Source organism: Syngnathus scovelli, chromosome 5 (genome assembly GCF_024217435.2).
Source record: "Syngnathus scovelli strain Florida chromosome 5, RoL_Ssco_1.2, whole genome shotgun sequence".
Lineage (NCBI taxonomy): Eukaryota > Metazoa > Chordata > Actinopteri > Syngnathiformes > Syngnathidae > Syngnathus > Syngnathus scovelli.
Window position 1 is genome coordinate 487,799 of NC_090851.1, and position 266,421 is coordinate 754,219.

Sequence of the window (266,421 nt, forward strand, 5' to 3'; positions counted from 1 at the left end):
TTTTGAACAGGGGTGTGCAGACTTTTTATATCTACTGTGGTTAACATCAGACATTTGATTTCAAGTTCTTGTTGTTGTTGGGTTTTTTTTTTCCTAACTGTGGGAAATCAACAGTCATCAGTGGCGAGTGACTTTTTTGAAATTGATTTGCTCCATCAAGCGGCGCAGACAGGAAGTGACGCCGTCCGCCGGGATGGGGAAGGAGAGTGACAAAGTGGAGCTCAACGAAAGCCACATTCACGTAAATCTCGAAACGTCACACGTATGACCTTAAAAGGCGGTTAGGCCATGATGTCACAAATAGGTGACGAGAAAAGGGGCCGTGTCCAGTTGACATCAGACAGAAGGTTGTTTTTAATAAGAGGGCCATATTTTGGAAAAGTCTCATTTGAATGTTGCAAGCTCCCACGCTATTTTTTTTTCCTCAGACATTTTATTTATCAGTATAGAAATGCGTTTTTAACTTTTTTAACGTTAAAGACATCACTCTAGTTGCCATTTGAACTGCTAAAAAGTCAACGCAGTATCATATTACAGTACTGAAGATATTTGGACTCAAAAGTTTAAATCTAAAATAAATGTTTAAAAGCAAATACAAAACCGTTCCGTTTTTTTTTTTTTTTTTCTTTCAACCCCCGCACCCCACCCCACTGCAGTTCCTTGGCGAGCGAGTTTACCGCTGAAAAGCAAGTTTGGGCGAGTTTACTTGGTCTTTCAGAGGCCGTGCAGTTATTTTCAGGAATCGTTTTTTTGCTTTTCTTTTTCATTCACTCAGCCAAGCCTTCTGCTAGTCTGGCTGCACATCTGACTGCTGTTTGAAGCATCTTAAAGAGGCGCTGCCGCCCAGCCAGCCAGCCAGCCAGCCAGCCAGCCGGCAAGCTGCCGCCGCTCCGACACCAAAACGCAGCTCTCGCTCAGACCTTTTGCTTTATCCCTCCATCAGAAAACAAAACTAAATAAAAAAGGCGGCCAACGGTGATTTCAGCACAATTTTAGAGTGGGCTGACAGCGTTCCAAGGCCCCCCGGAGCTGCCCGAGGTGCTGAAAACTTTCACGCGAGCAGGCGCCATCTGGCAAACAAGCGTCAGCCGGGCAGGTGACCCAAAGTCAAGTCAAACTTCCGTTCCCAGCTCCTTTGCGAGGAGAAAACCTGACTTTCTGACCCGACAATAGATCATTTCCGTCATTAGATTTTTTTTCTTTCTTTTTTTTTTTTTTTTCTCCATGGCGAATTGATGACCAATCGGATCAGATGGAAGACAGGAACCTTCTGGGAACGAACGTATGACGAGAGAGAAAAAAGCTTCCTTAATAAAAAAAGGGAGCCGCTTCCTGACAAGCGTCTGTTTTCCGCGCGTGGTGATTGCGTGCGCGCCAGGCCACTGCGTCACGCGATTCCCGTCAAACGCCCGCAGGCGTGATGAAAGCAAGCCCCTTGGCATGCATGGCCACTGCCGGAAGCGCACAGCCTAGTCGGGAAAACTCAGGCAGAGGAGGAAAGCGAGCGAGCGAGCGAGCGAGCGTCTGTGCGAGGGTGGGGAGGTGCGCGTGTGTGCGCGCGCGTTCACGCAGGCAACCCCCGCAGGAAGTTGTGGTAGCTCCCTGCTGGAGACCGCCCCCGCATGCTTCCTCCCTCCCCCAGCCATCTCGCGCGCGCGCGCGTGCGTGAAGGCCTCATTTTTGGGCTCGAAGTGCATCACCTCATAATTCAAAGGCAGAGGCAAAACAACATTTCAAAAGAAATTCCAAATTGAAATTGAAATAGGGAACTGGAAGTCGTTCGTTAAAAGCGTCAATTTTATGTCCAAGTTTGTCTACGCTTAATTCCTTTATTTTCTCGTTTTCCTGCATTCGTTGATTAAAAATGTCATTTCGTGATTTCCTGTTGTTTGTAGACATAGAAATTTCAATAAATGTAAATTTTAAAAGAAATTGATGAAAGAGTGATCTATTTTTAATGACTGAACTCTTGAATGGGAATGCAAAGAAGCCCAAAACTTGACAACGCGCACAGACACGCGCGCGCGCACGCGCACGCGCACGCAGATCACCTTCCAAACTAAACTCGGCGCTTTCTGTTCGGAAAGTCGAGCGTTTCCGACAATTTACGAGGACCGCTGACGTCGGCAGAGGAATTAACTAATTGCTGGCGTTGTCATTGGATTCCCGCAAAGGCGCTGTCGCTGCACCGAGACTATTAGCTGATTGTGAGACGGAGCCGCGAGAGCGCAACGCCATCGACGCGACGCGACGCCATCGACGCGACGCCATCGACACGACGCAAAGCAAAACATCAGCAACAACCAGGCGCAAGATTGAAGGGAGAATAAAATGAATGGGCTGTCAAGACAAGCGGCCAAATTTCTCATTTCATTTCCTTTGATCGTCTAATCTCATTTAATCTTCTTAAAATGCACTAAAGACATTTAGTCGGAAATCCTCTTTGCGCCATCGCTGCGTGGTGAGCGAGCGAGCGAGCAACCTCGGTCTTTTCTGCGAGTCTCGCGACATCTAGCGGTCAAAAGGAAAACTGCATCGCCACATAGGCTGTGGCTCGAGAGTACAAATTCTTTTCAGAATGACATTTTGTTCTTGGTTTATTCTTCCGCTAAATTCAATGAATTAATTCACATTTGAATACATTTCTTATCAAACGCTCATTTCACTCAGATTTCCATCCATTTCCATGATTGGCATTTGTTTACAAACAGTACTGATTCAAGTTGGTCGATTTCATTTAGAAATGTATTTAAATTTAAAAAATATATAGATGATAGCTTGTTGAAATGTCACTTCAGAATTTTCACGCTATTTCAAGAATACAAGTGATGAAATCTTGCACTAACTGAAACTAGTGAGTGGATGTCACGCATCACTTTCATCACATCATCGACAAGACCCAAATTGATCGTGAATTTATCAACCGATTCGTTTTGGAACGAAAGAACTAAACTAAGTCATAAAAGTTTCGAAAGGCGCACACGCACGCGCGCGCGCGCGCACACACACGCACACACGCCACGACGATGCGCAAGCCGGCACGCGCACACGCACACGCACACACGGACACACGCAGACATGCACACACGCACGCACGCACGCACGCACGCACGCACACACACGTGTTCAAAATGAAAGGGTGTTACTCACTCCCAGCGCTTCCTCCTAGCCTTGGGTGTATTGAGCCGCTTGTGCTCCTGGTGGGCCAAGATGACGTCACGCTGGGCCACCAGCGCCCCCCTCCTGCGCACCGGCAGGACGGAGGGCGGCGCGGGGCCCACGGCGTGGAAATAGGTGGGGTTGGGCCCCACGCTGCTGCCGCCGACCGGGGCCGCCCCGTCGTGGCGTCTTTGTGGATGCGGGGCCACGTGGAGCTGCATAGCAAGCCAAGAAACACCATGAGACAGTCCTTTGCCACCCCCAAAATTGTGCTGACTTAAGCTGGCCGTCCCGTCCCATCCCGTCCCGTCCGTCGTATGCGCTTGAAAAAAATCCTTGATTTGTGCGTCAGAGTACTGCCCAGAGCAAAGGCAGCAGTCAGCCAGAGAGCCTACAACAGTCCATACAAAAATGGCCGCAAATGCTAACGGTTTCAAGCCAGGGTTAGGCTTTCCATAACTGGTTAAGGTATCAAATGATGTCTCTAAAAATCAATATGGCTTTGAGAATGATTGGCAAGGGCTTCAAACTAGCGTTTCGCTTCAAGCAAGCCTTTCAAACACAAGTTCATTTTGTTTCTAAAATGTGTGTTAGATTTGAGTTTCGTCACTTACATTGGCTCAAAATATAAATCTGTATTTCTTGCACAATAGTCGCCAATCTTGGCACATCTGCCAAGTTCCGGCGTTCAAAGTATCGGCTCGGTGGAGGTCTGCCATCATTCCGACGGAGCACTTGCGTGTGCGCTCCGCATCTTGAGTGCCGTCTAGCAACTGCGCACACACTCCTCACGCGTGTGACTCAGCGGACGCATCCTTGTGTGTGTCGCCCGCCCGCCCCACCGCACGCACGCACGCGGTTGAAGGAATGCGGTCAGAATTTTTGGACCTCATTCCTCCCAGGTCAACCCAATTTAACGCTCAAGCGTGCGCGTGTAGTTTAGCTCGATTTCGGAGCGCTAACAGACTTACAATGCCATTAGAAAACTCTAATCCGGTCTTGGTCTTGAAATGGTGACCCGGGCATGAAACCCGAACCATTCATTGGTGACGCCAAACCGACTGCGGCACCGGCGAAACCTCTTGGAACCCTAACACTAAACTGATAACCTTAACGCTTTTACTGCGACTTGAAACCCAAATTCAATTTGGCACGACGCACAGTAAAAAGCATATGTGGGCAAAATAACAAGGTGACATTTTTGACCACACGGTGGCAGCAAAAGAAAAGACGTTCTGTTACAAACATTTGATTTTATTCAGATCGAATCCTCATTGTTCAGTCTGCTTTCTTTTCGCTTTACATTAGGTAATGTGCAATTATCATTCGTTCATTTCTTTTTTTTTTTAAAGTATTATGATCAGTACTGGTGGGTCACAGTTGGGAATTCACAAGTCATTGGTACTTTGAACACATGAGGGGGGCCTGCAGGGCTTCTGACATTCACACGGCCTGCGCAGGGCGGGCTGGTCGTGGTATTTGTTACTGCATTTACTTTTATTTGCCTCAAATGAACGGTTCGCCTGCTCCCTGTGCACTGAGTGACAAAGAAGAAAAAGATCATGCTCCAGAGTGCTGCCACACTTTTTATATACACCTACTGTACATTCAAATTGATCAAGAAGCGATTTATTCGACATAGCGGACGTAGGGGAGAAAGAACACCAGAGACGAGCGTCCTTCACGGTTGCTATGGCGACGTGTGAGGTAAAACAGTGTTTTGCATGGACTCACAGCAGGCAGGTCAACGTGTCACTTTTTTAAGGGAAGAGGGGGGGGGGAGTCTTTGAGGAGGCCTTTTTACAAAAAAGACAAGTCAAAAGGGTATTTTACTTGTTGATACGTCTCATATGAAATATTGTAATATTAGACAATTTGATGAAATCACGTTTTAGCGGAGGTGAATAAACCAGATTTTTTGGGAGGACATTGAAATTCAGCAATACAGGTATTAAAAGACAGAAAATCTCAAAAGTAGCGAATTTCCTAGAGAAAATCTGAACAAACATTTTAAGCAGAACATTTGAAACAACATTCCAATCCAATGAGCATAAAATCGGAATGTTGCAAGTTAAACAAAAAAATCATCAGACGGAACTACACACAAGTTGGACTATTAGAGGGGAAAACGTTATCATTTCAGAAAATACAATACCAGCAAAAATTTAGAATTTTACAAAGTGTCAAACCATGATGTGATTTTTCCCCCCCCCTTAAAGTAGAGCGTGCGCGTTACCTGCCATGGCAAATGGCTGAGAGCTTCCGAGGTAAAACTTTTTTTTTCCCTTATTGCAGGAAACAAAAACTGCATGAGCATGCAAAGCCGAGCGCGCGCACATCCTGAGGGTGCGCGCGCGCTCCGGCTTCCTCCGAGGTTACCACGTATCTAAAGAGCGCGTTTGTGTGATTTGTCTCTGGCGGGCGAGCGAGCAAGCGAGCGAGCGGGCTCGGGTCGGGCCGCCTTTCTCAAGTTTGACCAGCTTTGATTTTTTTTAAATGGGACATTCACCACATCGCCACCAGGGGGCCCTAAGAGGAAAAATCCACCCCACGTCAGGAGAATTTCGACTCTAATTGAAGACTGACCATCCACTTCTGCCGTTCGGACAAATTGAACTTTGAATGAAGGTCTTTGTGTTGGGGAAAAAAAAAAACCTGAAACTTTAGTGATGACCTCACAGTAGTGCAGGCAAACTTTCAATCTACATTGGGAGTGAGAAAGTTCAGAACGCTAACTCCCCAAAAAAAGTCTCAAGACCCCTCCAAAAAGTCGTAAAACAAGTTGTCAGTCAGTCTTAATCGGGATTGACCGTGTTTGCGGGGTGGAGTTTTCCTTTGACATTCCTTTCGCAAAATTTGATGGCGGTCATCCGTACATTTTGGGGTTTTTTTGGCCTCTATCGTACGACAACAAAGAAAACTCGCCACCTTTTCCCACACATTGGAGAAAAACGACAAATTCCACTTGATGTTGCCTCTCGAGTGTCCTTTCTACAGTTAACACAAGGCATCAAAAAAAAGACAAGTACAAAAAGATACAAGGTTAAAAACTCAAAGTAGAAAAAGCACCCTGCCTGCCCCAACCCTCAGAACTTGTCCCGTTACAGCCTCCAAAAGGGAAGCGACAAATTGAGCATGCTCACAAAGGTGCAAAGGGTTTTAGTGCCATCTCGGGCTTCCCCAAAGGTGATTTCTTCAAATCAAAACAACTCCAAACTCTGCTCCCTTTTGTCACTCACTCCCAGCGAAAGGCCGGCAACAAAACAGACGGACGGTGTACAATTTCCCCATTTGGTCTCTGTCGGACACGTTAAGGAGTTGACAAGATCACATTAGCATTAGCGCTCTGCTTTTAAGGTGCGCGCGCGCAAGAATACAGTGATAGACTCCCCCCCCCCCCTCAAAAAAGAACAAATTACAATCAAAGCTACAGGGGACATCGCCCTCCGGTCGCGGCGAGGAAAAACATTCAGGCAGCAGCAGCGCTGATTTCAAGTCAACGCACTTTGGATTCATCGATTGTATTTTTGTTTGTTCGTGTTGATTCGGAAAAACGTTCAGTCGCCTTGCAGCTTTGCCAACAATTACGACGATTCTCCTTCATAATATATTCAAATCAAAATTCGCAAGCTTCTGACCTCTCAGCGATACAAAATGCTTGAAAATCAAGCCATCATGTCAGCTCATTTTTTTGCCACAATAGCCTTTAGACCTCAGCACTCAAAACCCCGACTTGTGCAGCGCCGTTACACCAGAGTCAAATTTACCAAACGAACCTTGGAAAGAATAAAAGCAAAAAGTCCTAAGATGACAAAAGTTTTGAGTCGAGTCCACCATATTCTCGTAGCATTGCAAGGAAGTCATGTTTCACAACGCTGCTACTACATGATGACGAAGAATGGTCGCAATGGGAGGAATCCACATTGAAACGAGAAGCAAGTCAGAAATGTGTCAAAAGTAAGGTGCGGAGTTCTCTTTTTTTTATGCTGTAGGAAAAGAGACCCAAAACCTTTCAGTCAGTCCGAATATTGTACGACTGGAGTCACGAGAAGAAAAAAAAAAAAAACAACCCCAAAACAATTTGGGCTTGAATAATTAGTTCTAAATTTTGTGAACTTTAATCAAGTTGAAAAAAGGAAAAATTTGGCAATTCTAAAGGGGAAGAAAAATGCGTAATGAGGAAAAAAGCCAGCACTAGTCATACAATAAAATTGTACTTTTTGCAAGACAAACGGTGTCATTTTGCAAGAAAAAGCCTTCTCATTACAAAGATAAAAAAAAAACAAAAAACATTTTGACATCCCAGCATTACAATCGCCACTTTTTAACGAAAGACTCTTCGATATTCAACACGTTGGACTTTGTAAGGGGAGAAAATAAATGTCATTTGCAAGAAAAAGTCATCATTTGTCATTTTTGACAAGTCGTAGATTAGCGCAAAAAGATTCATACCGTTTGGGGGAAAGGTGCAAAGATGCGAGAATTGTCGTTTTCAGGAACATTCAAAAGGATGTCCGCCCGTCTCAGCACCACAATTGCAATAAAAGCGAAAGGGAAAAAAAAAAAAAAAAAGCTAAAATCATTGTACAATACCCCCGCCCCCTTAAGGATGCAAAAATACGTGCTTCTTTCTCTAAACTACGATACAACTATAAGCGTTGGTACGCATGTTAATCGGGAGTAGGATCTCGCCTCTCCACAGCTACAGGTTTCACATGTAAAAAAAAGACGTTTTAGTGAAATGTATAGAAAGCCTTCAAAACCTCAAGTTTGATGTCCAACTTTTGGGCCAAATATGTGAAATGAAGACGGCTCTCAAAGGGGCGTTTCTGCGACAGCGACAACAAATGCTTTTTTTTCTTGGGCGCGGCAATCATTGCAGGATTCATGCCAACGCTTTCCGACGTTTCAATTTCAGCCTCTGTTAGATCACGCTTAAAAACCATCACAGCGGCCACCATTTCTTTGCTCCTTTCTATTGTGTTACTGTTGTGGTGTTTCAAAAAGATTTTTAGTGCAACATGAGCGCACGGCAAAGTTGCTTTGTTGATGTTTTGTTTTTTTTGGGCGTCCATGGGGGGGGGGGGGGGGGGGGGGGGGGTTGCAGAGGTTTACGTAAACAAACATGCAGTGCAGGTGTTTAAATTCGAGAAGCTTCCTGCTTGCGTCTGGATTGCGACTGCCGCAGTGGCTCTTCGCCTGTCCTAGGAGATTAACACACACCCCCCCTCCTCCTCCCTTCTTTTCCTCCTCCCTTTCTTCTTTCCTTCACGTCTGGCACGATTAGAATTCGCTCGGTTCAACAGTCTGGTCGATATCGCGCCTCCGATTGTGGGTGAGGAGAGGACAGACAGACAGACAGACAGACAGACACCCTCCCATCCTCATTTTTTCCTGCCTAAACAAAAAAAAAAAGGAAAAAAAAAAAGAAAAGAAATGTGCATTAAACCCATCCGCTAAAACTAACAGGCAGAAAGTTGAAGGATTTGGGATGAGGCTCGTGATGTGCATGTTTTTAGCATTGGAGCTACATTTAAAAGCCATCGATGAAGACAAGGCCTTATTTGTACATTCAAATGGATATGAACGTGATTTTGGCGCAGAAAATGCGCACGCGGGTACGCGTGTGCATGCGTGCGTGCGTGCGGCAGACAAAAACAAACACACCGCCCACGCAGTATGAGCATTCAACGTGCGCGCGATGGCACTCTGTCTGTCTGACACACGCCATAAAAGGAATGTGTGAGGAGACGCATGAATATACGCGCACATATGAGGCAGTCATAATGTCTTGGAGGGGAGGGGAGGGGGCATGGCAGGGCGGAGCGGGGCCTCACTCTGTCCTCGTCTTCCTTGTCTGTATATTTACGGTGGTGCGTTTAAATCAGCGTACTGGAAGAAATGTGCCCCCCCCCCCACACACACACACACACAGGTGTACAGGTAGGGAGGGAGGAGGCACTTATTCCATGAAGCCTCTTTGGATTAAAAAAAAAAGAAAGTCACAACAAATCAAAGAAAAGAATTGTAAACACTTTAGTTTTAAGATTGCGCTTAGCTATTAGACCAGATAGAAAAGACTGGCGTCGATTGGTAGAGGAACTCGAATCGCTTGCTTTTTTTTTTTTGCTGCCCTCTCAAACGCAAAGCCCGGTTGGGGATAAGGTGCTCAAATGTTGAAAACATGACGTGGAAGAGAGAGTCGGATCAGAACCCAAAAGACAACTTTGATGAAACTTGTGTGGAGGATCTGGTTCCCATGGCAACACTCAGTAGCATTGCATTCAAGGAAAAATGGGTATGGCACGAGCACACCCACAGGAGGAAGGGCCGCCGCCGCCGCCGCCGCCACCGAGACGCGCGCGAGCGACATGCTAGACGGGAGAAGAATCCCGGGATTCTGGTACATGCTGCCTTGTGCGGGCCGGCAAAAAGCGAGCGATGCTGAAGAGGGAGAGAAACACGGCAAGCGGCCGCAGGGTGGGGGCGACCGCCCGTCCAAACATCCGTCCCTCCGTTCACTCACTTAAAACAAAGCGCCGCCGTCGTCTCCTCCGGCACCGCCGCTGTCCTGGAGGGCCTCGCCGGACGTGGCCCCGCTGTCGTCGCCCCCGGTCGCCGCCTCCATGGAGGCACCGTCAAAGCCTTGCTCGCCGCCCAGCCCGTCGGCGTCCATCTTGACGTTGTCGGCCAGGAAGGTGGAATAGGCGTCGCTGTCGGCCATCAGGAGTTTGAGTTTGGGGATCCAACTCTTGCGGACCACGCGCCGGGCGTTGGTGCACATATCGGCGGCGATGGCGTTCATCTCGCTCTCCCGGAAGCTGGGCGCAAAGTTCTGGCAGTAGACTGAGGAAAAAGAGGACGTTTAGGTGGCGAGCGGCGCAGCGCGCCTGGCGAGGCCGGCGACAAGCGGCTCACATTTGACGGCGTGCAGCACTCGGTTGTCCAGCGGCTTGCGACTCGGGTCGTTGGTGGACGAGCGGATGCCTGTCCCGCAGCTGTTGGCCAGGGTGCTCCTGCGTGAGAGACAAAGAGAGAGACAGAGAGACAGAGAGAGAGGAAAAAATGAAAAAACAGCAGATGTAAGTTCATGGATATAGAAAAAAAAAAACCCCACATTTTAAAAATATAGATTTTACTCCACGTCTATTTACCAGTGACAAAAATGTCATTTCATTAAAAAATAGAAGGATGAAAATAAAAGTGAAGTGAAAACAAACCATTTCAAATAAATGTCAACCCTGTCGCCAAACTATTTTTAAAATATATTTTTTTTGATTTATAAAAAAATAACAAAATGTGCCAAACATTTTAACAGCTACGTATTTGGTATATATATATATATATATTTTTTTTTTTTTTTTAAATAAAAATGATCCAATGGATGACAGATAAAAATGTGACTTCAATTGTAATCATTTTCAACTTATTTACAATTTTTAAACCCTTTAAAAGGAAGGCATTTAAAAAAAACAAAAACAGGTCACTCACCTGTCAAAAAAGGCGGCCAGCAGCCGCCTGAGCAGAACTTTGTGCCGCGTGCCGGCGCTGACGTGGCAGTTCATGAGCTGCGCCCGTGAGATGAACACGGCGGTGCCGCTCACCAGCTCCAGCTTCTCGGCCGGGTCGCCCTCCTCGTAGAGCTTGGGATGGCAGCGGTTGCCGATCTGGCCGATGAGCTCCGACGGCAGCGACGCCAGCTCCTGCCGGGGGCGCCCGCCCCGCCGCCCCGCGTCTGGGGCGGCGTCAGGCAGCGCCTCCACCTTCTCACCGGACACTGTGAGGGCCAAAGGAGACATCAGGCCGACTTGAACAACCATAAAGGGGGGGGGGGGGTTCCTCCACATTTTGGCGGAAAAAAAACAAAAACATTTGTTGGCTAATTCATTATAAATAAATACACCAGAATTTATAACTATTAAATACGAGACATTTGTTAAAGCTTAAAACAATAAAGCTCAGGGTTCCTACACATTTTGGCGGAAAAACAAACAAACAAACAAACAAACAAACAAACAAACAAACAAACAAACAAACAAAAACATTTGTTGGCAAATCCATTATAAATAAATCTACCAGAATTTATAACTATTAAATACGAGACATTTGTTAAAGCTTAAAACAATAAAGCTTTAAATTGATAAATTATAGTTGAAACTAATTTGCACTCAAAGAAAAAAAAAACAGCTGTTCTTTTGAATCAGATTTGACTCAAGCGTCTGAAAGCGGCGTGGGAAGTGCGGCGGTGCTGACCTGCGGCGTTGGCGTTGAGCATGCTGTACATGGTGTAAATGTTGCAGATTTGCCTGTACTGCTCTTCGGCGCTCTCGTCCGTCATCTCGTCCTCTTCCTCGTCGTCGTGGTAGCTGATGGGCGAGTCGCTGGTGTATAGACTGAGGGTGCCGGGACTGGTGCCTTCAGGGGTTCCGCCGTTATTGCTGCTGCTGTTGTTGTTGGCGGCGCCCCCAGGCAGTAACGAAGGGGCGGACCCCCGCCCGGAGCAATCCTGGCCAGCGGCGTTGGAGCTGAATGAGGAGGAGGAGGAGGAAGAGTAGCGCGCCGCCTTTCTTTGGGCGCCTCCGGAAGCGCCCCCTCCGTTGCCCCCCTCCCACAGCCGCTTCGCCACCGGGATGCAGACCACCGAGTAGGGGAAGCCCTCAGGCTGAAGACAAGGAAAACCATTTGTTTGCTTCAATTGAATTCAATTCTTTGTACTGGGAAGAAGTGACGCAATGATAGCTCTGTCTTTCACTGTAGTGTTTGATTAAAGAGTCTTCCGCCACAACCTCTTGGCCCCGTTGCAAACGTGAAAGTACCCTATTTTCCGGACTAGAAGTCGCAGTTTTTTTTTCATAGTTTGGCCGGGGTGCGACTTGTACTCAGGAGTGACTCGTATGTGAAATTAACAACACGTTGTTACTTACTCAGTATAGTTGATCACTTCACGTTATTTTCAGACTAAACCGCACTAAACCAGGCCTGTGGACTAATTGGGTCCCCAACTGACGACGAGTCAGATGTGAGCGCAGCATCTACTTCCAGGGTTAGCCGAGTTGTTCATAAGTAAAGATTTCGATGGATTTAATGATTTGGAGTGACGCGGATGGTTTGATAAACTTTTTAGCATGTTATAGTTATTTGAATAACTCTTAATATGTTACGTCAGGCACATTCTCAGTTCCTTGTTTATATGCTTACGTAACGTTTGCATACCGTACCTTCAGCCTATTTTTATTATATATATATATATATATTTATTATATATTACTATAAAATCAATTTATTACCATTTGAAATTGCCATTCAAGATGATACGTCTGTTCTCGGTGTTGGATTTTATCAAATACATTTCCCCCAAAATTATGACTTATAATCCGGATGCGACTTGTATGTTTTTTATTATGCATCTTATGGCTGCTGCGGCTTGTACTCCAGAGCGATTTATAGTCCGTAAAATATGGTAGTCCACCCTGTCACCTGTTGCGATGGAGGAGCGGCGGCCGTTTGCTCCGTCTTCACCTTGCAGGCGGCGGCTCTGGCGGCAAGCGGCGTAGCGCCGGGCCCTCCCGCCGTGGGAGTGAGGGGACTTTGCGGCTCCGTCTCCTCGACGTGGAGGCCCTGCGAGTCGCAGCTGGGGGACGAAACCTGCCAAAGACAGAGAAAGAAAATGCAGACTTTTGCCGATGCGCCGTTTTGACGGACAGCCCGACGGCGTCCCGCCGGCACCTTGAGGAAAAACTCGGTGCCCTTCTCCATGATCTGCTGGATCTGCAGAAAGCCGGCGGTGTACATGAGCAGGAACTGGTCGCCCACGTTCATGCTGAGGCGGCCCGTGTAGCAGAAGGCCAGGATTTGACGGAAGCTCTGCGGCTGCACGGCCGCCGGCAGCTCCACCACTGAGCTCTTGCCGCCGCCGGCGTTGAACAGGTCGCGGAAGTACGACGAGCTGGCCGCCAGCACCGCGCGGTGGGCCTGCAAACGCAATTTCGTCAGCAAAGAAACGTACCAAGAAACCGACCGGGCCCGTTCGCCGACGGACGCGAAATTGCGGAGATGAAAGCTGCGCCTAATTTTTACCTCACTTGAGCAATGCTGTTGTTCTTGTCTTTATTTGCGCCGTGTGATGGGGGGGTAATACTCGGAATTTCGGAAGACGCAAGAGGGCGCAGACAAAACATTGAAGGTGGCTCCGAATGCAGCGCGCTATTTTCTTATCTTGCCGATTGAGCGCCGCGACAATCACTGAGGGACTCATTAAGCCTGTTGTCGGGGGGGGGGGGGACGATTCGCTCGAGCGAACTCTCGGAAAATGAGCGCGCGGATTCTTTGGCGCAAAGGCCAACGAGTTGACAAACGACAAATGCGGCAAACTTGGTGGAAGGTGCGAATGCGCGCTATAATGCCGTATTTTCTTTTTTTTTTAAACGAGCATGGGCTCGACACGGACAGTCGACACCGGTGAGTGAGAAAACGAGGCGGTGTCGGCGTGCCAAGGACCTTGAAGGCGTGTCCTTTGACCACCACGGAGACGTCGCAGTAGAGACCCTGCAGACGCTGCTCGTTCAGGCACTCCAGGACATTGTTGCCAAAGTTGGGGATCGCCATCTGCAGCGTCTGAGCCATCACGCCGGGCCCGGCACCGCCAGCGGCTCTGCGCAGAGGACAAAGCAAAAAAAAAAAAATTGCCTCAGCCAGCGTAGTCCAACTCTGTGGCATTTTCTTGGGTGCTTTGTGGCCCACTCTTGCATTTTCCCCGGCGCTCGGTCAATGCGGAGCCACTTATGTAACGCGTCTGTTTCCCACGTCACAGCCAGCCGTGATCAAAAAGCGGAGCGACGCTCGACGGCACACTAAATAATCCGCTCTTCATAACAGATTGTGTTCAAGTGTGACTCACTTGGCCATCCACAAGTGAGTGATTTGTCCAATTGTCCTTAAATGTCTCATCTAGCCATCCTCCGTGTGTAAGCTGTTGCCTTCAAGGACCTCGGGAACACGGCAAACGGCTCAAACCTGACAGCTTCCGCACTCGTTATTTGTGTCGATGCTAGGGTAGCAAAAAAATAATAAATCGTCTTGGGTTTGAGCCGCAAAACCGATGTAAGAATGCGCAACGGGTCGCGGCCGCGATCCGCCATTTTGACATTTTGCACCTTGCGGCCTCTGGCGACAGTCGAGACGACGGCGCGGCTTCCGGGTGTAAATATGTGTGGCGGCGTGAATAAAAAGCAGACGGTTGCCATGACGACAAGCCACCGTGCCTCATAAATTAAAGCCCGGCGTGCCGATAACGCGCGTTGAGAAGCGGACTCGAGACAAAAGGCGCAGATCATCCAGACGTCATCCGAGGACGGGGGACAGCGAGGTTGTCCGGGAGGCAAAAAAGACAGTTCAATTGGCGTCACTTGACCTTTGAACCAAGGAGCGGGGGCCCCTTGTGCCCCATTTGAACAATGAGCAGCTAACACACACACACAGACACACACAATGAAGAAGGAAGGACTGCAAATGTGGAACGTCAATGTCATTCGGAATACGGATGCAGTGATGGCACAAAAATCAAGTGACTAAAAGGAGAAAGCCCTTCTTAAAATTAGCGGTACACTCTATAAGACATCGGTGACATCTGGAGAGATGTTTTATCGCTTGTTTTTCTTGATTGGCCGCGCTGTGACGGTTTAGTGACGGGAGCGCGAGATTGGCTCGCGACCTCTGTCGCCCCCAAAGCCAATTTGCTTTTCAGAATTGCCAAGCAGCTAACAAAGTCTCGTCAGCCGTGTTTACGAAGCTCCGACAGCACCTGCTCAGAAGCTCCATGATGTCGTGGTATCGGCGCGTTAGTATCAGAGCACAGGTCGGCGTCCCAAAATTCAAATTCCAAACATTGCCGCAAATACAGAACCGTAAACGGGATCCGGCTCACAGACACACAACGTAGGGTACGAAGATATTTTACTGAAGCGGGCCAGTCGTGGTGATGACACGGTCATGGCAGAAAGAGCTCAATCCACCATTTTGGAACTTCCCTCCAAAACTCTTCCACGGTCCTCATTGTCAACTTTGCAATTGAGCCAAAATGTTGTATCATCAGTCCATCATCTTTGGTGTCACCTTCATGGGAATTCACAGCGTGCAGCTCCCTGCAACGAACCCATCGTTCCAAATCGACTTCTCTGTCGCATGCGTTGCCTCCTTGAGTATTCTGTTATCTATGCGCCTCTAGATGTCATCCAAGGATACTTGTCTAAGCGCTCGCTGCCTCCCCCCCTCCCCGGCGGCAGTTCAACCGGGGTCACCGCAGCATCCAGGAAACGCAATGAGGACAAATTGCCACCACTTGACCTTTGAACCCGGGCCCCGTGCTCCCTTCAAAACAGCTGAACCTTGCCACAAAACGAACGCTTCCACGTGTCAAAGTGTGAAAAGTATTGCACGGACTTACTTGGAGAAGCTCATGAATCACTCAGCTCCGTTTCCTGCTTTAAAAAGGGTGGCCTGCCTATGTTGTTAGCACGTAGCGCGCTAAAGCTACGGCTAACGTTGCTGCCACCACACACCTCTTCACGCATTTTTTAAAGCTGCCTAAATTGCTTGCACGACAGCAATACAAATCCCCTTGGTGGCTGATACTTTCCAACCCAAGCTCCGAGGCGACGTGCTCAGCCCTCGGCGGCGGGCACTCGAGCGCTGAAATGTGGCTAGGTTTCCCCCCGTGCCCCCGCCTCCCTCCCGGCGGAACGCGAGCGCCAGAAAACTTAACCCCAAAATCAAGCCCGTTTAAAGGGAGAAATTGCCTCACTTGTGCGAGTCGAGCGCAGCCAACGTCTCGCCAGAGGAGGAGGAGCAGACGGTACCGAGAGGAGGGGGGCCACCGAACAGCGTCAGGGAGCCGGAGGACCAGGGCAGAGGGGGGAAGCGTGCTGACGTGACGGTGCCCCGCCGTGTGCCAGCCAGCCGCGGGATTTGGGAGTCCTCGGCTGGCCCGGGCCGGCGGGAGGGAGGGAGAGGAGAGGAGAGGAGGGGAGCGAAGGGAAGGGAAAGGAGGAAGAGGAGGGGGCGGCGACGAGACAAAAATGAAGAGACCAAAAAAAAGAGAGGAAAAAGCTCCTCTCCTTTTTGTTCGCATTCGCTCACGCGTTTGAGTGGAAAATGGTCGAGACGATGAAAAATGAAGCCGCTACCCGCTCCTTCGTCGCCGCCGCCGCCGCATTCATGCGCCCAAAGGGGCCCCATGAAGCAACAGAACTGGACCCCCTCCATTTGAATGTCGCGTGCGTGCGTGCGTGGGTGCGTGCGGTACTTTCACGTTGATGACATAAATAACATTTCTCGTTGACGCGCTTCGACCGACTCCCGCATTTTGCTAGGGTGGTCGATATGTCGAACCGCGACATCAACAGGTCATTCCGGGACACAGACGGACGATTCCACGGCGTGGCGAGACAAGAAGCCGGGCTCCCCCAGTTGAAAGGAGTCGAAACCCCTCAAATACTGTACAAATGGCCTTTATTCTCGTTGATTACATTCGAACATTTATACAGCAACCTTCTTGTTTGGGTGGAATGCGGTAGGATGAGTGGCGGACTCGTGAAGCCACTCACCGCGAGAATAAGAGGCGGGGACGGAGGGGGATTAGTGGGCTAGCCCGCCGCCGCGACGACGAGTCCGTCGGTGCGATAAAGTTTGCCCACTTTCCACTCACCCATCCCCCTCACTGCACACGGTAGCTAGCTCAACTTCACTTTTAAGTAGTGTAATAATTCAAAAGAATGGCTTCTTCTATACCCACACACACACTTAAAAGCGTCACCTACCATCCACCGAATTCGTTCAACTCTCCCCCCCCAATCGAAGACCAGAGAAGGAAAAGAAAGGGCATCACACCGCGCGTGTGCGTTGCTGCTGGGCGGCGTGTCACAAGTCACTCACCCCCTTGGCCACTGGAACTCGTTTGAAGAGGAGTAGCAACGGCGGCGCCCGGGAACCTCGCTAATAGTGATGGTGTGTCCCTCCGCCACGCCGCAGGCAGCCATTCATTGCTGGAACTCGACGCAGCAGCATCATGAAGGCATGCACGCACGCACGCACGCCCGAAGGAGGGGGGCTAACCGTAACGAAGGAGCAAAGCCTAGTTTTCCGATTTCTGGCTTCCAGACACAGCACAATCATCGATTAACCAGACAGACTGAAAATGATTTGGAATTGCATGAAGCTATCGATCGGACTCAGGTGTTGTGTCAGGTGTTGCCTTCAGGGACGGTGTGAAATCACACATTTCCCGCAGAGCAGCTAGAGATGACGTTGTGTTCGTCAACAGTCAGAAATCACCCCTCAGAAGTGACTGTTCCAAATGTTTTCTGAAGGCAGTATCCAGCCCATTTTTCCACTCAAAACTCTCATTACGGAGTTTTCGATCAGAAAATGATTTTAGCTTTCATTTCAAAAGTTATTATTTGTTTTGGATCATACTAACTACTCTACTTTGACCTAGCCCCCATTTATTTTCCCGTTTCTGGAGCCCTAATTCAGTCAACAACTTCTGACAACTTTTCACTGTCTGTGTTTAGCTCCTTCACCATTCTGGAGTTTGCCGATGAAATTATTCATGGCAGCATGCTGATGATTTTTATTACAGTGAAAGGTGGAGGATGAGATATGGCAGAAGGATGTCTTTACCCGCCTTTACCGTGCTTCGTTTTTTTTCATGCTGCCGTACGAGCTTCCGTAGAATCCCCCCCCCCCCCCGCCCAACATGGCGGCCCCCGTATGCTAACGTGACAGCGACAGTTTTTTCTTCGAGAAGGCATAACGGCGAAAAAACACCCTCTAAAATCCGCCAAGTATAGCGTGTCGAGTGGAGACGCACGTATTACGGTGAGAGCTCTTGTTCTTCAATGTGGCGGGGACATTTTACCGCTCCCAAGAAACATGTGAAAAGCGGTCCGAAATGCGACATTTAGAAGGAAGCACATTCACTCAAACGTCACTCATTCTGCTGCTTGTTAGCGTAAGAAATGACGCTTCTTCGTATCATGTTCCCAAGTTTTTTGTGCCCTCGTCAGGATCATTTTCGCATTCAGGAATGTTTTGGGTGAAAAGACGAGTTGTCTAATCTGTGTCATTTCGTACTGACCAATTGTTTTCTCCGTATTTGAACTCTCGAGGTGAAATTCAAGCCGAAAGCTGAAGAACGTTGCTGAGCGTCTGCATTGATAGGAAACCGTGGTGCCAATACAATGTTATATTACAAACTCATTTTACAAGATGATCCTTCAAAACAAAGTATTTGATTTTGAAAAGAAGGATACTTTGCAATTCCTACTTTCCTATTAATCATTTGATGACGTTTTTGACCATGGCTTACGGCCCATGAACCCTGGGTCCAGGTGTCGCACCTTCATGCTGGGGCGGGCCGCCCGGCTGTTGGAAGTCATCGTCACCCGACGTCGCCTGCCCCCGCCCTTCGCAGCACGTCCGAGTTGTGCGGGTTGCGCCATGGAAACGCCTAAAGCAGCCGAAACGGGCTCCGACGTAACGAACGCCGGACCTGCCGAGAAGCAGGAGGAGCCGCCTCTCGTCGGGCTGCTGGCGGGGGAGACGGTGGTGAAGGAGGGCAAGGCGGCCATTTTGTTTCCAAGTGCCAATGAGGTGTTTTACAACCCGGTCCAGGAATTTAATCGAGACTTAACGTAAGTACAAGTGATATTTTCATCAGCCTAGTCTTTGGTGAAATCTGGCAGGATGATTAATGCCACGACGTTTTGTTTCCACTCTACCTGGGAATGGCAAAAACAAAACAAAAAATCAAAGAAGTGGTTTGATAAAGATGAATGAGTCCTCCAGAGTTCATCTTGATTTCTTGGCCAGATGTGCGGTGCTGACCGAGTTCTCCAGAGAAGTGCTGGCTCAGCGCGGCGTTCAGATTGCCGTTCCTGGCGAGAAAGAGCCAGCGGCGGCGGCGTCTCTGCCCGACGAACCTGCCGAGGCACGGGACGGGAAGACCGACGTGGAGGGGGCCGCTGTCGTCACGGCGACGGCAGGGCAGAAATGTGAGGTAACCGCAGCGCAGACCTTCCGCCCGTAATGGACACTTGTGTTTGTGACTCGCTCCATTTTCGCCGCCATCGCTCGGAACCGTCTGGAAACTTTGAAGTCAGGTTTTACTGCGTTGATGGGTTTGCGCCGCTTTGTGTTTCCAGCGCGGTCTTCGCGTCCTGGAGGCTTTAGCCGCGTCGGGTCTGCGCTCGGTGCGCTTCGCGCTGGAAGTGCCGGGCCTTCGGAGCGTCACCGCCAACGATTTCTCCCGGAAAGCCGCCGCCCTGGTCGCCAGGAACGCCGAGTACAATGGCGTGGGCCAGCTCGTCCGGGCTAGCTGCAAGGACGCCAGGTGAGGACGAACGTGGCCTTGTCGTGACGTTGCGTGGTTTTCTCACGCGCGTGCCTTGCCGTGCAGCATGCTTATGTACGAGATGCGAGGGAAGAACGATCGCTACGACGTCATCGATCTGGATCCCTACGGCAGCCCCGCCTCGTTCCTGGACGCGGCGGTGCAGTCGGTCGGCGACGGAGGTGGGGCCGCTTTATGGCTGGCGTTGGCGTCGCGATGCCCGGCCGCGCCGCCCGGCCGCGCCGCCCGGCCGCGCCGCCAACCAGTCTTTTGCGTCCGGCAGGCCTCTTGTGCGTCACATGCACCGACATGGCCGTGTTGGCGGGGAACAGCAACGAGACGTGCTACAGCAAATACGGTTCCGTTTCCATCAAAGCCAAGTCCTGTCATGAGCTGGTTAGTGGCTGTCGCGAAATAGAAGTAATCAAATATAAAAAATCCAATCAAGTGTCTTTGCAGTAAAACACTGATGTCAAACTCAAGGCCCTGATTCGGCCCCCCCACATCATTTTATGTGGCCCGCCAAGACCAATTTTGCATCGACTTTGTGTCACTACTAAAATTACAAATTGTCTTCACTTGTAGAAAATAGAGACATCGCTAGCAAGTTTTATGACCATTTCAAATGAAGAAATTTCATTTAAAAATTTCAAATACTTGAACAATTTTTTGGGAGTTGATTGGAGTTCATTTTATGATTTAGCTTTAAAAAGTTTTTTTTTTCCAAACATGATTTTCATTCTGAAAGGCATTTTCTGGGGAGTTCATTTGAGTTCCTTTTATTATTTAGCTTTGAAAATGTTTTTTTTTCCCCAAACATGCTTGTTGTTCTGAAAGACATTTTCCACAATTGTTTTTGGGGGAATTCCTTTTGTGATGTAGCTTTAAATTCCCAATCTAATTTCTAGTCGTAAACGGCACTCAATTGCTTCTGTCAGTTTCATATGTTCTTACCTTGCAGTGAGTTGTTACTTTGTTACTACAAAATGTGACTTTTTGGCCTTGATTGGCAAACAAAGCCGCGTCAACTCCAGCATCCAAGAGGCTTTGGGCTTCTCCGCAGGCTCTGCGCATCATCCTGCACAGTTTGGACCAGCGGGCCAACGTGTACCAGCGCTACATTCGGCCGCTGCTGTCCGTCAGCGTCGACTTCTACATCCGGGTGTTTGTGCGCGTCTTCACGGGTCAAGCCACCGTCAAGAACTCAGCCAGGTACGTCCGCTTTGGGCCGCCCGTCCGTCCATCCATCCATCCATCCGCCCGCCCGCCCGCCTCGTGGCTTGAGTTGATTGAATGTGTCGCAGCAAGCAGGCTCTGATCTACAACTGCGTCGGCTGCGGCTCGTTCCACTTGCAGAGGATGGGCAGGAGGACGGACAACGGCAAACAGTGAGGCCCGCTACTTAGGAAGCCGCTCTTGCCGCTTCCTCAGCCCACCGCCGTTTATCCCTTTCAGTACCAAGTACTCGGCGGCCACCGGGCCACCCGTGGGACCCACGTGCGAGCACTGCGGACAGAGGCATCAGGTGACCTTTGCCCTCCATTTCCTTTCGTGACAGTCATTCAACTCTCCGCACTTGCGGTCTTCCCAGCTGGGCGGTCCGATCTGGGCGGAAGCCATCCACGACCGGGCCTTCGTCCAGAAGGTTCTGAGCGCGGTTAGCGGCAACCCGGCTCGCTTTGCCACGTCCAAGCGCATGGAGGGGATGCTGAGCATGGTGACCGAGGTAAGCTGGTCAATTGTTTGGACGTGGCGTCCCCAGTCGGTCTCACGCCCTGGGCGCCGTTTGCGCTGCGCAGGAGCTGGAGGACACGCCCCTTTACTACACCGTTGACGGTCTGAGCAGCACCATCCACTGCAACACGCCGCCATTGCTGCAGTTCCGGTACGTAGCGTCAATCCGGGATGTAACGGGAGGAGCTGCTCAACCCGGAAGCCAAGCGCCGTCCGTCTCTGAGCGTGCGCACCCGACCCTACCTTGTGTTCAGGTCGGCTCTGCTGCACGCCGGTCACAGAGTTTCCCTCTCGCACGCCTGCAAAAACGCCGTCAAGACGGACGCGCCGCCCGCCGTCATCTGGGACATCATGCGCTGCTGGGTGACTGGAATTGTCAATACACAAGCTAGATGAACAAAGAGGCATTATTTGTCATCAAATTAGAAAAAAAAAAAAAAAAAAAGCGCCATGAATTGAAATGGAACGATTTCCCGTCCCGCCTGCAGGAGAAGAGCAACCCGGTAAAACGTGAGAAACTCTCCGAAATGACGCCCGCCTTTAAGATCTTGTCCACCGAGCCCAGGTGAGACGCCGTTCTCTCGCGGGCATCGCCCTTTTTTGTTCACTTACAAAAAAAAAAAAAAATGCCCCTTAGCTTCGACGCTTGTTTCACCGTGCGGGACGACGCCAACCCTCAGTCCCGTCAGCGCCACTTGACCCGTTTCCAGGAGAACCCGCAAGCCTTCTGGGGACCCAAAGCCAGAGCAAAAGCAGGGTAAGAAAACCGCCTTTGGAATCCCCCATCAAAAGAGTGTTGCAGGTTGGACCCCAAAAAGTAAAGAGAGGCTTTATCTTCTGCGTTGTTGTATTTGCGCCCCCTAGCGGCGGCATCTCCGACGACCTGCAGCTGAAGCGCATGAAGAACCAAAACAAGCGCAAGGGCCAGATTACGGACTCGTCGCAGCTCAAGAGCCTCCCGTGCAAAAAATTCAAACAGGTCAGTGGAGTCGTCGCTCCGCCACCCGTGCCCCCGTCGTGCGTGTCGTCACTTTTTAAAAGACGTTTACAAATTAGATTTGGCGGTGGTATGATCTGTAAAATGCCCGATTGGAAAAATCATCAACGGCTGTCGACCCGAATGTTTCAAAGCGTCTTTGCATCAAAGGATAAACATTTGAAACGTTCTTTTTTGTCGTCCGGTTTTAGCGGCGCTGTCGTTTAACCTTGTGTCTATTGTTCCAGGGCACGTGCACATACGGGGACAAATGCTCATACTCCCATGACTGCACCACGGAGGACAAAATGGAATAAATGAAGACGATTTTTTGGTTTGACTTATTTTACTAAGTTTCACAATCAGTCTTTTTTTTGGAGGTGAGTGGCTTTGACTGTTGTAACGGCGGTCCAATAAAGCGCAACACGTACGGAAATTATTCCCCCGGTGGTCATTTTTTCCAAATAGTCGACTCCCGGGACGCTTGCTCGGGCTACCATTTTACAGTCAATTGGAAAGATGCTGCTTGTACGATTATTTGACTTTGACGTATTGCTCAGTTGGCATTAACATACAGAGCTGAAGACGAACGTTACGAGCGAGGGGAAAAAGTCTCGCATGTCGGAAAGCTAAGAATGTCGCTTTATTTTCTGCTGCTTTTTTGTTGGGATCAATATACAAGCATTCATCACATCAGGTGAAAAATGGAAGCTCGTGTCACTTTTCTTCTAGTGTCCCAAGAGTTTTTTCCCCGCGTTTCGAGGCTTCGGGAGTCGCTGCAAAATGCCTGCCGCTTCTGCGTATTGACCAAAGCAAAGCTGGAGCACTATCTGAAGCTCGCTCTGAGCAGGAAGGTTCGGATTTCCATCGGGTGCAAGGTGACCTCCCACGCGGAGGGGTCCTCCTTAAATGTCTTTTTCTGGGGCTTTTCAACTGGAGGGGAAAAAAGACAAGTAGAAAAGAGGGGGAGATGTATCATAAAGTAGAAGTTACATCTATTTAAAAAAAAAAAAAAAAAAGGCGCTGACTGAAAATGTGCGATTGGCTCATTTGTGCTAGTGCGTACCCGTCTGCGAAGTCCAGTGGAAGCGCTTCATCTCTTCTTTCCACTGATTGGCTGACAGGTTGAGTTCAGACACGCCCACCACCTCCAGGGTTGAAAACAACTTCTGCACACAACAAAATCACCAAACGGTGCTATGAAAGTGGACATTGCCAATTCAGAGGAGCCCGTGTTTGCTGTTGAACTATTTTGTCAAGTAGTAGTTGAACCTGCAGGTCCAGCGTGACCGGCTCCGAGTTGATTTTGCTTTCCCAGCTCTGGAACTGATGCTCCAGCCTGAGCAGGACCGAATCGTCGTCCCATTGGCTCAGTGTCAGCAGGTGGACAGCGGGGGGCAGCGCGGCCTGTAGCCCTGAGAACTAAGCGGAAGATTGGTTTGAAACCAAATCCGAAAATCGTACAAAAAACAAACAAACGACAAAGCAATTGTGAAAAGGCACTTTGCGTTTGCATGACTCACCTCCAGTCGAGTATTTGGGTGCAGGTCGCCCTCGGTGAATGTCAGCAGCGGCTGCAGTACCGCCTCCTCGGCTAGGGGGCGGTGCACGTCGGCGGCGATGGCCGGGCGCTCCAGGGAGAGCAACAGGCGCCCGCGCGCGACCAGACCGTCCGGGAAAAGGTCAGAGGTCTCGTTGAGGGCTTCGGCCACGCCGCGGACGTCGTCGTACAATAACCGGCGGTGGAGCTGTTGTTGGGAGATCACAAGTAAGTATGTTAACTTTGTTTTTCTGGGCTGACGTCTTTGCCTTTTGTTGTGGACGTGTGTTGCCTTGCAAATAGATACGGAAGCTGCCCGCCAGCGTGGAAAATATTCCGACTTGGAACGTACTTGTCGGCTAAATGCTAAGTGTTGAGCGTGGCCAACCCAGGTGACATTATTCCTTTGTTTTTTTTTGGAACCTCTTTGCATGCATAGTGTGTATCTGTGTGTTTTTAGGTTTGCTTTTTGTTCAATTTGTGTTGATGTGCTCTTTTGTGTGTTGAGCATTTACATGTCAAGTGTCTGTGTGTGCAGCTATGCGCATTGGATCTGACCATGATCTCAAGGGAGCCATTGTGAATGCTGCCTCCGCCCTGAGAGCGATCCGTCACCACAGTGAGTTGGTCCTTGTCGTCCTGGCAACACACACACACATCCACATTTCATCCGTTGCGTTCCAAAGTATGGCGCACGTTCAAACATTCGAGGAGTCGACGGCCACCGAGGTGTCAAACAACTCCGTTTGTAGATTTCCAATTTGTGGAGGATGGCATTTTGCATGCCAAGCACCTTGATGAAGGCGCGGGAGTTGATAGGGTAGTAGTTTCCGGCGATGGGCTCCGACTGCTTCAGGTTCCAAGTGGGTCGGAAGTCTTTCCTGTGGCAAACATTTCCATTCAGTGTCTGTCTTCAAGGCGCCACGGTTATCAATTGCTTTCGACTCTGGCAGTCGCTTGAAACAAATTGACGACGGAAAAGATTGCCAATGAATTGAAAAGGCGAGATTTGCACTTTGACTTCCTTGTCAATGGATTGAACAGACAAGGTTTCCACTTTGAGCGCATACTTCCTCTGTAGAACTTCTCTCCCGTTGGAGTCGGTGTAGAATATCCCCGAAGACTCCACGTCCGTGTCCAACCGAGTGATCACCTCCTTGCCCAAGTCGTCGCTGACGGAAAGAAAACGACGCGATTTAGCGGACCATTCGACCGAAGCGAATCTCAGGCGCCGCTCACTGGATGGGGATGGGACCTACGGTCCACTCGAGCTCCAGAACCCGGCTGTCGGTATGGAGGCGAACCACTTGAGACGCCCACGGCGCAAACTGCTGCCTCACCTCTTGCATCACCGACGTCTGCGAAAGAGACGCCAGCTGAGGTTCGTCGCTCTTCAGCCGTGCGTGCGCGCGTGCCTGTGGCTCTACGTTAGTCGTTCTCGTGTTGCCATCGAGCTTTTGGGGAATGAACCCATTTTGGCTCCAATTTTGGATTGATCCAAATTGACTTCAAAGCGGGACTCGCTGTGACTCCTTCAGACTTTGCGCCAGGCCTGTCCAGCCGGCGCATTTCTCGCGGTTTGGCTAGCCGGGCTAAATTCCACAAAGCGTGGAAACGATCGAGCGAGTGCCTGTATTGTCTCCGTCTCGGCTGTCGTGCTGATGACAAACGGCGTGGAGGAGTTGGGTCTGAAGATGTACGCCCCAGAAGGCTGCTTGCTCTTGGAGTTGTTGCCGTCGCTGGCGTTGTACCTGCAAGCGTCCGCGTTAACCAGGGGATGGACAGTCGTCCGTCCGTCCATTCATTCATCACCACTTTCAGTGACTACTCACCAGTAGAAGTTCTGCGTCAGGCTGATACTCTGCTTGGTCTCCAAGTTGTCCAGGCCGCTTAGGAGGCCCGTCTCCGGGTCAAAGGTCACTCGTAGATACTGCGGATAGGGGAAAATGGGTCGTTTACCGACCGCGCAAATCAACAAAACCAAATACCAAAATGGCAAGTCCAACGGAGGAGCGAGTTCAAGAACCAGAGGAGCAAATGACAAGCGTGTCAACGTCATACCTTGTTCCAGATGGATTTGGGCGCACGGGATCGCACGGAGGCCGGCGGAGGCCCGTCCTGGAGCAGGGACACCGAGTAGGTGGAGAAGCCCAGCGCCGGGGCCCGGGCGCGAAAGAGGAGCTCGTTGACGGCGAAGCCGCGGTTGCGCCTCACGTCTCGCGTGGCTCGCGAGACCGAAACCACCTCGCAGTCCACGGACCTCCCGTCGGCGTCAGACACCGAGTAGGCCGTGCCGTTGACCGGAAGCCTGACGGGCCAGGCCACGGGCCGAGCCAGGGGGTTGAAGACGTTTACGGAGAACTGGAGGAGGAAGCCGTGCCTCAGGGAGGTTGTTGACGACGACGCCAAAGTCTGCTTTTTACCCTTTGGCTGGACTCGGTGATCGGACACACGCTGACGTTGAGGCTATCGCAGTACACGCGCTCGGCGGTGGATCCGCTCAAAGCGGCCAGACTGTTGCTGACCACAACCTGGAGAAGAGGAAACGTTCCTTCACCGGTGGGTGTCGTCGGAAGCTGCCACTCGAGTTGCGGTCGGGGAGCCGCAAAAGTCCAAGCCTACCTGGCAACGTTGCCAGCCGTCGGCAAGTCTCCGGGCGTAGTCGTTGGCCACGTGCTGCTTTTCCGTGCCTGACACGGCGTCGTGGTGCTGAGCTACCGCCATGGCTCTTTCTGGACCCGGTAGCCAAAAAGTGCTCAGATGAGGTGCAGGCAAAGGGAATCCTCCCTTTGGACCTACTTACTCAAAGTGAGACTGTCGCCCTCGCCGAAGGGTCCGCTCGTAGAAGCCCGGCCGCCGAGAACCTCCAGCTGGTTACATGTCTGAAAACAAGGCCGCATTTGAGCGCCTTACAGACTGCGGATCTCATCCGGGAAGCCACCTGTAGATTGCTGTTGCTGAGCCTCTCGTAGCGCTTCAGCGCCGGTCTGCTGCTGAAGTAACCCGTCCAGAAGTCGTGGGCATCGTCCGCATACGGGAAGAAGTCGTCGGTCTTCAGGGCCCTGCGCGGGCACCCGCAACGGTTGGACGACGCGGTTCCCGCAACGGTTGGACGACGCGGTTCCCGCTCGTGGACGAGCGTTTGGGTCCTACCAGGTGAGGTTGGACCGGTGCAACTCTTGGAGGTAACAGGAGGGCGTGGAGTAGAGGACGTTGACCCGGCTTCCGTTGGACTGCCGGGCGTTGACGTAGCGGATCAGCTTGTCCAGGTTTTTGTACCACAGGTTGGCGTTCTCGTACTGGAAGTCCGAGCCCATGGTCATGATGATGTGGTTGGACTTGTACACCAGAGACTGAAGCAGACCAAATCACTTGTTCGGATTTGACGGGCCCAAGCACACGGGCGAGATTTTCGGCGTCCCAATTTTCGAAGGAGTCCGATTTTGAAAACCGAGGCGCACCTGAGCGTTTGCCACGTTGAGGAAGCGCTCCACCACATCGTCCACGTTGTAGTCCTCCAAGTCAGGATCGTCTTTGATGGGCGGGTCGTCGCAGGACTGGTCCCAGCAGAAGCCCTCGGGGGGGTTGTAGCCATTGGGGAGAATCCCTGACAAGGTGCGAGGCCAACCAGGGCCGTCAACGTGTGGAGTCTCAAATCGGCACGTCGTTGGTTACCGGTGAAGAGGTCGGCCATTGGCGGGCTGAGGCTGTCGGACGCTCTCCACAGCAGCTCCTGCTCCTTGGCGCGCATCCGCCGGTAGCGGTCCTGGTAGTCCACTCGGCCGAAGAAAAAGCCGTCGTAGCCCATCTGGAGGGGGTTGACAAATAACATACTAAAAAGCGCTAACATTTTCTTGTTTGAAAAGCTTTGAAACGATGACCTTGGTACCGTTTTATTTTCAGATCACCAAAATCTGGCATGTCAAGCTGGTTTTTTTGGGTGACTCTACCTGCGCAAACATGGAGGCGTGTTCGCGGGCGTGTCCAAACGGGTCAATGTGCCAGGCCACCCGGGGCCGAGCGCAAGGCCCGAATGTCTGGTTGAGGAACCGGAGTCCCATGGTCATCTGGTCCAAGACGGCGCTGTAGTGAGTGGCGGCCTCGTCGCTCATGCACCAGCCGCCGTTGACAAACTCCAGCCGGCCTGGCGGGAGAAAAGAGGGCGGGGCGGGAGAAAAGAGGGCGAGACGGGGCGAGGGCCGCTTGTCAAGGTTGTTCCATTTCAGGGAATCCGAGCGGGGGGCGCACCCTGGTTGACCAGCCGCTTGACCGTCTGCCGCACGTCGGCGCTCTGGCGGCGCCACCATCGGTAGAAGAAGGCCGTCTCCACGTAGATGAACCTGCGGTCGGGGTTCTTCAGAAGTTGCTCCACCACCGAGTCCAGGATGTACTGCACGCCGGCGTGCTGGATGTCGTTACGGTCTGCGCGCGCACAGGAAAAGCGCATCACGGGAATGTCGAAACAAAGAGTGAGTACGCCTCCTGGTATCGATGACAAAAAGTGCCGTTGAACAATTTGTCAATGTGTACCTTTGAGGTAAAGGCAGCTAGCTACTGCATTGGAATAAATCAAAGGTCGTCACAAAACTGGTGAAAAAGTTGATGGAGCAAAAGTAGGGGAAAATAACACCCAAAAAAGCACAAACCACAACGACTGTTTGATGCCTTTGTTTGGACGCAGGGATGCGTGCGTGCGTGCGTGCGTGCGTGCGTGCGGACCTCCATAGAAGTACTGGTCCACGGTCTTGAGCCAACCCACGTCGTCATGTGTGTGCGGAACCAGGTGGACGTTCAGCATGGCCGGCTTTGTAGCGTGACATGACTGCACGCAAACGACAATGTATGCAGACCCAGATGTAACATACATGGCAGGCAGGCAGCCAGGCAGCCAGGCAGGCAGCCAGGCAGCCAGGCACCACCGACTAATCATCACACCTCGTGGACTTTGCTTTTCAGCCCCCGAGGTGAATCTTAACTTGTTTTTACACTCCTACGCCGTGAATGTTAAATGTTGACTTTAAACGATTACAAAAGGTTGTGAAAGCGTTTGATCAGAATTATCTCTATTGACCAAATGGAATTTGTCCCGATAGTTGGAATCACTCCAGTCCACGCTATCACAAAAAGTACAAATTGAGGAACAGCCTCGTGAGGGTTGCTTTCAAAATAAGGTCCACTTTTTTAGAACGCCACTACATGGTGTTTTAATAGAGGGCATTGCATAATGAACATTTGCATTTAAAAAAAAAATCAATACTTTGCAACAGTGCTATCATACTAATCAATAACAGTATTGTGCAAGTGATGAGGAGTGCAGATTGTGTTCAATCTTTGAGGTTCACGCTTTCTTTTTATAATAAAATCAGAATTTAAAAAAAAATCTGATTAGATATGACTGATCAAAGTATTTTCCAGGATGCATATATGTCACAGGACTAAACAAATATTCAATGTTTTAATTTTCTTGACGAGCTAAAAGCAACGTCCCCGTTTCCCTGCAAGACGTGGGCCTTGAACTCGGCATGACGTCACTAAAACGCATCCAGAGGCGTCTGACCTGATAGCCGCACTTGACGTCGTCGTCGTCTTGTTGTTTTTCGTGGCGCTCGACTGGCAAACTCGAGCAAATTTCACAGAGGATGAAAAGGAGCGAAAGAAGCTGCCAGCAACCCGCCGCCATCTTGGCAACAATAAACTAAAGTCATGTGACGCGCGTTGAAGTTCCCAGTCGTCATGTGACAAGGCACTCGTTGCTGAACCCTCACTTTGGTCTGACAGGCTTCAAGGGGTCCCTCGTAGTTGACGGGTTCTTGTCTTTTTTTTGGATGGACTTTATACTGCAAGTTTGAAGACAGAAGCGACACGTATTTCACGTACATTAACGTTGTGTATTGTATCGTTTTCTCTTTTCTCACTTTTACACAAAGTGCTATGGCCAAACTAAAAAAAAATAATAATAATGTAAGAAGAAGGTCATCATTTACAATATTAGTCATATCTTGTTTTTAGCGATATAAAGCCATGTTAATCTTGTTAGTAATTGACTGTATTTTGAAAATTAAAATTGGTTTCTTCCATGTTCATCCTGAGGGCAGAGGAGCAGGGTGGAGTCCAGGTCCAGGCGGAAGGCCGGGTAGATGGGCTGCGAGAAGGCACATCGGAAGGTATGCAGCAGCACCATGCTGTCGGACACGCTGTAGAAGGACAGCGCCCCCTTGTGGCGCTCCAGGAAGACGCCGATGCGCGGGCACGGCGGCGCGGCCACGGTGGTCTTGCGGTTGTCGTGCCAGGCGGCGTAACCAGCGTGCGTGCAGCGCAGTCGCCACGAGTTCTCGTTGCGGCCCAGCAGGCACGGTTTCCCGCCCCCTTTGCGCCCGATTCGCCTGCAAATGGCCCGTCTTCACTTCCAAAGGAAACGGCTCTCTGGAAAACGAAAGCCTACCTGTAGGTGGCGCCGATGTCGATCCATCCTCCGCCCCGCCACTCCACTTCCCAGTAGCCGGCGTCGCCGAACTGGCCCTGGCCGCACAGCACCTGAGCCACCGAGTCGAAGCGCTGGGGGTGCGCCGGGTACGGCTGAAGCTCCTCGCCGCAGTGGGCGCCCTGGCCGCCGTCAAAGAGGACCAGGGTGGGGTGGGCCGTGTCCGGGTCCAAGGACAGATGACAGGAAACTGAGATGACAAACAGGCGGGAAGTAACCACAACATTTCTTAGCTGGAGGTGGGACAGAAGACAGGAGAATCCCCTCTGACAAGAATCCTAAAGCCAACTCCGACAAGATCCACCAGCGAGAACACCGAGCACCTTCCCGACCCCAAACCCTTTGACGAAGCCCAAGCGAACCCGGCCGGCGCTGTGTTGAATGTTCAAGATTCAAGAGTTTTGTTCAGTTTTAATGTTGTCAGCGCAATGACACGGTTTGTCTTTCCAGTGGAAGGGATCCATCAGCCAAGATTCAAAGTCTTAACAATAGCTAGACTTTCAAAAAGAAAGAAGAAAGAGTACATTTGGCCAGAGTTGACAAAAATCCGCTGGTTTTGAGCAACTTGTATCTTGGTGGGGATACAAAGTAGGAAGAACAAGGCAGAACTTTTTTTTTTTTTTTTTAAATATTACTTGTATAGACTTTTTCAAGGTAAAAGCAAAGTTGGACCTTGAACGAATATGATCCCACCCCCCCTCTGAATCTGGAGCGAATATTTCTGCTACTTTTTAGGCAACGGATGGCGATGTGAACACAAACAGGGTCGCAACGCAGCACATATGGACAGATAATGTAAGAGGAACACTTACACCTGAGGAAGACGGCCCTCATCCTTTGGTCGGCCGGCTGCAGAGGCAGCGAGGACGCCGGGAACGACGACGACGTAAATGCTACGCGCGCGTGCGCACACACACACACACAAGACAAGGACAAGTGATGGCATTTTGGAAAATAGGTGGCGCGCACGCAACACTCACCGTGCGTGTCATCTTGTCTCGAATGTCGAGGAGAACGCTGAGGCTTGACGTTGTCGGTGGCGGCCGCCGCGTTCACGCCGCCTTCGAACACACAGGCGACATTTTCCTTTCAAAGCTCACCCCCTGGTTTGAGCGAGCTCACCTTTAACTCCCTCGCCAGCCCACGCGTTGTTCTCGTTCACTGCGAGACAAACCCAAGGCCTGTCAAACGTGTCAATCTCCAACCGCCGTCAAGTCGACCTTTCGTGAGGCCCTTTGAGACTTGTTTGGGATTTAGGGCTAAAGAAATGAACTTGACTCGTCCTTGTTTTACCCGCCCTGCTGATAGTGTCCACCTCCTCCCTGCAGACGTCCTCCAGGCGGCTGCGGAGTCTCCCCAGGGCCCTGCTGGCCCCGCCGAAGGCCTCCGCGGGGGGGACGGACGTCACCGAGGGCCGGGCGGCGGCCAGGACGGGAAGGCACAGCAGCGGCGCCGCCTGCTGGCGAGAGAGCCACACGAAAACAACAGATCCACTGAGCAAAGGTTTGAGCTCAAGCACCACCTTGGTTTTGGATCATTTCTCCCTGCGGTTCCCCATGTGGCCTGTAGGGTGTGCTGTTTGACCTGCAGAAAGTGTCCGTTGTCCTGAGTCTGAAGAAGTTGCGCAATCTCCTGGTCTCGCCTGCGCAGTTCTTCCAGATCTTTCCCCAGCGTGTCGGCATCTCGCTGGGCGCGACCCACCAACGCTCGCTCGCGAGCCTCCACGCGCGCTCGCACCTGCAGCCAGGAACCCTTTGACCCCAGCTCGAAACCCCAATTTGAAATCTCCAAAAGCTTCATTTTCAAAGCTTCAGAAGCAAATGTGAAAGCCGAGTTTGGAAAACCTGAACTTTGTTCTTTGAGATGCTAACAAGTCACCTCAGCCTTGGTCTTCTCCAGTCGCACTGCCATGTCAGCAAAGAGCATCTCGCTGTCCTCCAAAACGGCCGAAGCGGACGCCTGACAATCACATGCAGGTCATGTCCTACTTTCCAGAGGTCCGGGAACCCTTGAACGCACCTGATTGGAAGCCAATCAGTCCAAAATACGCACCTTGAGGGCTTCCAAACTCTGCTGGAACTCCTCCAGCTCTCGCTCGCAGCTTCGGATTTTGCATCGAACCGTCCTCTGAGACTCCTGAAGCTGAACCTGGACGCCGACAGAGAATTTGGGTGTACTTTGTGGATTATGTCTCGTCGTCTGGTTTGTTTGTTTGTTTGTTTGTTTGTTTGTTTGTTTGTTTGTTTGTTTGTTTGTCTAGGAAGTTGCCCATGCGGCACACCGTCCGTCCGTCCGTCCGTCCGTCCGTCCGTCCGTACCTGTCTCCGCGCCCTCTGCGCCTCCGCAGGGTGCGCCTCCTCTCGGTCGGCCTCGCACAGCAGACAGTCTCCGCTCCAGTCCGCCGCGGCCTCCTCCGGCTCGTCGTCGTCGTTGCTGCCGCCGCCGTCGGCGCCAGCTCGCGGCTGCAGTCCGAGGCGGTGCTGCGCGCACAGCCGCTCGGCGGGACACTCCACGGCGGCCACCAACTTGTGGCGCCGCAAGGTGCTCACTTCCCGATGGGGCAAGACGTGGACCTCGCAGAAGGAGGTCAGGCACACCAGACACGACTTGGCCGCCGCCAGCTTGCTCACCGGCGGGCAAAAGTCGCACGGCACCTGGCCCGCGACGCCCAGGTAGAGCTCTGGCGGCGGGGAGAGCTCCGACGCGGCTGCTGCGGCGCCGGCTTGCGTCGGCTTGAGTTTGGCCACCACCTCGGCCAGCATCGTGTTCCGGCGGAGCACCGGGCGCGGGCTGAACGCCTCGCGGCACTGCGGGCAGCTGAAGTGCGCCGGAGGCTCGGCCTGGTCCCAGTAGCCGTTGATGCACGCCATGCAGTAGGTGTGTCCGCACGGGATGGACACCGGGTCCTGGAGGACGTCCAGGCAGATGGGACAGCGAAACTGGCTCTCCGTCACCGAGATGTTGGCGTGACCCTCCATCGCCGCCGGACCGGGACGAGGCGGGGCGGGGCGGGGCGGGGTGTCTATCTGCCGGAGTCCGACTTTCGCTTAAGCTCTCTCTCCGGGTTTGTTTTGCGCCAACGGGAGGTAGGGAGCGACGGGCCGGACTGGGGCACCGGGAGCAGTCATTGTCCTAAAATAACTCTTCCGCTCCGCTCCGCTCCGTCATCCATTCCGTTCGCACCTGGGATGGCTATGCCCCTGGCGTTGACTGGCAAGGCATATGGTCGTGACTGAAATCAGTGGTGACTTGTATTTTGAACGACAAAAACTCCTTTCATTTGAAGCGCTCACCTTTTTTTTCTTTTTTCTGCATGTATAGGATGTGACATGTGACGTCACACTGCCTATTTAGTGCCGATCGCGTCATTTGAGGTCAAGGTGATATTGACGATTGAACACAACAGTTCAAAGCATGTCAGTATCAATTTAGGACGTGTATGGTTCATACGGAGAAGCGCACAATGTGCATATCGTGACCTCAACCTTTTTCAGTCCGTTCTGCATGACTCTGTTATACCGCCCCTGGTGGCCAAGTTGCATGCACCAAAATGTGCCATCAACAATGATTCAAGCTGCACAAATGGGTTCTTTCCATTTGATCTGTTTATTTCTCACGAAGCGAAATATTGTAGTTTGTGTGCTTATTCTCATAGAGACATTACAAACATTGATTTGTTCATTTTTAGGGCAGGCTGAAACACGACAGACAGTACTCCAGCACAAGCACATTGTTCAATTTGTACTTTTCAATCATACTTGAGCCATTTTGTTGCCGAGCCGAAGGCGTCAGACGTCAGTCGCTTCCTTCCTCCCTCCCTCCCTTCCTGTCCGTGTTGAACAGACGCCCACAAAGAATGACAAAGTTCCATTTCGATTGATGGAGCATTTTGTGATGATTGGCTTCTTACTGGGCGCCTTTCAAGTTCGACCAGTTGTTGCGTGATCATTGCTCGTGGTTTAATTCAACGAGGGTGACCAGATTTGGGTTGCTGAAAAAGAGGACACCTTCTCATATTTGTGAGGACGCCGAGGGGGTGCTCGTGGTTAAATGACAAGGTGTCTATATATCAGTATCTGTATATCGGTCAATAACACAAAACAATATATGTACAATAACAACAACATATGTACAACGACAAGAACATATTTACACTAGTAAAATATGCACACTAACAATTTTTTGTTTTATAGTAAAAAAAAAAAAAAAAGTAAGTAAAAAAAAAAAAAGACAAAGGAAGTACGACTATCGGTGCAGCATTTGAAAAAAAAAAAGGGCTTCAGGACCCTGGTGAAAGCACGCCAAAACAAATCTTTAATTCCTCCGTAAACGTGCATTTTCGTTTCGGCATTTTTTGTATACACTCGCTGGCAAGCACTCGCCTACTTCCTCCTCAAACACACACACGCACACACGCACACACAATCAGCAAAGTGGCTCGATTTGAGGAGAAGAGCGTGACTTATTTGCGAACGATTACAGAGAAACCTGGAATAGAGTGAAATGGAACGGAGTGAGTGGCAATTCTATTGACAATGTACTGTACATGTGAGTGAGGCAGTCGAACAAAATCCCGGACAATTTTTGAAATTCCCCCCGGACATATTTTGGGGGGCTGAAAAGTAGCACGTGTCCGGGGAAAAGAGGACGTCTGGTTAAACTCATGATTGTTTTGGACTTGTCCCCATTTGTGGTGCCATGAAGAAGAGATGGCTCGCTCGCAGGTTGCTGCTCTTCATCCTCGCCCTCTTCGTGCTTCTTTACGCCAACTTTGAGCGAGACGGCGGCGAGCGCCTCTCCGTCTCGGGGATCTCGCCTGCACCGGCGGCTCGTCGTCCCCCTCCCGCGTCCGAAGCCCTCAGGCGGACCCCCCGAGCCGAGCTGCGGCTGGAGGACATTTTCATATCGCTCAAGACCACCGGAAGATTCCACGGAACGCGCCTGGCCCTCCTTTTGGAGACCTGGATCTCCACAACCAAGTCGCACGTGAGTGAGTGAGTGAGTGAGTGAGTGAGTGAGTGGCTGGCTGCTAATTTGAGCGCGAGCGTGTTTTTGTTTTAGATGAAACATTTGATTGAGTAAGAAGCTTTACGGGGAGGAACTGCATGTATGTTTAAAATTCAAACACCTCGCCGACGATTTAATATCCCACATATCCGTCCGTCCGTCCGTCCGTCCGTCCGTCATCCAAGAAAGCATGCATTCAAGTATGTGTCCAATTAGAAAGTGTGAAATATTCTTTTGCAACATTTATTCAAATGCGTCGTCAGTTATGTCCATTCGCCATGGTTACGATGGAACTTTCCAAGAATTCATTCTTGATAACAAAAATGGTTCCTAATAGCAAAAACTAGTCGTCTAAGTTGGTTGGGGTTTGGTGCAAAATTGCTCATGCAGCTTTTCAGAGCGCTGTCTGTCACAAGACACCGACAGGAGTTGACAGGAAGCCGAGCCTCTCGACATGAAGCGGAAGTGCAGAACAGGAAGTAGTTGACACAAGCGGACCGACCCCATCTTCTCATTTCTCACTTCTCACGTCACGTGCAGCGGCCCCCGCCGCCTCGGCGTCATGACATACATGTTCTGTCGTCAACCCACACGTGGTCATTTTCTCCCCTTTTTCCTCTCGCAGACGTTCATTTTTACAGACGAGGACGATGACCACCTGAAGGCCCAAGGTACGAGAGGGAGGTCAAGTTTAGGTCCTAAGTCAGCCCACTCCACTCACGGTCCATACGAATGTGATTTTTTTTCTACTGGAGGCTACAACGTGGTCGTGACGGGCTGCCGCTCGGACCACAGTCAGCAGGCCCTGGGGTGCAAGATGGCCGCCGAGTACGAAGGCTTCCTGGCGTCCGACAAGAGGTGAGACGCCAACGCATGCTGGATTTCTTTCGGGGAAAATCCCGCGCGCTGCGTGGCGCCGCTTGGCCGACCTGCTGACGTTTGTTTGCGGGCGCTCCTCAGGTGGTTTTGCCACGTGGACGACGACAACTACGTGAACGGCCAGGCTCTCGTGGCCACGCTGGCCGACTTCCCGCAAGACGGCGACATCTACGTTGGCAAGGCCAGCCTGGACAAACCAATCACGGCGCACGAGCTCATGGAGGGAAACCAAACGGTACACTTAATATGAACACGTATTCATTATAGTGCGCATCTTGAAGGACAGTTGGTTTATTTTTTGGTCTGACAAAAAAACAGCAGCATATTTGTCATTTTCGTGTGTGTGTGTGTGCGTGTGTGCGCGCGCGTGTGTGCGCGTGTGTGCGTGTGTGCACGCGCAGAGGCAAGTGAAGTTCTGGTTCGCCACCGGAGGAGCAGGCTTCTGTTTGAGTCGACGTCTGGCCCACAAGATGTCCCCCTGGGCTCGGTACTTGCGGACTCTCCCTTCATCTCTCACTCGTGTCAGAAGCGGCCTTCAATAAACGCTGCGCGCGCATTCAGCGGGCCTCGCTTCCAGGAGACGTCGGCGAAGATCAGCCTGCCCGACGATTGCACGGTGGGCTTCATCGTGGAGGAGCGCTTGGGCGTCTCCATGGTGCACTGCCCTTTGTTCCACTCGCACTTGGAGAACCTCATGCTGCTCGACCGCGCCAGCATCCTGCAGCAGGTACGTGCGCGCTGCCCTCTAGTGGAGACACGCCGAGAGGCAGCAAGGATCAGATCAGGACCTCCGTTCACTGTGCAAAAAGAAAGAAAGCGCTTTCCACAGTCCATAAACTGCTTTGGGCGTCAGGTGACTCTGAGTTACGGGCCGCTTGGGGACAAGATGAACAGTGTGGAGCTGAAAGGAAGCTTCTCCAAAGAAGAAGATCCATCCAGGTCAGTGGTCAGTCGTCGATTAAAAATGAATGAATGAATGAATGAATGAATGAATGAATGAATGAATGAATGAATGAATAAATAAATAAATAAATAAAAAAGGACAGATAGGGGATAATCGTTGGTCCTCATCAGGTTCAAGAGTCTGCACTGTTTGCTGTACCCGCTGACCCGATGGTGTCCCTGAAGTGCCCTCGGGAAAACCGGGCTCACCTCTTCAGAAGCTCATCATGCGCGTCCGTGACTGTCTCCTTCGACGAGGGACTCGGCAAACGTGTTCTTTGATTCGCTTCAAGTGTTGCATTTGTAAAAAAACAAGATTGCAATTCACATTTCTTCTGGAACGCATCATGGTGAAGACATTTTGGCATCCAAAAGTTGAAAAAGAGTTTTGAATGACAGCAACTGCCAATCATTGAAATACTTCTGTCAAGAGAGTGTATTGATTTTCATCATTAAATTCAGTCTTTACTGCTTGCTAGTCGCCAGGTGGCAGTAGGGCGTGTCCTACCTGGCCGCAGCAGCCAATCATATTGCAGCGGGGCGTGCCCTCGACTTGGCGGGAGGTTACTGCCGATTGCAGATGGCGGCCATGCCGTTGCTCGTCGCTGCTCGTCGCTGCTCGTCGCCCTCCCGTTCCCTGTTGTTGCAAACGCCAGACAAGAGCCAAAAGCTACACAGCAGCAGTCAACACCTCGATGGTGAGCGTCTTTCTCACATATGATTGCTCAAATGCGGACTTGTGTATTTTTGCTGCGCCCAAGTCATATCGGATGTCACGAGCGGCTCGAACACGGCCACCTGGCCACTCATTTGATTCCAATGCTTAAAATGTTTGCAGCTGTAAAACAAGTGTCATTGTTGTTTGGGAAGTATTTATTCACTGCAAATCCAATTGTAGGATTCAAGTCGCATCATATTTACACGAGCACGGGGAAAGTAAGATGTAGGGCCGCAAGCAGCCGCCAGAGGGCGACAGCACGCCATGTAACGCTTCCAATGCTACTCCGTGGGCAGAAAGTTAGTTCATTGCGTGTGCTCGAGAATGAGCACACGTGCATGTTGACATTGTTTGCACATGCACTTTGTGTTTCAGCTTGTTTTCTTTCATTTCATTTCATTTGTTTCGCATTTAGTCTTACAAATTCAAAGACGGCGTTGTCAAAGTGAGACGAGTTGAAAAGCAGTGTCGCCCGCCCTCTGCTCTCGACTGAACTGCTGTCTCGAGTGTCACTTGGCCAGCGTCAGTCACTCACGTGAGCAGATCAGAAGAGGTGAGCCAAGAGGCCCAAATGTGGCTTCATGTGCTCATTTGAGTGGCTCCAAATGTGAATGAATGCGTGTGCTGTTGTGTGCTGTGGTGCCGCGACACGTGCTGGTGTGCTCTTTGTACGCCACGCACATTTAACGTGCGTGCGTGCGCGCGCGTGTCGATGGATTTGTCCGGGATGGCGTTTGCGTGTTGACAGCTCAGCGGCTCACTGATGCACCACCTGCTTGCTTGTTTGCAAGCGTGCCCCATGAATCCATCCGTCTTGCCGTCGTCTTGCCACCTGAAGCGGCGTTTTCCACAGCTGTGCGTGTTCTCGTCGCTTTTTTAGTTTCCATCAACATTTTGGACGTTTCCGCCTCGGACAACAATGGCGGCGGCCGCCAGTGAAGCCTCAAGTAGCATGTTAGCTAGCAAACGCAATCATTAAGGGTTCACATTCGTAGACAGAATTTTTTTAATGCTGTTCGTGTCATAGTTAGGAACGGACGACTTTGATCAAACACTGAAGGGGAAAGATTTGATGATACTATGAAAAGCTTGCGTGAATTTGTTACGGCCACGAGTAGTATTTGTGCCGGTCTAAGAGAAACGCGCCGAGGAGAGACGGACGGCGCTCGCCTCCCTGCTGTTGCCATGACGACGGCAGCCAGAGCCGCGCTTGAGATTCCCCGCATGTTCCTAAGCCCCCCCCCCCCCCCCCCCCCCCCCCCACCTCCTCTAAGCGGACCACCCCATCAACGCCGCATCTTCATCCTTGCTTGACTTCCTCTTGGTCTTTGGAAGTAAGCGCAGCGTCTTGGATGCCGTCACAGCCTCCTCCAATCAGCACAGTGTGTAGCTCCGCCCGTTTCCATAGGCGACCCGCTGCAAACGATATCTTAAATCAACTTGATTTATTTTTGGAATTTCCTTCCCTTCGGGGGTCAGCAAGAGGGGGCAATATTTGGACAGCCCCCCTGGCCCGCGCCGATTGGTTGATTCATGGCTTTGCCGGCCGGTAATTGGGCGCTGACAGCGGGGCGCGAGTGGTGCCGAGCGATGATTGATGGCTGCTGCCGTCCGTCGCCACCTCGCCTTGTTGCAGCCCAGATGTACTGTATGCGCTCCAAAGTACCACGTCAACTTTTTCCCCATTCTCCCCAGACGCTTGATTAGGTACACCGCCAAGTCACATCCAGTGCAAAATGTGTGTTTGTGTCATTCTGGGATCTGTTCCTAATATTTTGAGCCATTTAAATATGATCAAATCTACGTATATTTTGACAAATCTTTGGGTGGCAATTAATCACAATTGTTGCTTTTGCGAAGTGTGTGCGCAGTCCATTTGGTTTTGCAGCCTTCAAAAATGAAGTTGATAATAGTTCTTGACTGATGGATGGGATCCATATCGCTCCCGGTCGTCGTTGTCGTCCTCCTCGCCAAGCGACGACGTTACTGCCACTTTTCTCATCCCGTCTGCATTTTCCTTCCTCTGTGACATTAGTTAGTCTTTGCAAAGTTTTTTTTTTTTTTCTCGAACTTACAAAGGGGAGATGGCGGAACCACACACATTTTGGGTCCTTGGACAAAACGTTGACTTGCTACCATCCTTGTTTTCTTTCCATCAGCTTCAGCTCCTTCCATATGTCCTTGTTTCTGTCCTCTCATTTTCCATCTTTCTTCTTTTGTCATCACTCATTCATCATTTTTTTTGCTTGCATACCATTTTGTAGTTTTATCTTTAACCTTCCATTCTTCACACCATTTAGGTTCCCCCCCTTTTTTTTTGGTGTTTTTTTTTTTCCCCCCCTTTCTCCTGTGCTTATTGTACGTGTGTCAGCGCCGCAAGTTGGGCAAGAGGCTGTTAGCCCCAATTCACCAGCACCCTCCCTCCCTCCCTCCCTCCCTCCCTCCCTCCCTCCCTCCCTCCACTGCCCTCCCTTCCCTTCCAGCAGCGAGCGCACCGTCTCTGCCATCACCGCTCCTTCCTTCACTCTCGCCTTCCTCCTCTGCTGGAACGCACCGAAGCTCTTCCTCCGTTGTGGATCGTAGCTCGGCCAAGCGGCGACGGACCTTCCCCCCCCACCCCCCCACACGCACGGCCACCCGCCTCCACCGGACAAGGTAAAACAGGCGCTCACATTGTTATGTTGAGCATTTCTTCACTTTTGGATTGCGGAAGCCTGAGCTGCATGCACGCCGATGCCGACCGGACTGCTTCTTTGGAGGGGGGGGGGGGGGGGGGGGGGGGGTGTTGCGCGCCGCATGGGTGTGTGTGTGAGTGCGTGATGAAGACAGAAGAGGAAGAAACACGTGCGTGCCATTCCATATTGCGGCATTGGTCAGGAGGAAGCACATCTGCTTGAATGCGTGTGTGCCTGTGACATGCGTGCGTGTGCCTTTTGATTGACAGCTGAAGGAGGGAGGGAGGGAGGGAGAGAGAGGGAGGGGAGGGCAGGGGACTCGTGAGGGTGGGGCGTGCGTCCTCCTCAATTGACTTGATTGATTGGCTTTCGGGCACCCTTCTTCTCACTGCTGGTCACATGAGCGGCGGGCGAGCTGCTGTTTCACATGACTGATGGATTGAGCTTTTCATTTTTGGCTGCTGAAGTTGTTTGGCTGAAGGGGTGGCCATGAGTCACATCACTGGGAGGGGGGGGGGGTGGGGGGAGGCTTCCAGGGGAAGGTGCTAGATTAGGGCGCTAGTCACTCTGGCCTAGTTCGTCGGACCTTACACTCTGTGAAATTGGGACTTAACTTGCGAGCAGACAATTTTGGGTGCTAACTTGGCTCAAATGGGATTCCTCAGGGTGCCACCATAAGTACCTTTTTGTTCCACAATTGGAATTTATTATTAATATAATAATGATTTATATATTTCAATGTCTCCATACAGTCTATATGTGTGTGTGTGTGTGTGTGTGTGTGTATATATATATATCTATATATATATATATATATATATATATATATATATATATATATATATATATATATATAATATATATATATATATATAATATATATATATATAATATAATATATATAATATATATATATATATATAATATATATAATATATAGAGCTAATCTTCGACCACAGGATTTTTTGTCCCGACTTGCGTTGGGCTTGCACTCCATTTGTCGCCGCCAGCTGATTGGCAAAATGCAAAGAAACACATCACACGGCGTGCGTTTGTAATGTCGCCGGCGGGAAGCACGGAGATTTCCAGGCTCCCACTTTCAAAACGGTCTGCCGGGAATCCGTGACACGTTTTTGCGCGTGGCGAGTTGTTGTGGCTTCGGGACTACACACAACCGAGTGAGCGGACACCAGACCGGAAAAAAAAACTATCTGTCACTTTTCTCCTGTTTTGTTTTTTGTGATGAATAATTCCTCTTGCAGACAAAAACAAAGGAGCGTCGAGAAGTTCAGCGCGAGTGTGGCGGACGGACGGGCTTGGCCGGCCGGCGGGCGTTTTTCCCTCCAGTCGTGTTTTGCTTTTTGTGTTCAAATCCCTGCGTGGGCTCGCACTAAGCCAACATTTCCGCCTAGCGCCGGTTTTCCCGCCCAACTCGACTCGGGGACATACGTTTGCGGCGACTTCCTTGCGTTCTTCCAGACTTTGCTGTCATTCTCTCCATTTTTTCCAGATTTCCTTGTGTTCTTTTGAACCTGGTTGTGTTCCTCTCACCTTTCTTTTAGCTTCCTCGCGTCCCGTCATTGCTGCGCTCGTCAGTCCCTTGAGCAAGTGTTTACGTAGTCTTCTGCCCACGCCCCCCCCATGGCCCAATTTCTCCAAAGGGAACCATAAAAGTTTCATTTCATCTAATCTAAGAAGCTTGTAATGGAAATGGGACGTTTCCCGCATCCTGTCGAAACGTCCAAATTATTTAAGGTGTTGGCTTCCTCGGGGCGCTCGCGGGCTGGCGTATTGGACCAAAACAAGTCGGGAGGGGGGGGGGAGGGAGAAAAAAATGATTTTGTCATCTGACGATGAAGAATCAGCTCCATAAATTTAGTTCCCCAAATTTCAAGCACGCGTAGTAGACAGATGGGTGGCGCTGAGTTGTGACAGCAAGGATGTCTTTGCCGCTAATCAGGAAAGTCAACTCCATCAGGTTAGAGCTCGGCCAAACGGGATTTCAGCGTAAGAAGATGTGTTGATGGCGGCCGCCAGCTGCTGCCATTGTGCTCATGCCGCCGCCGCCGCCGCGGCCGGCCGAGCCCAGGCCAGGCCAGGCCAGGCCAGGCCTATCCTGACAGACGTACGCTTGCTTTCATGGCCGCTTTCCACCGACGTTCACTTTAAATGATGCTTCAATTATTCAGGCGGCTGCGTGGGACGATCACACAGACACACACACACACGCACACATGCACGCGCATTTGTTGCTGTGTGTCCTCATGCATTTGGGAAGAGGACAACAAAAGTTTTCCTCAAGTCTTCTCGCGGCCATTCTGAAACGGCCACGGTAACCGGAAGGCACGTGTAAAGTGTGCGTGCGGGAAATAAGAATCATTTGAAGAAGAAAAAAAAAAACTTTTTTGCAAAGTCACATTAGCCCAAAGCAGCATGCAGACAGTGCGAGTGTGAGCGCGCATCCCATTTAGGGATGGGCTCATCCATAAAGCGCCGCCTCCTCTTGCATGCTGATGTGCCTGCCTGCCTGCGTGAACGAACGAGCGAGCGAGCGTGCGTGCGTGCGTGCGTGCCCGTCCAAATGACATCCCCAGCGGGATTTTGATGTCATCAAATGAATTTATTTGGCACCAAGCGGTGATCATCTTTACTTTCTTACCAATCAAGACGCTTCTCTCTTGGAAGTTGAGCGTTTTCACGCGTGGCTTCAAAATGGAGTCCACATTAGAAGATGCTTCGTTGATCAACAAATAGTTGTTTTTTTTCCCCCTCTCTAATGACCTGATCACAAAGTTCTTCACAATCATTCAAATGTTATTTAATTGCAACATTTTTTGAAGTGATTCCAAAATGCTAAGATTTTGCAATCAGCTGAGAAGGAAAGACTATATTGCGCTATATCTTATTTGAAACAGACAACAGTGTCGAAATTTTACTTTTTAAATTATAAAGGTTTTGCATTTTTTTTGTTATAGTTGGCTTACGGTCATCGCGAGCATTTAATCGGTCAACAAGTCGTCACCCTCTTCATCCTGCATCAGCGTCATTTTTCTCCGGCCGACTTTGACTTCATTTAATTTTCTGCGCCATTAAAAGCGGGCCGAGGCGCCGTGGGCCCGATTGGCCAGCCTTTTCTTTAAATCTCACAGCAGTCGCGGCGGCAGGTTGACGGGAGGAGAAGCTGATGGATGTCAGCGCAGATGGAAAAATGGGCAAAAATGAGCTTGGCCTAAAGGAAGACACGCACGCGCACACGCATGCACGCACGCACACACACACACACACACACACACGCTGGCTGGCTGGCTGGCTGGCTGGCTGGCTGGCTGGCAGACTCAGCCAAGCGGGGTTCTGGCTGAGTAGAGATTCTGGTAATTGACAGTCCAGGGTGCAGCATCCATCCTTGCATGAAGTGCAGCTTGTCTTCAACAAGCTCTGCTGGGCTCAGATAGCCTCTCGCACACACCATAAAAAAAAGAAAAGAAAAGAAAAGCAGATTGGAACTAGCTTTGGAATGGATAGAAAGCGACGCAGGCATCAGATGCTTTGGACCTCCAGGGTTTGGGTCTCAAGTTTCACTTACGGTTTCAAACTAAGTTCAAATCAGGATTTCCGAGTTCTGTTGAGTTAGGAGCCCAAAATGAGGGCTTAAGAAGGCCGAGTTCGGGTTCCAAACGTGCAGACACATTTCACTGCAGGTTTTGTTGGGCATTTAGGCTAGACTTTGGAGCCAAGAAGAGTTTGTTTGCATCTGGGCTTTCAAACAGATAATCAATCGGCCTGCCTTCAAGTTGCGCGTTCAGACCTGCTTTAAGATTTGAAAAGAGCTCGGCTCGGCGTGGCGTTCAGGTCGAGTTTCAAATCAAATGAGGCTTTCCAGTTAACGAGCTTTTGGGCTTGTTGTCGGAGTGAAAAAGTATTGACGGCGCGCGCTCCCAACGAGCACCTCGGACGCTTTTAACGGCAAGAAAGTGAGAAACGACCGCCGATTTTCTCACCTGCACGGCAGAGCCAGTCTCCGTTTGAATCCATTTGCTCACAATCGATGCGCTAATTGCGGCCGCTGGATCCGTCTGAATGCGCTTGAGTCGGCGGGCCCCACGGCCTCAGCTGCTACGAGCTAAGCCAAGCAAAGTGAGCTATCGCAAAGGAATCAAGTCTAGTTAGCCTAACATTAGCGTTAGCATTTGCGCCGACTGCGATGTGTTCGATGCAAAGTGCTTTGTGATTGGTTGACTGCGAGATGAGGAAAACCAAGAATGAATCCTATTTAGGCGGCATTAACATCTTAAATTTTGTGTGTGTGTGTGTGTGTGTGGGGGGGGCGTCGCTAGGCTAGAGGCAAGAATGGCTAATCGGTTGTGGATTACTCACGCTCAGGAAGGCAGGCTCCAAGGGCACTGAGGGAGAGCGCGGCATGCTACAGATATTATAGTGTGACTTGGTAAGGCTATAAATATATAATAATCCTAATGATGATGGGATAATAATGATATATGAAGTGTGAGAATCCCAAGGACAAGCGGGCGACTGTTGGTGGAGAAAGTAAGACCCTTTTTGATTATTCCGATGGCACCTGCCGTACACAAGATACCTGGACTGACCGACTCAACCAACAGAACCATTATTCTTTCTGACCTATCTGGCAATTTACAAACTGCTCCCACCTGGCTAGCTAACTAGGCTAGGTGGCAGCTAGCTCGCTCGCTAGCCTATATGCACCTTACCAGAAGAGCATCTACTTGCTAGGAATGCGCTCCGAAAATTAGCCTCGTTTGTCAGCCTACTCCTTAACTAGCCATCACGACGCCTGCCCGAGGGTTGTTTGGAGCGACGGCCGTGCTCCCATTTGTTCATTGTTTGACTTCATTGTTTCCCACCGGTGAATAATACCTACCATGAGCTTTTTCCTCTATTGTTGGTTATTACGTGCTGAAGCATGGCGCGGGACTCTGCTGCCATTCGTCTTCATTTGTTTGACAGGCGCGCACGCACGCTTGCGCGCACACGTACAGACCAGAGCGGCCTCCGGGATTTTCCGGGATCCCCGCAAAGCCTCCGGAGCCGATAAGGAATCGCTTTCCTGACAATTAAGAGAGGAAGTTCAAAAAAGCGAGCTATCAATTTATGCGTCCGTGATGGAGGAGGCTAGGAAGAGCAATCCCAGTGAGAGGGGCTAACTGTGCTACTTAATGTTGCTAGCAAAAGCACAGTTGCTTTATTGAATTCAAATCGCTCCACGTGCGTGCTAGATAGCCAACTAGCTCTTGCTACATGATCATCATTTCATTTAAGCAATCAGTGCTGTCGTAAAGAGAAGGGAGATTTATTTTCAGAACTCGAGCGTCTGCGTTATCCTCTCTAATTAGCCTAGCAGCATCTGGTGATTTAAAGTCTCAGGTGCTAACCACGCTCATTAGCACGTTAGCATTTCATTTTTAATGTCAGTGAGAAAAGCCGCATTTCACGTTGAGCTCAAGTTTCCGTGGTCTCTCTATAAATGAGCGTTTGGACTCCATAACTAGCCTACTAGCTTGCTAACCACGCTAGTGGCGACCTAAAATGCGATGTCGTAAAGGCATGCGCGTAAGTCGGCTCTTTACAGAGTCTCCTCTTCCCGTGTAAAGTATTCATTGCTAGCTATTGTTTATCCCCTCGGCTTTTCATCCTGACTGTGAGCGCCGTGTCTTGTTGTTGCTTTGATTTCCCGCAGCCTGGCACTCGCTCACACATTCTGTCTTTTTCCCGGACGCCTCCATCAATATTTCATGATGTTTGGCCACCACCGTTGGTCACCAGGGGGATCCCGCTGCCGCCGCTGCCGCCGCCGCCGCCTTCTCGCTTTTACGTCCAAACTTCTCACATTCGTCATGCAACAAGTCAGTGCCTTTTCGGCAACCCCTCGGGCATTGGCATCAGTCAAACGTGAGGCTTGAATTGGCGGCGTGATGTTCGTGGTGGACCGTGTCGTCTCGGATGCGTCTTGCAAGCCATCGGCCTTCTCAATTGACCACGCGCGCCGAGGAGATCTTTGATGTGTTGCCAGGCGACCCGATTTGAATGAATTGCCCGTCAAGGTGCTCCGACACGCTTTGTGTGTTGGAGGGAAGCCGACGGGCGTGTTAGCATGCTAGCACACGGCGCCGGCTTTCAACGGTCGCCTGTGGATGCAGGCAAACGAGTTGAAAAGCCAAAGAATGGAACATCTATCTGCGTAGCAGTTGTGACTGCTGATGCAAAGCGTACGTTTGCTCGCGCGCTCGAGAGGTGAGATGCTTAATGCTTTAGCTACACTAAAGTGCAGCGCTGAGTCGACAGTTTTTGTATCCCTTCCCACTTGATTCTGCGGTGTGAACACCTCCTCTGGCTTATTGGCGGGCAATATGTTCCACAGCAGCTGACGCTAACGGCGTCCACCGCGGCGCCGCCCGAGCCGCCATTTATTTGACGCGACGGCTGAAAGAGACGCGGCGGAATGAAGCGTGGCTCTTAGCTGCACACGCCGGCCGGCCGGGCGGACGGGCGGACAGAAGCTCCGGGAGCTCCTTTTACGAGCTCACTGTGCAAACTGAGAAGAAGATAAATGGAGGCTATAAATCCAATGAGAAATGTCTCTTCGCACCAAAATGGTGTGTGAAACTCGGAGGAATAATGTTGTTGGGATAAAAGGAAAAAATAAAAGCACAAGAACTAACTGAATGTGGGCTAAAACGTCCTAGCTAAGCATCAGTGATTTCAAGACTCCGTGCGACTCGCTAGCCCGCAGCTAGACTACCATGTTATATGGATTCGATTCTCAATCTGATTCAAAGAAGCCGTCCGTCCGTCCATCCATCCATCGACATCTAGAAGCAAAGCAAGCAAACATGATGGTTAGAGCAAAAGCTGAAAATGTTTGTCTTGGCGACATTTGGCACAAAATGCCAGTTGGGACGTTCAGCACGTCTGACTTCACGGCCCAATGCTAGTGGGCTAGTTAGCATAGTAGCGACACCAAGTAGAGGAGAGCAACAAGGCAAAGGAGGGCCCACACTCAGGTGTGTGTGTGTGTGTGTGTGTGTGTGTGTGTGTTTGTGTGCGTGTGTGCGTACTTGTGAAAGTCAGAGTAAATGCAGGAATCAGCAGAATGCAAATGTTACGTTTGTTCTTGTGTGTAATGTCAGCACATCCTGTGTGCATTCAAGTGTTGTGTGTGTGTGTGTGTGTGTGTGTGTGTGTGTGTGTGCGTGTGCGTGTGTGTGCGTGCGTGTGTGTGTGTGTGTGTTGGGTGCGTCCAACTAATGAATGCAAGCAAAGTTCTCTAAATACACAAGCGTGTGTTTTTGTGTGTGCATGTGAGAAGTGAAAAGTTGATATTGATGATCTTGTTGGAGCGACAGCTTGTTTGAAATCTCCACTGATGGCGCCGTCACTTTGCTTCTTTCTGAAGAATCAAAGCGGCTTCGTGAGCGCCACTCGGCGGACACTTCATTAAGGATACGTGCCCCAATAAGAAACAAGCATCTTTTGGTTCTGGAGGAAAGTCTCAACGGCCTTTCTGGATTTCTTTGTATTTCGAAGGCTGTCAAAGGCCAGGCGGCTTGGGGGTGGAAAGGTTTTTAGTTTTTGGCGCAACTTATTTTTGTTTTCTTTTTGGGTCAGCGGAAGAAACCTTTCCATTCTCAAGCTGTCAATGGCCGCCGGAGCCGAGAGCGCCTTTCTTGTCAGCGCTTGCCTCCCAACGCCATTCCAAAGCATTTCTTTGGCTTGAACTCGTATCATCGCTGGGCTTTTGCGGAGGATGACGGAGATTGGAGAGTGTTGACCAGATGAAACGCAAAGCTTTTGGGCAAATTGCAATCGAAACCATGACTCGGCTACCCATCGATCAATGAACTAATCCATTGGTTGTACGTGAATCCGTGAACTACGTATTATACCTCTCCTAATTGTAGACCTTAACTATCATATTGTTTGAATGATGCCCCAGCGTGTGCGTGAACATTTACAGTTCCATGCTGACGACTGAAGTGCGACAACAGGAAATCATGATACACCCACACACGTGCTGTGCCAGGACACACACACACACACACATTTCAGTGTCACACCTCGAATGCGAATCTGCACGTCAGTCACTTCCATGTGGAGGTTTGAGTTGTGCGTTGCGTGCGGCGCCTTGGCGACCGCCGCTCGCTTGAGGGATTGGACAGGAAGTGGAATTTCAAAGGTTTCAAATGTCAGCGCGATGACCTGCTAGCATTTGTCGGTCAGCACTGTAAGCTTGTTGCCAGCGCTCTCTTTGTTGTTGTTGTTGTTATTGGTGGGATGCCCCGCGGCCGCCGCCCACCACATCCGCCACCCAAGCCGACGCCCCTGCCGGCGTTTTGGCTGCCGGCACGGGCCGAGCGTGCCAACGCGCTTGGCTGGCGACCATTTCGCGGAGATTGCGGAGACGCAGGGAGCCGGCCGGCTTGCCGCAACAACAACAAGATATTATTATATTATATTGTATCTTATTATATCTTATTATATTATATTATATCATATCTGAATTATTATATTTGATTATATTATATTTGAAGTCTCGACAAACCGAATGTCCCTTTCCCACCTCTCGAGGTTCCCAAAGTCACGACACGGCGCAGAAGTCCAAGTGGCACTTTGCAGTCAATGCAACAAGCCGCGGCCCGCTCCGGACCCGTATAGTGAGCCTCCAAATGTGCTCAGCTTCTCCCCAAAAATATCCAAACAACACACTTTGCATGTGGCAAGAGCAATAAATGCGGCGGCGGCGGCGGCCATCTCAGGTGAGCGAGGGCCTTTGACAAAAAGTGCAACACAAAAGCGCTTAATTGGACCAAAAGGGATTTGAATGGCTGCACGACTCGCATTTGCTTCTCGTTTGTTGGTTTCCTAAAATGATTTTTCATGTTTTGTTTAAACATTCGTGACACTTTGGAGTCTTTGGCAGGAACCAAAAAAAAAAGCGCCCTTCATTGTGTACACCTAAATGGGTCTTTTATGTTGGCTCATATATTGTCAACATCAAAGACACTTGCAAGCCTTCCAACATTTTGAATGGCCAACTAAGCATTTTTTTATACTTGGTCGAAATCACCTTTAGTTGCGATCAATTTTCAAGAGAAAGGATCCTGTACCAAACGTGATGTTTTTTTGTCCAATGTCGGCTCTCCGTCGTTTGATGGATTTGCGTCGTCAACAGCTGCAAATAGTCTCCCTCATTCATGTTGCTGCCTCGCTGCTTGCTCCGCCCCCTGCCTCCATCCCATAATATCCATCTCCCGCCCGCTGATGGATGTTGGCCTCCAGCTGACTGCCGGATCAAAACATCATTTTGGCTCATTTGTTTTGGCCCCGATCTAAGCGGCTCCCTTTCTTTCGCTCGTTCTTTGCCTTGGCCATTTGTTTGCTTGACAGCGCGCAGGCAGCCAGGCAGGCAGGCCTGTTTAGTTTGAGGTGGTGCTTGTTGTTGTTGTTTATTTTGGATGGTGGTGCATTGCCTTCATTGCACCCGCCAGCTGCCTTTTTACGTCTTCTCGTTTTGGCTTGTGGAAGGGAAATTTGCTTGGTTATTTTGCCTCGTGTTGATTTCTATTGTGCAAGGCAGCGGTTCGCCACAATAATTGAGGGTTTTACTTGGACTTGTTTGGCTTATCGTGCAAAAAGGAACCGAAAGACGCATGATGCAGCAACGCAAGTAGTCAGACAATCTGCTACATGCAGAAAGGCGTTTATTCTTGATCCTCTGCAACAAAATGACTGTAGATGACTGAGTTTTTGGGAGATACAATGTCCTTATCCCAAGCCTTTTTGGACAGATGAATGGCATTTCCATTCATTTGAGTGGGGAACGATGATTTGAGATACTACTGCTTTGACTTGCGTGGAATTACGATGCGCACGTTGTGTTTTTGTGGTGGGTAAGCTGACATTTAGCGGCGATTGCGCTCCCGCCTTCCTTTATACCTGCTCGGCCGCTCTAACCTTTACTTGAAGGATCGAAATGCAGATGGCGTTTAAGAAAGAAAGAAAGAAAAACGCAGAGGCCGCCCGTGTCGCCGTTGACCTTCGTACGTGCCGCCGCTGACATTCTCCCGGGCGGGAGAGAAACTATTTCCGACATTTTTTTTTCTGCCGGTGGGAAAATGTTTGCACGGATCAGCTGCCGTCGCGAGGTTAGCGTGGGATGACGAGAGAGAGCGCAAAGGTTGTTTTTTTTTTTTTGTTTTTTTTTTTTTACTCTAGCCATCATCTGCGGTTTTATATTGAAGACGGATGGGAGGGGTTCCACCAACTTTGATCTCCCTGGCCGTCTTTCATCAGTTAGCGGCTAATTTGCCGTGGCTAATCTGCTTTTTAGAGTTCCTGGTTGAATGTTTGGACCTATTTGACCAGAAGCCTCTTTTCAATTAGGCGCGGGTCGCCGTCTGCTTCATTTCACTCTGGCATTGATTTGATTTTTATCTTCAGCCGCCCACCCGCCCGGCTCGACCCGGCTCGGCCCGACCCGGCTCGACCCGGCTCGGCCCGACCCGGCTCGGCTGTCATCCAACTTTTATGACTAACGACTCCTCCGTCTCTCCGTCAGCTCCCGAGACTTCCCGCTCTCGTTGCGGCTTTGGCTCGGAGGAAAAGCTCGCTCAGGACGTTGCTGGTGGTCGCCAAGCCAAGACTGGCTTGGTCTGGCTAATCGGTGCGCGCCGAAACGTGACATGTTGTGCAAAGTGAGAATGGCAGAAGAACACAAATCAATTGCCATCTTTTGTTCTCGCTCAAATCATGAAAAGCAAACTTTGCACGCTTATCAGCGGGCAACTTTTGTCAGCGTCGACTTTGCTCTTTCCCCGTCGACGGCCAACGAAAGCCGAGCTAATTTGGGAGTTGAAAAACTCATTAAGATCAAACGAGCCACTATAAAGAGGCCAATTCTGTATTGTTTGACGGACAGCGGTGGCTGCTTTTTATTGGATTTTTTTCTTTTTTTCTGAAGTCATTTCTCCCGTCCGTTGCTCGGCGCCACCTGTCAGAGAAAAGGCATTTGGGCTTATTTGTGTCAAGTTCTTTTACGGCGGAAAGTGTGTCTCACGATAATAGCCATTTAAATCAAACACTGTCTCGAGGCGTTTGCGTGACAACGGCCTTCAATATTTCATTTGGTTCTGCGGACGGGCCGCTGCAGACGACCCAAACAGGAAATGACGGTGCCGACCCCTCTGAATTGGAGGCCACGGCAGACGGGCGGGCCGCTAGGCGGAGCGAGCTCCTCCAAGGGCCCCCGGCGTCATTCGGGCCCGACGAGTTGACCTCCGAGACGATCGGAGCCGGTTTCAACTCGGGGCCCGTGGACTTGGTTGGGTGCGGAGGTCGTCCACGGTGAAGAAAATGCTGCGCTAAGAAATAAACGCAGAGGTGGCTTCACCTTGAACACGCCGCCGCCGCTTATCTGCAAATAGGCTTCTTATGAGAGAGACTCTTTTCCTTCATTAGCGCCTTTGAGCCTCGCAGTATTTCTATTTATGTTTGACTGAATTTCTATTCATTCCCCCAGTAAAGCTTTGGCGTGCGCGTGGCTCTCCGATGTAGTATTTAGTTGGCTGGCTTATGCTAATATTATGCAAAGCGGCTGATGAATATTCAACAAAGGCCCTCCCAAATGGTTACAGTAAATGATGGCTGCCGTGATGCGAGTCAACAACTGGAAATACCTCCCCCATGATTACAGATTGAAGTCGCCCGGCAAAGTGGGCGGGGCTATTTTGCCGCTGTCCAAAGTGCTGGAATTTTCCAGCAAACCGTAACCAAGCACAGCACGTTAGCTCTTCAAATGGTACTGAAACGTCTTTTCTTTTTTTTTTTTTTTCTTCATAAATATAGCCGTGATGTACGCGACCATTTATTAGTTTCTTTGCTTGGCTAATAAATCAACACGGTCCCATTTAACGAGTGAAATCGATCAAGGCCGGCTCGTAGGAGCGGATGTCGTCATGCCGGCTGCTCCCCGTCGCCTCGTGTTAGTTAGCCGCGCTAACGCTGGCCGCCAGGGGGCGGGGCTTACGATCCCTCCTCCGTCCCGCGGCGAGAGAGAGAGCGAGCGAGCGAGCCAGCGGAGGAGGCATTAGCCATGCTAATCTCATTAAAGCGGACCCGTGAGTGAATCCTGCGGGAGCGTGCCAGAGACGGATGAGCCGCTTTATTATTAAAAAGGTTCAGGGATGGAGAGAAGGAGAAAATGACAAAAGGGGTGACACTTTTTCCCAATGCAGTCCAACATTTTCAGTTTCTTTGACAGAACCGTTGACTCATTAAGGCCAACTCGATCCGATATAATACAAAAAGCTTTTCAGGTAATCTCCCAAAAGTCGTGCAAAAATTTGAAGAAAAAAAAAAGTCTGGCTTCTCTTGGTCTTTCAAGTCTGTCTATCTTTGAGTTGTCTATTCAAGTCGCAATCCAAGCTCTTTTTTTCCTGCTTATCTGCCGCAAATCTGCGTTTGACACTTGCTGTCTCCTCCTTCCTTTGTCTGCTTTGTCTTTTTTGACGCCGTGTGTCGGCGCCAGTCCCGAGTGTGTTTCCGTATCTTCACGACCTCCTCAAGCGACACCTTCAAAGACGAGCTTTTCTTTCTCGCTCGCTCGCTCGCCCGAGCCGTTTTCCCCGATTGCTGATGGCATTTGGGAGGCTCGCCTGGAGACGGCGGCAAACGAAGCCATTCACTTTTTTAAAAGAGCATTGACTGGCGACCTCGACTGCCGCCTTAGCCTTTGCGCTACCGTTTGGACCTCCGACGTAGCCCCCGACGTCAAACATCCCGCCTCCGATTGGAAATGGAGATGGACGCGTTTGACAGTCGAGAACTTTGGAATATGCTAGCTATGCGCACGTGTGCTAGCTATAGCCATTCGGCCAAAGGTCAGCCGCTAAATGGATTGACATTGGTCCGATTTGTCTTGGCGGCCGCGCGCCAAGGAAAAAAAAAACAAAAAACGTCATCAGTACCATTTGAAGAGCTAACGTGCTGTGCTTGTTACGTTTTGCTGGAAAATTCCAGATTTCGAGCCATATCCACCGCACTGACTGGACTCCGGCCCAGGTCGAATGCTTGGATTGCTGCTTGAGATGCTAAGCAGATTGTTTGCTAAGCGCAGGAAGAAGGAGCCTCAGCATATATTTGTGACCTGTTACAGACAATTTCTGTTTGATTTGTCAAGATGAATCGACTAGTCACAGCCGCTTGCTGTGGTGACGTACCTTCTACCTACCTTAGCTATGATTGCAAACTGCTTTGGAAGCCCTCCCCGCCGCACGCTGGTGCTTTGGAGCCATATCCACCGTAGCAGAGTTGGCCAGCTACTCTTTATCTCATTTTCTCCCCTTTCCCGTTTCTCAAGGGGCCACACAGACTGTGAGTTTATTGTAGCGGCAAGAGATAACGACACGCTCACTCACGCACGCGCACACACACACACACATCGCAGTGTTTATGCGGCCGCTGATCGGGGAAAGCTTAGCGAGCCTCGCAGTCCACATGAGATCAGGATGGATGATACCCTGTGGTGCACTAGGGTACACGCGCACACGCATCCGCGCACGCATTTATTTAAATTTCAATTTGCCACATTTATCAGCATTTGTTGGAGCTAGCACGCAGCTAGCATGCAGCGAGCACACTCAATCTTTGACAGCTAGTATGTATGATGAGTGCTTCTTATTTCTTAGTCAGGACTGCTTTTGTTGGACTCAACAAATGTTCGCTCAAGTCACGATGCATGAATCATCGGGACTTTTATGGCACGTGGCCAGCCCGAGGACACATGCTAAGCTAACGTGTACTTCAAACACTGGCTTAATGAAGCGGGTAATAGCGGCCCAAAAAATAATGACGGGCCCGTCAAGCGATAATGCGTCGGACGCTGAATAATTCATGGGGCGGGCGGGCGTGCGTGCGTGCGTGCCTATATTTACACACGTGGGTTAATCAAGCGGCTTCGTGATTAACACTTGGTTAAGGAATTCAACTTTGTTGATGAGCGTGAAACCTCTCACGTTGTTGTTCTTGCTTATTGCTTTGAAGGGAACTGATGCTAATGTAGGGCAATCGATGCAATCAAGCAGCTTATACGGTGCGGCTAATATGTCCCGCTAATCAAAATCAAAGATGCTTTGGTTATATGGATATGAATCACTACCATATCGTCATAAAAAGTACAAAAGAGCATATACATATTGCTATTGTCCCAAGGTACCCATAGCTACCGTTATGCTACAATATGAGCGCAAATGAAAGCAATATAGACTATATCACATCAAAACATTTTTCCCCTCCAAAATGGACGGTAACCTTTTCAACACTGTCCTTTGTGTTGTCCATCTAACACGTGTTGACATATTTATTATGTTAAAGCTTCCCCCCCCCAATTCTCTGTCCTCTCAGCAGCAGTGCTTTTGTAAACGTACTTGAGGATCATTTGGGGAAAAAAGCACTTCTCTTCATCAGTGAGCGCAAAAGCAGAGAACCCAACATTTTTTTAATATTTTTTAAGGATAGGCTGTCAGCGCTCGTCTTTTTTGGATTTTGCTCCAATTTCGTCGGCAGCCCACTCCCCGATGGCCGCGGCTGCCCTCGGCACCCCGAATGGACTCTCCTCGTCTTGTCATGTGCCCCAAACCAAGCAGCCCCTTCCTTCCTTCCTTCCTTCCTTCCTTCCTTCCTTCCTTCCTTCCTTCCTTCCTTCCTTGCCTTGCCTTGCCTTGCCTTGCCTTGCCTTGCCTTGCCTTGCCTTGCCTTGCCTTGCCTTGCCTTGCCTTGCCTTGCCTTGCCTTGCCTTTGCAGCCTGCTGCCTCTAAAGACCAGACCCACTTAGGCAGCACGCCTCACAAACTTTTAGCAGAACTTTTTTCATTTTACTGCTGGCTAACATGCTAGCTGCTGGTTGAAACGCTAACCGCCGCCATTGCTTGCCTTTTGTGCCATGATTTTGTTTTCATTTCAAGAATATCAAGTCCATGAAAGCCGCCACGCGTGAGCGATTCTTAATTAATTGTTGTACAGTTGTTTGTCATCTCTTTTTGATTTAGCTCTGAAATGTTGTTGTGGTGGTTTTTCTAAATGATGAGATTTTTCGATGAAATCATTACTTTTTGACCGTTTTTTGCATTTAAAACACTTGAGGAGCTAATGTTGACTTTTCTGGCAGGACTATCCCAATGGTCACCACAGCGCATATTTCATTTTATTTTCCAGACTTTTCCAACAAAAATGCAATCCGCTCCATCAAACGACAACTTTAGTAAGCCTTAGTCAAAAGTCAGCCATTTTACTTTGGCTCCATTGAGTACCTAATGAAGTGTCTGCCATGAGTGGCCACTTGCTGCATGCGTGTGCGTGCGTGCGTGCGCGCGCGTGTAAAAGAGATACAGTACACCCGCAAAGCAAGTACGTACAATTAAATTGAGACAGGCACATATGTTTTTTTCCATTAAATGTTGTTTCTCCATGTTGTGTGTGTGTGTGTGTGTGTGTGTGTGTGTGTGTGTGTGTGTGTGTGTGTGTGTGTGTGTGGAGCGCAGATAGGGAGCTTCATTAATGCTAGTCGTTAACAAGCCCCGAGGACACACACACACACACACACGCACGCACGCACGCACGCGCGCGCGCACACGCGTTTGCACAGCTAAATGAGACCATTTCTAATTTGCGTGTAAAGCCTCCGGGTGCTCGGAGTGCATTCGTGCACGTCTTTGGCATCGGCGGACCCTGAATGCAACACAAGGATGACTTTTACTAACGAGGAGTCATAGAAAAATGTTGGACTTTTTTTCTCTCACTTTTTTTAACTTGGCGGTAGCTCAGCTGATTTGCGATCAAGTGCTGTTTTTTTTTTTTTTTTTGAGGGGGGGGGCTCATATTTGGCTGCAATGGAAGAAACATGCAATAACAATCTACAAATACATTTTTTAGTTTAACTAATATATATTATATAACTAATATATACAACTTGATGGGGCATATCACAATTTTAAAATTGATGTTGTTGCCGGTTCTATTGGATCTTCACATTTTTTTTGGACGGAAACAGCACCTTTTGGCCTTGGGGGAGCTACAAAAACACATCACGTGTCCAAATATACTGTCTGTGAAAATGTCAAGGTTTTACATTTTTCTTTTAATCGTCACAAATAAGAATTTCTTTGTGTGTCACGCACACTGCTCACCATTCAAACGTCCGTCCTAGCGGCTCATTTGGGTTTTTTAGCGTCGTCATGGCGACAGATGCTAGGCAAGATGCTGGTTTCCATGGCGCCGGCCCAGCCTGCTTTCTTTCCAGTGCGCTTTGACGCAATTTTCCAAACGTGTTGACGAGAGCGACAAAGTCGACTGAGCGTGCGAAAAACAACGTGACGCATTTGGCTCAACGGAAAACATGCCAGGCTTTTTGACTTTGTGGTTTGGGCCTCCAAGCCTGGCTTAGGATTTCAAATGATGTTTTGTAGCCTCGTGGGTGTTCTGATCAAGGGTCCAGTTGTACTCGACCCAAACACACGCACACGCAAGAGTGACCCCGCCCCCCCAAGAGGCCAGCGCGCTCCCATAGGGTCGTCGTTTCGGGCCTGACTAATTGGCCGCTTGGCACGGCGGATGACTTTTAATGTATTTGGACACGGCGCTAATTGGTAGTCGTCGGGACGCCGCCGATTCTCGGCACCGGCTCGAGCCGGGAGGAAAAAAAGAGAGGAGCGATTGGGCTGTGATTGCCATCACCTAGTCGGGCGGGCGGGCGGGCGGGCGGCGCTCACTCGATCGCTCGCTCGCTCGCTCACCTCGTCACGACGGCTCCTCAATGGCCGCGATTTGGGCCTTTCAAGTGCTTCACTGGCCCGAGCTCGTACGAGAGGGACGGACGGCGACCCCTTCAAGCAACAGATACACAAAGTCAGCCATTTTGCTCTGAAGTGCTCATCTTCGGGTCCTTCTAAACTTCTTGGTGAAGTCTGGCATTGCTTCTGTAATTTGCAAGCCAGTTTTACTGTGCCGCATGAAATTTGAGACCCGCAAAAGTCCCGGCAGAAAAGAAAGATTTCCATTTCCGTCTCATTCGCAAACATTTGGAGTTTTTGTCCGACGTTGCGCTCCGGTTTGATGACTTGCCATCCATCAAATGTCCAGTGCACTAAAATGACATTCCAGTTGAAGCTACAATCTGCGTGGGCTCAGCTTAGCCGCTGGGCTAACGGGCTCCGTCCGTGTTTGAGCACCAGCTGGGAAAAATAAAAAGGTCAAATGGTCGCCCCTTTTTATCGGACCCGCTTTGTCATCTTGGGCCAGTAAAAAGGGAGGCCCGGTCTGATCCAATCGGACGGGTCGTCTTGTAACGCCGAAGCGGCTTTCATGGCCCCCCCCCCCCCCCGAAGTGCTAAATTGCCGACAAATTGCCGTCCGTCTCGCGAGAGGAAAAGCAGCACAAAGTTTGTTTTGAGGCTCCCGTAAAGCGCTTGTCATTTTGCCATCACAAGGCGGCAGCGGATGGTTCGTCTCGCCCGAGGTTATTTATTTGAACAATTTTTGAATCGCCCGATTGTTTGCAGAAGGATCTGTTGGACTCGGTCAAGCAGCCCGAGGTTATTTGTTTGGCGTAAACAACTGCAAGTTTGTCCAAATGCCAACTGGAGGTTAGCCTCCGAGCGTCTCGAGGTAGTCTGAGGACAAAGCGCACATTTGGCCTTGAAAGCAACACTTCGTTAGCGGAATGTAAACAAGGCGCCACGCGGCCAGGCGGGCCGCCATTAGCTTAACGGCGTTCCCGAAGGGAAGCCGACGACTCTGAGGCCGGGCGTCGGGCCAGAGTGCCGTCGTAAACATGCCGGCCGGCGGGCGCTAACAAGCTGGGATAAATCAGCCGCTCCAGTCGCGGGGCCACTTAGAAGCTACGGCCAAACGTGACCGTCTCCTCTCTTTCTTTCTAGGTGTCGGTGACTCCCTGGCCGCCCGGCGTGGACGCCGACTTCAAGTCTCGTCCGCGAGGTAAGAAAATTGGCGCTTCCTGTTCTGTCAACGTCCTTTAGCTAGCACATGTCCAAACACTTGAAAATCAAAGATGGTTTCCCTGGTGGGGCCATTAATGAGACAGAAGATATTGTAATATCTTACCGTTATTAAAAGAAAGGCAATTTACACTTTTGATATTTTAATAAGTGACATTGAGGCGACGCACACGTTTTGACTTTACGGGAAACATGAAATAATGTGGCGGGCCCCGGCTTTGATAGCGGCGCTCAGAATGATGGGGGCTTTAACTTTCCTGCCATGTCCTTTTTGCTCTTCCGCCTTTTTGATACTCCAAGTGCAATTTAATGTGTCGTTACTTTCCCCCGTGAGCCAAACGAAGCCCATAACATTTTGGTACGACTACACCGGGAAGGTCGAGTGAGGTAAATTTGTCTTTTTTTTTTTTTTTAATGCTAGCTGAGCAGGGAATGTGGAGGAGGGATTTTCTGGCCGCCCAAATACGCCGGCAGAGCGAGCCTTCGTTACTGCAATTAAGCAGCGGCGAGCTAAGGCGGGTAAACACTGACTGCTGCTATTCAAGCGCAAAGCTATCAAACTCCCACAGAGGCTCACTAAACACTCTGTGTAGATCGTGTGTGTGTGTGTGCGTGCGCGTGTGCGTGTTGCTAATTTCCGGCAAATATTGGATTCAGCCACTCAGCCGTATAATCGGGCAAAGCCAAAAGGGATGACATTACCGATCATAGTCATCCTCTTAGCTGATGGTTGGGGGGGGGGCTTAAAAAGGCCATTTGACAATCACGTCAGGTAGCATCTTTGTGTAAATGATCCCTCGCAGCAGCCAAAAGCAGAAAGTTGCTGTTGTTTGGCTTGTCTTTGTTTGCGATGAAGTCGTTTCACTGCTTTGTTGCACCCTTCAATGTTTTGTTCTTCTCAGAATTTTGCAGCAAGCTAAAGGCCTAACATGCTAGGTGGCTTTGACTTCTCACACAGGCGCATGTCGATTTAGGTGCGCTGTCAGACGTAGCGGCCAAATTCGAGACGTTTGAGGCGCGCTTAACTTTTAGCGCAAATTGGCAGCCAAACGTCGGAGCCGCTTTTGAGCGACGGCTGAGCTAACAGCAGCGATAAATGGCGGCAAAGCGGGAGATTAGCGACACTGAGATGCAGACGGCGAGAAGCCGCAGATCGCAGAGCCGTCAACGACGTGAGGGAATTCTGCAGGCGGAGCGGAGCGCATGGCAGGATCCATTCCAAAAAGAAAAGCTGCTGGAAAGTCATACAAAGTAGCGAAAATGGGAAAAATCTCGACAAAGTGGAGGTCCCGTTGTACGCTTCAAATTCAATTAGGTTCATGACTTTACTCTTGGAAGCTAACAAAGCTAAAAAGGCTGTTATTTGGTCTCACCGCATGTTTTCATTTCATTTGAAGCGCCCATGTGCAACGAGTTGCTACGTTGAATCATGACAACGTGACGTCGAAATGATTACAAAAACATGTATGTATATATAGAGAAACAAAGAGAGTCGTGTTGAAACGGAATATAGCTTGACACAGTGTACAAGACGCAGACAAAGTGATTGGTGAGCTGCGCTGCCGCGTGACACATAATTGAAGCAATGCGTGGTGGCGCGCTCAGCGTTTGGGCTTTCACGTTTGAAAGGAGCCCAGGAGCGAGCCTGACATCTTCTCTTCCATCACCGGTCGTCGGGACGCTCCATTGTTCCTTATTGTCTCTCTTTTTTGAGCCGCCACCTGAACTGTCCACGACCCGCCGGCGATGCGTGCGTGACTCGCCTGCAAACTTTGGACTTTTCATGGCTCTGTGCTGAAACCCCTTTTGGTACATTTCCATCACACGCACACACACACACACACACACACACTGTGAGGTTGAAGGCGACAAATGGAGATGTATTTTTTTTTTTCCCCGCAAGTCTAAATCTATGGTACGTGCCGGGGCTTTCTTCTTGCCAGGCATTCATCAGCATCCTGGTCTTTCGGTGGCCTTTTGGCTCGCCGACGGCCCGACTGCGCATCCCGGGCCAATTAGCGCGTCGTTAAGGACGGTATTTAGCAGGGAAGATGGACGAGGTTGCGACGGGGCGGGCGGCGTGACGTGCGACGCGTCGGGGACGAGAGAAAGAAAGGTCAGCCCGTGACGGATGGAAGCCAAACGTTTGACAACGAGCCTCGGGTGGCACTCGTCTAATCTTCTTTGTCGTCTTAGCCTTTGCTAGTTCGCTGAAATTCTTCCCGGAGGAAATCACGCAAATGGAAATAATATGTCGGCGTCGTAAAAACTTTATTAACCGGACGGGTCATTTTGTTAAAGTAACATTTTGACAAGGGTGGCAAAAAAAAAGATCCCAAAAAGTCGTTTGCACTAAAAAAGGGAATTTGATTTGGGCCACGTTACGATGCTTCGATATTTGGCAGGAGGAACTTATTCCAAAATATATGCATCTTTTTTTTTAAATAAGTATTTGATTTTTATTTTGGTATTTTCTTCTAGTTTTTCATTTCCATCTAGTGATTTGTTTTTTTTAATATTTGTATTTTTTATGTCATACTTTTTCCCATTTGTATTTTCAGCTGACATTTTTTTAAATATTTTTTAATATTTTTTTATCTCCGTATTTGTGGACAAAACATCTACAAAAGTGGTCATTATTTTTTTTTTAGATTTATTTGTTTTGATTTGATTTGTCTTATTTTTTTTTTTGGGGGGGGGGGCAGTAGCAGGTATATGATGGAATGTGTGTGGTCCAAAGTTCCTTGAAAATGTGCAAGCCTTCCGTCCATTGAGTGCTGAGCCTTTTTGTGCAATCTAATGGGCCGCTGGCTCTCTCTCTCTCTTTCTCTCTCTCTCGCTCTCGCTCTCTCTCTCTCTCTCTCTCTCTCTCTCTCTCATGCACTCATGCACGCACATAGAGCTTCACTCCGCTTGTTAGACTTGAGCAGCAATCTGTCAGCTACACACGTATCCCATTTTCCTCCCTCGTCGTCTCACATCAGCGCTTTGGCTTTGAGCGTCAGGCAGCCTAAAACCGGCGTCTAATAAGCAAGAAGGACACGCCTTTGAAAATTTCAACATGAAATTTGGCAGGCTTGCCCATCTTGAGAAGACCCACCAAAACAAGTCTCCGTTAATGAACGACCTCACCGGACGTGTGGCACCTTGGCTCAAAGCGGCAATTTGTGGCTCGTTTTCAACCTTTTTCTTCATATTGGACCACATTTGAAGCGCAACACCAAATTTAGCAGTTTTTTGTCCTTGCAAGTGGGCGAAGCAGACGAGCAGTCTGATTATTTTATTTATTTAATTTGATTAAATTATTGTAAAAAATATACTCGTAAAAAATATTCATTGATTTTATTTTAGTTTTTTCTGAATCTTCTTTGTCCACTCAACACCCCAATCCAGTTTCAGAATTTGGTCGGCATGTCAGTCACGAAGAGAGCCACAAAGAGTGACGAGAAGCCGTGCCTGACGAGGTACTGCAAGTCGGCCATTTTGTCTCGAACCTTCCATTTAAGAGGCATTTGGGCGACATTCGCAGGGTCCTTAAGTGATTTTCACTTCTGGCCGCCAAATTCCAGCGGTGCGGACTGGGCAAATGGGCCTCGCTTCTGCCGAATCGCCCACGTATAAAACGGCAAACTCCGAGTCAGCGCCACAAGGTCAGAGCTTAACGAAACGGCCGTAAAAAGCATCATCGACTTTCATCTTTCGTGCATCTTTCCATCGTCGTTGGCGAGAGAGAGAGAGAGAGCGAGAGAGAGAGCGAGAGAGAGAGAGAGCGAGAGAGAGCCACTTTGCCCACGAAAGTCACTGCGTACGCTTTCCCGACTTGACCGTCCCATTATCGCTTGAGAGGAGGATAAAAACAAGCGGAGAAACAACAGAGCGCTCTGAGCGTCCGGGATAATTGCCATCCCGAGCTGTCTCTCCGAGGACTCAAACAAACTGTTATTCCATCTATTGATTTGTCGCGCAAAGAGAAAGCTCCTGTCCAACCTTGCAGCACGAAAGCAAGCCGTTTCGCCGCTGCCACACATTTGGAATGTGCTTTGGAAGCCAAAACAAACTCAAGTTCTCAGCAGTGTCGTATGCTGGATAACAGTTTTTTTATTTTTCATGTCGAAACGAAACCAAATGAATAAAAAGTTGTTGCTGGATGCTTTGAATGGAGAGATTCATCCTGGTGCTTGGCTCCAGCCCCCAATCAAGGGCGAGCTTTGACAGACGAGCCCGTCCGTCCGTCCGTCCGTCGGCGCGCTATCGAGCCGGCGAGGTGAGGAGGCTATTTTTAGCTGGCCGCCGTTGTTGTTTACCCAGCTGCCAGTGGAAGCGTGACACCGCCGCCGCCTGGCCCGGTTGGGCGGGCCGCGTCTGTCGAGCGCGACACTTGAGGTTTTATCTCGGCGGTGGCGGGGCGAAGGACGACGGGCTAACGCTCACCTCGCACCTTCTTCCTCGTGACGGCGTCCGGGTCAATCAAAAGAGGAGCTGTTAGCGGGCTAGCGCTTAGCGACCCGACCTTGCGTGTCAGGGGAGCGAGTGTGTGCGATGATGTGTGCGACGCCGGCCGGTCTTTTCTTTTTCATCGGCAAGGTTAACGAAGCTCGGCCTGGCCTGGAAGGAGTAATAACTCGCTATGTATGTTTCCACGCAGTTCAAATGAAATGTCTGTAAGGCGGCGGGCCGGATCCCCGGTGATGACGCCGGTGAGCGACGTTCCCGAGATGCCACAAAAAAAGGAAAGTGGAGCGAGCGCATTCCAAGAAAAAAATCGGATTCAGCAGATGGAGTTTCCTGGAGAGAGGCGGCGCAATGAAGGCCCAATGCCCGTAACGAGCTAGCAAATGAGAAAGATCGGATGACCGATGGAAAACAAAACAAATCAAATCAAATAAAAAAAAGTCACCAAAATTGTTTGGCCGGCCACGGTGCACTCAGAGGTCGAGATGAAGTTTTCTGGTGTGTGGTGCCACCTGAATTTTTTTATGTGTTTGACTTGGGATAAATTTCCTCATTGCCGCCAGAACCGCTGGGGGAAAATGACACTTTTTACTTTGAGCCTTGTCCTTTGCAATGACAAAGATAACAACTCAAAGACAGCCAAATTGCCTTGAAAAGAGCCTCGGGCTCCCGGGGGCTAATGCGCTACGACTGCTAATGCCGCAACGTCTTGGCGTTGAAAAGTAAAGCGGCGTCACGAGCCACACGCAACTTACTTTCCCGGTGCGTAAACGCGTTAGCCGTCGCTAACTTTTGTCCGTCTTGGTTCAAGTAACATTTGCGTTTGTTATCCAGCGGCCCTTGCCTTGCCAGAAATATTGCCGCAGTGTTTTTCTTTTGCCATGTGCGAGTGATGGAGGTGAAGAACGAAGAGCGTCTATTTTTAGCTAGCACGCATACGTGATCAAAACGGTGCGGTCAGCCACATTTGTACGCGAGCGCATTCGGAACGAAGCAGCTGCTTGTTGACAGGTCTGAAGTGGCTGCGGCTCATTAGGCCAGCTAGCAGATTGGGTGCTATTTTTAGAGCCGGCAACACGGACGCGTTTGAAGCGTCTCCAGCGGGCCGCGCTAACGAGAAGCCCAAGTTGCGGGCGGGCGGGCAGAGCAGAGCGCTTTCCCGCGTCCGACGATGACGTACAAAGCGGGGACAGAAAAAATGTCCAAACAGCTACTAGCTAGCGTCCAACAAATACAACAATGAATACAAAGTCCATTTGTCAAAATGTGGCCAAACAAATGTCCAAACAGCTACTAGCTAGCGTCCAACAAATACAACAATGAATACAAAGTCCATTTGTCAAAATGTGGCCAAACAAATGTCCAAACAGCTACTAGCTAGCGTCCAACAATATGACAATGAATACAAACTAAATTCAATGAACACTTAAAAAAAAAACAACTACAATACAAACTAAATTCAATCAAACATTAAAAAAAAAAAAAAAAACTAAAACAAATAAAAAGTACCAAACACAGTGATTTTATAAAACTTTTATTTTCATAAACAGATTTGTTTGAGTGTAGAATATCGACATTGGCGATTGAGACGACAAACAAGACTTGATGAACTTTTAATTTCAACATTTCATCGCCAAAACACTCAAGCTAACCAACATCACCCAAAAGTTCGCTTTTTGTTTTGGAGCGTCGTGGCTGCCAAAGTGAAGTGGATTTCTCTCTCTCTCCCCTCGGTGACTCACTTTGGCGCTGGAGTGCTCTTAACGCCGCGCAGCCATTGTTGGATGTGTCACTTTGCCGTCTCGCGGGCTTTTGTTCCTCCTCCGGCTTGAGAGGGGACATTTTTTTGGCGTCGTTTGAATGGCGACGTCGTCAATCATCCCGTTTGCTCGCTTGAAGGCCGCCTGTTATTTTGTAAAAAAATAAAAACTCGTGTCCTCCATGTCGGATGCGGTCAACGTAAATCAGCTTCTGACAAAAAATGTCTTTTGGACAAAAGCAGTGCTTTGCCGGCAACTTTCTGTCAAGGGTCATTGGCTTGTGATAAACCAAGAACAAAAAAGTTTGATTTTCGCAAAGCCGAAGATTGGCTTGGAGTCATCGTTTGAAGCCCGAACCCAAACGCAACATTTGTTCAACCTATATGCGCATAAAATGAACACACAGAGCAAAAGCTAAGCCCTGAGCCGCTTTCCAATCATCTGCAGAATCGGCACACGAGCTCCTCCGCTGCCTAATTGCGACCGATCAAATGCTCACTTTTTTTTTTTTTTTTTTTTTTTTTTTTTTTAGACGGGCCAGCTGGGAACGACCCCATTCGGGCTTCGTCCCGATGCCTGCTGCTCAACTGGACTTGTGTGTGCGCGTGCGTGCGTGCGTGCTTGTGTGTGTGTGCGGCAAGCTTTTTGTTTTAACGGATATGAACTCCTCCAGGGAAATTAAAAGCAGAGGGAACATACGGCTCCGTCACGCTCGCCTCTGTGTGAGGACCGGAATGGGCCAAATATGTTTCCACGGCAACCATGGTTGCTAGCATTGTGGTGAGCCCGCCACGCTGCGTTCCAGCAATATTGACATTGAATTTTTGCACACGGCACAAGAAAACATTTTGGAGCCAGTTTGGGTCAGCTGTTTTTCAGCCTCACCGGCCATCTTGGGTGCTTCCCAATCAATCAATCAATCAATCAATCAATCAATCGGCTTCTTGGCACCCAATGGCGGCATTCGCTTATTGGATAGCTTTGAACGTCTGACAAATGGACTCAGGAAGTGCCGCTCATCCTAAGTTGATCCCTCTGAGGCGCTGCTGCTTTTCTTTTTCCTTGAGTGGAGCCGTTTTTTGGGGGATTGAATTTGGAATCAGACTCAACAGTATCAAACGTATTTGCACTTTGGATTTTCTCTTACTGGAAAACAAACGGCATGGTTGCGCTAACGAGCCATGGAGATTCTCGAGAAGCAATCGGGTGCCTCGGAAGGGGTTTAAGATGGCCGACTGGAAAGCCTCGGCCGGCCGGCCGCCCAGTTGTCGAGCGCGACTTTGATGCGGTCCGGCGGGAGATGACGACATGACGCGCAAACAAAAGACGAAAATGGCCAGCAAAGAAGGAGAAGCGGCGCCAGCCAACTGGAGCAAACTCGCCGCCTTGATCTTCGGATCAAGTCAAAGAAGAAATACAATTTGATCGAATGAATGAATGAATGAATGAATGAATGAATGAATGAATGAATGAATGATTGGTGAAAACACATCCTTGGCTGGTTTTCCTTCTCTCTTCATTAAACAAGATGTATTTTTCACAGGACTTGGAGGATGAACTCCGGTATTTTTTTTAAAACTTGACTTTTCTCTTCATTTCATCTCTGAACTTTGATTCTTTTGGTTACGTTGATTCCTTTCCGCTTGTTAAAGCGAGCGAATGTCCATATCTGATGTGACGGCAAAGTTTTTGTGCAACTTGACATTTGGTTCATTTACTTTTGCACAAAAATACTATATTCTAAAGATATTAAATAATATAGTATATATATGTAAATATTTGTTATATATTCATTTATTTTTAAAATATATATTTATTTCTTTTCATCTATAGTAATATATATATATATATATATATACATATATTTATTTATTTGTTTTTTTACTTGCGTGTATGAATGAAATTTGGACCTAGGGCTGCACTGTAATTGGCTTTCACCACCCTGGCTGGTGCTTCTCCTTCTTCTGCTGGCCTGTTTAAAGATTAAAGCTCGGTCGGTTCCTCGGATCGTCTTCATCATCCCCTTCGCTCTCATTTCTATGCAAAGGTCAACCTCCAAAGGAAATTCAAAGGCCGTCGCTGGTGCCGTGGAGACGGAGAGGAGTAATTAAAACCGATAAATTAAGGCTGCAACCCCACCCGATCGCCCTCGCGCCCCTTCTCGCTGGCTTTGGGCGTCCTCTGCGAGACGGCAGATATCTCCGCCTCCTCCAACATGGACTGTTTCGAAAAAGCAAAGGGCAGCCGAGGAAGGAGCTCAGCACAATTTGAAATTTCCACCGGAGTGTCAAAGAGCCACAGCTGATGGGGAACGCTCTTGGCGTTTTTGCCATCTCAGCATTGTTGTTGTAAGTCACGGAGGGATGGTTTGCTTCTTCCGCTGCTTTTGTGCACCCGACGTCGTCGCGGGTCCGCCACGTGTCGCTTACACTTTGCGTGGAAGCGCTTTGCTTTGAACCCGAGCGGCAATGCGGCGCAATTCTCGTACGGGATCTCCCGGGATCCTCCCAAAGTGGGGAGCTTCTGAGTCTCGAGAAAGACAAAACAAAAAGGAGCAAAAAAAAAAAAAATCCCACGCAAATTGTGTCAATGTGAATTGAATTTGATGCTTGGTAAATGCTTTGATGCAGCCGTGCCTTTGCTCTTGGAGAAAAACTCTCACCTTTCAACTGTGAGAAAAGTTTGAAGCGAGAAAAGTAATAACACGCACTTGGCAAGTTCGGCGCGCAATTTGCTTTGAATTACGTTTGAATCGGGGGGGGGGGAGAGAGAGAGAGAAACCCCTGACAACATTTAATTAAAGCACTGCTGTGACAGACAATAATTAAACACAAAGAGAAGTTCATTTAGAGGAGAAAAGGCTTCCTGTCAAAATAAAAGCAGACATAATAAAAGAGCAGCGGGGGAGGCACACAAAAGGTGCGATTTGGCGCCAGATAAGTCGGATGAAATCAATGCGAGCAGCCAAAATAATACAGTCGGCTTCACCATGGCAGAAATTCAGCCGGTGAGCGAGCGAGCGAGCGAGCGAGCGACAGTCAGTAAACAAGAGAGCGTTTAGTGGACTCATCGTTCACGGCAGCCAGGCGGAATAAATGTCACTTTTGTCATATCGAGGGGGGGGGGGGCAACTCCAGACATCGTTCACACGCCCAACCGTTGTTTTCCACCCGATCGTTCCATCCAGTTGTCACCATACGCCGATGGAGTAGCCGAGATTCCTTTCCGTGATTCAGACAGATGGGCCTGTCGCTTTTGGACACGAGATCAAACGAATAGCGTTAAATTGCGTGAGTCAACTGAATCGTCAAAGTCTGCGCTGATTCTGAATCGGGTCGCTCACCAGTTGCCGTTGATTCACTTGTGTGGCGTCAGCTGACTCCCAAGAATCAGAATCTGCCGTGTTTGCGGTGTGCTTGCTAACTGACCTAGCGTCACGGTTTGGCTAAATTGTCGGAGTCTTCGCTGTTTCTTGTGTATCTGGTGATTCGAGTCACTATCCCGGTGGATCCGAGCCATCTGAGTTTGCAGCGTTTCAAGCAAATTTGGACTTGAGACGCTGACTTGAGTCAACGAAGAGTCTTTCCAGCGAGTCACGTGTCTCGATTCAACGGAATCTTCTGAGACGAGGTTGTTTCCGCTAACTCACCTTTGCGCAGTCAGCGGCAGATGCCAAGTTAATGGAGACTTCAGGCTGGTCATTGCCTTGATTCAGATTCCAATCGTTGATCTACGGTCGCAAGCGCGAGCCCATTTGAGACGAGTGTCTGTCGTTTGGTTTCGGGAGTGTTCTCCCGAAAGCTCCGTCGTCGTCAATCCGGTCGTTCAAGTTGGCCGCGGGAGGCAATCTAAACTATTAAGAGTCGGTCGGCATCGTCGCGATGAGTAGTCTCATCATATTTTACGGCGGATTAGCGGCTAATCCGCGGCTAATCCCCGCAAGGAAGGTAAACAGCTAAATGTCAGCAAGCATCCTGTTCAAACATGCAAATTACAAGAAGGCTCCCGTTTGCCTGTTTGAGATTTTGGGGGGGGGGGGCAAATGATGGCGTTGCAGCGGCCATTTTTTGTCAAGCGCACGTTGATGATGAATCAGCCCGTTGCAGCAAAGGCCAACTTTCCATTACAATTTGTTTGACCTCTGGGCTTTATTATGATTTAATGGCACAATTAGTGGCCGCAAATGGATTTAACATGATGATTTTTTTTTTTTTTTCCCCCAACCCCCACTTGTTGTCGCTTGACATTTTTCCGAGACTCAAGTACCTTGGCCGACATTTCTTTCTTTCTTTCTTTCTTTCTTTCTTTCTTTCTTTCTTTCTTTCTTTCTTTCTTTCTTTCTTTCTTTCTTTCTTTCTTTCTTTTTTCACAATTGAACCCTTCCCGCCGGGCATCTCACCAAGGGCTGTCTCTCTGGCCAAAATGCACCAATCATCCGTTTTGTAAGCGGCAGTCAGTTTTCGGTGCGCCGCGTCTCACCTCAACCTGAGCGCAGCTTTGCTTCGCTTCGCTTTCATTATCGGGGCGTTGCGACATTTACTGAGTGATGTCACACTCCTCTGGTGCGGCACGTTCAACAAATGGAGCGACTTCCTGGGGCCTTCTTGGAGACTTTTGGAAACTCTCTTAAGCACTTGGGCAAAGCCTTGCTGATTTCAATTCACGCTGAATGGAGAATTTCTCTGTTGGCTCTGCGTAAATGGTCTTTTTGGTCACGTTTTCCTTCCGTGTTGCCGTAGAGGAGCTGTGGACTCTCTGGCCTGGCGCGAGGCCATGAGTAGCAGCTGGCGGGAGCCTCCGCAGAGCCTTTCCAGGTGGAGCACCTAAAATGGGGACCACGTCGGGAGCCGCTTTCTAATCGTTGCCGAGAGCACCCCTACCTTTCTGGCCCCGTCAAGATCCTCCGAGCTCCCGACCGTCCGTCCTGGCAATGGCGCCACGCTACCTCCCGCTCCTGCCGGCGTTGCTGCTCCTGCGGTTAGCCACCGTGGTCAGCGGAGACTGCTGGCTCATCGAGGGAGACAAAGGCTACGTTTGGCTGGCAATCTGCAGTCAGAACCAGCCTCCTTACGAAACCATACCTCAGCACATCAACAGCACGGTCAGTAGCACTCGATGGTTCTTTGCGTTTCCGTGTCTTTGGGAGTCGGCGATCCCCTTCAGCAATGGGTAATAGGAACCGATCGAGGCTTTTCTATCGAGGCTCCCCGTAATGAGCCCCAAACTCTGGCACAGCTGGTTGACCAGTGATCGGATTTGTTTAAGTTATTTGCGACTTGCTTGGGACATTTTGTTCTTGTCCTGTTTTCTGTTTCCTTTTCTATTTGACTGATATCTTTGTCTGTTTTTAAGCTCGAAATAAAATCGATCGATCAATCCATCATCCATTTGCTCGACAGGTTCACGACCTTAGACTGAACGAGAACAAGCTGAAGGCCGTTCTCCTCACCTCCATGTACCGCTTCACCAACCTGACTGACCTCAACCTCACCAAAAACGAGATCAGCTACATCGAGGACGGGGCCTTTGCCGGACAGGCCAACCTCCAGGTTTGCCAGCGCCTGTCCAACGTGCGCTGTTGTGGGAAAGATTGTAAGTCTCGCGTTCCTCTCAGGTTCTCCAGCTGGGTTACAACAAGCTGAGCAACCTGACGGAGGGCATGCTCCGAGGCCTGGGTCGGATGCAGTGCCTCTTCCTTCAGCACAACCTCATCGAGGTCATTGCCGCCAATGCCTTCTGGGAGAGCCCCAGCCTCAGTAGCCTGGACCTGTCCTCCAACAAGCTGGCCCGCCTGGACCCGTCCACCTTCACCGTCCTCAACCGGCTGCTGGTGTGCGAGCTGGCCGGGAACCCCTTCCACTGCGGTTGCGAGCTGTACACGTTCCTCACCTGGCTGGAAGCCTTCAACAACGTCACGCGCACCTACGACCGGCTGCAGTGCGAGACGCCCCGCGAACTCAATAGCTACCCCCTTCTGGGCCCCTCGCCGGGACACGGGAGGAACGCCCGAGTCATCCTTTCCAGCAGGTGCCAAGACGGCGTGATCATTTCGCCCAGCGGGCCGGAGCTGGACGGCTCCGGCATGGGTTTGGACAACCCGGACCAGCCCGGGCTGTACCACCGGCCCGGCTTTTCCTCGACCCCGGACCCGACCTACAACCACCAGATCTCCATGAAGCTCCAGAGCGTGTCACTCTTCGGCGCCTCGGTGGTGGTGCAGATCCCGCGACCCTACAGCAAGATGTACGTCATGTCGCAATACAACCGCACCTTTGTGGCCGACGTCATGCCCCTGAAGAACAAAAGGGAGGTGGTGGCGTTGGAGAAACTGCGGCCGCACACCAACTACACCTACTGCGTGGCTTCGGTGGGCAAATCCCAGCGCTACAATCACACTTGCCTGTCCTTCACCACCCGGGCCGTGGGACCGGCGGATCCCCGCAGCAACCCTTCCACCACCACGCACTACATCATGACCATTCTGGGTTGTCTCTTCGGTATGGTCATCGTTTTGGGCTGCGTCTACTACTGCCTCCGACGACGACGCATCCAAGAGGAGAAGGAGAAAGCCTTGAGTGTGAAGAAAACCATTCTGGAGATGAGGTACGGCAGATCTTATACCAGTCTGTTTGAAAATTTGCGTCCAAAAGTCGGTGGCGGGCGGTCGTCGAAATTTGACTTGGTAGACTAACCTTGAAAAGTCACTGTCGATACGGCGGCAATTTGAAATCAGACGGTGACGTTTCACCGACGATCGATGATATCGTGGGCAGGCACCGCAGAGACAAATTTGATGGTGACTGAGAGTTGTCAGATCCGGCTATTTGTAGGCAAGCAGTTCACTGAATCCCAAATAACAAAGCGGGATATCCTCACCCCCCCCCCCCAGGTACGGCCCCGAGGCAGCAGCCGCCGTGGCCAATGACCCGGCCGCCATGCAGCGCCTCCAAGATCCGGGCCACCACCAGCCGCACCACTTGGGAGGGTCGGCGGGAAGCAAGCTCCCCCCGTCAGCCTCCTCCAGCACGGGCATGCTCCACGGCTCGGCCAACACCACGTCCTCCCGCCTCTCGGCATTGCCGCAAGTGGAGAAGCTGGCCAGCGCCTTCTCTGAGGCCGCGGGCGCCAAGGGGAGCTACATGGACGTCAGGACTGCGGGAGGGGTCGGCGAGGCCAGAGAGGCGGAGATGGGAGCGGCGGGCGGGGAGCTTGTTTTGGACATGCGAGGCAACGGAGCTGAAAACGGGGCCGACGCGGTGGAGGATTCCGACGACGACGACCGCGGCTCGGCGTCGGAGATCTCCACCATCGCCAAGGAGGTGGACAAGGTGAACCAGATCATTAACAACTGCATCGACGCCCTCAAACTGGACGCTGCGGAGAACGCGAGCGCCCTGGCCCAGCCGCAGCCTCCAGTTTGCATGGCGCCCCATCCGCGGAACCTCCTGCCCCTGGCTTCGGGAGATCAAGTCATGGCCTCTTCCCCCAAGGTGCACCCCAAGTCCCATCCTCAAGCTCATCCTCAGCTCCAGCACAAGCACCTTCCTCCCTCCATGGCGCCGGTGCCCCTGGTGGTGCCCCTGTCGGAACGACCGGGTATCAGCGGCGGAGGCTTCCTCTCCCCTCCGTACCGTGACCCGCCCCCGGCCAACGCCGTGCGGCCCCTTCAGAGGCAGTTGAGCGCCGACACCGCGGCGGCCAAGAATCGCTCCGGCGGAGCGGTCAAGAGCGGCCGGGTGTTGGCTGTGGATGAGAAGCGGAGCGACCCGCCCAAGTACCCGTCGGAAAAAAGCAGCCCGGCGCGTAGCGGAGGAGGGGGCGGCGTGATCAACGGCGGCGGGGTGAACATGAATGGCGGTGGCATGGCATGTAGTAACGGAAGTGGAGGTCGAGGTGGGCCGTCTGGTCCTGGTCTGCTGCTGCAGCAGCAGCAGCAGCAGCAGCAGCACCACCTGGAGGTTCAGCCCGATTACCACAGCTCAGAACACCGCCATTCCTTCCCCGCGCTCTACTACGAGGGTGGCGGCGGCGGCAGCGAGTCGCCCTCGCCGGCACAGAAGGCGTCCTTCCTCAAACCACGAGGGCGCTCCAAGCGGGAGGCCGCGGCGGCCTACTCGCAGCTGTCGCCCGCCCGCCACCACCATCACTACAACTCGGGGTACTCCTCCAGTCCCGAGTACTCGTCGGAGAGCACACTGCGGATCTGGGAGCGATTTCGCCCGTACAAGAAGAGCCCCCGGGAGGAGGCGTCCTACATGGCGGCGGGCCACGCTCTGCGCAAGAAGGTGCAGTTCGCCAAAGATGAGGACCTTCATGACATTTTGGACTACTGGAAGGGCGTTTCCGCACAGCAGAAGCTGTGAGCAGAAGCTGCGAGCAGAAGCTGCGAGCAGAAGCTGCGAGCAGAAGCTGCGAGCAGAAACTGAGGGCAGAAGCTGTGACAGCGCTCGGATTGTATCCAAGGAAGATTGGATGCCTACTCCAAAACGGGGATGATCATGTAGCAGGACACATTTTCACCAAGTTGAAGGCAGGGTGTAGTATATTTTCTTTGTCAAATGTGTGGATGTTAATCCGACCTCCTCCCGCAGGGCACTTTGGTCCTCGCAGGTGCAAGACGAAACTCGTTTTGGTCACGTTGTCGTTCCGGGGCCGTTGGAACTGTGAATACCGCATCGAAACGCTCACCAATGTCCCAAAATGAAAAGACCAAGAGAAAGCGTAAGGTAGGCACACGTCATTAAACAAACGTTAGGTCCAGCAACAGGTTGGATCCGCTTCTTCAACAAAGTCGATTTATTTTTTATAAACTACCTCTTTACTGTTGAAGCCGAGCTATCTCTCCGCCAGCTTGAGCTTAAGCTGACGTGCTCGCCGGCTGGCTGGCTGGCTGGCGGGCGGGCGGGCGCTCTTCCCTTCTAATTCCATCAAACGGAAGCGACGCGGCGCGGCGCGCCCAAGAATGGTGGCACCGCCAACACCTGCTCCTCCTACACAAGCACCATTTAGCCAGATAATGAGCGAGCAGGATGAGGAATTAGGCGTGATTGTTGGAGAACAGTTGTTCGTTCGCTCGCTCGCTCGCTCGCTCGCTCGCGACTATGCGGCGGCGAAAGGACGGCAGGCGCTAGTTATTGAGCTAATTGTTGTGGCTGCTAATTAGGCTGCCTATCGATTGGGGAAACATACCTGATGTCGCCACGGTCCATGTGTGGGGTGGGGGTTAGGAAAGCACGACTTGGTTGTCTGTTGCTCTTTTTTTTAAAAAACTTTTTGGGGACATCCCCCCGAAATGATCATGTCGGATTCAAATCAAAATGGCCGACTGTTTGGGTACTTTTTGGCGCGTACACACGCCAGCCCGCTGCGGACCAAAGTGCTCTCTGGGATGCGTCCTTTTCGCTTTGGCAAATGGGGACAAATTCTCTGACTGCTCCCCTTCTGAATTTTTGTTGTTGCTAGGCAGGATTCACAACATCGTTTGCCAATCACGCCCAAGTGCAAATCTGCCCCGAAGCACGGTTGTGTTTTGACAAGCATAATTGGATTTTTCCGCCAGTTTGTTCTGGTGTGGCTCGTCAGGAAGCCGAGTTGAGCTCTCAAAATGAATCTGTGATTGTGGCTGCGTTTGGAAATGTACTCCAAGCGCTCTGCTTCACTCACCTTTGTTTATTCCGAGCATCCTCAAAAACAGAGCAGAGCGGCAATGCCTTCATTGCATCCTAGTTTGTCAGCTTTTCTTTTCTTTTCTTTTCTTTTCTTTGGCATGCACACTTTGACAGGTCCAAATGCTGGATATTCTTGAATGTTCTGTACTGGAGGTTGGCCAGGGGGTCCTCACCTGAGCCCCCCAGCAAATGCGGCGGCTCGTTCATCACCCGCTGACATACAATATGTAACGTGGCCATCTCATCCGAGGCGGCCCTTCTCCAAGGCCGCGAGCTGGCCTCACAAGAGCGTCGTAAATGCCCCGGCCCGACCTCACTAGATTGATTATCCGGGAAAATGGAGTCGATCCCCACAATTTGCGGCAAAAATACCTTCTCTCTGGCTTGTTTGTTTGATTTTGTTTGATTTATTGACCCTTTCAAATCACGTCTTGCTAATCGACTGATCTTTGAACCGAGTTCCTTGATTTTGCTACAAAAGCTCAATTTAAGATTCATCTTGATTTTACCGACACGGGTCGATGCGACCCATTTCAAAATCCCCGCGGGCCGTTTTGTGTCTACAACGTGTCAATTTGATCCTTTGTTAGTGCACTAGAGCAGTTTAATTGCACTCGTTTCCGAATCCTCGCAAGTCGCCTTGATTTTACCACAGCGGGTCAATTGGACCCATTTTTAAAACGCACACAATTCCTTTGGACTTTACTAATATGGGTGGACGTGACTCGCACATGAAAATGTTATTTATTTTGGATTCATAAATGTGAGTCAACTTGACCCGCAAAACAAAAGGACGGTGCGAGGCGCTCCTGAAGCCTCCCACTGTGTTTTTCTTTTCTATTACACGCCAATGATGTTCATGGGTCAGTTTGACCCGGTGTCCATCATCCAAATACGGATATAAAAATATAAGGAGACAGTACAAATTGTGTGTTTTTCAATCCATTCCACAACATAGTGGGAGGTTTGTCGGAATGTCAAATTAATCCTTGTAATTTTCCGCCGCCGACCTCGGCAAAAGCGCTTGCTGATGACGACGGACGTGATGAAGTGGGATCGAAAGGAATGATGCCTGTTTTTTGTTGGACGAGGCCTCCGTGACTCGATTAGGCCATGCCCTGGGGGAGGTAACGCCGCCCGCCACCTTGACGTGTTAACCCCCAAGTCTGCTTGACAGCAAGTGTGAAATGAGAACAGATGAGCCCGACTGGGCCCAGCCAGTGAGCCAGCTGCTAATTCTCTCCGTGGTGCAAAATTGACTCGTGTTCATTCTATCGATGTGCATAGGCTGTAAACAAAAATTGGAATTAGACCAAAACTCCAAGAACTTTGATTTGAGTCATGATCAGCCTTGATGATTGAAGATTGAATGATTCTTAACTCATTCAGTGCCATTGATGGTCATAGACGTCAAAGATATTAACTGGGTTGGCAGTCAATGAGTTAAGCTATCGCTCTCTGTCTGTGTGTGCGTGTGCGTGTGCGTGTACCTTCAAATCATTGCCCCCACCTGGCCCCTTTTTGTTCTCACATTGCCGTCAACATGATTTTGGTTGTAAACTTTTATGAGCGCTTGCTTTATTCGCGCAATATCCTTCATCTGGTTGAGCACAGCGCTTAGCGCTCGCTAACGCCCGCCACTGCATTTCCCCACTTACCAAACAAAACAGCCACCATCCGGAAACCCCAATGTCCCCCGTTGATGGCTCCCTAGAAAGACCAGTGAGGCCTCCCTGCCCCCTCCCCCTCCTGTTTTGAAGGTTGACTGTGAACGCTGACTTGTTGGAGCTGTAAGACCCAAAGATGGCACGTGGAGGAGCCCGGGACCATGAAACCCCCGGGACCATGACCCCCCACCCTCAACAAGTTTTAATGGACCGCATGGACGCTGTGAATAGGACTGACTGATGGGATCAGATTGTCATCCCCCTGTTTCTGTTGTAAACATGTAAAATACACACTTTGCTTTATTGGGTGCGGCCGACAGCGTCAAAACCAGGGTGGACCAGTCCTGCTTTCAAAAGGGGACTGTTAAGACAATGAAACTTTTGGTTGTGGAGAAATGAAAGAATCCACCACATGTTGGACCTTTAAAACTGTGACACCACACACCACACCTGCATCTCTTTCTATCCACGTTTACAGACACTTCTGGTCTTAAAAGTGCCAAAACGCTGTGTTTTGCAGAGGCGGCGTCAAGCCAAACATCTGTAGAAAGGAGTGTGTGTCCCTCCCTTTGCGCGTGGCGACGTACGGCTCGGAACCGCAAATGTCGACGCGGGCTCCTCGTGGCTCCTCTCTGATGGAAAGCTTTGTCCGATTCTTGTTGGCTCATGACTTGAAAGACGAGATTCTCCGTTTGTCGGCTTTGGTTTCGGACTGAAAAGATCATTAATAGCCTTGCGATTGTTTTGATAGCACCCAAAGTGGCTTGTGTGTTGATGGAACACTTTTGGCTTTGGCTTCTGCGTCACTGACTTTCTCAGGGTTGAAAATCCAACGTGTCGTCGGCCGGTCCTCGGTTCGCGCGTCGTGATATGTTCGGGACGGCTCAAACGGGATTCCCATTTGTGGACAAGGTTCTTTCTCAAACTTGTCATGGGTTCACAGAAATGTCCTTCTACCGCGACCATCGTGTAGCAATGGACATTGGTTCAATACTTTGGACGCACAGCTTCTGATAGTCTCTTTGTTTAGGACTGTCAAGAATAGCTTTTACCGACGTACGTGGTTTGAGACCTCCGAAGCTCGCCTTTGATTGGTTGTCTTTGGTTCATGACTCTGAAAGTGACTTCTACGACAACGGTCGTAAGACTTTCAAAAGCCGTTGATGGTGGAAGACCACTCAGAGTAGCGTGTAGACATAGATCGATGGTCGTCGGTCTAGGCCGCTGAAACTCGCTTCTGCCTCAGTTGATAATAGTTCGAGGCCACGTAACCGGCTTCTGATAGATGGTCTTTTGTTCGTGGCTAACACAGCTGGCGTCATTTTTGGTTTCAAGACATTTGAAAGCAGCTTTTGATGGATGATCTTTGTTGTCTGTAAAAAGCCCTTTCTGTATCAGCCGTGTTGGCTTTTAAGACCTTTGAAAGTACCTGCCGATGGATGGCTTAGGGTTGCTTTATGACTTTAAAAAGTAGCTTCCGTATCGACGGCCGTAACTTAAAGACCTCAGAGATGACAGGAGCTCCTTGCCGAGCGTCTTTTGTTTACGGAACACAGTAACCGAGCCGACGCGGATGCTCACGCGGTCTCCTCGTGACGTTGTAGCCGCAACGCTAATCAATGAGAGATTTAGCAGCGTAGCATTTCTTGCCATTTCCCTTCAGAAACGTGTCAGTCAAATCAATCTGGCGACTCGGTCGGCTAGCTCATTTCACTCCGCCGTCTTTCTCATTTGGTTGTCCTTTGATGTTTTACACTTGTGGAATGCCGTGACGCACTCCCAGCAGCAGATCCATTGATTACAGGCGGTGACGGCGGTGAAGGCGGCGGCGGCGGTTGCCCGAGGCGACGGTGAGTAAGAGTCAAGGTTGCTAGGTAGCAGATAAGAACACAAGATCTCATTAATTGCTTCTCGCGGCGTGGTGCGGTGCGGTGCGGTGCGGTGGGCGAGAGTGCAGGATGGCGGCTGTGGCGGCTGTTGCTGCGGGATGCCCGCACGTCAACAATTTACTCTGCGTGCTTGTTTTGTAAATTAGCATGATTTCTTTTTCTATAGCAACAAACTTGGATTGTGTACAAATCATCCGTTTTGTAATGAAAGGGGTTGGATCGGATCGCACGTTCCGCAATGGAGAACTCTGAAAATTAAACACGTGGGGCCACCGGTGATTTTGCTGACTTGGCGCTCCAAAATCCCGCAATTGACTCGCTCGTAAGTGTTCAAGTGCTCGCCGGCTGGTGGAAATGATCAGGAAATGCCCTCCCGTGGCTCGTAATAACAGCGCCAAAGCGCCCGCGGGTCCTCCTAGTTCAACCATCAAATCGTTCCCATGAAAAAGACATCAAATGCTACATTTTCTAGGGCTCGTAAGCCACTTTTACTTTGCGACATGAAATTTGGTCGACATGTCCGCCATTTCCAGACCCGCCAAAAAGTCTCAAGAAATCCGAAAAGATACGCCAAGGGTCATTTCCCCGAAGAAATTCTGTCGGGCTGCTCCCAAAGTCAAACAACGACATCGCTTAGCGCCAACGCTAAACCTTTGAAGAGCCACCCTTTCATTTCAAGATTGTCCAATTAATAAGATTCTCGCCGTTTCATTTGGGCGACCGCTTCCCATCGCCGCCATCTGAATAGGCGAGCCTCGTTACTAATGAGTGCCGCAATCTTTCTATGAATTGCTAATCCCTTTATCAGCTAATCTACACTCGCCACGTAAGCGTCTCAGCCCAATGAGTGGCTTTTGGTCGTGCTGTCGCCGCGCTCGTGCGCTCGCTTGACGTATTTTCTCACGCCAGCTCAAGCTATCGCCCTCGTCCAAACAATAGTTCACCTTTTTCTTTTCAAAAATGATTCTTATTTCTTTATTTTCCCCAGCAACTCCATTTTCCTCAATCATTAAAAAAAAAAAGAAGACGGCTTTTTTTTGTCTTTTTAATCTGAATTTATTCTCACAATCGTCGTAGAATAAATATTGATTGGATTTTTCGACGGCCAATTTCCAAAGTGTACGCCGTTGGGGCATTTCAACCCATGGAGCTCGCATGTCGACTTCATGGAATTTGCGTCAGCCGTTTGTCCATAATCAGGATGGTTTTGCCTTAATGAGGATGCATGGTTATGACATTATATTCACGCCATGTGTGTTTGCTTTAATGAGCCCTAATTAAGATCAATTGTACGTATGCATAGTCATTACGTGGATGCCATGAATGGATTATATAGTCACGTGCACTGCTAATCTACTAATGTGCACATTAAAGACGCTCCCGGCCAGGAGACAAAAGCAGCAAAGCCAAGCCGTGCAGCCTTTTGTTTTTTCCCCACTTGAACCGTCCTCATGTTGTCATGCATGGCTAAATGTACAAAACTATAAGAACACTGCCAGGTTGTATTTTGTCCAAAGCCTTGTACCTCGCCGCCCCCTTTGACATAACATTCTCATTTTTCCCTTTCATCGATCCTACAAAATTCCCGCCAACACGTTAGCATCTGTCATTGTTTTTGTTGCTGAAACACTCCTTTGAGTTGCAGTGGCTATCTCCATCATTCGCTAAAATTGCTCGCTCCGGTGGCTACCTATCACTGCCAGCTTCCGCCGCAAGCTATCGTCACTACCTATCAGCGCTATCTTCCATTGCTAGCTTCAGTCGCTAGCGCTTCTGGTTAGTTTTCATCCGTCGGAGCGGAGCCACGGCTAACTTAGCGAGCGCCCGTTTGGTTTCCTACTGACGTTTGGCTGCCGCCTCCACTTGAAATCTGTGAATTTTGTACAAAAAGAAAATGTAGGAAGATTTTTTTTTTTCCTTTTCTACCGAGCCTGTTGTGTAGCTCTCTGTGTTTTGTCTGGCAGAGTGCGGCGGGAAACGGGGCCTTCAATTTTCTGTACGCAGTCGGGAATTGTGCAATGGCCAATTGTAATTATTGTTATTATTCTGATTATTATGAAGAGAATTAGAGGTGGAGAAGTGAAATAAAATGTTATATTTGCATGATTTCCTGTATTTTCACCAATCAGATTTCTATACGTATACACGAGTAAAATATATATATATACGAGCCACACGTACAGTATATACGTACTGTCGTGTATTCTGTATTCTGACATACTGTGACTTTTGTCTGTCAATATAAAGATGCACTTTTTCTAAAGTCTCTTTGTAAACTTGTGGCGTGCGGTGTGCAGTGTTTGGCCGGCGGCAATGGAGAGGAGAGGAGAGGAGAGGAGAGGAGAGGAGAGGAGAGGAGAGGAGAGGAGAGGAGAGGAGAGGAGAGGAGAGGAGAGGAGAGGAGAGGAGAGGAGAGCCAGCATCTGGCTTTTGACGCACGAGTCACTGGTGTAATGCAAAATTTGACATTCATCTTCAAATCTAAAACAGGAAACTCAGCAAAACCAGCAAAGAACATGTTCACAAGATGTGATTTTAAGATTAGAACTTACTGTTTGATTGCTCTCAAGAATTTGTCACTTCTTGTAATATTGACAAAAAGCAAAAAAATATCCATGTTGGCATCAATGGAAGAGCTTGTGTGGGTCTTTTCTTTTTCCTCCCTGGAATCCCAGAGGTCTTTGAGCCGCCTTGTCATCTTGAATGGCCGCCACGTCTTCAGACGTACGACCAATCGACCGCTCGCCGCTCATCCAGCCGGCCATAAAGAGCCGCGTCGATCGATGCCATGCACATTTCAAGCTAAATCATCTGCGTGTGCGTGGAAGGGAGGGCCTTGCTTGAGGACAATCTATAACGAGAGTGCAGAAAAGAGATTTTGCGCCACGCGCTTGGTTCCACTTGACTTGGCAAGCTCGACTTTGATTTGGCTTTTCGCCATCCAACTTCGGGCTCGACGCGCGACATTACTCCGATGCAGGCCGAGCAGATTTCTATCTGCCGATGATGACAACAAGGCTTATTGTGTTGCTTGCAAGCCGGGGCCTGACTTCTTTAAACCCCGCCCTTCATTTGAAACGCTACCTCTGGTTCAAAACCCGAATTTGACAACCTAACCCTAATTTGAAACATGAATACGAAACCTTTACTCTGCTTTAAAGCCGCCATTTGGAAGCCTAATCCAAATTTCAAAGTGTGTGTCTCTGATTCTGGGCTTGGGTGGAGTGGCGCTAGATGACAGCCGTCGTGAGCGCATTAGCCGAGGCGCTAACTAACCCCCAGGCGGCCCGGCTGAAAATCCAAGCCGTGCTCCTGCGTGGCTTGGACATTAATCATACATGAGCCACGCTCCAGTTGGGCCCGTGTGTGATTCATTCAAGACTTTGACGCAGGAGGGGGGAAAAAAACTCCAACACAGAGGTGAAATGATTTGTGTAAATCCATTTTATTTTCAAAAATGTTACAATTATTTTCCAATCTCGCGGAGCACTTGCAACACCGTCACGGACCGCTAGAGGGCCCCGGACCACATGTTGACAATCCCTGCGTTAATGCGGCGGCTTTGCCTCTTGAGGCGATGAGAACGGCACTTTTGCTGCGTTCTCTGCCCGCTAATTAAGCGCTATCTGCCTGCGAACACGTCATTTGCATGCGCGCTAACGAGGAAAAATGAGCGCTCATTAGGGAAGGGAATCCGGCAGAAAGTCTCCAAGGTTCAAAGATTCCGGAGGAAAAAAAATCTAAACAATCACATTCTTCGTGTTTGCTAATTCCTTTCATCTGCCAACAATAGATAAGACTCAAAACATTGAGTAAATATCAGTGTTGGCTCGTGAGTGAACAATTTGTTCAAAAGAACCAATCTTTTCAGTGAACGAGTAAACGATTCACTTCCTAAAGTAATTCGGTTTTTTTTTCAGCTCATATGACTTCAACCAGTAGGTGTCGGTAATGCGCATTGAAGCTGGTGCCTCCTCGCCGTAAAACCAAACAAAGAAGAAAATGACGTCACTTCCCGTTCACGAACGAGTCGCGAATTGCATTTGGCGTTCACCAACGAACGGGTCTGTGAGTGAAATAGTCAGTGAGTGCGTGATTTGCATTTCCAGTTCATCGCAAGAACGGATCAGTGAGGGAACGAACCCTGACTTTCCTCTTCGCGAACGAGGCAATGGGTCAACTGCCTTCCTTCCTTCCTTCCCGTGCGCGCATCGACGGATCAGTCAGTGAACGTGTTGCGTCGTCTCCCTCCTGGCGTCAACTATGTAAGCCAGAATGTCGATTGACCACTTGCCAAGGAAAGAAAGAACCACTCACTGAAACGCCACTTCTTTTGTGCTAACTTTATTGCATGAAGGAATGCACCGTTATGCAACAACGGGGAGATAGATGATGCTTCTCTTTGGGTCATCTTGATTCTATCACACTTCAAATAACGTGTATGCATATATACGCCTAAATATTGCAATCCAATATATCTACTGCAATTTCACATTAGATTGCTGGTTTGAAAGGTACTTTTATTATTATTATGATTATTATTATTTTAATAAACATTTATGTTAAAACTTGTCTGGTGTTTTATTCCTTGTTTCCTTGGTAAGGCGAGTTGCGCAGTTTTGTGTTTCGCGACAGCAGGTAAGTCACAAGCGACTTGGAAGTTCCCTGATTGCAAAACTGTTCAAATTCTCAATAAAAACACTGAACGAAACGTCTTGTTTGCATTTCCGACTGGCCGCAAAAAATAGCAAACACTAAAAAAAAAAATACAAAGTCATCTACGAGATTTGAACCCGTGACGCAAAGAAGTAAGAAAAGCGCCAGTGGCAGAAGTTTAACCAGTGTGCTATCATAACACACAGTTGTTGCCACAGATATTGTTTAATATAGCCAACAACACCCGGCGAGTGTACACATTGGCTGACACGCCCATGTTAACCGGGGGGGGGGGGGGGGGGGCGCTCACCCCCACTTTCTGATTGGCTGTTTGGTCTGTGACGTCACTTGGACACTCCATTAGGTACACCACCATTTTTAAGTGTACCTAATAACAGGACACTTTATTAGGGAAAAATCATGGTCAAAGGTCACAGGTGTCAAGCTCTAGTCCTCGGGGCTACATTCCAACATGTTTTCCAAGATAATAAAGTGGCCTGTTATTAGGTACACTTGAAAATGGCGGTGTACCTAATGGAGTGTCCGTGTGGTTCCCTCGTTAAGTGCAGGTGCGTGAAAAGTTTTAGCTCCTTTTGAACGTGAAAGAAGCTAAAAGTTTTCACGCAGGTGTGTTTAACGAGGGTAACTTGGAAAACATGTTGGAACGCGGCCCCGAGGACTAGAGCTTGACACCGGTGACCCTTGACCATGATATTTCCCTAATAAAGTGGCCTGTTATTAGGTACACTTGAAAATGGCGCTGTACCTAATGGAGTGTCCGTGTGGTTCCCTCGTTAAGTGCAGGTGCGTGAAAACTTTTAGCTCCTTTTGAACGTGAAAGTGGCTAAAAGTTTTCACGCACCTGCGCTTAACGAGGGTCACTTGAAAAACATGTTGGAACGCGGCCCAGAGGACTAGAGCTTGACACCAGTGACCTTTGACCATGATATTTCCCTAATAAAGTGGCCTGTTATTAGGTACACTTGAAAATGGCGCTGTACCTAATGGAGTGTCCGTGTGGTTCCCTCGTTAAGTGCAGGTGCGTGAAAACTTTTAGCTCCTTTTGAACGTGAAAGTGGCTAAAAGTTTTCACGCACCTGCGCTTAACGAGGGTCACTTGAAAAACATGTTGGAACGCGGCCCAGAGGACTAGAGCTTGACACCAGTGACCTTTGACCATGATATTTCCCTAATAAAGTGGCCTGTTATTAGGTACACTTGAAAATGGCGGTGTACCTAATGGAGTGTCCGTGTGATTCCCTCGTTAAGTGCAGGTGCGTGAAAACTTTTAGCTCCTTTTGAACGTGAAAGTGGCTAAAAGTTTTCACGCACCTGCGCTTAACGAGGGTCACTTGGAAAACATGTTGGAACGCGGCCCAGAGGACTAGAGCTTGTCACCTGTGACCTTTGATCATGATATTTCCCTAATAAAGTGGCCTGTTATTAGATACACTTGAAAATGGCGGTGTACCTAATGGAGTGTCCGTGTGATTCCCTCGTTAAGTGCAGGTGCGTGAAAACTTTTAGCCACTTTCACGTTCAAAAGGAGCTAAAAGTTTTCACGCACCTGCACTTAACGAGGGTCACTTGGAAAACATATTGGAACGCGGCCGCTCGGGGACTGGAGGTCGACACCCCTGGTTTAACTGAAAAGTGCCAGACCCGCCCTCACCCCCACTTTCTGATTGGCTGCTTGATCTGTGACGTCACTTGGACACTCCATTAGGTACAGCGCCATTTTCAAGTGTACCTAATAACAGGCCAGTTCATTAGGGAAAAATCATGGCCAAAGCTTAACTGAAAGTGAAAAGTGCCACACCCGCCCTCACCCCCACTTTCTGATTGGCTGTTTGATCCGTGACGTCACACGGACACTACATTAGGTACGCCGCCATTTTCAAGTGTATCTAATAACAGGCCAGTTCATCATGGCCAAAGCTGAACTGAAAGTGAAAAGTGCCACACCCGCCCTCACCCCCACCTCCTGTTTGGCTGGTTGATCTGTGACGTCACACGGACACTCCATTGGGTACACCACCATTTTCAGGTGTACCTCATAACTTTATGCATTTTTTTTGTACGTGTCAAGAATGTGTATTTGACTACTTGCTCTTTATTTTGGGGAACACCAACACATATTACACAACGTAAAACACATATACATATTGTCATATAAATGTCAGATTTTTGTTTTCATGCCCAAAAAAATAAAAACAAGGAATAAAACACCAGACAAGTTTTAACAGGTTTTAATGTTTATTAAAATAATAATAATAATAAAAGTACATTTCAAACCAGCAATCTTATGTGAAATTGCAGTAGATATGTTGGATAACAATATTTAGGCGTATATATGCATACACGTTATTTGAAGTGTTATAAAATCAAGATGGCCCAAAGAGAAGCATCATCTATCTCCCCGTTTGTTGCATAACGGTGCATTCCTTCATGCAATAAAGTTAGCACAAAAGAAGTGGCGTTTCAGTGAGTGGTTCTTTCTTTCCTTGGCAAGTGGTCAATCGACATTCTGGCTTACATAGTTGACGCCAGGAGGGAGACGACGCAACACGTTCACTGACTGATCCGTCGATGCACGCACGGGAAGGAAGGAAGGCAGTTGACCCATTGCCTCGTTCGCGAAGAGGAAAGTCAGGGTTCGTTCCCTCACTGATCCGTTCTTGCGATGAACTGGAAATGCAAATCACGCACTCACTGACTATTTCACTCACAGACCGGTTCGTTGGTGAACGGCAAATGCAATTCGTGTCTTGTTTTCTTCTTTCTTTTGTTTTACGGCGAGGTGGCACCAGCTTCAATGCGCATTACCGACACCTACTGGTTAAAGTCATACGACCTGAAAAAACTCTCTCTCGTTCACTGAAAAGATTCGTGTGTTTTTTTTAAGAAATCGTTCACTCACGAGCCAACACTAACGCATGACAGCTGATGGTGAGCTCCCATCAGGCAATGGTAACATTAGCGGCGGTAACAAATGGTGGTGTACCTAATAGAGTGTCTGAGTGACGTCACAGATCAAACTGACAATCAGAAAGTAGGGGTGAGTGGCACTTTTCACTTTCACTTAAGCTTTTTCTCTAATGAAGTGGCCTGTGATTAGGTACACCTCATGGACACTTCAATAGGCACACTACACGAGGTTAAATATATATATATATATATATATATAAATAAAAAAGTGTAGCGAACGATTCGGTGAACGATTCTTTTGAACAAATCTTTTGAGTGAACCGATTCTAAAGAATCAGTTTATTTAAAAGAACTGGAATGCACATCACTAGTAAGTACTTTCAAAGAGTTGAAGTCGGTGATGTCATTGATGCACCTCGTTGATCATACGGCGAGAGAGCTGCTGGTGTGCCGACCCGAACGCTTACGGGAGGGAGGCAACAGCGCCCAGTTAAAAGCCCGCGTCCGTTTACAAGTTGAGCCGGCGGCGAGCTCATTCATTTTTCAGCCTTGAACAAACCAAGTTGTGTCTTGTAAATATTTCACCGATCCCCGGCGGCGTCACTCGGGTGTGTGTGTGTGTGTGTGTGTGTGTGTGGGGGGGGGGGCGTCTCTTCCTTCCTTCCTTCGTTCCTTTCTTCCTCCCCCGCCTTCTCGCTTTCACCGCCGAACGTGTCGGACAACGACGTCGTCGCCGGGACCTGACGCGACATCGGCGGCGGCGCTATGTTTTTAAGACGCGCTGATTTATTGATGGCTTCCCCGCTGGAGTGCAACACGGCGAGCGTCTTGTACCCGTTATATCGCCATCTGCTGGATGAGGTGGAGCACCGCGCAGCCAAGCGACCAGTCAATTGACGTCCGAACCAAAAAGCCAAGCCTAGCAACCAACAAACCCAATTTTCCTGGCCTGTAACTTAGTCACCCACCAAAAGGACCTTGAGTGCCTTGAAAGGTGCCTTATAAATAAAATGTATTATTATTATTATTATTATTAAAACGTCTCGGCCATGAGAGATGACACGTCGGGTCTCGTTTTTGTCACTCTGCCGTCCGGGCGACTCCTCTCCACATTTGCATGTTGCTGCTTGCGCTCCGGGCGTGTGTCAGTTCCTTTAAGCCGGGCTTTGAAAGACGCTGGTGTCGCTAACCTGAGTTAGTATCGACGATCCGTACCTGCTGGAAGGCCCCGCCCTCTCGAAAACGCATCTCCTTCAGTGCAATAAACAAGAAAATGGGAATAAGTGCAGCCATTTAACGACACGGGAGGAAGTGAAACGGCGCTACCTGTGTACTCGCAATTGCGCGGAAGCTCGTCAAAGCGTCGCAATCTAATTAAGCACATTGCTTTTCCTCTGGACTTGTTTATTTGTTTGCTTGCGCGTTGGATTGCTTTCATTTGCACTCAACGGGAAAGTAATCACGCACATTGATCACCCGCATGCGCTACAATGTTAACGCTAGCGCTAACTTAGCTCCCCTGGTGTATCGACATCCAAAGTCCAAAGCAATGTTTAATATTTTCATTTGTTGTCATTGATTGCATGGCCGACATCTTTGCGCGGTTTTCAAAGTGGCCAACAAACGGCTGTCGGCCAACTGGCGCTAAGAGCGGCGCGGCGCGGCGGCTGCCACGTTGGCGCCGTCCGTGCGTGTGCGGACCGGCTAACACGCTCATGCCGTGATTAGCTCTTTGTGACTTCATTAACTTTACGAGGGCTGGCATTGCAAATAAACGTCGGAGCGCTTACCAGCCGATTGGGGCTGCAAGCTGCTGCCTTTTTTCAGCTCCGACAACGAACCACCTGCGAGCGCGAGTCTGCGTGCGTGCGTGCGTGCGCGTGCTGGGTTCAATCAAAACCAAATTGTCCATCCACATGGGGAGAGAACGTCGCCTTTGGATGGAGGGTCGAGCGCTAACGCTAATGCTGCGTGCCTCATTGTGTCTGAACTGGCCAAACATTCCCGCAGCAAGCACACAAACTGAAACAGTTGGCTTTTTCTTAGGCTTTTCCAGATACAAAATGAAGGACCATGAAAGCACCATGCGAGTTTTGTGCCTTTCGAGGCCAAGCGTTAATGGTCAGGACTGGTGAGCCAAGAGGCTGCCCCATGGTGGCCGTCCACAACCATGCATGCGGGACAAACGGGTGAATGAAAACAAACACGAAGAAGCCCTTCCTTTGTCTGCTTTTGTCCCATTTGTCGTTTGTTTGAAGCCTTAATTAGCGAGTCCACAAAACGCCTTATGAGGGCGACGGTAGGCGAAAGAATAGAAGCCTTCAAAAGTGAACGGGAACAATCGTTCCAATTATGCCACCTTTTGTCTTTTTGCCGCGAGGACGCTGAGGCTGTTGCCACGGTGACGCTGCTCTCTTTGCCGTAAGAAGGCTTGCGATTGGAGAGAGAGAAAAAAAAAGAACACCTCATCCGCAGATAAATGACAGCTTTGCAGGCTTTCACAAAACTGTGCGCTTAAGCGTTTTAGCCAATTCTAGCTTGCAACGTCTTTTCATGATTCCCAACACTTGCAAGGGTCAGGGGTCAAAGAATAGCGTCAGCACTCATTAGCGCTCCAAATATGGCAGCTAAGCGACATGACGCTGAAACAATTAGTTGATCAAATAAATTTCACATGGCTTTGTCAGATGACCCTGAGAATGAAAATATGTTCATTGAGTATTATAAAAGCTCCAAAGCATGTTTTAGTTGAATCTAAAGTTCACTTGCTTGATGATTCTGATGTCTTTGATGTTAACGAAATGGAGTAAATGTCTTTGAACACTCAAAACGGTCTCCGGTGAAAACACGGATGTTGCTGTCAAACCCTAACCCTCGTTTTAAACCCTACTTTGGAACCCAAACTCTAGTTTGAACCCCTAACCCTAGATTCAACCCCTAGTTTGAAACCACAGCCGCTGAAGCGTAGCTCGGGTAGATCAAATACGTTGAGACGTGCCGAACGATTTCGACAATTACAAAGTGTTGTCGTCTCGTCAAGCAACCTGTCACGCTTGCGTCGAGGCACAAACGCCTTCTCTGGCTTCTCCGACGGTTACTCTGTGTTTCTCTAATTGGTCTTCAGCGTCCACCCACCAGCTGTCTGCTAGCAGGGAGCCGCGTCGTGCCGCTCCAAGCTAACCAATTAGCGTTCGACCCGCCGGGCTCTTCCGCCCCCTCCTCCCCTTCAGACGGCCGGCGCCTTGCCGAAGAGCCCCTGGCTCCGGGTCAAACGGTTCCTTGTCGTCCACCGTCAGCCTTAATGGACCTGACAAACAGGTGGAGACGAGAGGGTCAGGGTCACAGTTGCACATCCAAGACAAACATCAAAGCGTGAGCAGCGACTAATGAAGAGCATTTAACGTCAGGCACGGCCCATCGATTCTTCCAAAGTTAAATCGCCTTTGAAGTTTACAAAAATATATTTGCCTGTTCTCCAGATCTGCCTTCACACCCGCTGCATGGATGATAAAATGCACTTTGTGGAAGAAACACAAGCTGCTGCCTTCAAGGTGTGTTTATTTATTCATCTGGAATCAACTGCGGGCAAAATGGCTGCCGGCGGATTCTTTAATCAGCAAACTTCTTTTTTTTTTCTCTCTTCCTTTCTTTCTACAGTAGCAGCATGATGAATCCAAACCGCCCTGTCAGCACTTTCTTAGCACTACACCAAAGAACCTGTGTGTGTGTGTGTGTGTGCGCGTGCGTGCGCTTGCGCGTGTAGTTTCCAATGGCCTTCACGCAGACAGACATTTGCTAATAAATAAACAAATAGGAGCTTAAATGCATAGCTACGTGAATGCAAACACATAAAAGGATTTTAGACAAATACCTAAAGCTGTATCAGCAGGAATGATTTCACAAAGGTCACGGACAAATGAGATGCTTAAACCGCATAAAAATACAACTTGGTTCTGTCTCCATTTTTAATTGGCAACATTTTGGAGCGGAGAAAAATAACGTTGTGTTCGAGTCATTTGTTACCCTTTGATCAAATTTGCATTCAGAGAAATAGAACGTCGTGACTACACATCGCCAGCAATTTTTATGATATGATAATGACAGTAGAAAAAAAATACAATCTATATTTCTATCACAGGCAAACGCTGAATATTGATTAGAAATTATGCAGCGATGCCACCTGCTGGCCGAAAGACAATTAGCCCTAGAAAAATAAATATTCCCACTCATCGCTCATCAGGAAATCAAAGCACTTCAAGTCGTGCATATTTCAAAGGATTCAAACTAGTGAGGACAAAATCAATTATTCTAATCGGAGCTGCTACTCTTACCGCCTTTTTATATTTTTGCTGAGAGCCTAATTCAATTATGCATGTGAGTCTTGATTTATTAAGACATTCATTCTGCGCTCCGCCAGATTTCATCCGCTTTTTTGGGGGCTTGTTTACCTCCGAGGCGGCTGATTAATTGTCGCATAATGTCGGCTCGCGTCGCTACGGAGTTGGATAAAGTTTGGGCGCAAGTTTGGCAAACTTTCAAATGCAATCAATCACCATCATCAGCTCATTCATTCAAGTCAAATGTATTTATATATATATATATATATATAAATAAATTGATTGCATCTGTTTGTCAAAAAAAAGAATGCTGGCATTCATCCCAAAAGAACAAAAGTCATCAAAATGTCGTGAAATATAATTGAATTGATGTGACTCGGTTTTCCTGAAAAACGAAGACGATCATTCCATTTTCGAGGGGGTTCGCTTGTAAATGTAAGCAAGAAAATATCCTCCAGTGCCAATTTGGAAGATGAGGAGGGAGGACACTTGAGAGAGGATCAAAAGCTGAAAGTACAAACAAACAACCAAGCGCTTGGCTTGTTTGTCACTGCAGCTTTATTTAAACGCATTGACAAGCCATTTCACTTAAACGCTGTCATTTTGACATACAAACTGTGTCTAAAAACGCCAAGCCTTTTTTTCTTTTTCAAACATCAGGGCTGAACAAAGAACCCAGATTGCGTCATCTCGGAGAGGGGACGAGCTCCAAAACGTTTCACATTTGTGGACTGTTGGTGCATACCATCAAGTTTGATGCATTCATTTACTGGTTCTTTTATCACAGACAAAGAAATGATTTAGGTTGAATTACCTGACATGTTTCCTCCGCTTTCATCGGTGTCACTGCTGTAGTAGTCGTGACGCGTCTTTATCAGCTGATGAATGAAGTACACGCCGAAACATGTCAGGGAATTCAACCTAAATCATTTGTCTGTGATAAAAGAACCAGAAAAATCATCTACAAGTGAAGACAAAACGAACATAGTACAACTAAGTTTGATGCATATTTTGGCAGAAGAAATACTTTGCTGGTGATTTCTTGCGTTGACTTTGGCTGTGGTGCTACTGTGTTGGACGAGTGATGTTGCTGCGTATCTGCGTCTAAACGAGGCCCGCCGCCGCCGCCGCCGCCGCCATCGCGGCGCACGCCGGCGGTGTCGTCGCCAGCACGTTGGCGCCTCCTTTCCCTCGGTGCCGCTGGCCACCCCGCCGTCGTCCCCCGCCTCCTGATTTGAGCTGGGGACAATCCCGCAAAAAAAAGCTGACTTACAGCTCCAAAATCTATTTTTTCCCCCAACCAGACTCTTAGAAGCCCACTTCTCATTTAAAAATGATATTTGAAGAAATATATAAGTGTGAAACTAAATCGTTCATTTCATTCAAATAGGACCGTAACTGTAGGATTTTTTTCCGAATGGCTTATTAAAGTAGTTAGCACTTCGAAATGGACTTGAAATTAGAGCATGTCAAGTCTTTTTTGTCTACTTGGGGTCGCCATTCTCACACTGTATAAGGTTTCTACAGCAGCTCCTCCTTGCAGTCTGAGCCTTCATTCAGACACGGTCACTTACCGGAAGCGCGGCGGCGGCGGCACCGCCGCCAGGACTGGGCGGCCGCGTTTCCTCCGTGCCGTCCTTGTACATTTTCTTGCCGGCCAGCAACTTGGCCTGCTGCGCCTTAGCCGCCTGCGTGTTGACCGACTGCAGGAGCTGAAAGCGATTTTTTTTTTAGAGTCGGCGTTATTCAACGCGGCCCTTGTGACAGCTCACCTTGGTGATGGTGCCCACGGCTTTGGTGCGGCCCTCCCGGAACACCAGCTTGTGCTCGCAGTGCAGGTACTCGGGCGTCTTGATGAAGCGGAAGTGGACGGCCGCCTTGTCGCCGGTCCGCAGGCAGTCCTTGCTCATGCTTAAGATGGTGGCGGTCTGACGGATGCTGCCGCAGTGGACTGACAGCGGGCAACGGAGAAATACTTCAATGGCGTTATTGCGCAAGTCAAGATGATTCCGGAAGTGGCAAAGGCAAGGCAAGGCGGCAGCGGCGGCGGCGCGACCCCCCTGGGCACTCACTCACTCACTGACTCACTGACTCACTGACTCACTGACTCACTGACTCACTCACTCACTCACTCACTCACTCACTCACTCACTCACTCACCCATGGCCTGGTAGCGCGGGGAAATGGTGGTGGGGTGGTGCAGCACCAGGATCTCCGCCTCAAATTCCCAAGTGGCCTGCGGCATCAGTTTGGGGGACACCATCACCATGCCCTTGCGTATGGACGAGCGCTTGATCTAACAGGGCGAGTTGACATTAAGAACGTGGCAGCGAGTGGGCCGGCCTCAGACCTCCTCCCTCTCACCTTCTTGAGCGCAAAGGATGCCGTCTGCCCGCCGCGCACCTCCTTGACAGGCATTCTCTTACGGTGGATGGACTTGACGGCGATAGGGATGAAAACGCCCAGCGGGTCGGGACCCAGGAGAAGCGTGTCGTTGAGTCGGATCACGCCGCGTAACGTCGTGCCCGACACCACCGTGCCCACGCCCTGGCGAGAAACCAGTCAGCAAATAGATGCGATCGTTCCTTCCTGCCACTAGGTGGCAGTAGTGGCCATTGGAAGCTTCCCAGTGTGTTTTTTTTTTTTTTCCCCTCGCACCGGTACGGAATACGTGTCATCGATTTGGAACTCGGCGGGCTCGTCGTCGTTAAAGGCGGTCCTGGACGAGAGCAGGTTGAGGAACATCTTCAGGAGGTCGATGTTCTGGCCCGTCACGTTGGAGATCTGGAAGATGGGACACATCCTGGAAGACAACAGCAAGCACGGCACATCTTTTAAGTGTTGATAGACACATGGCAGCGTGAGCTCACCTCTCCGAGCTGAAGTTGGACGCCGTGACGATGACGTCGTCCTTGTTCTGCACCAACACGGGAATCTTTCTGCAGCCGGGAGATTTTAGTAGCCGCTGGAGTAATTTCAGGGTTTCTGGAGTCAAGAATAATAATGGGAAGGTTTTTAAGTTGGACCGATAAAAGCTCTGGCAGTTCAGATTTAACCATGCAGAGTAATCTGAAGCTATCATTTAAAAAAAAAAAAAAAAAAAATCCGCGCATTTCTGATCAACCCATTTCATGTCCACATTTTTGCCTTTTTCTTCCGTCTAATTTGCAACGAGTATATGGCTCGACACCAAATGGCCGCATTGCACCAATTGCGCACAAACGACGCCGACGCACCTTGCAGTATGTTGGCCGGACACATGTCGATCTTGGTGACCACGGCAAACACGGGCACGTTTAACGCTAGCGCCAGACCCAGGTGCTCTTTGGTCATGCCCACGATGCCGGCATTGCTGCCCACCTGGAAACAAAAAATGCAGAGTCGGATGGACGGCACCAGCGAGCGGGAAAACCTTTGATCAGTCAGCAGCCTCACCATGAGCATGCAGAAGTCGGGCAGGTGTCCGGTCATGCCGAAGACGGTGGTCTTCAGGTACTTCTCGTGGCCCGCCAGGTCGATGAAGGTGATCACCTTGGAGGACTTTTCGCAGATCTCGGTCCAGTCCAGGCTGCCGCCGTGGCTGTCGGGCTTGTTGACCACCTGGGGCGAAGCCTCGATAGGGTGGGGGGGGCGACTCGACGAGAGACTTCACCGGGCCGCGTACCGTACCTGTCCCTCGTGGTCGAAGCCCAGGATGTCGTTGCCCACGCTGCTGGTCCTGCCGCTCTCCATCTCGTGCTTGTGCCGAAAGAGCTTCTGGCGCGCGAAGCCTCGACCGTTGTCCAGCTCGCCGTGGGTCAGCACGCCCAGCAGCGTGCTCTTGCCGGCGTCCACGTTGCCCACCACCGCCACTCTGCACAAACAAACCCGCTTGCCTTCATTTCCGCGGCACCTGCAGCTAAGCTAAACATTAGCCTGGCTCCCACCTGACTTCCAGGAAGTCCTGCTCGCCCACGCGGCGGCGGATGAGGAAGTCGCAGATCTTGCCGCCCACCTCCGTGCGCTCCCTCAGCAGGATGAGGTCGGCCTCCACTTGCTCACACAGCGATTGCACGGTGGCTACCGACGCCTCTGTGTCGCGGTCGCTCAGACCGTAGTCGCCGCCGTCTGTGGACCAGGGCATGGGAAAATTCGCCACGGTGTTACATTTGATCAGGATGGACAATCTTACCCGAGCCCATCCCCACGACAAAAATGGTCTCGCCGCAGCCTTCGTCGAGCCGCGCTCGTAGGTGTCGCTGCAGCGCGTCGTACTGCTCCCCTGTCGGACTCACCAAGACCATCTGGAAGAGAAGAATGGAGATGAATTATCTGCTTACATCAGCAAAAGAATGATGAGAATCAGCATGGAATGACGGAGCAATAGGCATTTTTAGTTTCTAAATCACAAATGTGACAGGAAAAACAACAATTTTAAACGTCTTTTGGGGGGGGGGGGGACTTTTATCATGCGTTTAAAACATTTGACAATCTTAAATCTGTAATTAGCTGACAAGGCCACACTTGCAACTCTGTCCTCGATTCAACGAATTGCTCATTATTAATGATTGCCCGAGCATGTATGTGCTACAACACCGGGGGTCTCTCGAGTCCGACATGTGGTGTCCCTCATAATTCATTTATCAGGCGAGTGGACGTGTCACTTGTCTCGTATTTCACTGCCAGCACTCAACATGTGACGTGAACATATGGAAAAGTATTTTACAAATACACCCATAACCCTGAAAAAGTTGATCATCTCAAGAGGAGCCTGCCTTGTTGCTCAAATCCAAAACATCGTCGGTGCCCTCGGGATCTTCGAAGCTCTCTCCCCCGCATGCATGGACGTCTGCGGCGGCGGCGGAGAAGCCCCGATCCGGGGCGAACATGGAAGCGGGCACCGTGCACTCGGGGGCGGCTACTGGTGCCGCTCCTGTCGTCAGGGACGACGCCATGATTTTCTGTCACAAAAAGAGCATGAGAAAAAAAAAAAGAAAAAACTTGACAAGCCCACGGCCGCCCGCTATTGGTCCTTAGCCGCTATTTCGCTTAATATTTGCTCAAGTTCAGTTAAGTTTAGCCACGAGCTAATGTTACACACACACACAAAACAGGATTAAAAACTTGTGGTGTCATTTCATGTCAGTTGCTTAGTCACTAATGTCCAAACAGTTGACGAATCCACACATAAGTATTTTTGGACAACTTTGGGTTTGAATGGAGGTATACTTTAAAAAAAAAAAAAAAAAAGTTGTTAGCTACCTGCTTTAGCTTCAACTTGTTTACTAGCTTGGATCGAGTATCAGTGTGAGTTGGAGGCTAAGAAACGCCTATGGTAAAGATCAGCTCACACCATTGGCTGAAATGTCTTCGGGTAACGCCCACTGTCTTTGGGATCAGCCAATGAGGTGTAACGTGAAATTCTGACTTTTCGGCGCATGTTTGTTGACAGTTGCGTGCGCGCTTGACAAAAAAAAAAAAAAAAAAACAGTAGTAAAAAAAATATATATAGTGAAATGAAACAAAAAAAAAAGGGACCACACAGTCCCTTTGGGTGACGCCCAGCATTTTGAGGTCTGTCTCCCTGGCTTGTACGTGACTTCAGAAGTCCGCCGACCGCCTTTCAAGCGCACCAATGTGAAGCAAAATTGTAAAAAAAGCAATTGAAAAATAATACGAAAAAAAATTCAAGCTTTACCTATTTTCCAACAATACTGATTAGACTCATTGTTTAATATTGAATTTTATTTGAAGTATTTAGCCTGTCACTTTATTTCATTGACTTAAACCCAATAGTGTATGTCATGTAATCATACTTTTTCTTTACTTTGACTAGGGCCTGGTTGGGAGGAAAATGTTTTTTCTACCTCGACACTTCATGCCCCCCACCCCTCCCACTTCCCACATCACCTGCGCTATATAAACCTCAGAAGCAGCCATCGCGGTCTCTTGTCACTCGAGTCAAGACCCGCTCAAGAACACCAAACAGCCAAGATGGTAAGTGGTCCACTCGTATTCATTTCGGGCATTCCTCGTTTTGATTTTCTCTAACAATTCATCTTGAATTAAAAAGGAATGACGTTCCCTTTTCCATAACATAGGCTCCGTTCATTTCCCAATGGTGATGCTAATCTCAAGGGTTCTCTCTCATCGCGTGCTTCATTTTCCATACACCCATTTCATTAATTCAAACATTGTGAGGTGGACGATCTAAAGTGTTGAACTGTCAGTAAAAATTCATTGTAAATACTCCCCAATAATTAGGAAAGACTGCATAAAGCCGTAGATCCAGTCTTATAGGTGAGTGCGGTCCAAGAAACAGCAAAACAATCAATCAATCCGTCAAATATATAAATAAAGAATGAAATATGTTATAAGCCTGCAAAGACACAATGTAAGCTATATAAATTGCTATAGGTGGAGCACAGATGGTTTATGTCTTTATGGTTTTATGTGATGCAAGCGGCAACTTCCTGTTTCCAGAGATGATTATGTGATGACCTGGTTGATCATCAACACGGATGATAAGAACACCTTGCGTAAATATTAGCGGGCAGCAGAGTTGAATTGTCGCGCCGATCACGTGGGCATCGGCTCAACTCATGTGAATAGAAGTAGAATCCGGGTTAACGTGAAGAAAATGCACTGTCCGTCCGTCCGTCCGTCCATCCATCCATCCATCCATCCATCCGTCCGTCTTTGTCCATCACAGAAAGTCATGGGCATGAGCTTTAAGGAAGGGCAGGAGTTCAAGATCTGTGTCAAGCCCAAAGATGACTGCAACAGGTCAGTCCCCCGAACAATTGACCGGATCCAAAACAGCCGCTTTGGCGTCACGTCTTTTCACCATCTTTCAGATTCAGCATCAATATCGGCCACGACTCGGACAACATCGCGCTGCACTTCAACCCGCGCTTTGACCAGAGTGCCATCATCTGCAACTCCATGTCGGGAGGCTCCTGGGGCGACGAGCACCGCGACGACAACTTCTGCTTCTCCCACGGCGAGGAGAGCAAGGTACCGCACGCAGTGGTTTTATTAGCCTGTCGCGCCACTATGCTAGGTCAAAAGCCACGTGATCACACCCTGCTTTATTGGCCCATAAAAAGCCCTTTCAAAAGATACGGGGGTCCGTCTCATTTCACATTTCAAAGTTCAGTAAGGCCTTTTTCCCCCCTTGCCTTCCAGTTCTACATCAACTTCAACAACGAAGAGTTCATCATCAAGTTGCCCAACGGCTCCACAATGACTTTCCCCAACCGGCTGGCCGACGTCAAGTACAATTACTTTGATGTCGCTGGTGAGGCCAAGATCATCGGCATGAAGATCAAGTAGAGAGTCGGTGGAGGAAGAAAACCCGAACGTGACTCATCATCGACCATCCCGGCTCTCCTGGACAGCTTGGGAGGATGTCTTTGACCTTGGAACCATCTTGTAATGACAAGAAAACGCCACAAGAGGAAGCCAGACAATGGCCTGGTTCAATGGTGGACAGGTTTGTGAATAAATACGATTAAAATTGGACAAAGTCTTTTTTTTTTTTTTTTTTTACACACAGGTCAATAGCAACATAGTTATTGTTTAAGTCAATCATTTAACTTAATTTACTTTCAAATTTAAAGCGTGATTAAAAGTAATAAATGTGTCAATGTTGTGCCCAGGTTGGGCTGCATTTTAGGGAGTGGCTGGGAAAAGGCTACTCGGGAGGGCTTATTCAGTCGTGTTTGCGTTACGTGACAAAACAAACCTGAAGAAAAAAACCCCAAAAAAAACCAATGGGCCCGTGAGATAATTAGCAGGAGGACTCCAAAGAGTGGGGAGAGGCCGAGGAATGTAGCACAGCATGATGACATTCCCGCAAAGAAGAATGTATGTGGGAAACTCAAACACGTCTTCAGCAACCTAATTTAATCGGCAATATTTTTCTACTTTCGTCACAGAAATTGGGAGTATAACGTTACATTGCCCCCAAAAAATATAAAAGTGACTCATTTTGCGAGACTCTGAACTTTTTTTTGCTGGTTGTCACTCTTGGGATCAAACTAGGTGAGGTAAGTCAACGAAGAGAGTTTTTCCTCTTAGCACGAGCCTGGAGCCTTCAATGGGAGTCCCGAGGGGGCGGGCTTTCGCTCATCTGGATCCTGCTGCCGCTCACTGTGGACTGGCTTTTGTGCGCCAGGTAATCCTTGTAGTTTCTGGTGAGCAGCGTGTAGAGGAAAGGGTTGACGCAGCTGTTGCCGTACGTCAGACAGGTGACAAAAAAGTTGACGTAGTTGTGAGTGGCCGGGGACAGAGCCTTGAGGGACTCCGGCGAGAAGAGCTGGGTCAGCTGCCAGCCCCAGAAGGGCAGGAAACAGGCCCAGTAGGCCAGCACAATGCTGAAGATCATGACGGCCACACGCTGTTTGAGGCCTCGCCGGCGGGCCGAGCGGCCGCGTCCCGCCAGCCGGGCCTGCGTGGCCCAGTAGCGCCTGGCGAGGCCCGCGTACAGCGACACCATGACCAGACCCGGCACCAGAACGCTGGTCAGGAACAGGACGCCCACGTAGGCCTTGAAGGCCTCCCGGGTCCACGTGGGGAAGCACATCCGCTTCACCACGCCGGCCGGAGACGGCTTGTCCCGCCTGAGTCGGATCATGACCATCATGGGCAGAGTGAGCGCGAAGGCCGTGGCCCAGATGACGCCCGCCGCCATCTTGCGGCTGCGCGGGGACGAGTCGCGGGCGCTCACGGGCCGCGCCACGGCGCGGTAGCGCTCCAAGCTCATGGCCGCCAGGATGAAGACGCTGGCGTGCATGGTGAGCAGGTCCAGACTGAGCAGCACCCGGCAGCCGGCGTCCCCGAAGAGCCAGTCGTGGGCAAAATAGGTGACCACCACGAAGGGGATGGTGGACAGGTAGAGCAGGTCGGCCAGCGCCAGGTTGGCCACGTAGATGTAGACGGAGCCCGTGCGGCGCAGCGCCGCCGAGCGCGTGATGGCCAGCGTGTACGCGTTGCCCGCCGTGCCCAGGAGCCACATGACGGTCAGGGTGGCGCCCAGCAGGGACGTCACCCACAGGCCGGCGCCGGCCGCACCGCTGCCCTCTGAGGGGCCTCCCGACGACGCATTGCTGCCGTTGGAGTTCATTGGCGCTTCAAATCGGATGACGTCATCTGGGATGAAAATTCTTCCGAGAAAACCTGCACACCAAATCCTACATGCAAAGAAATAGCTTGTAAATATGGCTTTTCATTTAGCAATATCATATGGTGATAATTCCCATTTTCGTAGTGTCGTTTTACTGCAGTTGCCTTTTTTCTTTCATTTACAAACTTTTTTCCAATTCTACACTTTGCAATAGTGAGTATTCTACACAGTGAACGACAAGATAACAATGACACCGTCAAAAAGTACGAGAAAAATCACCTTGTGAGGATGTCGCGCGGCGGCGGCGGCAAGCGCGACGAGTCCCGATCATGTCCGATTTGTGGCTTCGTCCGTGTACCTCATGGACTGCGTCTCCGCTTGACTTTTGTCAGTCGCTCGCTCGCTCGGGTGTTGAAGCGCCGCTGCTGCACCGACCGCCCGCCCGACCTCCCGCCCGCGCACCAGCACCAATGGCAACTCTGGGACAGCCTCAACTCCTTGTTGAAATATTTCGTCGAGTATTCGAGGAATGCACACCGCATGGATTGAGTTTGTAAGGGTTAAAAACAAGTCAAACAAACCTCCCAAAAAGTTGTATTAGCGTCATTACTTGTTTTTTTTGTGAAACAATGTTTTTATGTTATTCACTGCGCTTGCTCTTGCTCGAATTGCCATGTTAAAGCTGTCCCAACTCAAAAATTACACGTTGCGGCTATATTTAATTTAAATATTAACATATTGCAAGATTGAATATAAAACATGTTTTGAATATTTGATTCACTGGCTAATAATTAGGAACAGGGACTGCCCCCCCCCCCCCAAAAAAAATGTAAAAGCCGAGAAACTGCTTTATTAAGTTTGACTTATTAATATGTTTACAAATAAAATGTAAGAGCAACTCCTGCAAAACGTAATACAAAAAAATGGGGAAAGACTTGTTAAGGGTTTAAAAAGAGCCACTAGGTGGCACTGTTGAACGCGAGAGATGAATGGACCACTTTTTGCCTTTTGTCGCCAGTCCGCTTTCCCCCCCCCTTTTTTTTTTTTTTTTTTAAACACTGCGCTGCTGGGCCAATCAATGTCTGTGCTTCAACAAAGCCTCCACTGGAAAGAGAAGACAAACGTCCAAAAATGAGCTGACGTGGCCATCATATTTCAACATTTGGCGACAACTGGCTCTTACTGGTGTACTCCTGGGGGGACATCTGAGCGCTCATGACGTCATTGAAGAGCTTGAGCCAGTCGTGCTGCTCGGCCTCCGACTCGCAGGTGAACAGGAAGCAGCGGTCGGGCGTGACGACGGTGATGCCGTGCCGCCAGGCGCCGTTGCAGTAGGTGCCGGCGGGCAGGCCGGCCGAGACGCTGTAGTGCTCCTTGCTGCCCAGGAAAACCTCGCCCTTGGCGAAAGCGTCCTGCAAAGGCAAAAGAGGCTCACAGCCGACTGCTTCGAAAAAGCCAGTCGAGGGAAAAACAGCAACATTTGCAAAAAGAAAAACATTGCGCATTCCGCTCAAATGCTTTTGTCACTACAGTTCTGTGACTTTGCAATTTTTTTTTCCCCCAAAAAAAAAAAATCCAACACAACGTCATATCGGGAAATGAAAATTGGATGAAGATGCACTGCTCCTCCGTCTGTTGGCCTACCAGAGGGTCCTTGTAGTACATGAGTCGTCTCTGGTCCAAAGTGAACCAGCGTTTCTTGAAGCCTTCAGTTTGCTAGCAAATAGGCAACAAAAAACAAAACATCAATCGCAACGCAGCCTTTTTTGTCATTTCACATTTCAAGTTCGCCGGCAAACGTTCAGCGCCAAGCTCGTCTAAGCCCGAAAGGAACATTCGGAAGTGGGTTTTTTTGGTCTGGCACATAATGGCGTCTTTACATCGACGGAGGGGGAATCCGAGTTTGAGTTAAGTGGCGGTTCAGGTTTCTCAAAGGCCAAATGTTGTGCAAGTCCTCTCAGGTTGGACTCGCTTGTTGCTAGATGAGTCCAAATTCTTGTGCAATATGAAGAGTTGACCTACCCTGGGACCCGTCTTCTCCATGTAGCCCTCCTTCAGGAAGTTGCGGGTAAGTTTGGGGACCAGCTGAGAAAAAGAAAAAGTTGTTTTTGGGAGGCAAAATGGCTGCTTCAGGCCAAAACCAATGACTTCCTGTTCATCTTGCGCCTTGAGACTTAAATGCCCACCTAGCCACCCAATTTTGTGCAAATAAGTAAAAAAACCAGCTGTCCCAATGAATTCATCTTGAAAATGGCCAACTTCCTGTTCAATTTTGCCTATGTGTTTATTTGGCGCGTCTTGACAGGTCCACTCATGGGGGCGCTACGGAGCGCATACAGACCTCGGCGTCCGTGGCTCCGGGAAAGGCCACCTTCATGTAGTGAAGCTGGACGGCTCGGATGGAATTGAACCAGTTGACGATCTCCTGCGAGGACGAGGCGAAGAATCAGGCCCAAAGCGCGAACCGCCCCGCCCCGCCCTGCCCCGCCCGCTAACGGTGAGGCGGACCTTGCCGCTGTCGTGGTAAAGGAAAATGTTGCGGGTGCTGTAGTCTTTGAGGTACGTGATCTGCAGGCCGTTGGGGTGGCCGATCTTGTCGGGCTGGAAGGTGGCGTTGATGCTGTCCACCTTGATAACCGCTTTGGGCTCCTTGGCCTGCAGCTCAAAAAAGCCATCTCAATCCTTGGCAGAATAAAGTTGGATTTTTTTTTCTTTCTTTCATATCGCATGCACGTTTGCTTACATCGTGCTTGGTGAAGTACTTGAGCGTGCCCTCCCTCTCGGAGAGGACGAATCGCCTGCTGAGGAACTGCCCGTTGTCCCGCCCCCTTTTCATCAAGGCGCCGTCCCTGGTGGCTGCGGGGCCAAAGGTCACTGCTGTCACTTCTCTCCCAAGCTCAAAATAAGCATTGTCATGACCACAAACATCCTCAAAATTCTCATGATTCCTACTTTTTAAAAATGAATGCAATATTAGAATTTTTTTTTTTTTTTTTTTTTAAAACGCCTTGATTTTTGTGCGTTGGCTTGCCTTCCTCGTAGGTAAACTTGTTGTCGGGTTGGCTGAATTCCTTGCGCTCGTACTTTGCTCGTATCCATTGCTCCTTCAGGACCCTGACGGCATGAAAGCGACGTTACGCAGCATCAGAAAGCCAGCGCGAGCTCCTCACAAACCCCCGTTTGTTGACTTAGCATGCTAGTAACAACGCTAAGTCTCTCGCCGAACAATTGCCGACAACATCCGTACTCACTGGCAGTCTTTGTGCGACGGCTTGTAATAGTAGACGGGAACGACCGCCTCGTATTTGCTCTTCATCCGCTCGTTTCCGTTGTCCGCCATGAACTGTCCCCCAAAAGGTAAAAAGGCAAAACAATATGAACGTGGACGGAGTTGAATAGATGGGAAATGGTGTCGTTACCTGGATCTCGTGGTCCTCCCAGTGGGAAAGACTCAGAGACTTCACCTTGCTGACGTCAGGAATGTTGCGGTGGATTCCGGAACAGGCCAGACAGATGAAAACCCCCAACGAGGTGGAACCCCAGTCGGGATCTGCATGCGACAGACAACTAAGAGAAGGAGCCCAAGCTCTGACCCCCCCCCACCTTGAAATATGTTTTGAAAGCCAAAGTGTTATGTGTCAAAAATGAAGTTTCAGCTTTCCTCACGATGTTCGTTCGTCACATGGCACCTTTTCCAACCAAAGCAAGTGTTTGAACTTGAAGCTTCATTGTCAAGCTTGAGCAAATCTGGCGTGTCGGCTCGGACTTAAAGCTAAGACGTAATCAATGTGACGCAAACGTACTCCAGTGTCCATTTTTCAAGAAGGTGACGTGTTTTTTTTTTGGCTCTTCCACCCACAAGCAAATATTTCACCGTCTGGTCTAAATATTTCCTTCAACGCCCATTTTGAAAGGCAAATCTTATTTTGATGTAGAAGAAAACTGAGGCTTCCTTGGCATGCCTGCACATATTAACCCAGGAGGGCGTGTGCAGCGTGTCCGGACTCGCACTAAACTCGAAATCCTTTTGGTGTTTCCACGTCGCATAACCCCCTAAATGTTTTCCCACTCCAAAATGTTTTCTGGCAAGAAAAGTCACACAAGCGTTAGCAGAAAGAGAGTTGTGCTTCTCACCTGCTGCCCCACAGTCTGCACAGGTGCGATTTCCTGGCCTCTGCAGGATTTCCCTGAGTGCCCGAGTGGACATGGTGGACAGACGAAAGTTTCTTCGTGCGAGCAGACAGAGAGAAACAAATGACGGTGGTCTGTGCAGGATGGTGGTGGTTGGGTTGGGGCAGGGCAGGGAGGGGAGGGGGGATTCTCCCAAGGTGTGTCTCCTCCTGGCTCCCCCGCCGGAAGTGCGCCTGACTGGACGAACACGATGACAAAGTCCTCACAGGGGACGCGCGTCCATGCTGGAGAGATGATGGCTGCATAAATTCCACCAATGACGCAGCCTGTGAGCGTGCGCGCGCGCGCGCGTTTGTGGGCGGGTGGGTGGCTTGGTAACCCGATACCGTACAAGGAAGTGCATTGCAAAGGGTTGCCAGACTTGCTCCCTCCTCCCTCTGCTTCCCAACATGCATGTTGCACCTGAGGCCCAACAAGAATTTAAAATAATATATAAATAAACAAGTTTAAATATAAAAAGATTCAAGAGTGGGCCTCAGAGATGAAGTCATGCATAAACTGATAAATGATCCGTGCATCTCTTTGCTACCTGGTACATGTACAGCCGCCCCTGTCCGGCCAGGTTCGGGATCCTTTGATCCATCAGTAAAAATGAACGAATACCCTAGCCTAGCACTACACTTCCTTTCCAGATGTCTTTCAGGCACGAATCCCTTTTTGTTAGTGCTTTACCTTTCCACGACACCACACTTCCGCTTTTTCCGTAACCTGACCAAAACTCACCAATCAGGAGCTAGCAGTTTTAGGCGGATGCAAGTGAATGAATAAAAGTGTAAATAATTCTCAAACAGGAATTTAGATATATATTATAACAAATGAGCTTCATTTTCATACATTTCCAAACCTTACACGAGTACACTATGTAATATCACATGCGGCCAATAGGGGGATATATATATATATATATATATATATATATATATATATATATATATATATATATATATATATATATATATATATGCGCCTCGCGGACACCGTTGAAATCCAAACATGGTGCGCTGTCTCCCCCTATTGGCCGCATGTGATTTTACACAGTGTACTCGTGTAAGGTTTGGAAATGTATGAAAATGAAGCTCATATATATAAATATATATATATATATAATAGGACCATTTTACATCATCAATACAGACACATATTGAAGGAAATGAAAGGCACAGTCCTGTCAAGCCATGAAATCATTTTAGATTCACACGATCAAAAGAAAGACCAAAAACTCGCCTTTCAGTTTCCATATCAGATTAAAAACATGATTTATTCCGTTTATGAGCTGTCACAGCGTCTTCATACTGAGGAAATGACATGATTCTTTTCCCGGTTAGCGAATCTGCTTGAGTGTCAGCTAACACATCCATGGTTCCATGAAAAAACAAGCTGTTGTCAGCTGTTATTCAATGAGAAACAGGAATCCGTTTTTGCTGCCCGAGCATCCTTCCCTCTGGATGATCCACCTTCACCCTGCGAGGCGGAGCGTTTATTTATTTTTCCATGCTGCTGGTGGAGGGCAAATTACTGGTCGTCTTCTTGGTGGTGGGCTGAGGATTAAAGCCGATACGGTACTTTTTTTTTTTTTTTTAATATATGCAGTAAATTGCATGCGTGGCAAGCCTACTGTAAGCGCACCGCGTGGGTGTGACGACGAGGATATCTTTGACCCTCCCGTACGCGGTGAGGGGCCAAGTGCCAAGCTTCATTTGGATTTCAAAGACTGACCCTGCGGCAGGGCAGGCAACCTTGGGAGGAAATGCAGTGGGATGGACCACTGACGTTGGAGTTTCCAGAAAGCTCCGCCTCAAAAGTCAGACGGATGGCGAGAAAGTCACCTCGTGAGTGACGCGCGCTTGCAGATGTCGCGTATTGAAACCTAGCTGGATGCGTCTGCACTACAAGTTTGAATTTTTTTTTAGGAAAAGCACTGTCGAGTCATCGAGAGCGAGTAATGACTTGATCCAAAGCATCGAGGGAGCGAAATAACAAGGCGAGTGATCATCGACTTTGACTGGCAGTTGTGGGCGAGCCACGGGCCTCCGTCGCCGTGACAACCGGAAACTGCGCGCGCTTGTCAAAACAATCTTTGCGTGGAGCGCGAAGGCAGCTCGCCCGCCGATGACTCCACTTAACTCATGACTTGATATTCGAGACGATAGCAAATGTCGGAGAGCAACACACGGAGAGTTTGATTTCAGCACCACCAGTGTGCTGAAATCGAGAAGGACGGAGCTTTTAACTCTACGAGAAGGAACAGCGGAACTTTTAACTGGACTCGTCATGATCCGATGAAAATGATGTTCCAATCAACGAGCGACTTATGCTCCTGGTTGAAGTGCCTACTCGAGGAGTGGACGTTAGACACTTTTACGCTAGGCTTTTCCAGCACTTAAAGATCTTCAAATACTCCCTATATTAAAACTAATCCAAACCGAACCGTAAAATAAAAAGAATTGCAGACTCAAAACGAATTTAACTGTAAAAAACCGAAATGTAGCGTCATATAAAAGGATTCCAACGCTGCAAGTCAGAAAGCGTCTTGTACATGAAAATGGCAATGATGAGCTCACGACCCGGCCCAGCCCGGCTCGGCTCGCAGGTCTCGTACGGGCAAGCTCTAATTGGCGGCGGAGGTCTCTCCCGTCCATGTCTTCTTCTTTCCTCTCGACCTTGCGAGCATCTGCTTCGTTAGCGGCCCACATCTCTTTCACGAAAATGACCTCGTCCACGTTTGATTCTGAAGACAGAATGCTGCTACCTCATTCTGATCGAGTGCTAACTAGAACTAGAACGTTTTTTTCTGGTGGATGAATTAGCCCCGTCAAGTCTCTGAGAAGGTCCAAAATGCTTCTGTTGTGCTGCCCTGGTCCTTACAAGAACCAGCAGAGCATGTTTTTCTTTTTATAATTGGTACAATTTTCAAAATATTTTTTTGAAATATACACGTGTAGTTTATTTTTATTAATAATATAATATTTCTAAACGATTCTTTTTAAATAAACGCGGACGGTGTCTAGAATGATGCCTCGGAGACGCTCAGCTGCTGAAAAGCTCCTTTTATATGACACCAGAGTGACATTCAGGAAAACAGAACGGCACATGCAATTTGGGGGAGGTGGGATACACATCACATGTAACAATGCCACCCTTTCTGTGACCTTTCAGTCTGGCATTTGAATCCAATGACGTAAATATGATCTCCATTCTCTGAGCTCTACTACAAGGACGTATTGCATATCTCCAACGTGGTGGAGGCAAACTCGATGCTATACAATACTTAATACTTGCAAAGTCTCCGCTACAAAAACATATCTCCACGTCATGCATACGTATACGTCTCACAAAAAAAAAAACGCGGCGAGACCGCTGGACTCTGTACCAGACCCAACCAGCCAACGGGAACAACGGACGAGGCAAAGCGGAGTCAGAGTTTGCTCGGCGCCGCTTGCCGTACTTGATTTGTTTTGTTCTCTTGCTACACGCCGGCAGACCTGAGTCAGATGAGCTGTTTGGTCATTTTCAGCAAAAAAACCCCCAAACTTATATCTTTGCACTTTTTGATTTGTGCATCCAACAACATTGCAGCTCTGCCTATCTTTTATCACATGACCAGAATTGATTCCAAAGCCAATTTCCACAACATGTCCCCTTTCAAATGCACTCAACTCAATGAGCAAAGATGTCAAACTAGGCTGGCTGGGATGGAGCTCCAATTCCAGGCCCACCGAGGCTGACAGTACGTACGTATTTGGCCCGTGCCGGCACTCCACCATTTTAGCCCTTTTGGTGCACCGCATGTCTTTGTTTTTTAATCAGTCGTCTACATTCAGACCCTAGCAGCTCCAAAGTCCACCAAGCGGCGCCGAGGTACGCTACCAATGCGAATCCATTTGGGTTTTCGGGGTCAAACGTCTCAACGCGCCCACCGAGGAAGTCACGCGTACCGACAAATAATCATTCCCAAGGAAGTGAAAGGTACAAACTTATGACTCATCCAACGTGGCAATCGGTGAAGACACACAAGTTGTGGTTTTTGGTCTTCACCTGACCGCCAAGGGAACAAAAGGTGGCAACATCATTGATACCAACTCCAAATTTGGCTTTGTGTCACCCAAAGCGCCAACGTTGTCCAGAGTCTCGACCTAACCATGAAGCTAGTCAAACAAACTGACATAGTAGTGAGCTAAACAACTGGAACGGGTTGACTTTCAGATCCAACAAAATCCCAAGACCCGTTTCCAGCAAGCAGCCGTACACTTTGCTCTTCCTTTGTCCTAACTGTCGGCCAAAAGTCAAACAGGGTTCTCGTGGATCAATGTCGACAGTGCGTGGCCGCTTGCGGGAAAGGTGTCTTTGGAAGACAGATGCGCACACAAGATCGCAGACCAGAACCTGGTAATGTCCCAGACCCGACAGAATGCACTCGTCGGTCAATGCTGTTGTCACCAGAAAAACGTGGACCTGCCACGAGGCGGTTCTTCCCCTTCCAACAAGCGTCGGCGGGAGGTCCGAGAAGCTTTTCCCCGTCATCTTCCGGAGCCCGATTTCCCCGAATGGGGAAAGACAGGTGGCGCTTTCGACGACCGATCCCGAGCGGTCGAGTGACGGAGAGCAGACGGTTCAAAGACGAGAGAATTGGGTCATCGCAGAACGACTTCTGACACGATGGGAGGAGAAAAAGGTTTCATCTGTTTTTGCGGGAGTTTGCGTCCCTTTCCAGGCTGCTTTTTGTGTTCGTCTGCTGACGGCTCAGCGAGAGGCCCGCCTCTTCATCCTGCTGGGGGTGGAGTCCTTTCGTGGGCGGGAGGTGGGGAGTAGAGTCGTACTTCTCATTTTGGACCCGAGTGACGTTGGACGGGTGACCCCGAGGTGGAGAGATGCCGAAGCCGAGGCCTTCTTGGAGCGCCGCCCTCCCTTCGGGACTGCCGGCGGCCGACGACGAGTCGCTCTGGGACGGGTGCTGCGGACAGACAAACTTGAGTTTGCGTCAAGTCCCAACAAACAATCCGTAATGGGACCTTGAGCTCAGCGATACCGTTCCATCCTAATGAGCAAACAAAATCATTGTGCAACTAACCAATGAGATAAGACGAGCTAACAAACAAACAAGCTAAGAAACAAATTGAGAACCAAACTAGCCAACAAGCAAGCAAAATGCGCAACTCACTAAACGACCAACAGAAGACTGAAGCAAGCTAGTGAGTAAACAACCAAGCTCGCTAACTAGCTAGCTAAATAACAAAAGCTAATTTAGCAACACAAGGCACAAATGAAAAAAATTCATCAACAAATGAAATTGGAGCTTTAAAATATCCCATCTACCAAACATTACGGAACTGTATTCTTATTGTATTTTTCTTCTGATCCTAGTTTGTTTCGAATGCTACGCCGTTTTAGCTTCACGTACTAGCAACCCGCCGCCCCCCAACGCAAAAACATAGAGGGCAGAGATGGAGAGATTGGGGCAAAAACGATCAAAAGAAGAGGGGAGGAAAGAGCTCTCCACAACAAAGAAGAACGCCCGCGTAACGAGATTAAGGAAAAACATGATAACCGGAGAGAAGAATGGCAAGGCGCGCGCCAGCCAAGACCAACAAAGCTGAGCGGCAGCCGTGCTAATTAGCTCGGCGCCGAGCGCTAGCGGATCACAGATGCACTGAGCTTTACAAAGCCGCCAGGTAGAGAGCGGGCGGGTGTGAGGGAGGGAGGGAGGGAGGGAAGGAGGGATGGGTCGCCATGGATACACAAGAACGAAAAAAGACCGGCGGCCTTTTGTTCTTGTTTCAGGCCCACGCCGGCGGAGGGAAGCCACCCCATGCGCATGGATGCATGCGGCTTGCATGCTCTTCAAGCTAAGTTGGTACACGCCGCGCTAGTTGGGGAGGCTACCGGGCCAGTTGGACTCCATCCGAATGGAAATTCGCACCTGGATGAACACGTCTGCGCAATTTTTGGGGTGAATTTCTGACCCCGGAAGACTTTGGTGCAAGATGTCAATTCATCCATCCATCCATCCATTCATTCATCCGGTCTTAATACCTGTGAGCGCGTGGACCCGTTGTTTGCTCCGGGTGAGCGGAGGGACGCCCAGGAGGCCAACCGGGACGGAGGCCCGTCTCCGGGGCCGGCGGCAGGGTGAAAGAAGTCAGCCGGGAGGTAGAAGAGCGGCGAAGACCCCAGGCCTCCGTCCACGCCGCCGAGGCGCTCACCTGCAAAACGCAATCCCAGTCGGCTTTTTGGGTGCTCCTGGCTGAGTTTTCTTGCTTTTGTTTGATTTCATTGCTTCAAACTGAAGTCACCATTTTGAATCTTCTCATTCTCTGACGGAATATTGTGTAGTTGTGACGCTCTACGGCACCTGTGCAATGCGCCGGGCTTTGTCGTTGCACTGAGGGCGGCCGGACGCTGGTCTCGAAAAGCTGGTGGACCGCTTCCTCTTTGTCTTCTCCTCCGGAAGGAGCAGAACCAGGGAGCCCCTCGTATCGCCCCTCGTTTGGCAACTCACCTGAACTGTGGGAGCTGCCGCCATTGCTGCTGCCCTGAAGGAGAAGAGCGACCGTGATGATGGAGACTTTTATGTGTGTGTGTGTGTGTGTGTGTGTGTACCTGGCTTCCTCCGATCAGCATCTGGTAGCCGGCGTGTTCATCCAGGCTGAGATCATCGGGCAGTGCTGTAGACGATGATTTGTCAGACAGCTGCTCCGACATCAGTGAGGTCCGCTCCACCTCCGCCAGACGGACCTGAGAACCCCGGCACAGTCAGCCCCTGGATGTGTGTGTGTGTGTGTGTGTGTGTGTGTGTGTTTACCTCCTGTGTGTGCCCGTCACAGTCTTTACAAACAGGAGAGTAATGATGGAAGACAGAGCCAGACAGGTTGTCAATCATGTCCCCTTCCATCGAGTCTTTAATGAGCAGAGAAACACTGTCCAGCCACTGGCTCTCCTGTGACACACAAATAATGGAAGCAGGCCCGGCCGGGCGCTTTTACTCCAGCAGCGGCAATGACGCTAAATAATATCATTACCTGAGCAGGAGAATAAAGTCGACATCTGCGGTTGGTGTGTCCGTCCTGAGGAGCAGCGCCGCCAGCCCCTGCGTCCTTTGGCCCCGCCACGGAAGGTCCGCCCGGGTCCCCGACGGCGGCGCCGCCGCCTACCGCGCCGGTGGCCCCCGCGATGGCCCCGATGCCTCCAATCATGCAGCACAGGCCGCCCTGGGCCAGCTCCAGCTCGATCTCGGCGTCCATCTCGGCGTCCTCCTGCGCCTCCTTGTTGGAGTCGTCCAGGTGTTTCATGAGCACGGCGACCACCACGTTGATGAGGACAAACTGAGCCGTCAACACGAAGGACACAAAGTACAACGGAGAGATGAACTGGAGCCCCGCGTGGCAGCCGTAGTCGCTGCCCGGAAACCCCGGCGGGCACTCGCGGAGGGTGTCCTGAGGAGGAGAAGAGGAAAGATCAACCATCAATTTCATTGTGAACTGATATTAGCATTGGTTCAGCAAAGTTCCTTTCGAGCATCTGTAGCTAATGTTCTTACTCAAACCGCAAACTGATAAGCTAAAAGTGTCATAGCTAACGTTAGCGTCACACATGCTAAGTTGCTTCTGTTAGCATTGCCAGCTAATGTTAAAGTTGAATGTCAGTAGTAACCACGTAGGCTGCTGGCATCACACATGCTAAGTTGCTTCTGTTAGAATTGCTAGCTAATGGTAAAATTGAATGTCAGTTGGCTTGATAAAATGTAAACCTTCATGATGCCGTTCCAGTTGTCGCCCGTGGAGACCTGGAAGAGCGTGAGGAACGCCATTCCAAAGTTCTCAAAGGTGGCGTGACGGCTCATGCCCTCGCACGGATAGTCAAAGTTGCACACTGAGGACGGAAATTTTGGATCAGTCTTGACAGCGTCGGTACGGGCCGTGCTACTTCTTACCCAGCTCTCCAAAGAGCTCCACGCCGAGAGCAGCGTAGATGAAGAAGAGCAGCATGAACAGCAGGCCGAGATTTCCAACCTGACGCACACAATCACAATCATGTCTGTCACCCTGCAGCAACTCAAATCTCGATGGCAGTTTTCAAACTGCAACTCTACGGTGAAGTTTTCGAAAAGTAAGAACATTTTCTGTTGACCTGACGTTTGTCGGGAGAACCTCCTCGGACAGTGGCCACCGATCGTTCTGTAAATGTTAATCAATTCCCGGGAGTTCCCTCCCGCAACTGCTCACCTGAGGCAGAGCTTGGACGACAGTATCCAGTAAAGCCCTCATCCCGGTGGCCATTTTAAGCAACTTTAACACTGCAGAGGGAGAACACACACGCACGCACACAAAGTGGAAGATTACACACCGGCTAGAAAAGAGCAACCGGGACCGGAGAGATTACGAGCGATTGATCAAAACGGGCACTCTCCAATTCCCGCAGGCCCAATTTCTAAAAGCTACCAACGGCTAGCGGGAAGAGAAACAGTCGAGGGAATTAGTGGAAGTTTTTTTAAATTCACTTTTAAAAAGGTGACTTTTATGTATATACATTCCATTCTTAAAATGACGACTTTAGAAGGAAAGAAAAGCCTTATCATTATGACCTCAAAACATACAATTCTTCACTTCAGGTAAGGGTCACATTTAGCACAACATCCAAGATAAGCTAACGTTTCTTTTTTAATATGCATAAAGAGCACCAAAAAAATGTCAGGGAAGGAGCTAGCGGGTGAGCGCGCTAACACGATCTCCCGCAGCCCCAGACAGACGCTAAACATTAGCGTGGGTGATAAAACCGCAAGACGGGTCGCCGGCTAGCCTCCAACTAGCCATCAAACCGCCACCCGGCTCGCTCATTAATTACCGCCAGCTGCCGTTTGATTAGCGCGCGCGGCCCTGTTCTGCGCAAAAAGGTCGCGGGGTGGGGGGGAATCACGCGCGATGGCCGTAATTATCTCTTATCCGACTCATTTCCGAGTTAAAGCGGCAAAGCCCGCCGGGCCCGGACGCCGATTGCCGACTCGGTTGGGAATTGAGATGCTAATGCGGCAGATGTAAGAAAAGCACAATGTCAGTTAATCCCGCCAGACCTGAGCTCAGTGAGCATCCAAGATTTCTCACATTTGTTCCAACAGAGCAGAGAAGAAGAAGAAGTCAATGTGCGTCTACCTCTCGCTATCCTCAGCACCCTCATGATCCTGATGATGGTGGGATTAATAGGGAGGGAGGCGTTGATCTCAATCTCCTCTAACGTGATGCCCATCACAGACAGCAAGACGATGGCCAGGTCCAACTGGTTCCACCTGCACACACACACACACACACACACACGCAGGGACACACCTGCTGTCATCTTCATCAGAAGTGGATTGATTGCGAGAGTCATCCAGGTTAGAGGCTGAGGAGCTCTCTCTTTCCATGATGCTCATTCGCCCAATGAATATTCATGCTAACGATAGCATCGCACCCGAGGGCCGATTCTCCACTCAGGAATATTTAGGCCCGTACGGCGAGGGCGAGAGCGCCGTCGCACCCGCCGAGGACCCGGGACTTCTTTACCTTGTCATCATTTACCAAAGAGATGACATTTGAGTCGTCCTTTTTGCCTTTGATGAAATAAGACCAAGACGGACAGACGGGCGGGCGGGCAAGTGTGCACCCTTCAATCCAGCAAAATGTGAAAAACACGCAACAACAGAAAAAGCTCGCTCTGGAGCGCCCGCCCGCCTTTCTAAAAATGGAGCAGCAGATGTAATCATGAAGATTTCCTCAGTGAGAACTTGCGCAGCAGCAGCTGCTCCATGCGGCGGACGGCAAATCACTCTGTCGATATTGAGATCCATTAAGTTCTATTTTTTGCACCTGCACAGCTTTGGCGTGGGTGTAAATAAATAAATAAATAAATAAATATATATATATTATAGTCCTGCACACACACAAAAAAAAAAATAAAGGACAACACAAATGTCATCACCAGTTTGTTGCCCAACTGAAGAAGACATTTTGGTCCAAATGGATGAGTCACACGTGGCTTTTAATCATCCATCTCTGAAGCTGAAAAACAAATGCTTCAAAAAATATCAAATTAAAAGCAGCGCGCACCCCCGCGAGTCAGATAAGCTGAGGATTCCAGTTTGTCCTTTTATGGCGAGTCATCAAATTTCACGGCCATCTTCTGGCCAGACTCAATTAGAAAGAAGCGCTAAAAATCTGCTCCTTCTCATTTGATAATGATGAGAACACTCCAAATGTGAGAAAAGGCTATATTTCTTTTTCTCGGCCACGTTTGGCTTTGGGGGACGACGACTAAACTGGGACTCACGCCTGACCCGCCCGGCTGAAAGCGGTCCTCGTCGTACCTGTCCTTGAAGAAACGGCGAAATCCAAAGGCCACCAGCTTCAGAGTGGCTTCAATGACAAAGGTGGACGTAAAGAAGTAGTTGCAGTACTTCAGCGCCGTCTCCAGAGACTAAGAATAACAAGATAGTCACGAGGGATGTTGGCTCCTTCAACCACATGATGGATTGATTACCTGAGGTTGGCTGTAGTGCTCTAGTGACATGGTGATGACGTTGATGCAGATGATGAAGGTGATGACCAAGTCCAGGTAGTGGCTGGTGCACAAAGTATGGATGGCCAGTCGAGTCGGGCCGTAGGAGGCGTAGTAAGGGAGCTTCTGGGCTTCTGCACACGATGGAAAGAATGTTGCAGTGGCGGAGCTGCTCCATGCTCTTTGAGGAACAAAAATGCTTGCTGGCTGGCTGGCTGGCTAGCTACTGTTTGTGCATGTGTGCTAGCATGTTTTCCACTGTTTTCTTACTGCGCCTCTTCTTCTCCATGCGCCGATGGCGCTTCTCCTCGCGCCGCCTGGCCTCCTCCACCTCCTGGTGTTGCCGACACTTGTGGAAGTTCTCCACCACCACGCCCACAAACATGTTGAGCACAAAGAAGCTGACGATGAGCAGGAAGGAGATGAAGTAGAGAAGCATCCACGGGTTGTTGTTGATCACCGGCTGCAAGTGGGGGCGACAACGGCGAGTTAAGATGGATACAGTATGTTAGGCTAGGCTAGGCTAGGCTAGGCTAGGCTCCTTTTTTCATGAGTGTGATCATTAAGATTGTTCAGGATCCTCGAACCCTAAAATGAATGACCTCATTGTTACGAATGCTAAATGCTAAACCTCAACTAGCGCTAACACCGGCGCTAATCGTGATTGTAAACTCCTCGACATCATTCATCGAGCTATTTGAAAACACAAAAGTGAAATTGCTACCATAGCCGACTACGGAGCCGATCCTCACAAAGTGAAGGTGGACCTGGGAAACTTTTTTTTTTCTTCTCTCCTCTCAAGTATGCCGTATAATATGCTATCCCGCATTTCATCTTTTTAAAAGTCCAATCACTGTCCGGTTTCTATAGAAGTGTCAGCCAATTACCTAAAGCCAAGCGGCCGGCCCTGCGCAAAAAAAAAAAAAAAAAAAGACATCTTCCATTGAAATATATAATTTATGAGCCTATAATACATGCAGAAGAATAGAAAAGGAGCAGGTGAAAGTTATTACGCTGCACCATTAGCAAACAACAATCCCGGATTGAGTGTCACAAAAAAGCGGCGGACGTGCAATTGTGTGAGAACGAGATGAAAGCTAAAATTGGATTCGTCTTTTTTTCTTTTTCTTTCTTCTGACGGACGGAAGAAAGGACGTTATTTCCTTAATGGCCTCCGCTTGAGGGTTAGGTGAACAAACGCATCGAGTTCCGGCAAATGCGGCGAGCGTTGACATTTCCAAGTGGCGGAATATTTGCAATTTCAAATGAATTCACCTGCTGGTCGATGCCCACCGCGTCCAGTCCGTGATACATGATGTTCACCCAACCGTCTTTGGAGGCCAGAACGAACAAGGACATCAGAGCCTTTGGGACGTGAGGCAGAAGCACACGTCAGACTCGAGTTCTTCAGCGCTCAAAGAATCCGTCGGGGGCGACGCTTCGTACCTGGCCGAGATTGTCAAAGTTATATTTGTGATGCACCCATCGGTAGCTGGCAGCCAGGCAGTCCGACTTGTTGGTGATGTTCTTCACGTCCGGCCCCACGCAGTAGTAGAACTTGCCTTTGAACAGCTGCACGCACGCACGCACGCACGCACGCACACACAAAGACACGCTTGTTGTTGTTGTGGTGGCTTTTTGTGAAGCGCTTCCATAATTAGCAGCCGCCGACGCAGCAGCTCCAGCGCACACATGAAAGAGTCCGACTGAGCGCCTGCTTTTCCCTCGTGAGGAGGATTGGCAGTCACAAGCGTGATGGAAACGCTGAGAAGAAAAGCAGGGTGGCGCCGGGCCGCAGAGGAAAAGCAACTTTTCAAGATGGAGGCTCAACACGGACCCCGTACGGCCGGTCCGTCCCCTCGCTCGACCCTTCTCCGTCTACCTGAACTCCGAGAATTCCAAAGATGATGAAGAAGGCGCAGCAGATGAGGACGATATTGCCGATGGGCTTGAGGGAGGTAATGAGGGTCTCCACCACCAGCTTCAGACCGGGAGCTCTGCTAATGACCCTACCAGGGAGCAGAGAGAGCTTGCGGTGAGCTTCGGTTCAGGTTAAGCGCACCTCGGGATGCCCACCTGAGGGGTCGCAACGTCCGCAGTAATCTGAGGACGCGGAGCACGCCGAGGATTTTAGCGCCGCCCGCCATGGACACCACGATGTCGACGAGCGAGACGAAGACCAGGAAGCCGTCCAGGATGTTCCAGCTGCTCCGCAGGTAGGCCGTCTCCCCCAGGTACAGGCCCATGGACACCACCTGCGGAGATGAGGGGGAGACCAAGCACGGCGGGTGAGACCACGCTCTCGTGTTACCATCTCCTTTCCGGATTAGGCTCCGTTTTTTTCTTTTGTTTTGTTTCACGTTGCTCGATGCAGCCATCCAGGCCATGTTACAAATTCGTCAACATTGAGCTCACGTGAGCGAGGAATACGAATATCCTGGGGAGCCGTGCGGGCGTCCCAAAGACTGTGACGGGGGGGGGGGGGGGGGGGGGGGGGGAAGCGTCTGTGACGGGGGGGAATAAAGGCTTTTGTTTGGGACGGGCGTCACTTGACACCTGCCAACGCTGCTCGTGAGAAAATGTCAAGCGGGAACGCAACGCTGCCTGCTTCCTCCGGGGGAAACAAAGAGAATGGGGGAAAACGACGACGAATTCTGTCATGAGGTTTTTGGGGAAACAACAAAGTTTTTTTTTTTCTTTTCTTCAAATGTCGCATGACAAGCACATGCTCTCAAATGCACAATCGCAACTCAGCTCAACGACCATGAACACACTTTGGCTTGCGGATGTGGTCTTTGCTTTTTCACTTGAAAGAAGCAAAATAAAAAATGCTAGAGACCTTCATTTATTTCATCTTGATGAATTTCTCTCTTCAAAGGGGGATCAATGTGCTCCCACTGTTTCGAATGAGAAGCCTGCGTGCGATCGAGGCTGTGCGCATCGTTTTGCAGTGTGTGTGTGTGTGTGTGTGTGTGTGTGTGTGAGATAGCTTTTGTGTTTTGAGCTTGATATCGAAGTGAAAGCTTTGTCAAATGCTGTCGTCAGTGTGGCCTGGGAAGGCAGGATGCTAACAGGATGCTAACAGGTCGCTAGGTCAGCGCTCGGCAGGATTCAAACAAACGGAGAACTCGCCTCGCTGCGTTCCAGGCAGCGTTACGAGAGCGCAACCTCGACAACATGCGAGGAACAAACATATTAAGGACGTGCTAGCAACACGTGAACTTCGCCTCGCCTCCCGCTACCATAAACATCCACCGCCAAGAATTAGCGGCGCCCTTGATAACGGATGAATAATGGATAAGAGCGGATTAAGAGTGTTTGCTGCCATTAGCGGGAGGGAGGGAGAAGCTGAAGAGGTGCGAGAGCCCGCTAATGCACTTGATGAATGGATGGCCGCTTACCTTGAGAGTCATTTCAGCCACAAAGATGGCAGTGAAGGCGTAGTTGGAAAGGGTGAGGAGAAGCCGTTCCTGCGACACACAACGAGAGCTCAAGTGAGAAGGACAAATAGAAAGGAAAAGCATGTCGGCATACAAAAAAAAAAAAAAACAACACGGGCTTCTGTCAGCCGAAATGGACGTGACGACGGCCTCAAGAGAGCGCCGGCCGGCCGGCCATTCATATCGGCAGATACTTTGAAATAAGCTCCCTTTGGGCCAGCTGCTACAGGCCACACCGGCAATTTTTAGCCTGCGGATCAAAACAGATGAACCTCGAGCCCAGCGGACGTGCAAAGCGATCAAGTAAGAGGCCATAAGAGTAAATCACGTTACCAGGCTGCCTTGGAGGATCCTGGGCCTCTCCAGAGCCACCGTGATGCAATTGAGGAAGATGAAAACCAGGACCACGTAGTCAAAAAGCTTGTGAGCAATGATGGACTGGCAGAGGGCCCGGAACCTGGCCGGCCGGACGCCAGGCGGGCAGGGGGAGGAAAAACCACAAGAGACAATCCCAGATTTGTTCCTTTCGTAACATCAAGATCGGATTGCGCGGGTGGAACACAGTTTACCATGCCATGCCATGTGATGTGATGTGATACAATGCGTGACAATTGTGAGCAATGAGACGGAATTTGGAGAGGGAAAGAAAGAAAGAAAGAAAGAAAGAAAGAAAGAAAGAAAGAAAGAAAGAAAGAATAAGCCGCCACTGGTGTTTCCCCAGGTATCGCAGACAGGATCCCCTCCGACGTGGCATCGTTTGTTTGCCGATGGCACGAGCGGATGACAAACACGCCATAAAATAGCACCTCGACAGATGGCGGGCGCCAGCGAGCCAAAGGCAACCCGTCTCTCTCTCTCTCTCTCTCTCGAGTGACGCCAAGCCTTGGGGGGGCACTGTGGAGAGGAAGCCATTTTGTTTGTTTTCGAGGTTCCCAATTCAAATCCCAAAGGCGGGCTTTTAAATGAGCTTGACGGCGAAGCCTGAGCTTGACGCTTTGGAAAGCTCCTCCCGCCGACGTCGCCAGGTGGCAAATGTCAAGAGACAAAGACGAACAAACGAGCTGGCCGATGATGATGACGACGACGACAATGATGATAGAAAGCGTCAGCAAAATGTCCGGCTCACTTGTTTTGCGGGGAGAACAGGTAGACGGACCAGTCCTCTCGGCTTTGGCACCAGTCGGGCTTGTACACCTCGGCCATCTTCTGCGCGCGGAAGCAAAGACCCTGCAAAAAAAGGACCGACTTTGACTGCTTCCAGTTCAAACAATCCACTTGGGCTTTTGGCTTTCACACACATATTAATGCTTGAAGTTGGACTTTGTAGACAATTCCGTTTCAAACAAAAGTTGCCGTTTCAAACAAAGCACCCACATAGTCCGTCTCTTCATCCAGATCTGCTCGTTCTTTGCGCGCGTTGACTTGCGGGAAAACGTCAACCATCAGCCGGCCGTGAGGTCCCGGAGTCTTTCCGTTACAGTCCCGGCGCTCCGTCCCGGAAGCCCCCGTCACCGAGCCCCTGCTGCTCCTCTTCCGGGAGTCGGCGCGAGGCGGTCGGCCCCCCAGCTCCGGCAGCTCCAGGGACAGAGCCCGGCGCTCCCTCCCGGAAAGCAACGGTCCGGCCGCGGGAGGACCGTGAGGAGGCGGAGCTTGATGGGCACGCCGAGAGAGGAGGGACTCTTGCTCGGCGGCTTGAGGGGTGCGGCTGCCGTGAACGCGGAGGCTACCCCCCACCAGAGGGGCCCCAAAGCCGTAGTTCCTGCGGCCCAGGCTGTTGGAGCTGGACCTTGGGATGACGCGAGAAGCAACAGGATTGACACCATTTGAAGCAAAGCCAATTCACCACGGGAAACGGTCGTTGCTTCTTACCTGCGACTCCAAGCAGAATGAGGATAGAAGGGGCGCCCCCAGTTGTGGTAGTTGGAACTGCGACCGTGTCGCTAAAATGGGACACAAGGTGATGTTAATCGACAGGGCGTGTTTACGCTGCCTCCGGATCAGATCTGGATTAAGCTGTTTTTCATCGACACTGCGTACAAGTCACAAAATTGGATTCAATCGCAAAAGCGACACAAGGAGCGCTGGCACAAATTGAAGGCCTGGGGGGTTTTCAGGTCACCTACGTCAGTCCGTCAGCGGTGGTCGTCAAACGTTCCCAACGCTCAGTCTGCTCGAGCGGGGCCGATCATTTTGGAATCGACATTTCAAATGAGGCCGCCCTTAGAAAATGCAAAAGCCCACCCGGCAAGTGGCGACCCGGTTTGATTTGTGGAGAAAGAGAAGGCAAGCAGCCAGCCAGCCAGCCAGCCAGCCGCGTTTGTTTCGGCGTGTCTAATCCTCTCAGCGTGATGGACCTAATTATATGTTTTAGCCTTGGCTAAGACACCATCCTGAGAGAAAATATTTCCATGCGCCCGTCGCTATGGAAACAGTAACAAAGTGTGCCGCACGGGAAGTTAAGTCCCGCGTGTGTGTGTTTTAGACAGCGGAAATTGCCGTCGGGATCATTTGTTCCGCACTGGATGCCGCGAGCCATGGGCGACAACCAAGACGACAAGACAAACGCCGTGCCGGGACCTGTTTTGGCGTTTACGTTTCCTGCTGGGATATTTTCAGCTACTGGGTTGCACATTTTTGTCTTTACTGCCCCCTAGAGGCTGTGAGCAGGACGGCGATGACTTCAGCCTCGTCGGCATCTCGGCGGCATCTTCACCGTGTCGACTACGGAGGAAAAATGGAAAAAGCCAGCTTGTGCCGCGCAGCTGCGTTTTAATCAATCGGGCCGGCGGCGTCAGATAAAGTCCAATTAGGACCGGCAGCTGCTCTCCAAATTGATGCTTGCGTTTAATCGGTCGTTCGTCATTTACTGGCCAGTCCAAGTGTGGGAGCCCCAGTTGAGATTTGGGTTGCTTCAACATTTTTGGCCAGACGGCGCCCAACGGAAGGCACGCACGCACGCACGCACGCACGCACCAGCGAGAGGGAGCGTCTCTCTAGGCTTCCCTTGCCGCCGCTGATCACGCTGCTGTTGCGGGACTCGCCGCCGGGGAAGCTCCGCCTCTCCCGGGACCCGCCTGGCTCCAGGTGGCCGTTTGGCGTCAAGGTGCAGATTCTGGGGTCTGGAAAGCAGACATGGAGAAATGGTTGACGTTTCCCCGTCTGTGACGTTTTGCCAGCACGGCCAATCTCACCCGGCAATTTGACCGAATCCTGCTTGTCGCTCTCGTCAAAGTTGGAGGAGGAGCGCTCGTCGGAATAGGAGTGATTGGCGTCGCCCTGGCGGGCACGTGAGCAGGTGAGCGGGCTTTGCGAGGTGAGGAGAGGCGAGGCGAGGCGAGCCTCGACTTGACTTGAGGCCTTACCTCGGCCTGGAAGCCTTCCACCAAGATGGCCACCAGCAGGTTGAAGAGGACGTAGTTGCCGAAAGTCATGAGCGCCACAAAGTAGAGCGCCGCCAGCGGCGAGGTGGCCGCCATGCCGTTGTACAAGACAGCGTTCCAGTCCTCCTGCGTCAGGATCTGCAAGCGCACCCAGGAGCTCACAAGCAAGCCACACCAATAGTTCATTTTGCTGGCGACACGGCGGACCCGACCCATTACCTGGAAGACGGTGACGATGGCCCACAGCAGCGAGTCAAAGTTCTTCCTGTCCGGCACCGTGTCGCCCGTCTCCGTCTTCAGGCTGAACTTGCAGCCAAAGATGTGCATGCCCAAAATGCTAACCAGAGACAGAAAGCAGAGAAGATGATTTGCGCCGGTGTCGTTCCGGGTCCGGCGAGTCGGCCCTCGGCGCGCTCGTCGGAGCGTGACGCGCGGCTCGGCCTCCGGAGTCCAAAAGAATAATTGGGCGCTCTGATTCTCAAGGCCGGCAAGTTACACAAAAACACTCCGCGCATAATGGCTGCCTGGCGAAAAACACTTGACAAAAGTATTGGGACACGCAACATCTTCAAGTTTGCCATTTAGGGCTCACACACAAATATGCTCGCTCTTACCTGAATATGAAAATGAAGAGCATGAGCAGCATGCAGAAGGTGGCCACGTTGTCCATGGTCTTCATGAGGACCACCAGCTGCCGCCTCAGAGCCGGCATGAACCTGACCAGCTTGAGGACCCGCAGAAGACGGAAGGTCCTCAGCACCGACAGCCCGCCGTCAGACTGGCCCAAGATCTCGCACACGCTGAATGGATGGACGCGGCAAAGCAGAAAAAGGTGAGCTGTTTTATGATTCCACAAAAATTGTCAATATTTGTCAATTGTTTTTTTCTTTTCTATTGGACATAAAAAAAAGACGATATTCAAAAATCCTTAAAAAAAATTCTCAAAGACAGAGCAAAAATATTTCTAAACAGTTCTGCTTGCAACTCACTTGATTGCTGTAAGTTGAGCTCGTTATATATATTTTTTAATCAACTGGCAGATCAATTGCAATTTTTCTCAGCTAAATATCGAAATCGGCCTGAGACGAATCCCTTTGTGTCGGCGGGCGGGCGGGCGGGCAGGCGGGCGGGTCTTTGTCCGGAATGTCCATCATGCTGACAAATTAAAGGCGGGTGCAGTCCCCGCCTCCTCCATGGCAGGAGAAAGCAGAGCAGCGACAATGGAGCGCCGTACACTTTAGCGAGCGCATTGAGGCGCGCCGACAGCGGCAAATTGGAGATAAGGCCACGATACAGCGCGGCGTGGCGTGACGGCCTCCTTTGATCTGGGGGGGGGGCTTTCATGTCCAATCAAAGGCGGCAAACAGGAAACGCATAAAAAGCACCTGAAGCCGGACAAAAGACCAAAAGGGATGATTTGACGCTCTGGCATTCAAACACTTGACGAGGTTCCGAGCAGCTGGAGCTCAGGCAGCAAAAAATAAATAAATAAAAATCAGAGGGATGCGATTTGTGGAAGCGTCTCACCTGATGATGACGATGATGCCGTCAAAGACGTTGTACGGGTTGCGCAGGTAGTTGAAGGAGCCGAAGGCGGTGACTTTGAGGATCATCTCCAGGGAGAACATGCTGGTGAAGACGATGTTGCAGATCTCCAGAACGTTGGTCAGCTCCTCAGGCTGAGCGCCGCACACAAAGACGGACTTTGAGAAAAGGGCTCGACCCGGCCCGACCCGGTGCTGCCTCCCTTCAGGAATGGCAGCCAGGCAGCCAGGCAGCCACGCAGGCAGGCAGGCAGGCGCTAATAAGAGCTTAGCGGCAGGCTAACGACGCTTGCCCACCCGTTTGGCTAACGACGCGAGCGCGGCTTTGTGTCCCGGTCTCATTAGAGGCAGACCGAGGATCAGATGCAAAGACCTGACCGGCGACGGCTCAACTAGATCCATAACGAGCGCGCGAGGGAACGGACGCTGTCATTGCACGGACAAAATGTTGTAAAAGCACCATTTATTTATTCATTCATTCATTCATTCTATTTATTTATTTGGCCTCGGCCTGCTCACAAACAGGTGAATCGTTGACAGCTGTTAAGAAGACAGTGATCCACATGCTGCTTCATCTCCTAATCGAGGCTAACGGCATGGTCATCGGAGCAAATGGAAAACCTATTGCCATCGTTGCACCACCGTCGGCGGGCGATAATCACATCCCATCGCAACCAAGTGATATCCCAATATTGGAGAGTGTCTAGGAATCGCAACGGAGCGAGTCCCTAAAGCGATTCACATGGCCAAAGGATCCGCTCGGATCGGAACTGGGGCCGACCGACCGTGCCGACGTGCGTTTTGTCTCGTTGACAAGAGGGTGACGACCAGCGCCGCGGTGTTTGGTCTCCATGGCGACGCAGGTGCCGCGTCACATTGAGCCAGTTCGACTTTGGCCCCGCTGGATGTCTTCCCGGTTAGAGCGCCGCCGTCGCCCGACTATTTTTAGCCGCCGCGAGAGCCGACGTGTATCGAGCGGGGGAGACGTCGATGGAAAGACAAAGCGGGGTCGGGAAACAGACAACAAAAGAGGGCAAAAGTCACGTCTTCTTTCCATTGTCGCGTTCGCTTCGATTGCGTTTTCGCCCATAGAATCGGCATTCCAAAAAAAATGAGCCGACCCCTGACCCCAAGCCAAAGGTGAGCAACTCAAAAGTGAGCACGCTTGCGTCCCGTCCGTACCTGCTGGTGATGCTCGATGCCCATGCTGATGGTGTTGATGAGGATGGCGATCATGATGCCTCTGTTGAAGTATTTGCTCTCCACGATGGCCCACAGCTTCCTCCTGGTGGCGTACCACAGCCGCCCGCAGCGCTCGCAGCTGTCCGCTTGGCCTCCCGCCTCGTCGGGCAGCGACGGGGGCTCGCCGCGGGGGGCGTGGTTAGTTTTGTCGCGGCCCGCCGCCGGGCCTGAGGGTGGAGCGCATTCAGCGAAATCATTTTTCCCTGAATAGGATCAAACTCAAATGGCGCAGGCGCTCACCGTGGGGCAAAAGGTCACGACGCTGGCGAGCTCCCCTCCCGTTGGCCTGCGCCGGGCGCCGGCCCCTGGCGCGGAAGCCCCGGGGTTTGCCGCGCAGGGCGTTGAAGAGGGCCACCGCGTGGCGGCGGGCTTTGCGGAGGACGTGGCAGAGGAGCTGGAAGAGTTCCTCGTAGCAGTCGCCGGGCTCGCTGGCCAGCGTGGACGAGGACGAGCAGCGCGCCCGCTGCTCCTGCATCAGCTGGTGCTCGCGCTGCTTGGTCTCCGAGAACTGCGTGGCGATCACCACCAGGCACAGGTTGATCATGAAGAAGGAGCCCACCTTGGAGAGTCAAGCGGGGCATCAAAAGTCGGTGCACCCTGGAAACCGACACACTCGCGCCGAGAAATGACTTCATTTGCAAAGAAAGGCGGCTGATGATTAGCAGGCCAAACGTCCTGCCAGCTTCTTCCCTATCCGCCATCAAAGCAGTCCATCCATCCATCCATCCATCCATACTCATCTTCATCATGTTTACTTCCCAGCTTTCATCTCCCCCATCTTCCAGGCCATTTCATCACCCCCTACCCAGGAATCCCAATGAGCCATCAAGCGAACCATTTCCACGCTGCAAAAAGAAATTGCTCAGACTCACAATGATGAGCAGGATGAAGTAGATGAAGTTGTAGAAGGAATGCGCGTCCATCACGTAGTACATGATCTCCACCCAGCCCTCCAGCGTGATCACCTACACACACACACACGCGCACACACACCCCGCCCGAAACGCATCAACACACACACACACACACGCGCAAAGGCAAGGAGCGTTGGCCACGTACCTGGAAGATGACGATCCAGGCGTAGGCGATGTTGTCGAAGTTGATGGCTCCCTTGTGCGGGTTGCTGAATCCGGTGCGACACCTGCTGTAGTACTGGTTCCAGTTGACGCACAGGCCCGTCGAGCCGTTGAGCGGAGGCTCGGCGCCGAGGCCCAGCGAGCGGCGGCGGAGTACGTCGTCCTTGTCCAGGCAGCAGGCGCGGCCGCCCTCGCGCCGCGACGGCACGTCCCGGCACGACATGATGCCGTTGTCCATGGGCAAGGAACAGATGAAGGGACGCTCGTCGTCCTCGTCCGCCATGTAGTACGGATGCGGCAGGCGGACGCCCGTCGTCCTGATTTAGCAAAGCGTTTGACGCAGCAGTTGACATTTGGTTCGCATGGCAAGCCACAAAATTGGTAGCCATTTTAGATGGGGGGGGGGGGGCAGCCATTTCAACTCATTCCCTGCCAACCCAGTGTGTGTGTGAAAAAAGTCAAGTGGGTCAGGGCGTTACATGATGGCTTTATGTTAATCTTCAAATTGGTTGCCGTGGCAACGCTTTGACCCTCCCGTGAACTTTTTTTTGAAGCCACTTCCTACGTGAAGCCAACCACCTTACGGACAGACGGACAGACGGACGGACGGACGCAGACACGGCACACTCACAGCGTGAAGTTCTCCTCCGGGTAGCAGCGGTTCCTCAGCAGCCCCGCCCATAACTGAACGCCGATGATGCCAAAGATGAAGAAGACAAAGAAGCAGAGCAGCAGCACGTTGCCCAGCATGGGCAGCGTGTCCAGCAGCAGATTGACCAGGATGCGCATGCCTACGCAACGCAACACGCACACGCAGAGACGGACGGGATTCGTGAAAGTAACCAAACAATGATTGGCGTTTGTCTTGTTTCATTTCAACGTAAAACAAAATGAAATGACATTATCGTTAAGATTTTTGGATCAAGTCAATTGCAGTCCTCGCTCATTAAACCAAATACAAAATAAATGAAATGCAAATGAACTAAAATCCAATTAAATTTGATTTTAGGGGAAAAAAACTGTCATCAATAAAACAAAAAATAAATCAAGCCCTCAACGAGCCGAAATATAATTTCTGGTCATGGAGTTTTGGTGGGTCAAATGAGCTGGGCGTTCTCGCGACTCACTCGGCACTCTGTTGATGGCTTTGAGCGGTCGCAGGACTCGCACCGTCCTGATGGCCGTGAAGTTGATGTTCTGCAGGTCCAGCGAGTATTCTACCATGCTGAGGGGGGGAAAAAAGAAAAAAAAGCACTGGATTGTTTTGGACCTTATTTTCAGGACAAATTTGAAAAGACCTCAGTGCGATGTCAAGAAGAAACAAAAACAAAAAAATAATCGGAACAATTTTTTGGGAAGAAAAAAAAAAAGTTCCCACGTGAAGAGAGCCTCGTTGTTGGCACTCTCTAAATTTGTAATCATTCAAATTTGACGCGCGTGTTAAGAACACTCTTCTTCTCTGTGACGTGTCAAATTTACAATCAATATTTCATTTGGCCCACCGGCGACCACGTGAGACGCCAACCGGCGTCTTCTCAACTTGAGAACCCGGCGAGATGATGGAGCGCAATGAAATGACGGCGCCGCTTCGGGGGGATAATTGCCGGGCTGAGAAAAAGTACTCCCAGCTCACGTGGAGATTGGGTGTCAAGATGTCAGGAACCCGCAGAGCCTATTGAAATTAAAAAGCGCCGTTCCGCAGCCAGATTCCAATGAGGCGGAAAAAAAAAAAGAAAGGTCCGTCAAAACAGTCTGGAGTTGCTTGAGTTGCAGATAAAGACGCTCCACCAGTTTAGTATCGCGCAAAAAGCCTTTTTTTAAAATGATGGAACACGTGACTTCTTTCTTCCATGTTTGTTTGGCCTCATGGGGGTGCTTGGCTGCTCAGCCATGTTTACTTTCTCCTCGTGAGATTCTCCCAAGGGCTTCTGGAGCGGAACGCGCCGACGCTTTGTGTTTGGCGAACAGGACGCCAGAAGTGAAAAGAAAAACAAACACGCAGTTGCGGCGGGCGGGCGGGCGGACCGATGCGTCGGCTGTCATTTGATCGTCGCTCATCCAAACTGGTTGAACCCAAATTGAACAAATATAAACAATTAACAGTAGTCAAATAAAAATAAATATGGCAACAGAGCTAAAGGCAAACAATGATCAGAAAGAATGAACAATTCAAATGATATGACGCTGCGCATGCCACGGTCTTTGTTTATTTATTGATTTATTTAGCCACCTCGCGAGGTCAAACATCAACATCGGGACTAATGAGGGTCAAGAGGGTCGGACGGCGAACGACTGGCGGGCTAAATGGCATTTAATCAGCGGCGGCGGCGGCCCAGACGCCCGCCATTAACTCGGTGACCTCACGCATCATCCGACGATTGGGCCCGCGCTAATTCATTTCAACAAGCACGCAAACGCAAGCAAATGCAAGGTGGCGACACACACACACACACACACACACACACACACACACGCACACGTGCGCACACATTGCAAAATCAGGTTCAATTCAAATGGCCACAATCAAACATTTGCTGTTGGAGAATATTTTGAAGTTAGTTTGAGTCTGTAAACCAGCTTGAGGAAAAACACACACACGCACGCGCACGCACGCACACGCTCATTAAAAATCGGTCGTGTGCTTTGGGGGGCTGTTTTACGGTCACGCTGGCGTTCTCACGCACGCGCACAAGTTTGAGGCGTAGACACTTGCTGCTGGCGCTAATCCCTTCCCCGCAGCTCGCCCAAGTTCCCGGGGGTCTTTTTATGGCGCGGGTTGCCCGCGGTGCACGAGTGCGTAATTGGCGGTGCCGCCTCTGCCGTGCCCGATGGGAGGAGGATGAAGAAAAGGAAGACGTCTGGCTTACCCTGCCATGACGATAAAGAAGTCCAGGCGGTTCCAGGTGTCGCCGAGGTAGCAGCGCCGGCCGAAGATTCCCAGCGCCACCATTTTGATCACCATCTCCAGGGCGAAGAAGATGTAGATGAAGGCGTCAAAAGCCTGCCGAGACACATTGGTGCTTTGAGTCAACAGGTTATTGGATTAGCAGTCATGTGCGCTAAATGCTAATACACTCATTTTAGAGTTAGAAAAAGAAAAAAAAAAAAAAATCAAAGACAGTTCATGTTTAAAAAAAAAAAAAACACCTCAAAGTCACAAACAAGTTTCATCAAATACAACGTTGAGTTTCATTTCACAAACATCAAAAGCAATTAAGAATCGACAGTCAAGTAGCACGCTATGCTAACAGATGTCAAGTCAGCTTTCATTTTGTGGCTCGTCACGTCTCCACCGATGCTTGGCGTCAATCAAATGAGATGCCAACGGACGGCTTGCATGTGCGTGCGTGCGTGCCGCCGCGTTGCGTAAGCGCTAACAGGCTGGAGACGTATGCCTGCGCACAGCACCCACTCGTCCACCTTTGACACGGGCGGCGGGGGGGGGGAAGAGGAGGAGGGGGGGGGGGTGCTCATCTGACAAGCGAGATGCTCACAAGAGCATGAAGACCACATGCTAAGTTGGTGAGTCACGGCCGGGAGCTTCTAGTGGGCGTCGATCCGAGCGAGCGCTGCGTTGAGAAACGCAAACCGCGCCAGGCTGCTCGATGGCGCCTAACGGAACTATCGGCTTTTGGACCCCCCTCCCCGGATTCTTTGTAGAAAAGAAGCCATTCTCAATTTCGAATGTGCGTGTGTGCAGTTGCGTGTCAAGAGTTAGGTCACTGAATCCAAAATCTGCATTCCGGTCATTGCAACGGAACGAAAGGTAGAACTTACCGAGAGGATCTGGCATCGGTCGGAGGGGCAGTCCATGTTCTGGCAGGGTTGGTACATGCCCAGCGTGACGCAGTTGAGGAGGATGACCATCATGCTCACTCGCTCGAACCACGTGAAGACAAACGGCCGGTTAAGGGAAACTGAGGACCAACAGGAAGATTTGCAAGTGGAGTTCCCCAGGGCTCTGTAGCGAGACTCCCCAAATTTCATTTGTTTACAGCAGCTATGCTAATCTGCAGCGCCACCATTGACGCGGCTTCATGGCCTCGCCGCAGTCAGGAAGAAGGTTCCGGATGGCTCCGAGGCTCTTCCCGAGCCGCGGGCAACCAAAAGGAGGTCACCGGCTAAGGTGGCAGCGGGTCCTCCCAGGGTGATGACACCCTGGGAGTTCCTGCTCAGGCTTTAGAATTAAAAAGGCTCGTCTGTCTTTCTGGATCTCGGGAGGCCCGCTTACGCCGGGAAAGCCTGAGGGGCAGGTCGGAGCTCCTCCCGAAACGTGTCTCGCTCGCCAAGCCTCAGGTCCGGCGGTCACAGTCGGCTGACGCCTTCTGCCGTCGGGTTGACATTTGAGGGCACGATGCCATTTGTGGCCGTGTCAGCGTTTTCCTCCACGTACAGCCAAGTGCACCTGATGAGCCCAAAGGTGCAAGAGGATTTCAGCACCTCCTCCTTATTTTTTGCTGTTTATGATTCAACTACATTGCAATCTCATTAGAATAAAGTCCGATTTTATGAGGCGCTTCAAAATGAAAAGCCACGTGAATTTTTTATTTTTAAATCACTTCTCATTTGAACTCGAAGGTGCTCTTTCAGCCTCAACATAGTAAAAGCCTATTTTCCGCATTCCATCCGACTTTACATCTCCCACTCAGCTGCCACGGGAGTCCGTCAGACTTGTTGCCATGACAACCAGCACACAAAAAATAAAAATATAGATCAATCCGGGATGTGCACGCAATTTAATAAGTCACCATTTGGCAAATGAAATTGGCGCTAAATTTATGAAAATCTCAAGCAGAACATTTCGTGACACACACACACACACACACACACACACACACACACACACACACACACACACACACACACACACACACAGTTGGGGTGGGGGGGGCTGTTCAGTGAGATTATGAAACGCGCTCATTTAGCAGTCCATCAACTTGCCTGAGGGAGGGAAAGCCAAAACTCAGCAGGCTGACAAACTGACAAAGCTCGTACGAGTGTGACGACACCACTACAGGGAACGACAACCTGTACAATGGACACACAAACGCAGGCACACACACACACGTTCTTTTAACTGGAAGTTCTATAGCAAGCTTTGCTTGGTTTCGAAGACCCTTCTGTTCTGTCCCCTTGAAATGCTGAAGCGTTAAAAAAATAAAAAGATACATGTATAAAATGACAAAATATAGTACTTCTATTAATGGTGAAATAAAAAAAAAAAGTCTAGCGAGCCCGCCCGCATGGTTCTGATTGGACCATCTGCTGGGCTCTTTTTCCTCTTGTGTGCGTGATGTAGCTTGATGCCAACTTTGAGTGGGTAGCTTTACTTGGAGTGCCCACCAGCAGTTGAAACAGACACACACAAACACGCACACGCACACGCACAACACCCAACACAGGACTCCACTGGAAGTCCAAACTAAAATCTCGCCTTGAAACCTTAACTTGACGCCCCAGTCGGCGACTTTGCGTGTTCTGTTTTGCGCAACACGCCCTGGTGTAAACATAGCCGCTGGCAAGCTAACAGCGCTCGTTGTAGCTATTCATCGTGCTCGCTTCCACGTTCGCCATCCACTTGCACCTTTTTGCCGGCCGGCATCGCCGCGGGTTCGGCGGGAGCAGAGAAGCAATTATCTGTTCGGCGCAAATGTTTGAAGGAAAACATTGAGAATGACAAATCGGCTGTGACATTTTAATAGCTCGCACGCGCTACATGAAATGGCCTCTTTGTCATCGTCGCCGAGGATTTTTTTTTTTCCCACATCCCTGGAAGGCCTCGCGCTCATTCTTTTCATGTTTCTTTTTTCCATGGGCAAAAGCAGCCAGCCAGCCAGCCAGCCAGCCAGCCATATGTTCAATGATCACTAAAACGAGTCTGCTCGCAACCCAAACACCCAGCGAACACGGAGGCCGAGCGCTGCCGAAACATCCGCCTCCAAATAAAAGGCGCCGCTGCTCGCACTGAATTATTGATGAGAAAGAAAACCTGCCGGCCGCTTTATTGGGGGCGAGGCCCTGAGCACAGAGAACAAATGAGCTTTCCCCACTGTAAAAAAAAAAAATATATATATATATATTAAAAGCTGATGACAGGAAATCAGCAATTAAAGCAGCTTGATGAGATTTCAGCCTGTTGCATGATTCTCAGCCTTTTTTTTTTTTTTTCTCTCCAAACGGCTCATTAAAGAAATTTCATATCAAAGTGCGGCAGTCTTGCTGCCAGACTCGATCTCAAAAGTTTGACGTGTTGTTTGACCGTGAATGAACTCATTCGTTGCCAACCCAGTTAATATATTTGACGTCTATAACCATCAATGGCACTGAATGAGTTAAGTAGGACAAAAATGACGACTCCTCAAAGTGAAGCGGCCAGGCTGGATTTTTGCTCAAGATAGTTTTAAAAGCGGACCGCGGCATTAGCATGAAGACCGATAGCCGCATTAGCATCGAGCTGGAGGGAGCTCAGACACGAGTCCAAAGTTCAACAAAGATCTATAAAGGGAATCTGGATAAAAACAGATTTTTCAAAATTGGTGCTTGGTGTTGTCCGATTGTTGGTTTGTCTCATTTGTTTTATGCTTAGCTGACTTTTGTGTGCTCTCAAATAGTCCGTTTTTTGGGGGTTTTCCTCATTATTTGGTCTCACTCAAACTTATTTTGCTTGCTTTAGATTTAATCTCAGTCTAGTCCTCGTCTTATCCTGATTAAGACAATCCAAAGAGTTCGAGCCTCGTGCAGACTGAAGCCAAAGAGAAAGTCGCCGGGAGTCCGTCGAGTTTACTTTTGGGGATTCAGTTTTTTTTTTTTAAATGCCAGTTCGGGGACAGCGAGCGAGCACATGAAGGCGGAACGGTCCGTTTGCGCTGATGAGGGAGCGTGTGTGTGAGTGTGTGTATGTTGAGAGCGTTGCAGATGTCAAAGTGATTTGATTTGAGGGACTATAAGCCAATATGAAAAGCCCCGCCCCCTCCCCCCCGGTGCTGCTTCAAGATTATTCATTAAGTGGAAATCATTCAATGTTACGCCCCCCTGGAGCCGTTGCGGCGAGTTGATGAAAATGAAATGAGCGAGCGAGCGAGCGAGCGAGCGTGTGCGTTATGGTGGGCCCATAAAGCCATGAATGAAGTGTTGTGGTTAATTATTAACATGACGTTGGTGCTTAATGCACCCTGACACGTACAATTTTTCAATTCTGCACAATAATAACTAACCGACCCTCACAATGTGTGCGCGTGCGCGTGCGAGCGAGGTATCAGTATTTTGGTCTGTGTGTGGAAGAAATGTGATGCATGCATGTACATTGGCAAGTACCCACAAGTACTCGCGCATTTATGATGTGATGGTGATGATCATGATGAAGATGATAAGAAGATGAAGATGCGGACGATGATGCAGATGGAGTGGCTCAGAGAGCGGGACAACTCAAAGGAGATTGGTCGGACTGCTTCGGTCCCCATCGGTGGTGACGAGCTGGCCTTCACGCTTCCGCATTTGCCCAAACACCGAGGTCGGCGACTATTTCACGGGCAGGAAATATCAAATTGGACCCCGACCCAGCGGCGTCTCGGCCCAAAAGAAAGTCAAAGGATATGGACTGGAAACCAGGCGGATGCACCAGCTGCGGGGGCAGGTGGTCTGCTTGAGGCAGAAGAAGACCACCGGGACCAGTTCGGGATGCGGGACCACCAGCACGCTGGTGGCGCTGCTGCCGTCCACATCGTCCACTTCCTCTATGTCGTCCTCCTCCTCCTCTTCTTCCTCATCCAGATGGTACGGGTGGGGGGAGGAGGGGTCAATGACATCATCGACCCCGGTCGCCACCGTCGAGGGGCCCTCCTCCTCCTCCTCGCTCGTCATGGCAACGCCGAGGTCTGCTCGAAAAAAGACGGAGAGTTTTTTTGGGGGGTTTGCAAAATTGCTCAACTATTGACTCGGGTGCAGAAATCGATGACGCGAGCGGCGGGGTCGCTCCGGCGCCATTATGGGACCAAAATGGCAAAGGGCTAAAAATACACGCATTGGATTTGGGAAGATGAAGAGCGGTGGAAGAACGGTGGCGGCGTGACTGCCATGTCACTTGTTTGAAGCCACGTCGCTTTGCGCACTCCGTGTTGTAATCGGGACCGCAGCGCAAGGTCGCTTGCTTTCTTAGGCGACTAACGACTTTGCAAATGTCGTGACATTTCATGGCCGAATGCCAAATGCCACTTTTTGATTTCAAAATGGACACACTGAAAAGCAGTAGATCGGTACAAAAAAAACAGGGAATTTACTTTATTGATATTATTTTGCAAAGAAGAAGCTGAGAAATTGAAAAATAAAAATGAATTATAAGACATTTCAAAAGAAATTCATCCAAAAATGTATTTGAAAAATAAAATCTGAATTGACCTGAAATTCTCTTTGAGTTCATAGCCGCAAGTAGTCCGACACCGCGTCGTTGCGCACGCTCGCTCGCTCGCTCGAATCCCAACGAAGCTTCACGCAAGCGATGACACGCCCGATGCACTTTGACCTCTCGCCATGAGAAGTGAGCGTGGAATGCGGAGATCAGCATATAGGATTTGTATCACGCACTTGATTTTGCGTCTCTTTGTTGGCCGGCATTTGCCTCATTTTGATTTCATCTCCTCATTTGCGTGAATGGTTTCAATTACAATTGGAGCTTGCTTGCTTGCGTTTGGCAAAGCGGCAGTCTCGTTCGCACTCGCCGTGTTTGTTTTGCCGCTAATTGCCGAGCGCCGTCGGCTCGCTGACGTTTGTCGAACAACTCCCAATCAAATAGGTATGAATAATTCAGCTGCAGCGGTACAAAACTCGTCGTATGCAAATTGAGAGCATCGGCCGAGCCACTTTTTCCAGACAAAAACGGAGTGAGCGGCCCTGAAGCCAGTTGGTTCCACTGAGCCAAATGCAATTTTAATTTTCTGCACGTCAACGTAAAATTTGGTGGACACGCCTATCATGACTAGACCCAGGAAAAAATGCACAGGAAGGTTGTCGTTTTGATTGAAATTGCGTTGATAATAAAGAAATAAATACATAAAAATATCAAGGCCTGAGCTTGACGAAAGAGACTTTAAAGTGGCAAAGGCATGGATTGACAAACTAAGCCCTCAGCACCCAAATTTTTGCTAGCGTGTGACAAAGACATATCGTGCATACGCTTGTCTTAACTAGGTTGCGTATATTTATACTCCGTTTCAAGCCGGGGAGTCAATGAGGTGATTTGTGGCCGCGCAGAGCCGGGCTGGGCTGGGCTGGGCTGAGGCTACATAGACAAATGGCGCTAAGGCTAATGCTGCGCGCCGTTTATTTTTGCCAGCAATAGATCCTCCCGCTCTGCTACTGTCATGCTGAGCTGAGCTCCATGCTAACCATGTGATGTATTTCAGCTCACGCGCTAATGTGAGCTAACATTAGCACGCCGTAGGCTAGGCCATGGTCTGCTAGCGTGAAGCTGCAATTCGATAGCGGACAACCATTTTGTTGAACTTTTTTTACGCATGTTGTCGTGTCTGTTGTGTGGCTTTGATGTTTTTTTACTCTTAAGTGTGTGACAACGTGTTGTTTCCTTTCTGGGAAGTTAGCAGGGTGACATTTAGCGCAACAAAGGGTCTCGGAAGCAGAAGTATTTTTTGGCTGCTGTGAACGGCAGCGGTAGCGGGGATGAAAATAGCGCTCGCCGCAACTTGAAGGTCTGGCGGATTAACGGCGGAATCCGTGAACGAGGACCAGGCCGCCTTTCCGGATGACTTTATCTGAGAAACAGTCGTGCGATTAAGCCTGGAGTTGCTATTGTATTGGTCTCAAAAGCAACTCGGCTGCTGTGAGATTAGAGCACATTTTAATGCAGGGGGAGAAAAAAAAAAATAGAGAAGCGTAAAAAAAGAATTGCCATTGAGGTGGGGGGGGGGGGGGGGGGGGGGGGGGCTACCCATGGCCGTGAGTGGATACTAAGTGCGGCCCTGCTGTGTCCATGAAAGAGCACAAAAGATGTACCGGCCTGGTGAAGATCACGTCATGCAATCAATGCTCTTCTTTTGCATGCACCTTCCTCCTCCTCCTCCTCCTCCTCCTCCTCGTCATCATTCATTCAGCGGTGTTCAGCGACTTCAACAGAGTTCAAAAGCAAAAGCACATATCCCTTTTTTGTGTGTGAATTGACTCCAATGGAGCTTTCTTCGTCCGTTTTCTGGTTTAACCTAATCATTTCATCCGTCATGTTTCAATTCTGAGCGGTATTGTCTTTTCTGGATCGAGTTGAAAAGAATTCGTTGAGTTGATAAATACACGTGTGATTTTGTGATGTTCCATAATCTGGCCAAGGAGCATCATGAAATACAAGTGGTCCAAGAATAGACCCCTGTGGGACCCCACATGTGATACTCATATGCACTGATAAATCTTATTCCTAGGATGCAATTACGGCAGGCAGCTTGTTGAAAAAAAGAAGTGCCACAGCGAATCGATGACTTGCTCCAGATTCTCCACAGCTGCACGGCGCTCGTGTTCATGTGCTACTTGGAATCATCTACACTACAAACATAAGCATTGTTCTTTTCGCGACTTTATTTTTTATTTTCTTCTTTCCACTGCAGTTATTTTGACACAATAACTAGAGTGACACATAAAAACGGCTTAATTAGGGTTCCGTTCCATTCGGCTTTAAGAGGGTCTGCTAAAGCTAGCACGCTAAATAGGTGACACTCACAAAAGGCCATTTTCAGCGCTTTGGCTTTTATTTTCCCGGAATCCCCTCAAGGAAGGAAATCCAATGAAGACGGCATCCGTGATTGCGATTGCACCTGATGATGCCTCGGCTGTTTACGACCAGCGTGGTTTTGTTTACGAGCAGCGAGCGCTGCGGCTTCAGTGTAGCCCGGTGCTTGTTTTTCAAAGCGCTCCACAAAGAACTACTGCCATAGCAATGAGCCCAAGCATAAGTCCATCCTAACTCCACCTCCAGAAAGCTAACCCCGCTTGAACGCAAAGCACAGACCTGACGACAACCACCTAGCCCCTACGGGTAACGCTAAACAAGCTTTCGTCTCACATGGTATCGTATCGTACATAAATCCTAGTCTTGTCGAATACTTGAGGGTTTTTTTTTTTTTTTTGGTCGCCATGTTTATTTCCCTGCGCGCTGGCACGCTTCCCTGTCGCTTTTCTTCCGTTTGGTAGCTAATTAATCCTGGCTGGCTCTCCCGCCCGGCTTGTCGTTTCCAAGCCGCCTGGCAATACCGCCATCATTGTTTACGGCCCCGCGAGTGCATTTGTGCGTGTGCGCTTCGACTTGGTGCTATTGTTCGCATGGACGGGTGTTTCCCATTGTTTATGTTTACGGAGGCGTGTGATTGCGTGCTGTGAAAATATGAATGTGTGATTCAGTCGGTGTGTGTGTGTGTGTGTTGAGATAGAAAAGTGTGCGCACACCTGGCTGTCAGAAACGTTTACGGGCTGCCGGTGGCTGCAGTCGATAATTAAAAAGGAGGAACGACGGGTGGCGGCGGGAGCGAGGCGCCGTGAAGTTGCGCGTTACTTGCACTGGTGCCTCCTTAACACGTTTATCTTTCGGCATCATTTTGTCTGTCCGCCAGCCAGCGCAGGCCCGAATCCCGCCCACCTTTGCTGGAAGAAAGCGAGGCTGCTATTTTCTGCCTCGCGGTTTGCGTCTTACTTAACGTGGTTACATTAACAAGTTAGCGCCGCGGGCTCCGGGCCGGCAGGGAACGACGACCTTCACCTCAGCTACCTCCTCGTAGAATTCCAAACGAAATTGTTTCTCATGCCGACAGTGCGGCGATGACACAATTTCCCAAAAATGGAGAGACGTGTGCCAAAATAAAGCAAAAGTACCAGCGCAGCGCCGCCTAGTTTGAGCGTCGTTGCTGTGGCTGGGCCGGCCGGACACCCCAACAAACCCGCAGTCATTATTCGTCATCTTATTTCCACAAAGTGCCCCCCCCCCCCCCCCGGCTGATGTGATTCTCAGAACGGTCGCGATTGAGCGGCGCCCTCAGACGTGCCGCCGCAAAACATCCAGCAGCGGGTAACGCGCTGAATTGAGAGCGGCGGATATTGGAGCCATTCGTCTTTGAGTGCCGCTGCTCGCATGGCGAGTCAAATCCAGATGCTCTGGAGACACAAAAGGAGGAAAACTTTCCGATTTTAGCACGGCAGGCTACGACGCTCCAGGAAGCAGCACGCGGCGCGGCGCAAGGTTATTTTCTTGTTGGGATCACAAAACAAAACAATTGTTTGCAATTTTTGTTGTTAGCATCAGCGCTAATGCTACCGCTAAGAGCAGCATGGCTAACGCATACAAAACGATTGAATTATCAAAATGTAATTTGTGCCTTTTCTAAAATTGAATTCAGGCCTACATTGCCAAACTCTTACCCCAAAGAGATGGGAAAGAAAAACAAACAAATTGATTCTTTAAGAAAGTTGAGAAGACGCATTAGCAATCTTCAGGCTAATGTAGCATCGACTCCATTGGGTCATTTGCGCTAAAGTGAAGCATTTAGGCCAGGAACTAAAAGCGTGGCGCAATTACGGCAGAGCTGAGTGGCGGCGGCGGCGGCGGCGGCAACCAATTGGACGGCAAATTGGAAGCAAAGTGGAATGAAAAGGGAGCAGGTGCGCTTGTGCTCCACTTTTTAATGACGTCTCAAAGACAGCGGGGAGATTTTGGCTAACGTTGAACATGGCTTACACCAAAAATCATCCTGATTTGAATTGAAAATAACCAACAATAATCATAAAAGAACCAATAATAAAGATAATAATCGACCACATCGTTTTGACTTTGCAACATTCAGCGGAACCGAAACATCTCTGGCAAAACTCATGGAGAGACGGCAAAAAGCACAAATGCAGAGTCAGCACTTTGGCGCTCACTGAGAACGGGATGAATGAACGCACGTTGGCGGCTGCGAGTGATCCATCTGGGCGGTGGCGCCCCGCTCGCTGCCGCCGCCTCGGCTTCCATCTGCTCGCCGCCATCTATCGTTTAGCTGTTTGCTCAAGCTGTGCCGCAAACGAAGACAAGACGCTTCGCTGGCTTCTCAGATGCTCCGCTTGGCGGGAGGTAACGACTTCCGCCTTGAAAAGAAAACGATATAATGAAGAGGACGGGGGCGCCTCGGCTTTTTGAGGGCAAAAGCGACTGATGCCAATTTATTCTTCTAAATATGAATTGCAGAAAACTTCGATAGGTGAGCTCCGTTTGTTGCAAAGCAAAACAGGACATCGACTGTCTCAATTTGTATCCCAACAAATCAGGGCCTGCGTCTGCAGTTAAGTAAATATGCTATTTGCGGAAATACGCTGGCTTTTGACATTTATAGAAATAGATGGTTGGTGCGCGTGCCTGCCTCCCTGCCTGCCTGCCTGCCTGCCTGCCTCCCTGCTTGCCTGCCTGCCTGCCTGCCTGCCTGCCTGCCTGCCTCCCTGCCTGCCTGCCTGCCTGCGTGTCATCACCAGGAGGCAGTCAAGAGCGGCGTTCGGGGTCAGGAAGGGACGCCCTGAGTTATGAGGCCGCATGGATGGAGGCGAGGTGCGCCATGATTGAGGGTCGCTCGGGGGCACCAAGCAGTAGGACGCAACATCAGATGACGGGATGAAGTCAGGTTTGGCCAATCGGCTTTGGGATTGGGAGGTGTCTGGTTGCTCGAGGTTCAGATTTACGTTTGAAGACTCGAGTCTTGCAATTGCTTTTTCTTGAGCTTCTTTCTGTCAGCTTTTATCAAACGTGTTTTTCAATTTTCCATTTTTTTGGGGAGGATTACGGGCTTGGCAGTTTTTGATGGAACATGTATATTGGAGATTCAGCAGCATATTCGGAAAAAAAAAAAAAGCTTTCTGACCCCACTCTGTATTTTAACGGGAACCACGAATGGCACGGTCTAAACCCCGCATACGTTGTGTAGTTTGATGTTGTAATGCCACCATTCACCTCTAGATGGCAGACATGGCTTAGTTACTAGTGCCTCAATCATCTCGTACAAGTTGATTTAAGTAAAAACAATGTTGCTTTGCTGTTGCAAACACAAATCATATTTCAATTTTTGGTCATACATCTGGTTAGAAATTGTGCCTGCCCCCGGCTCCCATTTAAATTGTCCATCCTGGGATGAATTGTAAATGTGACTTGTGTCATATTTATCAATTTGAAGCTTCCACCTTCAGCGGTGAGACAAACCGCGGTGAGCCGCCGCACTCCGTGTGACATCTCCCCTCCGAAAATCAATTGCGCTCTTGCTGCGCGATGTGAAGGCGCCATCATCCCTGAAGGGATGGAAAGCGTGTCACGCTCGCGGAGCGCACCGCCGTTGCTCGCTGATGCAGCTCTATCGACTTGCCCTTTCATTCCATTGTCAAGTTTCAATATTTACTACCTGCACGTGAAGAGCCACAAGAATGTGGTGAGCACTTGTGATGGACGCTTAGTCAACTGTTACACGTTGGATTTGGCGCCATCTGTCGGCAGCAAGCGTGATTATAATTTAGGGCTTTCGTGAATTCAAAAAAAAAAAATACTCATTCATTTTGTTCCGGGAGTAGAAAAAGAAATGTTTCAGAAAAGTCTGGATTTTCTAGGCACGTTTTTATATTGAGATGTATTTGGAGAGGTTCTGAAAAAATGTCACAACCTTGTAAAAATCTTTTCATTTTTCTAGAGTTTGAACCATTTTTCTCCAGAAAGTCAATACCTTGCATAAATGAAGTCTTATTTTCTAGGTTTAAAATCTGTTGGGGGGTTTTAAAAGTCAAATTTTATTTTATGATGAAAACAAATGACTTTGGGGATGCAAAAATCTAATTTTGTATCTGAAAAGAACATTTTTAGACTATAAATGTCTGTTAACGTTTCTAAAGAAATCTTCAAAAACAAAGTTCCTTTTTTGAGGGGAGGGGAGGGAAGTGAATTCTGACAAAACGTATTTTCCAGTCATGACATCGTCCTACAATATGATACGGACAAACTAATGAGATTTCTGGAATGCCGTCAGCCAGCCCTTTAAGTGGACATGTGACATGATATAGTTTACTAGCATGCCATTTTCAACCTTGTCTTGGAAGATCCTCTTCAAATCAAATGTAATCACCAGAAAAATGTAAACAACTTGAGTGTCTTCATACTGACTACATGGCCACATTAGGGATTTTAACATTTTTCACAACGCATGCCATGACCTTCAACTAATCCTGGCATGCATAACCTCTGCAAACCCCTCAAAACAACTTCGGCCACCTCCGTTCTCATTCCGCTCAAAAAAAGCAACCAAAACGTCAACTGTGGCCATCCAAACTCCAAATTGAGATTTTTTTTTTTTTTCCCCCCCAACCGCGGATGCAAGTGTTCCTAAAGAAGTGACCTCATGTGAGCGCGGCTTGAGCCGAAAGAGCGCCCCCTGTCACCACCTAAATCACTCAGCAAGGCGTCATTTGATTGACCGGCACACGCGCATGCACGTCCAAAGCGGTCCCGATCCAGATGAGGTGAGCAAAAAGCAGCAAAGAACGGTGATGAATATGACATAAGCTGTTGCTTACCTTCTCCTTGGACATGAAAGCTCCACAATCGTGCTGCAAAAAAACACAACAGCACTCCGAAAAGGAAATCCTGCTCATCCGGAATGAGAGGGAGAAAAAGATCCGGATTCACTCTGGAAGTCCGGATCGGTTGTGGTGCCAATCCAAAACGGGTTCTCCTGTCAGGTATTCCATGCGCACGAGCGTCTCAACATTCCCGCTTGCTCGGTGTCCTGTTGCACGTGCCGCACACTTTTCTTTGCACGTCTGACTGCGCGTGCGTGCGTCCGTCCGTCCGCAATGGGGCTTTGCTCGTCTTCTTCAGCGGCGAGTCGCGAGTCACCGGAACAGCGGGAGCGGGGAGTGTCTCCTCCTCCTCCTCCTCCTCGTCGCCCCCCTCTCTCACCTCGCGATCCGCGTGCGCTCGGCAGCGTCATCGGCGGAGCCGCAGGTTCGAGTTGGCCGCAGATGCATCCCCCCTGTCCGTCCGTCCGTCCGTCCTCCCCCTCCCGCCTTCTCCTTCTGGCTTCCAAACTCTGGGAATTCCTCAAGTGATGCGCGATTGAAGCTCCTCCGCCTCGCCTCCGCCGTGCACACAAATGTAGAATAAAAGCAGGAAACGAGGCGTTTATCACAAGATCGCAGAAAAGATTTGAAAGCGTCGTGCACATTCATGATCACAAACATGACAACTGCAATATTGACACCAACAAAAATCAAATCAAATCAAAACATTTGGGTCAAATCGAAAAGAAAAGACACGAATGTTCAGCCTAAAGTCTTTTGTAGGGGTTCTTAAAAGATGCAATCACCAAAAGCCTGTCAGCGGGTGTCGCCATCTATGGGCCGGGCCGGGCCGCCTTTCTAAAAGCCTGCCGGGTCCGAGACGCTTCCCGTCGTTACAAAAGAGCATTTAGCAGGATGGCACGTCCGTCCAGATTTACCCGTAGGTCACACTTGGCGGCGGATCAGGCAACCGTCACGGATGATGACACGATATCAGAGCGAGCGCCTTGGCCATTGGGATGGCTCTGGACGCCGGATGTCATCAAAGTCGCATTTAAAGTTCACAAAGAAGTGAGGAAGGGCAAGATGGACGCTTGGACGGAGGTCCACACCGTTTTGGGTCAGTTTGCCCTAACATTGGATTAAGAACACACAATTCAAATAGCAGGTGGCTGAGGGATGCCCCGCCCACATGTGGGTTGGAAAAGCCCCGTCCACTTGCTAAAGGACTGCTAAGCGGGCTGATCGCCGAGCATCGATCCAAATGTCAGCTAGCCGCAGCTAAGCCGCAGCAGCTACGCCGCAGCTAGCCGGCGGGAAAGCGGCATCACTTCCTAGCGGTGGTGCTGCTTTCCAAACGGCAATCAGCTTCCAAATAAGTGTTGTTTTTAGAAAAATGCTAATTGGTGCTCAATTAACCGTGATGGTGTGAGAGGAAGGAAGCTGAAATACAGCAAGTCCATCCATCCTTTTTTTTGATGACGTAAATTTTGCTCAAGGTGAGAGGGAAGCTGGAGTCCATCCCGGATGGATGACCGAGCTCCTCTGAATCAACCTCAACGTGGGCACTTTTGTCCACGTCAGTCTTTGACAAAGGTGTTCTCGTCGTTCATGTAAATATATTTAAGCGGATGAGTGTCGAAAAAGTCAACCTACACCAATGTGGTATGCTGGGGCCCTTTTAAGGTGCAAACACAAATCCCATTCGCTTCCTTCCTTCCAGAAGCTCATTTGGGTCTTGGACGCCGATAATGGAGTCAAGGCGACCGACCCCTGTTTAATTTGCTGTTTGTCACCGCCGCCGCCGCCGCCACCGCCACCAGCACCAGCACCACCACCACGCAGAGGCTCCAAATGGCTGCGAGTGTGCGAGGAGGCTAATGACATGCTCTTGAATAAATAGCAACCACGCACGCACACGTACGTCTGAGGGCATAATGAGGCGGTCGCTCCTATCCATCCCCGACCCGAGTCAATTAAAGAATGTTTACGCTCGTCGGCTTTAGAGGGCGAGCGAGGCAAACAAACCATTTTGGTGGATTTATGTTCAGCGTGCACAACGCAATCAGATACAGTGCAAGCAAATAGTCCACCTTTGTCACTCAGTTATCCATCCATCCAAAAATATAAATAGTTGCTGTAGTCCTTCATATTTTTCTGCTATCTTACTATCCAACAAGTCAACATCGGAATAAACGGTTTAAAAATGGAGTGTGTCCAATGTATTTTTCTGCTCCCCTCATCTCAGAGAAACTCCTATTTGAAATTTGTACACATAAGTACTATAAATATAACATTGATAACTGAGTGAGCGCCTGGTCGTAAACTTGAAAAATTGCGTTCTATTTTCTTGGATTTTGCTGCCGTCTGGTGGCGCACAGAGTCATTACAGCATGGTGGAGTTTTAGGATCAATTGAATGGAGCACGGTCTACGTATATTGGAAATAACCATAAAATAAATAAAATATTTTTTTAAAAAAAGGGGGGGGGAGGCAATGATTACATAATAAGACTAATGACTTGGAGACGTTAAGAAGTTGTTAGCACATCACGCATGACAGCAACACCACTGGAGCTATTAGCTAACCACAAATGATGCTCGAACAATGAGGTCGAACTCGTTGGCATAACGTAAACACATTCAAGACACAAAGCCATTAGAGAGACACGTTTGGTTTCAATGCATCCATTTCCACGAAAGCATGTGACGTTTGTCACGCCCTTCCCGTTTAAATGTGAACTTTGCTCAGTTTTCATAATGTGCTGCACATCAATAATAATAAAAATTACACGGCGTCAACAGAAACCAAAAGTGGTGCGTCGGGTGCCGCTTGGAAATGTGCAAAATTGGCCTTTCCTTGAGACTGAGTAGCAACGTGGATATGTTGAATGCTGGCACAATAGATGGAAAATATAAGAATGAGAGGAACTAACACGTGCTGTTTGTTTCTAAACTTTCTTTACGACGTGTTCATTAAAATGGTGTAAATTCCGCTTGCCAGCGAAGGCAGCACGCCCGGCCGCGCCCCTTTTCCACTCCCCCGGCCTCAGGTAACTTTGTGCGCTCGGGCTCGATTCCTACTGCGCGTCGAACCGGCCGGCCGCCACTCCTTCGGGCCAAGCGCACGGAACGGACAGCAGCCATGGCCGAGTCCCAGCTCGTGTGCATGGAGGACGGCCGAATCGGCGTCCAGGTGGCCGAGACGCGGCCGGAGTTCTACTACAGTGAAGAGCAGCGCGCCGCCGTCGAGGAGCTGCTCAAGAACGGCGACGGCGCGTTCAAAATGCGCCTCAAGGACGACAACATGAAAGATTTTTTATCCGCCAGGGAGGTGAAACAGCTCACCAATAACTTTAAACACTACGACGCGGCCGGGGAGGGGGAGGCGGGCGCGCGCTCGTCTCCGTCCTCGGACTCCGGGGTCCACTCCACCTACTGGCCGCAGATGTCCGACACCGAGGTGCCGCCGCTGGACATTGGCTGGCCCAGCTGGGGCTTCTTCAAGGGGGTGACCCGGGTGGCGATCCACACGCACCCTCCCAAGGACAACGGACCGCATATCAAGGAGGTGGTGCGCAGGCTCATCCAGGGGGCCAGCAAGGTGGGTGAGCGCGCGCGCGCGCGCGTGCATCTGCATCATCATCATCAAAACAAACGATTACTAATTGGAACGTCCCTGGAGTGCCTTATTTTGCGGATCTCGACAATGTGGTCGGCGAATGATGGTTTTGCGAGGTAAGTCAGTTCAAGTCAGGCCAGTTTTTTTTTTTTTTTGCCAGTTTGTCCCAATTCAAGTCGACTTTATTTGTAGAGCCAACCATAGCTGCATACAAAGTGCAAAAGAAACCTTGCACAATAGAAAGAAACATTATGATGTGATTATTGGCGTTTATTTACCAAATTCATTCCATTTTAATCGTGATGTGGGCCACCACGATTAAATGAACCCGATCGTCGGCAATTTTGAAAACTGAGGCTCGCTCTGCCTTCAGGCACTTTCTCAACAAGCAGTCAGCCAACCACTAGGGGGCGCACGCGTAAGTAAGGCCTCAAGTCAGTTACCGAAATGACAAGCCGAGTGGCGAGAAAATTGGAGAAGGGACTTACTTTCCTGCTTGACATTTTATTTTGCACTCAAGTGTTAAACAGTAGTGCAATCAAAATACACGTTTTCAATGAATCCTTGTAATTACTAAAGTCACCCAAATATGGTCCTCGTCCTTTCATAAGCTTTTTTTTTCTTTATCTCTGCCAAAGAGCTTTATATGTTTGCATAGGGTGGTTTTTATTTTATTTTTTTAAGCAGCTGTAGGTAAATAAAAGCCTTGAATAAGTTACCGTTGCGGACGTGCATCCTGGAGGTTTCGTGACATACTTTTTTGTTTTCTTACTAATGCTGCGTGATCAACTGGTTTCAGCCATTAATTGATCTTAATTGTTCAACAGGATTACCAAATAAAAAGGGGGGGGGGGGGGGGGGAAGTGTTTTTGGAGGTTGTTGTTTTTTTTTTTAAACAAAGCAATTGCTTGCTCCTAAGCTTTTTTTTTTTTTTTTTTTTTTTTTTTTTATATAAATCAGGAGAGGTCCCAGCCGGGCATTTCCAAAGTTTCATTTTTGAAGCTCCACGCCCGCTTGGGAAAAATTGGTCAGGTGGTTTGTTTTTATTTTGGTTTCAATTCATTTGTCACTACAGGGCAAAGCTTTTGCAACTGACGACAACAACTGTTTGGTAGTCTCCAATTTCGGGGCAGTCAAAACGCAACAAGGCCTCTTTCATTTCATGAACGTAGCCACTTCCTGTCGGCCATTTTGGAAGCGATTTATGAGCACCGCCGGCGTACGGCCTCGTATTGTCTCGCAATCGCGTGATCAATAACGGTTTTGTTGTGGTGCTCGAGGCCGCCGCAAACGCGTCCCGGCGCGCACGGCAAATATTTGAGCAGGCAACGGAGAAAAGCCACACCGGCTCAGACTTGTCAAGACGCCGCTGAGGTGGAAAAGGGCAAAAATGCTAAGGGGAAGTTGCAGGAAAGAAATCTGAATCAGCGGACTCGATTGCCTGCCCGACTGGTTTCGTCTTGAAATTCCCCGAAAGCAAAGCCGTGTTGACGATTTGCGCTGTACGTGTTGAAAAAGTCCAGGCGCTCATCGAGGGCCAAAAGCGATGAGTCGGCACTCGGAACTCCATATTCATTTGTCTTTAAAGGAAGAATAGGATCCATTTTAGCATTTGCGAGTACGTTCGAATGTTGTTGAAAATACATTTGAACGTACATAGTTTGCCACTTCCAGGGTTCCGTTGCTTTTGCGTCTCCTTTTTTCTTTCTTTTGGGAAAGACTGCTTCACAATCCAGCCGGACGCCCAGAGGCTCTTTTTTTTTTGTGTGTGCGGGCATACCTAATGTAATGGCCGCTTTGAGCCTTCTCTTGGAGGAAAGCCAAGCTGTCAGCGACAAGTTCAATGCAAGAGCAACGCTCGTAACTCCTCTGGGGAGGGAGGGGGGCATCTTGCTCCACTTCAAATTCTAGAAGAGTGCTCGGAAAGGAGAAGCCGAAAAGTTTCCACCATTCATTATGTTGCGCAATGAAGGCGGGCAGTGAAGGGGGGGGGGGGGGGGTGAGTCAGTGGTTCACTTGTGTGGCCTGCTGAATACAACTAACTCATTCAAATTCAGTCATCAGAAGTAAATGATGAGGGGAGGGGGGAGGGCAGTCATAAGTCATGACATCCATTTTCCCAGCCTTCACCGTCACCCACGTCTCGGCCTTGGCTGAAGAGTTTGCGTTGTGCCCCCCCTTGTCCTGGTAGGTGATCGCCATCGTGATGGACCTGCTCACCGACCTGCAGATCCTGCAGGACCTGATGGATGCCGCCTGGCGCCGCTCGGTGCCCGTCTACATCCTGCTGGACCAACACGGCATGCCGCACTTCCTGGACATGTGCTCTCGGCTGCAGATCGGCGCCCAGCACCTGCGGGTAAGACCCTTCGTGCTAAGCCCTTGCCGCTTCTTGCTTTGGTCCGGATGCAAAAGGTGGACTTGACTGGAAGAGGTTCTGAATTTGCATACATTTACCTCGAGCGGACACCTGCCGCTCTTTTCTTTTGCTTGGAGTCATTTCCTGGTACGGCTCACCGCAAAAAATGCGGAACGCCGAGCCAAGCGCAGGCTGACATTTGAAGCTCTTGAAACGGCTGACGTGTTGCAACTTCTGGTAAAAATGTTTGTCATCCCAAACTGCGTGTGAATTGCAGAACATTCGCGCCCGGACCCTCTCCGGGGTGGGCTTCAACTTGTCCTTCGGTAGACTGCCCGGCTCCTTGTGCTCCAAGTACATGCTGGTCGACGGAGACAAAGTGGTCTTTGGATCCTACAGGTGAGAAACTCCAACGTCCCCAGGAAATCATCTCCCATTGGTCCATGTGACGATTTACCATTTGCCTTCTACCTAGCAACAAGTTCTACATTTGATTTTTTAAAGCCAGCGTCCGAAGCCAGATTCGCTATGCAATATGAAATGTGATGGTGGAAAATAAAATCATCCCCCTCAAAATTGTTCACTAAGCTAAACGACCAAGCTAATTCAAGCCAGAACAAAGGTGAAAGTTCAAACAAACAAGTGAGAGCTGCGCTTTGAGCCAGCCCGCTTGCCTTTCACTGCGCCGCCACACCCAGCAAGCAAACCTGCCTCAAGACTCGAAGTTCTTGTTTTGAAAACCTTAAGTGCTTCGCTTCAGAGCGTCATTAGCGTCCTTCCATTGACGCCAGCGAATGACAACACGTGTCGGTTCCGCCTCGGCTGTCAAAGTGTCAGCCGGGCCTCCAACTCATTCAACTCAAGAAGCTGTAAAGGCCTCGCGCGCAACGCTAAACCCGTCCAAATAGTTGGGAAAAAGCAGCGCACACAGAAGATCGACATGCAAAGTGAACATTCACATTCCTCGGCATTTTCACCGTATCAATACTTGCATAAACCGCAATCATTTCAAGCCGCATTTTATTGACCAAGTGGTTCGGATGATGACTGAATCAAAGTTCAAACGCAACGTAAACCTCAACAAGTTGAAATACTTAAGTGAATGAACAGTTGCCGCTTTACGACCAACTATATTTATTTTATATCATTTCGTGGTTATTTCACATTCATGTTGGGTCTCGACGTTAAGATTAACGTCGCAAAAGTCAAGGCATTGTCTTTGCCCACATGAACGATGAACTCCAGTGACAAAAGGATGAAAACATTTACACTGCAGCGACATTCCAACAATGTACACGCGTACCTTGCCACTGATCGTGTGAAGACAGTTTGCTCGGAAGGAATTTAAAAAAAAAAAAAAAGAAAAAAATTAAAAAAGATCACTCACCATTTGGTGGCGGGCGGTCGGGCGGCTGGCGTCTTCGTGCCAGCCGGCCGGCGTCTTCTCGCCGAATTCCGAGTCCAGCGTTAAGAAAGTGGCAGGCACCATGTTGGTGGCGTTGTCCAAAAATAAAGTCATTTTCAGCGAGTAGTGTTGTGTATTCTTCGAAAGACGAAAGTGGCGACGAAGCCGACATTGGTCGAGGCCAAGAAAGAAAGGCGCCAGGTGTCCTCGGCTGTCAAATTAACCGCCGACCGGAAGTTTCGCAAGGGTCATCTTTTATTTCCGGTGTCAGCCAAAAATATTTGGATGCTTTATGCTGTTGTTGAAGTGTGCCAGCAACACAGTCATTTTATTTAATAAATAAATAAATGAATGAATAAATAAATAAATAAATATGTACGAACGAAAGGAAAAATTAAACCATAAAAGGAAAAATTAAACCATATTTTAGGGACAAAATGTCCCCATTTCGGGGCATTCCGGAGCCATGACAGTGATTCATTTGATTATTGTTTCAAAATCGTTCAGCCCTAACGTCATGTCATGATGTTACACTGACAAGTCTTTCCCACGCGACAGTTACTCGTGGTCCTCGTCACGCATGGACCGCAACACCATCACGGTGATGACGGGCCAGGTGGTGGAGTTCTTCGACCAGGACTTCCGCGAGCTCTACGCCGTGTCAGAGAAGCTGGACCTCTTCCGCGAGTTCCACGTGAGCCCGCCGGCCAACACGAGCGCCAGCGTGCGCTCCAAAGCGGGCCCCAAGCGGCCCCCGCTTCCCGCCACCACCTCCCGCTTCCAAGTCAGCCTCGGCGACCCCCGTAAAGTCAATAACATCGAGGTGCCCGCTCACAAGTACTACAACCCCAAGTACTTTCTCATGTTCCCGGACACCCCGCAGCCGCCGAGGTCCCTGCAGGGGCCCACCAGACCGTCCGAGCTCTTGCGGCTTACCGTGCCCCAGGACCAGATCACCAGCAGCGAGAAGCTGGACCGCCTCAGCCCGCTCCCGTCGGAACCGGTGGAGTTCCTCAGGAAACCCAACGGCGTCCCGCAGGAGAAGAAGAGACTGACGCTGAAGCAGAGGTTCACCAAGAGATTGTCGTCCAGCAAGCTGTCCCTCAACAGCGGGAGGGCCAGCCCCGCCCCCGCCGAGTCCACGGGACACCTGGGGAGCCAGGACCCCCTGGAGGTCAAGGGCAAGCCATCCACCAACAAGCTCAAGCTCCTCAAGAGGCCGTCCACGCTCGGGCCCAGGACCGACTCGGTGCAGACGTTAGACACCACGCAAGACAACACCAGTGAGTGATGTGGTACGGTGGATGGAAAAAGTCCGCTGGAAACTTTCTGAATCTTTTTTTTTTTTTTTTTTTGCTGTTTGTTCCGCAGGCCTGAGGAGTCAACGCCGACCTAAGCAAGTGTGCAAAGTGTCCTGAGGTAGACAAGCAGATTGTTTTTCCTCAAGTATATTGCAAACGGTTTACAAGCACTCAATTCACTTTTGTTAGCGGGCCTCAGACGTCCTGCCGCTCGCTGGAAGTGGCGTGCTAGCTCAAGGGCTGACCAATCAAGCCGGCTAAAAAAAAGCCGCACAAAAAAAAAAGCCCAGTGCCTTCTTTATTGATGCCCAAAAATAAAATCACTTTTTATCATTTAATTTTTGTTCATAATGCCGATTCCTTGAGGTCATGTTAAGTAATGAGGTGCCATTTGCACAAAGGTTGGACCCACTTCCATGTTGCAGGTACTAAATCAGTTGAAATAAAATGTTGCAGTTCAGATCAAAACAATTACTTTTCTTTTGTTTTGACCATTATTTTAGCAAAAGAAAAAACGCGACAAGAAACAGTCTTGTCTTTTGAATTGTTTTTTTTTTCTGGCCGCTTGAGGGCAGCAAAGAACACTTGTAAAACGATTCACTTTTATATTAGGAACAATGCTCAATATGTAACACATACTTTTATACAAAGAGCCATTTTCAGGCATTAATCATGAAATGATTCAACGTGACAAACCCAACAAAATCTTATATATATTTACAAGTATTTCTTAAGCGGAAGTCGACTCCCCGGCAAGAGGAAGTGATGAATGGTTCAATCCTGAAAGAGGTGCACCCTCATTTGTCAGCAAACTTCCCCAAAAGACACATTCCTATTTTGGCGGCGTGCCACGCTTTTTGAGCCTGATCAAATCTTTGGGCTTCATTTCTCCGTCGGATGGCGCCACTCCACTTAAGGCGGGCCGGCGGGCGGGCGGGCGGCCGACTGTGTTCAACAACTTGGGTGGAAGGCCAGCCCAGGCCGGGCACGGTGCTGTCGGCACCCGCTTCCGTCAAGAGGAAACGATTTAGATCCAAAATGTCCGCCGGTGCGTGAGTTCTGTTGACCGGTGTCTGGTTCAGTCCTGATGGTTCTGCTTGATTAGTTTCTTCTTGCGCTGGGACACCAGGTCGTAGAAAGGGTCCCTGGTGATGCTCGCCCTTTTCAAAATCAACACAAAGACGGACCGCCAATGAGCTTTGTTCTGTTGGTACTACGAGAATATTGTTTGATTTGCTGATCGCAAGATGGACTATTTTTCAAAAGCCATCAAAAATCTTGTTTAAAAAATGATAAGAAGAAAATGTCAAAAATCATATCAATACAATAAAAATAATTAAACAAAGAAAATCTGCTACGTGCGGGCGTGGGGTACCTGATGGCGTGGATCCAGGAGTCTCTCTCGCCGGCGCTGGCAGCGCAGATGGCGTACGATTGGTGTTTGCCCTCCACCACGCGGCCGTCCGTCTCCGTCTTGCACGCTTTGATCTTCTGACCTCGACTGTTGGGGTTGTACAGCTCCAGGCAGTACTGGACGGCAAATTTCAATCCAAATTCAAAATATAAATCATACATACGGACAAAAGATAGAACGCTCACAGGTTTGCGGGGAAAGGGGACGTCCCGGACGCACAGGTTCTCCAGAGGGATGATGCCTCGAGGCTCTTTGTCCTGCTGGCAAAAGTCAACCATCAGGAGTGGCCAATGTGAAGAGATAAAAGTCGACACACCCCTCTTATAGCCAGAGGGAGGATGCGAGTCGGACATTATGGTGGAAAATTCATCTTGGTCTCATTTCAACAGGGGTGTGTAGACTTTTGATACACAGAGACAGAGACAGAGAGCGGGAGGCCTTACGGTGGTGAACTCAAAGTAGTAGAGGCAGTTGTCGGTGAGGATGAACCATCGCCTCTTCCACGTCTTCACTCGACCGCCTTCGGCCCCCAAAAGAAGAAAAAAAATGGTCATGAAAAAGGCCAAAGAAGGAAAGAAGAGAGCGCACATTTACCCAGCTTGAGGAGCCATCCTTCTCTGTCGGGGTTGAAGAACGTGTGCGTCAGGTCGTTGCCGTCGTCCTCGGGAATCTTGAAGGGCTCCTTGCGGATGCTCTCGTAAAGTTTCTATGAGGGGGAAACATTTTTTTTTTTATTGACACCGCCGCAAAAAGAAGGACGGAGCGGCGCTTTTTACCGTGAGCAGCTCGACGGGGAGGTCGCGGCCGTTGTTGATGCCTTTGTTCATGCAAACGAATCGCTCCAGCGTGGTCTTGTCCTTCACGTTGGGGTTGTGCAAGCTGGTGTTCAGCATGATGATGGCGAACGACAGGATGTAGCACGTGTCTGTGGGGGACGCACGCGCACAGGAGGTGACATCACGGAAGAGGCCCAGACCAGCAGAAGTATGGGTCAAGGTTCTGGTTCCGGTCCTGAAGCGAAACTTACCGGTGGACTGGAAGACGTTTGCGTTGCATTGGCAGTATCGCGCGGCAAACGCCTCCATCATGCGGTCGATCTTCTGGGCCTCGCCGGGTAGACGGAAACTCCACAGGAACTGTCTGCCGGCCGGGTGCAATGAAATGTGATGGACGTCATTCGTACGATGTCATAAGATGACATCAGAGCATGTGGACACCGACCTCAGCGCCTGGACCAAGTTGAGGTCGGAGAACTCGTGAAGTTCCACAAAGGCCTTCAAGGTTTGCAGGTGGAGCTCGTCCCTGATGAAAAAGAACAACAATTCATGGTCCTTGGCTGAATGTTCCAAAAAGTCTCCGCCGAGCAAAAATTTTGGAGATGGACGCACGCGGTCGTTCACCTTTCTCCCAGGAACTCTCCGATGGCCGTCTTGTTGAGGCCCTCCTCCTTGTAGAGGAAGTCGGCGATGCGTGCAGCGCTCTTCTCCAATAACTTGTTCTCCACCAGGTAATGGATACCCTGAACCACACACACAAGCGATGACAAATCAAGGTCAATCCAGATCTGATCCAGATCTGCTCCAAATGGCACATTGAGCCGCAATGTAAACGCAACACGCTCTGCTTTTGCATGTTAAAGATAAAAGCAGTGCGCTATGCTCAAAAGGGAGTCTGCATGGAAAAAAGTTCCGTTTTGTCCCTCTCGTCCTTTCACATCTTCAAATGTTGCATTGAGGTCCACGTTTGCAGTACACAAATAACTGCTGCGATGTGTCGAGTGCGGCGGAAACAGCGCAGGCGGCGTCGACACGCTAAACAGGAAGCGGTCGCTTCTCCGAGACGGCTCGGGCAAGCAAAGGCGGCAAAAAAGCGCTTGAACTTTTTGCCGCCGCTCACCTTCTTAGGGTCCATGTTGAATTTTTTCTTCCCGTTAGAGAATTGTTTCCTTCCCATGCTTTTGCTGCAAGAAAACACAAAACACTTTTTGACGACAAGTCACCAAACTTTGCAACGGCCAAAATACCAGCTTGGTTTAGAAATTTGGACTTGCCTGGCTGCAATTGAACCAAATGCCGAGGATCTGTTTTGTCCCAAAAATAGCCACTTCTGACCAAAATGGTGGATTGACTTTGTTTTGCCAGGCATGGCTTTGTGAGACTTCATTATGTTTTATTTTATTTTGAGACTTCTTTGTGCGGGTCTACCATACGTCAGATTGCAAAGTAAAAGTTTCCAAAATATGCTCGGCCATTTTTTGCCCACGTTAGACCGGCCTACCTTTCCTCGGTCTCGGCCAATTCGAAATTGAGAATCTCGGCCATGACGCTGTCAATCTCATCCTTGAGTTTCTGCACACACACACACAGCAAGAAAAGTCTCCATAAAATGTCCAAGATGTCTTTTGTCATGATCAAAGATGGTACCTGGATGTCATCCAGAAGTCCTTTCTTGTGCATCTTGATGTTCTCCAACTCCAACATTTCGGCCGTTGTGAAACCCGACAGAACTGCAACAGCCCAGATGAAATCAAATCATCCAAAATATCAAATATATGACAAAAACAAAAATCTGGCTCATTCTGGAACAAAAGTGGCCTTCTACGGACGGAGGTGTGATCACGTGACCGACACAGCGCCCCCTTTTGGCGTATGCTCGCTTCTTGTGAATGACACACGGTAGCCAAACGCCCTTCCTGTGTGCTGCTTGTGCAACACACGCACACACGCACACGCACACACGCACGCACGCACGAGGAGAAAGAAGAAGCAGCGTTTAAATAGTCGCCATATGGAGGAAATGAGAGCACGCTTGACTTTGTAGAGACACCTTCCCATTGAGGAGCATTAGAAAGCATCTCTAAAGATTTGCAATGACTATTGGCTCGCTTTGAAAGGAGGTTTGCATGTTTATATATTTGTGTCTCGGTTCACGTTTTAGGGGAAATTGAAAGGAACCGTAGGTTAAATTTGCCGCTCTCTGGTTTAAAAGGACTATTCTTGAAACACTTTGTATCACATTTATATGACTAGAATTCATATATTGTATCTCAACATACACTTGTATTATATTTTTTTCATTCTAAAATTAAAATGTCATTTTAAACGAAACAGCTATCAACAAACATTTTTAAATACATTTATTCAATGGAGTTATGTATAAATTCAAAACTTTGAAGTAAAAAGAAGGAAAGAAAATGAAAATTCAGAAAATTTTAAAAGGCAACCCAAAATGTCAAAGGCAAGGGAAAAAACAAACAAACAGGAAACAAATATTTAAAAAATAAAATAAAATTCATCTTACCCATGTGGCTGTCAGTCATGAGCTCCACCAAAATAAAAAACGCAGAGTGAGCTGGTGTGGGTGCTGCTTCAGCACAAAGCGTCCAAAGTGACACTTGAATGACAGACACATTCACCCCCCCACCCCGACCCCCAGAAAAAAACCAGGAAGTCACCCTTTCAAAATAAAACCACTGAATGGACATCAGGAAGGAACATGATGTACTGACATTTTTTTAATCAATCATATGATGTCATGTTCCAGCAGTGATGTCTGGAACTTCCTTTTCTTGTCCAAACACATACAAAACAAAACAAAAAAAAAAAAAAAAAAATATATATATATATATATATATATATATATATATATATATATATATATATATATATACACACTATATATATATATAGACGTGTGTGTGTGTGTGTGTGTGTTACTGTGCATGCATATATATATATATATATATATATATATATATATATATATATATATATATATATATATATATATATATATATATATATATATATATACATACACACACACACACACACACACACACACACATATACATATATACATACGTATATACAGGAAGCTGAAAACAAGCGACTGTGACACCTCAACCGCATGCACAGCACACACCCAAAGTGAGAAGTGCGCATGTGTGTGGTGTGTGTGTGTGTGTGTGTGTGTGTTGCACGTGTGTGTTACAGCTTCCTGTGTTGTCACACGGTATCTCGTCTTTGTGTGTGTGTGTGTGTGTGCGTGTGTGTGTTGAGTGTGAAGAGGCGCAGCATGCAGGCCATCAAGTGTGTGGTGGTCGGAGACGGGTACGACTTTTTTTATTCATTTATCACGCTTTTATTCAACTTGATCAATCAATCTATTGTTTTTATTGGCATGATTGTTTGGACACTGGCAAAAAGTCTTGCAGCGCGCGTGAGGCCATTACGTGTCGACGATGAGTCGATTTACACGAGAAGAGTATGACTCGAGCACGAGGGCGCATAGTGTCGGCGGGCCGCTTTGTTGCCGGCGGAGGAGAGAATGTTCTGATTTGTGTGTCCGAGCGTGAGAGATAACTTTGGGCAAGTTCCTTTTCTGTCCACAAAGTGGGCTTCGCAAGCAAACATCTCTCGCACGGTCGGTGGTGCGCCCGTCGGCTCAGAAAATGGACCGAGAGGTCCCCGGAGACACAAAACGTCCGCGACTCCACGCCTTTATTCTGGCTGACCCACCTGTTGAGAGACGAGCTGAGAGAGCATGTGACTGTCTGTCTCACTAACTAACGAACTAACGAACTAACTAACTAACTAACTAACTAACTAACTAACTAACTAACTAACTAACTAACTAACTAACTAACTGGCCAACTAAGCAACTCACTCACTCACTCACTCACTCACTCACTCACTCACTCACTCACTCACTCACTCACTCACTCACTCACTCACGCCAAGCAACTTGCTAACTCCCTCGCTAGCACCCCCCCCCCTTTCCTCCAACCCAATTGAGCAAACTAACGAAAAGCCTTCATACTAACAAAAACCGAGTGACTTCTGCAAAACACATTTTGCGTCCATCCGACGAGAGTGTTTGGATGATTCTGTTGACATCATCAACGTGCATTGAGCGCTAATTTGCCATTTGCTTGTGTGTGTACAAACGGAACGTCATTCTTGCATCCTGTGCGGTTGTTTGAAAAGAAAAAAAAAAGAAGAAGAAAACTGGAGCTTGTGTGTCAGGTGTGACGCCAACGCATCCATCTTGTCACTTCCTGTTTTCAAACACTTCACTTCCTCTTTGCACGCACTCTTCATTTGACTTTTTTCAGCGTGTGTGTTTTCCAGGGCGGTGGGCAAAACATGTCTGCTCATCAGCTACACAACCAATGCCTTCCCGGGGGAATACATCCCCACTGTGTGAGTGTCCACACACACACACACACACACACACACATGCACGCACACACCACGTCATGAGAAGGTCCAACTGGTTTTTTTTCGTTGACTTTGAGCTTCGACAACTACTCGGCCAACGTGATGGTGGACAGCAAGCCGGTCAACTTGGGCCTGTGGGACACAGCGGGCCAGGAGGACTATGACAGACTCCGGCCGTTGTCCTACCCGCAGACGGTACGCGCGCGCGCACACGCACACACACACACACACACACACACACACACGCACACGCACGCACACGCACACACACACACACTCTCAACTCCTGGACACACAAGCTCAGGGTCACATGTGTGCGTGTGCACAGGACGTGTTTCTGATTTGCTTCTCCCTGGTGAGTCCGGCTTCGCACGAGAACGTCCGAGCTAAGGTACGTGCTACGTATGGACGACAACAATCCGATCCTAAAATCCGACCTCCAAACGCTAATCCGGGATTTCAATTTGAATTTGAACCCACTGCCTGTCTTGATTTAAAACCCGACTTCAAAAGCCTAAATGGCATACCTGGAACGTTTAGCGAGGTCCCGTGTCGCCGTGGTAACGATGCTGCGTTTACACACCAGTGGTACCCGGAGGTACGCCACCATTGCCCATCCACGCCCATCATACTGGTGGGCACCAAGCTGGACCTGCGGGACGAAAAGGACACGGTGGATAAGCTCAAGGACAAGAAACTGGCGCCCATCACGTACCCGCAAGGTCTGGCGCTGGCCAAGGAGATCGGTGAGGACCCGAGCCGTGGCTGCGGCGCCCCCAGCTTTGCTAAGCGTTTTTTTTTTTTTTTTTTTTTGTGGCGCAGACGCCATCAAGTACCTGGAGTGCTCGGCGCTGACTCAGCGAGGTCTGAAGACCGTATTCGACGAGGCCATCCGAGCCGTTCTTTGTCCTCAGCCCGCTAAAGTCAAGAAGAAGCCCTGCGTGCTCATCTGACCTCAGGTGACCTTTGACTTGAAAATTAGGAACACAACAGCAGTATCATGAAATAGCACTTCTTGTCTTTTTTTCCAATTGTTTGTTTTCCTTCACATCTTAGCCAGAAAAGTGTCAAATATATTTTTTGTTCTCCATCATGAAATCCTTCATTTTTCCAATCAGAAGATTAGCGCAAGCAGGTATCGATACCAGGTATCAATACCGATTGTAGTTCAAGGTATCAGGATGCCGATACCGGCCACGGATATTTAAAAATGATTAAAAACTGACATTGAATCAGAAAGACAAAAGGTTTTGTGCACCATTATGTATCAAAAGGAGTCGTGGTATCGGTACTCTTGGCATCAGAGTGCATGTAAAGCCTTTTTTTTTGTTTTTAGGCCCCAAACTACGGTGCTGACCGATCGACCGACCGACCGACCGACCGACCGAGCGACCGACCGACCGACCGACCGACGGCCTTCCTCAAGAACGTCGAACGCTTGAACGCACGCGAGAAATGCCAGCAAAGTGGACGGACATGAAGCTAAGCTGCGTCAAAGCTGATGCTCACGCAAATGTATGACAAAATAAAAGCTTCTTGCTGTCATTTCAAAAAGAAAAGTCAAGGCCCGCAAGCCCCTCATTCATCTCCATTTGACCTGTGCGTGTGTGTGTGTGCGTGTGTGTGTCTCCGTGGAAGAAAGTTACAACTTGAAAGTGTACGTCATCAAATTTCTGGTCACATGACCTTTAACTAAGAAAATTCCTAAAAAAATGTTTTTTTTTTCTGGAAAATGACTCAAAAAAGAAAGCAGATGAAGAAAATAGCAATTTTTTCCCTCCCAAATTATCGAGTGCCTTTTTTTTTTGCTGGACTTTGGCTCGCTTTGCGTTTGACCGTTTGCCATTGAGAACGCGTGCCAATTTGGGATCTATAGCGGCGCCTTGATCGATACGCTCTTCGCGTGTCATCAAAAAAAAAAAAAAAAAAAAGGGAGTTTGGGAGGGAGCAGCTGAGCGGATGGAGCATGCTTGCCTCTGGAGGCTGGCTGTCTGGCTGTGTGGCTGGCTGGCTGTCTGGCTGTCTGTCTGGCTGGCTGCATCTTCACGCCTGCTCCGTCATTTTGGACAGGGACTCGCAATCGGAACAGGTGAGTCTTTTGGATTTCCTGGTAAACACTTTTTGAAGTATCATTAGGAAAAAAACATGATGGATTTTGGGGTGACAAAATGTTTCAACTGGAGCAGGAATTTGATTCTTCACACATGGAGAGCCTTTTTTGTTTTGAATTTAAATTGTTCATTTGCAATTTTTGTGCTAAGTACGAAAGCATTATGAAGGATGTATTTAAACAGTATTAATAGTCGAATTAATATTCTATAATATTCTATATCTGCATTCTTGTATTTATCAGATTATTGGATTTATTTTGGTCTGAATGCATTCCGTATGCATACAAGTGATTTGTTTAGAATCATTTTGAATGTCACATCATTTCATGAGTCACGTATTGCATTGACTTTTTGTTTTTATGGATCATTGTACCTTTGTATTGTTTCTATTGCATTGTTATTGTCTTTATTAGTAAGTGCATAATGAATCATTTTTCAAATTCTGCTGTCATCCATTTTGAGGATTTATGTTTCGTCTCAGGTGTTGCTTTAAAGGAGCAAAAATGCATTTTGTTCAACTATTTTTACATATGATATGTTTATCATTAATATTATATTATGATTGACAATGTCTGGCTGGCGTCTGTGTTACCGTGAAAGCGTTCAATCACGCACTGTCACTCGTCCATGACAGGACAGCGATTGACTATTTTGGGCGAATTTACGATCTCATCAATTTAAGGCCATCTGAGAGAACGGAGCAATTTCCCCAGCGTACACGAGCAAATCGATTCAAATCGACCTTGTCGTCGATGAATCGACTTCTGCTCGAGCCACGTTAGCGCTACTTGATGCCCAATGGCCGTGCGTCACGTTGTCATTGTGTTGCTTGTCACCCAATCGCATAGATCAATGCGGCCCCGTGTCGTTAATTAGCGCTGGGCTTGATCTGGGAAAGCACCTAGCAAGCATTATGGTGCCATTTTTTTTTTTTTTCTTGACCCATGTGTGGTAAGTTCTCGCTTCCGTAGTTTTCCCTTGGCGCCAAATTACATCAAGGTTGACAAGATGCAGGCCAAATTGTCAGAGTTTTTTTTTTCTTTCGCGTTTTAGATAGAGAGTTTTCATGGGAAGGTCAGTTGTTTGAGAGTTGTACTCTCCTTTTTTTTGTTTTCTTCTTCCACATGCACTGGCGTCCAGTTGGTCAGGGTTTACGGCGGTTGTTTACCCTCCCTACGCGGGAACATTTTATCCCCAGCCGAGCGGCGCCAATTATTGGCCATTACAAGCAAAGGCCGCGGGTGTGCTTGCGCGCCGCGTAGTGACCATTAGCCAGCCATGTTTTGGTTTTGATGGCGTCGGAGCGCCAAGATAATGAGCGACTTACCATTCAGCTGGCCTCCGTCCGCTTCATCTATTGAGTGGAAACATCTGTCAGGCCATTTAAAGGACGACAACACCGTTGTTTGCCTTGTTTGACGGGTTATGCATTTGACCCAAAAAAAAAAAAAAATTGGGCAACTCTAGCGGTAGGTTACTCATATGACGCAACTTTATGGAAAATAAAAACATCACCTGCGAGCGGCTGGCGACCAACTCAGGGTGTCGTCCGCCTTTCGCCCGATGTCAGCCGACCGGGATTGGCGCCAACATCTCCGGCGAACCTGAACAGGATAAAATGGATGGATGGATGGATGGATGGATGGATGGATGGATGGATGGATGGATGGATGGATGGATGGATGGATGGATGGATGGATGGATGGATGGATGGATGGATGGATGGATGGATGGATGGATGGATGGATGGATGGATGGATGGATGGATGGATGGATGGATGGATGGATGGATGGATGGATGGATGGATGGATGGATGGATGGATGGATGGAAGTCGCAAAGCAAAGCGGCTCATTTTCTGTTTTCACCTGACGGAGCGCGCAGGTTTTCCGATTGCCAGCCGGCGGTCCCCATGGAGCTCCTTCCGATTAGCCAGGACGTCGTCCCCTCTGCCGCCTGGTGCCTTTTCAACGGCACCCACAACTTGACCGGGGAGCAAGGCGAAGAAGCGCCGCCGAGGTCAGAGGGACCCCTCCCGGGCCCGGCGGGCGTCTTGATCCCACTCATCTACGGCGTGGTGTGCGCTGTAGGCCTGGCGGGCAACACCCTGGTGATCCACGTGGTGGTCAACCACAGCCGGGGGTCGTCGGCCACCAACATCTACATCCTCAACCTGGCTGTGGCCGACGAGCTCTTCATGCTGGGCCTTCCGTTCCTGGCGGCCCAGAACGCGCTCCTCTCCTGGCCCTTCGGCTCGCTCCTCTGCCGGGTGGTGATGACGGTGGACGCCATCAACCAGTTCACCAGCATCTTCTGCCTCGCCGTCATGTCCGTGGACCGCTACCTGGCCGTGGCGCAGCCCGTGCGGGCCGGGCGCTGGCGGCGCCCCCCGGTGGCCAAGGCGGTGAGCGCGGCGCTGTGGCTGGGTTCCTTTGTGGTGGTGCTCCCGGTGGTGGCGTTCGCCGACGTGAGGCGAGGGGACGGGGACTGCGGAATCGTGTGGCCGGAGCCGGTGGAGCTTTGGAAGACCGTCTTCATCGTGTATACGTTCGCGGTGGGATTCTGCGGCCCCCTGCTGGTCATCTGCATGTGCTACCTGCTCATCGTCATCAAGGTAAGGAGTGCTTAGGCAAGCGTTGACGTGGCCGCCGTAAAAAGGAAGGGATCATTTTGGTATCGATAACGGATGGTTCGGTCCTCAGGTCCGTAGCGTGGGCAAACGCGCTCGGGCGACATCGTCGCGGCGCCGTCGTTCCGAGCGCAAGGTGACCCGCATGGTGGTGGTGGTGGTGGCCGTGTTTGTGCTGTGCTGGCTCCCCTTCTACGCCCTCAACATCGTCAACCTCTTGGTGGTTCTGCCCGGCGACCTGCGAGGCCTCTACTTCTTCGTGGTGGCCCTGTCCTACGCCAACAGCTGCGCCAACCCCATCCTCTACGCCTTCCTGTCCGACAACTTCAAGCGGGGGTTCCGCAGGGCTCTGTGCCGGGCCTCACGCCGGGTGCGTAGCCACCAAAGGGTGGACTCGGACGGGGGGCGGCGCCCCACCGAGGACTGGGGCGGCATGGTTGCGCGCGGGCCGGCGGGGAGCCGAGGGGAGGGGGCCGAGTGCGGCGAAGCGAGCCCGCAAAAGAACGGGACAGAAGGTCCGGAAGGTTCTGGGAGAGAGGGGACTCCCGAGGAGGAGGAGGAGAACGGAGGAGGACGGGAGCAGGGAGAGCCAAAGTCACAAAATGAAAAGTCGGCGCTGGAAATCAGCTGCTTGTGACTGGCGTGTCAAACTTAATGTGTTCCCTTTAGGAACTCCTCAATGATGTCAAGAGACCAAAGAGTCTTTTGTACTCCATTGGAGACCCAACTGTCACTTTCAAAGCCTTCATTTCACAACCTAACCGTGCCCTCAAAGCGTCATTTAACACCATAAGCAAAAACGTTCAACTCGACTGGATGTGCATCGGCGCCAAAGCTAAGCGCCAAAGCTAAGCGCTAAAACTAGTTCAACCTCAGTGTGGCTGCTGCTAATATAGTTATTGTTGTCTACATATAGTACATGTATGGTTAATATGTGGAAAATATCCAAGTGTTATGAGGTATTAACAAAAAAAAAAAGCTGAGACTTAAGATAATAAGAATTTAGCTTTATTGTATCCTTTATTTTTTGTGGTGCAACTAAGCGCGACATTGTGGAAATCCTATTGTGTATTTATTGGACGCTGGCATTTATTTTTTTACATTGTAAAAAAAAAAAAAATCTAGATTTGAAAACAGGTCAATTCGACTGGTTTATATCGTAATTGTTGCAGTAATTATTGTACGCTTTTGTGTTTGTAATGACTATTTTCATAGGATAGCCGCCATTTTACGCTACCATATTTATTTGTACAAAATAAAATCACAATTGCTGTTCAATGGCTCTGTGAAATCAATTGAAATGAAGGAGCGATAACGCCTCCTAGAGACCAAAATACAAACTTGACTACAGCCATTTTCTTTTTTTGGGAGGGGGTCATTAGCATACTAATCACCTGCCCGTGAGTACCGCGTCCTCATTCGGGCACGACGTCGGCGATCCACTTGAGGTAGGGCGGGTTGCCTTGGTGGATGGGCAGGCTGATGACTTCGGCCACCTCGTACGGGTGGTTCTGACTGCGAGCGGCGAGGAACAGCGCGCCCGTTAAAATGCAACAGGGCGCCCCCGATTGACGCACGACTCGAGGACTTACCGCACGTAGTCGGTGAGAGCGAGGACCTTGGAGCTTCTGGTCTTGATCATCTAAATGGGCCGAAAATGCGCGTCAAACGTCTCGACGTGCATTTCGAAAGGGCCGCTCGCTCGCTCACCAGCAGAACCTCGCTGTCCTCCTGGATGGCCCCTTGCCATTCGTACCTGGCGATATTAACGACAGCAAAGTTCGACCTGGGCCAAGAATATCCTCAGAATAATCGTGTCGGTGGTTCTCATCAAATACCACCTGAAAAAGTACTTAGCTGCTCAATAAATAATCATATTGTATTGGGACAGTAGGTAGCATTTACCAGCAGAGGGGGCCACACTTTAGAGAATAACTAAACCAAACTACGAATGACGGATCTTTGTGAAAGTATGATCAGATTGTCTGACGTTAGTTAAAGGTTGCTCCATCAATGATTCAGAGAGAAGGAAAAGTGTCATTTTGCTGTGAGCAGCATTGCGCGCGCGCGAGCGAGCGAGCGCGACACTTACACGGATGTGACGGCCGGAACAATGTTGACGCAGGCGGCCAGCTTCTGCTGCACGATGCCCCTGCGCCAGCAACGCAAAACAAACAACACACGTTCAGCAAACGGGCCATGGCCGATTGTTTGTTTTCTTTCGTTTACACTCTTCAAAGAGCACCAATAATATGTGCAATTTTATCAGCAATTATATGCATTAGACATTGAGTAGATATTTGATCCTTGTTAAAATATTAAAAAACAAAAACACATCTGATATCTATTGTAAAATATTAAAAAAAATGAAAATAACGGGCAAAAGAACGCAATTTTTTGAATAATGGAGTGCGGAACAGAATGTAAAATAAGACTGAGCAAAAATGCTTCCTGACGCAGCAGCAGCCACACCACACCACACGATGAAGATCGTGAGCAACCTGGCCAAGTCTTTGGCCACCGTGTCGTTGGGGCAGGTGACGAAGGCGGCCGAGTGCGCGCCCGACGCGTACGTCTCGGAAGCCATGGAGAAAGCCCTCGGTCCCACGCTCCTCAGCAGCTGGAACATAAACACGCTCAGCAGCACCGTCTGACCAAGGAGAGGAGAAAATGAGGTCATGAGAGCAAACACTTTTGCAGACTTACAGTGGGGGAAGGAGCAAAGAGCGCAGCCTTTTAATACGAACTTGATAGAAGATGCAGACTGTCTTCATCAATAGTCAAGTCACATTTACACGCAAGGCTTATAGACACGAACCAGAAGGCAAGCTTGCAGCGCCTCAAAGCGGCGAAGTCCAATAGGCATGCCTCAAACACGTAAGGCTGCTTGGGACAAGACACAAGCACATTGGTTAAACAAACACCACAACTAAGAACGTAACGTCCTTCTCTCGGGACTTTCAATCAAACCATCTAGCTTACACTTTTGCATTTACATAAAATAAACACATTTAAATCATGCTCAAAAAATGTCGCGTCGTAAGTTTTGCTTCAACACCTGTCACGCCTCCTTTGTCAAAACAAGCGGTTAGCGTATATTAGCCGCTCAATGGCATCTCAAGGCCTCTTTATAGGACGTATTGAAAGAGTATATAAGTGCCATAAGATAACTATAACTATAGTGTTGGTGTGTGTTTTAACGTACGTGTCAATTTACCTGCTGTTTATAGCTAGCGCCAAGCGAGCGACGACACTGCCGTAACGTCGAGAACACGAGAAGTTCTACCAGCCGACAACTGATAGTAAGAGATGACAGAATCTGTTCAAAAACATTCACTTACTAGTAATCACAATAAAGGGATTATTTAGATTGTGAACTCGTCTGTTCACTTATACTCAAAAGAAAATTTGTTTTCCAGTGCTACCTCAGCGCGCACTAAATACGTCATTATGTCGCATTCAGATGTCGTCACAGGAAGCGTCATCGTGAGCTTCCGTTGAGTGAAGAATTTACATACTGCAATAAAGTATTCAATTATAATTCTCATTTTAATTTCATATATATATATATACACATACACACATATATATATACACACACACACACACACATATATAAACACACACACACACACACACACACATATATAAACACCATACATACATAATTAAAATAAATTTTATCAACTTTTATGTGTTTGTAAGCTGTGAGCTACGATGATATCAACAATTCATGTAGCACATGATAAATAGCTGGAATTCCCAAATGGATACAAACGAATGAATCACAATTTGATTAAAAAAGTAACAATTTGATTTGAATGAATGTTCTCAACAGATGACTGCAAAAGAAAAGTCAAAAAGTCAAAGTCTGCTTTATTGTCAATTTGCCAAGACACACAGAGAGCTCAAAATGACGTTCCTTCCCACTATCCCACGGTGACAAGACATAGTACACAATATACATACAAGTAAACAACACAAAAAATAAAACTAAGAAAAAAAAAACTTTTTGAAATGGCCAGAAGAGAGGGGGCACAGTACATTCCATTTGGGTGTGTTATTCCTGCAAATGCACATCTCTTTCCGGCTACAGCCTGTTCCTAAACGGATACAGTTGTATCATTTTATTCACTATTTCAAAGTATCAAAGTATTTGTTTTTGTGATTCACTGTGACCTTGAATCTGCGGCGTTGGGGAGAAACGGGAGCGTTGCTCGCAAGGAAGGTGCGCAGATGGCCGTCACCTCCACCCAAAAACAGGGACAAAGCGAATAGTTTGTAACAAGCTGTCAAACTCCTCGGCTGCATACCAACGTGTTGATCTTGTGTTGCGCCTTGAATGTGCACCTTGCTGTCCCTGCACGGTCCCCATCTTAGAGGTTGCGGAATGCAGATGGCCGTCACCTTCCCTCTGCTATTCGTGAGAAGCTCATATATACATGCGTATATATCATTTTGTTTGTTTGTTTTCACATGCAAAAACATTACAAATGTACAACGATTAACCCATAAGCGCGATGGAGAATGTCTAAAGAAAACCTCCGAGGGCTGGCTTACGAAATGGCATTCTCCAGAACTACGAGTACATTTAAGGTCACATTTCAATGGATCGAGAAATATGCGTCCTAATACATGTCATACGGATGAACGATAAAAGAAAAAGGAATAAGAGGGATAAGGCATACAGCAATAGGGTCAAACGCACCAAAACTATAAGTCAAGAGAATAATGAATGGATCCGAGTTCATTTAGCATATCATATGGAATCAATATTTATTGTCTAAGAGAAGTGATTTCCGAGCCTTCTTAAATTGGTGAGTCCCCTCGAAATAGTTAAAGCTTTGACCCTCTGTAGCCTATGTTAGTTACATTGAGCTATTGGTGGTCTGAGGTCATTTGAGCTGCGTATGGGGTCACTATGGACCTGAGAATTGTGTCGAAATAGGTTATGACAGAAATAGGGGAAGGGTTCTCCCCAATGAGCTATGAACAAAGAGACCAATTTGAAGATGATTAACTTGAAAAACAGCGAGGAGACCTCGCTGAGTAAAAAGAGGCTGAGACGAATGTTTTGGATGTACCCAACATATGACTCTTTGAGCTCGTTTCTGCAGACGGTATATAGGCTCAAGTTTGGTCCGGTGACTACTAGCCCAAGCGATACTACAATAGTTCATATACGGATAGCTCATTGAATAGTATGGCATAGTGGCTACCTCGGAGCAGATTCGATGACGGGTTTTACGTCCGGCACCGGTACTCTTGGCCATTTTCGTGGAAATAGTCATGATATGAGATTTCCGTGTAGCATCAACATATAGTGTTGTCGGTCGGTCGGTCGGCCGGTCGGCCGGCCGGCCTGCCTGCCTGCCTTTTGGTTCACAGTACAGGTTGAAAAAAAGAAATCACGAGAGCACATAGCTTTAATGCATGTTTACTCTTTGCGATATTGTTTTTGCCCATCCTAAAAGGCTTGTCTGAAGCTTTGAAATGACGTCACACACGTCCTATTCAATTTTTCAAAGTCAGACTCCACACAGGCATGTTCAGTTTCAAGTTTTGTTTTTTCAGGGACAAAACTTAGGAGTCCTAGCTCCTTCCCTCCCTCCCGCCCTGTCTGAAAGTGCGCAAAGAGCATCATCATCATCTTTGCTGCGTGTTGGGGGCATGTCTTGGGAGGAGCTGACTGGCACACGGTTAAAGTACACGTTCAGCAAGCATCATCCATCCATCCATCCACTTACACTGTCTCGCTCGCTCGCTCGCTCGCTCAACGACGCACCGGCATCTTAATTCAAGTCCGAGTGGTTTGCTGCTTTGTTTCTGACTGAGCTGGGCCCACCGCATCCATCCCCACCATGTCGCCGTCATTCGCTGCCAGGCTCTTGATGACCCTCACGCTGAGCCAGACCTGCATTGGTGAGCAATTTTTTGATAGATATGTTATTTCAACAAGTGATTTGATCTCATCTTTCTTCATCGGATGTATTGTCTTCCACTTGGAGGTTTTGAACGTTTTCTTCTTGAATGGCACGCTCGTCAAATTGTCGGGTAAAAAAACAACCCAATTTGGGTGAAAAATTGGAAGCTCAACTTCCTGGTCGGTCCACTTTTGAACCCAGCCATTGGAAATGTGCACACATTTAAATGAGCACGATCTATGTCATGGGAAAAACTCATTTGTAAAGTTCCCTGTCCAAAAACTGCTAGAAAGTCAAGAAAGATCGCATGAAAGCCGCGTTCTGCCTTTACTGCGCAGAGAGCACACAGAGAAAAGTGTTGGGGACATTGTTAGACGACAAGCCATGCACCCCACCTTTTCTTTTCGTCTCGCAAGCCAAGTGGTTGATCATGCGTGGCCCTCATCATGTTCTCGTTGTCGTTCCAGAGCTGTTCGGGTGTCCGACCGGATGGCTGGAATACAACAAACACTGTTACTTCTTCGGAAAGGACCTGAAGACGTGGTGGGACGCTCGGGTCGAGTGTGCATTTAAGGGAGCCCACCTGACAACCATTTTGGACCGAAGAGAGCAGGTACCACGACTCGCTCAGCTGCTCGCTCGCTCGCTCACTCGCTCACCTTTCTCTCTCTTTCATTCTTGCAGGATTGGCTGCAATCTAAAAAAGGAGGTGCCAGAGCCTGGATTGGCCTGCGACGTGAGACCACTGGCAAACCGTGGCAGTGGGCCGACGGAACATCTTTCTCCTACTCGTGAGTGTCCTTCCGTTGAAAAAGTGCGACAGCTTGTGAGCCTCAGTCGGCGAATCGCTCAAAGGGTTTCTCTTGCGTACTTGTTGCTTTAAATGATGACAATTAACCCTGAGAAATACCTCATTACTCATGAGCAAGAGCTCTGAAAGACTTCTTCTCATTGTTATTTGAGAAAAAAAAATCACTGAAATAGTTAGCGCCAAAAATGTTTTCTCTTGCAGGGCATGGAATGTCGGTGAGCCAAACAACGTTGGTGGAAATGAACACTGCGTTGAAATGTTTCCCTGGGGTCATTGGAATGACGTCCCATGTCACAATCTTTTTCCCTACATCTGCAAGCGTGAGTACAGATCTTGTTTTGTAACTGTAGCGTGTCACTACACTCCAAAAAATTCGGACTTGGTGATATTTACTTTCACATTTTGACGTCGTGCTGGAAATAGTCCAAGTGGCGTGGCGTGCGTGCGTGCGTGACAGCCAGCCTGGAGAAAAAAAAAAAAAAAAAAAAGGGGCCGACTCCCAGCTTGCAGAAGATGCCGCCACCTCCTGGCCAAATGGAGAAGGGCGTCATGCTCACCTCCGTGGCACCTTCTCACAACCGCCATTGGCCCCGCGCATCAAAGCCAGTCTGGTCAAATTGATTCAATGTTGACATTGATCCACTCTCCCTTTTGAACGATTCATGATTTCATAATTGACAATGTCTATCAAGAAACGATTACTTCTGTGAAGTTTCTTTTTTTCTTTTTGCATGAACACGTTCACCATTTGATAAGTTTATTTAGTTCAAGGCATCTCTCAAAATGTGGCCACTGTTGAACGCTTTGCGGGACCCAACAGCAACATTTGAGTATCTTCTAATGTGTGCTCTCCTTTCAAATAGGTCCTGTCAGTCCCACCACCACTACAGCCAAGCCTGCCACCTGTCCTGCTCCTGTTCCCTGCCCCACTACCACGACAGCCAAGCCTGCCACCTGTCCTGCTCCTGTTCCCTGCCCCACTACCACGACAGCCAAGCCTGCCACCTGTCCTGCTCCTGTTCCCTGCCCCACTACCACGACAGCCAAGCCTGCCACCTGTCCTGCTCCTGTTCCCTGCCCCACTACCACGACAGCCAAGCCTGCCACCTGTCCTGCTCCTGTTCCCTGCCCTACTACCACGACAGCCAAGCCTGCCACCTGTCCTGCTCCTGTTCCCTGCCCTACTACCACGACAGCCAAGCCTGCCACCTGTCCTGCTCCTGTTCCCTGCCCTACTACCACGACAGCCAAGCCTGCCACCTGTCCTACTCCTGCTCCCTGCCCCATCTGTCCCGCTACCACCAAGCCTGCCACCTGTCCTGCTCCTGTTCCCTGCCCCACTACCACGACAGCCAAGCCTGCCACCTGTCCTGCTCCTGTTCCCTGCCCCACTACCACGACAGCCAAGCCTGCCACATGTCCTACTCCTGCTCCCTGCCCCATCTGTCCCACTACCACCAAGCCTGCCACCTGTCCTGCTCCTGCTCCCTGCCCCACCACCACTCCCGTCCAGCCTGTCACCAGTCCTACTCCTGCTCCCGCTCCCACTACAGCCAAGCCTGCCACCTGTCCTATTCCTGCTCCCTGCCCCACCACCACTCCTGCCAAGCCGGTCACCTGTCCTCCTCCTGCTCCCTGCCCCACGACGACGGCCAAGCCTGCCACCAGTCCTGCCGGCCCTCCTCCGACCGATGGGGAGCTCGAGATGTGCGCAATCTCCACCGATGACAAGGCGTGTTCCTCCCACAACGTGACATGCGCGTGCCTGCTCGCCATGATTGCCAACCCGGTGAGTTAACGGCTGAGCTGTCTCCAAAGTGCATTGCCTCGTTGTCGTCGTTCTTTTTTGTTCGGGTGCGCGCAGATGGGCGGATTCCAAGCCGTGCTCGACGGTCTCAGTGTGGCCCGGACCATTGTCATCAGAGGACAATCCAATCCCAAAGCAAACAAGTAAGAAACACGCGCACACGCGCACACGCACGCACACTCTCAAAGAAGGCAGCTTGCACAATGGCATTTGTGTGGCAGGCTGGTGATCAACCTGGACGGGCGCGACGGCAAGAACGTGACCGCGGCGCTGCACCTGAATATGGACTTGGAGAGCCAAACCTTCACCCTCAACTCCGGAGTGGACCGCAAGTGGAGTGACAAGCAGACCGGGGACCTGCCCCGCGGACACCCCTTCGGAGCCGGTCTCCCCTTCAAGGTGATTGAAGATGCATGACAAATGTGTGACAAATTGGCGCCGCTTGACCGCAGTCCAAAGAGTCGGAGCGCTTACTGAGCCTGCCGCCATCTTGTCACTCTTCAGATTGTCATCAAGTGCGGCGAGATGGGCACTTTCCACCTGGACTTGAACGACGAGCTCCAGCTGGACTTCGCAGGTCCTCAACTTGATATCGGGAGCATCAACTGGTTGGAGGTGTGGCAAGTGATGCTGAGCAGCGTCCAACTGATGTGATGACGCGGCCGTGTGACGCCGCTTCCTGTCGGGCAGGGCGTCAGCATGCCGACGGCAATCAGCTCCATTCTAATGTATCGGTTTCTTTTTGAGCTCGGTTGCCACCACTTGTTTCCTTTTCAAACTAGATGTGTTAAATAATCTCACGGTACAAGATTTTCACAGCAAGCGCCTGCTTGTGTGGAAAATCCAGTGCCGAGTGTCGTAAGAAGACACGTAAATTAAAAACAAAGGTTCTGATACGTTTTTTTCGGAATCCTACGTTAAATTGAAAACAAAGGTTCTGATACGTTTTTTTCGGAATCCTACATTAAATTGAAAACAAAGGTTCTGATACGTTTTTTTCGGAATCGTACGTTAAATTGAAAACAAAGGTTCTGATACGTTTTTTTCGGAATCGTACTTTAAATTGAAAACAAAGGTTCTGATACGTTTTTTTCGGAATCGTACATTAAATTGAGAACAAAGGTTCTGATGCATTTTTTTCGGAATCGTACTTTAAATTGAAAACAAAGGTTCTGATACGTTTTTTTCGGAATCGTATATAAATGTCACTTTATTCAACTGATGTACACGTGTTTGAAGCAAAATAAAGGCGTTAAAGACGTTGTCTTTCTCATGATTTCTTTCAGTCAAATCTGTAGCATCTCCAAATTGAGACTCTTATGAGGTTGGCCAAATAGATTGTTTGTTTAGAGATGTGTGTGGTGAGAAACCTACGTGACCACAGGTGTCTGATGGCAGCGTTGCAGAGATCATCATCAGCATCATCATCATCAGCATCATCATCATCATCATCATCAGCAGCAGCAGCAGCAGCAGCAGCAGCAGCAGCAGCAGCAGCAGCAGCAGCAGCGCTACTTCATCGCGCGGTTAAATACGTCATTGTGTCGCATGCATATGTCGTAAAGTGTGACAACTGCCGTCAATCTTAAATCTGCGACGTCGCCGATATTCATGTCAAAATACAAATAAATAAATAAATCGCGTTGGGTTTTGCGACAGATCATTGACATTGACGACACCACACGTTTGTTTTTAAGGTGGGGGTCGTCGACTTTATTTGTAAAATAAACGACATATTTCATGTTTTTCTCCAGAATGTGGAGTAATGGATGGATAAAGTTTAAAAAAAAACATCCCAGAAAAAGATCTAAAATGTAAAATATCATTTTTAATTTCTTTTATTTATTTATTTTTTATGATAAACCCTGGGTTTTATCAAACAAGCCGTCACGTCCATTATTGAACATGCAGTGGCAGTATTGGCCACTGGGTGACGACATTTCGGCACTTGTCCGTGGAAATTCGTGGGAGCATCATGCCCATCACCTAAACACACGCACACGCGCGCGCACGCACGCACGCACCCACTGATTTATTGCACGTGCACGCAGCCACTCTGTTTGATAACATTCCCTTTTCCTCCCTCACACTGCCCTCATTGCCTCCATCTTAAATCAAACTGGATGAGCGTCTCTTAACTGCCGCACACACTCAGCACACGTGCAAAAAGACACACAAACGCTTACTGCGAGTGCACGGATGCACATCAAAACGCGGGAAGACACATAAGCGGCTGCTTTTCGCAATGATGGCAGCGCCGAGAGGAGGCGGCGGTGGTGCGGGTGAAGGGGGGGGGGGGGGGGGGCAGGGATGCCTGTTCCCATGGAAACTGTGCAGTCAGCACATCTGTACGTCCTCCCTCGTCGGCATCCGTGGCCTCTCGCCACCACAGCTGGACGTGACACGCACGCACACGTATACGCGGCGCCCTGACCGCGTTGCCATGGTGACCACCTGGCCCTCCGCCCTTTGCGTGTGCATGTGTACTACGTGCAAACTCTTTAGTGTTTTATGAGCTGATTTCATCCTCTTCTCCCTCTCTGTCCGTGCCTGTCCATCAGCTCTTCCTCCTCCTCCTCCTCCTCCTCCAAGCATGAGGAGAATCGATATGTTTTCAATTTGCAGCAGAGCCGTCCTCTTCTGCATTCTAATCAGCTCTCGCCGCCGGCCTTTTAAGTGCACGCCGCGTGGCAGAGGACATTGAGGCCGACTGCAGCGTCCCCACTCCCCCCCCCCCCCCCCCCCCTTCTGTTTCAGAATGGCGTGCCGCAGAGTTGTTTCATCCTGAAGCGTTGGAGGGCCGCAGGGGAACTTGTTGCTTTTTCGTCCAATTTGCAGCCAAATTCATTCTTTGGTCTCATTCAGACAAACAAAAGTGTGTGACGGACGGCTTTATTCGTTCATGAAGGAAACACCTGAGAGTGACCGTACAGGCGAGCGACATGTTGCAAGTCTTGATGCGTAAGTTGCACGTCGGCCACTACACGGGACCTCAAATGCTGTCAAAATGTTCCGTTTGCTTTTTGGAAAGGCGGATTTGCTGCTACGGTAAAAGTGCGCTCCCTCCATTCGAGTATTTGCGTTTCTTCTCAGGACCTCGACCAGATTCCGTCACGGAGTCGATCCATCCGTCATCATCCATCACGCCGTCGACTGACTCTTTGTGTTTGTGTGGCCAATCTTCCCGTATTTGACCTTCAGATGCCAACGTAACAACAAGACGTTTGACGTGATGGAAGGCAGGAAGAAGTGTCGGCATGAGGAGGCGGAACAGGAAGCGAATGTTAAACATGTCCTTTGGACCCCCGAGAAGGAAGAGGAGAGGAGGGAGCCGTTTCTTGGTGGCCACTTGAACCACCGCGACACCGCCTTCTATTATTCATCATTCCACAAAACGACCACTTGAGATCATCTCAAGTGGGATTATCCATGGCGAATGCTCACCTAAAATGATTTGGCAAAAGCAACCCTCAGCAACCCTAAAATGAACTCCAACACCAACCTTCATCCTGGATTTAAAGGTTGCCGTTTGAAAGTGCAAGTAAGAATTAAAGGTAGCCTCACGTGATTTACGGTCCTTCCGAGCGAGTCCTGACCAAAACTACGGTCAAACGCGGCCGTTACCTAAAGATTAGAGAAATGTGTCATCAGAAAGTAGTAGTATTTATAAGTGTCTATCCAGCTTCACAAAAATGGCAGCAATACTCAGCTAGCATTAGCACTACCAACAGGCCGGCGTTAGCCAGAGCTGCTATGTTTTGGTAAGCATCATTCATTCGTAACGGGGTGTTAGTTATCGCTGTTGTTTTTGGGACTGTACCAAAAAACGGAGCGAAAAATAGTTGCTAATGACCCGGCCTTCGTGACACAGCAAAAGTCGATGGCTGAATCCTGAAGTCGGTCGGACCAGAGTACGAGCGCCAGGCTGCATTGCACGGCCTACGTGTGGGAGGGACGTCGTCAGCTGCTGGAGTTCAAACGCCGCCTCTCCAGGCTAAAAGTGGACAGTGGAGCTATTGAAGCCCAAAAGCTTTCAAATGCCGTGTAGGATGGGGCGCTAGTCCTCGTAGCACGATGCGTAGCACGATGCGTAGCACGATGCGTAGCCCGCAGCTAACTGCTATGGGTGGGTAACGCTGCATGTGTCAGAGAATTTGCTCTCATTGGAGTGAGTGCAGATACACAGCAGCAGCAGCAGCCGCAGCAGCATCAAGGACCTCAAGAATAACATGTTTGTTAGAGCAGTTGACGATTCCAGATTGTCTTTGATAAAAACAAAAACTCATTGCCAGGTTCATTGAAGGCTGTCAATTTTCCGTTAAATTCACTGCCAACCTCTGGCGGAGCTAGGGGGGGCACTGCCCCCACCTCCCTCAGCTGCCAGGTCAAATTGATTGCTTTTCTTTTTATTAGATTTTTGGGGATTTGCAATTCCCTCGGGAATTGCTTTCCACACCTGTAGGAAACATCTAGCGAATGTTTCTAGGCGTTTTCTGAAGAATATTTTGTGTTGAGTTTTGCAGACCACATGAGACCCCCCCTGGGAAAAAAAAAGAAATCCTAGCCCCGCCAGTGTTCCGTACTTGTACAATACTGGAACTCCATTTCGTTGACTCTTGAGTTGTCTTGGATGCTAATAAAAAGATACTAGCGACTCGCTAGCAGGGCATAGCTGACACAGGACGGACAGACGGATGGTAGGATCCCGTTAGAGAACTTCAGCAGTGAAGTCCTCCCTCCCAGAGTCAAGTGAACCCTAAGCACGCAGGCCAGTAGGAGCACTCGACGTGAAGCGGCACAAAGGCAAGGAAAACAAGAAGAAGCGCCGCAGCCGCTAGCCATTAGCATGCGCCTTCATGTGTGGCACAATGTGAGAGGAGAAAATACAAAGTGTGTGCAGTGCAGTGTAATGGAGCGTCGCTGCGGGCCGTGGCCGGCCACGGCCCGCCACACTGCGCTGCTCGGCGTGCGCATCGTTGTCACGTGATGACACTGGCAACCAATCAGAAGGGCAAGACAACCAGGAGCCAGAAAGAAAGTGGTCAACTGTACGTTTGGTTTGGCCTACTCCTGACAACAAAGTGGCATATTTACTTTGTACGACTCATCAAACGGCTGGAATACGCCAAGTTCAACTTCTTTCGGGAGCCTGCCACCGATCTGTGACTTAATTGGGACTGTTTGCAACAACAAAGAGTGCACAAAAAGGCCTGGCTACTATTAGCGTCGCCAACAGTCAAGCTCACACCTTGGATCATGTGAGGGGCACCCAAAAAGTTCGAATCAGCCATTTCGGTGCCAGTAACAACAACAGATGGCACAGCCGCTGACAAAAAAGATGCTCTTGGTTACTTTCAATGACTTTGTAAGTGCACACCGCCGAGCTAGCATTAGCATTGGGCTTGGGAAGACTCAAAAGTGTAACAGGGCGCCTGCCTCTGTTTCTTGACACTGTGCAGAAGGGTGCCAACATTTTGCTATGCCTCCTTTCAAATGAACTGCACAAAAACGCAATTTCCCACCATTTTTAGTTCGAAAACAAAACCTTTTTTCTTGGGGCTTATGCTTGGAATAAAATGCTTGTATTGTTTTGCAAAGATGTGACGAAATGTCATTCTAGATGCAGTGACTTGTTGAGAAGGACGTTTTTATTTATGAACCGTCAGCCTCCTCCTCCTCCTCCTCCTCCTCATTGCTTGTGTCGATTTTTTTCATCCTTAGCTTCTAAGCATCCTCTTCCTCCTCCTCCTCCTCCTCCTCCTCTTCTTCTTCTCCTCTCAGCTTCGGCGAGAAGACGAGCGAGAAAGCCGCGGATTGACGTGTCGCTGGAGCGAGATTAAAAAAAAAAAAAAAAAAAAAAAAAAAAGGAGGGAGGGAAATCAAGTTGGGCAGAAAAGACGCTGGATGTTTTTCACCGGAACGCGTCGTCGTGCGGAGACCGACTGAGGAGTCTCTGGATGCGGCAACGGCTCGCGCATCGTCCCGCTCAGCCTGCACCATCTCCACGGCCACCGCCGCCGCCGCCTCCTCTTCTTCTTCCTCCCCCTCCTCCTCCTCCTCCTCCACCGCTGCCTCCGCGCTCCGTCGGCCGGCTGCATGAGCGCCGATGCCCGGCCTGATCGCCGCCTGGATGCGCCCCTCCAGGAGCCCGCATGGAAACCGGGGACCAGAATATTAGGAGGAAGGCCGAGCAACTAAGCAGGCTGTGCGCTTTTATCCACCCCCATCTTCCTTGGCTTCTCCTTTTCTTGGATGGATTATTTTGACATGTGCTGAGGGGCGTCCATGGTGGGCTGGCTTCTTTTCAAAATGGCAGTTTGGCACCCAAAGAGTTCGATGGCATATATCATTTAAAGTGGTATTTTGGGGGGGCGGGTGGGGGGGGGGCGCCAAAAGTGACAACAGAGCGGTGGGTCGCAACCTGATGTTGAGGTGGCCCGTATGTTAGTCCATGCGCAAGCTTGTAAAGTTTCTACTGTGTGCGAGTGTGTGCGTGCGTACGTGCGTGTGTGCTTGTGCCAGAATAGCTTGGTCAGACGCCCCGATCCTGTTATTGGGGGTTCGGCCTTCGCAGGGCTTCCAAAGTAGGCCTCCTTCCTGTGGGATCAAGTTTGTTTTTTAGGTCGCTCACTTGTTCCACTTTGGCGCCTCTTTGACCACCCTCCTACTCGCCCCCCCCCCCCCCCCCCCATCCCCTTTAAAAGGGTTCAACTTATTTCTTACTTGCTGGTCGGCGACCCCCCACCCAAAACCAACCATACGATTTCCCCCGAGCTCCCCTAATTCCCCCGCCCCCCCCTCGGCCCCCCGCTACCGCCGCCCGCCCGCCGCCGCCGCCCACCCCCCCTTGTCCGAGCTGGCGTGGCGACGCAAACTCACAAATATTTACTTCCTGTACGTGAAGAGGAAAGGGGGCCCCCCCTTTGTGGAATGCGGCAACATGGGCGTGTTTGACCGCGGGGTTCAGATGCTGCTGACCACGGTGGGGGCCTTCGCCGCCTTCAGCCTCATGACCATCGCCGTGGGAACGGACTACTGGCTGTACTCGCGCGGCGTCTGCAAGATCAAGAGCAACAACGAGAACGAGACCAGCAAGAAGAACGAGGAGGTGATGACGCACTCGGGCCTCTGGAGGACCTGCTGCCTGGAAGGTGAGGCGCAAATCCATGGCTCGCTCTTTGCTCCATTTGGCGCGAAGACAATTTGAGGCTTTACTCGGTCGGGCCTAACGTCAACATCCGAGGCACTTAGATGAGCCCAACGTGAATTTACCATGTAAACATCAACGACGAGCAATAGAAGTGTTTACTCCGTAACAATCGAGGACACTTGAGAGGGGCGTTGTAAGCCTGATGGACAAGTTTTCATCAGCACCGTAAGCATTTTAGAGGCATCGGTGGGCCCAACCTACAAGTTGGAGTTGTTTTAGAGCAGGAAGCCTTGTCCAACTTCATTTTGTGGACAGCCGCTTTGTAAATGCGGCCGTGAAACCAAATAAATGCGTAATCGTCTCATCGAATCACAAAATCATGATATATTACGCAAAACAATGATCGTCGGTTCAAAGCTTTCAGATGTCAATGGTAGCGGTTTCTCCAATTATCGTTCAAGTGATTGTAAATGAACATTTTACTAAAGATTTTACAGAGGGTCATGACAGACACGATTTGCATTCACGGGCCACATGCAATGATGCAGCGGACCGGATTTGGCCCCCGGGCCTTGGGTTTGACACCTGTGTTTTAGAGGAGGATTCAAGGGGATCAACGTACCCGTCTGGAGTCATAATTCAAGTTTTGATAAGACAATTCAGAGGCTGTGAGAAGTTTTTGTAGGGCTTCAATAGCAAAATATATCATCAAAGACATTGTCGATGGAAAATATTAAGTTTGATGTCCAAGCTTTTGCATTGGATCTCATCAGAATGTGCACCTTGTCTATTGAGTCTAAAAGTGAATCCAAACTGAGACACCAATCAAAACTCTTTTCATTCTTTTTCGGAATTTACCTTGAATTTAGTATTCACACAGAGCCGTTCATAAAGTAGAGTAACATCATTGCGGCCTGGCCTGGCCTGGCCTGGTCTGGCCTGGCCTGGCCTGGCTTGGCTGGCCTGGCTTGGCCTGGCCTGCCGAGTCCGTCGGAGGTCCCGTGACGGATTTGCCCGTGATGGATCTGTCCCCGGGCCGCAGTCCGGTTCTGAGGCGCCGGGCCCGGCAGCCCCGAGGGCTGGCGGGCCGTGACAGGTGGAGCTCAGCGGGCTCTAAGTGCCGCTATTAATCTCCATCACGCCGCCGCCGTGTGTGTGACAGCGGATATGTTTCTGGGAATGAGATGTGAGCACGTGTGTGTGTGTGTTCATCATTTTTCTTACAGAGGACATCTGAAGCCAGTGAACCTCGCAAGGTTAAACTCTTTTTAAGCTGTGCAGACACACCACAATGTCTTTTATGCGTCCCCCCCCCTTTCTCTTTCTTAACAGCTTTCTAATGCAGTGCTAGATAGACTAGCTAGGATATACCATTCAGAGATAGTTGGGATGGTGGGATGTATAGAAGGGTGAATGACAACAAGCTAAAAATAAACAAAAAATGCTGTTGATGAGTAGGCTACTTCCTGGTTCATGAGCAATGCCAGATGGGAATATACCATCTGAATTGTGAGGTGGGGATAACAATCAAAAGAGCTAACAACATTTAAACAGTTGCAGGTGAATAAGTTACTTCCTGGTTTATGAACAGACTGTCCCGTTTTCTGTTTTGCAGAGCGGAGCCATAGGTTAAAATTGTCAAAAGGTAACATTTGTGAGTTTGCAGGCTACTTTCTACTTTATGAGGAGTGACAGAGTGGACTGCACCATTCTTTTTTTTGTCGGGGGCTAGCATGAAATATCAAAATCGTGAAATGACTAAAAACCTTTGGTTGATAAGCAGGCTACTTACCGGTGGATGAGGAATGACACAGCAGACTGTACCATTTTCAATTTTCTGGTGGTGAGAAAAAGGCCTGCTGATGTCCTAAAAACAAAATGTTTGTCAGTTTGGTTAGCAAGCAAGCAGCTTATTGGTTTACGAGGAACAAGAGAGGGATGGGACTGTACCATTTTCAATTCTGAGATGGCGGAGGCACCAATGAAAAGAGCTAAAAGCATTTCAATGTTTGTACCTCAAATAAATGCTTTCTATTCTTTACCCGAAGAAACAAATGATATCAAGATATGGTCATTCAATGCTGCTTGAACATATAAGTCAACACTTTTTTCTTCTCCCGAGAAATAAAACAAGAGCTGATTGATTTTTTTTTTTTGAAACACCGATGATCTGAAATTGAACATTTAAAAAGTAAATGCCGCTCCTCAAATAACAACCTGGATTTTCATGAGATGGAAAAAAAAACAGGTTACAACTACTAGAGAAAATAACCAGGCTGATGGTTAAAAAAAACGTAACAAATGAAATGCCTGCTTCCTCTTTGACTTCAACAAATACTTTACTTTAAAAAATACAGACGTGTTGAAATAAAAACAAGGGTCATGTGAAAAAAAATGAAAAGAAAAGCAGGAAGCGCAAAAAACGCTCACCTGATGCTTCCTGTGTGTGTGTGTGTGTGTGTGTGTGTGTGTGTGTGTTGTGCTGGCACCTTCCTGCGCCCTCTTTAACGCTTGGCGGGAAGGTGCTGACAGGCCGCCTGTGCCGTCATCCCACAGCCAAAGCCAGTGACCTCTGTGTGTGTGCATCTCCACATTTACTGTTGTCGATCCCCGAAATCCAAAACGCAAAAGCCATCGATGGTACCGCGCCAAGGGATCGAGATCGGTTGCCGATACCGGCGACAGATACAAAAGGCTCCAAAATGTTTAGCACGCAACGCTTGAACGTATCGGTGAATCAGAAAGAAAGGTGGTTGGTTATGTGCCACAAAAGTGTAAGCGCTATCGCTAATGGAAAAAGAAGCCGTATTACGCCATACTCGTGAGATCTTCACAAACAAAATCTCCTCATCCTATTGTCAATGAATCCGCCGCTATTCCCACGCCTTCCAATAAACAGCAGTAGTTGATGAGGGAACAACGTAAGCGATATGAGGCACCAGCGTGTGTGCGTGTCTGTGTGTGTGTGTGTGCGTGTCTGTGTGTGTGTGCGTTATACGAGACATTAGCCTATTGATTGTCAATGATGCAATCAGTAGGGAAGAACAAAACGCAGACACACAAAGACACGTGGGCATCCACAACATTTTTTTCTCCTCGTCTGAAGATGAGGTGCTCAATGACACGTGATTAAACCTCGGCTTCATCGGCAACGCACCTGAAGTAAACGCAATCAGAAAATAGTCTTTATTTAAAAATATTTTTTTTAAAAAACATTTAAATTTAAAAAATGTACGTGTCTGTTTGAAGGATGATACCGGGAAGATTTACCGACTCGACACGTGAGTAAATAATCAATCGGCTAATCGACCTTGAACCGTAAAATGCTGACTCGGCCAAACGAATGGTAAAAAGCGATCCGCTTGGCAACTTCTCAATGCGTTGACCTCGAAAACTTTTCAAAACTACAAGCGGTGGGTAGCGAAACCAAAATGGCCGCCTTCTGGTTCAATTTGGGCCAGAGGTCCCGCAAATGTTTTCATCGGTTCCGTTTTGTGTCGATGGGCCAAACTGGTGACGGACGGGGGACCGATTTCACTTTGGAATTGAATTGAAGACGTCACATTTGCTAATTGTAGCAATAAGCTAACAAGAAGTTGAGTTGAAATTTCCCGCAAAAAAACGCCCGAGTCTTTACACGAGTGTGTTGCCGTAAAATACATAATTCCACTTCCCTTTCAAGGAGATAAAAAAAAAAAAAAAAGAAAGAAAACTGGGAACAATCCGCCAGCAAAGGAAGGATGGGGTGAACAAGAGGTTGACGGCAGATAGCAAAGGATGAGGAGGCAGAAAGGGAAGGTGCGATGGTGCGGGCGGAGGAAGAAAAGAAGCTGGAAGAAGGAGAAAAAGGGGAAAAAGAACAGCAAACGCTTCGCCCGTGCAAAAAAACTCAAACGTCCGTCCGCCTCAAATTTGACAGGAATCGGACATCCCAAAATGGCGGGCGACTTTTTGCAATGCCAGCCGTGTGGTTTTGTGGTTTTATTTGATTTGGTGTCTTTTGGCCAGAGCGGGAAAACGCCAGACGACTCGCGAGCTATTTTTGTGGCTTTCCTTGACCAAATTTCACCAGACAGGCCGAAGACAGGCAGGTCTTTTTGCCCCCCCCAAAAAGATGAAAGCCACGCATCACATCATCAGAGGAAGCAAAGAGGGTCGCCCTACAATGACGACTTTTCCATGAGTGCTTATAGGCCTGCCAGTACGCTACGCTGTCAGCGGTTGCTATGGACCTATATGAGCCTTTGAACAGCCGTTGCTATGCAGCGAGCGAGGCAGAGCAATGAGCCAGAGGCCCATGCAGTGGATGAGTCATAGCCCCCCCCCCACGCTCCAACTCAGACCTCCCTTCACTCAACTCACACTTGTACCCCCCTACTGCGTTCTTTACACACACACACACACACACACACAAAGCTCCCGGCGTTCTCGCGGCGTCCTAACCTGTCGAACGTGGCTGACGGCGCCAATGCACACACACCTGGATGCGGCGGCATTGCAGAGGCACACACACACACACGCTCATTGTAACCTGTTGTGATGTGTGCACTGTAGCCTGACACGCCCTCCGCTAGCTCAGCATGGTCACGTGACCTGTACTGCAGCTTCAGACCTCCCGGGGACATTTTGTGCCTTTGGGAAACGGACGTAACGAAACTTTTGCCAGACAATGTGCACATTGCATTTTCTGCACCGCCACTTGGAAATTTGGACCTGGAAAATTCCATTCTTTAAGGCTCCAATCTCAAAAATCCAAGAGTGGAAAAGGATTTGTCATTTTTGACCGCAATCGAGGACACAAATGTGAAGAGCTGAGTCAGCGCTGGTCTTCTCCCTGCGCCGTAGCTCGGCGGACAATAAAAGCGGCCAATTCCGAGCCCCAAGTGGGTCGATGGACAAATGAAGGCCATTAAGATCAAATTAAGATGAGTCTAGATTCACCGTGTCACAAACCAGCACGGGGATGACAACGGGGGGAGCATTTTCCCACCACAAAGGGCCACTTTGTATCAAGTATTCAGCGGCGACACGAGGCACCGGTGTGGGCGACGTGTCCGACGTGGGACGGCGACGTAGCGACAACTTAGCCAACTCCCGAGGTGTGAAACGCACACACGGATGATGGCGTGCTTTTTATGGAAGCCGCCGCGTGTTTTATTCAAGAGGGCCGAATCCTCCGCGTATCAGCAAACGGTCCGCAGCCGTCGTCTTTCATATGCAAGTATCGTTCACTTGGCCTTTGGCCTGGCGACAAGCTCCAGCTTCATGTTTTCAGCAGTAGCAAATCCTTGTTCTCTTGTTGACGTGTTGTCACGTTAGCAGCATTTGTCTCGCTTCGTCACTTCAACGGCTACTGCTCGTCCTAAGTGTGATTTCAAAATGACTCTTTCAAAGAGCTCGCGGGATTAGCTTGAAGCCAAAAACACATCCGTGGGCTCGTGATCGCTTCAGCTAGCAAATCAAGCTAGCCGGCTAATGCTCGGCCCGGCTCGGACGCGCCGCTTGTCCTAATTGTTATTTAAAAACGAATCGAGTCTTTCAAAGAGCCCACGGGTTCAGCTTGAAGCCGAAAACACGTCCGTGGGCTCGTGATGCGGGTCGAAGCGTCGTTAGCTACGCCGTCTGTCCGCGCGCGCGCGCCTTTTCCCACTTTGCATTGGTTTCAACGATATTCTTTTTCTGTGTCCGTCAGGTTCCTTCAAAGGCATGTGCAAACAGATCGACCACTTCCCGGAAGACGCCGACTACGAGGCCGACGCGTCCGAGTACTTCCTACGTGAGTCGGGCCCGATCGGGTTTTGAACGTGCTGTCGGGTTAGCCGCAAATCTTTGCGTTTGGTCGCTTTGGGTATTGTCCAGGTAGCGATGAAGCATTCAGCCATGTTAGCTTTTACGTGTCGTGGTTTGACAAAAAAAGTAGAATGACTTTCTTGTCATTGTACAACTGATGTCAAAGATCCTTCTAAAGTTGTTGGACGCTGGTAAAAGTCCAAAGTGAGCGTGGACGAGCCGAGGCGGCAAAGAAGAGGACTGCGTGACGGGAGGCTCACGTTTGGGGAGGTGAAGGGCAAGGAGGAGGCCGGCGAGCCTGCCGCCGTCTCCCAGCGGCCCGCCAATTAGGACACTTGGCTCTATAAATACCAGCGGGCGGCTGCGCGAACTGGGTCAAACCTCCTCCCCGGTGTCCTCCCCGGTGTCCCCCCCCACCCCCCCGCCCATCTGTTTGTGCATCCCCGACCGGCCGGGCCTGACAGCTGGTCCGCGGCGGGCGGGCGGGCGGGCGGGCAAGCGAGCGGCGGGCGTGGGCGTCGACAATCCGCCGGGTGAGAAACCTTGTTCGAACGTTATCCAGAGTGCCTGAAAAAAACGGGACTAGCGGAGCCCGCTGGGGCAGAAGAGCGAGGAGAGTTGAAAGAGAAATTGAGGTGAGCTTCTTCTAAATGGAAGAGCAAGGAGGAGGAAACGCTATTTGGCATCATGTTAGCGGCGTAGCTAGGCAAACGTCTCGTCACACATCAGCTGCTGACAACATGGTCATGTTTAAGCGACAGAAATGGTTCAGGGCATCCGTATCTGCTCCGCTTCCTTTAAAGCTCTCTTTGGCTTCCGAATTGAAGTAGCCGTGCTGCTCGACCTTGGAGGCTGCGCCGGGGCGTATCTGTGCGGTCATCTCGCGTGTCAAGCGAGCGCATTTGGTGTCGGCTGACCTACATTGGCGCCCGAGCAGATGCGCCGCAAACGCTGGAGGGAAAAGGCGAGCTGAGCGCCGAAAAAGTCAAGGCAAACGCCAGTCTTTCCCATCTCAGCGTTGCGTGAAATCAACCTAAGGCCCTCGTCGGTGAGCGTACTCGGAAAACGGTGTCAACGTGTCGATTCGAACGTGACACCGTCAGCCGTTCAATCCGTCCTCCACCCGTTGGATGGTGCGCTCGGTCGTCATTTCATTTTCCGGAGCCTTGTCATCATCGTCAGCATCATCGGCATCATCATCAGCCTCTCCAAGCGGTTAAACACGCACGCACGCACGCACGCACACACACACGAGCACACACGGCCGGCCAGCCAGCCTGGTGAGATGTGTACATGTGGATATTACGTAAGCGAGAGCAGCGTGCCTTTCCAAGAGCACTGAGGGAGAAACACACTTCACCCCCGACCGACCCACCGACCGACCCACCGACCCTTCAGTAGGACGCAATAAACAAAAATGTGAAGAAATAAACGAATAAATAAAGCAAGATTTCATATTGTTATTGAATGATCAATTTAAATGAATGAAATCATTTCTTTTCTCCCAATCGTTGACACGTTTGGAATAACGTTGTCCTTTTGCCTATTTGCTCTGCTCTTTTGCGCTAATCGGCGGTGTCTTTTCAGCTGAGTCCAAATCAGGCTACTTTACCGACATAAATCCTCTCTTGACCTTTAAAGCGCATCTCACGTTACGTTAATCCGTCCAAACTGACGTCAGGAAAAAAAAAATCGTTCCGATACAAACTTTGCCCGCTTTTGTTGCCGCGCGAACTCGGCTGCTAAAATTAGACGGCCGGCCGGCCGGCCTGATCCTTATAGCATAAAGCCACAAATTGGAAGGGGGGTGTGACATCACCGTGCGATGACATCACTGCTCCGGCTGATGTCACGGCGGGCTATTTTGGTGCACATGGAGGCATATCACCATTTGCACCAGTAATGCGGCTTGATAACCACTGACGCACGCACGTTTGTTTGCCATGCGGACGGAGCGTGCACGACATTTGTGAGCACGCCGCAGAATGTCAGCGTCACTTTCAAACGGAGCTCGGAAAGGAACAACGTGAACAGGAAGTCAAACACACAAGTGGTTGCGACGATCCTGTAGCAATATTTTGTAGCCATTTTAACAAGCGCATGTTCTTTGCCGCTGGGCCCTCCCACGTGGGCGGCGGCGGCGGCGGCGGCGGCAGCGGAGGACACAATGCGTAGGTAGTGCATAGTGTGGACGGGAAACACCACACTTTGGCACCACACAGCGAGGATGTGGGTGATCGATCGATCGATCGATGAGTGCGTGTCTTGTTGTGTTGGATCTTGGTCTGTGTGTGTGTGTGTGTGTTGTAGAAAGTGAACACACGCACACACACACACAGAGAGGGAGCTCCCATGGCACCCCCGCCACCCCCTCTATAATTCAGCCACAATTAAAAGGCTCGCTTCTACCGTAGCTAATGAAACCATAAGTCAAGACCACACTTGGCACACGCACACACACACAATGCAGCACATGTGAGGGGATGGAATGGACAAGTGGGAGGTGTTGTGCAACATGTACACTAGATTGTAATTCGGCGGTGATGCTGCGATCGCGGTGATACGATGGCTAACTTGTGTTGGCGATTGTATGAAAAGTATCAATTGTATCATATAATATAAAAGTTTCAATTGAATGTATTTAAAAAGAAATACATCCGTGACTTGGTTTTGAATCAGAATGCATCGTGAATGATCAAACTTTGCATTCTCTACGTTTATTTCTTCAAATACGTTTTGAAACAATCAACACAAAGTCCACCTTTGATTAACGCTTGGTTGTTTGCGGCATCCAAATTCTCGCTCGATTGCACCAAACGGCCAGACGACCAGATTGAGACCTTCCGCGTGTGTTTGTGTTACAATGGAATCCAAACGTGAGGTGTCAAAAAGGCCTTTCATGTTATTGCATGCTGTCAAAAGGCAACTGGTTACAAATGGGATTGAAGCGTAGCCAACCTCGTGTGTGTGCGTGTGTGTGCGTGTGTGTGTGTGCGTGTGTGTGTTGGGCGGCCCTCGGCCACCTTGAAGGCAATTTGCCGCGACAACACGTCAATAAATAAGAGGAGATGGGGTTCAAACAAATAGGATGAAGGGGAGTGTGTGTGTTTGTGTGTGTGTTTGTTTGTGTGTGTGTGTGTGTGCCAAGTGTGAGGTCACCTTAAAACGTGATGGGGGAAGACGGCCGGCCGTCTTTGCACGTAGAGGTTTTTGCCAAGTCGTCTTTTGGTCTCTTGATGGTGTTTTGGCGCTCTTTCAATCTTCGGAAGAATCATCCAAATGATTACAATGAACTAAAAAATAACAACCAGGTTTTTTGTTTTGACCAGACCTCGAAAGCAAGCTCTGTTGTTGATTTCGTGAGAGAACCTTGAAGAGAAGCCAAGGCAGACGCTTCCAAATTGAGCTGTGAGCAATACTAAGGAGCGAGGCTAACGAGCAGCTGTGTTTTGTAGGTGCGGTGCGAGCCTCCAGCATCTTCCCCATCATGAGCGTGATCCTGCTCTTCATGGGGGGGCTCTGCATCGCCGCCAGCGAGTTCTACAAGTCGCGCCACAACATCATCCTCAGCGCCGGCATCCTCTTTGTCTCAGCGGGTAAGAACCTTCAGGAATGTTTGCTTTTCGTGCTACATTTGGGTGCTTACAATTCAAGATTGTTTAAAAAAAACACACACACACACACACACACACACACACACACACACACACACAGCAACCCCGACGATCCTGGCTCCTGTACCGGATCGAGAACGGTCTTTCTTTCGGGAACCGGACAGGACCACCCCAGTTTTGGGTCATGTCAACAAAACGAACTCGCTTTGTATCGCTACAATTGCTTTGGCGCCTTCCACAAATGGGAGTTGTAAGCGGAACCAAACTGCAAGTAAAGGCTAAATAGAAGTGGGCTAAAGTGTGATTGAGACGTATCGGAGAAGAAGAAAAAAAGAGAAAGAGGATCAGGGACACCTTATTTTTAGCGTGTAATCCCAGTGGCTCCTCTTAGCCTAGCAACAGGGGCGAGAGAGGCAGCCATTGAGGGCGACGAAGAGATAGAGAGAGAGAGCGAGAGAGCGAGAGCGCAAAAGCGTGACTTGGAAGGGTTAGCGCCATCTCGCTGGTGCAGCCCACTGGGCCGTGGCCTAGAACCACGGAAAAAGCTCACACCATGGCCGCCTTTGGGTGCCCTCTGTCTCTCAGAATGAATGTGGAGGCAACGCTGCTCAATGTACCACCTAGTGGTCAACGTGCTCTCATCGTGGGAAATACGCAGGGCACCCTTTGGTCGTTTCGTCTTCCGTATCCATCGGGTGCCTTGAATCTGAAGAAGACAAAGCGGAAATGGTCTTTTCCATCCATCTTTTGCGCTCACCCCGTCTCCTTTTTGCGCTTCAGGCCTAAGCAACATCATCGGGATCATCGTGTACATATCAGCCAACGCCGGCGACCCCTCCAAGAGCGACTCCAAGAAGAACAGCTACTCCTACGGCTGGTCCTTCTACTTCGGCGCGCTCTCCTTCATCATGGCCGAGATGGTGGGCGTGCTGGCCGTGCACATGTTCATCGACCGCCACCGGGAGTTGCGCGTGGGCGTGCGGGCCGCCGACTACCTCCAAGGCGCCGCCATCACGCGCATCCCCAGCTACCGCTATCGCTACCGCCGTCGCTCGCGCTCCTCGTCCCGCTCCACCGACCCTTCGCACTCGCGCGAGGCCTCGCCGGTGGGTCTCAAGGCCTTCGGGACGCTGCCCTCTACCGAGCTGTCCATGTACACGCTGCCCAAGGGCCAGACGGGCACGCCCACGGCCACCTATAACTCCACAGAGAGGGACCACAACTTCCTGCAGGTCCACAACTGCATCCAGAAAGACCTGAAAGACTCCGGCAACCCCGCCAATCGACGCACCACACCCGTATGAAACTGACGCTTCCAAAGGGGAGGGCGGCGAAGTCGTGGGAAAATGTCAAGGTCTCACCAAAGCTCCGGCCGGCACTTTGGTTTCTGTTTGACGGAAGCGGATGAAAGAAAAGAAAAGAAAAGAAAAAAAAAAGCATAAAAGCAAACGAAACATGCATGATTTTTCCCATCTTCCCTTGTTTAACAATTTGATGTTTGTAAAGATTTGAATGGGGTCAAAAGAGGGAACCGGGGGCGATCCAAAAGGCCGATTTATATTTTTTACTCTTCCTCGGTCTGGTGAAAAATGGCTTTTGCCCCCAAGCTCCCCCGACAAGCCCCAGTTTGTCTCTTTAGTTTCATTATCTTCCCGATTTTCTTCTTGATTTGCATAAATACTGTGAACCACTGCGGTGTGCGATTTGAGCAGGGAGGGAGCACTTCAGAGGCCGCAAAAACAGCAAAAAAAAACAAAAAAAGAAAACCTGTATCAATGATATTTATTCTAACATGAACATACATGTATACCTGTTAATACGTCATGAGCACTTTCCTGACGCAAAAGAAAAAAATAATAATTAAGTAGCGATGCTAAGAGAAATGGAAACGGAAAAAGGCTTTGTGTGGGTTAATATTGCCGCATTTTTTTACAACAACAATTATAACAAAAAAAAAAAAATTAAACACCCCAAAAAAAAAAAAGTGACAACCTTTTGGCCTTGGCCAAAAGACTGGCTGCCATCTTTGTTCAGGAACAATGAACTGCTGGGGGGGGTGGGGTGGGGGGGGAACCTCTGAGCCAATGAATGAAGACGACTTTGGACAATGTGACAGACGACATGACAACATGGAGTCCCTATGAAGAATTTTCAAAAAAACTAAAAAAGATGAATTTACATGCATGCAAATCCAAATCATCCAATCTGCTTTCAAGGAACTTGTTGTTTTGGAACAATGATGCCGTCCGTCCGTCCATCTGTGTAAAAGGCGGCGGCGGCGGCGGTGGCGGCGGCGGCGGCAGCAGCAGCAGCAGCAGCAGCAGCAGCAGCAGCAGGCGGGATAAAGTAGAACTTAATGTTACAGTATTGTGTCTTACTTTTCATTTTCTTTCCGGATTTTTTCTTTTTTTTTTTTTTTGGGAGGGAGCGGACCAAGCTTCGGACAAAACCAGAAAGCTTAGAAGAGCTTTTCATTTCATTCGTTCAGTTCTGATTCTCCAACTAACACAGCCTTATTATTCTCATCCAAACGATTATGATTTGTCTCATTTTTGGGTTGTCTTTTCTTGTTCTTTGGTTCTTGCGTTGTGTTGTTGTAATTGACAATTTAAAAGAGAAAAAAAAAAAAAAAAAAGAAGTGAACAAGTTGTAATGTCTTTCAAGGTGCCAAAACTGAATGATTCTGAACTTGGATGCATCAAGTCCTGATGTTGAATAAACACCGCAGCCCCCCTGTAGGGAACGCAACGGCTCTCCGCGTGCTCTTCACAACAATACACAATGAGGAAGTCAAAGCAATGTCTGGCACAACACTTGCATGTCAATTCATTTGTGACGTCATATGTGTCTTGCTTCCGCCATCTACGACTCCCCCCCCCGCCTCAGCGGCTTTATAAATGTCAGAGCAGAGCGGTCTTCCCTTCCTCTCCCCATCTGGGCCCGCCCGCGGCCGCTCCCGCTCTCCCCCGATGCAATGATCACAGCGGCGGCATGTCTCTCTGCAGTGCTGCTGTGATCAGAGCAGACGGGGGAGGGGGCGGCGCGAAGATGGCGGCGGCAACAGCCAAGAAAGGATCATTCAAAATGGCGCCACACTGCCCACCACTGGAGCGGAGGCTTCAGAGCGTTCACCTCAATGTGTCTTTTCAAATGTATTTAGTGTACGTAATGAGGACAATTTTGTCTCCCTCTCTAGCCTGGACTCAGGTTCTGTATGGCCTCTCTGCGGTCCTGGTAGAGCGAGTGAAAGGCCCGGGCTAGGCTGAGGAGCGGTGCGTCACATTTCTCCATCTCTTTCTGCAACGGACGCGACACGTCAAGCGAGGCCGACGTCGACTTTTGCGATCCTACAAAACGGTGAACTCACAGCTGACGTTTCGTAGTACTCCAGCCCCTGGTTCTCGGCCCACTCCTGGGCCACGGCCGCCTGCACTTCCCTCCTGGCTGACAGGTCCGACTTGTTGCCCACCAGAACCCCTGACGCAAACACGCATGTAAACATGGATTGGAGCATTTTGGACGCGGTCTGAACGTGCGCGGGCAGGCTAGACTAAGTTTGCGACGGCCGGCATTACCGGGAACGTGGCGCCCCCTGCAGTGGGCGCGGAGCCTCTCCATCCAGCGGGCACAGTTGGAGAAGGAGAGCTCGCTGGTCAGGTCAAACACCAGGCACAGCAGAGACGGCTCCCCCCACTGCACGCAGACAGCCCACAAACGTATGACGGCCATGGAAGGACCTACGTGTGTTTGTGTCTCACCATCTTCTCATTGGCTTCCACCAAGGATTCCTTCCCCGCAGAGTCGATGATGTAAAGTTCCTGAAAATATTTGCGGTCGCTTTTCAACCTATCGCGAGAGCGGTCGAGCGCCACCACTCGACGGCGAGCGTTTATAGCGAAACAACGAGCGGGCTCACCACGCTGTCGCCGCTCTCGGGGATGTTGACGCTTTTGATGAGCAGCTCCACTCCCGTTGTCTGTCAAAGAAAGAAAGAAAGGAAGACCTTTCCATGACCTTCAAAAGCTTGTGTGGTTTACATGATCCAGTTTGTGATTTTTCGCAGTCTCACACACACACATTTACACACATCCACTGCGGCAGCGCTCTAATGAGCTAGCGCGGTGTGCAGTTAGCTTTTCTCTCTGCAGAATGCCAACGAAGGCCCCGTTAGCGGCAAATGCACGGGGAATATCGGCCCGGCTGACATTTTCAACAAAACTGAGGACGTGAGCGGAATGGCCGGCGGCCCACTCTGGCCTTCTTGGCGAAGCGTTGAGACTCAAGCGGAGATTGATGAAGCCGGTGTTCGCTTTTGTCTGGGTGTGAGTTGGAGCCTATAGCGGCTCCCTCCTTGCGAGTGTTTGACCACTTGTCCACATCAAGAAATGGCTGAGAGTGGGTGTCCTTTTATTTTCACTTAACTTGAGCTGCAGTTTATCTGGAGCTTGCTTGTAACTCAAATGTTGTCTCATCACACAGTGACAAGACGGACCGAGCAAAAGCGCAGAAGCCGAGAAGCTTCCGTGATGTATCGCAGCTCTGAGGTCGAGGTTGACTGTATTTCATCTTACGAATTGTTCTCACCATACTGTAGTTCTTCTGGAAGAGAGTACCATCACTGTGGAACATCTGTGAGAGGGCACTTTTGCCCACTGCTGGATCTCCTGTACTCAAACACACAGAGACATATCGGGATGAATAAATCAACGAGATCATACCAAATGGCTGACTACAAACCTGGTTAACACAATGTATTACTTCTATGTAATGTACAGTCAAGTAGTAGACGAAAATTAATCTGACAGCCGGATTTCACACTGAGTAAGAGACTAACATTATTTCAATGCATGACATACGTTTTGTGACATTTTAATTTGTGCGTTGGCTCAACAAAGACTGCAAACGCTGTTGTTGTGTAGATGTTAGAAAAATACCAACAAGGGGATATTAAAAGATCAGGCGTAAATCTCAGTTTTAGGCAAATTACTAGCAATAGCTAGTTAGCTTTAGCTTTGCTAACGCAAAAGACTAACTTCTGCTTAGCTAAACCTCAAAATGACGATAGGCAAGTTAAAAGTCCACATACCGACCATCAAACACCTCGCCCTCAATCTCACCATAACGAATGGGACTGAATGATATGTTCGTTAATTCCAAATTATTTTATTTGAATGCTTTTCAGTGGTATTTTCTTCGGAACGCCTCGTCAACATGTCTCCTAGCAACCGTTCATGGAGAGCTCTCATTGGTTACGTTAAAGGTTGCGTAGGCGCCTGTGTCCTTCATCATTGGTTACATATGAGAGCACTATACCATTGTCCTTTGCCCTTGATTTTGCCTGCCAGGCTAATTGTGCCCACACACATCCGCTCTCGTTTTAATATTCGGGAGATAAATGTGGTATTTATGACGCCGAGTGGCATTTTTACGCTCATGCACGCGTTTGTCGTGTTCCCGGGACCATAGAACGTTGAAACTGCCTTACGTTACCTGTATAAATAAATAAATAAATAAATAAATAAATAAATAAATAAATAAATAAATCTGAAGAAGTTCAATTGAAATCAATCATTCATTGTTTAGCCTTATTTTAATACTCTTTTCATTTCTGTGCTGAAAAATGTCACGAAACTTTGTTTAAAAGACAACCCTTGAGGCAAGTCAAATTGTGACGTGAGCAAGCGAGCGCGTGACTTCATGTGAGGACGTGCGCGTGCCCGCCTTGCGCGTCCCGAGCGTGACACCGGCTTGCGTGTTCACGGGCTCCGTAGAAAGGCAGCCGTCCATCACGCGCACCTTTCGCCCAACACGGGGATTTGTATTTTTTAGAGGTGAAATCCACTCCAAAATTCTCATCATAAATATCAATAAGTAGAAAAGGTGTAAGGTCACGAGTTGGAGGGATTTGTCGGGGGCTTGATCCAGCAGCGAGCCCGGGAAGGAGAGGACCAAAGCAGGCGGGGGCGGGGGGGGGGCGCCATGGATGGGATGCAGGCGTACGGAGCCGGGAAAGCCGGAGGAGCCTTCGATCCGGTCACCTTCTTCCAGCAGCCTCAGACGATACTCCGCATCGTGTCGTGGGTGAGTGAGCGAGCGAGCGAGCTCCATATTCGCTTACCATGAAAGCACTTTTGAAAGCAATCGTCCTTTCTCCCCCTGACTGTTCATTTGAAAAGACTGTGACAATGACGGCCAGCAGTAAACAAACATGGCAGGAAGGGAGCGTCGCGTCCATGGGGCAAGTTCACACTAGAAGCATACATATGATATTTCTTTGTAGTTTGAATTCAACAAATGGAGGGCTTTAACATTGATGTGCCATATAAGGTGGCAGCCAAGCAGTTTTCCCACTAAACAAGGCGATGGATGGCCTGTTGAAATGAAGCTTCCTCTCCTCACCTTGACTTAGTTAGTTCCTTGCCCCCCAATATGAAATTTACCATTCAGCAATGAAGCGGGCGTCTGCAAGGAAGGTCAGACGATACATTTCCCCCCAAATACCCAAAGGGGCAAATTTGCAAATGCAGTCAGGAATTGATCTTTTAACAAATGAATTTTGACCCAGTGGTACTGTTTGGCGCTGTTGACACCCAGCCTGGTGGAACTGCCAGTGTGGACGACGCCATTTTGACTGCTTCAAACATATTCATCATATTAAGTAGGGTTAGCCTTAAGGCGAACGAACGACTGTTGCTTAGCTACACAAAAGCAAACAGCGGCGCAACGCAGCAACATTCTGACAACTGGCCGTTAACCTGTGCTAGCGCTCGCATGGCGGAATTTAGCCACGCGACGTTATTTACATGTTGGAGTTATGGTTTTCACCAAAGGTTAGGCTTGAATCAGGTTGGAATCAAATTGAGTTACTTTTAAAATCGAGCAATCGGTAGCGTAACTCGGTTGCTTTTCAAAGATACTTTTCAAGGTAGCAACAAATTAGGCTTGGAACACACACACACGCACACGCACACACACACACTCGCCCTCCTGATGCTCACAAGACTGAAGGCCCTCATGTGGTCCTGCACAAGACCTCCTTTCATCCCTGCTGGGATTTTTTTTTTTTTTTTTGTCTAGTGGGTTCTGACACAAAGCCAGGGAAGGCTCGATGTGAGCGCGCCGGCCTGGACTAAAACGTCACATGGTCGGTCGGTCGGCTTAGCGCAAACCAGGAATGTGTCGGCTTGCGCGTTGCCGAGGTTTTGGGGTTTTTATTGTTTGTGCACACTGGGCAAGACTGGGTTGGGGTTAGGGTTAGGGTTTTGAGTGAGGATTCTGATTTTAAGGTAAGGTGAGGATTTTAAGTGAAGCTTTAAAACCAGTGTTATGGTTTCAAACAATGGTTAGCGTTTGAAATTTGGGTTTCAAGCCTTGATTTGCAGTTTGGGACTTAGGGTTGTTGTTATTGTTGTTTTTTAAATTTGGCTTTTAAGCGTTAGTTGGTGTTTTAAACAGCAGTCAAGTGACAACTTTACGCCTTGCTTTGGGTTTCCAGCTTCGGTCAAGGTTTCAAACGGGAATTTTTACGAGCTCAATCTTCACTGTTGACATTCTTCTTCATGCTTGCGTGTGAGTGTCCACTCACGACGGAGATGGCAGCGTTGATGATGCAAGTGCCCGCTCTATAAATAGCCCCACTGCCGCCGCCGCCGCCGCCGCCGCCGCCGCCGCCACCCCTCAGCCAATCGTCCTCATCGCCCCGCCTAATGAAGAAGCTTGCGGGCAAATGTCGTGCGAGGAGGAAAGACAGGTGGAAAGCAGAATGACGTAGCGTGCCTGCCCTTCACGCCAACCCTAACCTAATTGAAAAACCCTACCCTAAAAACCCTAATTCTGTCTTGATATCCTTATCTAAAAGCATTTTTGGGGAAAAAATTGACCGCTTGCAACCTTCATTTAGTGAAGAGTAGCATAGCAAAGGCTAGCTAGCGGCTAAGCTAAGAAGAAAGCGCCTTTTGTTTACAGCTCAGCCGCAAATGTTGTCCTCATTGAAAGTGATGAAACAAATGCGGCGTGACACTTAACGCCACGTTGCCGCCTCTCTGTGCGTGTTTCGCCTTTTCTCTCTCTCTCGCACACACACACACACACATACACACGCACAGAGCAGCTGAGCAAACGACACGGGGACGACACTTGGCTACTGCGCCTAACCTTAAGCTCGCCCCGGTCGCAGCTCTTCTCCATCGTCATCTTCGGCTGCATCGCCAACGAGGGCTACATCAACCGACCCGACGAGGTGCAGGAGTACTGCATTTTCAACCAGAATCCGAACGCCTGCAACTACGGCGTCTTCATGGGCTCCGTGGCCTTCCTGTGCTGCGTGGCTTTCCTGGCCCTGGACGTCTACTTCCCGCAGATCAGCAGCGTCAAGGACCGCAAGAAGGCGGTGCTGGCTGACATCGGCGTGTCGGGTAGGACACTTTGTCCAAAACAGCGCTCAATTTGTCGGACTTCCCGTTCACCGGCCGTGTCACTTCCCGTCGGCAGCCTTCTGGTCCTTCATGTGGTTCGTGGGCTTCTGCTTCCTGGCCAATCAGTGGCAGGCCACCGACCAAAACGACGACCCGTTGAGGGAGCGCGGGGACGCCGCCCGAGCCGCCATCACCTTCTCCTTCTTCTCCATCTTCACTTGGGTACGTAGTAACAAGTCGGGCCGACGCACGTTCAGGCGTGTCAAAGCTGCGGCTCCGGGGCCATTTTGCGGCCCTCTGGAATGAACTGAGCAGATTGACCAGTCCTGCCCCGCCCCGCCCACTTTGGCGTGCCAGTGTTTGATCTCCATTCATGTGTGATGCGCATGTTGTTCCCGACAGGGCGCCCAGGCGCTGTTCTCCATGGAGAGGTTTAAGAACGTGTCCTTTGAAGAGGAATACACCAAGTTGTTCCCACCTCAACCTCACCAACCGCTTGTCTGACGCTGCTCCCCCCCCCCCCCCCCCCCCAAGCATTTTCCAAAGCTTGCATTAAAACGACTGCGTGAAGCTTTACAATATTTCTCTTCCGTGATTTTGTGACGTGAAATGATGAATGTGAACGACACTTTTTTTCTTGCTGGCAAGTAGCGCTTGCATCATAATGAGTGGTACTCAGACTAACTAGTCTTGTCTGGCTTTCCTTCACTTTTTTGTTTCCTCTCGCTGTGCCTATACTTTTGTCCGATGATGCGTCGGCAAAAAAAAACAAACCCGAAGAGTTTGCGAGCGCCGATTTGTGCCATTTTATGCATCATGTTCCTGTGCAAGTTCAGCCAGGAAAAGCTTCTCTGGCGTTCCTGCTGCCACTGACTCCCGCCAACTAATCAATGTTTTCCTTCTCTGCCCTTCTAACACACTTTCATCTTCTTCTTCTTCTGTCGCTCCTCCTTGGCATCCTCTCTCTGGCATCAAACAACCGCTCGGCCTATCCAAGGCGGCGCAGGGCTTCCTGGGCTTCCAGCGCTACAAGCTGGGCTCCGACTCGGCCCTCTTCTCGCAAGAGTACACGGACCCCAGCCAGGATGCGGCGGCCGACGGCGGACCTTACACCTCCTTCGGCGGAGACGACCTGGAGAGCCCGCCGGGCGGAGGGGGGGGAGGCGTCGGGCCGGCGGGAGACAGCGTTTTCGACGACACCGCCGGATACCAGCGTCAGGACTACTGAGGGAGGTACACGAGAAATGGGATCGCTTTGGTAGAGAGGCGGGGAGTGGTCTGTGGTCTGTGGCGGTATTGCAGGTGGTCCGCGAATTTGGAAATGGAAAATAATTGTAACATTTTTAAAAATAAACTTGATTCATTATTTAGACTTGATTTATTTTTCAGCTAATTTTGTGAATAACCCGCCCATTCAAATGGTGTCAAATGTAGCCGAGATTTCCAAAAGAGACATAGCCTGTATAGGTGTACCCTCCTTAGGGGCAAAACAAAATAATATTCCGCCAAAGCAGTGGTCCCTGAGTTGCTTTTTGATTAGAATGGTGGTCGTCTGGACAAAACCAGTTGAAACCCCCTCTTCCTCGCTCACTTTCTGTTTAAATAAACCCCACTACATCTGTTTTCAGACCAGGTTTGCAACGTCAACTCAAAGTGGCCCAGAGCCAAATGGACAACCTGGATCCGCTTTCACTTTATAAGCGGTCATTTCATTGAGAATTCAAAAGACCGTGCGAAAATACCGACCTTACCTCAGAGGTAGTACTATAAAAAAAAGACTTTTACATACTGAATGAACTCACTGACTTTAACATAAACAGCTTACGTATGATACTGCATTGCTGCATTTTAAACTAAATATATTCAAATAGTGTACGTAAACAAATAGTTCAGTAGATGGGTGTTTGAAATTATATAGCTTTATTTCGGTATCAGGAAAAAAAAAGTGAACAGAAGGAAGATTTTGCTGATCTGTGTGCCTCAACCTTTTTCTGTTGTGTCAGGAGATGGTTTTATTTTGGGGTCATAATAATGAGAGTAAAAATATGTGTGTACATTTGTGTACTTTATACTGTAGACGTACACATGTGTGATGTTGCCTGTCGAATATGTTAAAATAAGAAAAATAATCGATTTGAAAGGTATTGTATGTTTTGGATGTTGCTTTCAAGTTCAACCGATGAGAATAAAGCCAGAAGAAAAAGTGGTGTGTGTGTGATGTATCATTTTTAAATATGTTGTTGTCGTCATTATCTAGATGGAGCACTAACACTATCATGCGTGAGTTTCTAACTCATTTGGAAGTAAGTCAACAATCTGTATAGCATTCTGAGAGTCTTTTTTTAATGAGATGCGTGTAGAGATTTTGCAGTTCTAACTCTTACCACGCGATGGAGGTACTGGGCAAAAATAAAAGGCCGACTCGCAATCCGGAAGTGCCATTTATTATTTGTTTGGTTTTTGCCTCGTTTGAAATTGAAAATCTCGCGATGCGGCAGGAAAATGATGAATGAATACGAGTAATAGCATGTAAATGTGACGAACATTTTGGAAAATATCAAACTTGACTCAGCTGATGTCTCCTTTAGGAGCTATCGGAAGTTATAGACTTCGAACTATTGTGCCAACTATTAATGCAATAAAACATGACTGGAGTGACATAAAACCCTCATTAATTCTTTAAAACCGCTTATTAAAAAATTATCAAGTTGTTGTCACCGCAATGTGCAAACATCCGTCGAAAAAATTACCTGCTGTCACTCGGAAAGCCAGCATGCGGAGCTGTACCTGAACGCAGCCTGCCCACTTCCAACATGGCGGCCCAACGGAGGAATTTGAAGCAGAGTGTAAGTGTAAACTTTGTGCTTTTTCCACGTCTTTGGCGAATAAAGGTCGAATGTTAACGTCTCGTATGTATCGTGAAATACTTTACATACTCTGCTTGATTGGTGTTATTTGTTCTTTTGTACATTTCCGGGTGTTTTGATGTAGTTCCGCGACACAAGCTTGCGCTAGCTAGCTATGTGGCTAATATACAAGCACTACTACCAGGTGATAAAAAATATTCCAAACTGGTTTCTAATACGTTGGGTAAAGGGTAAATGTCAAGCTACAATGCTCGTGATTCGTTACATAGAAGAAAACTGAGAAGATGAGGACGTCAACAAAAGTTTTTGGTGCCTTATTTAGGCTACACAGAGAGAGACGCATTTCTCAATGTGATGCTGCCCTTGTTCTCGTAGCATCAGAGTTGGACGGACGACCTTCCTCTGTGCCAGCTCTGTGGCGTTGGCACTGCACCCAACTGCGAGTATGGCCCGGATGGCAAAGGCACGCAGAACCACCCCAATGAGGACACACATCTCCGTTTCAGGTGAGGCGATTGGAATTGTTCTCTTTCAAACAGCAAGCCCGTGATCCAAATTCATCTTGCGCTCTTCTTTCCAGGAGCGAGGACGGCTGCTCCCTGTACGGCGTCTTCAACGGCTACGACGGCAGCCGAGTGGCCAGCTTTGCGTCGCAGTGTCTTACGGCCGAACTCCTGCTGGAGCAACTCAGTGCCGACCACAAGGAAAGCGACGTGCGCAGGATTCTCACGCAGGTTGGTTCTGTACCGCCTACACGGAAGGAAGGAAGGAAGGAAGGAAGGAAGGGTAGGGAAGGCAAGTCTCACACGAAAAAAACAAAAAAAAACAGCCGCGCGCGCACCGGTCATGGTGTGAAAGCAGAATTTTGTAAATGAGTTCTCAATCAATAAAATAATTGTTTCAAGCTTTTATTCCACTGCCGTCTCGTTGACGGGCTGCTTTGGTCTGTTGTCGTGACAACGTCTGTGATTGATGTCGTTTGCGCAGGCATTTGAAGCGGTGGAGAAAAGTTACCTGCACACCATCGACGACGCTTTGGCAGAGAAAGCAAACCTGTCTGGCTACATGCTACCACATAGCGAGGTGTGTACCGAAATTACAAAAGTGGACGGAAAATCTCTCAAACTGGAAAAAATACTTTTTGGAACAAAACCCCAAACTGAAAATGCTTAAAAAAATAAACTAACTGAAACTACCTGTTGCATTTATATTGAAATAAATCTTAATAAAAACAAAAATGTCTCAAAATTTGAAGAAAAAAAAAATCCATCAAAAAATGAACTGAATAAAAAAACAACCTCTAACAAAATTAGACAAAAATGAACTATAACGAAAAGCAGAAAGATTTGATATGACCCTGACAGACATTCAGTGAAAGTATTGCTGAATTCTTTATTTTGTGGGGGCCTTGACAGAAGGTGCAGGAGCGCTTGAAGGAGTTGGAACAGGAAGTGTCGGGAGGAGCCATGGCCATTGTGGCGCTCATCCTTAACAACAAACTCTACATAGCCAACGTCGGTATGAATTGGCTTTTTGACTTTCTCTCCAGCAGGTGGCACACTTCCAATCATCTTGAGCAGGACATCCTCCACTCAGCCATTTCAAAAAGAATAAAAAGTCTGCAGTTGAAGTAGCTCACACGTTTGGTGCTATTGTGAGGATCGAGCTCAGTACTGCCCCGTATGTTGTGGCACAAAGCGGTACTACACCAAAGGGGAACATGCCGCAATTTAGTTGACTGTACACTGAAATGTGCGCATCTGATTTGACTTTGAAATGAATCAGCCAAGTGAGTCTTTGGCAAATTCAGATATACTTTTATTATGATCAATAATTGACTTGACGTTTCTCAGGTACCAACCGAGCTCTGCTGTGCAAAACCACCAGCGACGGCCAAAACCAGTTCTTTCAGCTGGGCCGACCTCACAGCACCGATAACGACGACGAGCTGCAGAGACTGGCCGCGCTGGGTGAGCTCAAGCCTTTGTCTTCCCGCCATTGGTTTCCGGTAACGTTTCACCCGTCCGCCCTCATTCCAGGTTTGGATTCGGCCCGCGTGAGGCAGGCGGGCCAGATCACCGGACAGAACAGCACCAGGAGGCTTGGAGACTACCGGGTGAAAATCAACTACAGTGATATCGACCTGCTCAGGTACGCTAGATGTCATATTTATCATGGCTGATTGGTTTCCAATCCTTCCAAAATTGCGCATTTGCTTCAGCGCGGCCAAGACGAGGCCCATTATAGCCGAGCCGGAGATCCACGGTAGCCAGTCGCTGGATAGCGTCACGGGCTTCCTGCTGCTCATGTCGGAAGGACTCATCGACGCCCTGGAGTGCGCGCACGGGCCCGAGCTCGTCAACAAGGTGGCCGCTGCCGCCGCGCGCCAACAGTGCATGCAGCCCTTAGGGTCAGATGTTTGAGCTCCAAATGACCCGCACTCTTAGGAAATCGTGGCCATGGTGGCGGCCGAGCTGGCGCAGCAGAGCACCCTGGAGGCGGCGGCCCAGTCGGTGGTGGACCGCGTCAAACGGCTGCACCACGACGTCTACACGTCGGGCCGCCAGAGGGCCACCTTCTGCTCCCGCCACGAGGACATGACCCTGCTCATCCGCACGCTCAACTACCCGCTGGCGGACGGCGCCGCGCAAACGCCCACGCAAGGTGCCTCCCGGCTCAACTTGAGAAAACCAAAAACGTGCTCTGAATGGCTTTTGCTTGTTGCCGCCAGGCGGGCGCATCTACCCGGTGTCGGTGCCCTACTCCAACAGCCAGAGCACCAGCAAAACCAGCGTCACCCTCTCGCTGGTCATGCCCTCGCAGAGCACCCTGACTAACGGGACCAACACTGGCTCCACCTTGGAGGAGGGAACCCCCACGCCCGGGTAAGGACAAACCATTCGTTGCATTTGCGATACGACGGCCGTTTTGATCAAAGTCCATTGACGCTTTGGCGCTTTGAGAAAATTCACTGCCATTTGATTCATCCAAAAATGGGATGATTTTCCTAAATCATCCCCAGATTTTGCCCCTTGTTAATAATCAACCCCCCCAAGTTGTGATACTGCTTTCTAGCCACAGCGGCCATGTTGAAAAATGCCTTTGACTGCCGTTGACCTTCTTGTCTTACCGCCCGCAAACCAAACCAAACAAACAAACGATCGCGGCGAGTCATCCGCCTCCCTCATCCTGACCGGCATTCTTCTTCTTCCCTTGCCCCGTCATCATCATCCGTGCCCGGCCAGTAGCCAGAGCCCCACGGCCACGCTGCAGTCCACCAACACGCAGACGCAGAGCTCCAGCTCCAGCTCGGGGGACGGCAGCCTGTTCCGCCAGCGGGGCAGCCAGGCGGCGCAACCTGACGAGACGGGACGCGTGCCGCCCTACGTGGACTTCACGCAGTTCTACCGCCTGTGGGGCGGCGAACACGGCGACGGACAGATGGCTCAGGGCGTCCCGGGACCTCAGTGAGGCCAGCCGGCGTGGCCGCCATTCGCACTGCAAAATGGCCAGGAAGCCTCGGCCGCTTGGAATTTTGCTGCCCGTCTTTGGATTCCAACACGGATCGCTCCAAACGGTTTGTGCTCGCCGCCGGCATCTTCAAGTGTCGAGGGACGGACGGACGGACGGACTCGCTCCAAGCCTTCCGGAAGGATAAAGGTGTCTCCATCAAAAGAAGAAACTATGACTTTAGCAAGAAATCAATGCTCACTTTGGATTGGCACCATTTAAACATAGGCATTATTTGTTGCCAATATTTTCACATGCTGATGGAAATGAGCAACCCCCCCCCCCCCCCCCCCCCCTTGAAAACCAGACAATGGCTGTGATATACAATAACTTAAAAAAGATCCAACAATTGATTTTTTTTGCCAACATCGAGAAGACATTTTTGGCTGGCAATTACGTCCGAAGGTATTTGTGAGTACGTTCAAATAAATGTTGATTTGGACCGGTCCTGACCCCGCAGCAGCTCGTATGCCTGACAAATGGTTTGTATATTGGATGACGGGCAATGTATGTACCTGATATCGTGACCAGAGGGTACGTCTCATTTAAATGGATTGCAAATGATATGACCTGGACTTGTTTTTACATTTGAATGTATGCTCAATGTCCTTTTTTTGTATTATGATTCTATAATAAAGATATATGTATAATACATCACACATGTTGGGAGACAATTTTGCTATGTAATTGACATTTTAGGTTCCATTTTGTTTCTTCAAAGGCAAACTTTCTCGAGTAAATTCAGCCCGACAAACAATTTTTGTTTCAGTTAGCGGCATAAAATTTGGTCGACCCACCCAAAAAATAATACCAATAAGTCACATAAGGAAAAAAAGGCTGCCGTTTTGCGGCCATTTTCGACTCCAACCGGCCATTTGTTTTTCCTTCCAAGATGTACTCGTCAAGAATTTTAAATGCTGATTCATTTTGGTGCAAGTGCAGGATCTCGTGACGGCATGATTTCAAGTGTCAGCTATTCTTACTGTACTGCTTCCTGTTTTCTAGCGGCGGCCGGGCGCAGGCAGGAAGCGAAAAGGGCGGCGGGGCATTTTCATAAAAACAAGATTGGCCAAGCTGGCCGTTTGAAACACACTCACCGACATCTAACACGTCCTGATCATTTAATCCACGAAACAAAAAACTCCGTGAAGTAACTCGAAACCATGATGACTGACTTGTTCGGCATCATGGTTTCAAGTTATAAATAATAAAAGCAACATTAGCACCTCTCATCAGCAGCCAAAGGGCTGCCGTCGTCGGACTGGAAGGCCACGCATGTTGCTAATTGCTCCGTTTAGACGCAATTGCTGTTTTCTTTCCACTCGGGCCATAACCCAATTCTTGAAAAGTGCCTTTAATTTGCCTAATTGGCACTGGATGAGGAAATGGAGAGATGTTGAAAACGTCCCCGGGGATTGTAGAGACGAGGTCAAGTCGCAGTTACGCCACTCGCTCGGATTGGCCGCTTTCAAGTCTGATTGCGCTCGTTAATTGCAATTACGATTCCCTGGCGAGCGTCGAGGCAGGACAAAGCTAGCTGCCTGGCGTTTTATGTGCCTTCAAACACAAGACTGGCCTGAAAATCTGCTCCGATTGCTGACAAATTCAAAGCGTGGTGGTTCAAATGCAAAAAATATATATATATACTACATATATATATGTGCCTGGCTAAATTTTGACAGACAAAAAAAAGAACATCAAATTTGCAAGTGGGCACAGGTTTTGTTTTGTTTTGTTTTGTTTTCCAACTTGGCCAACAATTGCAAGATTTCACTTGATTGGTCTCAAAGCATTTTGCAATCGTTTGCAAGTTGGAAGGTTTTGTCGCTAGTCTTGTTTTAACCTGCACTCACTTTATCATCGCAAATATGTTGAATTTTTGGCGGCCAAATAACCGATGAGTCGGCAAACATTGAATCCATTTCAGCTCGCCTGGCAGGCCGAGACACGTTTGGATGGCACCGTTCTTTCTTTATTTCTTTCGCTTGATCATATCATTGCATTTTTTGCCTCGCCAGCGATTTTCCACTTCCTCTCTCCACTGTGACAATTCAAAACATGACTTTTGCACTCTCGCGAGACAGGTGTGTAATATCTGCAATTGGCCGCAAGCTCCTATTAGGGCGTGCCCGAGAGTGCAAACACACACACACGCATTCTACCCTGTCCGTCTTTACCAGCACAGTTGATCCGAGTCTTCTGGGAGTGACATCAAGCCAAGGCGGTGAGGCGAGGCAAGGCAAGGCGAGGCGAGGCGAGGCGAGGCGAGGCGAGGCGAGGCGAGGCGAGGCGAGGCGAGGCGAGGCGAGGCCTTGAGCCCAAGACGAGGCGGGTGCTCATAGAGGTAAACATTTTGGACTATTTTGTGCATGTGAAGGACAACATCTGCTGTTGTGATGAGGTTGAGAAGTAAAGCCAAGTGATGAGGTCTGTTGTTTTGGAGCAGGGGTACGCAACCTGCGGACCGTGGGCCATATGCGCGCGCTCCATAAAAACAAGTCCCAAAAATATTCTTGTAAACAGAGAAAATAAATATTCAGCCAAACACAAACACAAGTGTCTTCACTTAGATCAACCGATACATAAAATAAAAACAATACATAATTGAGAGCAGAACTCAACAGGAAGCCCAAAGCGGCTTCAAGACCATCATCATCCTCTTATCAGCGCCTAGAATCTTCTCCCGCAAGGCTGGGGAATCACTCATTCATCCTTTTGCAAAAGTAAAACCTCAGTTTTGCATTTTGCGTATTTCAAACAAAGATCAAAATAAGGATATGGTGTCAAACAGTAGCTCGTGAAGAAACGAGACCTCAAACAAAAACAGAGCAAAACAGAACGAATCAACCCTAATAAACGATCCGCTTGCAGATACCAGATCACTTACGTACAAGGAAGAGGAGCCTTGAAAAAATGGCTCGGTGGCCTCGGTGCGTACGCGTCACATTTTTGAGCTCATGTCTTTTCTTTGCTCGTATTGCGGTGAGGTCAAAGGTAGTGTTGTGAAAATAGCCGCATTATTGCCGGGCCATAAAGTTTTCCCGGCAGCAAATGGTCCGATGGTACGTACGTGCGTCTGCTAAACATTAGCGAGCCCGCGGGTCAAAAGTGTCACACGCTTGACATGTTTCCGAGACCCGCCATTGGCTTTGCCTTTTAACCCGGTTTGGTGAGTTTTGACAGCGCCTTCCTTCACTTGTCCCAAAAAAGGCTTCATTTTTGTTTTAGTCTGAGTGCTGGTCGCAAGACTTCTTCGTCTTCAGTTAATGCAAAGTAAATAAGGCGATTGCATGTACTTGGTAGTTCCTAGCTAGGAAACCAGCAGTGTATATAATATATTGACACTAACCTGAGAAAAATATCCCAAAATACAAATATATTCAGATGGAAGTATGACAAACAAACTCCAAAAATCATTGGTCAAAATAACAAAACTATCAGCAAAACGTGCAACGAAAAAACGTGAATTATTTCTTGGAAATACCCAAACATAATAAGTTCCGATATGTTTTTAAAGCCCTAATATACTGTATGTATATAGGGCAGTATTCCGCCTTCTCCTTCGGTGCCTCCAGGGTCACACACTCTGCCATGTTAACCACCACTGGAGGTAAAAAAAAAAAAAAGAAAAAAATCCCAAAATAGCACCGGGCTACTCATATTTCCATCATGTGTTGAACTCCTGGTGTGTGGTTGAGTTCGTGGGATAAGGGGGGGGGGTGGGGGGGGGGGGGGGGGGGGGGGGGTCTTTCCGATTATCACATGCTGTTGAGGTGTTGACCTAGGCTGGAAGGGAAGACTTTGGGGGGGAGGGGGGCGAGCATGTTGGGGGAGCTATGGATGGTGTGTCATATTCTTCACAATATTTTGCATTTGGGACAATATAGGTCACCCACTCACCTCGCCATCATCACCATGTTGAGGTGGGGGCGTGGAAGGGAGCGAGGGAGGGAGGGAGGGATGGTGGGAGGGAGGGAGGGAGCTAGTCCTTCCAGATTTGACTGCTTCGCTCTTGATCACAGAACAAATAACATGGACGTTCATTGCCTCCTCCGCCAACCCCCTTCTCCTATTTCTGCCCCCCACCTTCCGCCTGTGGTTGGCCCCCCTGCATCCACCCTTCCGTGCAGCCCCCTCCCCTTCCCTTCCCTTCCCTTCCCTCCCCTCCCTTGCTTGTCCTCCCCTCCATCGCTTATCCGCGGCAGCGTGACGGGGGAGGCGGAGCTCCCCTCTCGCTGAGCTGCCGCCGCCGCTGCCGCCGCCACCGCCACCGCCTTCGCTCGCCCTCCTTCCAACCTGCAGCGAAGATGATCCGTCGCCGCTGAAGAGCAAGACGAGCAAGGACTATTTTTTGGTTGTTTGCACGGCGGGGAAGAAAACGCAGAGGCCGGGAAGGCGGAGGTCCGGGAAATACGCACCCAAGTCGGCCCGAGAGGACGGCGGACATCGGCGGTTGACACCCCCGCGAAGGCGCCCCCCTTCCCCTCCCCTCCTACCCCACCCCACCACCACCACTGCGTCCCCGCCTCATCCCTTCCATCCTCGCGAATTCGGAAAGAAGGGATTATAGCCGCCGTTGCCGCCGCCGCGATCGGCGATCCGCGGATTTGCAGCGTTCCTCCCCGGCCTCAGCAGGGTCCTCCCTCCCTCCCAGCCAGCCGGGGATGCGGCGCCTTGTGCGGGATAGAGTCGGACGAGCAACCGGGCTCTCATCCGCAGTGGACCCATGAAAGACATCTGACACGAGCACAGATGGGTAAGAGGAGATGATGCGTGCAGCGTGTGCCTGTGCACGAGCGAGTGCGCGTGCGTGTGATGTTGCTGCTGCTGCTGCTGCTACTGCTGCTGGATGAAGTTGACTTGATCATAACAAGAGGCGCAGATGGCCTGCATGCACTGCCTTGCCTTGCCTTGCCTTGCCATATATACAGCACATAATGAGGGAGGGGCTGGCTGTCGAAGGTCTTCATAGCACGCTTTGCTCTCCAAAGCAAGGTCTTGAGGCCAACATCATTCTTTCGTCTTTAGGCCAACATCATTCAAACCCATTGAGACAGTGCAGGAGCAATCGGCAAAACAAAAAGATTGGATGGACGGTGTTGGAGTACACTGCCCCACAGTAAACTAACCTATTTGATTTCTTCAAGTAACACATTTATCATCTCACCAATGCCCCAATCATCATGCCCAAAGATAGATGGACTTTCCAAAAGGACCCTTCAGCCGGCCAGCCGGCCGGCCAGCCGGCCAGCCGGCCGGCCCTCACTTTCCGTAAAAAGCAGGATTGCAGAGGATTTGATGTTTTCTGCTGAACTATTCTCTCTCTTGACAGAGGCTAGTTTTTGCTCAAATGTAACACAACACAAACGCGACAATGATTGTAAAATCAACAGAAACGCGGTGAAGTGTCCACCGAATTTGTGCACCAATGGCAAAACATGCTAAGCTAACCCGGCTAATGGCTTCCCATCACATCCTGCTTTTGCCGCTGTTCCCGTGGCAATTAAGCTGTGTCCTGGCAGCTCCACACCAGGAAGCTGGCTGCGCTTCCGCTCTTCCTGGAGAGAATCAAAACACACGGCTTTCCACTTTTTGGAATGTTTTTCAACCCTTTCCCAAGTCTGTCCAGCTTTGGCTCACACAAGCACATTTTGAGGACGCCGTCCGTGTGTGTTGCTACATCTCCTTCCTGTTGTTTTGCCCTCCCGCTGACCCCCGCCCGAGCGCTCAGCCGGAACGTCCAAACACGCGAAAGTGGGGGCCGTCGCTGCGTTTCCGCAACGCAGCGTCAAGGCGCAGCGTTCAGGAAGCAGGAAGAGTCCTTTATAAATTGTCGTCGTCGTCGAGGCCTCGCTGATAACATTTGTCTTCAATGGACGTATTATTGCCACGAGCAACCAGCCGCATAATTGGCTGATTTAATGAAGTAGTCGCCTGAGACGCTCAGGTCCCGGAAGACAGATACAAGTCCGATAGACTATGTTTGGGAAGTGGTAGTAAAAATTTGCCTTGGCAAGGTTTGGCTAGTGTTTTGAGAATCCAGGCCTTAAAGCAACATGAGATTTGGTTGGCATGCGGGGAGACCCACCCAAAGAGTCTCAGGAGGCCGGCCGACAGTTAGGTTTGAAATTGCATTGAGGCTTATTTTTGTTTCCTTGCAGTTTGAAAAAACAAAAATAAGAATAAAAAAGTCCACCCCTGAATCCAGCTTCATTTGGCAACAGGGAATTTGGTCGTGATTGGACCTGCAAAGAAAGTCTCAAGAAGCCCCGCCTGAATAGAAACAGGTTGAAAATGGCTGTTCTCTTGTTTACTTCCTGTTTGGATTCCATTGGGATCCCAGTTTGACAACTTTATTTACACTAGACCCTTTTTTAGATTGAAACTGCTCGTTTATACAAAAGTGGCATTTTGGACTGGACATTCTTGTTTTTTTCAGCTTCCTAGTAATAGACAAGAACGGCACTAGAAAGAAAAGTGGCTCACAATTGTTTCTGGTTGCTCGTTTGAACGACAACAAACTTTGGGCAAAATGGAGATGGTGGCAAAGTCGAAGCGGGTGCAGAGATGCCTCCTTTGCCAAACAGAGGAAAAAGGGAACTTCTCTTCTTCTTCCCTTTGGTCCACTTCCTGTTTTGCATCCCGCTTTGGGGAAGTCCTTTTTTGTTTTACTTGTTGTAACAGAACAGCACGGTTTTGGCCACTCATTCACACAAACATACTCCATGCACTCAGGGGACAACCCCCCCAAAAAAATAAACACATTCAAGCCGAAAGCAGTGCGCACACTACCGCTCTTTGTCAAGGTCATGTTGTCGTCTGATGGGAAGCCAGCCATCCGACCTGATCCCTTCTGCTGCCATTGGCCTGCTCCTTCTTCTTCTTCCTCACGGCGCATCCTCCCCCATCGTCACCCCTTTTCTAAATAAACCAGGAGTCGCCCCCACCCCTCACTCCTGTCAGACAGTTCGCCCCAGTTTAAGCGCGGCCAAAATAGAAAAGCGCCCTCCTTGACGGCGTCTCCTCCGCCATGTCCTCGCTCACCCGACGCTGAACCCCCCCCACTGGCAGTGTCGCTTTACAGTGGATGAAAAATGCCAGGCTCAGAATGTTGCATGGTGATGTGGCTCGCAAAGGAGATCCAACAGAACCCAACCTTTTATGTAGAAGGGACTTTGGACTGCCCCCCCCCCCCCCCCCCCCACGCGCTTGTCCTGACTAGAACTTTCTATGATGCGTCAAACACCTAAAAATGCATAAAGTTATTAGGTACACCTGAAAATGGTGGTGTACCTAACGGAGTGTCTGTGCGACGTCACCGATCAAACAGCCAATCAGAAAGTGGGGGGTGAGGGCGGGTCAGTGACGTCAGTGCCGCCCCAGTCATGAACCTCACAGCGGTATCTATCTATCTATCTATCTATCTATCTATCTATCTATCTATCTATCTATCTATCTATCTATCTATCTATCTATCTATCTATCTATCTATCTATCTATCTATCTATCTATCTATCTATCTATCTATCGCTACCTAGCTAGCTAAAAAGATCGTTAGCTAGCTAAAAAGATAGCTGTCTATCTAGCTAGCTCAAAGACAGCTAGCTCGATCGCTATACTTGCAGTACTTTTTGAAGTTTCTTTCTGTTTCACCAAATCTTGCTTGTGTTCTTACAATATGCTGTGAGGTTGTAGCTTTTCACCCCTTTGGACTGCATATCCACAGCTAATTGATAGCTACTAGCTCATTTGATCGCAAATGATCCCGGAGGAAGTGGAGGCCAAGACGGGTTGAAGCCCCGAGCCACGCTAAGCTAATCAATAAGCGGCACCAATTGTGCTGATTGTTTGATCGACGCTGACAACGTTTGCAATTTAGAGCCATCGATTGTTTGGCGGGCAGCACAGCGCACGACTGTTTGGCAGGCTTAAATATATTTGTCCAAACATATTGGGGCCCGTTTCTTCTCATCCTGCCAAACGCTTTTAATAAGCAAAGCAAAGGAGATCTTTAAGTCAAATATGCCAATATGATCTTTGGCACTCAAAAGCATTGAGCAAAAAAAAAAAAAAAAAGTCGATTCCTCCCAAATTAGAAGCATGTGCTGGACATTTTTCAATGATGCGGGAACATATGGCAAGCAAGGCCCACACGTCTGGTTCCGTTATATCGCAAACATTCCAGGAATTTGGACCCTTGGGGCTCTGATTCTTTGCGGAGATTACCATCAATAAATAGCTGGCCTCGGTCGGCCTGGCTTGTCCTTTGCCGTCACGGTCGCTGCGCCTTGGGTGTTGTGTTGGAAGGGGACGCCCGCCTGCCCGCCTGCCCGCCTGCCCGCCTGCCCGCCTGCCCGTCTGCCCGCCCCGACGCCTTTGGGCCTGCCTGGCTGCCACCTTTGATTCAGCCGTGCGTTCGATTCAGGTCCTGAAGACTCAGTGAAATTCGGTAGGCATGTTTGTCAGGCGAAGAACCACCCCAAAAAATCTCTGTCACGCCAGAGTGTCAGGTCTAAGTACCATCAGACATTAAAGCACACGCTGGAAGGAAGAGGAGAAGATAACCAGGATAGGTTCACTCGCCAGGAGAACGGAAACTCACTTCCAATCTCCATCAATTGGGAGTCCTTACTCCACTGGAGCAACGCTGATGAGCTAAGGAATGTAGCGTGGTGCGATTCAGCCTTTAATTGTCGGCCCGTGAATTGCAGAGTCTGTCCTGTTTCCTCAACCCACTGTCTTCTCCACGGTTGGCTGACTCATCCTGGACTGTGATCAGATAACTTGAAGCACGTAGAATGGCGTTTTCCTGCGGAACAATGCAACTAAACCTTTGCTAAGTTGATCTTCTTGGTAAACTAACACAACACACAATAATAATAATAATAATAACTAGCCCTAAACACTTCAACGCACATGAAGTCAATACGAGGTCACTGGTTTGCAGTTTCTTAAACGAACATGAAGTAAATGTGCGGTAACTTATATGCAATTACTTCATCGTCACGGTGCCTCCAAAATGGATTAGATGTGTGTGTCCGTGTGTGTGTGTGTGTGTGATGTGTCAGGGATGCAGCAGTGATTCAGCACTTTTGGCCAAAATGTCAAGTGAATGGATGCCATTGTATTTCCGACTGCGCTATCTTGGAGACTGCTTGGCTGGCCAACACACACACACACACACACACACGCACGCACACACACACGGAAAGTTTGCTTCTGACTCACTATCAAATATCACCCATCAAGATAAAAACTATACGCCCAAGATCACAGCGTGTTTGGTGAGGAAATTGCTTTCAAGCAGGAAGTTTCGTTTTGGTGTGTTGCAAACGCCTTGCATCACTAACCGTCTTTTTCATTCGCTACAACATTGGAGGCTCGTGGAGGTCATTACGCTATTGTGTTTTTAACCCGAAACGCTAAGTAGGATTTATATTGGACTAGGTGTTTTCATTTCGTTTGTTCCTTGAAGGCAGCACCTGACTTAATTGGATGGATGGATGGATGGATGGATGGATGGATGGATGGATGGATGGATGGATGGATGGATGGATGGATGGATGGATGGATGGATGGATGGATGGATGGATGGATGGATGGATGGATGGATGGATGGATGGATGGATGGATGGATGGATGGATGGATGGATGGATGGATGGATGGATGGATGGAGAGGTATAGATTGGCCTCAGCAGAGAGCTTCACAGAACTCTTATAAAAGTTTTTTTTTTTTGCCTCACAAGCACAGCGACAATTCACATACGCATTTAGAGTGTTGAATGACCAGGCCAAGGCTTGACCTCACGCACGCACACGCACAAACACACACACACGCGCACACACACACACAATGAGGGCCACTATACTGGAATCAACAGCAGTCTTGTTCCTCTGTCTCACGCACGCACGCACGCACGCACGCACGCACGCACGCACACACAGCAAACGAAACATGTCAACACAGGAACCAGACATGATCTCCACCGTGTTGAAAAAGGATCTTGTCTCTCGGTGAACTATGTGGCACTGTGTATCATTGGACGTTGCCAAAGTGACTTGTGGTGAACTTTTCTAAGACTGGCTCTCCAGAATTGTTTGGGCGTCAAAGCTCCATGTTGACTGCGCTTTCTTTCCACCAAAGAGACACTGGTGCCCTAAAATAGGTCATATGACGCCACCGTTTCCCACGCTCCTCCAACGTCCGTTTCGATGACACAAAAATAGTCAATCCTGGAACGTGCCAGAAGACTTTTCTGTATTTATTTATTTATGTCTTTTTTTAGGAGGGTGGGGCGTTCCATGAAGGCGTCGACCTCGGCGCCCCACTTGGCATGGAACTTGTGACTGCCAAAGCAAAGCGGGAGACAAATGTGCCGCAATGTGTCAGTGAGGCGCGAAAGCAACAATTTTTGGATCAACCGATGCTCAAAAGAAGATGTTCAACATTGCCGCCTTTCCCATCCAAATGTGACTCATGTTGCAAATGAGTGCAGAATGACGGACAGCAGATGTTAATTTGCATGTTTTGATTCCGACTCCTCAGCCGTGTCGCTCGTTTGCGTGCTTGGACTCAGCCCCGTCTATCATTTCTTTTCTTTTCTTTTCTTTTCTTTTCTTTTCTTTTCTTTTCTTTTCTTTTCTTTTCTTTTCTTTTCTTTTCTTTTCTTTTCTTTTCTTTTCTTTTCTTTTCTTTTCTTTTCTTTTCTTTTCTTTTCTTTCCTTTTTTGTTTGAATGAAGTCATTGTTTCCCATGTCTTTTCTTTTTGCTTTGAATGAAGACATTGTTTGACACGCCTTTGTGCCGGCCGGCCGGTCCGGTCCGGGCCGGGCCGGGCCGGGCGCGCTCACCGGGCCCACGGAAGCACTTTTGCGCTGGCCTTGGATTCCAAACACATCACCGAATCGAGTGAGCAATGCTCCATTTGGCTTGTTTTGCTTTTTTCTGTGCTCGTGTGGCACACGCACGCACGCACGCATTGACTTCGAATTTGATTGACTTGTCAGGCTGGAGAAGCGCCGCATCGCTCGCCACTGCACTTGCGCAATTCTGCTGACATGGCTCGCTTAAGAGCGTGTGTAGGTCATATATTATACTATACATATATATGATATATAATGTTCTATATATTGTATTTGCTTCTGCCAAGTGCGTGACATCTGTGTTGCATCATCACATTAGTACAGTGCAAATAGTACAAATGGAATGTTTTATTTCATTCCCCCCCATGTACTAGCGGCTTTTTTTTGAAGTGATGTTTCACTTAAAGGGCTGGGCGGGCGCCTTTGACACTTTGCTATTTTGGCCAATTTGAGTGACTGCTGTGTTGTTGTTGTTGTTTTTCTTGGGTCAGGATGAAAATGCGGCGGCACAGGGTGTTCTTGCTGTGCACGGTGGGCCTGTGCGTCATCTCCTTCCTGCACTACTACAAGGCCCTCCACTATGTGTCCCTCCTGCGCGAGCTCTCGGCGCCGTATCCCAACATCAAGTCCATCGTGGTGGCCGGATTCTTCTGGCAGGAGAAGGGACCCGGAACGGGCACGCCGCTCAGCCCCGCTTCTCCCGAGGAGGCGCCCCCGCTGCCGGTCCTCCGCCCGTCGCTCCCCAAAACCAGAGCTTCGGCCGAGGGGGACCGGGTCGCAGCCGAGGCGGAAGGGACCGGCGCGGTGGCCAGCGCGGGACTGGAGATGAGGATCAGGGAGGTGCCGGCGCCTCCTCACCCTTGGGAGAAACCAGACGAGAACCCGAGGGGGGACCTTCCGAGTCCGGTACGAGCAGCAGCAGCAGCAGCAGCAGCAGCAGCAGCAGCAGCAGCGAGGTTGCCGGGGAAACTAAGATGCAGCGTTCTCACTTTTTTTTTGTTTTTTTTTTTCATTCCATCCAGCAGCAACAGGAAGACGGCCTTCCCCTACGGCATCCCACCCACCTGACCGCCGACCCGGCCCACCCGACGGCGTTCCTCAAAACCGGGCCGCCCTCGGACTCGTCGGAATCCATGGGCGACCTGCACACCCGCACTTACCGGCTGCGAGACGACAAGACGCCGTACTTTGCCCGAACCCGAGCCGGGGCGCTCTGCTTCCGACAGGGCACTGAGGTGGTGGGACCCAAAGCGGGCGGCGCCGGCGGGGCGGCCGCCCTCCCCGGCGGGGCCGCCGGCACGGGCCATCGCAAACCTCTGCAGCTCCAGCAGCGGGCCTCGGCGGCGCCCAAGGCCAAGACCCGGGCCACGCGGGGCGGGCGGCGGCTGGTGAAGTGCGTGTGCCGGCCCGGCTGGCACGGCCCCTACTGCGGGGTGCCCACCATGGTGTACCACTCCAACCTGCCCACCAAGGAGCGTCTGACGCCCAGAGAGTTGCCCCGCCGCGTCATCAACGCCATCAACGTCAACCACGAGTTCGACCTGCTGCACGTTCGCTTTCACGAGCTGGCGCAGGCCGTCGACCTCTTCCTCGTCTGCGAGTCCAACTTCACCGCCTACGGCGAGAGAAGACCTCTCAGGTGAGTGCACCTCCTGGAGGAATTGCAAAATCAGTCGAGTTCCAGATTTGAGGTTACAATATCCCAACTTTTGGTTGTTGTTGTTGTTGTGCTACGCCGTGCGCGGCAGTTTCCTGCGTCTGCTCCTGAACGGCACCTTTGACTACGTGCGCCACAAGATCCTGTACGTGTTCCTGGACCATTTCCCCGAGGGCGGGAGACTGGACGGCTGGATCGCCGACGACTACCTGCGCACGTTCCTGACGCGCAACGGCATGTCGCGGGTGGAGGGCGGCCGGCCGGACGACGTCTTTGTCATCAACGACGCCGACGAGATCCCGGCTCGCGAGGGCCTCCTCTTCCTCAAGCTGTTTGACGGCTGGACCGAGCCCTTCGCCATCCACATGCGCAAGGTGAGCGCGGTGTCGGCCGCTTTGGCACCGGCCGCTTTGGCGCCGGCCGCTTTGGTGCCGGCCGCTTTGGCCGCTTTGGCCGCTTTGGCGCCGGCCGCTTTGCAATGGGACCCGAGTCGAGCGCAATGTGGCTGTGTGTGCGCAGTCGCTGTACGGCTTCTTCTGGAAGCAGCTGGGCTCCCTGGAGGTGCTGTCGGGCTGCACCACGGGCATGCTGCACGCCGTCTACGAGGACGACGGCATCAAGCTGCGCCGCCGCGAGTACTACACCATGGCGGCCTTCCGCAAGTATGAGAACGACACGGGCCACATCCTGGTCCAGTGGTCCCTGGGCAGCCCCTTCCACTTTGCCGGCTGGCACTGCTCCTGGTGCTTCCCCCCCGAGGGCATCCTCTTCAAGCTGGTGTCGGCCCAGAACGGCGACTTCCCGCGCTGGGGTGACTACGAGGACAAGCGCGACCTGGGCTACATCCGCCAGCTGATCCGGACCGGCGGCTGGTTCGACGGCTCCCTGCAGGATTACCCGCCCGTGGACCCCAAGGAGCACATGTACGCACCCAAGTACATGCTGGACCACTACCAGCGATACCGCTACCTCCTGGAGAACCCCTACGCCGAACGACGCTGACCCGAGCGGGACCGGCCTGGGAACCGGACCGGACTGGACGCAACCACTGGATTTACGCAAGCGCTCGTTTCCCCCTCCACTCTTTCTTGTTGTCACGTTTGGAGACTTCCTCTTCACACACACACTCACACACACACACGCACCTTCTTGCGTGTGTGCGAGAGAGACGGACTACTCGTGTGTGTGTGTGTGTGTGTGTGTGTTTGTACCAACGAGCCATCATCAGTCCTCAGTCCGTTCAAAGGAGGTTTTTGCTGTGATTTTATTGCACCCACATGTGGATCGCAAGTGTGTGTGTTTGGGGGGGGGGAGTGTACGTGTACTAATCCGTTGTGTGCGCGCTTTTGTAAGTTAAAGGGAGATTTTGCTGTGGTTTACCCCCCCCCCCCCCCCCCCCCCCCCCCACCGCTTCATGAGAATTGCAGGTGTGTCTGTGTGTGCCAATCATAAGTGAGTGTTGAGCGTGTGTGCGGGCGGCAGGCCAAAAGAACTTCTGACTCCTCCTTGGAAACAAATCGTACGTGCCGAGAAGATGGGCGTGTGCGTGTTTTGTTATTATCAAAAAATGTTAGTCACTCAAGTTCAACTTGTATTTGGTGAGACGACGGCGGCGCCCATGTTGACTGGTGGAAGACACTTGCTAGCTACCATGGTGTGACAGAAAACAGGCCAAGACGGTGGTTGCTAGGGTAACAGAAGACAAGCCAATGCTTAATTACCATAGTGACAGAAGACAGCAAAGTGGTTACCATGGTGACCAAAAACAGGGCCGCTGATTTGATCCATATCGTTCAGTATTTGTAAAGAAAGTATGACATCTATGGGATGAAAAGTGCTTTGGTTGCCATGGAAACACTGCAATCACGGCAATAAATCAGAGCTGAGAGGCTGCAATCAACCTTCAACATCTGGGCGTTAGCGCAGCACGCGTGGCGATGACCCCTGTGACCCCCGTCACCGTCGCCACGGCAACCGTCCTCACCACAAATTCCCAGCGTGCCGATGGCGTGATGTCATCGAGTTCGGCTTCGGCTTCGGAGCCAGTGTTGACATCAACAAGAGCTTTAGTTTCATTGGAATGACTTCTTTTTTAACAAATCAAGATTAGATGTTTACATTCAAATGATGAGGTTGTATAAAGCACTACAAAATGAATAACTGTTCCCATCAAACTTTTCAACACCAAACTTTGCCGATGTAGTTTGGCCCTTCCCTTGGACTACCTAACCTGAAATGAAGGAGTCCGCTCATATTTAACAATTGGGGGATTTTTTTCTTTTTTTTTTTGCGTGTGTGCCTGCAATTCTCATGTGCTATTTCTCCAGTTCACCTTAAAACAATCATATCCTGGGTTTCCGTGGCAACCGGCCGGCGGAAGTAGGAGGAACGACGGGGAGGGAAGGGTGGAATCATGGATTATTTTTGCACTTTGTCCGTCTTGTTTTGATAAAATGTGCGTGTGTGTGTTTCTATTTAAATTGTGTTGAAATGACATCTACTTGGCAGCTTGATATTTAATAAGTGGTTTGAGGCGTGCGTGCGAGCGAGCGAGTGTGCGTGTGTCAACCTGCTGTTGGAATAGACGTCTACTCACTCACTCACTCACTCACTCACTCACTCACTCACTCACTCACTCACTCACTCACTCACTCACTCACTCACTCACTCACTCACTCACTCACTCACTCACTCACTCACTCACTCACTCACGCGTCTCTTACCTCCTCCAAGGCCATCAAGTAACCAATCACTGAGGCTTTTCTTTTTGTTTCTCCCGTGTCCGGCCGGGATGGCATGGTTTTCCCGCATCGCTCGCTGCGATTGGCCGTTTTCTGATACATTTAGCAGTGTGAATGCACCTTATTGATTTGTGTTAACATTGGGTCATTAACAGGGTTGTTCTGTTATCTTGATACTATTTTGTTGTTGTTGTTATTGTTGTTGGAAAATGTGTGAAAATGTGTTCTTTTTCCCATCTTTTTGTACTAAGCAAAATGTGTTGAAGCCAAAGTGTGGTAGCATCGACAACACGCACGCACGCACGCACGCACACAACACGCTCACACACATTAGCCCCTTTCGCACTATTCGTTGGAGCGCGACTGTATGCCGGTCAAGTCAACTTCTTACTGTGCGTGTTGACCCCAAATAGGTCATAGAAGTTGACCTGCAAAATTTGCTTTCCCTGTAAAAGGTCGTGACACGAAATGCCTCGTTGAAGTCCACTTGTGAATTTCCTGGCTTCCACTAACGCTATCAAATCAAATTTCCGACTGTGTGTCACTGTGTCAAAATTGCTCTTTGCTGGGTTCCGCGTGAAAGGCACAGGCAACTATTTTGCGGAAGCTCACGGCTGTCACGTGGTCACCTTGCAGGCTCTCCGTCGAAAGCGTGTGTGCGCATTTTGCGCCGTAAGAGCCGAGCCACATCCATTTTCACTCGCTTTTGTGTGAAAGGGGCTACTGTTTGTCACTGGCCAATAAAAAGATCCAAATACTGACAGCTTTATTTTGAAAGCACGTGTGAAATTTTGGGGGGGACTAATTGCAACTTTTGGACCCCCTCCGTACGTCCCTGCACTGATTGTTCAAGCTCACATAGTTTTATTTTTTATATCTTTTTTGTCTTGTTGATTTCAGTGGAGTGAGTACTTGTGTGTATGCGTATGTGTGCGGTCCGGTGGCTCGGTGTTCCAAGAGGAAGACCCCCACAGACCAAAAAAAGGGCCTGGGGGGTAAGATACTTTCTAGCAAAATAATAAAAGACTATCGGGGGGTGATGGGGAAAAAAAAAAGGAACATTTGTAAGTGAACTCGAGTGGTGTTTACTCAAATGACGTATGTATGTTAATCATCAACAACCACGAAGGTTCTATGGCAAAGATATAATAAATTAATTTCGAAATTTCAACCATGTTCTGATGATGTGTGAAAGCTTTAGTGACATGAGCTTTTTCGGACGCTTTCCTATAGAAAAGTGATCATTTTTAGCGGGGTAATGAATGCTATTTGGTGCATGTCAATATGAAAAACGTTCCATCTCTATAATAATAATAATTACCTTTACACTTCGCTGGTTATTGAGCCCGTTAGTATAATGTTTCAAAATGATAATATTGATGGAACTGCATCCCCAAATTTCATCTAATGTTAAAAATGCATTCCAGTCGTCCACCAAAATGCAGCGTATGGCACTAGGTGGTTTCTTGCACCTCTTAGCGGTGAAAGAGTGAAAAGAAAACCCCTTTTTGAGGCAGCCCATGCCACATTGACGTGATGCCCAAAGGTGACCGACCGCATAAAGTCGCTGGCGTAACAAAATATGGGACCACGTGCTCAAACGTATTGTGACGCCATTGCGGAAAGTTTGAACCTTATCCGTCAAGATTGTCCCTTTTAAAGTGGTCTGGGGGAAAAAAAAAAAGATGAATATTTAAAATGGAAAGTTACAAGATCTATGTGTTAAAAAGAAAGATGAATATTTAAAATGGAAAGTTACAAGATCTATGTGTTTTTCAATATGGGTACGATTTTTTTTTTAAATACGACTATCATTGGGGGTTAGCGAGAGAGAGAAGAGTAAACCGTGATCTTCTACTTGCGATTGACTACATCGATCGGTGGTGCTCACTATTTTACAATACGTGGTTTGCGTGTCAGAATCAATCAAAAGTAATCTGTGAATTGTTCACACGCATGGACTTTTGTAAGTGGATCTGGAATTTTACATATTGTAAAGTTGTATAATGAAATAAAAAATCTCCATGCAGTGCACGTTGTTTACTTATTGTAGAAATATACTGGTTCAAAAGAGGGAATTATTGACATGTTTTACATCTCCCTGTCATACTAATGTTGACGTTTGCGAGTGACCTATATTTCCAAGTGTGCGCTTCTCGTCAAACTTCTTTAAAACGTAAACGCGCGTGCAACCAATCAAAAGACAGGAACAGCATAGGTACGCGTGTTTTGATTTACAGCACCGCCCGGTATTGTGAGAAAAGGCAGCTTTGACCAGGAAGACAAATTGCCGCCTTTCACCCGCGCTGCAATACTTTAACTCAAACGTTTCTTTAGCGGAAGGACACGCTTGGTAGTGCTTCGGTGCTATATAATTTGCCGCGGCACCGCTTGCGCCCGACATTGGATTCCTCGCTGTCAGCTTTAGCGTGTACGTCTGAAGGGTCTCCGTTGGCAGCGATCAACCATCAACATGGCAGTTTAAAGGCGGGTGGCGGCAATCTGCGCAGCGGCATCAAACGGGCAGGGCATCGGCGAAGTGCACTGGCGATTTTTGGCAAAATGGCGTAAGTATACCTTATTTCTCCGAAATGTTGGCTGTTTGAAAGCAGAACAGGAAAACATACTTCAAGTCATCTTGTATAAGACCCCTACACAATCAGAATAGTGTTTACATTTGTTGCGTCGTGAGTTTGCTTGTGTTCGTTGACAATATCGACTGATATTTGTGAAAGGAGTCAGGCGCTGGACGAGCCAAGTTTGCGCCCCAACCCGCTGCGTTTGGCTTGCTTGCTCGCTCAACTGTCAAACATGTCGGACAACCGAATTTGACAGTCATTCGTCCAAGTCGGCGTGTATGTCGACTCTGGCTTTTGTTTATGTACATGTAATGGGTGACAACGTGGCGTGGACAAAATGGCGTCAAGTAGTCATGCCCCCTTGGCGGACTACTTGACTGGAAAATGGCGGGGCCCGCTTTCCCGGAGGGGGCGTGGTCACCGGCCTCGACATGACCAAATTAGGAAATGTACTCCGACGGCACCAGGGCTGGCCGAAACGGCTTGGCGTCACGTGACGCCACATTGGATAACGATTGGCTAAAGTTAGACTCGACAGTTGAACGATTTTGGTATGACGTGAAAGTGACACGAAATTTCCCCCATTTTTGATGTGTTTTTTTTTTAAATGAGCAAAATAGTCAATTGCATTGTCAAAGCAGCAATATTCATGCACGCATTTGTGATTTGACATCATTATCTGTGTGACAATTTTACCCCGAATAAATCCTTTAATTTGAACACGTTTAAAAATCAATGAAAATGAACTGTGTCGATTGTATACACCCTTTTCTTGTACACTTTTACCACAAAGGCATTCACCAATTCTTGTGAATGTGAATAATGATGTATTTGTGGCAAGCTGCGATTGGTCCTTGAGCATCAAGTATTTCTGATGTTGTACTATCAAAGCAGCGCTAGTTGACAATAAAGTTGAAGATTCCATTCTCCTTCCCACCTCGTGAAATGGACATTTGTCATTTTGCCCGCAGGTCTCTCTTGGCAATTCCCGTCAGCTTTGCTGCAGTCGACAGCAGTACCGAACGTCTCGACTTGGGAACGTCCCCGCACTCTGCCGTACCCGTCTTACAGCTGACCACACGTCGCCGCAGCCATGATGCTCGCATTGGAGGCCGTGGAGGCCCTGTGCTCAGGTGAGTGAGTGAGTGAGTGGGTGAGTGAGTGGGTGTGGGTGGGTGCCACCCAACAAATGTGGAATTGGAGGTCAACATCCCTACATGGTAGTAGTCACTGTTTTACAATCCAAGCCAGATGTCGTGCAAGTAAGACTAAACAATGACTTTTAGATTGTTGGCTCTTTGGCCAGCATTAAAATACTACATAACAGTTTGTCGTTATAATCAATGACTCACGAAACACGTCAACGTGCCTTTTGTTAACTGGCGAATGGGCTCCGCAGGGCCCTCATTTCTGATGGCTGACCCAATGGGGCCCCTTCTGGACCAAGATGATGAGGAAGCGCTTTCACCCTCCTCCTCGCTCGGGGGCGAGGTCCCGGGTTCGCCCCCCCTCTCGCTGTCCCTGTCTCCGTACCACACCTTGCTGTCGCCCCCCTCCCCCTCCTTCCTGGTAGACAAGGCGGGATCCGACGTGACCTCTCTGCCATGGCTGGCCGCCGGCGAACTCCTCCATGCCCACGTGGGAGCCGAGCACGCCCAAGGTGAGCTTGCGCTCGTATCATCTCTTGCTTGCTGAGAAATGACGTTTATTATTATGCGGTTGGTTTTAACATGCGAGGGGGGGGGGTGGAGCAATATTTGAAAAGACATGTCAAAATAGAATGAAAATTGAAATTGTGTAGAAAGTGATTTTCTAAGTGTTCGTAATAACCTAAAAAAAAAAAAAAAAACATTCAAGGCATTACATCTTCTGAGGTGTTAAATATGGGTTTTGTTTTAAGATATGAACACAACATAAATTGTCATTAAAACATAATTAAATATCCAGGGGGAAAAATTCTGATTAGTTTAAAAGAAAACATTATTACTGTCAAAGGAGTGCCACGTAACTAATCTGGTTGTGGAGTGCAGAAACTGTGTCAAACATTTGGCTCGCAAATTATCAAAGCGGCACGAGTGCCATTGGGCGGGCGTGGCGTAATTAGTCTGCCGGGACCGGCCGGCCAAGCCGGTTTTTGCCGGCTCCCTCGCCCACTTCAACGACCTTTCAAAATATAGTAGACGTGAGCGGCCACCGCAAAGGGGGAGGGGAATGCCACTCCGTGACTTCCTGGCAACCGATTGATGTCATTTTCAACTTGGGCCAACCCATGAAATGCCGCTGCTAATTGTCACATGCGGCTCTCGGTCACAAGTCCGACGATGAGCAACGTGCGGTCTAATGTGGGCGGAGCCTTGCTCCTGATTCGGGAGGACATCTCAACCAAATGGCACGATTTCATCTTACCAAAAGTCAGCTAGCTTAATGCTAATGAAGAATGTAAAAATGCCCAAACGGCATGATCCATAAATTCGGAACCTTGCGAGCACGAGAGGGAACGTAATCGAAACGTTGACCTGTCCGCAGACGACGCCTTTGCCGGCATGGACTGGATGTCGGAGAAGATCGACCTGAGCGACTTGGACCTGGAGTCGCTCATTGGCTCTTGCTCCTCGGACGAGCCCCCCGCGTCCCCCGAGGACCTCATGGCGTCCCTCCGCTCCCACGTGGATCTAGACCTGGAGCCCTTCCGCGTGGCCCCGGGGCCTGAAAGCGATGGGCAGCCGGAGCTGCCCGCTGTCCCCGCCGAGGTGGTCATGGCGTTGGAGCTGCCCGCTGTCCCCGCCGAGGTGGTCATGGAGTTGGAGCCGCTCGCTGTCCCCGCCGAGGTGGTCATGAAGTCGGAGCCTTGCTCCCCGGGCCCGCCTCACTCCCCGGGATTCTCCGAGAGCGGCGCCAAGTCGCCCCTCCCGCAGGAGGTCTTCATCAAAACAGCATCGCCGCCGTCCAGCGACTGCGACAGCGACTCCGGCATCGAGTCTTCCGCCGGCTCCCCCCGCACCAAACCCTACGACAGACCCGAGCCCCCTTCCGGCTCCTCCTCACCGTCCCCGAAAGTCAAGTCGGCGTCCGGCGCTCCCAAGGTGGTGGAGAAGAAGCTGAAGAAGATGGAGCAGAACAAGACGGCGGCCACGCGCTACCGCCAGAAAAAACGCGTGGAGCAAGAGCAGCTCAACGTGGAGCGCGAGGCCCTGGAGAGCAGGAACCGAGAGCTGGCCGAGCGTGCCGACGCCATCAGCCGAGAGATCCAGTACCTCAAGGACCTGATGGAAGAGGTCCGCAAACGCCACCGCGGAAAGACCAGCGCGGCGACCAAATAGGAAGACCACGAGAGAGTCTCTACGAGCTTTTGAGCCGCTGTTGGATCCCCAAACACAGTACTAAAAAAAAAAAAAAAAATCTGCTTTCATGTGTAGTTTCAACAGTTGGATTCAAAAAAGTTCAGCCCAAGCCTCAAAGGCCATCCATCGCTCAACGTTTAAGCATAGCTACGATGGGCTGCTTTTCCAATCTAAACCAATTTTTCCATTCAGAAGGGCTTTTGGATACCCACCCACCCACCTGGCGTTGTTGATTCATCATCCTGAAAGTCTAGCATTAACATTATTATCCCAGACAGCCACAAATTCCCCTTAGCAACCTCCTTCTAGTCCAGATAAGGGCCTCTATAAGTGGATTTCAGTTTTCTTAAGGCTTGCCTGCTCGCACAAAAGTGTGCGTGTGCACTGTCCGACGCAATTTAGCTAGCCGGCCGGCGCTCGATCTTTTCATTTTTATTTAATGCAATGCGTTGACGTGCCGGGTAGTTGCTGTGCTGCGCTCCGCTCGCTCTTTTCTTGGCTTGTACAAATGCTCTCTGTTGCGATTGTTTTTTTTTTTTTCAAATCAACTTTCTCTGTCGCGACTGTTTTCTAATAAACTTCTGTTAGTCTCAAGCCATCTCAAGCCATGTCTCGCTGGTGTTCATTTAACCTGTTTTTCATCTTTATCACTTTACATGGGTTTATTTAATTGTACTTCGGTCTTGCAATTGGCAATGTATTTTTTTTTTTTTGAAAGAAGCTATAACTAATAGAAAACTGATTAAAAGCAAAGCAATTAAAAATAACTTGCAGTGGTCATGCGCTCACAATTGCAGAGCACCTGACTTGCACATGCAAGCTAGCTTCACGAGCTCAAGGCCTCGTACATGAGGGCCCAAGTTAGCATTTAATGCAATTATGTCCGTCCGCAATCCCTCCTGCTCCTCAGATGACATTCAACGTAGATGAGCAGCCTTTTTGGCCCTGCAACAACTTATTTTCTTTCCCAATGTTCTAATTGAAGTCTTGGGACTTGGTGGGCTAACCTAGAATCCTGACCATCGTATTTTTCGCCCAATCATGTGAAAACGTGTGTTGGAATAACTTAAATGTTCTTCGAAATGACTGCAACGTTCAATCAAAAGTTGAAGAACCGAGATTTCTTGCTGCAAAATCTGGGTGCGACAAAGATTGCGTACACCACCCCCTTGCGGTCAAATTCTGCTACTACACTACATTTTCTCCTTGGCTGGATTTCAAACTTGCAGAATTTCCAGTTTCTGGGTAAGGCCGCATTATATGTAATCTCTGGTGTGGCTGCTCACCCATCAAGTAACCTTTGAAAACTTATTTCATATTTTGCATCAAGCATCATTTCATCAGTCTGATTTATTGCATTTTTAATAAAGGTGAGATGTTGAAAAATGTGAACAAAGGTTGGACTCGTGCAAAAGATCAAAAAGGTGGCACCGGTGTTATCGGGAAGGACCGTTTTTCTTTTCTTCCACGGTCCTGCCAAAATATTCTTTCTGGAACTGCTGGAACTCCTCCTCGGTGAAAACCGACGGCGCCTCTTTGGGTTTTTGAGCGACGGATCGGTCGGGGCGATCCCGGGATTGTCTTCCCGTGTTGTAATTCTGGATCTGAGTGTCACACGGACGACAGGCTCAATCATTCCTGCATTTTCTAGACAGAAATGTATAGAAAATATTCACTTTTAATGTGTGCGATTCGGCCGCTTCCAAGTTGGTTCTCGTGAAGTATTGGAGGTTGTTGGTCTTTATCTGACTTTTGTCCTTTGTCTTCCTGATCTCATCTGTCAGCAGAAATGAGCTCATTTAGTTCTTGCCCACAAGGAAAGTGGCACAAATCTGGAAGAGGCTGAAAAATGTGTAAGCCAAAAGTAACATTTGAACTCTCTTACTGTCTTTGGAAAATGGTTTTAAAATCATATTGGCCATGTGCACATGAATTAGCCTTGGTGTGCGCTTCGATTGGACCATACTGACCCAGCGCACACTTGATCAGCTTGTCCTTGACCGTCGCTTTGCTCTTGCCGGGCCCGAGTCGCCCCTGCAGCCGCTTCACCTGGCGGGTGACGCCCTGGCGGTTGGTGCCCACCAGCGCCTTTGCCGCCGCCGTATTGGGCGTCCTCGCGTGCTGCTTCTGCTGCTGCTTTTTCTTCTTCACATTTCCACCTGGCAGGAAACACAGCGCAGATTTCAATTTTCCACTGCCGCAAACTGGTGGCTACATTAACCATTTAAGGCTTCATTTTAAATCAAAGTCTTCATCTAAATACAGCTTCGACAGGGAATGTTAATCACAGCCGCGCGTCGTTAGTGTTCAAGCATCTCGGCGTGGTTACGACAGTTTGCGGCTAACGTTAGCCGGCTAGCCATCGAACGGACTCCAAGCGTACTTATGTCGTTACTGAGCAGCTCGAGTCCTCTCCTGACCAGCGAGGCGGACATCTCGAGCTATTCCAGAGCGTTTTGCTTGCCAAGAAATCCAAATTGCAACGGTTCAAATGACAAAACACGCACGAAGGCGTCAACATGTGAAGATTCGTGTCAACATCCGGTTGGCTCACAATGTGCCGTAATCGGGCGGAACAAAATTGCAATGCAAGAGTTCCGATTTAGATGCGACACCGAATACTAAGATTATTAACACTAGCGCTAAAATAATCCTTTCGTTTGTTTGTTTGATTTCATGAATTTTTTAGGGAGTGGGTTGAATAGTTTTACATATCTGATTTTGAATATTTGATTTGAAATCTGATTTTAGATCACTTTTTATTTTCTATCTATTTCAGCCTTAACATGACCCTTCCTTGGTTTTACTGCTCATGTAATGTATATATATTTGAAGATTTGGACAATCAAACGTGGTCCCAAAAATAGTTTGATTAGTTGTAGATTAATTGTTTATTGTTGAACCTTTTTTTCCGTTTGACAATATGAAAAAGAAAATCCCATGGGGGGGGGGGGGGGGGGGGGGGGGCGCAGCCCCTTGTGGGCGTGGTCATTATGGTACCGCCTACTTTTCATCATCTCCCCTCCATCCCTCAGTGAACTAATGGACATCATTTCAGTACTTCACTGTGAGCTCTGCCAAGTCGGTAAGTTTCTATAAGTTTCTTGACCTTTATAAGTTTCTATACTGGCAGAAGTAAACGTTTCTATAGTATATATATTTGTTTATATGCATAAGTGTTTTTTGAAACACATTACAACATAAGACAAAGATAGTGACATTCAAACAGAATACTTAAAAACTTTTGCAGATTTTTCTCTGTGTAGTATTGTAAATAATAAAGGACACGGGAACAATAAACAGTCCAATGCTTTTATTGATTCTATTTGTTTGAATGAATCAGCCGATGAATTGGAAATGGATTTGCCCAAATTGGACTCGGCATCAGGCTGTAACAATGCGTAGTTGTCGGGCCCTGTCTTTTTCTCATTGACTTTCTTTTAGCATGCGCCTTCATTGACTTATGTTTGGACAACATTGACGAAACACACGCTTGCTTGAAATAAGTTTGAAACTAACAGAGATAAGAAAGAGCCTGTTGGCTGTCTCGTTGCTCCGTTTGGACTTTCCCTCCATCGCTCGCTCGCTCGCTCGTTCGTTCGCTCGCTCGCTCGCTCGCTCACTCGCGGTTAGCTTGAGATGGAAACCGGCGTGAAGTATAAGCGGCGCGACCAACGTGATTCACCACTTCCTGCCTCTGACTGACACGAAAGTGAGCGCTGCCTTTAAAGAAGGCAACAACAAACGAGAAGGTGTGACAACACTTTGTGGAAAACGACTACTAAAATAGAGGTGTGCGTTGTGATTTGCCGTGTGATTGATTTATTTATTATTATTTTATTCAGATATTGCTCGAGCTCAGATCTTCACCCCCCCCCCCCATGCTTAAGGTCAAAGGTGCTAGTGAGCGATGTCCGCCGCCATCTAGTGGTGAACACTGTTATCACAACTTAAAACTGCTCAGCGAGAGGAAACAAAGCTCACAGATGTTTTTGGAGATTAAAAAAAAAAGCGAAGCTTTACAAGCGCGATGTGGCCAGACAAGACGGAGGAAGTGAGAGCGTGAGAAACGGCTTACTTTGAAAGTGGGAATCAAACCGGGAACACGTTGAAGGGCGGACTTGCGAGGCCGTGCGTGACTGCCGTGAAAGCAACGACAGCCACTAATGGAACATACTGACCTGTTTTTTTTTTTGGGGGGGGGGGTTACCTGAACCACAAAAACAATTACATGTGGCTCGTGACTTCCGCTCAACAAAGGAAAAAAAAAAACAAGTAAAAAGCATCCACGCCTAGAAAGTTACGTTTTCACCACAATTGTAATCTCGCATTGGGTGCAAAAGGCAGGCGGCACCTTCAGGGACTGGCTGAACATGTCGCTATCTGTCTGTCCGTACCCGTGCAGAGCAGAGTTCTGTTTAGTTTGACTTTATTTTTAATGTCGGTCAAGACGACTTTTTTTTTTTTTTTTTAGGTGGCACCACATGCAAGTTTGGCGTTGCTTTCAGTTGAGCGACCGTTCCATCCATCAATCCGTCCATCCATCCATCCAGTTTGGTCCAACTCTGAAGAGGCTTGTCTTGTTCGCCATGACGTCAGATGGCAAAAAATGGATGCTGCCGCTGCTTCCATGACAGGTCAGGCCTTCAAATGAGGGCATATTAGCCATGCTTGTTTTTCTCTCTCTTGGGATTAGGTCCACAATGATGGATATTTGAATTCTATCCTGTCATTTTGAAATGGAATTTGGTTGTTATGGAACAGTTGTGCACTTTTTCAAATAGAAAGCCAATTGGTGTCATTGATTACATCTGTTCAAAGAACTAAATCAAAGCACCTCACAGGTGAATGGCAAATCATGGCTATCATTTCCACTTCTCTTTTTCCGTGGTGTGTGTGTGTGCGTGCGTGCGTGGCCAGATCGAAGAGGAGGAAGCAGTGAGTTCTACATCCCGCATCCGAAAGTGAGCCAAGCATGAGGAGCACTTTTGTTGTTGTCGTTCTTTTGTCGCTTGGGCTCGCTGCCGCCGCCAGCGGCAAAGTAAATTGTTCCCAACACAGCAGTAAGTTGGAGCCTTTCTCTACTTGTCTTTGTTTGCATTAATCATGAATCAAAGGACGGTCGAGTTTGCAACATTGAGTGTAAGTGAGCCATCGTAACATTTCGCCCCGTTTCAAAACTCGAATGATCAAATTGGGCATGCATAAACCTATGAAAATGAACACTTCGAAAAGATGAAATGTGACTTCAAAGTTGAACACAACTGAACTGCACTTAGTTCATAAAATCATTTAAGCATCTGACACATTCTCGACAGTTTGAACATTATTTTGGTTTGGTGATTCTTTTGCATGCCACCAGGGGGAGCCCACACGCACGCACACTTTGGGGAACGTGCCAACGCTTTGGACTGTACAACCATTTTATTTTGTTTTGACTAGTTGGAAAGTCCTTTTTTTTTCTCATGTAAACTATTTGTTAAGTGCAAGATCAAACATTAGAAAAAATATGACGGTCATTAAAAAGGACAACAGAACAGGATATTTTGCCTGTAAACATTTTTAAAGCGTTTTCATCATAGTTGTCAACAAAAAGGTTGGATTTGGATTTGAGTTTTTTTGTCGTTTTAGGGCTGATCTGCTTCAACGACTACAATCGAACCATCACGTGCGTGTGGAACAGCTCGGACGCGCTTATGGGCGGCGGCGGCGGCGGCACGGCGTGCAGCCTCCACGCCCAAAGGATCAATACTTTATCGGCGTAAGGAACAAGCGTCTCCCATTGCCGATGAAACGGCATTTTTGTACTTCATACAGAGCGGTCAAGAGTTACTTTGCAACCTCCAAGTGTGTAGGTTGCAAGTTCGGGCTTCAAGGTTTTCTTACATTTTCAAGTGTTTTGGCTCGTTGTGATTTCAGGGAACGCCGATACAAGTCCGAGTGTGTTCTTGGGCCGCCGGCCGGGCGGACGCTTTCCTCACTGCGGACGTGCTCGCTGGTCTTCAGCAGAGACTCCATTGTGAGTCGCAACACTAACCCCGATTGAAGATTGAAATGTGTTAAGAGGCTTCATTGAGACAAAAGTAGTGATTTGGTGCCATCGTGTGGCAACTTGGTTCTAAGGAAATAGCAGGTTCTTTTGAAACAAAAGTAGTGCTTGTTGCGCCTGGCTGCATTTGGAAGCAGTTAGGAAGCTTTTCAGGACGGGGGGGGGCTTCATTGTCATTCATTTGTCATTCCACCACGACGCTGCGCTCAGTTTCAGAGCAACCATGTACTGAAAGTCCACATCAACTGCTCTGACGTAGAGATGCTCTACAGGCCGGCCTGCCACGGTGAGTACGCCACGTCCAAAATATGTAATTGGTGCTCGAGCTCAAGTGGCGATAATAATGGTCTTAGCGACTTGATGCTAGCTGCTACTATTTCCACTGACTTTTTGAGCGTTTTTATTTTTGTAACCAACCTGGGTTGCGTGTGCGTTTTCAGTGAAACTCCCTCCTCCGGGCAAGCCTCAAATGAACCAGAGCAGCATTTCCTGGGCGATGGCCAATCAGCACTGGTCGTACAACTTCCAGCTGGAGTGGAAGCTGGCGGGCGAGCCGTGGAATGTGTGTAACTGACTCACGCGCTTGTCCCAACACACGCTCAAGTTGTTTATGACAAGCACTGCTAGTGAGCGCTACTGCTACTGTACATTGCAAGAAGCTCAATTATATGAAACTTAATTGATACAAACTTCATTGTCTTAAAAAATAAGACCTTATTTCGGTCGTCTTTTTTTTCTAAAAAGAAATCTGACTTTATTCTGTAGATGTTCTGCCTTTTGCGTTTCAAAATAACATATTTTATTTCAGTCCTGACTTTTTTCTTACAACTTTCATCTTGTTATTCCATTTTGTTGTTTTCTTTTCTTTTTTTAAAAAAAAAGTGCCCCCACAATGCTCTGATATTTTCCCTCCCCTACAAATTTGTTTTTAATATGCTGCCTTTTTTCTTTCAAAATATACACGCGTATTGTTGTCGTATGGGCGAGTGTAAGCATCAAAATACACATTTGACTCCACCAGGGGGCGTCAGTGCGCAGCGAGCCACGGTCCGAGCTGCGTTTGGAGCGGTTGAGGCGAGGGGCGGCGTACGAGGCGCGCCTTCGGGTGAGGCCTTCGGACGAGGAGGAGGTGGAGTGGCTGTGGAGCGACTGGAGCCCTGTCGCACGCTGGACGTCGGATGTGGGCAAGGACGCAGCGCCCCCTGCTGCTGGTGGGTTGCACTTCTACACACTTGCGCGCCAAAAGTGAATTGATTCCAAAGTTGTCTTGTCGTTGTCAGTCTCCTTGCCGTTGGTTTTGGGGGTGACCATCTCAGGCACCGCCTTTGCCGTCTTTCTGGCTCTTCTGCTCTTCAGGGCGGACAAGACCGACTGGTAGGCACTTCAACACGCTCTGCCATGGTGGGGCAAATAGTTTTTGGAAAAAAAACTATAATCATTTTAAAATGAATGACATTAAAAATATTGATTTATTTATATAAAATGATCTATTTATTTATTTTAGGCGTTACGTCTTCAAGAAGATTCGAGGTCCACTGCTCCCAGACCCGGGAAAGTCCTTCCTGCACAACGTAGGTTTGCCCGAGCGAGAAGCGACTTCTGGATGGCTCCTCCGCCATCGATTCCCGCCACCTTGCGCAATAGGAAAAAACCTAAGAAATAAAGTTCCCGACTTCTGCTCTTTTCCAGAAGTGGGAAAGGCCTCCTTTCAGCATTGAGAACTTGCAGTTCTTCCTGCGGCCTGTGGACATCCTTGCCGTGATGTCCGCAGGAGGTGCGGACCCCGAAGCCCCCGGAGGTCCCGCAGATCGTGAAGATCCCCGAGACCCTCTGTACCCTGGAGGCTCCAGGGACCTTGATCATCCAAAAGCTCTTCTGGAGAAGATGACGATGATGATGAAGACCACCGCACTTGGCTTTCCCCCCCTCATGGACTTCCAGCTGTGTCCTCCTCCCATTCCTGTAGCCTCACTCACTTTGGGCAACCTGAAAGCGTGTGCGCCCGACGACCCCTACGGCCCCACGGGGCCTCTCGCGGACCAAGACCAGGACGGGCAGATGAAACTCCTCCTGGAAGCTCTCGGAGGGTTCTCCCGGGGCGGCGACGAGGTGACGCCAGTTATTTCAGACTATGAGAAGATCGAGAAGGTCCAGAGTGAACATTTAGAAGAGATGGGTGGTAAATGCCAAGGTGAAGGACGATTTCCCTTTGAAGGGATTTCCCTCAAAGACACCATTCAAGTGAGTTTGGACTACGAGCACTTTCAGACGCTGGGCCACCGCGACGGGCCCGAACTCTCCAGTTCCGATTCGGGCATCGGCGGCGTGGCCGAGGAGCACGGAGGCCCCGAGGAGAGCTTCGAGGACGAGGAGGAGCGAGCCCCCGTGGTCCACCGTCCTCCCGGGTGTGAGTCCCCTTTGGGCTTCCGTGGTCCAATTCTGGAGAGTCTCCAAGCTCTCATGCTGGACGCACCAGACTTGGATTATGGATCAGTGGAACCGTCCAGCGATGGTTATATGTCTCTTTGTCCTCAGGATCACGTCACAAGTTGAAGGACAGCCACATTTCTGGTGGGGACGTTTGAATGGGAGCGGGAACATCAATCATTGAAGCGTTAATATGCTGAACAAATTCTGCCTGTGATTTTGCTCAATGTGCCGCTGCTGCTTCATCACTTTTTTTTCTTCTTCTTGACAGCCTGCAGATGGTTTCAATGAAGACAGTGAAAGTAGAGACAAGTGATATTTTCCACAGAAGCTGATGTGGAAAATAGGCCGAGACACGACCGTGTTTTGCTAAGTACGGATTTATTTTGGGCTGGGGAAACGCTTGCTCTTATATAAGTCGCTGGCACACTTTAAAAAGTGCACTTCAAATGAAAATACATTAAGTGTAGTTACCAGGCTGCATTTTTCATATTTTTTTTCTTTTTCCTCCTCCTCCAAAAAAGACGACAAGAATGTTTTTAAGAAAACTGTTCCTATTCTCCCTGTCTTATCCTGTGGTCTGGGTGGTTTAGTGGTTAGACTGGGAGGAGGTTTTGAGAGTCCGGCAGGAAGTGGACAAGAAGCAAAACCATTACAGAAGAAAAAGAAATAAAAAAACAGATTGCCTTCTTTTCCTCCTTGCACGGCTTAGTGTAAACAGCACGAGACAAAAATCAACGTTTGTGTGTGTGTGTGTGTGTGTGTGTCAGTCGAAGTTGAATGTATTTTGAATGTACTTTTTTTTAAATGCCATTATTTTTTTATTCCTTTGTGAAATAGGATGATTATGATTAAATAAAAAAAGATTTGTGAATGAAGGCGTGAGAATGACGGAGGGAAGCTGGAAGAGCCTCTGCAATGGTTGTGTGCGTGTGCACGCGCCTGTGCGTATATTTGTGTGCGCGTAGGACAAAGAGGCTGAGACTTTGCTCTCAGTTGTTCCTCTTCGAAGTGGAGCGCCAGAGCTCCTTTGTTCCCCCTCTTCCTCTTTTTCTTGGTGTGCTGAAAAGGTAAGACCCCCCCTCCCCCAAAAAAGTCGTTTGGTGCGCGTGCATGTACTCGTTTCTTATTTGGTGCACGCGAACGCGCGTGCGCGCTCTCGAGCGTAGGTGGGGGTTTTGCTCTGGCGTGTATACGTGGCCAAAGTGATGTTAGTTGATGCAAGCTTCGCGGGGGGGGGGAATTGAAGCGGACGGTGACGTCACGCTTGTGCAGGCGAATGACTTGATTTGAATGGAACATCTTGCACACTTTTCGTTCCAATGTGCTTGAATTAGTTGAACTTCAAATACTGGGGGAGGGGGGGGCAAAACACAAGCAAGTCGAAATACATATAGCTGAACACAAATTTGTCATTTGTTTTTGAAACTATGTCTATGATGTATGAAACATCAATGATTGTTGGTCCATTTTATATTGAAGCGGAATTATTTTTTTTCGCACTAATTGGTGCAGAAATGAAGCTAATGCGTCCGTTCTTGTGTTTCTTTATGGAACACTAAATTGGGGTGTCTTTTGAAAACATGCGCATTCGCTTGAAATGGATCCGGCACATGGTTTGCGTTACGTAAGCCGACGGACAAACTGGAAAAACTATAAAGGACGGACGGAGGCCGGGAAATCCCACTCTGAGTCGGAAAGGATGTTTGGTTGGTCCGGATGGTTTCATTGATGGCGACCCGGCTTGTGTCCGCAGGTGCGCTGGTCCAACATGAGGTCCCTTCTGAGCTTCCTGTTCCTGCTGCCGCTGGCGTGCTGCCTCCCGTCGCCGTCGCGGCCGGCGGGCTCGCGCTACTGCCGCCGGTGCTGCGACCACCTGGATCCTCAGGCCTCGGCCCCCCACTACCGGCTCCCCGAGGTCCGCACCGTGGTCAACATGACCATCCTGAAAGGTAAGGGGCGGGCGTTTTGATGGCATCAAGCATAAAGCTAACGCGCCTTACAAAAACAACTTAACTAGTAGTTTGAGACGGAAACGATTGTTGGAACTATTTTGGGCCGACCGCAAACTCACAGGAGCAGCGCAGCTCCATAAAGCGGGAGGAGGAGGAGGAGGAGGCGGGGCCCACATGGGGCATTCTGGCAATTCCATCGAGTTGTTTTCCGTTGTGTTAAAGAAACGTGAAGCCTAAAATGGTTTCTTGGGGTTGCAGCTTAAATGGGGGCATAAAATAAAGGTCAAAAGGTGACATAGATGGCAAATGAACATTTCCCCATTCTGCTTTGCCGCAGGCGATAAAGGCGACCGAGGGGACAAAGGCACGCCCGGCAAGCCCGGCGCCGAAGGGCTCTCGGGTCCGCCGGGCCCGGCGGGACCCCAGGGCAGCAAGGGCCAAGCGGGCGCCCCGGGGGACCCCTGCAAGAACCCGCGGTCCGCCTTCTCGGTGGGCCGCCGCAAGTCCCTGCACAGCGTGGACTACTACCAGCCGCTGGTGTTCGACACGGTATTCGTCAACCTGCACGAGCACTTCAACATGTTCAAGGGCAAGTTCTACTGCTACGTGGCCGGCGTCTACTTGTTCAACCTCAACGTCCACACCTGGAACTTCAAGGAGACTTACATGCACCTGATGCACAACCAGGAGCAGCAGGTCATCCTGTACGCGCAGCCCAGCGAGCGCTCCATCATGCAGAGCCAGAGCGTCATGATGGACCTGCAGCCGGGCGACGAGGTCTGGGTGCGCCTCTACAAGCGCCAGCGCGACAACGCCGTCTACGGGGACGACGTGGACGTCTACATCACCTTCAACGGGTATCTGGTGGCCCCCGCCGGACAGTGAGACACCGCGAAGCTTAAATGGTCTTTCGTGATGACGTCATTGATCGATCAGATCAAATCTTTATAGGCATTCTATTTTTTTGTATAAAAAAAACACAATGCGATTATTCAAAAGTCTACACAAAAAACAAATGTCGCAAAAGCTATGAAATGTTTCTTTCTTCCTTCAGACAATATTGTGTATTATTTATTGATCCCCGTCGTTCCGCTTTTCACCGCTAGAGAGCAATGTCGAGCCATTTGCTATGAAACGTGCGTCAAGATAGTAAGTCATTTATCAGCTGAGGCCTTACGAATGCCATTTCAGACATTTTAAAGAGGAGTCAAGCGAGTTTTGTTTATATTTAGTTTTGAGCAGAATGGGGTTCCGAACTCCGCACTCCATTTCACAAGGTGACGGTAATGCGCCTCATGTTGTTTGCCAAAGGCCATAAAACATAAGTAGAAGAAGAAAAAACATGGCTCCGGCCGTAAACACAGCAATCGGGGCTAGCAAATCTTGGAATGAAGTAATTAGTCGTATGTTTATCATTTTTTTCCCCCTGTGATTTGACTTTTATTCTAAATGCGTTCGTGTTTTTGAGCTGTTGTTTATTTATATTTTATACATTTTGACTAAGTATTAATAATTCGGCGTTCGTTTCTTTTATGGTCAACTCGCTATTCAATTTTATTATTGCTATTATCTTTATTATTATTATTAGTAGTAGTATTAGTAGCATTATTATAGTATTATATTTTAGTCCTCGCACTTTTTTTGTCCCGCAATTCCTTCGAAAAAGTTATGCCCCATCCATTTTCAATGGCATACTCAACATTTACATCGCTCCTATCTGAAATTTACTTTTAACTCATTCGAGCAAGCACAAGTGCAGTGCAAAAATTCAGATCGACTCTTGTTCAAATTGGGAAAAACTGGGGTAAGGTAGAGCGTTAACCGGGGAAGAAATTCAGCGCCATTTTCTTTTCTTTTTTTTCTTTTTTTTTTAAATTGTTGTTATGGTAAAGAGAGGCCAGCAAAATCACCAACTTCACCCAAAGGACATTGCAAGCCAAATTTTGAAAACGCACATTATGAGAGCGAATTGGTGCGTCACTTCTGCTGTTCCCGTCTTGGCCACCTGAGGGCAGCCTAAGACAGACTGAATAGCTGTCCACAGAGGCTTAGCTCGTGACCAAAAATATGACGGTGGGATGCTCCTGGTGAGACGATGACGTGGGCCGTGACGTCACCAGAGCCCCCCATCCTCCTCCCATGCCTCCCCTCCTCCTCCTTCTTCCATCCGGCGGCATCGCCAAGCTCTCAGGCCGACAGGAGCGCACCGAAGGCGGCCGCCATCGTGTCCGTGCTGTCAACTGTTGATTACTGGCCGACGTCAATGACTCTTGGAAGGTAAGCGGATATCATTTGATTGGCTTGTTTTGGGGGGGGGGCTTCATTTCTCCATTGCTTGTCTTGACCGTGTCGCCGAGCAACCGCTCCAGTGACAGATGATGAGAAGGAGCTGGCTGGCTGGCTGGCTGGCTGGCTGGCTGGCTGGCTGGCTGGCTGGCTGGCTGGCTGGCTGGCTGGCTGGCTGGCTGGCTGGCTGGCTGGCTGGCTGGCTGGCTGGCTGGCTGGCTGGCTGGCTGGCTGGCTGGCTGGCTGGCTGGCTGGCTGGAGGATGAGGAGAGAACAAATGGTTGGATCAGCATTTAAAAACAAAAGTTGTTTCTCACACTTAGTGGCAAGGTCGACGGTATTTTACACTTTGTAGGCTTTCATGGTTGCTTTCATAATAAACAAATTGCGTTTCTGTTAACGTCATTTTTATGAAATGCATCTCCATGGAAAAAAACAACGTACCAATGTAAATGTTTTAGCAATCCGAGTTGGATTACCAAATTAACATTTTGCATGGAACGTTAGTGATTATATATATATAAAATTTCGATATGATGAATAATATAAAATTAAAACGATTGACATTATTTTTTTTACATTAGTTGAATGAAAACAGTGACTCTCTCATTTAAACCTGTAACTAAAAGCTAAAAGCATAGCCAAAAACACTAATCAAATATGGGACTGAATTAAAAAAATATATATTTCATGTCCATTACTTACAAAATAAACATTTTTATTTATTATTTGTATTATTTTTTGTTATTGTTTTATTATATATTGAATTTAAAAATATATATATATTTCATGTCCATTACTCACAAAATGATTATTATTTGTCGGTCAATAGGTGCTCCGAAACCACAAGCACTATTTGTATCATGAATAATACAAAGGGGCACCAAGTTGCTGCGTGCTTGTCAATAGGCTGTGTACCTAATGAAATGACCTGGCAAAAGCTCCACTTTCTCACCGCTAAGTGGGCTTGCTGGCGAGTCCTTGAGTCATCATCATCATCCTCCTCATCACCACAATGCACGCGGCGTCCCCGGCTGACTGGCCCGTGGCCTGCTCATTAGCAGCCATCTTGATGGAGTGAGTGCTTAGCGGGGCTTGCCGAGGCGCTGCCACGCACGCACCCCCGCCCGACCGTCATTTCAAGTCTTTTTTCGTTCCTTTTTGGGTGGGGAGGGGGCGGGGGGTAGCTCGTTTCTGGGCCAGGTCACTTTGTATTCACAAAAGCTGCCATGAAGTGGGAGAGACGCTGAGATGTGCTCGGCAAGCATCAATCCAGATACCGAGATACTTTAAAAGCAGGCCTGAACCATCTGGGAAAATAAAGCAAGAGCAATTTTTTTTTTGGGGGGTGGCAATAGTTTTGAATCAAGACAAGCAAAAAAAAGATTCTTTCTGACGATATGAGATTTATTAAGAATCAACGTTTGACAATGTTTGACATTTAGCCCGTGTGACACACGATTAACGTATAGCTTGAGCGATGAATGGAAAGTGACGCGACCAACAAGCTCAAGAACCGAAAGACGTTTAGTAGCGCGGCCAATGAAGACAAAAAGCGACATTGGCCGCAAAGCACTTGCTTAAAATGATTGACGTGTTGGAGACGTCCAATTAAAGAAAAAAAAAAAAAACGGAATAATAACGCTCATTTTGTCTATTGTACATCTGCAGGCTCTTCATGTAACGTTTGAAGTAAAAAAGAAAAAATGTAATGTCTTATGAAAGCGACATGATCGGCTCTCCGGAACACAAGGTGCTCCGCGCGCGTGCACGTGTCGACCATGTTTGCATCGTCTTGATTAAATGACCAGAAGCAGAAAGCAAGACGGAAGAAGAGAATGTTTTTTTCCTCCCCTTTGCTGTGTGGTTGCCATGGCGACGGTGACATCACTCGGCTTCCCGCCTCCTCTTGGCGCGCTTGTTTGGGCTTCCCTGCAAAAGATGCTCGGCGGTTCTTCCCCGTCGTCTCCGTCCTCTGCTGTTGCCTAGCAACGGCAGTCAGTCACGGCAACAAGCGCGCGCGACGGTCGCTAGGCAACAAGATTCAAGAAGGTGCCGTCACTTTTCCAAAGCGCTTCGTCGCCTACGCGTGTTGACATTTTTTTACATGCCGATGTTGTTGAAATCATTTTTATATTCGACATTTTGTTTTGCTTTCCTCGCGCGTGTGTGTGTGTGTGTGTGTGAGGATTTCATGTGATTGTCGATTGTTCTACTTTTCAGGTTTATGAACAAGCGTGTTCCTTCTAACAAGAGATACCAGCCCACGGACTACGAGCACGCAGCCAACTGCGCCACGCATGCGGTAAAAGACGTGCGCGCGCGCGTAAATTATAACTGCGCACTGTAACTCACATGCCAAGGCAGTAGGTGGCAGTATAGCCCAACTAAAATAAGTAGCTGCAAGTCAAACAGACGTCAATTCAGCTCAAACCGAACTTGAAGAATTTGTGTGGACAGATATTTTTCTAAATAGACTCGCTCATTTGTTTTTTAATGAAATATTCAATTGATCAAAAGTTGAATATTTGCTCGTTTTCAGTGCCACTTCGTTTCTCAAACTTGACGCACAAGTTGAATTTGTTCCGTGACCATGCTTGTTCTGCTAGTTATGGATCATTCCGAGCCTGCTGGGCAGCTCGCTGCTGCACTTCCAGTCGGAGGACCAATGGGAGCGCGTGTCGGCCTGGGTCTACGGAGCCGGACTCAGTTCGCTCTTCACGGTCTCAACGCTCTTCCACACCGTGGCCTGGAAGAAGAGCCACCTTCGGTACACGCGCGCGCAGAAAAAGAAAAGAAAAGAAAGAAAGCAGGCCACCCATGCCACAGAATGTGCAGCAACCGCTCGCGTGTGTCTTTGTGTTGCTGCTGTTCAGGGACGTGGAGCAGTGTTTCCACATGTGTGACAGGATGGTGATCTACTTGTTCATCGCGGCCTCCTACGCCCCCTGGTGAGAGGCACGCGTCAGTGCGCGCGCGCGCACCAGGTAGGGCTTGCGGCTGGCTGGCTCGCTCGCTGACGCTTTGCACCCGGCAGGCTGAACCTAAGGGAACTTGGACCTTGGGCGAGCCACATGCGCTGGCTGGTGTGGGTGATGGCGCTGTCAGGGACCACCTACGTCTTCTTCTTCCACGAGAGGTCCATCATCTATTTTTTTATTTTCATACTTTGATTGATTCTTTCAGTCTCATCAATTTCATGATGTATCTGCGGCAGGTACAAGATCGCGGAGCTGATCTGCTACACGGTGATGGGCCTCTTCCCTGCCTTGGTCATCCTCTCCATGGTGAGCGCTTCTATCACGACGGGCGTTCAATTCCATCGCGGCCAATTGATTGGACAGGTGCGCTTAAGGTGGAACCAAATCAGTCGAATCCACCAATACGGTCAATCGAATCAATCGACGTGGACAGAAAGTCCAAATCGATTTCTGACGGCTTTCCCTTGTGGGGGTGTTGCGGGTCCACCCAGCCGGAGCAGGCGGGCCTGTGCGAGCTGCTGCTGGGCGGCGCCCTCTACTGCCTGGGCATGGTGTTCTTCAAGAGCGACGGCATCGTGCCCTTTGCCCACGCCATCTGGCATCTCTTTGTGGCCATGGGCGCCGCCGTGCACTACTACGCCATCTGGAAGTACCTCTACGCCCGGCCCGCCAACCCCGTGCGCACCTCCAGATGATGGACTCGGGGGGGGGGGATGCCGACACTCCGGGGGGATGCCGCATGCGTGCGCACGCGCGCGTCAGTGGCGTCCGCCGTCTTTCCGCGTCAAATGTTTACATTCCGCCCAAGGAGGCGCTTCTCGTTCTTCTCGCGGCGGTGCGAGGTGTGTTAGAAATTTCGACATCATTTATTTGAGTGGACTATTTGGACCGGCTGCCATTATTTTGATCGTGTAAAACAGGACTAATTTGAAAGACGACTAATTAAGGAACATGTGAGCAATCGTGACGTGGACTTTTTTTTTTTTTTCTCCTCCGTTGTGGATTCTTTTCCCGTGTCCTTTTCATTTCTGGTTTTAATCACGACTGACTGGCGAGAACCGATTCAGTTTTTCTTACCTTGGTTCAGGTTCTTGTGCTCGGTTTCCAGTGACCAAGGCTAATTGCATGACATCGACTGCTTTTCCGATTATTTCCGGTTGTTGATTTAAATTGCAAGGTGAGTGGCGAAGAGCTTTGAGGACCATTGTAGGAAACATCTCCATGAGGATTTGTGGCAGCTGTGACTTCTTAGTTTTACTATGTAGATGATTTTAGTGGTTGCTTTTAATTGTAGCGTCGGCGGTGGCTGCTTATTGTGGCTGTACGAAAAGAAAAGCCTGACATGAGGTCATGCGGTAGATGTGATCAAATGTTGTGGATTATTTCTATTGGTTGTGCTTCCTTCTATTGTGTGGTTATCATGACTAAGTGGCAAGGAGCAATGGCATCCCTTATTATGCTTTGTGGATGACATGAATTTTTTGGTGCAATGTATCCGTTTATCGTGACTACTTGATGGGGATCGATCAAGTCTATAAGAATGATATCACTTGCGACAATGCGTGAGCAAATACTTTGCGCATTCTTTCTAGACATTGGCTTTTCTATCTGTTGTGCAAAATGGCAACCAAGAGTGCGCCGTCCGCGACTGACATTGTAAAGTACGAGACAATCTGATGGATTATTTCTACTGGTTCTATTTATTCGTCAATTGTTTCATTTATTTTGGGACACTGTGCGAGTGTTTGTTGTGGCTGTCATTTTGCTTTTATGGCCATTTATGAATCGGCCATGATTGTTTTTAATCTTACGACCGTCAGTCGACTCTATTTTTTCAGCTTGGCGCTTCTGTTCCCAGTTGACCATGTGACAGACAGTAGGTCACATTTCATTTTTCTTACTTTTTGGTACAAATGGACACTGCCAGATGTTGTGTTCTTCTTACTGCCTGCCACAAGTGACGGCACGGGTCAAGAGCAAAAGTTTTAGAACACCGGCCGGGGCAATATGCGGGGCAGATGTTTGCTCGAGGCGTTCTAATACTTTTGACGTGCCGTTCACGCGCCGAATGTGAACGCAAAGCCAATCGACGTGTTTTTCAACAATCTCAGGTGTGTGCGTGTGCCGCCATCCGACTCGTGAATCCGCAGCCTCTGGTCTATGTTTACGCGTGACCCAACACACACACACACACACACACGCACTTATTTGAATTGATGACGTGTGTGGGCTGATAGCTCGGTCCGCTTTGACACAGCTTGCCTTTAATGTCGCATTCCTAAAATGTTAATCAGAGAAAAATTGGGGTTAAGGATGGGGGATTAAGGTCGGGAGTTGGGATTGGGAGTAAAGGTCAGGATTTTGCTCCTTTTGGCACATTTTGTGGACTTGGAGTCAGTCTTTCTTACGCCCTCTTTGATTGAGAAAACGTTGGGGACAATTTGGGTCTTGCCGCAACTCCTCGTTTGTCTTTTTGCGTCACTCACTCCGAGTGCGGCCCTTCACATGACGTCACATCGACTCGCGCTCTGTTTTCCCTCTGCTGTGTGTGACCGCGAAGCTGCTGACTTTTTGGTTCATTTTGTGTGTGTGTGTGTGTGTGTGCGTGCTTCTGTGTTGCGACAGGCCGACGTGATGCTTTGCTCTTTTCTATCGCTCTTGTAATAAAACAGCGTAAGGAGCTTTTTCACGCAGCGGCTCGCCACTTTGGTCAGCGTTGGGCTCATTAGAAGCGCATTTTATTATCGCAGCTAGAGACGCACGCGCCAAGGAATGACGGACGACTCAGCAGATTTGTATGCGACTACTCTTCGAATGTGATAGGGCGATGTAATTCAAAGGCCAACGAACAACGAAGTGTTGAAAGCTTTGGTGCAGGCTTGTGCAATCTCTAATGTGTCCCATATCACTACACGCAAAAGGACGTGAAAATAGCGACTTTGTGAACATTTTCAACTAATATTAAAACGGGCAAAACTGATCAGAACATTGTATTTTGTGTATTTGTCACTTTATTTGACTGTGATCCCGAAAGAGTCTAATAGTGAAGAGGTGTAAAATGCTCGCATGAATACATGTGTTACTTTTCAGATAGAGAAAATATTTTTTGAACAAATACGTGTACTATACATTTGGATGAAATGCATATACAAGTAAGTTTTTACAATCTACATTATAATAATTTTCCATGCATATTGTGTGAACCTTATCACAGCTTGCATTGTAACGTTTCCGTGCATTACCGCTGATGCCCACCAGAGGTTGCTGTCTGCACATTCGGGCTTGGCCTCGGGCGGCGCTGTGCGGTGCGGTGAGGTGACTCGGCCATTTCCGTTACCACTCGGCTCTGAAACCGCCGCCACCGACGGTGGAATGCGGCTGCCGGGAGCCAGCGGGCATTGCCGGCCGGGCCAGGCGGCGAAGATGTACGCACCCAGCGGCTGCTCGGTGCCCGAGCTGACGGAGCTGTTTTGCGGGGAGAACCGGACGCTTGTTATTCCATCGTTTTGAGGGAAAACAAGGCGGCCTGGAGCCCCCAGCATCATGGAGCCGCGCATTGCAGACACCCACCGGCGGAGGACCACCACGGCAACTTTCCGGATCTATTTCATCCACCTGCTGTGAAGCGTCCTTCCTGTAAGGTGCGTAACAAGTCGTTTTGGTTCCCTTTTCACGACGGAGGCGAACCGGGGCACCTGCTGGCTGGCTGGCTGGCTGGCTGGCTGGCTGGCTGGCTCACCGCCGCGGAGCGACGTTAGCGCTTCCGCCGCCGCCGTCGCCGCCGCCGAGCAACAACACGCCTCTTTGGCGGATTCATTTCCGAGGACAGTCGGTCGCGGTGTGTCGCTCCGCCGGTTGCCATTAGCGACCGTCGGTCAACATACCGAAGAGGGGAAAGCAGCCTTCAAATCGTGTCAATGCTGTGAAACAAGCACTCACTCGTATGACTGCGGGTGGCGGCGCTGGCGGCGGCGGCGGCGGCGGCGATGTCTCAAATCAAGATTGGGGACGTCAAATACGTCGTCATACAATCAATCGCTCCAAAAGCATTTGCCTCGTTCGTATCGCTGCACCTGAACTCACAATTGAATGCTGCACAAAATGTCGCCCCACGCTCGTAGAATTTGCATCCGAAACCTTTTTTCGTTGATTCGATTCATGCTGAGACGGGCGGACGAATGCTCCACTCGGCCCGAATGAACGAACCAAAGTGTCACAATAGTGCTGCCTGCCTCACTTGAATATGCCTCAAATGTGAAAAACAGGATAGTGACGCTGTTGCTGCTTGAAAATGTCAAGCCTTCCTTGGCATGTGTGTCCAAATGTTGAATGAACTTGCTCATCGCTTTCACCATTCGCGCGTAGTAAAACGTCACTCAGCATTTGGCAAACTGAAGAAAAGATGGAATGGTGATGCTGCTCTCTGTATATTTGTGTGTCCTCCCATGACTTTATAAAGAATGCCTCAATGGGACACATTTATGGATGAATAACTGTCAGTCAGTGTGAATGTTGACCATTGACATTGTCGCAACCTTTAGTGCATGAAATGCGAAAAGAAGATTTGCTGCTGTTGCGCATTCCAACACTTTTCTAGCGTGAATGCTGAGAGAGGGTCGAGCATCTTGCATGGCTGCTTTTATCGTTGTCAGCAGGGAGTCCCCGGAATGTGTCTAGGCTCTCTCTCAAAGTGGCCTTGTTGTTGGCGCTGACTATGCAAGCGCTCCTGCTGCCCGGATAACGTGACTATTTTAAATGCTTGCTAATCCACGCTAATCTGGCTACTTGGCTGCAGTTTATTCAAACCCGGGCAGGGACGGCAAACCCCTCCCTCCCTCCCTCCCACGCACGCACCCGCCCGCCACGGCTACCATTTTGCCTTGGTGACCCACAAAATGGTGTTTACGCAAATGTACAGAACCCCAGAAAGGACAAGAAATGAAAGTGCCTCCCTCCACAACATATGCATGCGAGATGCTCATTTATGCTCACAAAATTAACTATTCGGCAAAATGTGCGTACCAAATTATTCATATGATTGATGGATAGTTGGGCAAGCACACGGAGCGGTGACGACTCTCAAACGTTTAAATTGGAACGTTCTAATGTGTGCGTATGTGTGTGTGCGTGTGTGTGTGCGCGCGCGCGTGTGTCACCAGCATTCTGACAGAACCGACAGCGCAAAAATGTTTTACGGTTCTTCCTCCGGGGCAAGCATGTCCTTGCCCTCCAAGAGCCGACTAAAGCGCCAGAGCAAGACATTTACGCAGGTATGTGTACACGCACACACACACGCGCACACATGAATCCATAATGTCACAGAGTCCTGATGAAAAATATGACATTTTGAAAGGGCCACCTGTTGCTAGGCAGAATTCACAGGGCGCAGTCAAATCTGCTCCACAGGGTTCCTACGCCGTGGCCCTGAACTAACCGTGTGCTCGCTCGCTCGCTCGCTCGCCAGGTCCTGTACCGCACTCTGAGCTACCGCGACCGCGTCCCGGCTGAAGCGGGAAGCAACACCCGCGGCGACCGGCGCTCGGCGACCGAGGCCCCGGAGCGACCGGAGGACGACCCGGCCGAGCTGTCCACCCAAAGCTCGGCGCCGGGCGTCTTGAAGATCTTTGGTGACGAGATCTGCGCCGGCGCCAACTACAAGAGCGTCCTGGCCACGCCCCGCTCCAGCGCTCAGGAGCTGGTCAAGGAGGCGCTGGAGCGCTACTCGCTCAATAAGGACGCCGCCCACTCCTACGTCCTGTGCGACGTGATCGGACGCCTGGAGGGGGTCGACGGCGCCTGGCGGACCGAGTGCCTGCGGGCGATGGGCGACAACGAGAAGCCGCTGCTGCTGCAGGAGCTGTGGAAGCCTCGAGAAGGACACGCACGACGCTTTGAGCTACGCAGGAGAGCTGAGGTGGATGAACTCAACGCCAAGGAGAAGGACACCATCACGGCTGGTCAGCGCACACTCATACACATGCAGACATGGCTATGGAGTTGTTGTTTTTTTGTGGTAAATCCCGCCCCCAAAGCCAAACATTATATTCGGGAGGTGAGTAGAGCCAGCAGAGAGTCTCAGCAGGAAACCACGGCTCCCAAAACAGTCTGCTATTGGATTCTTTGAAGCGGCCATTTTGTTCAGGAAGAGGCCAAAGAGGTTTCCTCTTTTTGTCACACACAGCTAAAGAAAGGAGTGCATGCCCGCTTGTGTGTACCCTTGTGATGTTTTGGGGCGAGTGGGTGTGTGTTTTCTCAGCCTGTGTCTGAACCCAACCCCACCCCGCCCTGCCCCGCCGTAGGGCCCAAAGCCCCCCACTTCCTGGTGGCTCTAATGGGTCGCGTGCACAGGAGCTCCCCGCTGCGGTCGGCTCGGGCGGCTCACTCGGGCTCTAAAGGTGGGGACTGGCCTCAGGTAGGCCGGCCTGTCCGTCGTCGCCATGGAGACCAACCTGCCCGCCCCCCTTTTCCCTTTCACATCAACTGTATGTGTCTTCTTCCTGTCCTGTCCTGTGGCCTTCTCATCCATTACCTCATTGGTCAATGCATGAGTGGTATGAAAAGGAAGAACAAAAAAGGGCAAGTGAATGTGGCTGGCATGCCAAGTGTTGAAACGAATCAAGGAGATTGTTGTTTTTTTTTCTCCCCACATGTTGTCGTTTCGCACTTCATGACCAAATGAGCAAAGCGGACTGGGAATGCTAATGCTAACGACGGGGCTTCTCTTTCGCTCACCTTGTCGCTGTTTCTCGCATGGGCATTTTACATGTCGCCATTTTACATTTCATCTTTCGGGTATTGTACAACAAACAAATGCTAACGCTAACAACAAAGCAACGTCTTCGTTCCGTTTCCTGGCTGTTTTTTTCACGTCTGACGGCAACATATTTGGCGTTAAGAGAATCCTTTCCCGCGCTTTGACTTGTGTTGTTCTTTTATGACATAAACCAAAGAGGAAGAAAGCAGCCGGTTGTCGATGCTAACGTTAGCTTTTGTCGCTGTTTCTCATTCTCTTCCGAGTTTTGCACTCCTGAATAAAAGCCTCCGCTGCGCTTTTTATTATCGTTCCTTTGATTAGACATCAACGCTCAGGCCCGCAAGCTGCAGAGGAACCGGGCCAAGGGGGCCCTCACCTTGCCTCGCTCCAGCAACTCGTCGCTTTGTCGCAGCCTCAGCGAGACCAGCCTCAACCAGGTGGACCAGGTTGACGGGCTCCTTGTCAACTGTCAATCATTCTGACGTTTCCTCTGCGCGCGTCACTCCAGCTGGCGGTGGGCGACGAGCCCAAGCGCTACTACTCCACCCTCCCGGGGCCCTACCGGGGCCGAGAGGCGGCGTCCGGCGGGTGGCGCAAGGAGGATGCCGGCCAGGGTGGCGTCCGCCATTCCCTCTACCAATCGCCGCACCTCCTCTTGCTTCAGGGCTACAACAAACAGGTCACAATCCAAAGCGGCCCGCCCTTGTTGCGCTCACTCAGTGCCATTGACGATCATAGACGCCAAAGATATGAACCGGGTTGGCAGTGAATGAGTTAACCGCCGCTCGCTGCCATTGACAATTATAGACGTCAAAATCAATGACAATTTGTAACTCTCAGGCAATTTGCAGTCAAACGTATTGGACTTTCTCGCAGGACTGCCTGGTGTACCTGTTGAACCGCGAGCAGCACACGGTGGGCCAGGAGACGCCTTCGGCCCGCCCCAACATCTGCCTGTTCTCCCCCGACGTCCTGCCGCTTCACTGTCGCCTGCGCCGCCTGGCCGCCCCGCCGCGCCGTGGCCAAGCGGACGAGCCGGAGCCGGACGCGGCGCAGCAGCGCGCGTCCTGCGTGGCGGTGGAGCCCGTCCTGGATGCCACCGTGCTGGTCAACTTCTCCCGCTGCGAGCGCTCCACCACGCTGCGCCACGGCGACCTGCTCTCCTTCGGCGCGCACTACATCTTCCTGTACAAGGCAAGTGCTTGGCGAGTGGCCGAGAGCATTGTTTTAATGGAACCTCTCGGTTCCAGGACCCCACGGGCGCCAAGCCTCTCCCCGCCCAGACCCTGAGCCGCCTCCGCAGCCTGGGCCAGATCTACGACGGCGGCCCGGAGGACGGCGCCACGTGCAACGTGTGCGGATCGGCGCTGAAAGACAGGCCGGCCACCGTGACGGGCGTGACGGGCGTGACAGCGCGACGCGGCTTCAGGCCGCACCCCGTCAAACCTCGCGGCGGCGGCGGACAGAAGAGGAAGCTGCAGTTGGAGTTTGAGCCGGCTCACGAAGACCAGCTCCTCAACCGCATCATGTCGCTCATTGAGCCCGGAGGTACAAGTGGAAAAATCGACGACAATTTTGAAGTCCACTCTTTGGAACTTGCGTTTGTGGTTGTTGTGGTTAGGCGACGACCACAAGCTGACGCCGGCGTACCTTTTGTGTCTGTGCATCCAACACTCGGCCTCCGCCTTCCCGCCCGGGAGCTTTGGCAAACTGCTCCTCAAGATTGTCCGGCGGATACAGACCGTGGCCTGGGTCAGTCGCCCGCCGCAAATTCCACTTCTTCCTTTTTCCTCTCCCTTTTTGTTTCAGGCTACTTGCGCTCAGCCGTGTGGGGCGGAGCCAGCTGTCATTTTTTTTAAATATAGTTAATATAGCATATGACCAAAATAAAATAAAATGAAGAGGAGAGAGATCCTTTCGTTTTATTTTCATCATTTTCAAAAATGTCATATTGGTTGAGTGGACTATAAAGCTTTTTTTTTTTACCTGAGTTAAACACGAATGAGTATGTGTGTGTTTTGCAGGAGAAGACCAAGGAGTTAGCTCAGAAGCAAGCTCAACAGTGAGTATCGTTTTTGCGCCTCGCCTTTTCAAAAGTCTTGAGTGTGAGCGTGTTTTTGTGTTTGCGTACCTTGCAGCCAGGACCCGGCGTCGCTATCACTGCTCAACATCTCAGACCTGATCCCAGACCTGCAGACCATCTTCTTCTGGATGTCCAACTCCATCGAGATCCTTTACTTCATTCAGCAGAGAGCGCCGTCGTACACGCACAACATGGAGACGCTGCAAGGTACCCGTGACGGAAATGACATGGCGGACGGACGTCGGCTTCACTCGACCTCGCTGATGTTCATCTTTCCAAAACCCGACCTTGTCTTTGATGTTACTCGCTAAAACATGCATATTAGCTCTTTGATGAAAACAAAAGCACTCAACGTCTCTTTGATGTAATCATGTTCATGTTAAGTTCCTCAAATCGGTTTGGTCAGGTGAAGACTATATAGGTGACCAAAACGGAAATATGAGTGCCACTCCAGTCTCGGTCACCCAGTTAATATCTTTGACGTCTATAACCGTGAACGAGTTTAAAACGCTGTGCTTTTCCTAAAGTGTGGGTATTTATTTATTTATTTATATTGCTCTCGCAGGCTCCAAGGAGTCACTGCTGTCGGCCACCATCTCGGCCAACGAGGAGGCCATGAGCATCTTGGAGGAGGTCATCATGTACACTTTCCAGCAGTGCGTCTACTACATCACCAAGGTACGTGCGACAACAAAGACACTAAGTCCATTTGGAATGTTTGCAGAGCAGCTTTTTGTAAACATGAAACATTTTCAATTTGAGACAATTTTAGCCTTGAAGTCATCCGACAATTTTGCCATTCAGGCTCTGTACGTGGTGCTGCCGCCTCTTCTGGACTGCAACCCGTTCCCGGCGGACAGCTCCGAGCCGTGCTGGAAAGGAGGCGTCGGATTCCCCGAGCCGGTCCGCAGGGTCCTCCAGGTCCGAATGATTCCGACTCAGAAAGATGCTTGAATGAAAGATATATACGTATATAAAAAATAATACAAAATACAATTTCAAAATGGCTGGTGGAATGTTTGCGTAGGTGTTCCAGAATGCCCAGGAGCTGCTGCAGGCTTACCAGGTCCACCCGGAGATACAGGCGCAGATGTTTGCCTACCTCTTCTTCTTCTCCAATGTGTCGCTCTTCAACCAGCTGATGGACAAAGGTAAAGGGGATGACCTTGGTTGCACTCACCTCCGTTAGACCTTCCCTGAGGAGCCCCGCCTGCAGCACCCTTGTCAGCACTTTGATTTGAGGCAGGCGGGTGGGCGGGCGGGCGGGGGAGATGTTGGGCAGGGGGGGGAGCCAATCAAGATTTGTCCTTGGTGTCCTCTCTGCTCTCTAATTCCCATCAGCTCGCTTCCTCCGAGTGGGAAAAGGAGGTTTGATTGAATGAAGAAAGGGAGGGAGGGAGGGAGGGAGAAAGCACCATGACGGGGGGAGAAGGTCAAACTCTCCCTCGTTCTGCCGCTCTGGTCTTACGGCCCGTCATCAATAATGTGCAACCTGCAGAGGTGGCGCCGGCTGGCCGGCCGGCCGGCCATCTGTCTGGCGTAGGCGCTGGCACTCTCGAGACATTTTAGGGGCCTGGGGAGAATGGAAATGTTTCACCTTGACGTCAAATCAACGTGGCGGATTTTTGGCGCCCACCCAATTTCATCAGCAACTGGCTTTTCTAACAAACATCCGAGAGCTTCAAACGGGAACTTGCAAACTGTCACGTCTCGTCCGCGCTTTGTTTATTCTGTGCATATTGTGATGGTTTCTGTCCATGTGCCTGTGTGCTCGCCTCGCCTCCCCTCCCCTCCCCTCCCCTCCCCTCGCCCCTCCCCTCCCCTCCTGTGTGCCCATGATCAGTGTGATCATTCTCACCTGCCTCTTGTTACCTGTGGTGTATTTAAGTCCTGTTTGCCCCTCCCTCCCATCCGTCGGGTCGTTGTTGTCGTACTGTCTTGTTGTTTGCATGTCCTGCTGTCTTTTTGTCTCACGTCCCGGTCAGTCGGTCCAGTTATTGTTTTGTTAACTTGTGTCAGTTTGCCTTTTGTCTTTGCTCAGGAAACCCTGGTCCAAGCTGCGTTTGGTCGCCCTGCTCCATCCGTTCCACGACAAAAAACAAAATGGAGGACACATTTAGCTGTGTCTACCAATTTTTCGTATTGAAAGACGGTTTGAAAAAGAAAGAAAGAAAGAAAGAGAACAATCGATCCCAGAGCCACATCCTGCTTCGCCAAGTCGAGCAGCGAGTACATTTTGCAGGTTGGCTGGCAGACGCGTACGTCTTCATTAGTGATGACTGCGGCGCCCTGTCCTGTCTTGTCTGGCTCCCCGCAGTCTCTCATTGATATTTTGGTCGCCGTGGTAACACAAGAGGGAGGAGTGTGTGAGTGTAGGCCAGGGGTGGGCAATTGCGGTCGTTGAGGGAGGGCCGGCCGGCCGGCCGGCCGATGTCCTGCATGTTTTCTATGTCATCCTGTTGCAACACAACTGATTGCAATGATCCGATCATTAGCAAGGTCGCCAGAAGCTGGATAACAATCCTGATCATTTGAATCAGGCGTGTTTCAGCAGGGAGACCTAGAAAACATGCAAGACACCGGCATTGGGGCCCTCGAGGACCCCAATTGGCCACCCCTGGTGTAGGCTAACGCTGACGTTTGCAACGCACACTCGCAGACGCGTCCTGAAATGATTCACAGCGCTTGACCTTTCCCACATTTTGTTCCAGCCTTTTTCCAAAATGGATTAAGCAAAGCTAGCGAAAAAATAGTTTGTCATGTTATCCTCAAAGCAAAGCAAAGAAATGCCATACCCCATAATGACATTTCTTTTATGAATCGTTAGCGGCTAATTGTGCTTTCACCTGCTCAATAGATTAGCCCTTAGCTAGCACAGCTCTTTGTTTGGTGTGTGCATTGGCTGGCCAGCCGAGCTTTCTGACACCTTTACGAGCGAGGTCAAGCGCCGTCTCGTCTGTTGCGGCCAGATTACACCATGCCGAGACATAAGCCTATTACACAAGCGCGCGCGGCGTCCCAAACATATGGCGCAATACGGACAGATGGATGGATTTTCACGTTTGCCATGTGTTAGCATTGAGCGCTAGCGGCCGGTGTGTGTGCGTGCAGGTCCATCGCGTGGCTGGTTCCAGCGCTCCAAAGTGTTGCAGGTGCAAGCGTGTCTGCGGATGCTGTCGGAATGGGCCCGCAAGTCGTCCCTGGGACATCTGGCGGACAAATTCTTCACCAAACTCAACAGCGCCGTGGCCGTCCTGGCCACGCCGCCGCAGCAACTCACGCAGGTAAGGCGCCTTCCTTCCTTCTTTGCAGATGGAATCTTTGTTGGAAAGCGTTCATTCATTCGCTTTCAATCAATTTCATGAAAACAAAAAATGACGTCTTTGGCAGCTTTTCTTTAATCAATTGAATTAGATTTGAACAATTTTTCCCCAAAGCCTTTCAAACTATTTGTTTAACTTTTGTGTACTTTTTCAAGAAATCCAATCTCCTTTTTTCCAGTGAAATTACAATGCAATTTGCATTGAATATTTTCATATTGAAACATTCCTTCAGATGAGCTGGCGAATGTTGTCGAGCGAGCACCCGGCCCTGAAGCCGGTGCAGCTCCACAGGATCCTGAGCCAGTACCAGATCACCGCAGAGACCGGACCCGTGCCTGCGTGGCAGCCCGCCAGCGAGGACGAGGCCTACGTCTACCGCACAGGTGACCCGCTCGGACAGAGAGAGAGACACTGACTGACCTGCCACTAACATGGATCCATCTGTGCATTCAGTGGACCTCCTGGAGAGCTTTGAGAACCACCCTCCCATCGTGCTGCCCAGCAGCGGCTTTGGCGTGGACCTGGACGGCGAGCGCGTGGAGGACAGCGTCTACCGACAGCTGCTCTACGTACGCCACTTCCTGTGGGGCCTGCGCGCCAAGACGCACGCTAACTCCACCGCCACGCACGCTAACGGCAACAACAACAATGCGGCTGATGTTCAGGTGAGGCTGCGTCCCCAAGGCAGACACAAACATTTGCGCACACACCAACAGTGTAATCTGTGCGTAAGCAGCTGCACTGGTTGAGGAGTTTCATGGTAATCTTTCAGATGAAAGACAAAACCTCTCACACACACACACACACACGAAGAAGAAGAAGCTAGACATGGTTAAATCATGGCTAATCTGCTTAGTGGTCAGGCTGTCTCATCAGTGGGCCGACTAGACCGTAATCCTCCATCTTAGAACACATCATCGTCGTTGTCATGATGAAGACATCTCCTCTAAAAAAGGGCGCATTCATCGGCTACAATTTGAGCCTGAAAAAAAATGCTGTTCACTCGCCAGAAGCTTCAGATTGTCTAAACCAGGAATGGATTACTCAATGATGAGGCGAGTGATTTTCAGTGGCGCTAGTGGTACGAGGGCACCCTCTGGTGGCAAGCGAAAGGATCACGGCCCAGTTTAGTTGCCTTTCCATTTCAACCACCTTTTTGTTTTTATGCCTGATAAAAGAGATGGCACAAATATTACAGCTTCTAGTGGAATGAATGCTTCCTGGAAATGTCCTGTAGAGGGAGCTGCTGCCCCTGCCCTTGACGCAGGGCAGCCCCCGTTCGGCCCCCAGCGACGGCGAGGAAGAAAACGGCCGAGGCCAAGCGCACAGTCTCCGGAGAAACGGGGGCGGCGTCCACCACCACCATCACCACCACCACCATCCCCAACAGCACCCGCCCACTGCAACGGGGTACACCGAGGGAGGGGGCGGGGCCCCGCAGATGAACGGATGCGGAAAGAGGCCTAACGGGATCATATCTAATGGCATGGAAGGTAGGACTTTGGGCTGGCGCTGTTGCCAATTAAAAAAAAACAAAAAAAAAAACGATATAGCATACAGAAATAAACAATGACACCTGCTCGCAGTCCGTGGTATTGCATGTGACTGGACCCTAACCCCTCTTGGCTTGCGTCACTCACTGTCTTTCTGTGCGGACCCCATTGCAAGACCCTTTGTGTGTTTGTGTGTTGCTGTGCGCGTGTGTGCCCTCTGCAGGCTGTGTTACTCGTAGCTGTGAGTTCCCCTTCCCTGTGTGGTCCTCGTCCCCAGGCGCCCCTCCCCTCCCTGATGACATGTGTGTGGTGCTTGTAGTGGAACTGGACAAAGGACCCTATGGACTCGGCATGGGACTCATCGACGGCCTGGTGCGTTGTTTTTTGTCATTAAACAGCATACACAATTATAATGATCAATTATAAAATGACCCCCCCCCCCCCCCCCCCCCCCACACACACACACACACACACACATTAGCACACGCCTCTCAACGCCCCAGGCATCTACATCCGCACGCTGATCCCCGATGGGCCAGCAGCGTCCGACGGCCGGCTGAGGATCGGGGATCGGATCCTGGCCGTCAACGGGACCAGCCTGATCGGCGCTGACTACCAGAGGTTTGATGATCTTGTTGACTTTGAACTTCAACTCAACATTGATCTTCTCCCTTTCATTTGTGTAGTGCAGTGGATCTGATCCGCCTGGGAGGAGGTCGCCTCCGCTTCCTGGTGGCCAAGTCAGACCCGGAAGTGTCGGAGAAGATCAGTGCCTCGTCCTGTTGACGGACGGACGGAGGGAGGGAGGGAGGGAGGGAGGGACCGATGGACAGGGCTAGCAGCGTGTCATTTCTGCACGACAGGATGGCGTGCTTGTAAATAAAGGCTGCAAACGTTCAGCATTCATCGCTTGCCGTTTGGCCGAGTGAGCCACATTTGGCGCTCCTTTGCTGGTACTCCGGATGATGCCGATGATGTCATCACTATGGGACACTTTGTTAGGCCCCAACAACATTTTGTGCATCCTGATGAAAACTCACTCAGTGGTGCCCCCTGGGACCGATTTTGGTGGACAGTCTCAAGGACCCCTGCTCAAAATTGAACAGGAAGCCCGTCTATTTTGGGTTTGGGGTTAAGGTTAGGGGTTATGGGGAAGGGTTTGGGGTTATGGTTAGCTTTTAGGGTCCTGCATGGTGTCATTGGGTCATTTTGAGGATTGGCCATTGACTAGCGCAGTCGGTTGGCCATTGCTTTTTGCAGTTTTATTTCTAATGATTGTAGTCCAAAAAGACACACTGACCTTTTTTTACAAGATAAAACATTTCTCCTTTGTTGTGCTGCTGCTTTTTCCACTCGCGACCATGTATGGACATGCAAATCAAGCGGGTGGAAAAAGAGGGCAATGGAAAGGCAACACTGATTGATTGGTGGTATTTGGCATTGTTGAGGTTCTTTGAAATATCTTCATAATAAAAAGTTATCTTTTCATGTTCCAAAAAATGGTTCAAGTCAATGTGGCTTTAATTTTGTGGTACGACATTCTTGGTAATCACAACTGTGAGACATTCATAAAAACAATCATCTCTAGAATGTATCAATGCTTTTTTTAAAAATTTTTTTTTTTTTTTTTACACAAACTCTTAAGAAAAAATAGCTTCTAGTTGCGACGTTAGCGCGGCTAATGCTGCTCTAACATTCTAAAAAGCAGTAAAGGTCAAAATAAAAATGACAAAGTGTTTTTTTTTGTTATTATTAAAGGGTAATAAGTGTTTTTTTTTTTTTTTTTCTTGTTGTAAAAGCTCAATGAAATAATGCATTTGTTTCAGGTTTGGGCAACAGAGACACTGTTTGGATTTCGCCATTGCTGCAATTTGGCCAAGTTTGTAACAATGTCATCGTCTTCTTGGCTACTCAGTAAGCCCATTTCTTCATCCATCAAAGTCCTCGAGTAGTGTTTGCTTCCATTTTTTGAAGTTAAATAATTTTGTGACAAAACTCCCTTCAGGTGTTTTCATTTCCTGGGCTCGTAGCTTTCCGTCGTCACGGCGACGATAACGGGCTGTTGAGCGCCGGCGGGTGCCGATCCCTCGCTGTCGTCCATCTTGGACCGCTTGGCCAGGGGTTCGTCGCGCGTGCCTGCCGGCTCGGTGGAAAGCGGACGACTAAGCATCACGGGAGGTGAGCTGGAGGCCTGAGCTGCCAGAATTTGGAGAGGACTGCTTAGACCTGCAGGGCGGGATAAAAAAAAAAAAAAAACTTTTTTTTAAGAACAGGAGAGGACAAAAAAGTTCATCTGGCTACATAGTCTTTTTTTTTTTTAGAAAACTGAGAAAAAAGTCAGAGGGGGTTTTTAAAAAAATGGCAAAATTGTACGAGTATATTTTAGATGCAAGATGAATCAATTCAGACATACTGTAATTTTATTTCGAAACACTTTTACGCCAAGGCAAAAACTCAATTTTATGCAGATTCAATTGGATTTACTTTGATGAAAAGAAGTTACATTGCAGAAAAAGACCACACAAAACTCTCCGTATGAAACGTACTTGAAGTGAAAGCGGCGAGGCCGGTTGCCGTGGCGAGGCCGGTCGCTACGGCGACTGCGGCGTTGCCGTGCTTCCCGTTCTGCGTGACCGGGTGCACGGGAAGATGATGCAACCCCAGCGTCACCTTGCGCGGGTCGGCGCCGTGCCCGGCGCTGTCCAGCGACTGGATCACCAGCTCTCGCTGAAGCTGCGCCTCTGAGCAACGCAAAAAACGCCACAGGTAAGAAAGCAGACACACTCCGCCGGTGATACGTTGCATGTGAAGTTCTGCAAAGCGCCGGACGGACACCCCCTTTTACGGACCCACCTCTGAGCTCGGTGCCGCTCGGCCCGGCGTTGACCAACGAGGTGGCGCAGTAGCCGTTGGGAGGGGCGCTGGTGACCACGCGCAGCATGGTGACGGAGGACGGCGTCGGGTTCTGGACCAGGTGGACCTGGCCGCCGCCCCCCGGGATGAGGGCCAGGGCCTTGCCCAGGGTGGCGCTCGGGTGGGGGGGCGCTGCCATGATCACTGGCTGAGCGCTGACCGGAGACCCTACGCAGACACGCGCAAAAAAAGTGGCAAAATGTTCAAGTTAGGAAAACAAAGTCAGGCATTGTGCAAACTGACCCGGCGCGCTCTGCGTGTATCGATATTCGGGCACGGCGGCCAGCTTGTGCGCCAGCTGCTCGTGGTGGTCCGTGGGCACGGGGGACCCCTCCCTGCTCATGCATTCGGGGGTCTGCAGCCCGCTGGACGGAGGCGACAGAAGGTGGGTGGGCGAGGCTGGGGCGCTCCTGGACAAAAGCAAATTCACACCACAAACATCAAGACGGCGGGGCGAGGCGGGGCGGGGCAAAAGTCAGCGCCACTTACTTTGTCCTGCCCAAAGGCGAGCAGCACAAAGGACACAAACACAGACAAACAAAATGGTTACTCCGGATGATACAGAGTGCAGACGCGGCTAGGAAAAAAAATAAAGTTGCCTTGCCCACTACGTCTGAAATATAAATTTTCATTTAACCCACTGAAAAACAAAAAAAAGCCCTTGCTTTCCAACACAGATGGTGATTTTTTTGCTTTAAGTATTGTTTAGGCACGTTGATAAAGCCTAAAGCAGGCATCGCCCCCTGGTGGACTAAGTGCTCAATGACATACGCACCAGTGTCTGCTTTTTAAATGTAAATATCAATGTTAAAATTCCATTTAAAATGTAATCAACAGAGCAGCCTCCTCATTTCAGCTGGCTTACCGGGACGAGAGGGGTCCGAAGGGGGTCCGGAAGCAGGCCACGCCCCTCTGCCTGCGCTTGCGGAAGGCCTGCTCCACCAGCTTGCCCTCCGAGCTGGAGTCCACGCGCCAGAAGCTGCCCTTGCCCGGCTCGTCCTGCGAGCGCGCCACTTTCAGGAAGTAGCGGTTCAGCGACAGGTTGTGGCGGATGGAGTTCTGACCGTCGTCAAAAAAAGCAGCATAATAGAGAGAAAATGCCATTTCATTGGCTGCAAAACAAAGTGTGGGAATCTAACCTGCCAGCCCTTGTCTGCGGTGCGATAGTAAGGGTAGTGTTTGGTGATGTGAGCGTAGATGCCGCTGAGCGTCAGCTGCTTGTCGGGCGCCGACGAGATGGCCTGCACGATCAGCTGAGCGTACGAGTACGGCGGTTTGGACTCGTCCTGAAACACAAAGGTGTGTGTGACCCAAGGCTTGTCATAAAAATAAATCAATACATCATTTTTTTAAACAGAGTGGAGGTAGCCCAACACAAGGCGGGGGGGGTCCTCACCTTGGGGCTGTCGTCGCCGGCCGACTCTCCGGTCGCGCCGCGATGATCGGCCACGTTGCGCCTCTGCTCCGACACGGCCTTGGCGGCGTACTCGGCCGCCAGCTGCAGGTCGCTGGTCACGTTGCGGCCGTAGCGGTAGCCCGACGACCCGGCGCCGCGAGGGCTCGCCGGGCACGAATTGGGAACGCTGGAATTGTAGCAAGGGGAAGGAAGGAAGGAAGGAAGGAAGGAAGGAAGGAAGGAAGGAAGGAAGGAAGGAAGGAAGGAAGGAAGGAAGGAAGGAAGGAAGGAAGGAAGATGCACATTTGTTTGGAGTCTTATATTAGTGATCTACACGACTGACCTCAATGAGAAAAAAAATCTGCTACAGACAAAAAGTTGTACACAGATTGACAATCTGTGTCTCTCTCTGTCTCTCTCGGTCTCTCAAATAATGAGTGAGCTGCGTCATGTTAATGATTGCCCAGCGTGCATGTTGAACAACCAACAACAGCTGCCATGATGCTTGTAAAGTCAACAAGACGGCTCTGATTTGACACACACACACACAAAAAAAACAAATCAATCTGCAGAGCAAAACAATCCTCCCGTCCACCAATCCGACTGCGTGGAGCTCCCGCCCCGCCATATAAGGCATGAGCAAGCGGACAACCGCTGCAGTGACATCATAGCGCCACAAGAGGGTACTCTTGACCACAGTGTTCATGTACGCCCAAGAGTGAAAAACTGTGAGCGATATGAATGAGCTCATGTCAACATTACACACACACACACACACACACACACACACGGCTATAAATACACGAACATCATCTCATGATGTCAGAGCAAAGTCCTGTGAGCAGTCACATGTCAGGAATCCATGTACATAAAGTTTGCGTACTGTACGTATGTCCTCACCTATAGCCGGCCGGCCACGCAACTCAAGAAGCGGCATCCCAGCATTACACTATTATTATTATTGATGTTGTCACCAGAAATAAAATGCTTGCTGTTTTATTCGTTTTACTTCAGGCATGTATGATCAGCTAGTCACCATTTTTATTTGATACAATATTTCTTATATATTTTTTGTTTTTTATTTTATTGACTTTTTATTTTTTTCATACCTTGGTGATTATTTTTACTTAGGTTTACGTGCGCGCATACCTGAGGGTGCCGGTGGGCGACGGCAGCGGCGAGCCGAAGGCTCTCATGTGCTCTTCGTGCTGCTGCGCGGTGGGGATGCTGATCTTGAGCGGGGAGATGTGAGGCAAAAGCGGGCGCATGGGCGGCGAGGGTAGCTCCTTCTCCCGCTGCTCCTCGTGGCTAAGCAGCGACGCAAACTGGATCTTGATGACGGTGCTGGGAAAGCGGAACACGCACCTGAAGGAGGGCGAGTATGATGGCGGTTAGTCATCCTGTCACATTAACAAAAGCAATTTTAGATGTACACATTCTGTTCAACCATTGACGTCATCTTTCACTGCTGACATCAATGGAAATACTATGAATCAGTTCCAGCCGCCTAAATACAAAAGCATTTTTTGTAATGTGTTTACAATCATAGCCCAAAGACTAATCGGAACATAATTACGCACCGTCAAGTGCCGCAAAACACATGACATCTCAGATGACTGTTCAGTAAGGCCAGAATGAGCCAAGAGCTTAAAGAAAGTGTATTTTTAATTGTGGCTACTATGATGCATTTAAGAATTGCAGCTAGCTGCTACAATATATCCAATGTCGTTAGTAGGATTAATACAATGCTGATCATCACAGCATTATTACCGCTATACCTTATTATTTATTATTTGATCATATGACTTTATTTGTATAACATTGATGAACTGTATTTGACTTATTTCTTTGATTAATCATTTTCATGTCAGCAACAAACGCAAAGATGCGCAAAATCGCACCAAAGTTGGTTTTGTGTTTATTCCATGTGCTTTTCATTCCACACTCGACTTCCGGGACCAGCTGCTCCAAACACTTGCAAGCGGCCAATCGGAGATGAGCATCCCCCCGCCCCGCCCCGCCCCACCCCACCCCACCTCTTTGCGTCCCCCACCCCGCCCCCCTCAAGGTCCAACGGGCTGATTGACGACCGCAACACAACAAACGCCCTCGCCGTGTTTAGACTTGATTTGAGAGAAGTCAGTACCATCATTTGGGCTACAACTTCAAGCATGCACGAAGTCAGCGTTTAACGTCAAAGTTGACACTGAAGGAGCATTTCAAGTGTAGAACAAACGCAGCTTCCCGCAAGGAAGCCCCGGCCCGTGAGGACTTGCCAGGGCTTGGGTGCGTTTGTTTACATTAGCAGCTACACGTCACGTCGGCTAAAAACGCCGAAGAAAGCTATTGATGAATGTTATTGCTCCAACAAATGTCACACTTTGCACTTTTTAATACGTAAGCAAATAAGCCTTGAGCGCAGGCTAGCCACTGTTGATAATCATCTATTTTTTAAACAACACAACGCTGCTAATATTAGACATACTCACGAATGTGCTAAGCTAGCGTAGCTAACGTTCATTCACTTGCATGGAAAAAAAAGTTTGGGAAAGTTTGTGTTAGAACAGCTGATCGCAAATCAATTCGTCTAAAAGAGCACGTAAAGTGACATTTCAATCCAAGCCGCGAACTGTCGGTCGTTTGTTATAAATGAGATACATCGTCAAAACCTCACAACTCCCGAGAAAAAGTAGAAATTCTCGAAAATAACTTGAACGTCTTAGAAGCCTACAACTTTTGATTTATGTATAAATGAGTTTGTACGCGGAATGTTATTTAAAGGGGATAATAATCAGGTTTATTAGCTTGTGATGCTAAGATAACATGCTAATGCGCAGCAGAAGGAGCTTACTGTCGGGGAAGTAGCAGCGGCGGCGCTCCTCTCCGCTGGAACACGCCGTCAACGAACACGCCGTTCTTGCCCAGACAGCGCAGCGAGAAGCCGCTCGCCTCGTCGTAGCCGAGCTGCAGGTGCCGCCGCGAGATGAAGCTCGAATGGCCCATGTTGATGTCCACGGAGCCGTGGGACGAGTTGCGGCCGATGGTGACCGTCCTCTGGCGCATGACAAACTCAAAGTCCCGGCCCTCGAGTCTGGCCAAGGCCTGGGGGAGAGGAGTTTCGAGGCACGCGGGGCGCATCCCAGCAGCGGTGGCCTGCGTCAGCGGCGGACTGAGGAAGGTAAGCGACGGCTGGTGGTGGAAGACGTGCGAGGTGACCGCCACTCGCACGGGGCTGCACGGCGCCGATTGCAAGGCGAGCAGTGCCCGAGCTCCGGTGTCGTCCCGGTAGTCTGCCATGTTGTTTCGCAGGGGGTCAATCACACTTTCACAGGCACTTCGCAACGTGAGAGTTTGGGGCCGGGGCACTTGTTCGCTGGGGCTGACAGAGCAACAAGCAGTCCCTGCAGCGGGGAAGAAGCGGAATGGAGCCATGGGAGGAACCGGACTGCTGCTGCTACTGCTGCTGCTGCTGCTGCTGCTGCTGCTGCTGCTGCTGCTGCTTGGGAAAATGAGCGAGAAAGCGTTCACACAACTCTTTGGGGAAATAAGAGAGATGTCTGTCAGTGTGTCAATTCTCTTGAGTGAGAGAGAGAGAGAGATTTTGTTTTTGTTTACTTCCAACACAATGGAGCCCCATAAGGAATCGGACTAGCGCTGCGTTCATGCGCTCCTCGTAAACCAGACCTCTCAGGGAGGTGAAATGATCCGTGAAACCCAGTGGCATTTGTAAAGCAGACACAAGTGCATTTTTGACGCCAACCCTTGTTTTTGACAGGCAAGTGAAAATGTTAAACGAAAACAATAGCACCGAACAGCAGCATGACATTTGGGCAGGAAGTGAGTGACGCGTAATAGTGTTACTCCTGCCTGTCACGTTTACGTGTTATACTGTACAAGCTTGGAAGAGAAAGTACACTTGGCTTTCACCCAATCACAGTGCTCACAACTTGTGGCTGTGCGAAAGGCCCCGCCCCCATTACGCCCCTTCTTTATGTTATCGATCGTCTGTTTATAAACACGGAAAGAACAAGATGGCCACAAAACACGGAGAAATGGATCTCACGTGCCGTTGACTCGCTGCAGTCATAACGCCGAGTGGCCACACGAGGGTGCTGTTTCAACACGTCATTCACTTCCATTCTTTTCTATCGGACCCATTTTAGTTTTGAACGAGTGTTTTTGCAAATTATCTTTGGTCTGTTTTTTGTGTGTTTTACCCAGAATTTTTTTCTAACGTTGTCCAATTAAAATAGCTACAGTCTATAAGTCAGGAAAACACAGGAAGTCTGTCACATTTGAGGCAGCCATTTTAGGCTGACTTTGGTCAGGTGTACTTTTATTTAAAAATCAACCCCTAAATTGGTTTTACTAAGCCACATAAAATTTTATAGACAACGCACTAAAAGTCTCAAGAAGCTATGCCCCCCCCCTCCCCCCCAAAAAAAAATACAAACACATTTTGATTCAAAACACCCATTTTAAGGTCATTGTCTTCTGCCTGTTTTTTGTTTGTTTTTATTCAAGGGTGCCCCACAATTTAGAACTGTGTTACTATTTTTGCAGAAGTGTGCGGACTCGCACTAAAAAGACAACTTAAGTGTCACACTTGTAGTTCCTTTATTGGCATAATGGGTTATTTATTGTACATGGACATGTCCGGTTTCATTTCCTTTTTTGTCTTTACAATATTTACCACATATAGTAACAGCACCAAGTGTTTTTATTATTATTTACACACATTACATAAAGATTGTATCACAAAGCATGTGTGAATTGAAAAAAAAAAAAAATCGGGGTAGGAGCATGTGTGTTGGGTTACTTCCAATGTCATCACGAGTGCAAACATAAATAGTGCATATGTGTTGCCTGGTAACCAAAAGTAATAAGACACGCACGGGGACTCAAAATGCCGGTGACGATGGGGCCTGTGTCCAAATCAAGTCTATTTCACGATTATCATACGTAGCAATGCAGCTAGGATGGCGCTTGAGGGGCCGGACGAGTTACAGTTCTCTGCAGCCGGTCTTTGGCGCTCAGAGCATCCGGTTGCGTTTATGCGTGGGCGAGTCCGTGATGACGTCGCCGCAGGGGGCGGCGCCCCGCTTGCGGTTGGCGGCCGAATCCAGGTGGAGGGCCATTTCCTCGGCAATGAAGGTGTTCAGGTCCACGTCGTGAAGGCCGTTGCGGCGCCTGGCGTGGGGGGGCGCCACCGCCGGGTGGGTGGGCGAGCCAGGCGGCGGACCCGACGAGCGCACAGAGATGCTGGCCATGGCGCCGCTGAGACCTGGACGAGGTACAAAGGTCTATATCTGCTCTTTACGTTCCCTTTAAATTGTATCCGTACTGACCGTGCAGGGCTATGGCCTCTCGGAAGGGCTGCAAGTCCGTCTCCACGGAGCTGCCCGTCTCGGGCGGCCGGCTGGCGGCCACCATGGCTCCCCGGGGCGGGGCCCGAGTCGTCCTGGGAGGAGGGTTCTTGCCGCACAGGAAGCTGATGAGGTCCTCTCGCCGGATGGTTCTCCGGCGCTTCTTCACCCAGGCCATCACTTCTTTGTTGCGGCGCTGGTAGCCGATCTGGATCCCCAGGTCGTAGCTGCGCTGGCGCGCCTCCATGCTCTCTGGGTAACAACCACCAAAATAAGGTTCTTACAAGCAAGCACCACCACAGAACGTGAACCCAGTATAAGGTGAGCGCTCATTTGACTTGACTTTCCCTGACAGGTTTTAACATCCCATTGCCAACGCTAGCTTTCTAAGTTTAGTGTTTCGCCACGCATTCAAAATTTGGCGGTTGTTGGGGATGAACCAAAAAAAAAATCAACTCTGTTTAAGGCTGTCATTACCCACCTTTGTACATGTTAGTGACGGCAGTGGCTGCATTCTGGAAGGGCACCCAGAGCGAAAGGCCTTGCTGCTGACATTCTCTGTCTGAAAAATCACATTTCACAAACTTGAAGAAAAAAAAACTTGTCTTCATTGTTCTTCTCCTTTCATTGTATACAAAAAGCAAATAACGACAATTTGGGCCCAACAGCTTTTCAAAATAATCAGCATAACACACATTTTGTGCCGTTCTTAAGCTTTCAATTACGTACAAGCAACTGTAAACTTTTTTTTCCATGGGCTGGCACCCCGCCTTTTGACTTGATTTCCAAATACACACCGCAGTCAGACAAATGGCTGCATTGCCAAGTTGTGTACAAATGGAGCAGACTGTGGTGGACGGCGGCGGCTGAGGGGAAAACAATTAAGCCGTTTAAGCAATGCCGATGCCAATGCATCCTCAGAACTGATCGGACTTCGATGTTTCACGTCACGGCGAGAAGACCAGACGGGAGGAGGGAGGACAAGGGTTGCCAAGTTCCTCACCGCTTAGCACGTATGACCGCTAAGTAGCATTAGCTTAGCATCCAGAGGGAGACAGGCGAGGGCCTCTAAACGTGCTGAGCGATCAGATAAATGAAGACTACCTGCATCTTTGGAACTCCACTTTTCGATTCTGCAGGGTTACATTTCCGCAAAAAACGGTGGCCGTCTGGAGGCAACCGGGTAAGGTTAGCGTCGAGTTCCGACCCGACACGAGCCCGAAAGAAACCACGATATGCTCAACACGACAATGAAAGACCCAATGGAGAATTACTAGAGGACCGGCGTTCATTTAAAGGTAGATAAAGAGAGGCGTTGGCCGGTGTCCTTTGTGTATGCCCCCCATCACTCTTCTGTTCTGTTCTGTTCTCGTGCCCCCCACCCGTCTGTCATCACGAAGCGTACCTTTGTAGAGCTGCGCCACCGCCGTGGCAGAGTTCTGGAAGAGGTGCCACAGCTTCTGTTGGTTCTGCTCCGTCTCCTCGTCGCCCAGCGGCTCGCTCTGCTCGGCAGCGGCCAGGCACTGCCGCTCCCACTTGGAGAACCAGTGCTCGGGGCCGTGCTCCTGGATCTCGGCTTCTCCCTCCTCCTTCCTTTCCTCCATGGCTAACGGGTTAGCCTCGACGCTAGCCCGCCCGCCCGACCGTCCGACCGGCCGCTTGACGTGTACAATCTCGTCGCGGGGATTCGCCGGTCCTCGGCGGTTTTTGTTCGATACTTTGCGGGAGAGAAAAATGTTCCTCGGGCCTCTCGCGCGAAGAGGGGACGGGGGAACACGGATAATTGCCGCTAGAGTCGCATTGTGTTGGTCGGCTTGTCCGCCCTACTTACACAATACACACACATACACCACCGCACTAGAATGACAACACAAGATTTTCTGCCTTTAGCCCCGCCCAACTCGTGTCCTTTCCGAAAGGCGATTGGCTACGGCGACGATAATGATTGGAGCTGAACGCGAATTCTGATTGGCTAATAGGTGACGATCTGAGCAGAATACTGAGCTGCCATTGGTCAAGAAATAAATGACACCGACGAGCAGAATGGCCTTTTTCAGCCAGTCTTTACTACATTATGACCGGCAGGGGGCAGCAAGATGCCGTTGAAAGCGTCCACTCCCCCTGCTTATTGAATTTTTTTTTTAATTAAAAAGTCTTTCTTGAGAGGTCGATTTCGGCGATTAAACGTATCTTTTATAAAAGGCCTTAATATCTAGATGACGCCACAAGTACGTGGTGGTCTCGTGGGAACGAAGACATTTGTTGGACCCATTTTGGGGACTGAACGATAGCAACACAGCGCAATGTAAAACTTTTGTTTTTTTATGACATTATTTAAAATTGTATTTTTCTCAACCCTTCTCAATGATTGTACGTGAACACAAACAATGCCATTAACAAAAGTCTATTTCGTTATATTTTTAATGAATTTTCTTTTCAATATGTCGCATTCAGGATGTGACGCTTGGACTAATAGAACGTGCAGGAAAACATACTTGGAAACGTAATATTTGATGTTTTTAATCAATCACTAATCACAATTAAAGCAATATTAACTTTTTCAAATGAACGTTCACAATTTGGTTTTATTAGATGGGGTTTGTTTTTTTGCAGGCCTTATCTCGGTGGCCCGGGCTTAATGGAAGGTCTCAACAACCGCTGCTACATGACCGCAAACTATACAAGAACATTAAGATTGTCAAATGAATACAAGTGAGTGTTTCTGTCATGTTTGCATCTTTGATGACAGTCGTTGAGATTAGATTTTGAGTGCATGGAAAGTTCAAGTTCACGCTGTGGTTTTTTTTTTGTTTTCATGTCTGATAGCGAGGGAGAGTCCAAAGATTAGCGGGAGATGTTTTTATGGCCGCTCGCACGTTTCTGTGCTTGCCATGAAAACATCCAAGGCCGCCATCGACTCGTCGCATTTCGATCATGAGCAAGGAGCGGCAGGACGTGTTTGCCTTGGACGATTACGTCCAAGAACGAGGACCCACGCTGACCTTCAGCAACCTGCACTACTGCATCCCGGAGAGCAGGTGGTGTCGAAAGAAACGACCGGAAAAATACATTCTCAAGAATGTCAGGTAGGTGCAAAGCAAACGGTTTCACATTGTTTAAAATAGCAATGGAAGTCGTTTTCTTTAGGTTTCAAGATACAATTGTTTCTAAATATTATGTCGTATTCTACCTACCGTATTTTCCGGACTATAAGTCGCTCCTGAGTATGAGTCGCACCAAACTGGAAAAAACAAACTGCGACTTATAGTCCGGGAAAAAACGGCATTTCCATTTTTTGGGCTAATTTAAAAACAACTACTATGTATGTATTAAAAACAAAACTTATTGTTTGTTTATACACATATCTGAATATATATTAGCTTTATATTAGCTCATTTTTGAAACAAACATCTGTGTTGTTGTCGCAGCGACATCATGAGACCCGGGATGAACGCCATCATGGGCGCCACAGGAAGCGGCAAAACATCGTGAGTTCAAACATTTCGCCTTGTCACGCTCGCCAGAGCTCGCAAAGGAACTTGCGTACACCGTGTGCTCGTATTTGTACTTGGTTACCTAATTCCCGAGCCTGCGCCTTGACACGTAGGCTCCTGGATGTCATCGCGGGGAGAAAAGATCCCGCCGGACTCCGGCAAGGAACCATCCTGGTGAATGGCAAAGTCGTGACCTCTGACCTTAGGCTCAGTTCTGCATACGTGGTCCAGGTTCGTGGCGAGTCATGTCGCACACACAGTTGTGTTATTTATTGAATGCATTTCATTCCACACTTCCCAGGATGACATCCTGATGGGAACGTTGAGCGTGCGGGAGAACCTTCGCTTCAGCGCCAACCTGCGTCTGGACCCCCGACGCCACTCGTCTGCGGACAAGCGCGCACGGGTGGACGCCATCCTGGATGAGCTAGGCCTGAATGACTGCGCGGACACCAAGGTTGCTTCTGAGTTGTCACGAATGACTTTTCATTGTTGTTAAGCCTGCGCTCAAAACGTTGACGATGCAGATCGGGACAGAGTTCCTGCGCGGCGTGTCGGGCGGCGAGAGGAAGCGCTGCAGCATCGGGATGGAGCTCATCACCTCGCCCGCTCTCCTCTTCCTGGACGAGCCCACCACGGGCCTGGACTCCAACACGGCCAACTGCATCATCGGGCTACTGCACAAGTACGCAAACCGCCTCATCAAAGCCGCACGGCGGACGGATCAAACAAAAAATGGATTGTGCCGATTTCATTTTTATAATGATGATACAATTGATTTGATTCCTTTTATATGTTTTTAATTCTAATAATAGCTGAAATAAAACAAAAATAAATATAACACAGTAAACCCTCAATTTTCTTTAAAAATAATAAATAGAGTTTTATAATGATTTATAATTATTAGATCATTTATTTTATTGTTTGATTTTATTTCCTGAAGTTCTATTCTCAATTCTAATATTACCTGAAATATAGCAAAAATAAATATAACACCTCAATTTGTTTTAAAAAATGAAGTAAAATCAACCTTTTCATTCTTAAAAGTAAATCAAAACACACACCAGCGCAGAACATTTCCCAAATATGATTGTGTTCCATACTTGTCCGTTGATTCCGCCCCCGACCTCCAGACTATCCCGGCAAGGCAAGACGGTCATCTTCTCCATCCACCAGCCGCGCTTCTCCATCTTCCGACGCTTCGACCACCTGACGCTGATGCACAAAGGCGAGGTGGTGTACGCGGGGCCGGCCCAGCGCACCCTCCAGTACTTCACCGACCTCGGTACGCCCACCCCCACCACACACACGCCGCCACCGCGTGGCTACGTCACATCGGCGCTTTGTTCCAGGCTACCAAATTGAGTCCTTCGACAACCCCGCTGACTTCTTCATGGACATCACCAACGGCGAAGCTAAGTCCACCCTTGAGGAAATGAATACAAGTATGCTCTATAAGTGTTTGTCTGTACTATCACGCTTTGCTCCTGGCAGAGGTGGATCAAGCAAATCATTTGCATTTTTTGGTGCAAATCCAGCGAAAAGTGCAGTTTACGTCATGTTGTGACTTTTCATCTCCAGCAGGTGAGCGCAAGAACGTGCTAGCCGTCAAGTATTTCCAGTCGCAGCTGTGCCAAGACGTGCTGCGCGAGCTAGACCGCATCAGCCTGGGCGTCGCCGGCGGGGTCAAAGGTCAGGAAGAGACGGCCGATTACGCCACTTCCTTCCTCTACCAGGTCAGCCTTTCACTGGAGTTCAGCCAAAATGGTGCTTTTCGAGTCGACCTTCTTCCCGATTTATTCCAAAATAAAAATTCAAGTTTGTCTTTATATGGCCCCAAAATTGTTTGGAGGCAAAACGGGAGATAATGAACCTGGCTTATCACGCAACTTCATGTTTGGCAGATGCGCGTGGTGTGCAACAGGACGGCGCTGAACACGCTCAGGAACCCGCAGACGTCGTACGCTCAGCTGGCGCTCAGCATTTTCTTCGCCGTCCTGGTGGGCCTCATTTATTTCCAAATGCCCTTAACGCTGCCCGAAGCTTTGCAGAACAGGTACGCTGCCAGTGGTACCAAAAGCATTTATGTCGCCACAATTATCAGCAAGACTTTTGTATCTTTTATGATTTGTATGTATTTTTAATGTATTTTCATGTATTTTTATTTGTTTTTTATTTATTATGTATTTCTATTTATTTTATCTATTATGTATTTTTCTTTTTTTATGTCAACCTCTGTGGGCAGGAGCGGCGCGTTCTTCTTCCTCATCATCAACATGATGTTTGGGAATCTTTCGGCCGTGGAGCTCTTCATCAACGAGAGGGCCATCTTCATGTCATCCAAGTTTTCTACATTTCCTTCCACGTCGATGTGGAGAAAAGAAAGCTGACCTTTGCTTCTTTTTTCGTTTGCGCAGCCACGAAAACTCCAGCGGCTACTACCGCACGTCTGTCTACTTCCTGTCCAAGATCTTCGCCGACCTCATTCCCAATCGCATCGTTCCCATCTTTATCTTTTCCGCCATTGCCTACTACATGATGGGTACATGATGCGCGTGTGAAAACTTTATTCGGGTTCAGGGAAAATAAACCCTTCAAATGTTCAGCCCGGAATTCAAACATTTATCGTTTAAAAAAAAAAAAAAAAACACACACAAATCTATTATTTTATTAATTACAAATTTTGAATCATATGTTTTATATAATTTTATATTTAAAATTGTCATATATGTTTTAATAATTTATGTTAGTAATAATAATAATGTAATATATTTTATATAATAAAAAATAATTGTATAATATACAAATACAAATATTTTGATA

The 266,421-nt window shown here is 49.4% G+C and overlaps 30 protein-coding genes and 2 long non-coding RNA genes across 80 annotated transcripts in view; 18 read left to right on the top strand and 14 right to left on the bottom strand.

The window, feature by feature from the left end:
- Nucleotides 1-8,233: 8,233 nt before the first annotated feature.
- On the bottom strand, nt 8,234-17,493 carry LOC125968994 (nucleus accumbens-associated protein 1). Of its 4 annotated transcripts, none has more exons than XM_049720617.2 (8): nt 17,089-17,493; nt 13,657-13,810; nt 12,886-13,131; nt 12,637-12,804; nt 11,413-11,821; nt 10,651-10,936; nt 10,078-10,175; nt 8,234-10,005 (listed from the first exon to the last, which is right to left on the bottom strand). In XM_049720617.2, the coding sequence occupies exons 1-8, from the start codon at nt 17,190-17,192 to the stop codon at nt 9,686-9,688; spliced, it is 1,785 nt and encodes a 594-aa protein (XP_049576574.1). In that variant the 5' UTR covers nt 17,193-17,493; the 3' UTR covers nt 8,234-9,685. The 4 variants fall into 4 exon arrangements, with proteins under 4 accessions (XP_049576574.1, XP_049576577.1, XP_049576573.1 ...); XM_049720620.2 differs by having other exon boundaries at nt 16,974-17,092; XM_049720616.2 differs by lacking the exon at nt 17,089-17,493 and adding an exon at nt 15,959-16,946.
- Nucleotides 17,494-18,001: 508 nt separating this feature from the next.
- Nucleotides 18,002-22,695, top strand: trmt1 (tRNA methyltransferase 1). Of its 2 annotated transcripts, XM_049720639.1 has the most exons (16): nt 18,002-18,033; nt 18,546-18,848; nt 19,027-19,213; nt 19,359-19,546; nt 19,613-19,728; nt 19,830-19,942; nt 20,610-20,758; nt 20,851-20,934; nt 21,002-21,071; nt 21,138-21,272; nt 21,346-21,431; nt 21,535-21,643; nt 21,769-21,845; nt 21,918-22,037; nt 22,145-22,259; nt 22,505-22,695. In XM_049720639.1, exons 2-16 carry the CDS (start codon nt 18,559-18,561, stop codon nt 22,571-22,573), a joined length of 1,908 nt encoding a protein of 635 aa, XP_049576596.1. In that variant the 5' UTR covers nt 18,002-18,033; nt 18,546-18,558; the 3' UTR covers nt 22,574-22,695. The 2 variants fall into 2 exon arrangements, with proteins under 2 accessions (XP_049576596.1, XP_049576595.1); XM_049720638.1 differs by having other exon boundaries at nt 20,903-21,071.
- Nucleotides 22,696-22,877: 182 nt separating this feature from the next.
- Nucleotides 22,878-29,503, bottom strand: man2b1 (mannosidase, alpha, class 2B, member 1). 2 transcript variants are annotated; one of them, XM_049720593.1, is made up of 22 exons: nt 29,354-29,503; nt 28,516-28,618; nt 28,045-28,218; nt 27,747-27,940; nt 27,472-27,604; nt 27,258-27,403; nt 26,950-27,149; nt 26,738-26,858; nt 26,600-26,678; nt 26,419-26,528; nt 26,220-26,327; nt 25,858-26,157; nt 25,629-25,726; nt 25,427-25,547; nt 25,036-25,154; nt 24,867-24,968; nt 24,590-24,677; nt 24,355-24,435; nt 23,780-24,004; nt 23,529-23,678; nt 23,323-23,425; nt 22,878-23,189 (listed from the first exon to the last, which is right to left on the bottom strand). In XM_049720593.1, exons 1-22 carry the CDS (start codon nt 29,474-29,476, stop codon nt 23,083-23,085), a joined length of 2,985 nt encoding a protein of 994 aa, XP_049576550.1. In that variant the 5' UTR covers nt 29,477-29,503; the 3' UTR covers nt 22,878-23,082. The 2 variants fall into 2 exon arrangements, with proteins under 2 accessions (XP_049576550.1, XP_049576551.1); XM_049720594.1 differs by lacking the exons at nt 22,878-23,189; nt 23,323-23,425; nt 23,529-23,678 and having other exon boundaries at nt 23,786-24,004; nt 24,312-24,435.
- Nucleotides 29,499-33,428, bottom strand: LOC125968999 (E3 ubiquitin/ISG15 ligase TRIM25-like). 4 transcript variants are annotated; one of them, XM_049720632.2, is made up of 10 exons: nt 32,596-33,421; nt 32,330-32,425; nt 32,156-32,236; nt 31,862-32,014; nt 31,571-31,733; nt 31,400-31,438; nt 31,258-31,338; nt 31,090-31,170; nt 30,239-30,467; nt 29,664-30,179 (listed from the first exon to the last, which is right to left on the bottom strand). In XM_049720632.2, exons 1-10 carry the CDS (start codon nt 33,253-33,255, stop codon nt 29,855-29,857), a joined length of 1,908 nt encoding a protein of 635 aa, XP_049576589.1. In that variant the 5' UTR covers nt 33,256-33,421; the 3' UTR covers nt 29,664-29,854. The 4 variants fall into 4 exon arrangements, with proteins under 4 accessions (XP_049576592.1, XP_049576589.1, XP_049576591.1 ...); XM_049720635.2 differs by lacking the exon at nt 29,664-30,179 and adding an exon at nt 29,499-29,633 and having other exon boundaries at nt 31,090-31,338; nt 32,596-33,428; XM_049720634.2 differs by lacking the exon at nt 31,090-31,170 and having other exon boundaries at nt 32,596-33,423.
- Nucleotides 33,429-33,726: 298 nt separating this feature from the next.
- Nucleotides 33,727-37,586, top strand: mfng (MFNG O-fucosylpeptide 3-beta-N-acetylglucosaminyltransferase). 4 transcript variants are annotated; one of them, XM_049720659.2, is made up of 8 exons: nt 34,492-35,263; nt 35,910-35,954; nt 36,036-36,142; nt 36,245-36,398; nt 36,565-36,650; nt 36,725-36,890; nt 37,017-37,102; nt 37,238-37,586. In XM_049720659.2, the coding sequence occupies exons 1-8, from the start codon at nt 34,976-34,978 to the stop codon at nt 37,287-37,289; spliced, it is 984 nt and encodes a 327-aa protein (XP_049576616.1). In that variant the 5' UTR covers nt 34,492-34,975; the 3' UTR covers nt 37,290-37,586. The 4 variants fall into 4 exon arrangements, with proteins under 4 accessions (XP_049576615.1, XP_049576614.1, XP_049576616.1 ...); XM_049720660.2 differs by having other exon boundaries at nt 34,504-35,263; nt 35,910-35,955; nt 36,040-36,142; XM_049720658.2 differs by having other exon boundaries at nt 33,727-35,263; nt 35,910-35,955; nt 36,040-36,142; nt 36,725-37,102.
- A 67-nt stretch (nt 37,587-37,653) lies between these two features.
- Nucleotides 37,654-80,608, top strand: elfn2a (extracellular leucine-rich repeat and fibronectin type III domain containing 2a). Of its 5 annotated transcripts, none has more exons than XR_007481401.1 (8): nt 37,654-37,803; nt 40,310-40,478; nt 58,462-58,519; nt 69,491-69,852; nt 70,151-70,300; nt 70,366-71,354; nt 71,641-73,477; nt 75,441-80,608. XR_007481401.1 is itself a non-coding variant. In XM_049720595.1 (7 exons), exons 4-7 carry the CDS (start codon nt 69,682-69,684, stop codon nt 73,112-73,114), a joined length of 2,784 nt encoding a protein of 927 aa, XP_049576552.1. In that variant the 5' UTR covers nt 37,654-37,803; nt 40,310-40,478; nt 58,462-58,519; nt 69,491-69,681; the 3' UTR covers nt 73,115-80,608. The 5 variants fall into 5 exon arrangements, 2 of the variants coding, with proteins under 2 accessions (XP_049576552.1, XP_049576553.1); XR_007481400.2 differs by having other exon boundaries at nt 80,273-80,608; XR_011086912.1 differs by having other exon boundaries at nt 71,641-73,281; nt 73,343-80,608.
- A 6,338-nt stretch (nt 80,609-86,946) lies between these two features.
- On the bottom strand, nt 86,947-95,227 carry LOC125969000 (GTP-binding protein 1). 4 transcript variants are annotated; one of them, XR_011086915.1, is made up of 16 exons: nt 95,138-95,227; nt 94,651-94,836; nt 94,068-94,179; nt 93,823-94,003; nt 93,566-93,749; nt 93,332-93,496; nt 93,133-93,256; nt 92,767-92,881; nt 92,555-92,699; nt 92,261-92,443; nt 92,057-92,192; nt 91,669-91,847; nt 91,471-91,608; nt 90,924-91,135; nt 90,711-90,830; nt 86,947-88,866 (listed from the first exon to the last, which is right to left on the bottom strand). XR_011086915.1 is itself a non-coding variant. In XM_049720637.1 (14 exons), exons 2-14 carry the CDS (start codon nt 94,828-94,830, stop codon nt 91,001-91,003), a joined length of 1,977 nt encoding a protein of 658 aa, XP_049576594.1. In that variant the 5' UTR covers nt 94,831-94,836; nt 95,138-95,227; the 3' UTR covers nt 90,437-91,000. The 4 variants fall into 4 exon arrangements, 1 of the variants encoding a protein (XP_049576594.1); XR_011086913.1 differs by having other exon boundaries at nt 90,711-91,135; XR_011086914.1 differs by lacking the exon at nt 86,947-88,866 and having other exon boundaries at nt 90,437-90,830.
- Nucleotides 95,228-95,740: 513 nt separating this feature from the next.
- On the top strand, nt 95,741-97,406 carry lgals2b (lectin, galactoside-binding, soluble, 2b). Its single transcript, XM_049720684.2, has 4 exons — nt 95,741-95,872; nt 96,588-96,661; nt 96,733-96,892; nt 97,064-97,406. The coding sequence occupies exons 1-4, from the start codon at nt 95,870-95,872 to the stop codon at nt 97,208-97,210; spliced, it is 384 nt and encodes a 127-aa protein (XP_049576641.1). The 5' UTR covers nt 95,741-95,869; the 3' UTR covers nt 97,211-97,406.
- A 362-nt stretch (nt 97,407-97,768) lies between these two features.
- uts2r4 (urotensin-2 receptor 4) lies at nt 97,769-99,686 on the bottom strand. The gene is made up of 2 exons (XM_049720664.1): nt 99,282-99,686; nt 97,769-99,069 (listed from the first exon to the last, which is right to left on the bottom strand). Exon 2 carries the CDS (start codon nt 99,000-99,002, stop codon nt 97,974-97,976), a length of 1,029 nt encoding a protein of 342 aa, XP_049576621.1. The 5' UTR covers nt 99,003-99,069; nt 99,282-99,686; the 3' UTR covers nt 97,769-97,973.
- A 151-nt stretch (nt 99,687-99,837) lies between these two features.
- On the bottom strand, nt 99,838-103,464 carry zgc:92360 (uncharacterized protein LOC436988 homolog). The gene is made up of 11 exons (XM_049720656.2): nt 103,137-103,464; nt 102,422-102,552; nt 102,254-102,345; nt 102,034-102,116; nt 101,746-101,858; nt 101,511-101,657; nt 101,344-101,427; nt 101,025-101,087; nt 100,647-100,718; nt 100,186-100,414; nt 99,838-100,106 (listed from the first exon to the last, which is right to left on the bottom strand). The coding sequence occupies exons 1-11, from the start codon at nt 103,207-103,209 to the stop codon at nt 100,078-100,080; spliced, it is 1,116 nt and encodes a 371-aa protein (XP_049576613.1). The 5' UTR covers nt 103,210-103,464; the 3' UTR covers nt 99,838-100,077.
- Nucleotides 103,465-106,225: 2,761 nt separating this feature from the next.
- Nucleotides 106,226-147,581, bottom strand: LOC125968979 (voltage-dependent T-type calcium channel subunit alpha-1I). The gene is made up of 38 exons (XM_049720581.1): nt 147,316-147,581; nt 131,994-132,273; nt 128,177-128,288; nt 127,267-127,400; nt 125,527-125,624; nt 125,031-125,190; nt 124,383-124,716; nt 124,196-124,288; nt 123,564-123,882; nt 123,264-123,490; nt 122,065-122,216; nt 121,152-121,337; nt 120,757-120,874; nt 120,520-120,675; nt 120,349-120,433; nt 120,131-120,276; nt 119,027-119,097; nt 118,532-118,943; nt 118,284-118,384; nt 117,491-117,614; nt 117,119-117,187; nt 115,794-115,972; nt 115,600-115,726; nt 115,164-115,289; nt 114,993-115,082; nt 113,988-114,180; nt 113,700-113,851; nt 113,527-113,636; nt 112,337-112,470; nt 111,413-111,483; nt 111,121-111,199; nt 110,938-111,059; nt 110,210-110,623; nt 109,993-110,127; nt 109,791-109,925; nt 109,543-109,723; nt 109,224-109,393; nt 106,226-108,144 (listed from the first exon to the last, which is right to left on the bottom strand). The coding sequence occupies exons 1-38, from the start codon at nt 147,503-147,505 to the stop codon at nt 107,869-107,871; spliced, it is 6,261 nt and encodes a 2,086-aa protein (XP_049576538.1). The 5' UTR covers nt 147,506-147,581; the 3' UTR covers nt 106,226-107,868.
- Nucleotides 142,983-149,105, top strand: LOC125969002 (protein FAM83F). The gene is made up of 5 exons (XM_049720640.2): nt 142,983-143,551; nt 145,761-145,928; nt 146,206-146,327; nt 147,892-148,616; nt 148,705-149,105. The coding sequence occupies exons 1-5, from the start codon at nt 143,093-143,095 to the stop codon at nt 148,749-148,751; spliced, it is 1,521 nt and encodes a 506-aa protein (XP_049576597.1). The 5' UTR covers nt 142,983-143,092; the 3' UTR covers nt 148,752-149,105.
- On the bottom strand, nt 148,916-156,034 carry cyth4b (cytohesin 4b). Of its 3 annotated transcripts, none has more exons than XM_049720648.2 (13): nt 155,798-156,034; nt 152,472-152,554; nt 152,326-152,396; nt 151,945-152,008; nt 151,449-151,567; nt 151,270-151,350; nt 151,076-151,188; nt 150,825-150,973; nt 150,643-150,754; nt 150,492-150,568; nt 150,234-150,305; nt 150,010-150,164; nt 148,916-149,794 (listed from the first exon to the last, which is right to left on the bottom strand). In XM_049720648.2, exons 1-13 carry the CDS (start codon nt 155,976-155,978, stop codon nt 149,713-149,715), a joined length of 1,359 nt encoding a protein of 452 aa, XP_049576605.1. In that variant the 5' UTR covers nt 155,979-156,034; the 3' UTR covers nt 148,916-149,712. The 3 variants fall into 3 exon arrangements, with proteins under 3 accessions (XP_049576605.1, XP_049576606.1, XP_049576607.1); XM_049720649.2 differs by lacking the exon at nt 155,798-156,034 and adding an exon at nt 153,349-153,487; XM_049720650.2 differs by lacking the exons at nt 152,326-152,396; nt 152,472-152,554; nt 155,798-156,034 and adding an exon at nt 152,099-152,306.
- Nucleotides 156,035-159,089: 3,055 nt separating this feature from the next.
- On the top strand, nt 159,090-161,233 carry LOC125969025 (somatostatin receptor type 5). Its single transcript, XM_049720687.2, has 2 exons — nt 159,090-159,994; nt 160,083-161,233. Exons 1-2 carry the CDS (start codon nt 159,092-159,094, stop codon nt 160,644-160,646), a joined length of 1,467 nt encoding a protein of 488 aa, XP_049576644.2. The 5' UTR covers nt 159,090-159,091; the 3' UTR covers nt 160,647-161,233.
- On the bottom strand, nt 160,996-163,482 carry LOC125969020 (protein CutA homolog). Of its 7 annotated transcripts, none has more exons than XM_049720675.2 (7): nt 163,227-163,482; nt 162,828-162,892; nt 162,511-162,659; nt 162,102-162,161; nt 161,720-161,765; nt 161,602-161,651; nt 160,996-161,524 (listed from the first exon to the last, which is right to left on the bottom strand). In XM_049720675.2, exons 2-7 carry the CDS (start codon nt 162,873-162,875, stop codon nt 161,425-161,427), a joined length of 453 nt encoding a protein of 150 aa, XP_049576632.1. In that variant the 5' UTR covers nt 162,876-162,892; nt 163,227-163,482; the 3' UTR covers nt 160,996-161,424. The 7 variants fall into 7 exon arrangements, with proteins under 7 accessions (XP_049576632.1, XP_049576633.1, XP_049576634.1 ...); XM_049720676.2 differs by having other exon boundaries at nt 162,828-162,895; XM_049720677.1 differs by having other exon boundaries at nt 162,757-162,892; nt 163,227-163,481.
- A 378-nt stretch (nt 163,483-163,860) lies between these two features.
- Nucleotides 163,861-165,611, bottom strand: LOC125969094 (uncharacterized). Its single transcript, XR_007481440.2, has 2 exons — nt 164,189-165,611; nt 163,861-164,112 (listed from the first exon to the last, which is right to left on the bottom strand). It is a non-coding gene; the product is annotated as an uncharacterized lncRNA (long non-coding RNA).
- A 113-nt stretch (nt 165,612-165,724) lies between these two features.
- On the top strand, nt 165,725-169,813 carry LOC125969093 (uncharacterized). Of its 2 annotated transcripts, XM_068650791.1 has the most exons (9): nt 165,725-165,931; nt 166,401-166,546; nt 166,618-166,724; nt 166,946-167,064; nt 167,608-168,109; nt 168,215-168,533; nt 168,609-168,694; nt 168,773-168,950; nt 169,056-169,813. In XM_068650791.1, exons 1-9 carry the CDS (start codon nt 165,871-165,873, stop codon nt 169,203-169,205), a joined length of 1,668 nt encoding a protein of 555 aa, XP_068506892.1. In that variant the 5' UTR covers nt 165,725-165,870; the 3' UTR covers nt 169,206-169,813. The 2 variants fall into 2 exon arrangements, with proteins under 2 accessions (XP_068506892.1, XP_049576760.1); XM_049720803.2 differs by having other exon boundaries at nt 167,608-168,533.
- Nucleotides 169,814-175,344: 5,531 nt separating this feature from the next.
- Nucleotides 175,345-187,853, top strand: LOC125968688 (voltage-dependent calcium channel gamma-2 subunit). 2 transcript variants are annotated; one of them, XM_049720008.2, is made up of 4 exons: nt 175,345-175,702; nt 181,394-181,477; nt 184,947-185,087; nt 185,886-187,853. In XM_049720008.2, the coding sequence occupies exons 1-4, from the start codon at nt 175,492-175,494 to the stop codon at nt 186,407-186,409; spliced, it is 960 nt and encodes a 319-aa protein (XP_049575965.1). In that variant the 5' UTR covers nt 175,345-175,491; the 3' UTR covers nt 186,410-187,853. The 2 variants fall into 2 exon arrangements, with proteins under 2 accessions (XP_049575965.1, XP_049575964.1); XM_049720007.2 differs by lacking the exon at nt 175,345-175,702 and adding an exon at nt 176,752-180,800.
- ift27 (intraflagellar transport 27 homolog (Chlamydomonas)) lies at nt 186,871-190,355 on the bottom strand. 3 transcript variants are annotated; one of them, XM_049720012.2, is made up of 7 exons: nt 190,192-190,355; nt 189,690-189,769; nt 189,022-189,081; nt 188,864-188,923; nt 188,681-188,798; nt 188,473-188,582; nt 186,871-188,402 (listed from the first exon to the last, which is right to left on the bottom strand). In XM_049720012.2, exons 1-7 carry the CDS (start codon nt 190,223-190,225, stop codon nt 188,298-188,300), a joined length of 567 nt encoding a protein of 188 aa, XP_049575969.1. In that variant the 5' UTR covers nt 190,226-190,355; the 3' UTR covers nt 186,871-188,297. The 3 variants fall into 3 exon arrangements, with proteins under 3 accessions (XP_049575969.1, XP_049575972.1, XP_049575970.1); XM_049720015.2 differs by having other exon boundaries at nt 189,690-189,774; nt 190,192-190,339; XM_049720013.2 differs by lacking the exon at nt 188,864-188,923.
- Nucleotides 190,356-190,797: 442 nt separating this feature from the next.
- On the top strand, nt 190,798-195,726 carry LOC125968689 (synaptogyrin-1). Of its 3 annotated transcripts, none has more exons than XM_049720009.2 (4): nt 190,798-191,186; nt 193,282-193,519; nt 193,596-193,741; nt 194,517-195,726. In XM_049720009.2, the coding sequence occupies exons 1-4, from the start codon at nt 191,085-191,087 to the stop codon at nt 194,745-194,747; spliced, it is 717 nt and encodes a 238-aa protein (XP_049575966.1). In that variant the 5' UTR covers nt 190,798-191,084; the 3' UTR covers nt 194,748-195,726. The 3 variants fall into 3 exon arrangements, with proteins under 3 accessions (XP_049575966.1, XP_049575968.1, XP_049575967.1); XM_049720011.2 differs by having other exon boundaries at nt 190,799-191,186; nt 193,922-194,666; XM_049720010.2 differs by lacking the exon at nt 190,798-191,186 and adding an exon at nt 191,242-191,343.
- Nucleotides 195,727-196,215: 489 nt separating this feature from the next.
- tab1 (TGF-beta activated kinase 1/MAP3K7 binding protein 1) lies at nt 196,216-200,555 on the top strand. Of its 2 annotated transcripts, none has more exons than XM_049720004.2 (11): nt 196,216-196,365; nt 196,762-196,892; nt 196,967-197,120; nt 197,374-197,469; nt 197,802-197,904; nt 198,240-198,356; nt 198,426-198,537; nt 198,608-198,752; nt 198,834-199,050; nt 199,118-199,271; nt 199,635-200,555. In XM_049720004.2, the coding sequence occupies exons 1-11, from the start codon at nt 196,333-196,335 to the stop codon at nt 199,855-199,857; spliced, it is 1,485 nt and encodes a 494-aa protein (XP_049575961.1). In that variant the 5' UTR covers nt 196,216-196,332; the 3' UTR covers nt 199,858-200,555. The 2 variants fall into 2 exon arrangements, with proteins under 2 accessions (XP_049575961.1, XP_049575960.1); XM_049720003.1 differs by having other exon boundaries at nt 196,241-196,365; nt 199,632-200,555.
- A 1,479-nt stretch (nt 200,556-202,034) lies between these two features.
- On the top strand, nt 202,035-216,329 carry mgat3b (beta-1,4-mannosyl-glycoprotein 4-beta-N-acetylglucosaminyltransferase b). 9 transcript variants are annotated; one of them, XM_068650826.1, is made up of 7 exons: nt 202,061-202,135; nt 202,196-202,240; nt 204,027-204,652; nt 211,252-211,666; nt 211,783-212,399; nt 212,509-212,791; nt 212,937-216,329. In XM_068650826.1, exons 4-7 carry the CDS (start codon nt 211,253-211,255, stop codon nt 213,417-213,419), a joined length of 1,797 nt encoding a protein of 598 aa, XP_068506927.1. In that variant the 5' UTR covers nt 202,061-202,135; nt 202,196-202,240; nt 204,027-204,652; nt 211,252; the 3' UTR covers nt 213,420-216,329. The 9 variants fall into 9 exon arrangements, with proteins under 9 accessions (XP_049575951.1, XP_049575953.1, XP_049575950.1 ...); XM_049719994.2 differs by lacking the exon at nt 204,027-204,652 and having other exon boundaries at nt 202,035-202,135; XM_049719996.2 differs by lacking the exon at nt 204,027-204,652 and having other exon boundaries at nt 202,035-202,120; nt 202,191-202,240.
- A 1,212-nt stretch (nt 216,330-217,541) lies between these two features.
- Nucleotides 217,542-221,682, top strand: atf4a (activating transcription factor 4a). The gene is made up of 4 exons (XM_049720005.2): nt 217,542-217,725; nt 218,709-218,870; nt 219,137-219,397; nt 220,264-221,682. Exons 2-4 carry the CDS (start codon nt 218,831-218,833, stop codon nt 221,055-221,057), a joined length of 1,095 nt encoding a protein of 364 aa, XP_049575962.1. The 5' UTR covers nt 217,542-217,725; nt 218,709-218,830; the 3' UTR covers nt 221,058-221,682.
- A 728-nt stretch (nt 221,683-222,410) lies between these two features.
- On the bottom strand, nt 222,411-223,657 carry rps19bp1 (ribosomal protein S19 binding protein 1). Its single transcript, XM_049720016.1, has 4 exons — nt 223,462-223,657; nt 223,049-223,237; nt 222,755-222,855; nt 222,411-222,682 (listed from the first exon to the last, which is right to left on the bottom strand). Exons 1-4 carry the CDS (start codon nt 223,511-223,513, stop codon nt 222,515-222,517), a joined length of 510 nt encoding a protein of 169 aa, XP_049575973.1. The 5' UTR covers nt 223,514-223,657; the 3' UTR covers nt 222,411-222,514.
- A 386-nt stretch (nt 223,658-224,043) lies between these two features.
- Nucleotides 224,044-230,432, top strand: LOC125968696 (uncharacterized). The gene is made up of 11 exons (XM_049720026.2): nt 224,044-224,163; nt 225,553-225,715; nt 225,999-226,141; nt 226,710-226,839; nt 226,998-227,097; nt 227,338-227,413; nt 227,568-227,689; nt 228,149-228,338; nt 228,408-228,501; nt 228,632-228,698; nt 228,817-230,432. The coding sequence occupies exons 3-11, from the start codon at nt 226,054-226,056 to the stop codon at nt 229,678-229,680; spliced, it is 1,731 nt and encodes a 576-aa protein (XP_049575983.1). The 5' UTR covers nt 224,044-224,163; nt 225,553-225,715; nt 225,999-226,053; the 3' UTR covers nt 229,681-230,432.
- Nucleotides 230,433-230,473: 41 nt separating this feature from the next.
- c1qtnf6b (C1q and TNF related 6b) lies at nt 230,474-232,530 on the top strand. 2 transcript variants are annotated; one of them, XM_049720036.2, is made up of 3 exons: nt 230,474-230,624; nt 231,311-231,506; nt 231,847-232,530. In XM_049720036.2, exons 2-3 carry the CDS (start codon nt 231,326-231,328, stop codon nt 232,392-232,394), a joined length of 729 nt encoding a protein of 242 aa, XP_049575993.1. In that variant the 5' UTR covers nt 230,474-230,624; nt 231,311-231,325; the 3' UTR covers nt 232,395-232,530. The 2 variants fall into 2 exon arrangements, with proteins under 2 accessions (XP_049575993.1, XP_068506931.1); XM_068650830.1 differs by lacking the exon at nt 230,474-230,624 and having other exon boundaries at nt 230,945-231,506.
- A 547-nt stretch (nt 232,531-233,077) lies between these two features.
- On the top strand, nt 233,078-239,756 carry LOC125968699 (monocyte to macrophage differentiation factor 2). Of its 2 annotated transcripts, none has more exons than XM_049720031.2 (7): nt 233,078-233,786; nt 236,019-236,100; nt 236,405-236,565; nt 236,672-236,746; nt 236,833-236,934; nt 237,013-237,139; nt 237,268-239,756. In XM_049720031.2, the coding sequence occupies exons 1-7, from the start codon at nt 233,605-233,607 to the stop codon at nt 237,469-237,471; spliced, it is 933 nt and encodes a 310-aa protein (XP_049575988.1). In that variant the 5' UTR covers nt 233,078-233,604; the 3' UTR covers nt 237,472-239,756. The 2 variants fall into 2 exon arrangements, with proteins under 2 accessions (XP_049575988.1, XP_049575990.1); XM_049720033.2 differs by having other exon boundaries at nt 233,105-233,786; nt 237,013-237,082.
- Nucleotides 239,757-240,277: 521 nt separating this feature from the next.
- Nucleotides 240,278-251,929, top strand: radil (Ras association and DIL domains). Of its 5 annotated transcripts, XM_049720019.1 has the most exons (22): nt 240,278-240,417; nt 241,936-242,046; nt 242,241-242,733; nt 243,076-243,171; nt 243,852-243,967; nt 244,039-244,209; nt 244,407-244,724; nt 244,781-245,078; nt 245,152-245,282; nt 245,555-245,592; nt 245,669-245,820; nt 246,179-246,291; nt 246,418-246,534; nt 246,641-246,764; nt 248,725-248,897; nt 249,169-249,319; nt 249,390-249,601; nt 250,174-250,429; nt 250,653-250,670; nt 250,749-250,801; nt 250,911-251,050; nt 251,116-251,929. In XM_049720019.1, exons 2-22 carry the CDS (start codon nt 241,963-241,965, stop codon nt 251,213-251,215), a joined length of 3,354 nt encoding a protein of 1,117 aa, XP_049575976.1. In that variant the 5' UTR covers nt 240,278-240,417; nt 241,936-241,962; the 3' UTR covers nt 251,216-251,929. The 5 variants fall into 5 exon arrangements, with proteins under 5 accessions (XP_049575976.1, XP_049575974.1, XP_049575975.1 ...); XM_049720017.1 differs by having other exon boundaries at nt 250,653-250,801; XM_049720018.1 differs by lacking the exon at nt 250,653-250,670 and having other exon boundaries at nt 250,707-250,801.
- A 3-nt stretch (nt 251,930-251,932) lies between these two features.
- foxk1 (forkhead box K1) lies at nt 251,933-258,065 on the bottom strand. Its single transcript, XM_049720022.2, has 9 exons — nt 257,590-258,065; nt 255,888-256,103; nt 254,739-254,925; nt 254,482-254,628; nt 254,208-254,401; nt 253,586-253,752; nt 253,283-253,510; nt 252,976-253,170; nt 251,933-252,655 (listed from the first exon to the last, which is right to left on the bottom strand). Exons 1-9 carry the CDS (start codon nt 258,033-258,035, stop codon nt 252,441-252,443), a joined length of 1,995 nt encoding a protein of 664 aa, XP_049575979.2. The 5' UTR covers nt 258,036-258,065; the 3' UTR covers nt 251,933-252,440.
- On the top strand, nt 256,812-259,563 carry LOC125968703 (uncharacterized). Its single transcript, XR_007481351.2, has 2 exons — nt 256,812-257,024; nt 257,576-259,563. It is a non-coding gene; the product is annotated as an uncharacterized lncRNA (long non-coding RNA).
- Nucleotides 259,337-261,960, bottom strand: hapstr1b (HUWE1 associated protein modifying stress responses b). Its single transcript, XM_049720034.1, has 4 exons — nt 261,510-261,960; nt 260,586-260,666; nt 260,087-260,356; nt 259,337-260,022 (listed from the first exon to the last, which is right to left on the bottom strand). The coding sequence occupies exons 1-4, from the start codon at nt 261,706-261,708 to the stop codon at nt 259,772-259,774; spliced, it is 801 nt and encodes a 266-aa protein (XP_049575991.1). The 5' UTR covers nt 261,709-261,960; the 3' UTR covers nt 259,337-259,771.
- A 157-nt stretch (nt 261,961-262,117) lies between these two features.
- abcg2b (ATP-binding cassette, sub-family G (WHITE), member 2b) overlaps nt 262,118-266,421 on the top strand; it is a 5,924-nt gene continuing 1,620 nt past the window's right edge. The window contains exons 1-13 of one of the 2 annotated variants that reach the window (XM_049720024.2): nt 262,118-262,607; nt 262,718-262,816; nt 262,931-263,190; nt 263,533-263,592; nt 263,712-263,829; nt 263,900-264,055; nt 264,126-264,283; nt 264,732-264,883; nt 264,951-265,043; nt 265,180-265,334; nt 265,503-265,654; nt 265,844-265,933; nt 266,016-266,140. In XM_049720024.2, coding sequence (XP_049575981.1) covers nt 263,039-263,190; nt 263,533-263,592; nt 263,712-263,829; nt 263,900-264,055; nt 264,126-264,283; nt 264,732-264,883; nt 264,951-265,043; nt 265,180-265,334; nt 265,503-265,654; nt 265,844-265,933; nt 266,016-266,140 — 1,411 coding nt within the window. In that variant the 5' untranslated portion in view covers nt 262,118-262,607; nt 262,718-262,816; nt 262,931-263,038. The remainder of the gene's footprint in view (nt 262,608-262,717; nt 262,817-262,930; nt 263,191-263,532; nt 263,593-263,711; nt 263,830-263,899; nt 264,056-264,125; nt 264,284-264,731; nt 264,884-264,950; nt 265,044-265,179; nt 265,335-265,502; nt 265,655-265,843; nt 265,934-266,015; nt 266,141-266,421) is intronic. The other variant, XM_049720025.2, reaches the window with a different exon arrangement.

Bases quoted from the DNA above. Each gene is read 5' to 3' on its own strand.
- LOC125968994 (XM_049720616.2), bottom strand. From the start codon at position 16,419: ATGGAGGGGGTCCAGTTCTGTTGCTTCATGGGGCCCCTTTGGGCGCAT. The intron at 13,811-15,958 runs GTGAGGCAATTT...TCCTCTGCGCAG, and splicing joins GCTGCGCTCGACTCGCACAA to AGCCGCTGGCGGTGCCGGGC. The intron at 11,822-12,636 runs GTGACAGGGTGG...CCTTGTCTTCAG, and splicing joins CCGCTCCTCCATCGCAACAG to CCTGAGGGCTTCCCCTACTC.
- trmt1 (XM_049720638.1), top strand. From the start codon at position 18,559: ATGCTGGGGCGGGCCGCCCGGCTGTTGGAAGTCATCGTCACCCGACGT. The intron at 19,943-20,609 runs GTTAGTGGCTGT...GCTTCTCCGCAG, and splicing joins CCAAGTCCTGTCATGAGCTG to GCTCTGCGCATCATCCTGCA. The intron at 21,644-21,768 runs GTGACTGGAATT...TCCCGCCTGCAG, and splicing joins GGGACATCATGCGCTGCTGG to GAGAAGAGCAACCCGGTAAA.
- man2b1 (XM_049720593.1), bottom strand. From the start codon at position 29,476: ATGGCGGCGGGTTGCTGGCAGCTTCTTTCGCTCCTTTTCATCCTCTGT. The intron at 25,155-25,426 runs GCACTCGCTCGA...TCTCTTTCGCAG, and splicing joins CCGAGACGGAGACAATACAG to ACGTCGGTGATGCAAGAGGT. The intron at 24,678-24,866 runs GTATGCGCTCAA...TGTTTGCCACAG, and splicing joins AGAGAAGTTCTACAGAGGAA to GAAAGACTTCCGACCCACTT.
- LOC125968999 (XM_049720631.2), bottom strand. From the start codon at position 33,255: ATGGAGGGTCACGCCAACATCTCGGTGACGGAGAGCCAGTTTCGCTGT. The intron at 32,015-32,155 runs GTGACTTGTTAG...TCCTGGCTGCAG, and splicing joins TGGAGAAGACCAAGGCTGAG to GTGCGAGCGCGCGTGGAGGC. The intron at 31,439-31,570 runs GTAAAACAAGGA...TTTGTCTCGCAG, and splicing joins GGACACTATCAGCAGGGCGG to TGAACGAGAACAACGCGTGG.
- mfng (XM_049720657.2), top strand. From the start codon at position 34,976: ATGAAGAAGAGATGGCTCGCTCGCAGGTTGCTGCTCTTCATCCTCGCC. The intron at 36,143-36,244 runs GTGAGACGCCAA...GGCGCTCCTCAG, and splicing joins TTCCTGGCGTCCGACAAGAG to GTGGTTTTGCCACGTGGACG. The intron at 37,103-37,237 runs GTCAGTGGTCAG...GGTCCTCATCAG, and splicing joins AAAGAAGAAGATCCATCCAG to GTTCAAGAGTCTGCACTGTT.
- elfn2a (XM_049720595.1), top strand. From the start codon at position 69,682: ATGGCGCCACGCTACCTCCCGCTCCTGCCGGCGTTGCTGCTCCTGCGG. The intron at 70,301-70,365 runs GTTTGCCAGCGC...CGTTCCTCTCAG, and splicing joins CCGGACAGGCCAACCTCCAG to GTTCTCCAGCTGGGTTACAA. The intron at 71,355-71,640 runs GTACGGCAGATC...CCCCCCCCCCAG, and splicing joins AAAACCATTCTGGAGATGAG to GTACGGCCCCGAGGCAGCAG.
- LOC125969000 (XM_049720637.1), bottom strand. From the start codon at position 94,830: ATGGCGTCGTCCCTGACGACAGGAGCGGCACCAGTAGCCGCCCCCGAG. The intron at 92,193-92,260 runs GTGAGAGGGAGG...TCGCCCTGTTAG, and splicing joins CATCCTTTGCGCTCAAGAAG to ATCAAGCGCTCGTCCATACG. The intron at 91,136-91,470 runs GTAAGTGACCGT...GATTGTCCCCAG, and splicing joins CCGCCGCCGCCGCGCTTCCG to CTCAAATCAGGAGGCGGGGG.
- lgals2b (XM_049720684.2), top strand. The intron at 96,662-96,732 runs GTCAGTCCCCCG...ACCATCTTTCAG, and splicing joins CCCAAAGATGACTGCAACAG to ATTCAGCATCAATATCGGCC. The intron at 96,893-97,063 runs GTACCGCACGCA...CTTGCCTTCCAG, and splicing joins CCCACGGCGAGGAGAGCAAG to TTCTACATCAACTTCAACAA.
- uts2r4 (XM_049720664.1), bottom strand. From the start codon at position 99,002: ATGAACTCCAACGGCAGCAATGCGTCGTCGGGAGGCCCCTCAGAGGGC.
- zgc:92360 (XM_049720656.2), bottom strand. From the start codon at position 103,209: ATGTCCACTCGGGCACTCAGGGAAATCCTGCAGAGGCCAGGAAATCGC. The intron at 101,859-102,033 runs GCAAGCCAACGC...TTGGCCCCGCAG, and splicing joins CAAGTTTACCTACGAGGAAG to CCACCAGGGACGGCGCCTTG. The intron at 100,415-100,646 runs GTAGGCCAACAG...TTGCCTTTGCAG, and splicing joins TGTACTACAAGGACCCTCTG to GACGCTTTCGCCAAGGGCGA.
- LOC125969002 (XM_049720640.2), top strand. From the start codon at position 143,093: ATGGCCGAGTCCCAGCTCGTGTGCATGGAGGACGGCCGAATCGGCGTC. The intron at 143,552-145,760 runs GTGGGTGAGCGC...TTGTCCTGGTAG, and splicing joins TCATCCAGGGGGCCAGCAAG to GTGATCGCCATCGTGATGGA. The intron at 145,929-146,205 runs GTAAGACCCTTC...TGTGAATTGCAG, and splicing joins TCGGCGCCCAGCACCTGCGG to AACATTCGCGCCCGGACCCT.
- LOC125968979 (XM_049720581.1), bottom strand. From the start codon at position 147,505: ATGTCGGCTTCGTCGCCACTTTCGTCTTTCGAAGAATACACAACACTA. The intron at 119,098-120,130 runs GTGCGTGCGTGC...GTCCCATTTTAG, and splicing joins AGAGACGCTCCCTCTCGCTG to CGACACGGTCGCAGTTCCAA. The intron at 118,944-119,026 runs GTAAGAAGCAAC...CGTCATCCCAAG, and splicing joins CATTCTGCTTGGAGTCGCAG to GTCCAGCTCCAACAGCCTGG.
- cyth4b (XM_049720648.2), bottom strand. From the start codon at position 155,978: ATGGGCGCCAGTTTCTTGTCCTTGAGCTTATCCACCGTGTCCTTTTCG. The intron at 151,568-151,944 runs GTGAGCGGCGGC...TGTGTGGTTCAG, and splicing joins TCAACATGGACCCTAAGAAG to GGTATCCATTACCTGGTGGA. The intron at 150,306-150,491 runs GTAAGGCCTCCC...TTTTGCCAGCAG, and splicing joins ACTACTTTGAGTTCACCACC to GACAAAGAGCCTCGAGGCAT.
- LOC125969025 (XM_049720687.2), top strand. From the start codon at position 159,092: ATGGATGGATGGATGGATGGATGGATGGATGGATGGATGGATGGATGG. The intron at 159,995-160,082 runs GTAAGGAGTGCT...TTCGGTCCTCAG, and splicing joins ACCTGCTCATCGTCATCAAG to GTCCGTAGCGTGGGCAAACG.
- LOC125969020 (XM_049720675.2), bottom strand. From the start codon at position 162,875: ATGCCTATTGGACTTCGCCGCTTTGAGGCGCTGCAAGCTTGCCTTCTG. The intron at 162,162-162,510 runs GTTGCTCACGAT...TTGCTGGCGCAG, and splicing joins GTGGCCAAAGACTTGGCCAG to GGGCATCGTGCAGCAGAAGC. The intron at 161,766-162,101 runs GTAAGTGTCGCG...TAATATCGCCAG, and splicing joins GTTCCGGCCGTCACATCCGT to GTACGAATGGCAAGGGGCCA.
- LOC125969093 (XM_049720803.2), top strand. From the start codon at position 165,871: ATGTCGCCGTCATTCGCTGCCAGGCTCTTGATGACCCTCACGCTGAGC. The intron at 166,725-166,945 runs GTGAGTGTCCTT...TTTCTCTTGCAG, and splicing joins GGAACATCTTTCTCCTACTC to GGCATGGAATGTCGGTGAGC. The intron at 168,534-168,608 runs GTGAGTTAACGG...GGGTGCGCGCAG, and splicing joins TCGCCATGATTGCCAACCCG to ATGGGCGGATTCCAAGCCGT.
- LOC125968688 (XM_049720008.2), top strand. From the start codon at position 175,492: ATGGGCGTGTTTGACCGCGGGGTTCAGATGCTGCTGACCACGGTGGGG. The intron at 175,703-181,393 runs GTGAGGCGCAAA...TGTGTCCGTCAG, and splicing joins GAGGACCTGCTGCCTGGAAG to GTTCCTTCAAAGGCATGTGC. The intron at 185,088-185,885 runs GTAAGAACCTTC...TTTGCGCTTCAG, and splicing joins CATCCTCTTTGTCTCAGCGG to GCCTAAGCAACATCATCGGG.
- ift27 (XM_049720012.2), bottom strand. From the start codon at position 190,225: ATGGTGAGATTGAGGGCGAGGTGTTTGATGGTCG. The intron at 189,082-189,689 runs GTGAGAACAATT...TTTCTTTGACAG, and splicing joins TCCAGAAGAACTACAGTATG to ACAACGGGAGTGGAGCTGCT. The intron at 188,924-189,021 runs GTGAGCCCGCTC...AAATATTTTCAG, and splicing joins CCGAGAGCGGCGACAGCGTG to GAACTTTACATCATCGACTC.
- LOC125968689 (XM_049720009.2), top strand. From the start codon at position 191,085: ATGGATGGGATGCAGGCGTACGGAGCCGGGAAAGCCGGAGGAGCCTTC. The intron at 191,187-193,281 runs GTGAGTGAGCGA...CCCCGGTCGCAG, and splicing joins TACTCCGCATCGTGTCGTGG to CTCTTCTCCATCGTCATCTT. The intron at 193,742-194,516 runs GTACGTAGTAAC...GGCCTATCCAAG, and splicing joins TCTTCTCCATCTTCACTTGG to GCGGCGCAGGGCTTCCTGGG.
- tab1 (XM_049720003.1), top strand. From the start codon at position 196,333: ATGGCGGCCCAACGGAGGAATTTGAAGCAGAGT. The intron at 199,051-199,117 runs GTGCCTCCCGGC...TGTTGCCGCCAG, and splicing joins CGCGCAAACGCCCACGCAAG to GCGGGCGCATCTACCCGGTG. The intron at 199,272-199,631 runs GTAAGGACAAAC...GTGCCCGGCCAG, and splicing joins GAGGGAACCCCCACGCCCGG to TAGCCAGAGCCCCACGGCCA.
- mgat3b (XM_049719994.2), top strand. From the start codon at position 211,253: ATGAAAATGCGGCGGCACAGGGTGTTCTTGCTGTGCACGGTGGGCCTG. The intron at 211,667-211,782 runs GTACGAGCAGCA...CATTCCATCCAG, and splicing joins GGGGGGACCTTCCGAGTCCG to CAGCAACAGGAAGACGGCCT. The intron at 212,400-212,508 runs GTGAGTGCACCT...CGTGCGCGGCAG, and splicing joins GGCGAGAGAAGACCTCTCAG to TTTCCTGCGTCTGCTCCTGA.
- atf4a (XM_049720005.2), top strand. From the start codon at position 218,831: ATGATGCTCGCATTGGAGGCCGTGGAGGCCCTGTGCTCAG. The intron at 218,871-219,136 runs GTGAGTGAGTGA...TGGGCTCCGCAG, and splicing joins CGTGGAGGCCCTGTGCTCAG to GGCCCTCATTTCTGATGGCT. The intron at 219,398-220,263 runs GTGAGCTTGCGC...ACCTGTCCGCAG, and splicing joins GGGAGCCGAGCACGCCCAAG to ACGACGCCTTTGCCGGCATG.
- rps19bp1 (XM_049720016.1), bottom strand. From the start codon at position 223,513: ATGTCCGCCTCGCTGGTCAGGAGAGGACTCGAGCTGCTCAGTAACGAC. The intron at 222,856-223,048 runs GTCAGTATGGTC...TTCTGCTGACAG, and splicing joins GCTGATCAAGTGTGCGCTGG to ATGAGATCAGGAAGACAAAG. The intron at 222,683-222,754 runs GTGAATATTTTC...TGTGACACTCAG, and splicing joins CCGAATCGCACACATTAAAA to ATCCAGAATTACAACACGGG.
- LOC125968696 (XM_049720026.2), top strand. From the start codon at position 226,054: ATGAGGAGCACTTTTGTTGTTGTCGTTCTTTTGTCGCTTGGGCTCGCT. The intron at 227,098-227,337 runs GTGAGTCGCAAC...CGCTGCGCTCAG, and splicing joins TCTTCAGCAGAGACTCCATT to TTTCAGAGCAACCATGTACT. The intron at 228,339-228,407 runs GTGGGTTGCACT...TGTCGTTGTCAG, and splicing joins CGCAGCGCCCCCTGCTGCTG to TCTCCTTGCCGTTGGTTTTG.
- c1qtnf6b (XM_049720036.2), top strand. From the start codon at position 231,326: ATGAGGTCCCTTCTGAGCTTCCTGTTCCTGCTGCCGCTGGCGTGCTGC. The intron at 231,507-231,846 runs GTAAGGGGCGGG...GCTTTGCCGCAG, and splicing joins CAACATGACCATCCTGAAAG to GCGATAAAGGCGACCGAGGG.
- LOC125968699 (XM_049720031.2), top strand. From the start codon at position 233,605: ATGACGTGGGCCGTGACGTCACCAGAGCCCCCCATCCTCCTCCCATGC. The intron at 233,787-236,018 runs GTAAGCGGATAT...TCTACTTTTCAG, and splicing joins ACGTCAATGACTCTTGGAAG to GTTTATGAACAAGCGTGTTC. The intron at 236,935-237,012 runs GTCCATCATCTA...TATCTGCGGCAG, and splicing joins GTCTTCTTCTTCCACGAGAG to GTACAAGATCGCGGAGCTGA.
- radil (XM_049720017.1), top strand. From the start codon at position 241,963: ATGTTTTACGGTTCTTCCTCCGGGGCAAGCATGTCCTTGCCCTCCAAG. The intron at 243,968-244,038 runs GTGGACCAGGTT...GCGTCACTCCAG, and splicing joins GCGAGACCAGCCTCAACCAG to CTGGCGGTGGGCGACGAGCC. The intron at 249,602-250,173 runs GTGAGGCTGCGT...AATGTCCTGTAG, and splicing joins ACAATGCGGCTGATGTTCAG to AGGGAGCTGCTGCCCCTGCC.
- foxk1 (XM_049720022.2), bottom strand. From the start codon at position 258,035: ATGGCAGACTACCGGGACGACACCGGAGCTCGGGCACTGCTCGCCTTG. The intron at 256,104-257,589 runs GTAAGCTCCTTC...GCCCTCCTTCAG, and splicing joins CCGCTGCTACTTCCCCGACA to GTGCGTGTTCCGCTTTCCCA. The intron at 253,511-253,585 runs GTCAGTTTGCAC...GTGTCTGCGTAG, and splicing joins ATACACGCAGAGCGCGCCGG to GGTCTCCGGTCAGCGCTCAG.
- hapstr1b (XM_049720034.1), bottom strand. From the start codon at position 261,708: ATGGAGGAAAGGAAGGAGGAGGGAGAAGCCGAGATCCAGGAGCACGGC. The intron at 260,667-261,509 runs GTACGCTTCGTG...GTGATTTTTCAG, and splicing joins GGTGGCGCAGCTCTACAAAG to ACAGAGAATGTCAGCAGCAA. The intron at 260,023-260,086 runs GTCAGTACGGAT...TACCTCGTCCAG, and splicing joins AGAGGCCATAGCCCTGCACG to GTCTCAGCGGCGCCATGGCC.